At 37.6% G+C, this 260,657-nt stretch overlaps 2 protein-coding genes across 3 annotated transcripts; both read left to right on the forward strand.

The window, feature by feature from the left end:
• Positions 1-7,050: 7,050 nt before the first annotated feature.
• On the forward strand, positions 7,051-208,077 carry LOC102809328 (glutamine amidotransferase-like class 1 domain-containing protein 1). 2 transcript variants are annotated; one of them, XM_085496448.1, is made up of 8 exons: positions 7,051-7,119; positions 22,241-22,317; positions 26,929-27,034; positions 135,802-135,909; positions 136,087-136,184; positions 142,173-142,266; positions 142,352-142,463; positions 207,898-208,077. In XM_085496448.1, exons 1-8 carry the CDS (start codon positions 7,068-7,070, stop codon positions 207,920-207,922), a joined length of 672 nt encoding a protein of 223 aa, XP_085352574.1. In that variant the 5' UTR covers positions 7,051-7,067; the 3' UTR covers positions 207,923-208,077. The 2 variants fall into 2 exon arrangements, with proteins under 2 accessions (XP_085352574.1, XP_085352575.1); XM_085496449.1 differs by lacking the exon at positions 207,898-208,077 and having other exon boundaries at positions 142,352-142,467.
• A 14,220-nt stretch (positions 208,078-222,297) lies between these two features.
• Positions 222,298-226,934, forward strand: LOC146750922 (uncharacterized). Its single transcript, XM_085498119.1, has 2 exons — positions 222,298-222,357; positions 222,705-226,934. The coding sequence occupies exons 1-2, from the start codon at positions 222,298-222,300 to the stop codon at positions 226,932-226,934; spliced, it is 4,290 nt and encodes a 1,429-aa protein (XP_085354245.1).
• Positions 226,935-260,657: the final 33,723 nt, after the last annotated feature.

Genomic DNA, 260,657 nt, shown 5'->3' on the forward strand with positions numbered 1-260,657 from the left:
CTCTCATTTGAACGTCCACGAAAAAATGAATAAAAACAAAAACGTGGTAACATGGATAAACAAATATAAGAAAATCCTTGTCATGTGAACATGTGCTATAACTATAATGAAAACATCGCCACGAAAAGTGTGGCTTATCGTGTTAATTAGTTTTATATCATGAAAAACTATGAAACTGAAAAGTTCGACAATCAGTTACATCACCAGGGCACCGTGCTGAGCATGTGTTAAAGATGCAACATGGACGACATCATGTAATTCATGTAATTGTTGTTGGGTACTGTGTTTTGAAAGGATCTATTCACAATAAATCATCATAAATTTAAAACGCTGTTTTTGTAGCATACATCTGAATATTCAAAACTCTGTAATACATACGTGAATTGGTACGTGTAATAACTACATATGCAAATTAGTGATTTTGATTACATTGTTAGTTCATGATGAATCATAATCCGATTTGGTCTATAGCATGGAATATCGAACAACAATACTGAAAAATATGTTTTCGTTCATATGGTAACTCTAATTCCCATAAATACAAAAGATGAACTTTACGCTTTGCCATTTGCTCATGAATAATTCAAAGTACTATTTGACATTGAAATGATCCTTCTAATTTCTGTTTATCCCCAGAACCTCCGTCGAAAATTGCAATAGCTTGGGTTAGGGTTAGGGTTAGGGTTTTTTATTGATACTAACATATTCGGAGATTTGTGGAAATAAATCTTAATGTTTCGTGTAAAACTTCACGGCGCTGCGTGCCTCGGAGTTACTTATATTAAAAACAATTCCTTTAATCTCCTCATACTTATATTAAAAACAATTCCTTTAATCTCCCCATACTTATATTAAAAACAATTTCTTTAATCTCCTCATACTTATATTAAAAACAATTCCTTTAATCTCCTCATACTTATATTAAAAACAATTCCGTTAATCTCCTCATACTTATATTAAAAGCAATTCCGTTAATCTCCTCATACTTATATTAAAAACAATTCCTTTAATCTCCTCATACTTATATTAAAAACAATTCCGTTAGTCTCCTCATACTTATATTAAAAACAATTCCGTTAATCTCCTCATACTTATATTAAAAACAATTCCGTTAGTCTCCTCATACTTATATTAAAAACAATTCCGTTAATCTCCTCATACTTATATTAAAAACAATTCCGTTAATCTCCTCATACTTATATTAAAAACAATTCCTTTAATCTCCTCATACTTATATTAAAAACAATTCCGTTAATCTCCTCATACTTATATTAAAAACAATTCCGTTAATCTCCTCATACTTATATTAAAAACAATTCCGTTAATCTCCTTATACTTATATTAAAAACAATTCCGTTAATCTCCTCATACTTATATTAAAAACAATTCCGTTAATCTCCTCATACTTATATTAAAATAATTCCGTTAATCTCCTCATACTTATATTAAAAACAATTCCGTTAATCTCCTCATACTTATATGAAAAACAATTCCGTTAATCTCCTCATACTTATATTAAAAACAATTCCGTTAATCTCCTCATACTTATATTAAAAACAATTCCGTTAATCTCCTCATACTTATATTAAAAACAATTCCGTTAATCTCCTCATACTTACATACGTATACTATCAGTAAATGTTTTGACACAAACGTTACTGTACAAACTAACTGAAATTGCTATTATTGAAAACTTCTATAAGGCAGTTGAAAACAAAAACTCAACTTCTACGGTCGGAAACTAAATATAAACATTACAAAAGTCTAAATCCATTATCTTCAATAAATCAAACAAGTTCTTAAATAACTACAAATTCCAAATTAATTGCGAGAATTATACATTTAACAGGAACATTTGATGCTGCATAACAAGACCTGAAAAATGGGTCTCCAATAAGAACTTATTAAGAATGTTTCACAATAAAGCCAATTCTTTTATTCTGCTGTGCATTCTGGGAAGGAGACATTGTGAATAATACAAAAATAGTTCATGATCTCATGTCTCCTATAAAAAAAATGATATTTTAAACTACTATATATTGCTGTTAAAGCGGATCAACAACCACAGCATGTCTTCTTGGATTAGGGTGTTGCCAACTAATAATCTCAAGACAAATGTGTAAGTTTTTTTACCGAAAATTAAAGGCACAACATCGGCGCCGTGAGAAACTATTGTCTAGGGTTGTTGTTGACAGGGGCTTATGTAAATCCCAAGACATACAAAATACAACACGATCAGGTTCGATAAAGTTACAAAAGTATAATTGAAATATGAACATAACAAATTCAAATTTTGTATTGTTTATAAAGCCTGGGCTTGTTTTGTTTGGTCTGAATTTGCTGTCTCATACACAAACATTTGTCTATGTACTATGCTAACATGATTAAATTAATTTGCTGTCTCATACACAAACATTTGTCTATGTACTATGCTAACATGATTAAATTAATCATTGTTGTTTTTTTTAAAGCACAGTACAATTCTAAGATAATTACACAATTTAGTTTAGTAGCTATACATGTTTTTAATAATTTTGAACGTTTCACCATACTCCAGTAAACTCTGTCAAATCAATATAGCATGTATGCCTTTTTGGTTTCTGGTTAGCGACAGCTGTGATGTCAGAACTTCCATTGTTATGGTGTAAATATTTATTGATAATTGACTTTAAGATAAAAAGATTGTCAGTAGTTCGAATACCTTTTCTAAATCCAAATTGATGAATTAAAATTGTGTTATTTTTATCTAGGTTATTTATCAATCTTGTGTTTATTAGAAATATCAACTCCCCTATAATTTGAAGGATTTGAAAGATTAAGCTAGAATTTCAACTTCAACGTTTTTTTGTTTCATTTATTGTAAATTGTTATTGAGATACAAACAAACGAATGTACTTTTCAATTTCCCGCGTTCACACGCTGAGAAAGGCGCTATGAAACTCGTGGGTGAAACACGAGCAGGCTAATTTGACTGCGCTCTAACGTTCTGCATTCAAAGTTTAAAATTAAAACACAGATAATTTGTTCAGAGAAATACAGAGAAAAAACAAACAATGAAAATGGCAGAAACTCAAGGAATTTGGAAGATCATTGAGTGGCATCAATCTTAGGAGGTGTTCAAGTTGCTTTCTAGATTAAAATCGGATAGTTACGCAAATATTGGCCTGAAGGAATTGACAGGGATTTATTGCTCAAGATAAAACAGAATTTGACATCATGGTTTATTTTATTGAAAGTTAAGGATATTTTCCTTGCTTCCTAAAATAGAATGTTTTTCTGTGTTGGGCATAGACAGGGCAAGACATCACACAGTCTTGCTCATTTCAAATCTTATTTGTGATACAGAAAAGACAAACCCTTTTACTTGCTGTCAACTGAGTATGGTGTCCTGTTTCAATTCGCAGTGAATGAATGATTACTTAGTCGCACCTGAGTTCAATTTTGTTAATGTCTGTCAAGTAATCATCTAAACTAATCGTTGTTTTTCCGTTACCCTTTCACCTGTTGTCTTCATGTATTTTCATTTTTTAGTTTTTCATCATATATTTGTTTCGCTGATGCTATTGGTGTATGATAATAATAATAATAATAATAATAATAACTTTATTGACATTATTCATTTTGAATAGAACATAGTCATACAAAAATAACAAAACAAAAAAGAAAAAAGAAGAGATGAAAATGGTTTAGAAAAAGGCACTTTCGTTAATATAAATTGCCAGTTATATATGTATGTTGCCCATAATATATATAAACTTTGCTTCATTATCTAACATATTGAAATTATGATTTGAGGTTTGAGCTGATTGAAATAACCTCATTCTTGCTTCTTTGTGTTGTGGACAATCAATCCTCAACTTCATTAGTTCCACACCTTTCACGCATTCTATCATCCGCTTTTGTTTTTGGTCTTGTATGACGACCTTTATCTATCATTAAATTATGATCACAAATTCTGAGTTTGCATATATATTTTCTATAAATTGGATTTTCAAATGTTGTCAAGTACTGCTCTGTTTTAAATTCTTTCTTGTATTTACTGTAAGTTCTTAATTAGTCCCCGTTCGGACGCAGTCCGAAAACGGGGACTTATGTTTTGACCTCCGTGTGTCCGTGCGTGCGTGCGTGCGTGTGTCTGTGCGTGCGTCCGGACCTGTATCTTAGAAATGCCTGGACCAATGACAATCAAACTTCACACATACATCATACATGATATTATACATATGCATGTCAATTTGTTTCTTGATCTGATTCAAGATGGCCGAATGGCGGCCATTTTTGTGCTAAAAATCATCAAAATCAAGCATTTCTCGGCTGTTTACAGATGGATTTTGTTCAAACTTGGTATATACATTAGACATTACGGGACCTTGATGGAAATAATTTTGTTTTTCAGATAAGATTAAAAATGGCCGACTGGCAGCCATTTTGTTTTAATGAATGTGGTTCTCGTGCCATATCTCTGGCTTGCTTTCCCTGATTATGTTCAAATTTTAAATATTTATTATACATCATGTTATAAATAAACAGATATATTGGTTTGACAATCCTATTCAAAATGGCCAAATGGTGGTCATTTTTGTGCTAAAAAATCATCAAATATCAAGCATTTCTGGCATTTATGGATGGATTTTGTTCAAACTTGGTACATACATTAGACATTACAGGTTCCTGATGCACGTCATTTTATTTTTCAGATTGGATTTAAAATGGTTGACTGGCGGCCATTTTGTTTTAATGATTGGGCTTCTAGAGCCATATCTCTTAAATGCTTTGACTGATTATATTCAAATTTTATATATTCGTTATACATCATGTTATATATATACATCAATCTGATTAAAATCTGATGTAGTGTACGGGCTTTAATTATTTTGGCTATAAACTTATTTAAATTTGTTATTACTTTTGTTATTAATGCCTGTTTATTTTATTATTTTACTTTGATTTTGTGATTTTTTTTTTTAATTCCGCCCTACATACATCTGATCCGACGCCTATGTAAGTCCCGTTCAAATCTCGCGTAAGTAACAGCCAATCACAGCCCCCCTTTTATACAGGCTGTCGGTTGCTTACTTTTCAGTGTCGCGATACTCTACGGGCAATCTTTCTATACATTATATTTTGCCCACTTGAATAAACCATTAATAGAAAATTGCTAGTATATTTTTATTTACAAAAGAAATTCCACAGCATTTTACAATTTTTTTCATTACATTGAATATTTTGTTCACTTCCCAGGCCCGTAGCCAGCACTTTTGAATAAGGGGTTCGAAAACAACAATAAATGATATATTTGATGTGAAACGTATGAATTTTACAATATTCAAAAAGTGTGTTTGAGCTCTGTTACATATATTTTTATATTCTCAATTTTAAATTCAATTGGTTTACTTTGTGTTACGTTGGTAAGTTATTCCACATAACATTTTTGAATTATTTTACCATTTTAGAGAAGGGGTCATAGGCCATTCCCCACCCACAGACAAACACACCCACACCCTTGATTCATTACGGCAAAATGTTGTACACAAAAAAAAACAAGACTGTACGTATCTTAGTATTATTTTCCAAGTATTTTAAGGTAGAATGCTACTCACGAACTTTTTCGCTCTTCACAGATGTTAGCACACATAAAAGTGACACAATTTCATGTCGAAATCTGCCTACAATTATTCATTTTAGTATTAGTCAATTATGTAATTTTATTTCTGTACAGAGCCTCACCACATCGTACAAGATGTAATGGGTAGAAAAGTGCATATCGCGTTTTAAAAACAATACAACATCCATGTAAACATATGGTACTAAGTTAAGCTGGATTCATATTTATCTCGTCGCTTGAAAACTTTTAAAAGATACAGAGCTAGTTGATATATGGTGTGGCAGTTTGTGTAGCGACGAAGTAAGCCCAGACTGTCAGTATTTGCATAATTGCATAAAATTATTGACAAAAGATCAGCCCTTAGATCATTATAAAATGAACCCCCTAAATTTTGGAAGTGAATAGATTTATGATCGTAGATTAGAACATAATAATTATCATCGTTTAAATAACTTGACTCAGTGAGGTAACTAACAGACTCGGTCGAAATTGCATAGTAATGAGCATTTAGGTAACAACGAGATTTAAATGTCAATCGTGAAGTTACGCCGTCTCAGTTCAACAGCAGCAAATAACACAAATTGTTATAAATGGGCAAGCTTTTATTCGGTGATTCCGCGATGGTGTAATGAAGATCGCGTTCAAGCAGCTGATGTTAAATATTAAAACAACATTGAAACAATAATGTAATGGTAGTCACTCTCTGGTAGTCGTCGCGTATATGGGTCTCATATAAACAAAGATGGCGACTTTAACTGTTGCGCAGATCAACGAATACAAACTGAGACATTACCAAGCTCTAATTAGTTATTTTTAAGTGATTGGAAGGGTGTCGAAGGAGTCACTGGTGGTAATTAGTGAGGGTTGTGCCCAAGTCAAACCTCATACTTGTGATTTCTATTAAATGAGCGCATTAAATCAATGTTTAGTTTGTCAACACAAATGTCGCACATGCGCAGCGCGACGACTGCCGCCCTTTAAATTACAGCCTTGTTTGACACCGGATGTCGATAGAAAACCAGTTGTTAATCCAGTGTTAGTTTTAAAATTATATTAGACATTGCTATACATGTTTTTATATTGAACATTTTCTCTATTTGGCCACTACGGCAAACGCTGCCAAATGCTTTTTCTTAGATCTACAAAACATACTGTGGTCAAGCACAGTCAAAACAGATTAGTAACCGTGGGTCAAGGTACTTATTTACGATTTTGTTGTTATTTACGATTGTTGTTTTGTATATTTTTATTTTCAAGGTAAGTTACTAGCATGTTTTTTTTGTCAGTGATGCCACTGAACAGTTTTTCTAGACAGATAGAAATGAATATGAATGCAGCTTGAACTTCACTCCTATCAGAGTCCTAAAGTGTCGCTGTTGTTTGTACGATACAACTCAACAACGTGCAATATATAGCGCCCTCGTGCATGTGTGAATGGAAACGTTTTACCATAACATTCAAGATGTCCGCGAGTAAGACTTCCTGTTTGATAGTGCTTTCATCAGCAACGGAAGGTAATAAGTTAACGATTTATCTTTCAGTTTATCAAGACACCTCTGTTAAGTAAAGATTGTCACAGTCTATCTATTCCATAGTGAATATTATTGGTTGATGAAATTCAATTTTCCTCTTCGTCTCGGTGGGTGTGTGTGTGTCAGGACTGCAGATAGACCTATATTGTTATTGTGATGACATTTGTTGATACCATGTGAATTTACATGTCTATTTCATGTGGTGTCCACACATACATGTATGCATGTATGCGAGGCTATATTCTTGCAGTTTTATGCCACTAATAATTTCTAGAACTCACTAGTACAGCCATTTCTCAGATGATTGAACCAACTTCTGACTACTCCTGTACGTACTTGACCATAACCATGTTCAGATAACCTTGGTCGACCGCGTTGTGGTAAATGGCCCAATACAGTGGTCGACTTACCATACAGATTTCCAATTATTTCTGTTCGTCATTAATTTTAGACTCTGCATTATTTAACTTGTAATATCTAAGAAACCTTGCAGTTTTCAATTACACCCATGAGTATTTACCCATACATATATGTATATACATCTTCATTACACGATTTAACTTGTATGTCAAGTTGAGCACATGTAATTTAGGTTGGGGGAAGAATTATAAATTTATTTCTTAATAGCTGTGATTTTGAACCATTTTGTTTTGTTTAAATAAACATTACCAATCTAGTTTTAGACCACACAATACTAATGTCACATGAATGTCTCGGCTTAGAACTCGACAACTAAGCCATCTACAACTGTGTCTCCAGTTTAAAATATATATATATATATTTGTGGCATAAAAGAAAAATACAAAACACAAACATGGTATTAATTATAATAAATTAAAGCTGCAAGCAAGATTGAAGGAATCCAAGCAGATTTGTCAGAAAAGTTATCTGCAGATACTCATTGAAATGGTGTGTTGATACAAATATCCCTGCATAATGAAGTTATCTGCAGATACTCATTGAAATGGTGTGTTGATACAAATATCCCTGCATAATGAAGTGTAAACATGTTAAATATTTCTTTTATTCAACATCAGCATAACCATGTGACTGATTACAATTTGGGGATAAAACTTGGGTGTATTGCTTATGCATATTTATAAGGTTACATGATCATATATGGCCATTTCTTTTACATCTTTTGTTTGATAACTTCATTAAGGCACTGGTTTTATGTTCAGCCCTCCAAGTTTAATTTTTTTCCTAGTGGCCAATGGCCACCAAGTTCAAACTCACTGGTAGCATAGTGGTTGTCGTATCAGACTCATGATCGGTAGACCCAAGTTCAAATCCTACCTTAGGCTGAACATCAAAGGGTCGATCCCTACCCTGGGTGAGTGTGCCACAGACTCAATGGGAAGGCCAATTCCACTGGCCGAGATTCATTCACTTACGAATGAGACTTTGGGGGAACCTTGGTTAAGGTCCGCAGGTGCGCTTGTGTTTGACCGAGCTTGGTTGACACCAGGATAGCGCATTAAAATTGCCATTTGATAGGGAGATGGCCACACAGCCCTGTCATGTAGTCCCAAACAGGAAATGACTTCTGTGGCAAAATGCACTATGTGTCAGCACTAGCACTTGCAATTTGCACTTAAAAAAAAAAAAGTCAGGAGTGACAACAGTGACATTCAATGTCCGGAACTGTCGTCTAGCACAAAAACATTTTTTTTTTTTTTTAAATAAATAAAAATATTTAGTAGCCAAGTACAAAATTGTAGGTCGCCAGAATTTATTATGTTTTACAGACTACACAGAAACAACAATTATGTTTAAATTTAAGTATTTATTCAAGCATATGATACTAAATCATATATTATCACAGAGAAACTAAATTGGATGATGTCAACGTGTTCAAATTACCATAGCTTATTTAAATATGTTATTGAATGTAACATGGAAAAGACTTGCTGATGTTGTAGTCCGATCTTTTGGCTTGGATTTTGATGGGAAATGGCATATTTTTTTTTTAAATCTAAAAATTAATTGTTTTCAAAAAATAATTAAAAGAATAATTTAACATTGATTACAGTGATAACTGCTCATTGTCAAAACAAAGCTTACCCATTCGTGCCATTATTCACACTAGTCTAGTAGACACAATAAACATCATACTCTTGAATAGGCATCAATAACTACGGTAAAACTTACAAAATTTTAGGCATCAGGAATGAATGAAATGTCCAAAAAATGATGCCAAAATACACCTTGAAAGTCCCATTTTATTAGTCCCTGTTCGGATGCAGTCCGAAAACGGGGACTTATGTTTTGACCTCTGTGTGTCTGTGTGTGCGTCCGGACCTGTATCTTAGAAATGCCTGGACCAATCACAATCAAACTTCACACATACATTATACATGATATTATATATGCACGTCAATTTGTTTCACGATCTGATTCAAGATGGCCGAATGGCAGCCATTTTTGTGCTAAAAAATCCTAAAAATCAAGCATTTCTCGGCAGTTTACAGATGAATTTTGTTCCAACTTGGTATATACATTAGACATTATGGGACCTTGGTGCAAATAATTTTGTTTTTCAGATAAGATTCAAAATTGCTGACTGGCGGCCATTTTGTTTTACTGAATGTGGTTTTCGTGCCATATCTCTGACTTGCTTTCACTGATTATGTTAAAATTTTAAATATTCATTATACATCATGTCATAGATAAACAGATATATTGGTTTGACGATCCTATTCAAAATGGCCGAATAGTGGTAATTTTTGTGCTAAAAAATCATCAAATATCAAGCATTTCTGGCATTTATGGATGGATTTCAAACTTGGTATATACATTAGACATTACAGGTTCCTGATGCACGTCATTTTATTTTTCAGATTGGATTCAAAATGGCTGACTAGCGGCCATTTTGTTTTAATGATTGGGCTTCTAGAGCCATATCTCTTAAATGCTTTGACTGATTATATTCAAATTTTATATATTCGTTATACATCATATTATATATATACATGTATTCAAAATTTTGAATGCTGTTCCAGAGCAATATCTCTCAATATGGACAAGTACTTGTTTGACGATCAGATACAAATGTCGATCATTTTAATGTTAAAAAATCATATTCCTGACATTGTTATATTCCAGCTATATTACTATAAACAAAACTATATATCTTAAATTTGATAACTAACGGGGAATGTGCCATGCATAGCTTGTTTTTTTTAAATCTCATTTTATTTTTTCTAATCCAAACTGCCGTTTAACGACCCAGGGCGAAGTTACGGCAGAATCTCATCCCTCAAATAAGGACACGTGAGCTTTGATTATAACCGGATATATTGCACTGGGTCAGGGAGATACAAACTGTCCCAGTTGCTAAAACTTCCATGTATCTTTTGTACCTGCACTTCGAACATTCGCAAGTTTTCCTAGGTGGTGCAAGACAGCTTTGTTCGTAATCGGACGAACTCAGTTTTATTCAATGAAGCAAACAACTGTTAAAATTAATTGAAAACAAGCAAATAATTTTCATGAAAAATCATAGAGAGAGGTAACTTGATACATTAACAACTCTTTTGACCTATTAGTTTTGTGCTGACCTCTTGTCATAATACATACTGATTGATGACTTTGTTTTGATTTTGAGTTGTTTAGCTTACAACTCGGCCACGACCTTTGCTTTTACCGTGAAACAAGGGGAAGTTTACGTCACTTTGATGGACATTTAATTTTCTAAAAACTAACGAAGCACACTGTCTATCATCCCCATTTTTTTGATTTGCTGATTTCTATTCTGAAAAATTCGACCTTTCGAAAATGCACCTTAATTTTGTACTCTAAAAACATTTTTCAACACGAATTATTCAAAACTCATCAAAATTTTAGATTTTTTACGGAGTGTCAACACTATCGTCCGACACTGATTCACTATGTGGTACATGGCTCGGACTTGCAAAATACGCTGCGATCGTACTTGTTTCATGACTACCGACAAGTTTCGTTCATAACAAATATGCCAGATAACGTAATACGCATTTGCAGTGTTGAATTGTGGGAAAAGCTGCGCCACCAAGAGCTGACTAGCTGTACAGTCTGTTTTATATTACGGAAAGTTTAGTCGCCAGACATATTATTCTTAGTTGGCCAATTGGCGACCTACATATTTTTTTGAATCGCCATTCATTTAATTTAATTGCCATGGCGATCAAAATGGTCACAATCTGGAGGGCTGTATGTTCCGTTCTGCAACAGTGTTACAGATATGATAGTTATGCATATTAATGAGCTCACATGACCATATACGGTCATCTGTTATTTTCATCAAATTCTTTCATGCATGTCGTGTTCATTTTATACTTTATCAATGTATTTAGAAATGGATAGATGTAATGACAGCACCAGGGGCTCGCCGCCGGTTTTGTCTCCTCGTTTTTCAAGGCGACTGTGCAGTGTTTATAATCAGAATTTACCAGCATAAAACCCGCATCCGAAATGCTATTTTTGCCGTTGCTGCGTGCAGGGTTCAATGTTTTTGCCTTGAAGGCGTGTGTTTTTCACTGGAGTTCTGATGTCTGGGATGGGTTTTTTTCAGAGCCATGCAAAATCGCTGAGACTGACCGCGCCGCTTGTATTTTCACAGCAAGGACGCACAAGGGGTCCAGTAAAAACCGGTTAAAGTTAGTTGCGTGTTTGGCATGAGTGGAAAGTCCTCATGCTCGGCTACCAGTACTTTGTGTACTGAGACGTCGAGTAGGAGGCCTGATGGTGGAGGTACCGATATTTTTCGGTATCCCCGCTGATCGGAGGGTATCCTCACAGTCTGTGTTTTCAGGCTGTGGTTTACCAGATTTTACCGGCTTCAGCGAGGCTATGCCCCTGGAGGTCTTTCCTCCTATGAGGCCTGTTGCGGGTCCCTTTGTGGATCCGTCCTCGCATGGCGAGATGAGGGCTTTGGTCGAAGGACTGTCAGGGCAAATTGCGTCCCTGGCAGGCCGGGTAGATCAGATGCAGGTGGAGCGAGCTGTCTCCACTGCGGCTCCTAGGCCAGCATTCAAAACATGTGTAACCAAAATATTCATCCAAGAGGCCGAAACAAGATAAATGGCAACAGGCAAAGTCGCCTTTCCCAGGTTCACAGGAAAAATCAACTGGGGCCACCAAATTATTAACAAAACGACCCATCAATGTCCAAACATTGGGATACTGGTACGCATAATAAATCTTTGTGTTCAGAGTAAGTAATTGGTTCACTATAGTAGCAGAGATCACAATTAACATGTAAAATATATCACACTTTGAGATAATACTGTACTGATATCGAAATTCCTGGGAACACTTATACACAATTACGACTCGTGTGCCTGCACTCTGGCACAGGGCAAAGAATACTACAATGTATTGAAACAAGAGACGCAATGTTCACTGGATGGCTATACACCATCAATATTATAGTAAAAGTCATCAATGGTAAGATATATTGTTATTAAAGTTACTATATATAGTTCAGATGAACACTGCAGTCAGTTGAAACAATGGAAACAGCACTTTCACTGTAATCAGGAGTCAAAGGTCAAGGTCATATCAGGCCAACTCAGGGTGTCAACTTCTTGGTCAAAGGCACAGGTCAGTCGAGTTCAAATTCATAAATACTGCTGTATATAAATCTTCTAAGACATCTACTTCATGAAAAATATTGTACTCTATGTACAACTAACCACACAATTTAAAGTGCTCTACACACTGTCGCAGGCATCATATAATTCTGAATAATTCCTATTGGTTCTCAGAATATTTAGTTATCACCATGAATTACTCTGTTTTGATGTACTAAATATTTCCCTATACTTTAACACGGGCACACGTTATTTCAATGAAGCCTCGTTTTCGTGTCCAGTATATTCTATTACGTTGCGTAAAAGTTCGGCAATACTTTGGTCAGAGCGAGGTTGCACGCACAATCAGCACAGTTCGGGATAAAATAATGTCGCGAGATTATCACGTGATCACAAGGTTATTGACACTTGGACGCGCGTAAGTATTCACGCGATAAAATGTTAATGAGATGCTCGAACATGAGGTCTATGCAAATGAGCGTGATACAAGGTTTTCCCGCGATTTAGATATGGAAAACTGCTCACAATTCGACGAGAACTTTCGTACTTCGATTAAATTTCATATATGTAACTTCTCAACACCTCGAAAACTAGCTGAGTCCACACCACGTCGCGTACACACTATAAATCTGCGATCAGTTGGCGTAGCAAGGTTACATCACAGAAAAAGCAATGCTTGTGATTAAATCATCTGAGAATTAGTTATAAAGTCACATCAACATTAACATCGGAATGTACTCACTCTTATTACTTTTTATTTTTTTGGCGATTCAATGTCCGTCGCACACTTTATATGCTCATCGAGATAAACAAGTGGGTAATTCAGCAGGATTCAACATTACCATGTGACTGAGCAGAGGGTCTTCCCTTGTGGTATTTACTTTTTGGGCAGGTATACGAAGTATGGTCAGTCTGTTGACATATCTTGCAGGGTGCTTTACACTCTTTCGCCATGTGTCCAGTCTCATTACAATTATAACATATTATGGGTGAACGTCCTCCCCTATCAATAGACTGCTGACGTTGTGATGATGGAGGTCTATCTTTAAAGTTGTTCCATGATCCACCATTACTTTCTTGAAGGGGACGATTTCTTTTTAGTGTGTCCAATACAAGGTGCTCAATCTCAGTAGTCATTTCTCGCCTCATTTCTCGTTGTTGCTCCATCAAATCTCGCTTTGTTTCTTTCTGTTGCTCCTGCATGAGTAACATAAGCTTAGTCATGTCCTTAATTTTGTTTTCATAGTCTTCCTTCATTTCATTCTCACCAGCCGGAGTATTAGAAGCTTCAGGCTGTTTTTGAACATGTGTTCGAGCTTGCTTAGGTTGTTTGGGTTGGTTTTTGGAATCAGTTTGGTACTCAGCCAGATCTTGTTCCACCAAACGAGCTTCACGTATCACTTCGTCAAAATTATCACGCTGTTTGTAACAATGCCTTATTCCATTCCTCACTTGATCATCCTGGATTGTTTTCCAAAATGTCTCTCTCAGTGTTTCATCCATTTGAGAAACAAGGATACCTCCGCGTCTTCTTATCAGGTTCAGGGCTGCTTCCAGGCGTACTCCATACTCTGCAACTTTCTCACCTGCACGCTGTCTGCTACTGTAGAATCTCTGAAGTAGGGCATGACCAGTTTCCACAGTACCAAATACCACTTCTAACTTGCAGATTATTTCTTTTACAGTAGCATTCTTATCTATGTTCATCTCTGTTGTGGCAGCCAAGCCTCTCAATGATTTCCTTGCTGCACGAACAACCGCTTTATCACTAAGCATATTCTCTGCACTCAGATGCTCAACATCATCCTTCCAAATTTCAAAATCTACATCTCCTTTTCTATCAGGATCTCCAGAGAATGTAGGTAATTTTGGAGGATTATACAAAGTAGTTTGGTGAGTAAATCTCTCACTATCTAACTTACCACGCTTCCACACATCTTGGCTGTCTGGGTAGTCTATGTCTGAACAAGCTCCCTGTCCTGAATGAACATTACTCTTACCTGTTGTATCATCAATACTGGTTGAGGTACCCAAAAGATTATCTTTAACACTCACCTGCGGCGCAATAACAGATTGGGGGACTATGACTGCAGAATCCATAGAACATCTATAAGCTTTACCTCGGTAACGCTTCTCTATATCCTCAATTTTCTCTCAGTACTGCTGCTCAGCAAGCGCACGCTCTTCTTGCATTTGCTGCCTATCACAGTCGTATTCGTCTTGTAGTCGCAGCCTGTCATGGTCATGATCTTGTGCAAGCTTTTCCTCATGATTTCTAAGATCCATCTGCTCGATCTTTGATGCTAACTCATCACGCCTGAATTTTTCGGTATCATTATTGTGCTCTTTGTAAAACCAATCAATTCTGGATTGCAACTGGTCACGTTCTTCTTTGAGACCAGCCACGACTTCTGAATTAACATGATTGAGGGATCGAGCGTGTTGTCCTCTGTCATGGTATTGTTGCTCAAAATCATCAATATCTTCGCAATACTGACAATTAGCATGATCACTATTACTCTGGAATTGCATGCGTTCATACTCGCGCTCACGTACTAAATTGTGTTGTTCCAAACTTTTCAACTTTGCACTCCATTTGGCCAATCTCAGTTCATTCTCACGTAACTCCATCTCATCGTTAGCCAATTTGCCAATATAACCCTCACTACCAGAATGACTAGGGGTTCTATCCCCACACTTATCATCTAACATATCTTCATGTGTCACCAAAGGGAGTCCAGGTGTCACCCCTCCCAACCCAGGCATGGTCCTAAGAGGTATCTTAGGTGAAGTTTTCACTTGAGTTCCCCCATGGTTATCACTCTTAATTACCTTGCCGCCTTTATGATCATCCATCGTGATAATCCTATAGGGCTGCAGCTGCAGTGCATCAGTTACCAATTAGAAGCACCACTGATAGTCCTGGTCACTAAGTGATGCGAGTTCACTACACCAATCTAAAAATAAATTGCCAAACATGCACTTCTACAAAAAGTTAATGAAAAATAGCTTGGAATACAATACAACTATATACATGAAAGTCAATCAAATCACTCTCACACTGGGCCACAGTAAGTCAAAAGGGGCACAACACTCAACTGTCCACAATCATATCTCAGAACTACCGGCGATAGCAACCAATCGACTACCCCCCCTTAGCGGGTGCCAATTATGTAACCAAAATATTCATCCAAGAGGCCGAAACAAGATAAATGGCAACAGGCAAAGTCGCCTTTCCCAGGTTCACAGGAAAAATCAACTGGGGCCACCAAATTATTAACAAAATGACCCATCAATGTCCAAACATTGGGATACTGGTACGCATAATAAATCTTTGTGTTCAGAGTAAGTAATTGGTTCACTATAGTAGCAGAGATCACAATTAACATGTAAAATATATCACACTTTGAGATAATACTGTACTGATATCGAAATTCCTGGGAACACTTATACACAATTACGACTCGTGTGCCTGCACTCTGGCACAGGGCAAAGAATACTACAATGTATTGAAACAAGAGACGCAATGTTCACTGGATGGCTATACACCATCAATATTATAGTAAAAGTCATCAATGGTAAGATATATTGTTATTAAAGTTACTATATATAGTTCAGATGAACACTGCAGGCAGTTGAAACAATGGAAACAGCACTTTCACTGTAATCAGGAGTCAAAGGTCAAGGTCATATCAGGCCAACTCAGGGTGTCAACTTCTTGGTCAAAGGCACAGGTCAGTCGAGTTCAAATTCATAAATACTGCTGTATATAAATCTTCTAAGACATCTACTTCATGAAAAATATTGTACTCTATGTACAACTAACCACACAATTTAAAGTGCTCTACACACTGTCGCAGGCATCATATAATTCCGAATAATTCCTATTGGTTCTCAGAATATTTAGTTATCACCATGAATTACTCTGTTTTGATGTACTAAATATTTCCCTATACTTTAACACGGGCACACGTTATTTCAATGAAGCCTCGTTTTCGTGTCCAGTATCTTCTATTACGTTGCGTAAAAGTTCGGCAATACTTTGGTCAGAGCGAGGTTGCACGCACAATCAGCACAGTTCGGGATAAAATAATGTCGCGAGATTATCACGTGATCACAAGGTTATTGACACTCATACTCAGTATTCACGCGATAAAATGTTAATGAGATGCTCGAACATGAGGTCTATGCAAATGAGCGTGATACAAGGTTTTCCCGCGATTTAGATATGGAAAACTGCTCACAATTCGACGAGAACTTTCGTACTTCGATTAAATTTCATATATGTAACTTCTCAACACCTCGAAAACTAGCTGAGTCCACACCATGTCGCGTACACACTATAAATCTGCGATCAGTTGGCGTAGCAAGGTTACATCACAGAAAAAGCAATGTTTGTGATTAAATCGTCTGAGAATTAGTTATAAAGTCACATCAACATTAACATCGGAATGTACTCACTCTTATTACTTTTTATTTTTTTGGCGATTCAATGTCCGTCGCACACTTTATATGCTCATCGAGATAAACAAGTGGGTAATTCAGCGACGACCCGCGCGCCGTCTTCTGTGTGCTATTCCATGGAAGCAACGTATCGGCGTGGTGAACGTTTGGTCAGCAACTCCAAGGCTCGCGTTTCGTGAATTATCGTTCAATATGATCGTTTCTGGTGTTAAACGACGCTCAGAGTCATGCTCTGTCGGAAAATCTGAATTCGGGACCGTTCACAATAGGTCTGACGCAGAAATCCGCACATACGCGAGACACTGACAATAGGCGTACAACACAAAAGCGTCCAGTTAACGCAACTTCTCTTTTATTTATAGAACATGCACGCACATGATCAAAAGGTGGCGCCATTCACTGGCCACCACAAATCTGGTTAATATATGCTGTCAACTAATAAATGAACTGAACGTCTCAATAAGTAATCATCCAAAAATATAAATATCACAAAAATATCTGGGTATCACATGTCTTTCCTGGGGACCTCCCGACCCTCCCATTCCCAGCCGCGACTCACCCGCTGATTTGGGTGAGGCCGAGGCTCAGGCTAGTTGCACCGGGTCTCCTCTGGGACCTCGGGCACTGAATGCCAACAGGGATGCCCTCAGAGTCTTCCATTCGTAACGACTTAGTGAGCCACGCCGTTGGGGTGATGCGGAGTATCATCGATCCTAGTGATCTGATCTATATACCCCACCCTTGATCCTAAGGAAACCACTTACTGTTTCTTCAACGCTTATGGGATCACAGGCGTCTGGATCCAAAGCAACCCCGTTGGCACATCTCCCCCTGCCGGCCAAGTGCTGAGTGGGACGCAGGGTGTGCAGACGGTGTTAATGGGCGGATGTTGGTCAGCCGCAGAGGAGGTAACGCTTAAGGTCCCCAGGCGGGGTAAAATCTTATGTAACACTTTCCGTTGGACCAAATGCTACCCGGTCGGTGTGGTTTCGGGATCAGACCCCAAAATGTGGGATGAGATTAAACTCCCCCAACCGGATCACAAGGCTCCATTCCCACGAATTTTCGTTTGGCAAACCCTCTTTGTTCGGGAAATGGCGGGTGCAGTCTTGGAGCTTTGCAATGAACCAGAGGGTTCAAATCTGATAACCAGTTGGCCCTGTCAAGGGTAAACAGAAGGCACCCCAAGCACAGAAAACACAACGCCCTAGAGTCAGCCAGGAGGCAAGTGCTCATACCCTTCCACAGGAGGAGACATGCGCAGACATGTGTTCAGCAAGTGGCCAGGTCACAACTTAGTGACTACCGCAGGCCTTGGGGGAAACTCACCTCATGAGAGAAGAGAGCACCCACCCCTTGCAACTGCCAAACCCATGACCACATATCCCTGTTGTACACAGATTGTACTCCAGGAGCCTGGGCCAGGGTCGCTTTGCTAACCCCACGGACCCACTTAGTTGTGTACGCCTTTCCTCCCTTCCTGTTCACCAGGCACTGGAGAAAACTTCAACAAGTGTACACCTGCATATTGTCATTGGTCGCACCCAATTGGCCAACCAAGGTCTAGTTTCCACTGCTAGTCGATGCACCAGTAGTGCTTCCACACTTACCGGACCTGCCGTCCCAACCAAACTGTGCACTACTAACGAGCCCAGCAGGTATTACTTACACACATAGAGGCTCTCAGTAGACCCGCACATACGAAATGTTTATCTGAGTGGGCTGCTGACGAACAGGGATCCCACCAATGTGGCCTACATTTCCAGGTTGTGAGCATACACTGATTGATGTAGCGGAAGGGAGGTTGATCCATACCGTCCCTCTATTGGCTAGGTAGCAGACTTCTTCATCCATCCGTTTGAAGTGGGTTTGTCCTACACGGCGATCGTTGGCTACAGGTCGGCCTTGTCCCCCACCATTGAGAACGTTTTGGGAACAAGACTACTCTCACCTCTCAAATAGAAGTACCCCCTGGAATAAAAGTACCCCCCGGATAAATCTTCAAAATCTCATAAAAGTACCCCCTGGAATAAAAGTACCCCCCTGAAAATTTCAAAATTGACATGTTACTAATGTCTTTGCTACTAAAATGTGTTCTCACGGTGTACAGTATGTGTGCATCTATGACCCTGGTACTTGCAATTGCAAATAATCCTTCGACACTTATAATCATTGTTACAAAGTAAAACAAGAAGGCTGTCTAGTCACAAATAACTGCAGCCATAGCATAAGTTAGCAAACTTACACTTACCAGCAGTATAATTAACTGCAGTGTAACACCATTAGCAAGTTAAAAAGCCTAGAGTGGATCCACGACAACGCTTCCTCTGAGAATCCAGAGTTTTGGAGCTACTTCAGGAGAAGGACATGGTCCACCAAGACAAATGATGCACTAACAAGCCTTTAATGTATATTACACAAGCACATGACACCATTAGCATTGTCAAAAAATAATTTTGTACGAAGTTTGGAAATGCACAATAAAATTGATAAACATAGCTGGCTTTTGACTAAGTATTTTGTACAGGTGTCTCCCAAAAATTAATGATTCACTGAGACAAATGTAAACTGCCTTATTATATTCATTGTGTGACTACTGTTACAGTATTATTTGAAAAGTAAAAAAAAAACTCCCTTTATGAATAGCTATCATGTTGAAAGCTCTGCTTTGTATGCAAATCAACTTAAATAGTTAGTTGGTGTCCATTGGAGAGAGAAGTCAACAGTACTGTTGCCTCCTGAGAATCTACATCTATCATTCTGTTCTAATACAGGGCTCGAGAATTTTTTCAAAACAGAAGAGACACCAAGTACGAGCGCATGAGGTCTGTCTGTGCTAGCGCCAGGCGCCCCCCTCTCGAACACACTGAGGGCAGGCTTCTGGAGAATGCAGAACGTCTTTTTCAACTACTACCTAAGAGACACCCAATCCATTGAGGAGGGTCTCTTTAGGTTGGGTCCCGTGGTAGCGGGTCAGACCCAGCTCGAACGAACACAAGGATCCCTGCGCATAAGCGATAAGTCAGTCTCCGCAGACAGATTACTTTACCATCAGCACTTTCTGGAAGCTCCCAGGTCCCGCTTTTCGGCCTATGCCTTCATGCAGAACTGTCGGTCTTTACTTCGAAAGCATACTACCCCAAGAATTGGGTTGGGGTCTAGCTTCCTCGGGCACACCGAGCCCTGTCACCATAGCAGCATTTTTGGCCTCCTGCTCCGGGGTCAGCAGAGGCAAGGTAAGACACCATTCTTTTTGGGCCTTAACTAAAGTGTTGAGTGATTATTGTAGAGTGTTTCATCCCGAACTGGGAAAAAACTTTCATCATTTTTCTGTTTGCTCGGAAAACCCACCACCTTTCGGTGTCTGAGTCTGCCAACAGTTCAAAATAGTCGTTTTGACTGATCCGAGTCTATGGTGGATAATTGAACGGTTCTTCAAACCCGCCTATTCACATAGTTCATACCCACCATAGACTCCGGGTCCCTCCCAACCGCCGCGTTGGTCTAAGTCCTTGATGCAGAGAGAAAGGAACCAGAGTGGGTATCCAGCCGTAATGGTGCCGCCATATGAGCTTGGTCATGTGGCTCGTGGCGTAAGGGAAAAGAATCTTGCTACTGCTATTGAATGTGATAGTTCATGGCTAAGCATGGCTGACCATGGTGTACTGCTATTGAATGTGATAGTTCATGGCTGAGCATGGCTGACCATGGTATACTGCTAGACCCTCAGTATCTTATTGCTTAGACTCTCAGTATCCCATTGTTTGACCCTCAGTATCTCATTGTTTGGCCCTCCGTGTTTCATTGTTTGTATCCCAGTATCTCATTGTTTGATGCTCAGTATTTCATTGTTTAGACCTTCAGTATCTCATTGTTTGTATCCCAGTATCTCATTGTTTGACGCTAAGTGTTTCATTGTTTGTATCCCAGTATCTCATTGTTTGACGCTCAGTATCCCATTGTTTGACCCTCAGTATCTCATTGTTTGTATCCCAGTATCTCATTGTTTGACGCTCAGTATCTCATTGTGTAGACCCTCAGTATCTCATTGTTTGACCTTCAGTATCTCATTGTGTAGACCCTCAGTATCTCAATGTTTAGACCCTCAGTATATCATTGTGTAGATCCTCAGTATCCTATTGTTTGACGCTCAGTATCACAATGTTTAGACCCTCAGTATCTCATTGTGTAGACCCTCAGTATCTCATTGTTTGACCCTCAGTATCTCATTGTTTGACCCTCAGTATATCAATGTTTCGACCCTCAGTATCTCATTGTGTAGACCCTCAGTATCTCATTGTGTAGACCCTCAGTATCTCATTGTTTGACCCTCAGTATCTCAATATTTGACCCTCAGTATCTCATTGTTTGACCCTCAGTATCTCAATGTTTCGACCCTCAGTATCTCAATGTTTGACCCTCAGTATCTCAATGTTTGACCCTCAGTATCTCATTGTTTGACCCTCAGTATCTCATTGTTTGACCCTCAGTATCTCATTGTTTGACGCTCAGTATCTCAATGTTTGACCCTCAGCATCTCATTGTGTAGACCCTCAGTATCTCATTGTTTGACCCTCAGTATCTCATTGTTTGACCCTCAGTATCTCAATGTTAGACCCTCAGCATCTCATTGTGTAGACCCTCAGTATCTCATTGTTTGACGCTCAGTATCTCAATGTTTAGACCCTCAGTATCTCAATGTTAGATCCTCAGTATATCATTGTGTAGATCCTCCGTATCCTATTGTTTGACGCTCAGTATCTCAATGTTTCGACCCTCAGTATCTCATTGTGTAGACCCTCAGTATCTCATTGTTTGACCCTCAGTATCTCATTGTTTGACCCTCAGTATCTCAATGTTTCGACCCTCAGTATCTCATTGTGTAGACCCTCAGTATCTCATTGTTTGACTCTCAGTATCTCATTGCTTGGACCCTCAGTATCTCATTGTTCAGACCCTCAGCATCTCATTGTTTGGACCCCCAATATTTCATTGTTTGGACCCTCAGTATCTGATTGTTTATACCCTCAGTATTTCACTGTTTACCATTTGTACTATTATTACAGGAGTGTCTGCCCAGTCATTTATTCATGCTTTCACACTGACTCACTCAGCTTTCAACGTGCAGATAGCAACACCTAATGTAAGTATTCACTTTAAATGATGTTGATATTGTGTAGAAGTTCGAAATGGAGACTTATAATTCAGTCTCCGCCGTCTGTCCATTCAGAGTCATATTTCAGAAACCTTTGGACCAAATCTGCTCATTCTTTGCATGTGCCTAGTACTTAAAGTGCCTGTGCAATGCCCACCCTCACGTTTCCCATTTTAGATCTGTGTCCCACTGAAATGGGCAGTTATTGATTTTTTTGCTGAAAATGATTACTCGTATCCAAGTAAATTTTGGATATTTCTCGTGTTGTAGCCACGCCCACCTATCCTGAAACGGTCGACTGTTTCCGGATTTCCGAGAATGTGAGAGGAAATCATACCCCTGAGCCATAATAACATTGGTCATTCAGTATACTTTTAAATGATATACATTTTTCAGTCGGCGTTTTTTTTTTGTCTATTTTCTTTTTTTTGAGAGAGAGTTTTTAGATGTTGTGTTGTGGGCAGTTGCAGTGAAACATATAGTCATAGTGTAAGTATTCACATGTTTCTAATCGATCCGAAGGTGCGACATCAGTGGACGAAAGCCACTTAACCTCAGATTTCTTTTTTTTGGAAAAACTTTCCTCGTCCATGAAAAAAAAAACTAGGTTTAAAGAGAAACGCCGACAAAAAGTACATAAACCTGGCGCAACACTTTTGAAAGAAATAGATTCCGGACCAAGATCACCGAGGCGGATTTCAGAAGAGAGAGAGACGTCCGGCAAGTGTTTCAAATGAGTTGACTTTTTTGCGATCCTGATTATCGTTTTATAGAGACCATTTAGTTCCTGTTAAGTAAAAGGTAGCAATAATTTTGACAGTGACACGAAAACGAAGCGTCAGACAAACAGGAAATTACACAGCCCTTACACCCTGCTAATTGTTTTCATTTTCGAAGGCTAAAAGTTTCTGAATTGTTTGGTGATTGGTGTTGAATGTCGAATTCACACCTCTGTTCTTTTTTTACCTCCATGCTTGCAGCTTGATCTGCGTAATAATTTATGAAATAAGAATCTGGGCTTGGTCAATGTGTTTCCACCAAATAAAGTTTTAATATGATGTTATAATCAGGACAATCACGCCATGGATCACGCTAACTCGAATCCACTCTGAATTTATCTGTATGTGTGTCGATCTCGATTATTTTTGTTATCCAATTAAACGCCGCTTTTAACGCACTTGCCCTCGTCATGACCCGACGCATTCACCTATTTCAACAAAATTTCAATTTATTTCCACGCGGCTGTCATTTATTTAGTAACTGTGATTTGTCGTTTTTTTAATTATTTTATAGTGATTACTATTATAGTCTAATGTTTAGAATCTAGTTTAGAATGTTTAGAGTCTAGTTTAGAATGTCAAAATATGTTCTCTTTCATTTTAATTTTGAAAGTTTTACTCAGACGATCGATGAAATAAAACAGTGTAGTGACGTGCCTAGTAACCTGGTAAATAACCAGATAATTCAGACGTCAACTTGAAATTCTATTTTGTCCAGCGACAGTGTACAAACATGTGCCGCTAACGATCACGGTGACCAGCTACACCAGAATGGACATATTTCGCATCTAACTCAACCCCATGCAACAAAAATTGATACTATGTGTTCATTATGGTCCATTCCTCCTCGACGAACAAGTACATAAGTGAAAATTTAGTCAAAGACGAGAAAAGTGCAGAAGAAATTTGCCTTATTTACACATATCGGCAATGCAAGCTGCCATGCGACTTCCCCTTCTGACGTCACAAGGGGAATTTTTGTATGCAAATAAGAAGCTAATGAGGAGCCTCGTTTGCCGTAGATTGAGTTTAAAACAAATTTTTGCCCTTAAAAAAAATAATTCATGCTTAGAAACATAGAAATTAGTAATATTTATGTATCAATGGATAATTTTAGGCGTGAAAATAGCAGCCATTTCACAGGCACTTTAATCTGTAACATTCACATGCAGTGGTTTACTGATTCAATCAGCTAAGATGGCTGACTGCTTTGTCATGTGGTTATGGCAGTCATTCACTTGACTGTCATGGTTTTGGCAGTCATTCACTTGACTGTCGTGGTTATGGCAGTCATTCACTTGACTGTCGTGGTTACGGCAGTCATTCACTTGACTGTTGTGGTTATGGCAGTCATTCACTTGACTGTCATGGTTACAGCAGTCATTCACTTGACTGTCATGGTTACGGCAGTCATTCACTTGACTGTCGTGGTTATGGCAGTCATTCACTTGACTGTCCTGGTTACGGCAGTCATTCACTTGACTGTCATGGTTACGGCAGTCATTCACTTGACTGTCATGGTTACGGCAGTCATTCACTTGACTGTCCTGGTTACGGCAGTCATTCACTTGACTGTCATGATGACGGCAGTCATTCACTTGACTGTCATGATGACGGCAGTCATTCACTTGACTGTCATGTTTACGGCAGTCATTCACTTGACTGTCATGGTTATGGCAGTCATTCCGTTGACTGTCATGGTTACGGCAGTCATTCACTTGACTGTCATGGTTACGGCAGTCATTCACTTGACTGCCATGGTTACGGCAGTCATTCACTTGACTGTCGTGGTTATGGCAGTCATTCACTTGACTGTTGTGGTTATGGCAGTCATTCACTTGACTGTCATGGTTACAGCAGTCATTCACTTGACTGTCATGGTTACGGCAGTCATTCACTTGACTGTCGTGGTTATGGCAGTCATTCACTTGACTGTCCTGGTTACGGCAGTCATTCACTTGACTGTCATGGTTACGGCAGTCATTCACTTGACTGTCATGGTTACGGCAGTCATTCACTTGACTGTCCTGGTTACGGCAGTCATTCACTTGACTGTCATGATGACGGCAGTCATTCACTTGACTGTCATGATGACGGCAGTCATTCACTTGACTGCCATGGTTACGGCAGTCATTCACTTGACTGTCATGGTTATGGCAGTCATTCCGTTGACTGTCATGGTTACGGCAGTCATTCACTTGACTGTCATGGTTACGGCAGTCATTCACTTGACTGCCATGGTTACGGCAGTCGTTCACTTGACTGTCGTGGTTATGGCAGTCATTCACTTGACTGTCATGGTTATGGCAGTCATTCACTTGACTGTCATGGTTACGGCAGTCATTCACTTGACTGTCATGGTTATGGCAGTGATTCACTTGACTGTCATGGTTACGGCAGTCATTCACTTGACTGTCATGGTTATGGCAGTCATTCACTTGACTGTCATTTTACCCCTAGATCTAGTGCCCTTTTACCTCTAGATCTAGTGCCATTGTACCCCTAAACCTAGTGTCATTGTACCCTTAGATCTAGTGCCATTTTACCCCTAGATCTAGTGCCATTGTACCCCGAAACCTAGTGTCATTGTACCCCTAGATCTAGTGTCATTTTACCCTTTAATCCTAAGTTCCATAGGGCCATTCCAGTTTATATCTGCACCCCCCTGTTGATGAGCTTGTGTGTTTACTTCATACAGGGTATAATTTCCATGGGTGTATAATTCATACAAAGTTTTATTTCCAAATCACCATTCACCATACAGTAATGGAAATCCAAAACTATAGTTCCTACTTATGGTGTTGATGAGTTCCATTGTGCCACCATACAGAGTAGGATTTCCGAATATAACTCTCATCATATGCTAATTTACCAAGTTCAAATTTTATATTTTGATAATGGAAATCCAAACTAGTCCTGATTCACGGTGTTGATGAGCTCATTCATGCCACCATCCTTATCTAATTTCAGTAATAACTATTTCATACTGGCCCAATTTTTTTACCATATACAGTCAGAATTCCAAGTTTTTTTAGTCATACTGTTGGAAATACAACCTCATCAACCGGTATGTGGCGAGATAAACTAGGCCATATTTAATTTAGTAGCCATAACTGCCTGGATTTCCAGGAATTTTTTTTTCATACTCGTCTGGATTTCCAGATTCTGTTTCTCCATATACAGTTGGAATTCCGGGGTATTTTCCCCATCATACAGTGCTGGAAATCCGACCTCATCAACAGGGGGGGGGGGGGTGCAGATATAAACTGGAATGGCCCATTTTAGTAGATTTACTACAGTGCATTCCAATGGTGAGGCAGTCAGTATTATTGCTGTAATTCATAAAATTGCTTGAAATTTCCATTTGTCTCTTTTACCCTAACACAAGAATAACTTGTAACTCAACTTCACTAGATATCTTGAAATCACTACTTAGCTGTATTATCCTAAGCAACAGTGACTGTTGCTGGGTACTGTAGAATACTTTATTTTCCCTTGGAATTTATTTTCGCTATTTTCAATGAAGGGATGATTCCGTGAAAATATAATCCAGCCAATATACTTTTTTTCCTATATTTCACATTAATCTCATCAAAAATCAGTGAAAATAAATTCCAAGCAAAAGGCCCAAAAAGCCTTTTAAGCGAAAATTAATTCCAGCGAAAATAAAGTATTCCACAGTATTCTATATTGCCCTATATGTAAATTAGCTTGGTTTCATGGTCAGTGAATGTGCTGAATTATAACAGTCTACAATATTTTAGTCCATGCCAGTCTTTGGACAGCAACTACATAACCTTTATTTGAATTGACACTGTAGGGAAAGACATTGGAGTATGTAAATCAGGATGATAACAGTAGAAGATGGTTGAATGAATTCCGAACCAAACCATTCTCAACTCCAGTTAGACTGGATGCAGTTGATGGTAAGTAGTCACCAGCAGGTCCATGACAGTGTCTTGTGAGAGTTACCAGATTGAGGTTCATTACAATGTCCTGTGAGAGTTACTAGATTGAGGTACATGACAATGTGTTGTGAAAGTTAACAGATTGAGGACCATGACAGTGTCCTGTGAGAGTTACTAGATTGAGGTCCATGACAGTGTCTTGTGAGAGCTACCAGATTGAGGTTCATGACAGTGTCGTGTGAGATTTACTAAATTGAGGTACATGACAATGTGTTGTGAAAGTTAACAGATTGAGGACCATGACAGTGTCTTGTGAGAGCTACCAGATTGAGGTCCATGACAGTGTCTTGTGAAAGTTACCAGATTGAGGTCCATGACAGTGTCTTGTGAGAGCTACCAGATTAAGGTTCATGACAGTGTCTTGTGAGAGTTACCAGATTGAGGTTCATGACAGTGTCTTGTGAGATTTACTAGATTGAGGTTCATGACAGTGTCTTGTGAGAGCTACCAAATTGAGGTCCGTGACAGTGTCCTGTGAGAGTTACCAGATTGTGGTCGATACAGTGTCCTGTGAAAGTTACCAGATCAAGATCAATGGCAGTGTCTAGTGAGAAGTATCAGTATGAAGTCCATGACAGTGTCCTGTGAGGGTTAACAGTTTGAGGTCCATGACAGTGTTCTGTGAGAGTTACCAGATTGAGGTCCATGGCAGTGTCTTGTGAGAGCTACCAGATTGAGGTTCATGACAGTGTCTTGTGAGAGTTACCAGATTGAAGTCCATGACAGTGTCTTGTGAGAGCTACCAGATTGAGGTTCATGACAGTGTCTTGTGAGAGTTACCAGAATGAAGTCCATGACAGTGTCCTGTGAGATTTACCAGATTGAGGTTCATGACAGCATCCTGTGAGAGTTACCAGATTGAGGTTCATGACAGTGTCTTGTGAGAGTTACAAGATTGAGGTAAATGACAGTGTCATCTGAGAGTTACCAGATTGAGGTTCATGACAGTGTCGTGTGAGACTTACTAGATTGAAGTCCATGACAGTATCCTGTGACAGTTACCAGATTCAGGTACATGACAGTGTCCTGTGAGAGTGACCAGATTGAAGTCCATGACAGTATCATGTGAGAGTTACAAGATTGAGGCATTGACAGTGTTCTGTGAGAGCTTCCAGATTGAGGTACATGACAGTGTGTTGTGAAAGTTACCAGATTGAGGACCATGACAGTGTCTTGTGAGAGCTACCAGATTGAGGTTCATGACAGTGTCTTGTGAGAGTTACTAGATTGAAGTCCATGACAGTATCCTGTGAGAGTTACCAGATTGAGGTTCGTGACAGTGTCTTGTGAGAGTTACAAGATTGAGGTAAATGACAGTGTCATCTGAGAGTTACCAGACTGAAGTCCATGTCAGTGTCCTGTGAGAGTTACCAGATTGAGGTTCATGACAGTGTATTGTGAGAGTTACCAGATTGAGGTACATGACAGTGTTTTGTGAGAGTTACCAGATTGAGGTTCATGACAGTGTCTTGTGAGAGTTACAAGATTGAGGTAAATGACAGTGTCATATGAGAATTACCAGATTGAAGTCCATGTCAGTGTCCTGTGAGAGCTTCCAGATTGAGGTACATGACAGTGTTTTGTGAGAGTTACCAGATTGAGGTTCATGACAGTGTCTTGTGAGTGTTACCAGATTGAGGTTCATGACAGTGTCCTGTGCGTGTTACTAGAATGAAGTCCATGACAGAATCCTGTGAGAGTCACCAGATTGAGGTTCATGACAGTGTCTAGTGCGAGTTACCAGATTGAGGTACATGACAGTGTCTTGTGCGAGTTACTAGATTGAGGTTCATGACAGTGTCTTGTGAGAGTTTCCAGATTGAGGTACATGACAGTATCCTTTGAGATTGAAGTCTATGACAGTGTCCTGTGAGAGTTACTAGATTGAAGTCCATGACAGTGTCCTGTGAGAGTTACCAGATTGAGGTTCATGACAGTGTCTAGTGCGAGTTACCAGATTGAGGTACATGACAGTGTACTGTGAAAGTTACCAGATTGAAGTCCATGACAGTGTCTTGTGAGAGTTACCAGATTCAGGTACATGACAGTGTCCTGTGAGAGTTACCAGATTGAAGTCCATGACAGTATCATGTGAGAGTTACAAGATTGAGGTTCATGACAGTGTTTTGTGAGAGTTACCAGATTGAGGTTCATGACAGTGTCTTGTGAGAGTTACTAGATTGAGGTACATGACAGTGTCCTGTGAGATTGAAGTCCATGACAGTGTCCTGTGAGAGTTACTAGATTGAAGTCCATGACAGAATCCTGTGAGAGTTACCAGATTGAGGTTCATGACAGTGTCTTGTGAGAGTTACCAGATTGAGGTTCATGACAGTGTCTTGTGAGAGTTACCAGATTCAGGTACATGACAGTGTCCTGTGAGAGTTACCAGATTGAAGTCCATGACAGTATCATGTGAGAGTTACAAGATTGAGGTTCATGACAGTGTCTTGTGAAAGTTACCAGATTGAGGTCCATGACAGTGTCTTGTGAGAGCTACCAGATTAAGGTTCATGACAGTGTCTTGTGAGAGTTACCAGATTGAGGTTCATGACAGTGTCTTGTGAGATTTACTAGATTGAGGTACATGACAATGTGTTGTGAAAGTTACCAGATTGAGGACCATGATAGTGTCTTGTGAGAGCTACCAGATTGAGGTCCGTGACAGTGTCCTGTGAGAGTTACCAGATTGTGGTCGATACAGTGTCCTGTGAAAGTTACCAGATCAAGACCAATGGCAGTGTCTAGTGAGAAGTATCATTATGAAGTCCATGACAGTGTCCTGTGAGGGTTACCAGTTTGAGGTCCATGACAGTGTTCTGTGAGAGTTACCAGATTGAGGTTAATGGCAGCGTCTTGTGAGGGCTTCCAGATTGAGGTACATGACAGTGTCTTGTGAGAGCTTCCAGATTGAGGACCATGATAGTGTCTTGTGAGAGCTACCAGATTGAGGTCCGTGACAGTGTCCTGTGAGAGTTACCAGATTGAAGTCCATGACAGTGTCCTGTGACAGTTACTAGATTGAAGTCCATGACAGTGTTCTGTGGGAGTTACCAGATTGAGGTTCATGACAGTGTCTTGTGAGAGTTACCAGATTGAAGTCCATGAAAGTGTTCTGTGAGAGTTACTAGATTGAAGTCCATGACAGTATCCTGTGAGAGTTACCAGATTGAAGTCCATGACAGTGTTTTGTGAGAGTTACCAGATTGAGGTTCATGACAGTGTCTTGTGAGAGTTACTAGATTGAGGTACATGACAGTGTCCTGTGAGATTGAAGTCCATGACAGTGTCCTGTGAGAGTTACTAGATTGAAGTCCATGACAGAATCCTGTGAGAGTTACCAGATTGAGGTTCATGACAGTGTCTTGTGAGAGTTACCAGATTGAGGTTCATGACAGTGTCTTGTGAGAGTTACCAGATTGAGGTTCATGACAGTGTCTTGTGAGAGTTACCAGATTGAAGTCCATGACAGTGTCCTGTGAGAGTTACTAGATTGAAGTCCATGACAGTGTTCTGTGAGAGTTACCAGATTGAGGTTCATGACAGTGTCTTGTGAGAGTTACCAGATTGAAGTCCATGACAGTGTCCTGTGAGAGTTACTAGATTGAAGTCCATGGCAGTATCCTGTGAAAGTAACCAGATTGAGGTTCATGACAGTGTCTTGTGAGAGTTACCAGATTGAGGTTCATGACAGTGTCTTGTGAGAGTTACCAGATTGAAGTCCATGACAGTGTCCTGTGAGAGTTACTAGATTGAAGTCCATGACAGTGTTCTGTGAGAGTTACCAGATCGAGGTTCATGACAGTGTCTTGTGAGAGTTACCAGAATGAAGTCTATGACAGTGTCCTGTGAGAGTTACTAGATTGAAGTCCATGGCAGTATCATGTGAGAGATACAAGATTGAGGTACATGACAGCGTCCTGTGAGAGTTACCAGATTGAAGTCCATGACAGTATCATGTGAGAGTTACAAGATTGAGGTACATGACAGTGTCCTGTGAGAGTTACCAGATTGAAGTCCATGACAGTATCATGTGAGAGTTACAAGATTGAGGTCCATGACAGTGTCTTGTGAGAGCTACCAGATTAAGGTTCATGACAGTGTCTTGTGAGAGTTACCAGATTGAGGTTCATGACAGTGTCTTGTGCGATTTACTAGATTGAGGTACATGACAATGTGTTGTGAAAGTTACCAGATTGAGGACCATGACAGTGTCTTGTGAGAGCTACCAGTTTGAGGTTACAAGATTGAGGCACATGACAGTGTCATGTGAGAGTGACCAGATTGAAGTCCATGACAGTGTCCTGTGAGAGTGACCAGATTGAAGTCCATGACAGTGTCCTGTGAGAGTTACTAGATTGAAGTCCATGACAGTATCATGTGAGCGTTACCAGATTGAGGATCATGACAGTGTCCTGTAAGAGTTACCAGATTGAGTGAGGTACATGACAATGTCTTGTGAGAGTTACCAGATTGATGTTCATGACAGTGTCTTGTGAGAGTTACAAGATTGAGGTACATGACAGTGTCATGTGAGAGTTACCAGATTGAAGTCCATGACAGTGTCCTGTGAGAGTTACTAGATTGAAGTCCATGACTGTATCATGTGAGAGTTACCAGATTGAGGTTCATGACAGTGTCTTGTAAGAGTTACAGATTGAGGTTAATGACAGTGTCTTGTGAGAGTTACCAGATTGAAGTCCATGACAGTGTCTTGTGAGAGCTACCAGATTGAGGTTCATGACAGTGTCTTGTGAGAGTTACCAGAATGAAGTCCATGACAGTGTCCTGTGAGATTTACCAGATTGAGGTTCATGACAGCATCCTGTGAGAGTTACCAGATTGAGGTTCATGACAGTGTCTTGTGAGAGTTACAAGATTGAGGTAAATGACAGTGTCATCTGAGAGTTACCAGATTGAGGTTCATGACAGTGTCGTGTGAGACTTACTAGATTGAAGTCCATGACAGTATCCTGTGACAGTTACCAGATTGAAGTCCATGACAGTGTCTTGTGAAAGTTACCAGATTCAGGTACATGACAGTGTCCTATGAGAGTTGCCAGATTGAAGTCCATGACAGTGTCCTGTGAAAGTTACCAGATTGAAGTCCATGACAGTGTCTTGTGAGAGTTACCAGATTCAGGTACATGACAGTGTCCTGTGAGAGTGACCAGATTGAAGTCCATGACAGTATCATGTGAGAGTTACAAGATTGAGGCATTGACAGTGTTCTGTGAGAGCTTCCAGATTGAGGTACATGACAGTGTGTTGTGAATGTTACCAGATTGAGGACCATGACAGTGTCTTGTGAGAGCTACCAGATTGAGGTTCATGACAGTGTCTTGTGAGAGTTACTAGATTGAAGTCCATGACAGTATCCTGTGAGAGTTACCAGATTGAGGTTCGTGACAGTGTCTTGTGAGAGTTACAAGATTGAGGTAAATGACAGTGTCATCTGAGAGTTACCAGACTGAAGTCCATGTCAGTGTCCTGTGAGAGTTACCAGATTGAGGTTCATGACAGTGTATTGTGAGAGTTACCAGATTGAGGTACATGACAGTGTTTTGTGAGAGTTACCAGATTGAGGTTCATGACAGTGTCTTGTGAGAGTTACAAGATTGAGGTAAATGACAGTGTCATCTGAGAATTACCAGATTGAAGTCCATGTCAGTGTCCTGTTAGAGTTTCCAGATTGAGGTACATGACAGTATCCTTTGAGATTGAAGTCTATGACAGTGTCCTGTGAGAGTTACTAGATTGAAGTCCATGACAGTGTCCTGTGAGAGTTACCAGATTGAGGTTCATGACAGTGTCTAGTGCGAGTTACCAGATTGAGGTACATGACAGTGTCCTGTGAAAGTTACCAGATTGAAGTCCATGACAGTGTCTTGTGAGAGTTACCAGATTCAGGTACATGACAGTGTCCTGTGAGAGTTACCAGATTGAAGTCCATGACAGTATCATGTGAGAGTTACAAGATTGAGGTTCATGACAGTGTCTTGTGAAAGTTACCAGATTGAGGTCCATGACAGTGTCTTGTGAGAGCTACCAGATTAAGGTTCATGACAGTGTCTTGTGAGAGTTACCAGATTGAGGTTCATGACAGTGTCTTGTGAGATTTACTAGATTGAGGTACATGACAATGTGTTGTGAAAGTTACCATATTGAGGACCATGATAGTGTCTTGTGAGAGCTACCAGATTGAGGTCCGTGACAGTGTCCTGTGAGAGTTACCAGATTGTGGTCGTTACAGTGTCCTGTGAAAGTTACCAGATCAAGATCAATGGCAGTGTCTAGTGAGAAGTATCACTATGAAGTCCATGACAGTGTCCTGTGAGGGTTACCAGTTTGAGGTCCATGACAGTGTTCTGTGAGAGTTACCAGATTGAGGTTAATGGCAGCGTCTTGTGAGGGCTTCCAGATTGAGGTACATGACACTGTCTTGTGAGAGCTTCCAGATTGAGGACCATGATAGTGTCTTGTGAGAGCTACCAGATTGAGGTCCGTGACAGTGTCCTGTGAGAGTTACCAGATTGAAGTCCATGACAGTGTCCTGCGAGAGTTACTAGATTGAAGTCCATGACAGTGTTCTGTGAGAGTTACCAGATTGAGGTTCATGACAGTGTCTTGTGAGAGTTACCAGATTGAAGTCCATGAAAGTGTTCTGTGAGAGTTACTAGATTGAAGTCCATGACAGTATCCTGTGAGAGTTACCAGATTGAAGTCCATGACAGTGTTTTGTGAGAGTTACCAGATTGAGGTTCATGACAGTGTCTTGTGAGAGTTACTAGATTGAGGTACATGACAGTGTCCTGTGAGATTGAAGTCCATGACAGTGGCCTGTGAGAGTTACTAGATTGAAGTCCATGACAGAATCCTGTGAGAGTCACTAGATTGAGGTTCATGACAGTGTCTTGTGATAGTTACAAGATTGAGGTACATTACAGTGTCATGTGAGAGTTACCAGATTGAAGTCCATGACAGTATCCTGTGAGAGTTACCAGATTGAGGTTCATGATAGTGTCTTGTGAGAGTTACCAGATTGAGGTACATGACAGTGTCTTGTGAGAGTTACCAGATTGAGGTTCATGACAGTGTCTTGTGAGAGTTACCAGATTGAGGTTCATGACAGTGTCTTGTGAGAGTTACCAGATTGAAGTCCATGACAGTGTCCTGTGAGAGTTACTAGATTGAAGTCCATGACAGTGTTCTGTGAGAGTTACCAGATTGAGGTTCATGACAGTGTCTTGTGAGAGTTACCAGATTGAAGTCCATGACAGTGTCCTGTGAGAGTTACTAGATTGAAGTCCATGGCAGTATCCTGTGAAAGTAACCAGATTGAGGTTCATGACAGTGTCTTGTGAGAGTTACCAGATTGAGGTTCATGACAGTGTCTTGTGAGAGTTACCAGATTGAAGTCCATGACAGTGTCCTGTGAGAGTTACTAGATTGAAGTCCATGACAGTGTTCTGTGAGAGTTACCAGATCGAGGTTCATGACAGTGTCTTGTGAGAGTTACCAGAATGAAGTCTATGACAGTGTCCTGTGAGAGTTACTAGATTGAAGTCCATGGCAGTATCATGTGAGAGATACAAGATTGAGGTACATGACAGCGTCCTGTGAGAGTTACCAGATTGAAGTCCATGACAGTATCATGTGAGAGTTACAAGATTGAGGTACATGACAGTGTCCTGTGAGAGTTACCAGATTGAAGTCCATGACAGTATCATGTGAGAGTTACAAGATTGAGGTCCATGACAGTGTCTTGTGAGAGCTACCAGATTAAGGTTCATGACAGTGTCTTGTGAGAGTTACCAGATTGAGGTTCATGACAGTGTCTTGTGCGATTTACTAGATTGAGGTACATGACAATGTGTTGTGAAAGTTACCAGATTGAGGACCATGACAGTGTCTTGTGAGAGCTACCAGTTTGAGGTTACAAGGTTGAGGCACATGACAGTGTCATGTGAGAGTGACCAGATTGAAGTCCATGACAGTGTCCTGTGAGAGTGACCAGATTGAAGTCCATGACAGTGTCCTGTGAGAGTTACTAGATTGAAGTCCATGACAGTATCATGTGAGAGTTACCAGATTGAGGTTCATAACAGTGTCTTGTAAGAGTTACCAGATTGAGGTTAATGACAGTGTCTTGTGAGAGGTACCCGATTTAGGTACATGACAGTGTCTTATGAGAGTTACCAGATTGAGGTTTGTGACAGTGTCCTGTGAGAGCTTCCAGATTGAGGTGCATGACAGTGTGTTGTGAAAGTTACCAGATTGAGAACCATGGCAGTGTCTTGTGAGAGCTACCAGATTGAGGTACATGACAGTGTCCTGTGAGAGTTACTAGATTGAAGTCCATGACAGTATCATGTGAGCGTTACCAGATTGAGGATCATGACAGTGTCTTGTAAGAGTTACCAGATTGAGGTACATGACAATGTCTTGTGAGAGTTACCAGATTGATGTTCATGACAGTGTCTTGTGAGAGTTACAAGATTGAGGTACATGACAGTGTCATGTGAGAGTTACCAGATTGAAGTCCATGACAGTGTCCTGTGAGAGTTACTAGATTGAAGTCCATGACTGTATCATGTGAGAGTTACCAGATTGAGGTTCATGACAGTGTCTTGTAAGAGTTACAGATTGAGGTTAATGACAGTGTCTTGTGAGAGTTACCCGATTTTGGTACATGACAGTGTCTTGTGAGAGTTACCAGATTGAGGTTCATGACAGTGTCTTGTGAGAGTTACCAGATTGAGGTACATGACAGTGTCCTGTGAGAGTTACCAGATTGAAGTCCATGACAGTGTCCTGTGAGAGTTATTAGATTTAAGTCCATGACAGTATCCTGTGAGAGTTACCAGATTGAGGTTAATGACAGAATCCTGTGAGAGTCACCAGATTGAGGTTCATGACAGTGTCTAGTGCGAGTTACCAGATTGAGGTACATGACAGTGTCTTGTGAGAGTTACCAGATTGAGGTTCATGACAGTGTCTTGTGAGAGTTTCCAGATTGAGGTACATGACAGTATCCTTTGAGAGTTACCAGATTGAAGGCAATGACAGTGTCCTGTGAAAGTTGCCAGATTGAAGTCCATGACTGTGTCCTGTGAGAGTTACCAGATTGAAGTCCATGACAGTATCATTGAGAGTTACAAGATTGAGGTTCATGATAGTGTTCTGTGAGAGCTTCCAGATTGAGGTACATGACAGTGTGTTGTGAAAGTTACCAGATTGAGGACCATGACAGTGTCTTGTGAGAGCTACCAGATTGAGGTTCATGACAGTGTCTTGTGAATTACCAGAATGAAGTCTATGACAGTGTCCTGTGAGAGTTACTAGATTGAAGTCCATGGCAGTATCATGTGACAGATACAAGATTGAGGTTTATGACAGTGTCCTGTGAGAGCTTCCAGATTGAGGTACATGACAGTGTGTTGTGAAAGTTACCAGATTGAGGTTCATGACAGTGTCTTGTAAGAGTTACATGGTTGAGGTACATGACAGTGTCATGTGAGAGTTACCAGATTGAGGTTCATGACAGTGTCTTCTGAGAGTTACAAGATTGAGGTACATTACAGTGTAATGTGAGAGTTACTAGATTGAAGTCCATGAAAGTGTCCTGTGAGAGTTACCAGATTGAGGTTCATGACAGTGTCCTGTGAGAGTTACTAGATTGAAGTCCATGACAGTATCATGTGAGTGATACAAGATTGAGGTTTATGACAGTGTCCTGTGAGAGCTTCCAGATTGAGGTACATGACAGTGTGTTGTGAAAGTTACCAGATTGAGAACCATGGCAGTGTCTTGGGAGAGCTACCAGATTGAGGTACATGACAGTGTCCTGTGAGAGTTACTAGATTGAAGTCCATGACAGTATTATGTGAGAGTTGCCAGATTGATGTTCATGACAGTGTCTTGTGAGAGTTACAAGATTGAGGTACATGACAGTGTCATGTGAGAGTTACCAGATTGAAGTCCATGACAGTGTCCTGTGAGAGTTACTAGATTGAAGTCCATGACAGTATCCTGTCACAGTTACCAGATTGAGGTTCATGACAGTGTCTTGTGAGATTTACTAGATTGAGGTACATGACAATGTGTTGTGAAAGTTACCAGATTGAGGACCATGACAGTGTCTTGTGAGAGCTACCAGATTGAGGTCCGTGTCAGTGTCCTGTGAGAGCTTCCAGATTGAGGTACATGACAGTGTTTTGTGAGAGTTACCAGATTGAGGTCCATGGCAGTGTCTTGTGAGAGCTACCAGATTGAGGTTCATGACAGTGTCTTGTGAGAGTTACCAGATTGAGGTTCATAACAGTGTCTTGTGAGAGTTACCAGATTGAGGTTCATGACAGTGTCCTGTGAGAGTTACTAGATTGAAGTCCAAGACAGTATCATGTGAGAGTTACCAGATTGAGGTTCATGACAGTGTCTTGTGTGAGTTACAAGATTAAGGTAAATGACAGTGTCATCTGAGAGTTACAAGATTGAGGTACATGACAGTGTCCTATGAGAGTTGCCAGATTGAAGTCCATGACAGTGTCCTGTGAAAGTTACCAGATTGAAGTCCATGACAGTGTCTTGTGAGAGTTACCAGATTCAGGTACATGACAGTGTCCTGTGAGAGTTACCAGATTGAAGTCCATGACAGTATCATGTGAGAGTTACAAGATTGAGGTTCATGACAGTGTTCTGTGAGAGCTTCCAGATTGAGGTACATGACAATGTGTTGTGAAAGTTACCAGATTGAGGACCATGACAGTGTCTTGTGAGAGCTACCAGTTTGAGGTTACAAGATTGAGGCACATGACAGTGTCATGTGAGAGTGACCAGATTGAAGTCCATGACAGTGTCCTGTGAGAGTGACCAGATTGAAGTCCATGACAGTGTCCTGTGAGAGTTACTAGATTGAAGTCCATGACAGTATCATGTGAGCGTTACCAGATTGAGGATCATGACAGTGTCTTGTAAGAGTTACCAGATTGAGGTACATGACAATGTCTTGTGAGAGTTACCAGATTGATGTTCATGACAGTGTCTTGTGAGAGTTACAAGATTGAGGTACATGACAGTGTCATGTGAGAGTTACCAGATTGAAGTCCATGACAGTGTCCTGTGAGAGTTACTAGATTGAAGTCCATGACTGTATCATGTGAGAGTTACCAGATTGAGGTTCATGACAGTGTCTTGTAAGAGTTACAGATTGAGGTTAATGACAGTGTCTTGTGAGAGTTACCAGATTGAAGTCCATGACAGTGTCTTGTGAGAGCTACCAGATTGAGGTTTATGACAGTGTCTTGTGAGAGTTACCAGAATGAAGTCCATGACAGTGTCCTGTGAGATTTACCAGATTGAGGTTCATGACAGCATCCTGTGAGAGTTACCAGATTGAGGTTCATGACAGTGTCTTGTGAGAGTTACAAGATTGAGGTAAATGACAGTGTCATCTGAGAGTTACCAGATTGAGGTTCATGACAGTGTCGTGTGAGACTTACTAGATTGAAGTCCATGACAGTATCCTGTGACAGTTACCAGATTGAAGTCCATGACAGTGTCTTGTGAAAGTTACCAGATTCAGGTACATGACAGTGTCCTATGAGAGTTGCCAGATTGAAGTCCATGACAGTGTCCTGTGAAAGTTACCAGATTGAAGTCCATGACAGTGTCCTGTGAGAGTTACCAGATTCAGGTACATGACAGTGTCCTGTGAGAGTGACCAGATTGAAGTCCATGACAGTATCATGTGAGAGTTACAAGATTGAGGCATTGACAGTGTTCTGTGAGAGCTTCCAGATTGAGGTACATGACAGTGTGTTGTGAATGTTACCAGATTGAGGACCATGACAGTGTCTTGTGAGAGCTACCAGATTGAGGTTCATGACAGTGTCTTGTGAGAGTTACTAGATTGAAGTCCATGACAGTATCCTGTGAGAGTTACCAGATTGAGGTTCGTGACAGTGTCTTGTGAGAGTTACAAGATTGAGGTAAATGACAGTGTCATCTGAGAGTTACTAGACTGAAGTCCATGTCATTGTCCTGTGAGAGTTACCAGATTGAGGTTCATGACAGTGTATTGTGAGAGTTACCAGATTGAGGTACATGACAGTGTTTTGTGAGAGTTACCAGATTGAGGTTCATGACAGTGTCTTGTGAGAGTTACAAGATTGAGGTAAATGACAGTGTCATCTGAGAATTACCAGATTGAAGTCCATGTCAGTGTCCTGTTAGAGTTTCCAGATTGAGGTACATGACAGTATCCTTTGAGATTGAAGTCTATGACAGTGTCCTGTGAGAGTTACTAGATTGAAGTCCATGACAGTGTCCTGTGAGAGTTACCAGATTGAGGTTCATGACAGTGTCTAGTGCGAGTTACCAGATTGAGGTACATGACAGTGTCCTGTGAAAGTTACCAGATTGAAGTCCATGACAGTGTCTTGTGAGAGTTACCAGATTCAGGTACATGACAGTGTCCTGTGAGAGTTACCAGATTGAAGTCCATGACAGTATCATGTGAGAGTTACAAGATTGAGGTTCATGACAGTGTCTTGTGAAAGTTACCAGATTGAGGTCCATGACAGTGTCTTGTGAGAGCTACCAGATTAAGGTTCATGACAGTGTCTTGTGAGAGTTACCAGATTGAGGTTCATGACAGTGTCTTGTGAGATTTACTAGATTGAGGTACATGACAATGTGTTGTGAAAGTTACCAGATTGAGGACCATGATAGTGTCTTGTGAGAGCTACCAGATTGAGGTCCGTGACAGTGTCCTGTGAGAGTTACCAGATTGTGGTCGTTACAGTGTCCTGTGAAAGTTACCAGATCAAGATCAATGGCAGTGTCTAGTGAGAAGTATCATTATGAAGTCCATGACAGTGTCCTGTGAGGGTTACCAGTTTGAGGTCCATGACAGTGTTCTGTGAGAGTTACCAGATTGAGGTTAATGGCAGCGTCTTGTGAGGGCTTCCAGATTGAGGTACATGACACTGTCTTGTGAGAGCTTCCAGATTGAGGACCATGATAGTGTCTTGTGAGAGCTACCAGATTGAGGTCCGTGTCAGTGTCCTGTGAGAGCTTCCAGATTGAGGTACATGACAGTGTTTTGTGAGAGTTACCAGATTGAGGTCCATGGCAGTGTCTTGTGAGAGCTACCAGATTGAGGTTCATGACAGTGTCTTGTGAGAGTTACCAGATTGAGGTTCATGACAGTGTCTTGTGAGAGTTACCAGATTGAGGTTCATGACAGTGTCCTGTGAGAGTTACTAGATTGAAGTCCAAGACAGTATCCTGTGAGAGTTACCAGATTGAGGTTCATGACAGTGTCTTGTGTGAGTTACAAGATTAAGGTAAATGACAGTGTCATCTGAGAGTTACAAGATTGAGGTTTATGACAGTGTCTTATGAGAGTTACCAGATTGAAGTCCATGACAGTGTCCTGTGAAAGTTACCAGATTGAAGTCCATGACAGTGTCTTGTGAGAGTTACCAGATTCAGGTACATGACAGTGTCCTGTGAGAGTTACCAGATTGAAGTCCATGACAGTATCATGTGAGAGTTACAAGATTGAGGTTCATGACAGTGTTCTGTGAGAGCTTCCAGATTGAGGTACATGACAATGTGTTGTGAAAGTTACCAGATTGAGGACCATGACAGTGTCTTGTGAGAGCTACCAGTTTGAGGTTACAAGATTGAGGCACATGACAGTGTCATGTGAGAGTGACCAGATTGAAGTCCATGACAGTGTCCTGTGAGAGTGACCAGATTGAAGTCCATGACAGTGTCCTGTGAGAGTTACTAGATTGAAGTCCATGACAGTATCATGTGAGCGTTACCAGATTGAGGATCATGACAGTGTCTTGTAAGAGTTACCAGATTGAGGTACATGACAATGTCTTGTGAGAGTTACCAGATTGATGTTCATGACAGTGTCTTGTGAGAGTTACAAGATTGAGGTACATGACAGTGTCATGTGAGAGTTACCAGATTGAAGTCCATGACAGTGTCCTGTGAGAGTTACTAGATTGAAGTCCATGACTGTATCATGTGAGAGTTACCAGATTGAGGTTCATGACAGTGTCTTGTAAGAGTTACAGATTGAGGTTAATGACAGTGTCTTGTGAGAGTTACCAGATTGAAGTCCATGACAGTGTCTTGTGAGAGCTACCAGATTGAGGTTCATGACAGTGTCTTGTGAGAGTTACTAGAATGAAGTCCATGACAGTGTCCTGTGAGATTTACCAGATTGAGGTTCATGACAGCATCCTGTGAGAGTTACCAGATTGAGGTTCATGACAGTGTCTTGTGAGAGTTACAAGATTGAGGTAAATGACAGTGTCATCTGAGAGTTACCAGATTGAGGTTCATGACAGTGTCGTGTGAGACTTACTAGATTGAAGTCCATGACAGTATCCTGTGACAGTTACCAGATTGAAGTCCATGACAGTGTCTTGTGAAAGTTACCAGATTCAGGTACATGACAGTGTCCTATGAGAGTTGCCAGATTGAAGTCCATGACAGTGTCCTGTGAAAGTTACCAGATTGAAGTCCATGACAGTGTCTTGTGAGAGTTACCAGATTGAAGTCCATGACAGTATCATGTGAGAGTTACAAGATTGAGGCATTGACAGTGTTCTGTGAGAGCTTCCAGATTGAGGTACATGACAGTGTGTTGTGAATGTTACCAGATTGAGGACCATGACAGTGTCTTGTGAGAGCTACCAGATTGAGGTTCATGACAGTGTCTTGTGAGAGTTACTAGATTGAAGTCCATGACAGTATCCTGTGAGAGTTACCAGATTGAGGTTCGTGACAGTGTCTTGTGAGAGTTACAAGATTGAGGTAAATGACAGTGTCATCTGAGAGTTACCAGACTGAAGTCCATGTCAGTGTCCTGTGAGAGTTACCAGATTGAGGTTCATGACAGTGTATTGTGAGAGTTACCAGATTGAGGTACATGACAGTGTTTTGTGAGAGTTACCAGATTGAGGTTCATGACAGTGTCTTGTGAGAGTTACAAGATTGAGGTAAATGACAGTGTCATCTGAGAATTACCAGATTGAAGTCCATGTCAGTGTCCTGTTAGAGTTTCCAGATTGAGGTACATGACAGTATCCTTTGAGATTGAAGTCTATGACAGTGTCCTGTGAGAGTTACTAGATTGAAGTCCATGACAGTGTCCTGTGAGAGTTACCAGATTGAGGTTCATGACAGTGTCTAGTGCGAGTTACCAGATTGAGGTACATGACAGTGTCCTGTGAAAGTTACCAGATTGAAGTCCATGACAGTGTCTTGTGAGAGTTACCAGATTCAGGTACATGACAGTGTCCTGTGAGAGTTACCAGATTGAAGTCCATGACAGTATCATGTGAGAGTTACAAGATTGAGGTTCATGACAGTGTCTTGTGAAAGTTACCAGATTGAGGTCCATGACAGTGTCTTGTGAGAGCTACCAGATTAAGGTTCATGACAGTGTCTTGTGAGAGTTACCAGATTGAGGTTCATGACAGTGTCTTGTGAGATTTACTAGATTGAGGTACATGACAATGTGTTGTGAAAGTTACCAGATTGAGGACCATGATAGTGTCTTGTGAGAGCTACCAGATTGAGGTCCGTGACAGTGTCCTGTGAGAGTTACCAGATTGTGGTCGTTACAGTGTCCTGTGAAAGTTACCAGATCAAGATCAATGGCAGTGTCTAGTGAGAAGTATCATTATGAAGTCCATGACAGTGTCCTGTGAGGGTTACCAGTTTGAGGTCCATGACAGTGTTCTGTGAGAGTTACCAGATTGAGGTTAATGGCAGCGTCTTGTGAGGGCTTCCAGATTGAGGTACATGACACTGTCTTGTGAGAGCTTCCAGATTGAGGACCATGATAGTGTCTTGTGAGAGCTACCAGATTGAGGTCCGTGACAGTGTCCTGTGAGAGTTACCAGATTGAAGTCCATGACAGTGTCCTGTGAGAGTTACTAGATTGAAGTCCATGACAGTGTTCTGTGAGAGTTACCAGATTGAGGTTCATGACAGTGTCTTGTGAGAGTTACCAGATTGAAGTCCATGAAAGTGTTCTGTGAGAGTTACTAGATTGAAGTCCATGACAGTATCCTGTGAGAGTTACCAGATTGAAGTCCATGACAGTGTTGTGTGAGAGTTACCAGATTGAGGTTCATGACAGTGTCTTGTGAGAGTTACTAGATTGAGGTACATGACAGTGTCCTGTGAGATTGAAGTCCATGACAGTGTCCTGTGAGAGTTACTAGATTGAAGTCCATGACAGAATCCTGTGAGAGTCACCAGATTGAGGTTCATGACAGTGTCTTTTGATAGTTACAAGATTGAGGTACATTACAGTGTCATGTGAGAGTTACCAGATTGAAGTCCATGAAAGTGTCCTGTGAGAGTTACTAGATTGAAGTCCATGACAGTATCCTGTGAGAGTTACCAGATTGAGGTTCATGATAGTGTCTTGTGAGAGTTACCAGATTGAGGTACATGACAGTGTCTTGTGAGAGTTACCAGATTGAGGTTCATGACAGTGTCTTGTGAGAGTTACCAGATTGAGGTTCATGACAGTGTCTTGTGAGAGTTACCAGATTGAAGTCCATGACAGTGTCCTGTGAGAGTTACTAGATTGAAGTCCATGACAGTGTTCTGTGAGAGTTACCAGATTGAGGTTCATGACAGTGTCTTGTGAGAGTTACCAGATTGAAGTCCATGACAGAGTCCTGTGAGAGTTACTAGATTGAAGTCCATGGCAGTATCCTGTGAAAGTAACCAGATTGAGGTTCATGACAGTGTCTTGTGAGAGTTACCAGATTGAGGTTCATGACAGTGTCTTGTGAGAGTTACCAGATTGAAGTCCATGACAGTGTCCTGTGAGAGTTACTAGATTGAAGTCCATGACAGTGTTCTGTGAGAGTTACCAGATCGAGGTTCATGACAGTGTCTTGTGAGAGTTACCAGAATGAAGTCTATGACAGTGTCCTGTGAGAGTTACTAGATTGAAGTCCATGGCAGTATCATGTGAGAGATACAAGATTGAGGTACATGACAGCGTCCTGTGAGAGTTACCAGATTGAAGTCCATGACAGTATCATGTGAGAGTTACAAGATTGAGGTACATGACAGTGTCCTGTGAGAGTTACCAGATTGAAGTCCATGACAGTATCATGTGAGAGTTACAAGATTGAGGTCCATGACAGTGTCTTGTGAGAGCTACCAGATTAAGGTTCATGACAGTGTCTTGTGAGAGTTACCAGATTGAGGTTCATGACAGTGTCTTGTGCGATTTACTAGATTGAGGTACATGACAATGTGTTGTGAAAGTTACCAGATTGAGGACCATGACAGTGTCTTGTGAGAGCTACCAGTTTGAGGTTACAAGATTGAGGCACATAACAGTGTCATGTGAGAGTGACCAGATTGAAGTCCATGACAGTGTCCTGTGAGAGTGACCAGATTGAAGTCCATGACAGTGTCCTGTGAGAGTTACTAGATTGAAGTCCATGACAGTATCATGTGAGAGTTACCAGATTGAGGTTCATAACAGTGTCTTGTAAGAGTTACCAGATTGAGGTTAATGACAGTGTCTTGTGAGAGGTACCCGATTTAGGTACATGACAGTGTCTTGTGAGAGTTACCAGATTGAGGTTTGTGACAGTGTCCTGTGAGAGCTTCCAGATTGAGGTGCATGACAGTGTGTTGTGAAAGTTACCAGATTGAGAACCATGGCAGTGTCTTGTGAGAGCTACCAGATTGAGGTACATGACAGTGTCCTGTGAGAGTTACTAGATTGAAGTCCATGACAGTATCATGTGAGCGTTACCAGATTGAGGATCATGACAGTGTCTTGTAAGAGTTACCAGATTGAGGTACATGACAATGTCTTGTGAGAGTTACCAGATTGATGTTCATGACAGTGTCTTGTGAGAGTTACAAGATTGAGGTACATGACAGTGTCATGTGAGAGTTACCAGATTGAAGTCCATGACAGTGTCCTGTGAGAGTTACTAGATTGAAGTCCATGACTGTATCATGTGAGAGTTACCAGATTGAGGTTCATGACAGTGTCTTGTAAGAGTTACAGATTGAGGTTAATGACAGTGTCTTGTGAGAGTTACCCGATTTTGGTACATGACAGTGTCTTGTGAGAGTTACCAGATTGAGGTTCATGACAGTGTCTTGTGAGAGTTACCAGATTGAGGTACATGACAGTGTCCTGTGAGAGTTACCAGATTGAAGTCCATGACAGTGTCCTGTGAGAGTTATTAGATTTAAGTCCATGACAGTATCCTGTGAGAGTTACCAGATTGAGGTTAATGACAGAATCCTGTGAGAGTCACCAGATTGAGGTTCATGACAGTGTCTAGTGCGAGTTACCAGATTGAGGTACATGACAGTGTCTTGTGAGAGTTACCAGATTGAGGTTCATGACAGTGTCTTGTGAGAGTTTCCAGATTGAGGTACATGACAGTATCCTTTGAGAGTTACCAGATTGAAGGCAATGACAGTGTCCTGTGAAAGTTGCCAGATTGAAGTCCATGACTGTGTCCTGTGAGAGTTACCAGATTGAAGTCCATGACAGTATCATTGAGAGTTACAAGATTGAGGTTCATGATAGTGTTCTGTGAGAGCTTCCAGATTGAGGTACATGACAGTGTGTTGTGAAAGTTACCAGATTGAGGACCATGACAGTGTCTTGTGAGAGCTTCCAGATTGAGGTACATGACAGTGTGTTGTGAAAGTTACCAGATTGAGGTTCATGACAGTGTCTTGTAAGAGTTACATGGTTGAGGTACATGACAGTGTCATGTGAGAGTTACCAGATTGAGGTTCATGACAGTGTCTTCTGAGAGTTACAAGATTGAGGTACATTACAGTGTCATGTGAGAGTTACTAGATTGAAGTCCATGAAAGTGTCCTGTGAGAGTTACCAGATTGAGGTTCATGACAGTGTCCTGTGAGAGTTACTAGATTGAAGTCCATGACAGTATCATGTGAGTGATACAAGATTGAGGTTTATGACAGTGTCCTGTGAGAGCTTCCAGATTGAGGTACATGACAGTGTGTTGTGAAAGTTACCAGATTGAGAACCATGGCAGTGTCTTGGGAGAGCTACCAGATTGAGGTACATGACAGTGTCCTGTGAGAGTTACTAGATTGAAGTCCATGACAGTATCATGTGAGAGTTGCCAGATTGATGTTCATGACAGTGTCTTGTGAGAGTTACAAGATTGAGGTACATGACAGTGTCATGTGAGAGTTACCAGATTGAAGTCCATGACAGTGTCCTGTGAGAGTTACTAGATTGAAGTCCATGACAGTATCCTGTCACAGTTACCAGATTGAGGTTCATGACAGTGTCTTGTGAGATTTACTAGATTGAGGTACATGACAATGTGTTGTGAAAGTTACCAGATTGAGGACCATGACAGTGTCTTGTGAGAGCTACCAGATTGAGGTCCGTGTCAGTGTCCTGTGAGAGCTTCCAGATTGAGGTACATGACAGTGTTTTGTGAGAGTTACCAGATTGAGGTCCATGGCAGTGTCTTGTGAGAGCTACCAGATTGAGGTTCATGACAGTGTCTTGTGAGAGTTACCAGATTGAGGTTCATGACAGTGTCTTGTGAGAGTTACCAGATTGAGGTTCATGACAGTGTCCTGTGAGAGTTACTAGATTGAAGTCCAAGACAGTATCCTGTGAGAGTTACCAGATTGAGGTTCATGACAGTGTCTTGTGTGAGTTACAAGATTAAGGTAAATGACAGTGTCATCTGAGAGTTACAAGATTGAGGTACATGACAGTGTCCTATGAGAGTTACCAGATTGAAGTCCATGACAGTGTCCTGTGAAAGTTACCAGATTGAAGTCCATGACAGTGTCTTGTGAGAGTTACCAGATTCAGGTACATGACAGTGTCCTGTGAGAGTTACCAGATTGAAGTCCATGACAGTATCATGTGAGAGTTACAAGATTGAGGTTCATGACAATGTCTTGTGAGAGTTACCAGATTGATGTTCATGACAGTGTCTTGTGAGAGTTACAAGATTGAGGTACATGACAGTGTCATGTGAGAGTTACCAGATTGAAGTCCATGACAGTGTCCTGTGAGAGTTACTAGATTGAAGTCCATGACTGTATCATGTGAGAGTTACCAGATTGAGGTTCATGACAGTGTCTTGTAAGAGTTACAGATTGAGGTTAATGACAGTGTCTTGTGAGAGTTACCCGATTTTGGTACATGACAGTGTCTTGTGAGAGTTACCAGATTGAGGTTCATGACAGTGTCTTGTGAGAGTTACCAGATTGAGGTACATGACAGTGTCCTGTGAGAGTTACCAGATTGAAGTCCATGACAGTGTCCTGTGAGAGTTATTAGATTTAAGTCCATGACAGTATCCTGTGAGAGTTACCAGATTGAGGTTAATGACAGAATCCTGTGAGAGTCACCAGATTGAGGTTCATGACAGTGTCTAGTGCGAGTTACCAGATTGAGGTACATGACAGTGTCTTGTGAGAGTTACCAGATTGAGGTTCATGACAGTGTCTTGTGAGAGTTTCCAGATTGAGGTACATGACAGTATCCTTTGAGAGTTACCAGATTGAAGGCAATGACAGTGTCCTGTGAAAGTTGCCAGATTGAAGTCCATGACTGTGTCCTGTGAGAGTTACCAGATTGAAGTCCATGACAGTATCATTGAGAGTTACAAGATTGAGGTTCATGATAGTGTTCTGTGAGAGCTTCCAGATTGAGGTACATGACAGTGTGTTGTGAAAGTTACCAGATTGAGGACCATGACAGTGTCTTGTGAGAGCTTCCAGATTGAGGTACATGACAGTGTGTTGTGAAAGTTACCAGATTGAGGTTCATGACAGTGTCTTGTAAGAGTTACATGGTTGAGGTACATGACAGTGTCATGTGAGAGTTACCAGATTGAGGTTCATGACAGTGTCTTCTGAGAGTTACAAGATTGAGGTACATTACAGTGTCATGTGAGAGTTACTAGATTGAAGTCCATGAAAGTGTCCTGTGAGAGTTACCAGATTGAGGTTCATGACAGTGTCCTGTGAGAGTTACTAGATTGAAGTCCATGACAGTATCATGTGAGTGATACAAGATTGAGGTTTATGACAGTGTCCTGTGAGAGCTTCCAGATTGAGGTACATGACAGTGTGTTGTGAAAGTTACCAGATTGAGAACCATGGCAGTGTCTTGGGAGAGCTACCAGATTGAGGTACATGACAGTGTCCTGTGAGAGTTACTAGATTGAAGTCCATGACAGTATCATGTGAGAGTTGCCAGATTGATGTTCATGACAGTGTCTTGTGAGAGTTACAAGATTGAGGTACATGACAGTGTCATGTGAGAGTTACCAGATTGAAGTCCATGACAGTGTCCTGTGAGAGTTACTAGATTGAAGTCCATGACAGTATCCTGTCACAGTTACCAGATTGAGGTTCATGACAGTGTCTTGTGAGATTTACTAGATTGAGGTACATGACAATGTGTTGTGAAAGTTACCAGATTGAGGACCATGACAGTGTCTTGTGAGAGCTACCAGATTGAGGTCCGTGTCAGTGTCCTGTGAGAGCTTCCAGATTGAGGTACATGACAGTGTTTTGTGAGAGTTACCAGATTGAGGTCCATGGCAGTGTCTTGTGAGAGCTACCAGATTGAGGTTCATGACAGTGTCTTGTGAGAGTTACCAGATTGAGGTTCATGACAGTGTCTTGTGAGAGTTACCAGATTGAGGTTCATGACAGTGTCCTGTGAGAGTTACTAGATTGAAGTCCAAGACAGTATCCTGTGAGAGTTACCAGATTGAGGTTCATGACAGTGTCTTGTGTGAGTTACAAGATTAAGGTAAATGACAGTGTCATCTGAGAGTTACAAGATTGAGGTACATGACAGTGTCCTATGAGAGTTACCAGATTGAAGTCCATGACAGTGTCCTGTGAAAGTTACCAGATTGAAGTCCATGACAGTGTCTTGTGAGAGTTACCAGATTCAGGTACATGACAGTGTCCTGTGAGAGTTACCAGATTGAAGTCCATGACAGTATCATGTGAGAGTTACAAGATTGAGGTTCATGACAGTGTTCTGTGAGAGCTTCCAGATTGAGGTACATGACAATGTGTTGTGAAAGTTACCAGATTGAGGACCATGACAGTGTCTTGTGAGAGCTACCAGATTGTGGTCCGTGTCAGTGTCCTGTGAGAGCTTCCAGATTGAGGTACATGACAGTGTTTTGTGAGAGTTACGAGATTGAAGTCCATGACTGTGTCCTGTGAGAGTTACCAGATTCAGGTACATGACAGTGTCCTGTGAGAGTTACCAGATTGAAGTCCATGACAGTGTCATGTGAGAGATACAAGATTGAGGTTCATGACAGTGTTCTGTGAGAGCTTCCAGATTGAGGTACATGACAGTGTGTTGTGAATGTTACCAGATTGAGGACCATGACAGTGTCTTGTGAGAGCTACCAGATTGAGGTTCATGACAGTGTCTTGTGAGTTACCAGAATGAAGTCTATGACAGTATCCTGTGAGAGTTACCAGATTGAGGTTAATGACAGAATCCTGTGAGAGTCACCAGATTGAGGTTCATGACAGTGTCTTGTAAGAGTTACATGGTTGAGGTACATGACAGTGTCATGTGAGAGTTACCAGATTGAGGTTCATGACAGTGTCTTCTGAGAGTTACAAGATTGAGGTACATTACAGTGTCATGTGAGAGTTACTAGATTGAAGTCCATGAAAGTGTCCTGTGAGAGTTACCAGATTGAGGTTCATGACAGTGTCCTGTGAGAGTTACTAGATTGAAGTCCATGACAGTATCATGTGAGTGATACAAGATTGAGGTTTATGACAGTGTCCTGTGAGAGCTTCCAGATTGAGGTACATGACAGTGTGTTGTGAAAGTTACCAGATTGAGAACCATGGCAGTGTCTTGGGAGAGCTACCAGATTGAGGTACATGACAGTGTCCTGTGAGAGTTACTAGATTGAAGTCCATGACAGTATCATGTGAGAGTTGCCAGATTGATGTTCATGACAGTGTCTTGTGAGAGTTACAAGATTGAGGTACATGACAGTGTCATGTGAGAGTTACCAGATTGAAGTCCATGACAGTGTCCTGTGAGAGTTACTAGATTGAAGTCCATGACAGTATCCTGTCACAGTTACCAGATTGAGGTTCATGACAGTGTCTTGTGAGATTTACTAGATTGAGGTACATGACAATGTGTTGTGAAAGTTACCAGATTGAGGACCATGACAGTGTCTTGTGAGAGCTACCAGATTGAGGTCCGTGTCAGTGTCCTGTGAGAGCTTCCAGATTGAGGTACATGACAGTGTTTTGTGAGAGTTACCAGATTGAGGTCCATGGCAGTGTCTTGTGAGAGCTACCAGATTGAGGTTCATGACAGTGTCTTGTGAGAGTTACCAGATTGAGGTTCATGACAGTGTCTTGTGAGAGTTACCAGATTGAGGTTCATGACAGTGTCTTGTGTGAGTTACAAGATTAAGGTAAATGACAGTGTCATCTGAGAGTTACAAGATTGAGGTACATGACAGTGTCCTATGAGAGTTACCAGATTGAAGTCCATGACAGTGTCCTGTGAAAGTTACCAGATTGAAGTCCATGACAGTGTCTTGTGAGAGTTACCAGATTCAGGTACATGACAGTGTCCTGTGAGAGTTACCAGATTGAAGTCCATGACAGTATCATGTGAGAGTTACAAGATTGAGGTTCATGACAGTGTTCTGTGAGAGCTTTCAGATTGAGGTACATGACAATGTGTTGTGAAAGTTACCAGATTGAGGACCATGACAGTGTCTTGTGAGAGCTACCAGATTGTGGTCCGTGTCAGTGTCCTGTGAGAGCTTCCAGATTGAGGTACATGACAGTGTTTTGTGAGAGTTACCAGATTGAAGTCCATGACTGTGTCCTGTGAGAGTTACCAGATTCAGGTACATGACAGTGTCCTGTGAGAGTTACCAGATTGAAGTCCATGACAGTATCATGTGAGAGATACAAGATTGAGGTTCATGACAGTGTTCTGTGAGAGCTTCCAGATTGAGGTACATGACAGTGTGTTGTGAATGTTACCAGATTGAGGACCATGACAGTGTCTTGTGAGAGCTACCAGATTGAGGTTCATGACAGTGTCTTGTGAGTTACCAGAATGAAGTCTATGACAGTGTCCTGTGAGAGTTACTAGATTGAAGTCCATGGCAGTATCATGTGAGAGTTACCAGATTGAGGTTCATGACAGTGTCTTGTAAGAGTTACATGGTTGAGGTACATGACAGTGTGTTGTGAAAGTTACCAGATTGAGGTTCATGACAGTGTCTTGTGAGAGTTACCAGATTGAAGTCCATGACAGTATCATGTGAGAGATACAAGATTGAGGTTTATGACAGTGTCCTGTGAGAGCTTCCAGATTGAGGTACATGACAGTGTGTTGTGAAAGTTACCAGATTGAGGTTCATGACAGTGTCTTGTAAGAGTTACATGGTTGAGGTACATGACAGTGTCATGTGAGAGTTACCAGATTGAGGTTCATGACAGTGTCTTGTGAGAGTTACAAGATTGAGGTACATTACAGTGTCATGTGAGAGTTACTAGATTGAAGTCCATGAAAGTGTCCTGTGAGAGTTACCAGATTGAGGTTCATGACAGTGTCCTGTGAGAGTTACTAGATTGAAGTCCATGACAGTATCATGTGAGAGATACAAGATTGAGGTTTATGACAGTGTCCTGTGAGAGCTTCCAGATTGAGGTACATGACAGTGTGTTGTGAAAGTTACCAGATTGAGGTTCATGACAGTGTCTTGTAAGAGTTACAAGATTGATGTTCATGACAGTGTCTTGTGAGAGTTACAAGATTGAGGTACATGACAGTGTCATGTGAGAGTTACCAGATTGAAGTCCATGACAGTGTCCTGTGAGAGTTACTAGATTGAAGTCCATGACAGTATCCTGTCACAGTTACCAGATTGAGGTTCATGACAGTGTCTTGTGAGATTTACTAGATTGAGGTACATGACAATGTGTTGTGAAAGTTACCAGATTGAGGACCATGACAGTGTCTTGTGAGAGCTACCAGATTGAGGTCCGTGTCAGTGTCCTGTGAGAGCTTCCAGATTGAGGTACATGACAGTGTTTTGTGAGAGTTACCAGATTGAGGTCCATGGCAGTGTCTTGTGAGAGCTACCAGATTGAGGTTCATGACAGTGTCTTGTGAGAGTTACCAGATTGAAGTCCATGATAGTGTCTTGTGAGAGCTACCTGATTGAGGTTCATGACAGTGTCTTTTGAGAGTTACCAGATTGAAGTCCATGTCAGTATCCTGTGAGAGTTACTAGATTGAAGTCCATGACAGTATCCTGTGACAGTTACCAGATTGAAGTCCATGACAGTGTCTTGTGAGAGTTACCAGATTCAGGTACATGACAGTGTCCTGTGAGAGTTACCAGATTGAAGTCCATGACAGTATCATGTGAGAGTTACAAGATTGAGGTTCATGACAGTGTTCTGTGAGAGCTTCCAGAGTGAGGTACATGACTGTGTCCTGTGAGAGTTACTAGATTGAAGTCCAAGACAGTATCCTGTGAGAGTTACCAGATTGAGGTTCATGACAGTGTCTTGTGAGAGTTACAAGATTAAGGTAAATGACAGTGTCATCTGAGAGTTACCAGATTGAAGTCCATGTCAGTATCCTGTGAGAGTTACTAGATTGAAGTCCATGACAGTATCCTGTGACAGTTACCAGATTGAAGTCCATGACAGTGTCTTGTGAAAGTTACCAGATTCAGGTACATGACAGTGTCCTGTGAGAGTTACCAGATTGAAGTCCATGACAGTATCATGTGAGAGTTACAAGATTGAGGTACATGACAGTGTCCTATGAGAGTTACCAGATTGAAGTCCATGACAGTGTCCTGTGAAAGTTACCAGATTGAAGTCCATGACAGTGTCTTGTGAGAGTTACCAGATTCAGGTACATGACAGTGTCCTGTGAGAGTTACCAGATTGAAGTCCATGACAGTATCATGTGAGAGTTACAAGATTGAGGTTCATGACAGTGTTCTGTGAGAGCTTCCAGATTGAGGTACATGACAATGTGTTATGAAAGTTACCAGATTGAGGACCATGACAGTGTCTTGTGAGAGCTACCAGATTGTGGTCCGTGTCAGTGTCCTGTGAGAGCTTCCAGATTGAGGTACATGACAGTGTTTTGTGAGAGTTACCAGATGGAAGTCCATGACTGTGTCCTGTGAGAGTTACCAGATTCAGGTACATGACAGTGTCCTGTGAGAGTTACCAGATTAAAGTCCATGACAGTATCATGTGAGAGATACAAGATTGAGGTTCATGACAGTGTTCTGTGAGAGCTTCCAGATTGAGGTACATGACAGTGTGTTGTGAAAGTTACCAGATTGAGGACCATGACAGTGTCTTGTGAGAGCTACCAGATTGAGGTTCATGACAGTGTCTTGTGAGTTACCAGAATGAAGTCTATGACAGTGTCCTGTGAGAGTTACTAGATTGAAGTCCATGGCAGTATCATGTGAGAGTTACCAGATTGAGGTTCATGACAGTGTCTTGTAAGAGTTACATGGTTGAGGTACATGACAGTGTGTTGTGAAAGTTACCAGATTGAGGTTCATGACAGTGTCTTGTGAGAGTTACCAGATTGAAGTCCATGACAGTATCATGTGAGAGATACAAGATTGAGGTTTATGACAGTGTCCTGTGAGAGCTTCCAGATTGAGGTACATGACAGTGTGTTGTGAAAGTTACCAGATTGAGGTTCATGACAGTGTCTTGTAAGAGTTACATGGTTGAGGTACATGACAGTGTCATGTGAGAGTTACCAGATTGAGGTTCATGACAGTGTCTTGTGAGAGTTACAAGATTGAGGTACATTACAGTGTCATGTGAGAGTTACTAGATTGAAGTCCATGAAAGTGTCCTGTGAGAGTTACCAGATTGAGGTTTATGACAGTGTCCTGTGAGAGTTACTAGATTGAAGTCCATGACAGTATCATGTGAGAGATACAAGATTGAGGTTTATGACAATGTGTTGTGAAAGTTACCAGATTGAGAACCATGGCAGTGTCTTGTGAGAGCTACCAGATTGAGGTACATGACAGTGTCCTGTGAGAGTTACTAGATTGAAGTCCATGACAGTATCATGTGAGAGTTACCAGATTGATGTTCATGACAGTGTCTTGTGAGAGTTACAAGATTGAGGTACATGACAGTGTCATGTGAGAGTTACCAGATTGAAGTCCATGACAGTGTCCTGTGAGAGTTACTAGATTGAAGTCCATGACAGTATCCTGTCACAGTTACCAGATTGAGGTTCATGACAGTGTCTTGTGAGATTTACTAGATTGAGGTACATGACAATGTGTTGTGAAAGTTACCAGATTGAGGACCATGACAGTGTCTTGTGAGAGCTACCAGATTGAGGTCCGTGTCAGTGTCCTGTGAGAGCTTCCAGATTGAAGTACATGACAGTGTTTTGTGAGAGTTACCAGATTGAGGTCCATGGCAGTGTCTTGTGAGAGCTACCAGATTGAGGTTCATGACAGTGTCTTGTGAGAGTTACCAGATTGAAGTCCATGACAGTGTCTTGTGAGAGCTACCAGATTGAGGTTCATGACAGTGTCTTGTGAGAGTTACCAGATTGAGGTTCATGACAGTGTCCTGTGAGAGTTACTAGATTGAAGTCCAAGACAGTATCCTGTGAGAGTTACCAGATTGAGGTTCATGACAGTGTCTTGTGAGAGTTACAAGATTAAGGTAAATGACAGTGTCATCTGAGAGTTATCAGATTGAAGTCGTTGTCAGTATCCTGTGAGAGTTACTAGATTGAAGTCCATGACAGTATCCTGTGACAGTTACCAGATTGAAGTCCATGACAGTGTCTTGTGAGAGTTACCAGATTCAGGTACATGACAGTGTCTTGTGAGAGTTACCCGAATGAAGTCTATGACAGTGTCCTGTGAGAGTTACCAGATTGAAGTTCATGACAGTATCATGTGAGAGTTACAAGATTGAGGTTCATGACAGTGTTCTGTGAGAGCTTCCAGAGTGAGGTACATGACAGTGTGTTGTGAAAGTTACCAGATTGAGGACCATGGCAGTGTCTTGTGAGAGCTACCAGATTGAGGTTCATGACAGTGTCTTGTGAGAGTTACCAGATTGAGGTTCATGACAGTGTCTTGTGAGAGTTACAAGATTGAGGTACATTACAGTGTCATGTGAGAGTTACCAGATTGAAGTCCATGACAGTATCATGTGAGAGTTACCAGATTGAGGTTCATGACAGTGTCTTGTAAGAGTTACAAGATTGAGGTACATGACAGTGTCATGTGAGAGTTACCAGATTGAGGTTCATGACAGTGTCTTGTGAGAGTTACAAGATTGAGGTACATTACAGTGTCATGTGAGAGTTACCAGATTGAAGTCCATGAAAGTGTCCTGTGAGAGTTACTAGATTGAAGTCCATGACAGTATCCTGTGAGAGTTACCAGATTGAGGTTCATGACAGTGTCTTGTGAGAGTTACTAGATTGAGGTACATGACAGTGTCCTGTGAGATTGAAGTCTATGACAGTGTCCTGTGGGAGTTACTAGATTGAAGTCTATGACAGAATCCTGTGAGAGTCACCAGATTGAGGTTCATGACAGTGTCTAGTACGAGTTACCAGATTGAGGTACATGACAGTGTCCTGTGAGAGTTACCAGATTCAGGTTCATGACAGTGTCTTGTGAGAGTTTCCAGATTGAGGTACTTGACAGTATACTTTGTGAGTTACCAGATTGAAGTCCATGACAGTGTCCTGTGAAAGTTACCAGATTGAAGTCCATGACAGTGTCTTGTGAGAGTTACCAGATTCAGGTACATGACAGTGTCCTGTGAGAGTTACCAGATTGAAGTCCATGACAGTATCATGTGAGAGTTACAAGATTGAGGTTCATGACAGTGTTCTATGAGAGCTTCCAGATTGAGGTACATGACAGTTTGTTGTGAAAGTTACCAGATTGAGGACCATGACAGTGTCTTGTAAGAGTTACAAGATTGAGGTTCATGACAGTGTCATGTAAGAGTTACCAGATTGAGGTACATGACAGTGTTTTGTGAGAGTTACCAGATTGAGGTTCATGATAGTGTCTTGTGAGAGTTACTAGATTGAAGTCCATGACAGTATCCTGTCACAGTTACCAGATTGAGGTTCATGACAGTGTCTTGTGAGATTTACTAGATTGAGGTACATGACAATGTGTTGTGAAAGTTACCAGATTGAGGACCATGACAGTGTCTTGTGAGAGCTACCAGATTGAGGTCCGTGTCAGTGTCCTGTGAGAGCTTCCAGATTGAAGTACATGACAGTGTTTTGTGAGAGTTACTAGATTGAGGTACATGACAGTGTCCTGTGAGATTGAAGTCTATGACAGTGTCCTGTGAGAGTTACTAGATTGAAGTCTATGACAGAATCCTGTGAGAGTCACCAGATTGAGGTTCATGACAGTGTCTAGTACGAGTTACCAGATTGAGGTACATGACAGTGTCCTGTGAGAGTTACCAGATTCAGGTTCATGACAGTGTCTTGTGAGAGTTTCCAGATTGAGGTACTTGACAGTATACTTTGTGAGTTACCAGATTGAAGTCCATGACAGTGTCCTGTGAAAGTTACCAGATTGAAGTCCATGACAGTGTCTTGTGAGAGTTACCAGATTCAGGTACATGACAGTGTCCTGTGAGAGTTACCAGATTGAAGTCCATGACAGTATCATGTGAGAGTTACAAGATTGAGGTTCATGACAGTGTTCTATGAGAGCTTCCAGATTGAGGTACATGACAGTTTGTTGTGAAAGTTACCAGATTGAGGACCATGACAGTGTCTTGTAAGAGTTACAAGATTGAGGTTCATGACAGTGTCATGTAAGAGTTACCAGATTGAGGTACATGACAGTGTTTTGTGAGAGTTACCAGATTGAGGTTCATGATAGTGTCTTGTGAGAGTTACTAGATTGAAGTCCATGACAGTATCCTGTCACAGTTACCAGATTGAGGTTCATGACAGTGTCTTGTGAGATTTACTAGATTGAGGTACATGACAATGTGTTGTGAAAGTTACCAGATTGAGGACCATGACAGTGTCTTGTGAGAGCTACCAGATTGAGGTCCGTGTCAGTGTCCTGTGAGAGCTTCCAGATTGAAGTACATGACAGTGTTTTGTGAGAGTTACCAGATTGAGGTCCATGGCAGTGTCTTGTGAGAGCTACCAGATTGAGGTTCATGACAGTGTCTTGTGAGAGTTACCAGATTGAAGTCCATGACAGTGTCTTGTGAGAGCTACCAGATTGAGGTTCATGACAGTGTCTTGTGAGAGTTACCAGATTGATGTTCATGACAGTGTCCTGTGAGAGTTACTAGATTGAAGTCCAAGACAGTATCCTGTGAGAGTTACCAGATTGAGGTTCATGACAGTGTCTTGTGAGAGTTACAAGATTAAGGTAAATGACAGTGTCATCTGAGAGTTATCAGATTGAAGTCCATGTCAGTATCCTGTGAGAGTTACTAGATTGAAGTCCATGACAGTATCCTGTGACAGTTACCAGATTGAAGTCCATGACAGTGTCTTGTGAGAGTTACCAGATTCAGGTACATGACAGTGTCCTGTGAGAGTTACCAGATTGAAGTCCATGACAGTATCATGTGAGAGTTACAAGATTGAGGTTCATGACAGTGTTCTATGAGAGCTACCAGATTGAGGTTCATGACAGTGTCTTGTGAGAGTTACCCGAATGAAGTCTATGACAGTGTCCTGTGAGAGTTACCAGATTGAAGTTCATGACAGTATCATGTGAGAGTTACAAGATTGAGGTTCATGACAGTGTTCTGTGAGAGCTTCCAGAGTGAGGTACATGACAGTGTGTTGTGAAAGTTACCAGATTGAGGACCATGGCAGTGTCTTGTGAGAGCTACCAGATTGAGGTTCATGACAGTGTCTTGTGAGAGTTACCAGATTGAGGTTCATGACAGTGTCTTGTGAGAGTTACAAGATTGAGGTACATTACAGTGTCATGTGAGAGTTACCAGATTGAAGTCCATGACAGTATCATGTGAGAGTTACCAGATTGAGGTTCATGACAGTGTCTTGTAAGAGTTACAAGATTGAGGTACATGACAGTGTCATGTGAGAGTTACCAGATTGAGGTTCATGACAGTGTCTTGTGAGAGTTACAAGATTGAGGTACATTACAGTGTCATGTGAGAGTTACCAGATTGAAGTCCATGAAAGTGTCCTGTGAGAGTTACTAGATTGAAGTCCATGACAGTATCCTGTGAGAGTTACCAGATTGAGGTTCATGACAGTGTCTTGTGAGAGTTACTAGATTGAGGTACATGACAGTGTCCTGTGAGATTGAAGTCTATGACAGTGTCCTGTGAGAGTTACTAGATTGAAGTCTATGACAGAATCCTGTGAGAGTCACCAGATTGAGGTTCATGACAGTGTCTAGTACGAGTTACCAGATTGAGGTACATGACAGTGTCCTGTGAGAGTTACCAGATTCAGGTTCATGACAGTGTCTTGTGAGAGTTTCCAGATTGAGGTACTTGACAGTATACTTTGTGAGTTACCAGATTGAAGTCCATGACAGTGTCCTGTGAAAGTTACCAGATTGAAGTCCATGACAGTGTCTTGTGAGAGTTACCAGATTCAGGTACATGACAGTGTCCTGTGAGAGTTACCAGATTGAAGTCCATGACAGTATCATGTGAGAGTTACAAGATTGAGGTTCATGACAGTGTTCTATGAGAGCTTCCAGATTGAGGTACATGACAGTTTGTTGTGAAAGTTACCAGATTGAGGACCATGACAGTGTCTTGTAAGAGTTACAAGATTGAGGTTCATGACAGTGTCATGTAAGAGTTACCAGATTGAGGTACATGACAGTATTTTGTGAGAGTTACCAGATTGAGGTTCATGATAGTGTCTTGTGTGAGTTACCAGATTGAGGTACATGACAGTGTTTTGTGAGAGTTACCAGATTGAAGTCCATGACAGTGTCCTGTGAGAGTTACTAGATTGAAGTCCATGGCAGTATCCTGTGAAAGTAACCAGATTGAGGTTCATGACAGTGTCATGTGAGAGTTACCAGATTGAGGTTCATGACAGTGTCTTGTGAGAGTTACCAGATTGAAGTCCATGACAGTGTCCTGTGAGAGTTACTAGATTGAAGTCCATGACAGTGTTCTGTGAGAGTTACCAGATTGAGGTTCATGATAGTGTCTTGTGAGAGTTTCCAGAATGAAGTCTATGACAGTGTCCTGTGAGATTTACTAGATTGAAGTCCATGGCAGTATCATGTGAGAGTTACCAGATTGAGGTTCATGACATTGTCTTGTGAGAGTTACAAGATTGAGGTACATTACAGTGTCTTGTGAGAGTTACCAGATTAAGGTTTATGACAGTGTCCTGTGAGAGTTACTAGATTGAAGTTCATGACAGTATCATGTGAGAGATACAAGATTGAGATTTATGACAGTGTCCTGTGAGAGCTTCCAGATTGAGGTACATGACAGTGTTTTGTGAGAGTTACCAGATTGAGGTTCATGATAGTGTCCTGTGAGAGTTACTAGATTGAAGTCCATGACAGTGTTTTGTGAGAGTTACCAGATTCAGGTTCATGACAGTGTATTGTGAGAGTTACCAGATTGAAGTCCATGACAGTGTCTTCTGAGAGTTACTAGATTGAAGTCCATGACTGTATCATGTGAGAGTTACCAGATTGATGTTCATGACAGTGTCTTGTGAGAGTTACAAGATTGAGGCACATGACAGTGTCATGTGAGAGTTACCAGATTGAAGTCCATGACAGTGTCCTGTGAGAGTTACTAGATTGAAGTCCATGACAGTATCATGCCAGAGTTACCAGATTGAGGTTCATGACAGTGTCTTGTAAGAGTTAGCAGATTGAGGTTAATGACAGTGTCTTGTGAGAGTTACCCGATTGAGGTTTGTGACAGTGTCCTGTGAGAGCTTCCAGATTGAGGTACATGACAGTGTGTTGTGAAAGTTACCAGATTGAGAACCATGGCAGTGTCTTGTGAGAGCTACCAGATTGAGGTACATGACAGTGTCCTGTGAGAGTTACTAGATTGAAGTCCATGCCAGTATCATGTGAGTGAGCATTACCAGATTGAGGTTCATGACAGTGTCTTGTAAGAGTTACCAGATTGAGGTACATGACAATGTCTTGTTAGAGTTACCAGATTGATGTTCATGACAGTGTCTTGTGAGAGTTACAAGATTGAGGTACATGACAGTGTCATGTGAGAGTTACCAGATTGAAGTCCATGACAGTGTCCTGTGAGAGTTACTAGATTGAAGTCCATGACAGTATCATGTGAGAGTTACCAGATTGAGGTTCATGACAGTGTCTTGTAAGAGTTACCAGATTGAGGTTCATGACAGTGTCTTGTGAGAGTTACAAGATTGAGGTACATTACAGTGTCATGTGAGAACTACCAGATTGAAGTCCATGAAAGTGTCCTAAGAGAGTTACTTGATTGAAATCCATGACAGTGTCCTGTGAGAGTTACCAGATTGAGGTTCATGACAGTGTCTTGTGAGAGTTTCCAGATTGAGGTACATGACAGTATCCTTTGAGAGTTACCATATTGATGTCCATGACAGTGTCCTGTGAAAGTTACCAGATTGAAGTCCATGACAGTGTCTTGTGAGAGTTACCAGATTCAGGTACATGACAGTGTCCTGTGAGAGTTACCAGATTGAAGTCCATGACAGTATCATGTGAGAGTTACAAGATTGAGGTTCATGACAGTGTTCTGTGAGAGCTTCCAGATTGAGGTACATGACAGTGTGTTGTGAAAGTTACCAGATTGAGGACCATGACAGTGTCTTGTGAGAGCTACCAGATTGAGGTTCATGATAGTGTCTTGTGTGAGTTACCAGATTGAGGTACATGACAGTGTTTTGTGAGAGTTACCAGATTGAAGTCCATGGCAGTGTCCTGTGAGAGTTACTAGATTGAAGTCCATGGCAGTATCCTGTGAAAGTAACCAGATTGAGGTTCATGACAGTGTCATGTGAGAGTTACCAGATTGAGGTTCATGACAGTGTCTTGTGAGAGTTACCAGATTGAAGTCCATGACAGTGTCCTGTGAGAGTTACTAGATTGAAGTCCATGACAGTGTTCTGTGAGAGTTACCAGATTGAGGTTCATGATAGTGTCTTGTGAGAGTTTCCAGAATGAAGTCTATGACAGTGTCCTGTGAGAGTTACTAGATTGAAGTCCATGGCAGTATCATGTGAGAGTTACCAGATTGAGGTTCATGACATTGTCTTGTGAGAGTTACAAGATTGAGGTACATTACAGTGTCTTGTGAGAGTTACCAGATTAAGGTTTATGACAGTGTCCTGTGAGAGTTACTAGATTGAAGTTCATGACAGTATCACGTGAGAGATACAAGATTGAGGTTTATGACAGTGTCCTGTGAGAGCTTCCAGATTGAGGTACATGACAGTGTTTTGTGAGAGTTACCAGATTGAGGTTCATGATAGTGTCCTGTGAGAGTTACTAGATTGAAGTCCATGACAGTGTTTTGTGAGAGTTACCAGATTCAGGTTCATGACAGTGTATTGTGAGAGTTACCAGATTGAAGTCCATGACAGTGTCTTCTGAGAGTTACTAGATTGAAGTCCATGACTGTATCATGTGAGAGTTACCAGATTGATGTTCATGACAGTGTCTTGTGAGAGTTACAAGATTGAGGCACATGACAGTGTCATGTGAGAGTTACCAGATTGAAGTCCATGACAGTGTCCTGTGAGAGTTACTAGATTGAAGTCCATGACAGTATCATGCCAGAGTTACCAGATTGAGGTTCATGACAGTGTCTTGTAAGAGTTAGCAGATTGAGGTTAATGACAGTGTCTTGTGAGAGTTACCCGATTGAGGTTTGTGACAGTGTCCTGTGAGAGCTTCCAGATTGAGGTACATGACAGTGTGTTGTGAAAGTTACCAGATTGAGAACCATGGCAGTGTCTTGTGAGAGCTACCAGATTGAGGTACATGACAGTGTCCTGTGAGAGTTACTAGATTGAAGTCCATGACAGTATCATGTGAGTGAGCATTACCAGATTGAGGTTCATGACAGTGTCTTGTAAGAGTTACCAGATTGAGGTACATGACAATGTCTTGTTAGAGTTACCAGATTGATGTTCATGACAGTGTCTTGTGAGAGTTACAAGATTGAGGTACATGACAGTGTCATGTGAGAGTTACCAGATTGAAGTCCATGACAGTGTCCTGTGAGAGTTACTAGATTGAAGTCCATGACAGTATCATGTGAGAGTTACCAGATTGAGGTTCATGACAGTGTCTTGTAAGAGTTACCAGATTGAGGTTCATGACAGTGTCTTGTGAGAGTTACAAGATTGAGGTACATTACAGTGTCATGTGAGAACTACCAGATTGAAGTCCATGAAAGTGTCCTAAGAGAGTTACTTGATTGAAATCCATGACAGTGTCCTGTGAGAGTTACCAGATTGAGGTTCATGACAGTGTCTTGTGAGAGTTTCCAGATTGAGGTACATGACAGTATCCTTTGAGAGTTACCAGATTGAAGTCCATGACAGTGTCCTGTGAAAGTTACCAGATTGAAGTCCATGACAGTGTCTTGTGAGAGTTACCAGATTCAGGTACATGACAGTGTCCTGTGAGAGTTACCAGATTGAAGTCCATGACAGTATCATGTGAGAGTTACAAGATTGAGGTTTATGACAGTGTTCTGTGAGAGCTTCCAGATTGAGGTACATGACAGTGTGTTGTGAAAGTTACCAGTTTGAGGACCATGACAGTGTCTTGTGAGAGCTACCAGATTGAGGTTCATGACAGTGTCTTGTTAGAGTTACCAGAATGAAGTCTATGACAGTGTCCTGTGAGAGTTACTAGATTGAAGTCCATGGCAGTATCATGTGAGTTACCAGATTGAGGTTCATGACAGTGTCTTGTAAGAGTTACAAGATTGAGGTACATGACAGTGTCATGTGAGAGTTACCAGATTGAGGTACATGACAGTGTTTTGTGAGAGTTACAAGAGTGAGGTTCATGATAGTGTCTTGTGAAAGTTACCAGATTGAGGTCCATGACAGTGTCTTGTGAGAGCTACCAGATTAAGGTTCATGACAATGTCTTGTGAGAGTTACCAGATTGAGGTTCATGACAGTGTCTTGTGAGATTTACTAGATTGAGGTACATGACAATGTGTTGTGAAAGTTACCAGATTGAGGACAATGACAGTGTCTTGTGAGAGCTACCAGATTGAGGTCTGTGTCAGTGTCCTGTGAGAGTTACCAGATTGTGGTCGATACAGTGTCCTGTGAAAGTTACCAGATCAAGATCAATGGCAGTGTCTAGTGAGAAGTATCAGTATGAAGTCCATGAGAGTGTCCTGTGAGGGTTACCAGTTTGAGGTCCATGACAGTGTTCTGTGAGAGTTACCAGATTGAGATCCATGGCAGCGTCTTGTGAGGGTTTCCAGATTGAGGTACATGACAGTGTCTTGTGAGAGTTACCAGATTGAGGTTCATGACAGTGTCTTGTGAGATTTACTAGATTGAGGTACATGACAATGTGTTGTGAAAGTTACCAGATTGAGAACCATGACAGTGTCTTGTGAGAGCTACAAGATTGAGGTCTGTGACAGTGTCCTGTGAGAGTTACTAGATTGAAGTCCATGACAGAATCCTGTGAGAGTTACCAGATTGAGGTTCATGACAGTGTATTGTGAGAGTTACCAGATTGAGGTACATGACAGTGTTTTGTGAGAGTTACCAGATTGAGGTTCATGACAGTGTCTTGTCAGAGTTACCAGATTGAGGTTCATGACAGTGTCTTGTGAGAGTTTCCAGATTGAGGTACATGACAGTATCCTTTGAGATTGAAGGCCATGACAGTGTCCTGTGAGAGTTACTAGATTGAAGTCCATGACAGAATCCTGTGAGAGTTACCAGATTGAGGTTCATGACAGTGTCTAGTGCGAGTTACCAGATTGAGGTACATGACAGTGTCCTGTGAAAGTTACCAGATAGAAGTCCATGACAGTGTCTTGTGAGAGTTACCAGATTCAGGTACATGACAGTGTCCTGTGAGAGTTACCAGATTGAAGTCTATGACAGTATCATGTGAGAGTTACAAGATTGAGGTTCATGACAGTGTTCTGTGAGAGCTTCCAGAGTGAGGTACATGACTGTGTGTTGTGAAAGTTACCAGATTGAGAACCATGACAGTGTCTTGTGAGAGCTACCAGATTGAGGTTCATGACAGTGTCTTGTGAGAGTTACCAGAATGAAGTCTATGACAGTGTCCTGTGAGAGTTACTAGATTGAAGTCCATGGCAGTATCATGTGAGAGTTACAAGATTTAGGTTCATGACAGTGTCTTGTAAGAGTTACAAGATTGAGGTACATGACAGTGTCATGTGAGAGTTACCAGATTGAAGTCCATGACAGTGTCTTGTGAGAGTTACCAGATTCAGGAACATGACAGTGTCCTGTGAGAGTTACCAGATTGAAGTCCATGACAGTATCATGTGAGAGTTACAAGATTGAGGTTCATGACAGTGTTCTGTGAGAGCTTCCAGAGCGAGGTACATGACAGTGTGTTGTGAAAGTTACCAGATTGAGGACCATGACAGTGTCTTGTGAGAGCTACCAGATTGAGGTTCATGACAGTGTCTTGTGAGAGTTACCAGAATGAGGTACATGACAGTGTTTTGTGAGAGTTACCAGATTGAGGTTCATGACAGTGTCTTGTCAGAGTTACCAGATTGAGGTTCATGACAGTGTCTTGTGAGAGTTTCCAGATTGAGGTACATGACAGTATCCTTTGAGATTGAAGGCCATGACAGTGTCCTGTGAGAGTTACTAGATTGAAGTCCATGACAGAATCCTGTGAGAGTTACCAGATTGAGGTTCATGACAGTGTCTAGTGCGAGTTACCAGATTGAGGTACATGACAGTGTCCTGTGAAAGTTACCAGATAGAAGTCCATGACAGTGTCTTGTGAGAGTTACCAGATTCAGGTACATGACAGTGTCCTGTGAGTTACCAGATTGAAGTCTATGACAGTATCATGTGAGAGTTACAAGATTGAGGTCTGTGACAGTGTCCTGTGAGAGTTACTAGATTGAAGTCCATGACAGAATCCTGTGAGAGTTACCAGATTGAGGTTCATGACAGTGTATTGTGAGAGTTACCAGATTGAGGTACATGACAGTGTTTTGTGAGAGTTACCAGATTGAGGTTCATGACAGTGTCTTGTCAGAGTTACCAGATTGAGGTTCATGACAGTGTCTTGTGAGAGTTTCCAGATTGAGGTACATGACAGTATCCTTTGAGATTGAAGGCCATGACAGTGTCCTGTGAGAGTTACTAGATTGAAGTCCATGACAGAATCCTGTGAGAGTTACCAGATTGAGGTTCATGACAGTGTCTAGTGCGAGTTACCAGATTGAGGTACATGACAGTGTCCTGTGAAAGTTACCAGATAGAAGTCCATGACAGTGTCTTGTGAGAGTTACCAGATTCAGGTACATGACAGTGTCCTGTGAGAGTTACCAGATTGAAGTCTATGACAGTATCATGTGAGAGTTACAAGATTGAGGTTCATGACAGTGTTCTGTGAGAGCTTCCAGAGTGAGGTACATGACTGTGTGTTGTGAAAGTTACCAGATTGAGAACCATGACAGTGTCTTGTGAGAGCTACCAGATTGAGGTTCATGACAGTGTCTTGTGAGAGTTACCAGAATGAAGTCTATGACAGTGTCCTGTGAGAGTTACTAGATTGAAGTCCATGGCAGTATCATGTGAGAGTTACAAGATTTAGGTTCATGACAGTGTCTTGTAAGAGTTACAAGATTGAGGTACATGACAGTGTCATGTGAGAGTTACCAGATTGAAGTCCATGACAGTGTCTTGTGAGAGTTACCAGATTCAGGAACATGACAGTGTCCTGTGAGAGTTACCAGATTGAAGTCCATGACAGTATCATGTGAGAGTTACAAGATTGAGGTTCATGACAGTGTTCTGTGAGAGCTTCCAGAGTGAGGTACATGACAGTGTGTTGTGAAAGTTACCAGATTGAGGACCATGACAGTGTCTTGTGAGAGCTACCAGATTGAGGTTCATGACAGTGTCTTGTGAGAGTTACCAGAATGAAGTCTATGACAGTGTCCTGTGAGAGTTACTAGATTGAAGTCCATGACAGTATCATGTGAGAGTTACCAGATTGAGGTTCATGACAGTGTCTTGTAAGAGTTACAAGATTGAGGTACATGACAGTGTCATGTGAGAGTTACCAGATTGGGGTTCATGACAGTGTCTTGTGAGAGTTACAAGATTGAGGTACATTACAGTGTCATGTGAGAGTTACCAGATTGAAGTCCATGAAAGTGTCCTGTGAGAGTTACTAGATTGAAGTCCATGACAGTATCCTGTGAGAGTTACCAGATTGAAGTCCATTACAGTGTTTTGTGAGAGTTACCAGATTGAGGTTCATGACAGTGTCTTGTGAGAGTTACTAGATTGAGGTACATGACAGTGTCCTGTGAGATTGAAGTCTATGACAGTGTCCTGTGAGAGTTACTAGATTGAAGTCTATGACAGAATCCTGTGAGAGTCACCAGATTGAGGTTCATGACAGTGTCCTGTGAGAGTTACTAGATTGAAGTCTATGACAGAATCCTGTGAGAGTCACCAGATTGAGGTTCATGACAGTGTCTAGTGCGAGTTTCCAGATTGAGGTACATGACAGTGTCCTGTGAGAGTTACCAGATTGAGGTTCATGACAGTGTCTTGTGAGAGTTTCCAGATTGAGGTACATGACAGTATCCTTTGAGAGTTACCAGATTGAAGTCCATGACAGTGTCCTGTGAAAGTTACCAGATTGAAGTCCATGGCAGTATCATGTGAGAGTTACCAGATTGAGGTTCATGACATTGTCTTGTGAGAGTTACAAGATTGAGGTACATTACAGTGTCTTGTGAGAGTTACCAGATTAAGGTTTATGACAGTGTCCTGTGAGAGTTACTAGATTGAAGTTCATGACAGTATCATGTGAGAGATACAAGATTGAGGTTTATGACAGTGTCCTGTGAGAGCTTCCAGATTGAGGTACATGACAGTGTTTTGTGAGAGTTACCAGATTGAGGTTCATGATAGTGTCCTGTGAGAGTTACTAGATTGAAGTCCATGACAGTGTTTTGTGAGAGTTACCAGATTCAGGTTCATGACAGTGTATTGTGAGAGTTACCAGATTGAAGTCCATGACAGTGTCTTCTGAGAGTTACTAGATTGAAGTCCATGACTGTATCATGTGAGAGTTACCAGATTGATGTTCATGACAGTGTCTTGTGAGAGTTACAAGATTGAGGCACATGACAGTGTCATGTGAGAGTTACCAGATTGAAGTCCATGACAGTGTCCTGTGAGAGTTACTAGATTGAAGTCCATGACAGTATCATGCCAGAGTTACCAGATTGAGGTTCATGACAGTGTCTTGTAAGAGTTAGCAGATTGAGGTTAATGACAGTGTCTTGTGAGAGTTACCCGATTGAGGTTTGTGACAGTGTCCTGTGAGAGCTTCCAGATTGAGGTACATGACAGTGTGTTGTGAAAGTTACCAGATTGAGAACCATGGCAGTGTCTTGTGAGAGCTACCAGATTGAGGTACATGACAGTGTCCTGTGAGAGTTACCAGATTGAAGTCTATGACAGTATCATGTGAGAGTTACAAGATTGAGGTTCATGACAGTGTTCTGTGAGAGCTTCCAGAGTGAGGTACATGACTGTGTGTTGTGAAAGTTACCAGATTGAGAACCATGACAGTGTCTTGTGAGAGCTACCAGATTGAGGTTCATGACAGTGTCTTGTGAGAGTTACCAGAATGAAGTCTATGACAGTGTCCTGTGAGAGTTACTAGATTGAAGTCCATGGCAGTATCATGTGAGAGTTACAAGATTTAGGTTCATGACAGTGTCTTGTAAGAGTTACAAGATTGAGGTACATGACAGTGTCATGTGAGAGTTACCAGATTGAAGTCCATGACAGTGTCTTGTGAGAGTTACCAGATTCAGGAACATGACAGTGTCCTGTGAGAGTTACCAGATTGAAGTCCATGACAGTATCATGTGAGAGTTACAAGATTGAGGTTCATGACAGTGTTCTGTGAGAGCTTCCAGAGTGAGGTACATGACAGTGTGTTGTGAAAGTTACCAGATTGAGGACCATGACAGTGTCTTGTGAGAGCTACCAGATTGAGGTTCATGACAGTGTCTTGTGAGAGTTACCAGAATGAAGTCTATGACAGTGTCCTGTGAGAGTTATTAGATTGAAGTCCATGACAGTATCATGTGAGAGTTACCAGATTGAGGTTCATGACAGTGTCTTGTAAGAGTTACAAGATTGAGGTACATGACAGTGTCATGTGAGAGTTACCAGATTGGGGTTCATGACAGTGTCTTGTGAGAGTTACAAGATTGAGGTACATTACAGTGTCATGTGAGAGTTACCAGATTGAAGTCCATGAAAGTGTCCTGTGAGAGTTACTAGATTGAAGTCCATGACAGTATCCTGTGAGAGTTACCAGATTGAAGTCCATTACAGTGTTTTGTGAGAGTTACCAGATTGAGGTTCATGACAGTGTCTTGTGAGAGTTACTAGATTGAGGTACATGACAGTGTCCTGTGAGATTGAAGTCTATGACAGTGTCCTGTGAGAGTTACTAGATTGAAGTCTATGACAGAATCCTGTGAGAGTCACCAGATTGAGGTTCATGACAGTGTCTAGTGCGAGTTTCCAGATTGAGGTACATGACAGTGTCCTGTGAGAGTTACCAGATTGAGGTTCATGACAGTGTCTTGTGAGAGTTTCCAGATTGAGGTACATGACAGTATCCTTTGAGAGTTACCAGATTGAAGTCCATGACAGTGTCCTGTGAAAGTTACCAGATTGAAGTCCATGGCAGTATCATGTGAGAGTTACCAGATTGAGGTTCATGACATTGTCTTGTAAGAGTTACAAGATTGAGGTACATTACAGTGTCTTGTGAGAGTTACCAGATTAAGGTTTATGACAGTGTCCTGTGAGAGTTACTAGATTGAAGTTCATGACAGTATCATGTGAGAGATACAAGATTGAGGTTTATGACAGTGTCCTGTGAGAGCTTCCAGATTGAGGTACATGACAGTGTTTTGTGAGAGTTACCAGATTGAGGTTCATGATAGTGTCCTGTGAGAGTTACTAGATTGAAGTCCATGACAGTGTTTTGTGAGAGTTACCAGATTCAGGTTCATGACAGTGTATTGTGAGAGTTACCAGATTGAAGTCCTTGACAGTGTCTTCTGAGAGTTACTAGATTGAAGTCCATGACTGTATCATGTGAGAGTTACCAGATTGATGTTCATGACAGTGTCTTGTGAGAGTTACAAGATTGAGGCACATGACAGTGTCATGTGAGAGTTACCAGATTGAAGTCCATGACAGTGTCCTGTGAGAGTTACTAGATTGAAGTCCATGACAGTATCATGCCAGAGTTACCAGATTGAGGTTCATGACAGTGTCTTGTAAGAGTTAGCAGATTGAGGTTAATGACAGTGTCTTGTGAGAGTTACCCGATTGAGGTTTGTGACAGTGTCCTGTGAGAGCTTCCAGATTGAGGTACATGACAGTGTGTTGTGAAAGTTACCAGATTGAGAACCATGGCAGTGTCTTGTGAGAGCTACCAGATTGAGGTACATGACAGTGTCCTGTGAGAGTTACTAGATTGAAGTCCATGACAGTATCATGTGAGTGAGCATTACCAGATTGAGGTTCATGACAGTGTCTTGTAAGAGTTACCAGATTGAGGTACATGACAATGTCTTGTTAGAGTTACCAGATTGATGTTCATGACAGTGTCTTGTGAGAGTTACAAGATTGAGGTACATGACAGTGTCATGTGAGAGTTACCAGATTGAAGTCCATGACAGTGTCCTGTGAGAGTTACTAGATTGAAGTCCATGACAGTATCATGTGAGAGTTACCAGATTGAGGTTCATGACAGTGTCTTGTAAGAGTTACCAGATTGAGGTTCATGACAGTGTCTTGTGAGAGTTACAAGATTGAGGTACATTACAGTGTCATGTGAGAACTACCAGATTGAAGTCCATGAAAGTGTCCTAAGAGAGTTACTTGATTGAAATCCATGACAGTGTCCTGTGAGAGTTACCAGATTGAGGTTCATGACAGTGTCTTGTGAGAGTTTCCAGATTGTGGTACATGACAGTATCCTTTGAGAGTTACCAGATTGAAGTCCATGACAGTGTCCTGTGAAAGTTACCAGATTGAAGTCCATGACAGTGTCTTGTGAGAGTTACCAGATTCAGGTGCATGACAGTGTCCTGTGAGAGTTACCAGATTGAAGTCCATGACAGTATCATGTGAGAGTTACAAGATTGAGGTTCATGACAGTGTTCTGTGAGAGCTTCCAGATTGAGGTACATGACAGTGTGTTGTGAAAGTTACCAGATTGAGGACCATGACAGTGTCTTGTGAGAGCTACCAGATTGAGGTTCATGACAGTGTCTTGTTAGAGTTACCAGAATGAAGTCTATGACAGTGTCCTGTGAGAGTTACTAGATTGAAGTCCATGGCAGTATCATGTGAGTTACCAGATTGAGGTTCATGACAGTGTCTTGTAAGAGTTACAAGATTGAGGTACATGACAGTGTCATGTGAGAGTTACCAGATTGAGGTACATGACAGTGTTTTGTGAGAGTTACAAGAGTGAGGTTCATGATAGTGTCTTGTGAAAGTTACCAGATTGAGGTCCATGACAGTGTCTTGTGAGAGCTACCAGATTAAGGTTCATGACAATGTCTTGTGAGAGTTACCAGATTGAGGTTTATGACAGTGTCTTGTGAGATTTACTAGATTGAGGTACATGACAATGTGTTGTGAAAGTTACCAGATTGAGGACAATGACAGTGTCTTGTGAGAGCTACCAGATTGAGGTCTGTGTCAGTGTCCTGTGAGAGTTGCCAGATTGTGGTCGATACAGTGTCCTGTGAAAGTTACCAGATCAAGATCAATGGCAGTGTCTAGTGAGAAGTATCAGTATGAAGTCCATGAGAGTGTCCTGTGAGGGTTACCAGTTTGAGGTCCATGACAGTGTTCTGTGAGAGTTACCAGATTGAGATCCATGGCAGCGTCTTGTGAGGGTTTCCAGATTGAGGTACATGACAGTGTCTTGTGAGAGTTACCAGATTGAGGTTCATGACAGTGTCTTGTGAGATTTACTAGATTGAGGTACATGACAATGTGTTGTGAAAGTTACCAGATTGAGAACCATGACAGTGTCTTGTGAGAGCTACAAGATTGAGGTCTGTGACAGTGTCCTGTGAGAGTTACTAGATTGAAGTCCATGACAGAATCCTGTGAGAGTTACCAGATTGAGGTTCATGACAGTGTATTGTGAGAGTTACCAGATTGAGGTACATGACAGTGTTTTGTGAGAGTTACCAGATTGAGGTTCATGACAGTGTCTTGTCAGAGTTACCAGATTGAGGTTCATGACAGTGTCTTGTGAGAGTTTCCAGATTGAGGTACATGACAGTATCCTTTGAGATTGAAGGCCATGACAGTGTCCTGTGAGAGTTACTAGATTGAAGTCCATGACAGAATCCTGTGAGAGTTACCAGATTGAGGTTCATGACAGTGTCTAGTGCGAGTTACCAGATTGAGGTACATGACAGTGTCCTGTGAAAGTTACCAGATAGAAGTCCATGACAGTGTCTTGTGAGAGTTACCAGATTCAGGTACATGACAGTGTCCTGTGAGAGTTACCAGATTGAAGTCTATGACAGTATCATGTGAGAGTTACAAGATTGAGGTTCATGACAGTGTTCTGTGAGAGCTTCCAGAGTGAGGTACATGACTGTGTGTTGTGAAAGTTACCAGATTGAGAACCATGACTGTCTTGTGAGAGCTACCAGATTGAGGTTCATGACAGTGTCTTGTGAGAGTTACCAGAATGAAGTCTATGACAGTGTCCTGTGAGAGTTACTAGATTGAAGTCCATGGCAGTATCATGTGAGAGTTACAAGATTTAGGTTCATGACAGTGTCTTGTAAGAGTTACAAGATTGAGGTACATGACAGTGTCATGTGAGAGTTACCAGATTGAAGTCCATGACAGTGTCTTGTGAGAGTTACCAGATTCAGGAACATGACAGTGTCCTGTGAGAGTTACCAGATTGAAGTCCATGACAGTATCATGTGAGAGTTACAAGATTGAGGTTCATGACAGTGTTCTGTGAGAGCTTCCAGAGTGAGGTACATGACAGTGTGTTGTGAAAGTTACCAGATTGAGGACCATGACAGTGTCTTGTGAGAGCTACCAGATTGAGGTTCATGACAGTGTCTTGTGAGAGTTACCAGAATGAGGTACATGACAGTGTTTTGTGAGAGTTACCAGATTGAGGTTCATGACAGTTTCTTGTCAGAGTTACCAGATTGAGGTTCATGACAGTGTCTTGTGAGAGTTTCCAGATTGAGGTACATGACAGTATCCTTTGAGATTGAAGGCCATGACAGTGTCCTGTGAGAGTTACTAGATTGAAGTCCATGACAGAATCCTGTGAGAGTTACCAGATTGAGGTTCATGACAGTGTCTAGTGCGAGTTACCAGATTGAGGTACATGACAGTGTCCTGTGAAAGTTACCAGATAGAAGTCCATGACAGTGTCTTGTGAGAGTTACCAGATTCAGGTACATGACAGTGTCCTGTGAGAGTTACCAGATTGAAGTCTATGACAGTATCATGTGAGAGTTGCAAGATTGAGGTCTGTGACAGTGTCCTGTGAGAGTTACTAGATTGAAGTCCATGACAGAATCCTGTGAGAGTTACCAGATTGAGGTTCATGACAGTGTATTGTGAGAGTTACCAGATTGAGGTACATGACAGTGTTTTGTGAGAGTTACCAGATTGAGGTTCATGACAGTGTCTTGTCAGAGTTACCAGATTGAGGTTCATGACAGTGTCTTGTGAGAGTTTCCAGATTGAGGTACATGACAGTATCCTTTGAGATTGAAGGCCATGACAGTGTCCTGTGAGAGTTACTAGATTGAAGTCCATGACAGAATCCTGTGAGAGTTACCAGATTGAGGTTCATGACAGTGTCTAGTGCGAGTTACCAGATTGAGGTACATGACAGTGTCCTGTGAAAGTTACCAGATAGAAGTCCATGACAGTGTCTTGTGAGAGTTACCAGATTCAGGTACATGACAGTGTCCTGTGAGAGTTACCAGATTGAAGTCTATGACAGTATCATGTGAGAGTTACAAGATTGAGGTTCATGACAGTGTTCTGTGAGAGCTTCCAGAGTGAGGTACATGACTGTGTGTTGTGAAAGTTACCAGATTGAGAACCATGACAGTGTCTTGTGAGAGCTACCAGATTGAGGTTCATGACAGTGTCTTGTGAGAGTTACCAGAATGAAGTCTATGACAGTGTCCTGTGAGAGTTACTAGATTGAAGTCCATGGCAGTATCATGTGAGAGTTACCAGATTGAAGTCCATGACAGTATCATGTGAGAGTTACAAGATTGAGGTTCATGACAGTGTTCTGTGAGAGCTTCCAGAGTGAGGTACATGACAGTGTGTTGTGAAAGTTACCAGATTGAGGACCATGACAGTGTCTTGTGAGAGCTACCAGATTGAGGTTCATGACAGTGTCTTGTGAGAGTTACCAGAATGAAGTCTATGACAGTGTCCTGTGAGAGTTACTAGATTGAAGTCCATGACAGTATCATGTGAGAGTTACCAGATTGAGATTCATGACAGTGTCTTGTAAGAGTTACAAGATTGAGGTACATGACAGTGTCAAGTGAGAGTTACCAGATTGGGGTTCATGACAGTGTCTTGTGAGAGTTACAAGATTGAGGTACATTACAGTGTCATGTGAGAGTTACCAGATTGAAGTCCATGAAAGTGTCCTGTGAGAGTTACTAGATTGAAGTCCATGACAGTATCCTGTGAGAGTTACCAGATTGAAGTCCATTACAGTGTTTTGTGAGAGTTACCAGATTGAGGTTCATGACAGTGTCTTGTGAGAGTTACTAGATTGAGGTACATGACAGTGTCCTGTGAGATTGAAGTCTATGACAGTGTCCTGTGAGAGTTACTAGATTGAAGTCTATGACAGAATCCTGTGAGAGTCACCAGATTGAGGTTCATGACAGTGTCTAGTGCGAGTTACCAGATTGAGGTACATGACAGTGTCCTGTGAGAGTTACCAGATTCAGGTTCATGACAGTGTCTTGTCAGAGTTTCCAGATTGAGGTACTTGACAGTATCCTTTGTGAGTTACCAGATTGAAGTCCATGACAGTATCATGTGAGAGTTACAAGATTGAGGTTCATGACAGTGTTCTGTGAGAGCTTCCAGATTGAGGTACATGACAGTTTCTTGTGAAAGTTACCTGATTGAGGACCATGACAGTGTCTTGTAAGAGTTACAAGATTGAGGTTCATGACAGTGTCATGTGAGAGTTACCAGATTGAGGTACATGACAGTGTTTTGTGAGAGTTACCAGATTGAGGTTCATGATAGTGTCTTGTGTGAGTTACCAGATTGAGGTACATGACAGTGTTTTGTGAGAGTTACCAGATTGAGGTTCATGACAGTGTCTTGTGAGAGTTACAAGATTGAGGTACATTACAGTGTCATGTGAGAGTTACCAGATTGAGGTTCATGATAGTGTCTTGTGAGAGTTACCAGATTGAGGTACATGACAGTGTCTTGTGAGAGTTACCAGATTGAGGTTCATGACAGTGTCTTGTGAGAGTTACCAGATTGAAGTCCATGACAGTGTCCTGTGAGAGTTACTAGATTGAAGTGCATGGCAGTATCCTGTGAAAGTAACCAGATTGAGGTTCATGACAGTGTCATGTGAGAGTTACCAGATTGAGGTTCATGACAGTGTCTTGTGAGAGTTACCAGATTGAAGTCCATGACAGTGTCCTGTGAGAGTTACTAGATTGAAGTCCATGACAGTGTTCTGTGAGAGTTACCAGATTGAGGTTCATGATAGTGTCTTGTGAGAGTTACCAGAATGAAGTCTATGACAGTGTCCTGTGAGAGTTACGAGATTGAAGTCCATGGCAGTATCATGTGAGAGTTACCAGATTGAGGTTCATGACAGTGTCTTGTAAGAGTTATATGGTTGAGGTACATGACAGTGTCAGGTGAGAGTTACCAGATTGAGGTTCATAACAGTGTCTTGTGAGAGTTACAAGATTGAGGTACATTACAGTGTCATGTGAGAGTTACCAGATTGAGGTACATGACAGTGTCTTGTGAGAGTTACCAGATTGAGGTTCATGACAGTGTCCTGTGAGAGTTACTAGATTGAAGTTTATGACAGTATCATGTGAGAGATACAAGATTGAGGTTTATGACAGTGTCCTGTGAGAGCTTCCAGATTGAGGTACATGACAGTGTTTTGTGAGAGTTACCAGATTGAGGTTCATGATAGTGTCCTGTGAGAGTTACTAGATTGAAGTCCATGACAGTGTTTTGTGAGAGTTACCAGATTCAGGTTCATGACAGTGTATTGTGAGAGTTACCAGATTGAAGTCCATGACAGTGTCTTGTGAGAGTTACTAGATTGAAGTCCATGACTGTATCATGTGAGAGTTACCAGATTGATGTTCATGACAGTGTCTTGTGAGAATTACAAGTTTGAGGCACATGACAGTGTCATGTGAGAGTTACCAGATTGAAGTCCATGACAGTGTCCTGTGAGAGTTACTAGATTGAAGTCCATGACAGTATCATGCGAGAGTTACCAGATTGAGGTTCATGACAGTGTCTTGTAAGAGTTACCAGATTGAGGTTAATGACAGTGTCTTGTGAGAGTTACCCGATTGAGGTTTGTGACAGTGTCCTGTGAGAGCTTCCAGATTGAGGTACATGACAGTGTCCTGTGAGAGTTACTAGATTGAAGTCCATGACAGTATCATGTGAGTGAGCATTACCGGATTGAGGTTCATGACAGTGTCTTGTAAGAATTACCAGATTGAGGTACATGACAATGTCTTGTTAGAGTTACCAGATTGATGTTCATGACAGTGTCTTGTGAAAGTTACAAGATTGAGGTACATGACAGTGTCATGTGAGAGTTACCAGATTGAAGTCCATGACAGTGTCCTGTGAGAGTTACTAGATTGAAGTCCATGACTGTATCATGTGAGAGTTACCAGATTGAGGTTCATGACAGTGTCTTGTAAGAGTTACCAGATTGAGGTACATTACAGTGTCATGTGAGAACTACCAGATTGAAGTCCATGAAAGTGTCCTAAGAGAGTTACTTGATTGAAATCCATGACAGTATCCTGTGAGAGTTACCAGATTGAAGTCCATGACAGTGTTTTGTGAGATTTACAAGATTGAGGTACATTACAGTGTCATGTGAGAACTACCAGATTGAAGTCCATGAAAGTGTCCTAAGAGAGTTACTTGATTGAAATCCATGACAGTATCCTGTGAGAGTTACCAGATTGAAGTCCATGACAGTGTTTTGTGAGAGTTACCAGATTGAGGTTCATGACAGTGTCTTGTGAGAGTTACTAGATTGAGGTACATGACAGTGTCCTGTGAGATTGAAGTCCATGACAGTGTCCTGTGAGAGTTACTAGATTGAAGTCTATGACAGAATCCTGTGAGAGTCACCAGATTGAGGTTCATGACAGTGTCTAGTGCGAGTTTCCAGATTGAGGTACATGACAGTGTCCTGTGAGAGTTACCAGATTGAGGTTCATGACAGTGTCTTGTGAGAGTTTCCAGATTGAGGTACATGACAGTATCCTTTGAGAGTTACCAGATTGAAGTCCATGACAGTGTCCTGTGAAAGTTACCAGATTGAAGTCCATGACAGTGTCTTGTGAGAGTTACCAGATTCAGGTACATGACAGTGTCCTGTGAGAGTTACCAGATTGAAGTCCATGACAGTATCATGTGAGAGTTACAAGATTGAGGTTCATGACAGTGTTCTGTGAGAGCTTCCAGATTGAGGTACATGACAGTGTGTTGTGAAGGTTACCAGATTGAGGACCATGACAGTGTCTTGTGAGAGCTACCAGATTGAAGTCCATGACAGTGTTCTGTGAGAGTTACCAGATTGAGGTTCATGATAGTGTCTTGTGAGAGTTACCAGAATGAAATCTATGACAGTGTCCTGTGAGAGTTACGAGATTGAAGTCCATGGCAGTGTTCTGTGAGAGGTACCAGATTGAGGTTCATGATAGTGTCTTGTGAGAGTTACCAGAATGAAGTCTATGACAGTGTCCTGTGAGAGTTACTAGATTGAAGTCCATGGCAGTATCATGTGAGTTACCAGATTGAGGTTCATGACAGTGTCTTGTAAGAGTTACAAGATTGAGGTACATGACAGTGTCATGTGAGAGTTACCAGATTGAGGTACATGACAGTGTTTTGTGAGAGTTACAAGAGTGAGGTTCATGATAGTGTCTTGTGAAAGTTACCAGATTGAGGTCCATGATAGTGTCTTGTGAGAGCTACCAGATTAAGGTTCATGACAATGTCTTGTGAGAGTTACCAGATTGAGGTTTATGACAGTGTCTTGTGAGATTTACTAGATTGAGGTACATGACAATGTGTTGTGAAAGTTACCAGATTGAGGACAATGACAGTGTCTTGTGAGAGCTACCAGATTGAGGTCTGTGTCAGTGTCCTGTGAGAGTTGCCAGATTGTGGTCGATACAGTGTCCTGTGAAAGTTACCAGATCAAGATCAATGGCAGTGTCTAGTGAGAAGTATCAGTATGAAGTCCATGAGAGTGTCCTGTGAGGGTTACCAGTTTGAGGTCCATGACAGTGTTCTGTGAGAGTTACCAGATTGAGATCCATGGCAGCGTCTTGTGAGGGTTTCCAGATTGAGGTACATGACAGTGTCTTGTGAGAGTTACCAGATTGAGGTTCATGACAGTGTCTTGTGAGATTTACTAGATTGAGGTACATGACAATGTGTTGTGAAAGTTACCAGATTGAGAACCATGACAGTGTCTTGTGAGAGCTACAAGATTGAGGTCTGTGACAGTGTCCTGTGAGAGTTACTAGATTGAAGTCCATGACAGAATCGTGTGAGAGTTACCAGATTGAGGTTCATGACAGTGTATTGTGAGAGTTACCAGATTGAGGTACATGACAGTGTTTTGTGAGAGTTACCAGATTGAGGTTCATGACAGTGTCTTGTCAGAGTTACCAGATTGAGGTTCATGACAGTGTCTTGTGAGAGTTTCCAGATTGAGGTACATGACAGTATCCTTTGAGATTGAAGGCCATGACAGTGTCCTGTGAGAGTTACTAGATTGAAGTCCATGACAGAATCCTGTGAGAGTTACCAGATTGAGGTTCATGACAGTGTCTAGTGCGAGTTACCAGATTGAGGTACATGACAGTGTCCTGTGAAAGTTACCAGATAGAAGTCAATGACAGTGTCTTGTGAGAGTTACCAGATTCAGGTACATGACAGTGTCCTGTGAGAGTTACCAGATTGAAGTCTATGACAGTATCATGTGAGAGTTACAAGATTGAGGTTCATGACAGTGTTCTGTGAGAGCTTCCAGAGTGAGGTACATGACTGTGTGTTGTGAAAGTTACCAGATTGAGAACCATGACTGTCTTGTGAGAGCTACCAGATTGAGGTTCATGACAGTGTCTTGTGAGAGTTACCAGAATGAAGTCTATGACAGTGTCCTGTGAGAGTTACTAGATTGAAGTCCATGGCAGTATCATGTGAGAGTTACAAGATTTAGGTTCATGACAGTGTCTTGTAAGAGTTACAAGATTGAGGTACATGACAGTGTCATGTGAGAGTTACCAGATTGAAGTCCATGACAGTGTCTTGTGAGAGTTACCAGATTCAGGAACATGACAGTGTCCTGTGAGAGTTACCAGATTGAAGTCCATGACAGTATCATGTGAGAGTTACAAGATTGAGGTTCATGACAGTGTTCTGTGAGAGCTTCCAGAGTGAGGTACATGACAGTGTGTTGTGAAAGTTACCAGATTGAGGACCATGACAGTGTCTTGTGAGAGCTACCAGATTGAGGTTCATGACAGTGTCTTGTGAGAGTTACCAGAATGAGGTACATGACAGTGTTTTGTGAGAGTTACCAGATTGAGGTTCATGACAGTGTCTTGTCAGAGTTACCAGATTGAGGTTCATGACAGTGTCTTGTGAGAGTTTCCAGATTGAGGTACATGACAGTGTCCTTTGAGATTGAAGGCCATGACAGTGTCCTGTGAGAGTTACTAGATTGAAGTCCATGACAGAATCCTGTGAGAGTTACCAGATTGAGGTTCATGACAGTGTCTAGTGCGAGTTACCAGATTGAGGTACATGACAGTGTCCTGTGAAAGTTACCAGATAGAAGTCCATGACAGTGTCTTGTGAGAGTTACCAGATTCAGGTACATGACAGTGTCCTGTGAGAGTTACCAGATTGAAGTCTATGACAGTATCATGTGAGAGTTGCAAGATTGAGGTCTGTGACAGTGTCCTGTGAGAGTTACTAGATTGAAGTCCATGACAGAATCCTGTGAGAGTTACCAGATTGAGGTTCATGACAGTGTATTGTGAGAGTTACCAGATTGAGGTACATGACAGTGTTTTGTGAGAGTTACCAGATTGAGGTTCATGACAGTGTCTTGTCAGAGTTACCAGATTGAGGTTCATGACAGTGTCTTGTGAGAGTTTCCAGATTGAGGTACATGACAGTATCCTTTGAGATTGAAGGCCATGACAGTGTCCTGTGAGAGTTACTAGATTGAAGTCCATGACAGAATCCTGTGAGAGTTACCAGATTGAGGTTCATGACAGTGTCTAGTGCGAGTTACCAGATTGAGGTACATGACAGTGTCCTGTGAAAGTTACCAGATAGAAGTCCATGACAGTGTCTTGTGAGAGTTACCAGATTCAGGTACATGACAGTGTCCTGTGAGAGTTACCAGATTGAAGTCTATGACAGTATCATGTGAGAGTTACAAGATTGAGGTTCATGACAGTGTTCTGTGAGAGCTTCCAGAGTGAGGTACATGACTGTGTGTTGTGAAAGTTACCAGATTGAGAACCATGACAGTGTCTTGTGAGAGCTACCAGATTGAGGTTCATGACAGTGTCTTGTGAGAGTTACCAGAATGAAGTCTATGACAGTGTCCTGTGAGAGTTACTAGATTGAAGTCCATGGCAGTATCATGTGAGAGTTACCAGATTGAAGTCCATGACAGTATCATGTGAGAGTTACAAGATTGAGGTTCATGACAGTGTTCTGTGAGAGCTTCCAGAGTGAGGTACATGACAGTGTGTTGTGAAAGTTACCAGATTGAGGACCATGACAGTGTCTTGTGAGAGCTACCAGATTGAGGTTCATGACAGTGTCTTGTGAGAGTTACCAGAATGAAGTCTATGACAGTGTCCTGTGAGAGTTACTAGATTGAAGTCCATGACAGTATCATGTGAGAGTTACCAGATTGAGATTCATGACAGTGTCTTGTAAGAGTTACAAGATTGAGGTACATGACAGTGTCAAGTGAGAGTTACCAGATTGGGGTTCATGACAGTGTCTTGTGAGAGTTACAAGATTGAGGTACATTACAGTGTCATGTGAGAGTTACCAGATTGAAGTCCATGAAAGTGTCCTGTGAGAGTTACTAGATTGAAGTCCATGACAGTATCCTGTGAGAGTTACCAGATTGAAGTCCATTACAGTGTTTTGTGAGAGTTACCAGATTGAGGTTCATGACAGTGTCTTGTGAGAGTTACTAGATTGAGGTACATGACAGTGTCCTGTGAGATTGAAGTCTATGACAGTGTCCTGTGAGAGTTACTAGATTGAAGTCTATGACAGAATCCTGTGAGAGTCACCAGATTGAGGTTCATGACAGTGTCTAGTGCGAGTTACCAGATTGAGGTACATGACAGTGTCCTGTGAGAGTTACCAGATTCAGGTTCATGACAGTGTCTTGTCAGAGTTTCCAGATTGAGGTACTTGACAGTATCCTTTGTGAGTTACCAGATTGAAGTCCATGACAGTATCATGTGAGAGTTACAAGATTGAGGTTCATGACAGTGTTCTGTGAGAGCTTCCAGATTGAGGTACATGACAGTTTCTTGTGAAAGTTACCAGATTGAGGACCATGACAGTGTCTTGTAAGAGTTACAAGATTGAGGTTCATGACAGTGTCATGTGAGAGTTACCAGATTGAGGTACATGACAGTGTTTTGTGAGAGTTACCAGATTGAGGTTCATGATAGTGTCTTGTGTGAGTTACCAGATTGAGGTACATGACAGTGTTTTGTGAGAGTTACCAGATTGAGGTTCATGACAGTGTCTTGTGAGAGTTACAAGATTGAGGTACATTACAGTGTCATGTGAGAGTTACCAGATTGAGGTTCATGATAGTGTCTTGTGAGAGTTACCAGATTGAGGTACATGACAGTGTCTTGTGAGAGTTACCAGATTGAGGTTCATGACAGTGTCTTGTGAGAGTTACCAGATTGAAGTCCATGACAGTGTCCTGTGAGAGTTACTAGATTGAAGTCCATGGCAGTATCCTGTGAAAGTAACCAGATTGAGGTTCATGACAGTGTCATGTGAGAGTTACCAGATTGAGGTTCATGACAGTGTCTTGTGAGAGTTACCAGATTGAAGTCCATGACAGTGTCCTGTGAGAGTTACTAGATTGAAGTCCATGACAGTGTTCTGTGAGAGTTACCAGATTGAGGTTCATGATAGTGTCTTGTGAGAGTTACCAGAATGAAGTCTATGACAGTGTCCTGTGAGAGTTACGAGATTGAAGTCCATGGCAGTATCATGTGAGAGTTACCAGATTGAGGTTCATGACAGTGTCTTGTAAGAGTTATATGGTTGAGGTACATGACAGTGTCATGTGAGAGTTACCAGATTGAGGTTCATAACAGTGTCTTGTGAGAGTTACAAGATTGAGGTACATTACAGTGTCATGTGAGAGTTACCAGATTGAGGTACATGACAGTGTCTTGTGAGAGTTACCAGATTGAGGTTCATGACAGTGTCCTGTGAGAGTTACTAGATTGAAGTTTATGACAGTATCATGTGAGAGATACAAGATTGAGGTTTATGACAGTGTCCTGTGAGAGCTTCCAGATTGAGGTACATGACAGTGTTTTGTGAGAGTTACCAGATTGAGGTTCATGATAGTGTCCTGTGAGAGTTACTAGATTGAAGTCCATGACAGTGTTTTGTGAGAGTTACCAGATTCAGGTTCATGACAGTGTATTGTGAGAGTTACCAGATTGAAGTCCATGACAGTGTCTTGTGAGAGTTACTAGATTGAAGTCCATGACTGTATCATGTGAGAGTTACCAGATTGATGTTCATGACAGTGTCTTGTGAGAATTACAAGTTTGAGGCACATGACAGTGTCATGTGAGAGTTACCAGATTGAAGTCCATGACAGTGTCCTGTGAGAGTTACTAGATTGAAGTCCATGACAGTATCATGCGAGAGTTACCAGATTGAGGTTCATGACAGTGTCTTGTAAGAGTTACCAGATTGAGGTTAATGACAGTGTCTTGTGAGAGTTACCCGATTGAGGTTTGTGACAGTGTCCTGTGAGAGCTTCCAGATTGAGGTACATGACAGTGTCCTGTGAGAGTTACTAGATTGAAGTCCATGACAGTATCATGTGAGTGAGCATTACCAGATTGAGGTTCATGACAGTGTCTTGTAAGAATTACCAGATTGAGGTACATGACAATGTCTTGTTAGAGTTACCAGATTGATGTTCATGACAGTGTCTTGTGAAAGTTACAAGATTGAGGTACATGACAGTGTCATGTGAGAGTTACCAGATTGAAGTCCATGACAGTGTCCTGTGAGAGTTACTAGATTGAAGTCCATGACTGTATCATGTGAGAGTTACCAGATTGAGGTTCATGACAGTGTCTTGTAAGAGTTACCAGATTGAGGTACATTACAGTGTCATGTGAGAACTACCAGATTGAAGTCCATGAAAGTGTCCTAAGAGAGTTACTTGATTGAAATCCATGACAGTATCCTGTGAGAGTTACCAGATTGAAGTCCATGACAGTGTTTTGTGAGATTTACAAGATTGAGGTACATTACAGTGTCATGTGAGAACTACCAGATTGAAGTCCATGAAAGTGTCCTAAGAGAGTTACTTGATTGAAATCCATGACAGTATCCTGTGAGAGTTACCAGATTGAAGTCCATGACAGTGTTTTGTGAGAGTTACCAGATTGAGGTTCATGACAGTGTCTTGTGAGAGTTACTAGATTGAGGTACATGACAGTGTCCTGTGAGATTGAAGTCCATGACAGTGTCCTGTGAGAGTTACTAGACTGAAGTCTATGACAGAATCCTGTGAGAGTCACCAGATTGAGGTTCATGACAGTGTCTAGTGCGAGTTTCCAGATTGAGGTACATGACAGTGTCCTGTGAGAGTTACCAGATTGAGGTTCATGACAGTGTCTTGTGAGAGTTTCCAGATTGAGGTACATGACAGTATCCTTTGAGAGTTACCAGATTGAAGTCCATGACAGTGTCCTGTGAAAGTTACCAGATTGAAGTCCATGACAGTGTCTTGTGAGAGTTACCAGATTCAGGTACATGACAGTGTCCTGTGAGAGTTACCAGATTGAAGTCCATGACAGTATCATGTGAGAGTTACAAGATTGAGGTTCATGACAGTGTTCTGTGAGAGCTTCCAGATTGAGGTACATGACAGTGTGTTGTGAAGGTTACCAGATTGAGGACCATGACAGTGTCTTGTGAGAGCTACCAGATTGAAGTCCATGACAGTGTTCTGTGAGAGTTACCAGATTGAGGTTCATGATAGTGTCTTGTGAGAGTTACCAGAATGAAATCTATGACAGTGTCCTGTGAGAGTTACGAGATTGAAGTCCATGGCAGTGTTCTGTGAGAGTTACCAGATTGAGGTTCATGATAGTGTCTTGTGAGAGTTACCAGAATGAAGTCTATGACAGTGTCCTGTGAGAGTTACGAGATTGAAGTCCATGGCAGTATCATGTGAGAGTTACCAGATTGAGGTTCATGACAGTGTCATGTGAGAGTTACCAGATTGAAGTCCATGACAGTGTCCTGTGAGAGTTACTAGATTGAAGTCCATGACTGTATCATGTGAGAGTTACCAGATTGAGGTTCATGACAGTGTCTTGTAAGAGTTACCAGATTGAGGTACATTACAGTGTCATGTGAGAACTACCAGATTGAAGTCCATGAAAGTGTCCTAAGAGAGTTACTTGATTGAAATCCATGACAGTATCCTGTGAGAGTTACCAGATTGAAGTCCATGACAGTGTTTTGTGAGATTTACAAGATTGAGGTACATTACAGTGTCATGTGAGAACTACCAGATTGAAGTCCATGAAAGTGTCCTAAGAGAGTTACTTGATTGAAATCCATGACAGTATCCTGTGAGAGTTACCAGATTGAAGTCCATGACAGTGTTTTGTGAGAGTTACCAGATTGAGGTTCATGACAGTGTCTTGTGAGAGTTACTAGATTGAGGTACATGACAGTGTCCTGTGAGATTGAAGTCCATGACAGTGTCCTGTGAGAGTTACTAGATTGAAGTCTATGACAGAATCCTGTGAGAGTCACCAGATTGAGGTTCATGACAGTGTCTAGTGCGAGTTTCCAGATTGAGGTACATGACAGTGTCCTGTGAGAGTTACCAGATTGAGGTTCATGACAGTGTCTTGTGAGAGTTTCCAGATTGAGGTACATGACAGTATCCTTTGAGAGTTACCAGATTGAAGTCCATGACAGTGTCCTGTGAAAGTTACCAGATTGAAGTCCATGACAGTGTCTTGTGAGAGTTACCAGATTCAGGTACATGACAGTGTCCTGTGAGAGTTACCAGATTGAAGTCCATGACAGTATCATGTGAGAGTTACAAGATTGAGGTTCATGACAGTGTTCTGTGAGAGCTTCCAGATTGAGGTACATGACAGTGTGTTGTGAAGGTTACCAGATTGAGGACCATGACAGTGTCTTGTGAGAGCTACCAGATTGAAGTCCATGACAGTGTTCTGTGAGAGTTACCAGATTGAGGTTCATGATAGTGTCTTGTGAGAGTTACCAGAATGAAATCTATGACAGTGTCCTGTGAGAGTTACGAGATTGAAGTCCATGGCAGTGTTCTGTGAGAGTTACCAGATTGAGGTTCATGATAGTGTCTTGTGAGAGTTACCAGAATGAAGTCTATGACAGTGTCCTGTGAGAGTTACGAGATTGAAGTCCATGGCAGTATCATGTGAGAGTTACCAGATTGAGGTTCATGACAGTGTCTTGTAAGAGTTATATGGTTGAGGTACATGACAGTGTCATGTGAGAGTTACCAGATTGAGGTTCATGACAGTGTCTTGTGAGAGTTACAAGATTGAGGTACATTACAGCGTCATGTGAGAGTTACCAGATTGAGGTACATGACAGTGTCTTGTGAGAGTTACCAGATTGAGGTTCATGACAGTGTCCTGTGAGAGTTACCAGATTGAAGTTTATGACAGTATCATGTGAGAGATACTAGATTGAAGTCCATGACTGTATCATGTGAGAGTTACCAGATTGATGTTCATGACAGTGTCTTGTGAGAGTTACAAGATTGAGGCACATGACAGCGTCATGTGAGAGTTACCAGATTGAAGTCCATGACAGTGTCCTGTGAGAGTTACTAGATTGAAGTCCATGACAGTATCATGCGAGAGTTACCAGATTGAGGTTCATGACAGTGTCTTGTAAGAGTTACCAGATTGAGGTTAATGACAGTGTCTTGTGAGAGTTACCCGATTGAGGTTTGTGACAGTGTCCTGTGAGAGCTTCCAGATTGAGGTACATGACAGTGTCCTGTGAGAGTTACTAGATTGAAGTCCATGACAGTATCATGTGAGTGAGCATTACCAGATTGAGGTTCATGACAGTGTCTTGTAAGAATTACCAGATTGAGGTACATGACAATGTCTTGTTAGAGTTACCAGATTGATGTTCATGACAGTGTCTTGTGAAAGTTACAAGATTGAGGTACATGACAGTGTCATGTGAGAGTTACCAGATTGAGGTTCATGTCAGTGTCTTGTGAGAGTTACAAGATTGAAGTCCATGACAGTGTCATGTGAGAACTACCAGATTGAAGTCCATGAAAGTGTCCTAAGAGAGTTACTTGATTGAAATCCATGACAGTATCCTGTGAGAGTTACCAGATTGAAGTCCATGACAGTGTTTTGTGAGAGTTACCAGATTGAGGTTCATGACAGTGTCTTGTGAGAGTTACTAGATTGAGGTACGTGACAGTGTCCTGTGAGATTGAAGTCCATGACAGTGTCCTGTGAGAGTTACTAGATTGAAGTCTATGACAGAATCCTGTGAGAGTCACCAGATTGAGGTTCATGACAGTGTCTAGTGCGAGTTTCCAGATTGAGGTACATGACAGTGTCCTGTGAGAGTTACCAGATTGAGGTGCATGACAGTGTCTTGTAAGAGTTTCCAGATTGAGGTACATGACAGTATCCTTTGAGAGTTACCAGATTGAAGTCCATGACAGTGTCCTGTGAAAGTTACCAGATTAAAGTCCATGACAGTGTCTTGTGAGAGTTACCAGATTCAGGTACATGACAGTGTCCTGTGAGAGTTACCAGATTGAAGTCCATGACAGTATCATGTGAGAGTTACAAGATTGAGGTTCATGACAGTGTTCTGTGAGAGCTTCCAGATTGAGGTACATGACAGTGTGTTGTGAAGGTTACCAGATTGAGGACCATGACAGTGTCTTGTGAGAGCTACCAGATTGAGGTTTTTGACAGTGTCTTGTGAGAGTTACCAGAATGAAGTCTATGACAGTGTCCTGTGAGAGTTACTAGATTCAAGTCCATGGCAGTATCATGTGAGTTACCAGATTGAGGTTCATGACAGTGTCTTGTAAGAGTTACAAGATTGAGGTACATGATAGTGTCTTGTGAGAGTTACCAGATTGAGGTACATTACAGTGTCATGTGAGAGTTACCAGATTGAGGTTCATGACAGTGTCTTGTAAGAGTTACATGGTTGAGGTACATGACAGTGTCATGTGAGAGTTACCAGATTGAGGTTCATGACAGTGTCTTGTGAGAGTTACAAGATTGAGGTACATTACAGTGTCATGTGAGAGTTACCAGAATGAAGTCCATGAAAGTGTCCTGTGAGAGTTACCAGATTGAGGTACATGACAGTGTCTTGTGAGAGTTACCAGATTGAGGTTCATGACAGTGTCCTGTGAGAGTTACTAGATTGAAGTTCATGACAGTATCATGTGAGAGATACAAGATTGAGGTTTATGACAGTGTCCTGTGAGAGCTTCCAGATTGAGGTACATGACAGTGTTTTGTGAGAGTTACCAGATTGAAGTCCATGACAGTGTTTTGTGAGAGTTACCAGATTGAGGTTCATGACAGTGTCTTGTGAGAGTTACTAGATTGAGGTACATGACAGTGTCCTGTGAGATTGAAGTCCATGACAGTGTCCTGTGAGAGTTACTAGATTGAAGTCTATGACAGAATCCTGTGAGAGTCACCAGATTGAGGTTCATGACAGTGTCTAGTGCGAGTTTCCAGATTGAGGTACATGACAGTGTCCTGTGAGAGTTACCAGATTGAGGTTCATGACAGTGTCTTGTGAGAGTTTCCAGATTGAGGTACATGACAGTATCCTTTGAGAGTTACCAGATTGAAGTCCATGACAGTGTCCTGTGAAAGTTACCAGATTGAAGTCCATGACAGTGTCTTGTGAGAGTTACCAGATTCAGGTACATGACAGTGTCCTGTGAGAGTTACCAGATTGAAGTCCATGACAGTATCATGTGAGAGTTACAAGATTGAGGTTCATGACAGTGTTCTGTGAGAGCTTCCAGATTGAGGTACATGACAGTGTTTTGTGAAGGTTACCAGATTGAGGACCATGACAGTGTCTTGTGAGAGCTACCAGATTGAGGTTTATGACAGTGTCTTGTGAGAGTTACCAGAATGAAGTCTATGACAGTGTCCTGTGAGAGTTACTAGATTCAAGTCCATGGCAGTATCATGTGAGTTACCAGATTGAGGTTCATGACAGTGTCTTGTAAGAGTTACAAGATTGAGGTACATGACAGTGTCATGTGAGAGTTACCAGATTCAGGTACATGACAGTGTTTTGTGAGAGTTACCAGATTGAGGTTCATGATAGTGTCTTGTGTGAGTTACCAGATCGAGGTACATGACAGTGTTTTGTGAGAGTTACCAGATTGAGGTTCATGACAGTGTCTTGTGAGAGTTACAAGATTGAGGTACATTACAGTGTCATGTGAGAGTTACCAGATTGAGGTTCATGATAGTGTCTTGTGAGAGTTACCAGATTGAAGTCCATGACAGTGTCCTGTGAGAGTTACTAGATTGAAGTCCATGGCAGTATCCTGTGAAAGTAACCAGATTGAGGTTCATGACAGTGTCTTGTGAGAGTTACAAGATTGAGTTTCATGATAGTGTCTTGTGAGAGTTACCAGATTGAAGTCCATGACAGTGTCCTGTGAGAGTTACTAGATTGAAGTCCATGGCAGTATCCTGTGAAATTAACCAGATTGAGGTTCATGACAGTGTCTTGTGAGAGTTACAAGATTGAGGTACATTACAGTGTCATGTGAGAGTTACCAGATTGAGGTTCATGACAGTGTCTTGTAAGAGTTACATGGTTGAGGTACATGACAGTGTCATGTGAGAGTTACCAGATTGAGGTTCATGACAGTGTCTTGTGAGTGTTACAAGATTGAGGTACATTACAGTGTCATGTGAGAGTTACCAGAATGAAGTCCATGAAAGTGTCCTGTGAGAGTTACCAGATTGAGGTACATGACAGTGTTTTGTGAGAGTTACCAGATTGAGGTTCATGATAGTGTCCTGTGAGAGTTACTAGATTGAAGTCCATGACAGTGTTTTGTGAGAGTTACCAGATTCAGGTTCATGACAGTGTCTTGTAAGAGTTACCAGATTGAGGTTCATGTCAGTGTCTTGTGAGAGTTACAAGATTGAGGTACATTACAGTGTCATGTGAGAACTACCAGATTGAAGTCCATGAAAGTGTCCTAAGAGAGTTACTTGATTGAAATCCATGACAGTATCCTGTGAGAGTTACCAGATTGAAGTCCATGACAGTGTTTTGTGAGAGTTACCAGATTGAGGTTCATGATAGTGTCTTGTGTGAGTTACCAGATCGAGGTACATGACAGTGTTTTGTGAGAGTTACCAGATTGAGGTTCATGACAGTGTCTTGTGAGAGTTACAAGATTGAGGTACATTACAGTGTCATGTGAGAGTTACCAGATTGAGGTTCATGATAGTGTCTTGTGAGAGTTACCAGATTGAGGTACATGACAGTGTCTTGTGTGAGTTACCAGATTGAGGTTCATGACAGTGTCTTGTGAGAGTTACAAGATTGAGGTACATTACAGTGTCATGTGAGAGTTACCAGATTGAGGTTCATGATAGTGTCTTGTGAGAGTTACCAGATTGAAGTCCATGACAGTGTCCTGTGAGAGTTACTAGATTGAAGTCCATGGCAGTATCCTGTGAAAGTAACCAGATTGAGGTTCATGACAGTGTCTTGTGAGAGTTACAAGATTGAGGTACATTACAGTGTCATGTGAGAGTTACCAGATTGAGGTTCATGACAGTGTCTTGTAAGAGTTACATGGTTGAGGTACATGACAGTGTCATGTGAGAGTTACCAGATTGAGGTTCATGACAGTGTCTTGTGAGAGTTACAAGATTGAGGTACATTACAGTGTCATGTGAGAGTTACCAGATTGAGGTTCATGATAGTGTCTTGTGAGAGTTACCAGATTGAGGTACATGACAGTGTCTTGTGTGAGTTACCAGATTGAGGTTCATGACAGTGTCTTGTGAGAGTTACAAGTTTGAGGTACATTACAGTGTCATGTGAGAGTTACCAGATTGAGGTTCATGATAGTGTCTTGTGAGAGTTACCAGATTGAAGTCCATGACAGTGTCCTGTGAGAGTTACTAGATTGAAGTCCATGGCAGTATCCTGTGAAAGTAACCAGATTGAGGTTCATGACAGTGTCTTGTGAGAGTTACAAGATTGAGGTACATTGCAGTGTCATGTGAGAGTTACCAGATTGAGGTTCATGACAGTGTCTTGTGAGAGTTACCAGATTGAGGTTCATGATAGTGTCTTGTGTGAGTTACCAGATCGAGGTACATGACAGTGTTTTGTGAGAGTTACCAGATTGAGGTTCATGACAGTGTCTTGTGAGAGTTACAAGATTGAGGTACATTACAGTGTCATGTGAGAGTTACCAGATTGAGGTTCATGATAGTGTCTTGTGAGAGTTACCAGATTGAGGTACATGACAGTGTCTTGTGTGAGTTACCAGATTGAGGTTCATGACAGTGTCTTGTGAGAGTTACAAGATTGAGGTACATTACAGTGTCATGTGAGAGTTACCAGATTGAGGTTCATGATAGTGTCTTGTGAGAGTTACCAGATTGAAGTCCATGACAGTGTCCTGTGAGAGTTACTAGATTGAAGTCCATGGCAGTATCCTGTGAAAGTAACCAGATTGAGGTTCATGACAGTGTCTTGTGAGAGTTACCAGATTGAGGTACATTACAGTGTCATGTGAGAGTTACCAGATTGAGGTTCATGACAGTGTCTTGTAAGAGTTACATGGTTGAGGTACATGACAGTGTCATGTGAGAGTTACCAGATTGAGGTTCATGACAGTGTCTTGTGAGAGTTACAAGATTGAGGTACATTACAGTGTCATGTGAGAGTTACCAGAATGAAGTCCATGAAAGTGTCCTGTGAGAGTTACCAGATTGAGGTACATGACAGTGTCTTGTGAGAGTTACCAGATTGAGGTTTATGACAGTGTCCTGTGAGAGTTACTAGATTGAGGTTTATGACAGTGTCCTGTGAGAGCTTCCAGATTGAGGTACATGACAGTGTTTTGTGAGAGTTACCAGATTGAGGTTCATGATAGTGTCCTGTGAGAGTTACTAGATTGAAGTCCATGACAGTGTTTTGTGAGAGTTACCAGATTGAAGTCCATGACAGTGTCTTGTGAGAGTTACTAGATTGAGGTACATTACAGTGTCATGTGAGAGTTACCAGATTGAAGTTCATGATAGTGTCTTGTGAGAGTTACCAGATTGAGGTACATGACAGTGTCTTGTGTGAGTTACCAGATTGAGGTTCATGACAGTGTCTTGTGAGAGTTACAAGATTGAGGTACATTACAGTGTCATGTGAGAGTTACCAGATTGAGGTTCATGATAGTGTATTGTGAGAGTTACCAGATTGAAGTCCATGACAGTGTCCTGTGAGAGTTACTAGATTGAAGTCCATGGCAGTATCCTGTGAAAGTAACCAGATTGAGGTTCATGACAGTGTCTTGTGAGAGTTACAAGATTGAGGTACATTACAGTGTCATGTGAGAGTTACCAGATTGAGGTTCATGACAGTGTCTTGTAAGAGTTACATGGTTGAGGTACATGACAGTGTCATGTGAGAGTTACCAGATTGAGGTTCATGACAGTGTCTTGTGAGAGTTACAAGATTGAGGTACATTACAGTGTCATGTGAGAGTTACCAGATTGAGGTTCATGATAGTGTCTTGTGAGAGTTACCAGATTGAGGTACATGACAGTGTCTTGTGTGAGTTACCAGATTGAGGTTCATGACAGTGTCTTGTGAGAGTTACAAGTTTGAGGTACATTACAGTGTCATGTGAGAGTTACCAGATTGAGGTTCATGATAGTGTCTTGTGAGAGTTACCAGATTGAAGTCCATGACAGTGTCCTGTGAGAGTTACTAGATTGAAGTCCATGGCAGTATCCTGTGAAAGTAACCAGATTGAGGTTCATGACAGTGTCTTGTGAGAGTTACAAGATTGAGGTACATTGCAGTGTCATGTGAGAGTTACCAGATTGAGGTTCATGACAGTGTCTTGTGAGAGTTACCAGATTGAGGTTCATGATAGTGTCTTGTGTGAGTTACCAGATCGAGGTACATGACAGTGTTTTGTGAGAGTTACCAGATTGAGGTTCATGACAGTGTCTTGTGAGAGTTACAAGATTGAGGTACATTACAGTGTCATGTGAGAGTTACCAGATTGAGGTTCATGATAGTGTCTTGTGAGAGTTACCAGATTGAGGTACATGACAGTGTCTTGTGTGAGTTACCAGATTGAGGTTCATGACAGTGTCTTGTGAGAGTTACAAGATTGAGGTACATTACAGTGTCATGTGAGAGTTACCAGATTGAGGTTCATGATAGTGTCTTGTGAGAGTTACCAGATTGAAGTCCATGACAGTGTCCTGTGAGAGTTACTAGATTGAAGTCCATGGCAGTATCTTGTGAAAGTAACCAGATTGAGGTTCATGACAGTGTCTTGTGAGAGTTACCAGATTGAGGTACATTACAGTGTCATGTGAGAGTTACCAGATTGAGGTTCATGACAGTGTCTTGTAAGAGTTACATGGTTGAGGTACATGGCAGTGTCATGTGAGAGTTACCAGATTGAGGTTCATGACAGTGTCTTGTGAGAGTTACAAGATTGAGGTACATTACAGTGTCATGTGAGAGTTACCAGAATGAAGTCCATGAAAGTGTCCTGTGAGAGTTACCAGATTGAGGTACATGACAGTGTCTTGTGAGAGTTACCAGATTGAGGTTTATGACAGTGTCCTGTGAGAGTTACTAGATTGAGGTTTATGACAGTGTCCTGTGAGAGCTTCCAGATTGAGGTACATGACAGTGTTTTGTGAGAGTTACCAGATTGAGGTTCATGATAGTGTCCTGTGAGAGTTACTAGATTGAAGTCCATGACAGTGTTTTGTGAGAGTTACCAGATTGAAGTCCATGACAGTGTCTTGTGAGAGTTACTAGATTGAAGTCCATGACAGTGTCCTGTGAGGGTTACTAGATTGAAGTCCATGACAGTATCATGTGAGAGTTACCAGATTGAGGTTCATGACAGTGTCTTGTAAGAGTTACCAGATTGAGGTTCATGTCAGTGTCTTGTGAGAGTTACAAGATTGAGGTACATTACAGTGTTATGTGAGAACTACCAGATTGAAGTCCATAAAAGTGTCCTAAGAGAGTTACTTGATTGAAATCCATGACAGTATCCTGTGAGAGTTACCAGATTGAAGTCCATGACAGTGTTTTGTGAGAGTTACCAGATTGAGGTTCATGACAGTGTCTTGTGAGAGTTACTAGATTGAGGTACTTGACAGTGTCCTGTGAGATTGAAGTCCATGACAGTGTCCTGTGAGAGTTACTAGATTGAAGTCTATGACAGAATCCTGTGAGAGTCACCAGATTGAGGTTCATGACAGTGTCTAGTGCGAGTTTCCAGATTGAGGTACATGACAGTGTCCTGTGAGAGTTACCAGATTGAGGTTCATGACAGTATCTTGTGAGAGTTTCCAGATTGAGGTACATGACAGTATCCTTTGAGAGTTACCAGATTGAAGTCCATGACAGTGTCCTGTGAAAGTTACCAGATTGAAGTCCATGACAGTGTCTTGTGAGAGTTACCAGATTCAGGTACATGACAGTGTCCTGTGAGAGTTACCAGATTGAAGTCCATGACAGTATCATGTGAGAGTTCCAAGATTGAGGTTCATGACAGTGTTCTGTGAGAGCTTCCAGATTGAGGTACATGACAGTGTGTTGTGAAAGTTACCAGATTGAGGACCATGACAGTGTCTTGTGAGAGCTACCAGATTGAGGTTCATGACAGTGTCTTGTGAGAGTTACCAGAATGAAGTCTATGACAGTGTCATGTGAGAGTTACTAGATTGAAGTCCATGGCAGTATCATGTGAGTTACCAGATTGAGGTTCATGACAGTGTCTTGTAAGAGTTACAAGATTGAGGTACATGACAGTGTCATGTGAGAGTTACCAGATTGAGGTACATGACAGTGTTTTGTGAGAGTCACCAGATTGAGGTTCATGATAGTGTCTTGTGTGAGTTACCAGATTGAGGTACATGACAGTGTTTTGTGAGAGTTACCAGATTGAGGTTCATGACAGTGTCTTGTGAGAGTTACAAGATTGAGGTACATTACAGTGTCATGTGAGAGTTACCAGATTGAGGTTCATGATAGTGTCTTGTGAGAGTTACCAGATTGAGGTACATGACAGTGTCTTGTGAGAGTTACCAGATTGAGGTTCATGACAGTGTCTTGTGAGAGTTACCAGATTGAAGTCCATGACAGTGTCCTGTGAGAGTTACTAGATTGAAGTCCATGACAGTATCCTGTGAGAGTTACCAGATTGAGGTTCATGACAGTGTCTTGTGAGAGTTACCAGATTGAGGTACATGACAGTGTCTTGTGAGAGTTACCAGATTGAGGTTCATGACGTGTTTTGTGAGAGTTACCAGATTGAAGTCCATGACAGTGTCCTGTGAGAGTTACTAGATTGAAGTCCATGGCAGTATCCTGTGAAAGTAACCAGATTGAGGTTCATGACAGTGTCTTGTGAGAGTTACCAGATTGAGGTTCATGACAGTGTCTTGTGAGAGTTACCAGATTGAAGTCCATGACAATGTCCTGTGAGAGTTACTAGATTGAAGTCCATGGCAGTATCCTGTGAAAGTAACCAGATTGAGGTTCATGACAGTGTCTTGTGCGAGTTACCAGATTGAGGTTCATGACAGTGTCTTGTGAGAGTTACCAGATTGAAGTCCATGACAGTGTCCTGTGAGAGTTACTAGATTGAAGTCCAGGACAGTGTTCTGTGAGAGTTACCAGATTGAGGTTCATGACAGTGTCGTGTGAGAGTTACCAGATTGAAGTCTATGTCAGTGTCCTGTGAGAGTTACTAGATTGAAGTCCATGGCAGTATTCTGTGAGAGTTACCAGATTGAGGTTCATGACAGTGTCATGTGAGAGTTACCAGATTGAGGTACATGACAGTGTTTTGTGAGAGTTACCAGATTGAGGTTCATGATAGTGTCTTGTGTGAGTTACCAGATTGAGGTACATGACAGTGTTTTGTGAGAGTTACCAGATTGAGGTTCATGACAGTGTCTTGTGAGAGTTACAAGATTGAGGTACATTACAGTGTCATGTGAGAGTTACCAGATTGAGGTTCATGATAGTGTCTTGTGAGAGTTACCAGATTGAGGTACATGACAGTGTCTTGTGAGAGTTACCAGATTGAGGTTCATGACAGTGTCTTGTGAGAGTTACCAGATTGAAGTCCATGACAGTGTCCTGTGAGAGTTACTAGATTGAAGTCCATGGCAGTATCCTGTGAAAGTAACCAGTTTGAGGTTCATGACAGTGTCATGTGAGAGTTACCAGATTGAGGTTCATGACAGTGTCTTGTGAGAGTTACCAGATTGAAGTCCATGACAGTGTCCTGTGAGAGTTACTAGATTGAAGTCCATGACAGTATCCTGTGAGAGTTACCAGATTGAGGTTCATGACAGTGTCTTGTGAGAGTTACCAGATTGAGGTACATGACAGTGTCTTGTGAGAGTTACCAGATTGAGGTTCATGACGTGTCTTGTGAGAGTTACCAGATTGAAGTCCATGACAGTGTCCTGTGAGAGTTACTAGATTGAAGTCCGTGGCAGTATCCTGTGAAAGTAACCAGATTGAGGTTCATGACAGTGTCTTGTGAGAGTTACCAGATTGAGGTTCATGACAGTGTCTTGTGAGAGTTACCAGATTGAAGTCCATGACAATGTCCTGTGAGAGTTACTAGATTGAAGTCTATGGCAGTATCCTGTGAAAGTAACCAGATTGAGGTTCATGACAGTGTCTTGTGCGAGTTACCAGATTGAGGTTCATGACAGTGTCTTGTGAGAGTTACCAGATTGAAGTCCATGACAGTGTCCTGTGAGAGTTACTAGATTGAAGTCCATGACAGTGTTCTGTGAGAGTTACCAGATTGAGGTTCATGACAGTGTCTTGTGAGAGTTACCAGATTGAAGTCCATGACAGTGTCTTGTGAGAGTTACCAGATTCAGGTACATGACAGTGTCCTGTGAGAGTTACCAGATTGAAGTCCATGACAGTATCATGTGAGAGTTCCAAGATTGAGGTTCATGACAGTGTTCTGTGAGAGCTTCCAGATTGAGGTACATGACAGTGTGTTGTGAAAGTTACCAGATTGAGGACCATGACAGTGTCTTGTGAGAGCTACCAGATTGAGGTTCATGACAGTGTCTTGTGAGAGTTACCAGAATGAAGTCTATGACAGTGTCATGTGAGAGTTACTAGATTGAAGTCCATGGCAGTATCATGTGAGTTACCAGATTGAGGTTCATGACAGTGTCTTGTAAGAGTTACAAGATTGAGGTACATGACAGTGTCATGTGAGAGTTACCAGATTGAGGTACATGACAGTGTTTTGTGAGAGTCACCAGATTGAGGTTCATGATAGTGTCTTGTGTGAGTTACCAGATTGAGGTACATGACAGTGTTTTGTGAGAGTTACCAGATTGAGGTTCATGACAGTGTCTTGTGAGAGTTACAAGATTGAGGTACATTACAGTGTCATGTGAGAGTTACCAGATTGAGGTTCATGATAGTGTCTTGTGAGAGTTACCAGATTGAGGTACATGACAGTGTCTTGTGAGAGTTACCAGATTGAGGTTCATGACAGTGTCTTGTGAGAGTTACCAGATTGAAGTCCATGACAGTGTCCTGTGAGAGTTACTAGATTGAAGTCTATGGCAGTATCCTGTGAAAGTAACCAGATTGAGGTTCGTGACAGTGTCTTGTGAGAGTTACAAGATTGAGGTACATTACAGTGTCATGTGAGAGTTACCAGATTGAAGTCCATGAAAGTGTCCTGTGAGAGTTACTAGATTGAAGTCCATGACAGTATCCTGTGAGAGTTACCAGATTGAGGTTCATGACAGTGTCTTGTGAGAGTTACCAGATTGAGGTACATGACAGTGTCTTGTGAGAGTTACCAGATTGAGGTTCATGACGTGTCTTGTGAGAGTTACCAGATTGAAGTCCATGACAGTGTCCTGTGAGAGTTACTAGATTGAAGTCCATGGCAGTATCCTGTGAAAGTAACCAGATTGAGGTTCATGACAGTGTCTTGTGAGAGTTACCAGATTGAGGTTCATGACAGTGTCTTGTGAGAGTTACCAGATTGAAGTCCATGACAATGTCCTGTGAGAGTTACTAGATTGAAGTCCATGGCAGTATCCTGTGAAAGTAACCAGATTGAGGTTCATGACAGTGTCTTGTGCGAGTTACCAGATTGAGGTTCATGACAGTGTCTTGTGAGAGTTACCAGATTGAAGTCCATGACAGTGTCCTGTGAGAGTTACTAGATTGAAGTCCAGGACAGTGTTCTGTGAGAGTTACCAGATTGAGGTTCATGACAGTGTCTTGTGAGAGTTACCAGATTGAAGTCTATGTCAGTGTCCTGTGAGAGTTACTAGATTGAAGTCCATGGCAGTATTCTGTGAGAGTTACCAGATTGAGGTTCATGACAGTGTCATGTGAGAGTTACCAGATTGAGGTACATGACAGTGTTTTGTGAGAGTTACCAGATTGAGGTTCATGATAGTGTCTTGTGTGAGTTACCAGATTGAGGTACATGACAGTGTTTTGTGAGAGTTACCAGATTGAGGTTCATGACAGTGTCTTGTGAGAGTTACAAGATTGAGGTACATTACAGTGTCATGTGAGAGTTACCAGATTGAGGTTCATGATAGTGTCTTGTGAGAGTTACCAGATTGAGGTACATGACAGTGTCTTGTGAGAGTTACCAGATTGAGGTTCATGACAGTGTCTTGTGAGAGTTACCAGATTGAAGTCCATGACAGTGTCCTGTGAGAGTTACTAGATTGAAGTCCATGGCAGTATCCTGTGAAAGTAACCAGTTTGAGGTTCATGACAGTGTCATGTGAGAGTTACCCGATTGAGGTTCATGACAGTGTCTTGTGAGAGTTACCAGATTGAAGTCCATGACAGTGTCCTGTGAGAGTTACTAGATTGAAGTCCATGACAGTATCCTGTGAGAGTTACCAGATTGAGGTTCATGACAGTGTCTTGTGAGAGTTACCAGATTGAGGTACATGACAGTGTCTTGTGAGAGTTACCAGATTGAGGTTCATGACGTGTCTTGTGAGAGTTACCAGATTGAAGTCCATGACAGTGTCCTGTGAGAGTTACTAGATTGAAGTCCGTGGCAGTATCCTGTGAAAGTAACCAGATTGAGGTTCATGACAGTGTCTTGTGAGAGTTACCAGATTGAGGTTCATGACAGTGTCTTGTGAGAGTTACCAGATTGAAGTCCATGACAATGTCCTGTGAGAGTTACTAGATTGAAGTCTATGGCAGTATCCTGTGAAAGTAACCAGATTGAGGTTCATGACAGTGTCTTGTGCGAGTTACCAGATTGAGGTTCATGACAGTGTCTTGTGAGAGTTACCAGATTGAAGTCCATGACAGTGTCCTGTGAGAGTTACTAGATTGAAGTCCATGGCAGTATTCTGTGAGAGTTACCAGATTGAGGTTCATGACAGTGTCATGTGAGAGTTACCAGATTGAGGTACATGACAGTGTTTTGTGAGAGTTACCAGATTGAGGTTCATGATAGTGTCTTGTGTGAGTTACCAGATTGAGGTACATGACAGTGTTTTGTGAGAGTTACCAGATTGAGGTTCATGACAGTGTCTTGTGAGAGTTTCAAGATTGAGGTACATTACAGTGTCATGTGAGAGTTACCAGATTGAGGTTCATGATAGTGTCTTGTGAGAGTTACCAGATTGAGGTACATGACAGTGTCTTGTGAGAGTTACCAGATTGAGGTTCATGACAGTGTCTTGTGAGAGTTACCAGATTGAAGTCCGTGACAGTGTCCTGTGAGAGTTACTAGATTGAATTCCATGGCAGTATCCTGTGAAAGTAACCAGATTGAGGTTCATGACAGTGTCATGTGAGAGTTACCAGATTGAGGTTCATGACAGTGTCTTGTGAGAGTTACCAGATTGAAGTCCATGACAGTGTCCTGTGAGAGTTACTAGATTGAAGTCCATGACAGTGTTCTGTGAGAGTTACCAGATTGAGGTTCATGATAGTGTCTTGTGAGAGTTACCAGAATGAAGTCTATGACAGTGTCCTGTGAGAGTTACGAGATTGAAGTCCATGGCACTATCATGTGAGAGTTACCAGATTGAGGTTCATGACAGTGTCTTGTAAGAGTTATATGGTTGAGGTACATGACAGTGTCATATGAGAGTTACCAGATTGAGGTTCATGACAGTGTCTTGTGAGAGTTACAAGATTGAGGTACATTACAGTGTCATGTGAGAGTTACCAGATTGAGGTACATGACAGTGTCTTGTGAGAGTTGCCAGATTGAGGTTCATGACAGTGTCCTGTGAGAGTTACTAGATTGAAGTTCATGACAGTATCATGTGAGAGATACAAGATTGCGGTTCATGACAGTGTTCTATGAGAGCTTCCAGATTGAGGTACATGACAGTTTGTTGTGAAAGTTACCAGATTGAGGACCATGACAGTGTCTTGTAAGAGTTACAAGATTGAGGTTCATGACAGTGTCATGTAAGAGTTACCAGATTGAGGTACATGACAGTGTTTTGTGAGAGTTACCAGATTGAGGTTCATGATAGTGTCCTGTGAGAGCTTCCAGATTGAGGTACATGACAGTGTTTTGTGTGAGTTACCAGATTGAGGTTCATGACAGTGTATTGTGAGAGTTACCAGATTGAAGTCCATGACAGTGTCTTGTGAGAGTTACTAGATTGAAGTCCATGACTGTATCATGTGAGAGTTACCAGATTGATGTTCATGACAGTGTCTTGTGAGAGTTACAAGATTGAGGCACATGACAGTGTCATGTGAGAGTTACCAGATTGAAGTCCATGACAGTGTCCTGTGAGAGATACTAGATTGAAGTCCATGACAGTATCATGCGAGAGTTACCAGATTGAGGTTCATGACAGTGTCTTGTAAGAGTTACCAGATTGAGGTTAATGACAGTGTCTTGCGAGAGTTACCCGATTGAGGTTTGTGACAGTGTCCTGTGAGAGCTTCCAGATTGAGGTACATGACAGTGTCCTGTGAGAGTTACTAGATTGAAGTCCATGACAGTATCATGTGAGTGAGCATTACCAGATTGAGGTTCATGACAGTGTCTTGTAAGAATTACCAGATTGAGGTACATGACAATGTCTTGTTAGAGTTACCAGATTGATGTTCATGACAGTGTCTTGTGAAAGTTACAAGATTGAGGTACATGACAGTGTCATGTGAGAGTTACCAGATTGAAGTCCATGACAGTGTCCTGTGAGAGTTACTAGATTGAAGTCCATGACTGTATCATGTGAGAGTTACCAGATTGAGGTTCATGACAGTGTCTTGTAAGAGTTACCAGATTGAGGTTCATGTCAGTGTCTTGTGCGAGTTACAAGATTGAGGTACATTACAGTGTCATGTGAGAACTACCAGATTGAAGTCCATGAAAGTGTCCTAAGAGAGTTACTTGATTGAAATCCATGACAGTATCCTGTGAGAGTTACCAGATTGAAGTCCATGACAGTGTTTTGTGAGAGTTACCAGATTGAGGTTCATGACAGTGTCTTGTGAGAGTTACTAGATTGAGGTACATGACAGTGTCCTGTGAGATTGAAGTCCATGACAGTGTCCTGTGAGAGTTACTAGATTGAAGTCTATGACAGAATCCTGTGAGAGTCACCAGATTGAGGTTCATGAAACTGTCTAGTGCGAGTTTCCAGATTGAGGTACATGACAGTGTCCTGTGAGAGTTACCAGATTGAGGTTCATGACAGTGTCTTGTGAGAGTTTCCAGATTGAGGTACATGACAGTATCCTTTGAGAGTTACCAGATTGAAGTCCATGACAGTGTCCTGTGAAAGTTACCAGATTGAAGTCCATGACAGTGTCTTGTGAGAGTTACCAGATTCAGGTACATGACAGTGTCCTGTGAGAGTTACCAGATTGAAGTCCATGACAGTATCATGTGAGAGTTACAAGATTGAGGTTCATGACAGTGTTCTGTGAGAGTTTCCAGATTGAGGTACATGACAGTGTGCTGTGAAGGTTACCAGATTGAGGACCATGACAGTGTCTTGTGAGAGCTACCAGATTGAGGTTCATGACAGTGTCTTGTGAGAGTTACCAGATTGAGGTTCATGACAGTGTCTTGTAAGAGTTATATGGTTGAGGTACATGACAGTGTCATATGAGAGTTACCAGATTGAGGTTCATGACAGTGTCTTGTGAGAGTTACAAGATTGAGGTACATTACAGTGTCATGTGAGAGTTACCAGATTGAGGTACATGACAGTGTCTTGTGAGAGTTACCAGATTGAGGTTCATGACAGTGTCCTGTGAGAGTTACTAGATTGAAGTTCATGACAGTATCATGTGAGAGATACAAGATTGCGGTTTATGACAGTGTCCTGTGAGAGCTTCCAGATTGAGGTACATGACAGTGTTTTGTGAGAGTTACCAGATTGAGGTTCATGATAGTGTCCTGTGAGAGTTTCTAGATTGAAGTCCATGACAGTGTTTTGTGAGAGTTACCAGATTCAGGTTCATGACAGTGTATTGTGAGAGTTACCAGATTGAAGTCCATGACAGTGTCTTGTGAGAGTTACTAGATTGAAGTCCATGACTGTATCATGTGAGAGTTACCAGATTGATGTTCATGACAGTGTCTTGTGAGAGTTACAAGATTGAGGCACATGACAGTGTCATGTGAGAGTTACCAGATTGAAGTCCGTGACAGTGTCCTGTGAGAGTTACTAGATTGAAGTCCATGAGAGTATCATGCGAGAGTTACCAGATTGAGGTTCATGACAGTGTCTTGTAAGAGTTACCAGATTGAGGTTAATGACAGTGTCTTGCGAGAGTTACCCGATTGAGGTTTGTGACAGTGTCCTGTGAGAGCTTCCAGATTGAGGTACATGACAGTGTCCTGTGAGAGTTACTAGATTGAAGTCCATGACAGTATCATGTGAGTGAGCATTACCAGATTGAGGTTCATGACAGTGTCTTGTAAGAATTACCAGATTGAGGTACATGACAATGTCTTGTTAGAGTTACCAGATTGATGTTCATGACAGTGTCTTGTGAAAGTTACAAGATTGAGGTACATGACAGTGTCATGTGAGAGTTACCAGATTGAAGTCCATGACAGTGTCCTGTGAGAGTTACTAGATTGAAGTCCATGACTGTATCATGTGAGAGTTACCAGATTGAGGTTCATGACAGTGTCTTGTAAGAGTTACAAGATTGAGGTTCATGACAGTGTCATGTAAGAGTTACCAGATTGAGGTACATGACAGTGTTTTGTGAGAGTTACCAGATTGAGGTTCATGATAGTGTCCTGTGAGAGCTTCCAGATTGAGGTACATGACAGTGTTTTGTGAGAGTTACCAGATTGAGGTTCATGACAGTGTATTGTGAGAGTTACCAGATTGAAGTCCATGACAGTGTCTTGTGAGAGTTACTAGATTGAAGTCCATGACTGTATCATGTGAGAGTTACCAGATTGATGTTCATGACAGTGTCTTGTGAGAGTTACAAGATTGAGGCACATGACAGTGTCATGTGAGAGTTACCAGATTGAAGTCCATGACAGTGTCCTGTGAGAGTTACTAGATTGAAGTCCATGACAGTATCATGCGAGAGTTACCAGATTGAGGTTCATGACAGTGTCTTGTAAGAGTTACCAGATTGAGGTTAATGACAGTGTCTTGCGAGAGTTACCCGATTGAGGTTTGTGACAGTGTCCTGTGAGAGCTTCCAGATTGAGGTACATGACAGTGTCCTGTGAGAGTTACTAGATTGAAGTCCATGACAGTATCATGTGAGTGAGCATTACCAGATTGAGGTTCATGACAGTGTCTTGTAAGAATTACCAGATTGAGGTACATGACAATGTCTTGTTAGAGTTACCAGATTGATGTTCATGACAGTGTCTTGTGAAAGTTACAAGATTGAGGTACATGACAGTGTCATGTGAGAGTTACCAGATTGATGTCCATGACAGTGTCCTGTGAGAGTTACTAGATTGAAGTCCGTGGCAGTATCCTGTGAAAGTAACCAGATTGAGGTTCATGACAGTGTCTTGTGAGAGTTACCAGATTGAGGTTCATGACAGTGTCTTGTGAGAGTTACCAGATTGAAGTCCATGACAATGTCCTGTGAGAGTTACTAGATTGAAGTCTATGGCAGTATCCTGTGAAAGTAACCAGATTGAGGTTCATGACAGTGTCTTGTGCGAGTTACCAGATTGAGGTTCATGACAGTGTCTTGTGAGAGTTACCAGATTGAAGTCCATGACAGTGTCCTGTGAGAGTTACTAGATTGAAGTCCATGACAGTGTTCTGTGAGAGTTACCAGATTGAGGTTCATGACAGTGTCTTGTGAGAGTTACCAGATTGAAGTCTATGTCAGTGTCCTGTGAGAGTTACTAGATTGAAGTCCATGGCAGTATTCTGTGAGAGTTACCAGATTGAGGTTCATGACAGTGTCATGTGAGAGTTACCAGATTGAGGTACATGACAGTGTTTTGTGAGAGTTACCAGATTGAGGTTCATGATAGTGTCTTGTGTGAGTTACCAGATTGAGGTACATGACAGTGTTTTGTGAGAGTTACCAGATTGAGGTTCATGACAGTGTCTTGTGAGAGTTTCAAGATTGAGGTACATTACAGTGTCATGTGAGAGTTACCAGATTGAGGTTCATGATAGTGTCTTGTGAGAGTTACCAGATTGAGGTACATGACAGTGTCTTGTGAGAGTTACCAGATTGAGGTTCATGACAGTGTCTTGTGAGAGTTACCAGATTGAAGTCCGTGACAGTGTCCTGTGAGAGTTACTAGATTGAATTCCATGGCAGTATCCTGTGAAAGTAACCAGATTGAGGTTCATGACAGTGTCATGTGAGAGTTACCAGATTGAGGTTCATGACATTGTCTTGTGAGAGTTACCAGATTGAAGTCCATGACAGTGTCCTGTGAGAGTTACTAGATTGAAGTCCATGACAGTGTTCTGTGAGAGTTACCAGATTGAGGTTCATGATAGTGTCTTGTGAGAGTTACCAGAATGAAGTCTATGACAGTGTCCTGTGAGAGTTACGAGATTGAAGTCCATGGCAGTATCATGTGAGAGTTACCAGATTGAGGTTCATGACAGTGTCTTGTAAGAGTTATATGGTTGAGGTACATGACAGTGTCATATGAGAGTTACCAGATTGAGGTTCATGACAGTGTCTTGTGAGAGTTACAAGATTGAGGTACATTACAGTGTCATGTGAGAGTTACCAGATTGAGGGACATGACAGTGTCTCGTGAGAGTTACCAGATTGAGGTTCATGACAGTGTCCTGTGAGAGTTACTAGATTGAAGTTCATGACAGTATCATGTGAGAGATACAAGATTGCGGTTCATGACAGTGTTCTATGAGAGCTTCCAGATTGAGGTACATGACAGTTTGTTGTGAAAGTTACCAGATTGAGAACCATGACAGTGTCTTGTAAGAGTTACAAGATTGAGGTTCATGACAGTGTCATGTAAGAGTTACCAGATTGAGGTACATGACAGTGTTTTGTGAGAGTTACCAGATTGAGGTTCATGATAGTGTCCTGTGAGAGCTTCCAGATTGAGGTACATGACAGTGTTTTGTGAGAGTTACCAGATTGAGGTTCATGACAGTGTATTGTGAGAGTTACCAGATTGAAGTCCATGACAGTGTCTTGTGAGAGTTACTAGATTGAAGTCCATGACTGTATCATGTGAGAGTTACCAGATTGATGTTCATGACAGTGGCTTGTGAGAGTTACAAGATTGAGGCACATGACAGTGTCATGTGAGAGTTACCAGATTGAAGTCCATGACAGTGTCCTGTGAGAGTTACTAGATTGAAGTCCATGACAGTATCATGCGAGAGTTACCAGATTGAGGTTCATGACAGTGTCTTGTAAGAGTTACCAGATTGAGGTTAATGACAGTGTCTTGCGAGAGTTACCCGATTGAGGTTTGTGACAGTGTCCTGTGAGAGCTTCCAGATTGAGGTACATGACAGTGTCCTGTGAGAGTTACTAGATTGAAGTCCATGACAGTATCATGTGAGTGAGCATTACCAGATTGAGGTTCATGACAGTGTCTTGTAAGAATTACCAGATTGAGGTACATGACAATGTCTTGTTAGAGTTTCCAGATTGATGTTCATGACAGTGTCTTGTGAAAGTTACAAGATTGAGGTACATGACAGTGTCATGTGAGAGTTACCAGATTGAAGTCCATGACAGTGTCCTGTGAGAGTTACTAGATTGAAGTCCATGACTGTATCATGTGAGAGTTACCAGATTGAGGTTCATGACAGTGTCTTGTAAGAGTTACCAGATTGAGGTTCATGTCAGTGTCTTGTGCGAGTTACAAGATTGAGGTACATTACAGTGTCATGTGAGAACTACCAGATTGAAGTCCATGAAAGTGTCCTAAGAGAGTTACTTGATTGAAATCCATGACAGTATCCTGTGAGAGTTACCAGATTGAAGTCCATGACAGTGTTTTGTGAGAGTTACCAGATTGAGGTTCATGACAGTGTCTTGTGAGAGTTACTAGATTGAGGTACATGACAGTGTCCTGTGAGAGTTACTAGATTGAAGTCTATGACAGAATCCTGTGAGAGTCACCAGATTGAGGTTCATGAAAGTGTCTAGTGCGAGTTTCCAGATTGAGGTACATGACAGTGTCCTGTGAGAGTTACCAGATTGAGGTTCATGACAGTGTCTTGTGAGAGTTTCCAGATTGAGGTACATGACAGTATCCTTTGAGAGTTACCAGATTGAAGTCCATGACAGTGTCCTGTGAAAGTTACCAGATTGAAGTCCATGACAGTGTCTTGTGAGAGTTACCAGATTCAGGTACATGACAGTGTCCTGTGAGAGTTACCAGATTGAAGTCCATGACAGTATCATGTGAGAGTTACAAGATTGAGGTTCATGACAGTGTTCTGTGAGAGTTTCCAGATTGAGGTACATGACAGTGTGCTGTGAAGGTTACCAGATTGAGGACCATGACAGTGTCTTGTGAGAGCTACCAGATTGAGGTTCATGACAGTGTCTTGTGAGAGTTACCAGATTGAGGTTCATGACAGTGTCTTGTAAGAGTTATATGGTTGAGGTACATGACAGTGTCATATGAGAGTTACCAGATTGAGGTTCATGACAGTGTCTTGTGAGAGTTACAAGATTGAGGTACATTACAGTGTCATGTGAGAGTTACCAGATTGAGGTACATGACAGTGTCTTGTGAGAGTTACCAGATTGAGGTTCATGACAGTGTCCTGTGAGAGTTACTAGATTGAAGTTCATGACAGTATCATGTGAGAGATACAAGATTGCGGTTTATGACAGTGTCCTGTGAGAGCTTCCAGATTGAGGTACATGACAGTGTTTTGTGAGAGTTACCAGAGAGAGGTTCATGATAGTGTCCTGTGAGAGTTTCTAGATTGAAGTCCATGACAGTGTTTTGTGAGAGTTACCAGATTCAGGTTCATGACAGTGTATTGTGAGAGTTACCAGATTGAAGTCCATGACAGTGTCTTGTGAGAGTTACTAGATTGAAGTCCATGACTGTATCATGTGAGAGTTACCAGATTGATGTTCATGACAGTGTCTTGTGAAAGTTACAAGATTGAGGCACATGACAGTGTCATGTGAGAGTTACCAGATTGAAGTCCATGACAGTGTCCTGTGAGAGTTACTAGATTGAAGTCCATGAGAGTATCATGCGAGAGTTACCAGATTGAGGTTCATGACAGTGTCTTGTAAGAGTTACCAGATTGAGGTTAATGACAGTGTCTTGCGAGAGTTACCCGATTGAGGTTTGTGACAGTGTCCTGTGAGAGCTTCCAGATTGAGGTACATGACAGTGTCCTGTGAGAGTTACTAGATTGAAGTCCATGACAGTATCATGTGAGTGAGCATTACCAGATTGAGGTTCATGACAGTGTCTTGTAAGAATTACCAGATTGAGGTACATGACAATGTCTTGTTAGAGTTACCAGATTGATGTTCATGACAGTGTCTTGTGAAAGTTACAAGATTGAGGTACATGACAGTGTCATGTGAGAGTTACCAGATTGAAGTCCATGACAGTGTCCTGTGAGAGTTACTAGATTGAAGTCCATGACTGTATCATGTGAGAGTTACCAGATTGAGGTTCATGACAGTGTCTTGTAAGAGTTACAAGATTGAGGTTCATGACAGTGTCATGTAAGAGTTACCAGATTGAGGTACATGACAGTGTTTTGTGAGAGTTACCAGATTGAGGTTCATGATAGTGTCCTGTGAGAGCTTCCAGATTGAGGTACATGACAGTGTTTTGTGAGAGTTACCAGATTGAGGTTCATGACAGTGTATTGTGAGAGTTACCAGATTGAAGTCCATGACAGTGTCTTGTGAGAGTTACTAGATTGAAGTCCATGACTGTATCATGTGAGAGTTACCAGATTGATGTTCATGACAGTGTCTTGTGAGAGTTACAAGATTGAGGCACATGACAGTGTCATGTGAGAGTTACCAGATTGAAGTCCATGACAGTGTCCTGTGAGAGTTACTAGATTGAAGTCCATGACAGTATCATGCGAGAGTTACCAGATTGAGGTTCATGACAGTGTCTTGTAAGAGTTACCAGATTGAGGTTAATGACAGTGTCTTGCGAGAGTTACCCGATTGAGGTTTGTGACAGTGTCCTGTGAGAGCTTTCAGATTGAGGTACATGACAGTGTCCTGTGAGAGTTTCTAGATTGAAGTCCATGACAGTATCATGTGAGTGAGCATTACCAGATTGAGGTTCATGACAGTGTCTTGTAAGAATTACCAGATTGAGGTACATGACAATGTCTTGTTAGAGTTACCAGATTGATGTTCATGACAGTGTCTTGTGAAAGTTACAAGATTGAGGTACATGACAGTGTCATGTGAGAGTTACCAGATTGAAGTCCATGACAGTGTCCTGTGAGAGTTACTAGATTGAAGTCCATGACTGTATCATGTGAGAGTTACCAGATTGAGGTTCATGACAGTGTCTTGTAAGAGTTACCAGATTGAGGTTCATGTCAGTGTCTTGTGCGAGTTACAAGATTGAGGTACATTACAGTGTCATGTGAGAACTACCAGATTGAAGTCCATGAAAGTGTCCTAAGAGAGTTACTTGATTGAAATCCATGACAGTATCCTGTGAGAGTTACTAGATTGAAGTTCATGACAGTATCATGTGAGAGATACAAGATTGCGGTTCATGACAGTGTTCTATGAGAGCTTCCAGATTGAGGTACATGATAGTTTGTTGTGAAAGTTACCAGATTGAGGACCATGACAGTGTCCTGTGAGAGTTACTAGATTGAAGTCCATGACTGTATCATGTGAGAGTTACCAGATTGAGGTTCATGACAGTGTCTTGTAAGAGTTACCAGATTGAGGTTCATGTCAGTGTCTTGTGCGAGTTACAAGATTGAGGTACATTACAGTGTCATGTGAGAACTACCAGATTGAAGTCCATGAAAGTGTCCTAAGAGAGTTACTTGATTGAAATCCATGACAGTATCCTGTGAGAGTTACCAGATTGAAGTCCATGACAGTGTTTTGTGAGAGTTACCAGATTGAGGTTCATGACAGTGTCTTGTGAGAGTTACTAGATTGAGGTACATGACAGTGTCCTGTGAGATTGAAGTCCATGACAGTGTCCTGTGAGAGTTACTAGATTGAAGTCTATGACAGAATCCTGTGAGAGTCACCAGATTGAGGTTCATGACAGTGTCTAGTGCGAGTTTCCAGATTGAGGTACATGACAGTGTCCTGTGAGAGTTACCAGATTGAGGTTCATGACAGTGTCTTGTGAGAGTTTCCAGATTGAGGTACATGACAGTATCCTTTGAGAGTTACCAGATTGAAGTCCATGACAGTGTCCTGTGAAAGTTGCCAGATTGAAGTCCATGACAGTGTCTTGTGAGAGTTACCAGATTCAGATACATGACAGTGTCCTGTGAGAGTTACCAGATTGAAGTCCATGACAGTATCATGTGAGAGTTACCAGATTGATGTTCATGACAGTGTCTTGTGAGAGTTACAAGATTGAGGCACATGACAGTGTCATGTGAGAGTTACCAGATTGAAGTCCATGACAGTGTCCTGTGAGAGTTACTAGATTGAAGTCCATGACAGTATCATGCGAGAGTTACCAGATTGAGGTTCATGACAGTGTCTTGTAAGAGTTACCAGATTGAGGTTAATGACAGTGTCTTGCGAGAGTTACCCGATTGAGGTTTGTGACAGTGTCCTGTGAGAGCTTCCAGATTGAGGTACATGACAGTGTCCTGTGAGAGTTACTAGATTGAAGTCCATGACAGTATCATGTGAGTGAGCATTACCAGATTGAGGTTCATGACAGTGTCTTGTAAGAATTACCAGATTGAGGTACATGACAATGTCTTGTTAGAGTTACCAGATTGATGTTCATGACAGTGTCTTGTGAAAGTTACAAGATTGAGGTACATGACAGTGTCATGTGAGAGTTACTAGATTGAAGTCCATGACAGTGTTCTGTGAGAGTTACCAGATTGAGGTTCATGACAGTGTCTTGTGAGAGTTACCAGATTGAAGTCTATGTCAGTGTCCTGTGAGAGTTACTAGATTGAAGTCCATGGCAGTATTCTGTGAGAGTTACCAGATTGAGGTTCATGACAGTGTCATGTGAGAGTTACCAGATTGAGGTACATGACAGTGTTTTGTGAGAGTTACCAGATTGAGGTTCATGATAGTGTCTTGTGTGAGTTACCAGATTGAGGTACATGACAGTGTTTTGTGAGAGTTACCAGATTGAGGTTCATGACAGTGTCTTGTGAGAGTTTCAAGATTGAGGTACATTACAGTGTCATGTGAGAGTTACCAGATTGAGGTTCATGATAGTGTCTTGTGAGAGTTACCAGATTGAGGTACATGACAGTGTCTTGTGAGAGTTACCAGATTGAGGTTCATGACAGTGTCTTGTGAGAGTTACCAGATTGAAGTCCGTGACAGTGTCCTGTGAGAGTTACTAGATTGAATTCCATGGCAGTATCCTGTGAAAGTAACCAGATTGAGGTTCATGACAGTGTCATGTGAGAGTTACCAGATTGAGGTTCATGACAGTGTCTTGTGAGAGTTACCAGATTGAAGTCCATGACAGTGTCCTGTGAGAGTTACTAGATTGAAGTCCATGACAGTGTTCTGTGAGAGTTACCAGATTGAGGTTCATGATAGTGTCTTGTGAGAGTTACCAGAATGAAGTCTATGACAGTGTCCTGTGAGAGTTACGAGATTGAAGTCCATGGCAGTATCATGTGAGAGTTACCAGATTGAGGTTCATGACAGTGTCTTGTAAGAGTTATATGGTTGAGGTACATGACAGTGTCATATGAGAGTTACCAGATTGAGGTTCATGACAGTGTCTTGTGAGAGTTACAAGATTGAGGTACATTACAGTGTCATGTGAGAGTTACCGATTGAGGTACATGACAGTGTCTTGTGAGAGTTACCAGATTGAGGTTCATGACAGTGTCCTGTGAGAGTTACTAGATTGAAGTTCATGACAGTATCATGTGAGAGATACAAGATTGCGGTTTATGACAGTGTCCTGTGAGAGCTTCCAGATTGAGGTACATGACAGTGTTTTGTGAGAGTTACCAGATTGAGGTTCATGATAGTGTCCTGTGAGAGTTACTAGATTGAAGTCCATGACAGTGTTTTGTGAGAGTTACCAGATTCAGGTTCATGACAGTGTATTGTGAGAGTTACCAGATTGAAGTCCATGACAGTGTCTTGTGAGAGTTACTAGATTGAAGTCCATGACTGTATCATGTGAGAGTTACCAGATTGATGTTCATGACAGTGTCTTGTGAGAGTTACAAGATTGAGGCACATGACAGTGTCATGTGAGAGTTACCAGAGTGAAGTCCATGACAGTGTCCTGTGAGAGTTACTAGATTGAAGTCCATGACAGTATCATGCGAGAGTTACCAGATTGAGGTTCATGACAGTGTCTTGTAAGAGTTACCAGATTGAGGTTAATGACAGTGTCTTGCGAGAGTTACCCGATTGAGGTTTGTGACAGTGTCCTGTGAGAGCTTCCAGATTGAGGTACATGACAGTGTCCTGTGAGAGTTACTAGATTGAAGTCCATGACAGTATCATGTGAGTGAGCATTACCAGATTGAGGTTCATGACAGTGTCTTGTAAGAATTACCAGATTGAGGTACATGACAATGTCTTGTTAGAGTTACCAGATTGATGTTCATGACAGTGTCTTGTGAAAGTTACAAGATTGAGGTACATGACAGTGTCATGTGAGAGTTACCAGATTGAAGTCCATGACAGTGTCCTGTGAGAGTTACTAGATTGAAGTCCATGACTGTATCATGTGAGAGTTACCAGATTGAGGTTCATGACAGTGTCTTGTAAGAGTTACCAGATTGAGGTTCATGTCAGTGTCTTGTGCGAGTTACAAGATTGAGGTACATTACAGTGTCATGTGAGAACTACCAGATTGAAGTCCATGAAAGTGTCCTAAGAGAGTTACTTGATTGAAATCCATGACAGTATCCTGTGAGAGTTACCAGATTGAAGTCCATGACAGTGTTTTGTGAGAGTTACCAGATTGAGGTTCATGACAGTGTCTTGTGAGAGTTACTAGATTGAGGTACATGACAGTGTCCTGTGAGATTGAAGTCCATGACAGTGTCCTGTGAGAGTTACTAGATTGAAGTCTATGACAGAATCCTGTGAGAGTCACCAGATTGAGGTTCATGACAGTGTCTTGTGAGAGTTTCCAGATTGAGGTACATGACAGTATCCTTTGAGAGTTACCAGATTGAAGTCCATGACAGTGTCCTGTGAAAGTTACCAGATTGAAGTCCATGACAGTGTCTTGTGAGAGTTACCAGATTCAGGTACATGACAGTGTCCTGTGAGAGTTACCAGATTGAAGTCCATGACAGTATCATGTGAGAGTTACAAGATTGAGGTTCATGACAGTGTTCTGTGAGAGTTTCCAGATTGAGGTACATGACAGTGTGTTGTGAAGGTTACCAGATTGAGGACCATGACAGTGTCTTGTGAGAGCTACCAGATTGAGGTTCATGACAGTGTCTTGTGAGAGTTACCAGATTGAGGTTCATGACAGTGTCTTGTAAGAGTAATATGGTTGAGGTACATGACAGTGTCATATGAGAGTTACCAGATTGAGGTTCATGACAGTGTCTTGTGAGAGTTACAAGATTGAGGTACATTACAGTGTCATGTGAGAGTTACCAGATTGAGGTACATGACAGTGTCTTGTGAGAGTTACCAGATTGAGGTTCATGACAGTGTCCTGTGAGAGTTACTAGATTGAAGTTCATGACAGTATCATGTGAGAGATACAAGATTGCGGTTTATGACAGTGTCCTGTGAGAGCTTCCAGATTGAGGTACATGACAGTGTTTTGTGAGAGTTACCAGGTTGAGGTTCATGATAGTGTCCTGTGAGAGTTTCTAGATTGAAGTCCATGACAGTGTATTGTGAGAGTTACCAGATTCAGGTTCATGACAGTGTATTGTGAGAGTTACCAGATTGAAGTCCATGACAGTGTCTTGTGAGAGTTACTAGATTGAAGTCCATGACTGTATCATGTGAGAGTTACCAGATTGATGTTCATGACAGTGTCTTGTGAGAGTTACAAGATTGAGGCACATGACAGTGTCATGTGAGAGTTACCAGATTGAAGTCCATGACAGTGTCCTGTGAGAGTTACTAGATTGAAGTCCATGACAGTATCATGCGAGAGTTACCAGATTGAGGTTCATGACAGTGTCTTGTAAGAGTTACCAGATTGAGGTTAATGACAGTGTCTTGCGAGAGTTACCCGATTGAGGTTTGTGACAGTGTCCTGTGAGAGCTTCCAGATTGAGGTACATGACAGTGTCCTGTGAGAGTTACTAGATTGAAGTCCATGACAGTATCATGTGTGTGAGCATTACCAGATTCAGGTTCATGACAGTGTCTTGTAAGAATTACCAGATTGAGGTACATGACAATGTCTTGTTAGAGTTACCAGATTGATGTTCATGACAGTGTCTTGTGAAAGTTACAAGATTGAGGTACATGACAGTGTCATGTGAGAGTTACCAGATTGAAGTCCATGACAGTGTCCTGTGAGAGTTACTAGATTGAAGTCCATGACTGTATCATGTGAGAGTTACCAGATTGAGGTTCATGACAGTGTCTTGTAAGAGTTACCAGATTGAGGTTCATGTCAGTGTCTTGTGCGAGTTACAAGATTGAGGTACATTACAGTGTCATGTGAGAACTACCAGATTGAAGTCCATGAAAGTGTCCTAAGAGAGTTACTTGATTGAAATCCATGACAGTATCCTGTGAGAGTTACCAGATTGAAGTCCATGACAGTGTTTTGTGAGAGTTACCAGATTGAGGTTCATGACAGTGTCTTGTGAGAGTTACTAGATTGAGGTACATGACAGTGTCCTGTGAGATTGAAGTCCATGACAGTGTCCTGTGAGAGTTACTAGATTGAAGTCTATGACAGAATCCTGTGAGAGTCACCAGATTGAGGTTCATGACAGTGTCTAGTGCGAGTTTCCAGATTGAGGTACATGACAGTGTCCTGTGAGAGTTACCAGATTGAGGTTCGTGACAGTGTCTTGTGAGAGTTTCCAGATTGAGGTACATGACAGTATCCTTTGAGAGTTACCAGATCAGAAGTCCATGACAGTGTCCTGTGAAAGTTACCAGATTGAAGTCCATGACAGTGTCTTGTGAGAGTTACCAGATTCAGGTACATGACAGTGTCCTGTGAGAGTTACCAGATTGAAGTCCATGACAGTATCATGTGAGAGTTACCAGATTGATGTTCATGACAGTGTCTTGTGAGAGTTACAAGATTGAGGCACATGACAGTGTCATGTGAGAGTTACCAGATTGAAGTCCATGACAGTGTCCTGTGAGAGTTACTAGATTGAAGTCCATGACAGTATCATGCGAGAGTTACCAGATTGAGGTTCATGACAGTGTCTTGTAAGAGTTACCAGATTGAGGTTAATGACAGTGTCTTGCGAGAGTTACCCGATTGAGGTTTGTGACAGTGTCCTGTGAGAGCTTCCAGATTGAGGTACATGACAGTGTCCTGTGAGAGTTACTAGATTGAAGTCCATGACAGTATCATGTGAGTGAGCATTACCAGATTGAGGTTCATGACAGTGTCTTGTAAGAATTACCAGATTGAGGTACATGACAATGTCTTGTTAGAGTTACCAGATTGATGTTCATGACAGTGTCTTGTGAAAGTTACAAGATTGAGGTACATGACAGTGTCATGTGAGAGTTACCAGATTGAAGTCCATGACAGTGTCCTGTGAGAGTTACTAGATTGAAGTCCATGACTGTATCATGTGAGAGTTACCAGATTGAGGTTCATGACAGTGTCTTGTAAGAGTTACCAGATTGAGGTTCATGTCAGTGTCTTGTGCGAGTTACAAGATTGAGGTACATTACAGTGTCATGTGAGAACTACCAGATTGAAGTCCATGAAAGTGTCCTAAGAGAGTTACTTGATTGAAATCCATGACAGTATCCTGTGAGAGTTACCAGATTGAAGTCCATGACAGTGTTTTGTGAGAGTTACCAGATTGAGGTTCATGACAGTGTCTTGTGAGAGTTACTAGATTGAGGTACATGACAGTGTCCTGTGAGATTGAAGTCCATGACAGTGTCCTGTGAGAGTTACTAGATTGAAGTCTATGACAGAATCCTGTGAGAGTCACCAGATTGAGGTTCATGACAGTGTCTAGTGCGAGTTTCCAGATTGAGGTACATGACAGTGTCCTGTGAGAGTTACCAGATTGAGGTTCATGACAGTGTCTTGTGAGAGTTTCCAGATTGAGGTACATGACAGTATCCTTTGAGAGTTACCAGATTGAAGTCCATGACAGTGTCCTGTGAAAGTTACCAGATTGAAGTCCATGACAGTGTCTTGTGAGAGTTACCAGATTCAGGTACATGACAGTGTCCTGTGAGAGTTACCAGATTGAAGTCCATGACAGTATCATGTGAGAGTTACAAGATTGAGGTTCATGACAGTGTTCTGTGAGAGTTTCCAGATTGAGGTACATGACAGTGTGTTGTGAAGGTTACCAGATTGAGGACCATGACAGTGTCTTGTGAGAGCTACCAGATTGAGGTTCATGACAGTGTCTTGTGAGAGTTACCAGAATGAAGTCTATGACAGTGTCCTGTGAGAGTTACTAGATTGAAGTCCATGATAGTGTCTTGTGTGAGTTACCAGATTGAGGTACATGACAGTGTTTTGTGAGAGTTACCAGATTGAGGTACATTACAGTGTCATGTGAGAGTTACTAGATTGAGGTTCATGACTGTGTCTTGTGAGAGTTACCAGATTGAGGTAAATGACAGTGTCCTGTGAGAGTTACCAGATTGAAGTCCATGACAGTGTCCTGTGAGAGTTACTAGATTTAAGTCCATGACAGTATCCTGTGAGAGTTACCAGATTGAGGTTCATGACAGTGTCTTGTGAGAGTTACCAGATTGAGGTACATGACAGTGTCATGTGAGAGTTACCAGATTGAGGTACATGACAGTGTTTTGTGAGAGTTACCAGATTGAGGTACATGACAGTGTCATGTGAGAGTTACCAGATTGAGGTACATGACAGTGTTTTGTGAGAGTTACCAGATTGAGGTTCATGATAGTGTCTTGTGTGAGTTACCAGATTGAGGTACATGACAGTGTCTTGTGAGAGTTACCAGATTGAGGTTCATGTCAGTGTCTTGTGAGAGTTACCAGATTGAAGTCCATGACAGTGTCCTGTGAGAGTTACTAGATTGAAGTCTATGGCAGTATCCTGTGAAAGTAACCAGATTGAGGTTCGTGACAGTGTCTTGTCAGAGTTACAAGATTGAGGTACATTACAGTGTCATGTGAGAGTTACCAGATTGAAGTCCATGAAAGTGTCCTGTGAGAGTTACTAGATTGAAGTCCATGACAGTATCCTGTGAGAGTTACCAGATTGAGGTTCATGACAGTGTCTTGTGAGAGTTACCAGATTGAGGTACATGACAGTGTCTTGTGAGAGTTACCAGATTGAGGTTCATGACGTGTCTTGTGAGAGTTACCAGATTGAAGTCCATGACAGTGTCCTGTGAGAGTTACTAGATTGAAGTCCATGGCAGTATCCTGTGAAAGTAACCAGATTGAGGTTCATGACAGTGTCTTGTGAGAGTTACCAGATTGAGGACCATGACAGTGTCTTGTCAGAGCTACCAGATTCAGGTTCATGACAGTGTATTGTGAGAGTTACCAGATTGAAGTCCATGACAGTGTCCTGTGACAGTTACTAGATTGAAGTCCATGACTGTATCATGTGAGAGTTACCAGATTGATGTTCATGACAGTGTCTTGTGAGAGTTACGAGATTGAGGCACATGACAGTGTCATGTGAGAGTTACCAGATTGAGCTCCATGGCAGCGTCTTGTGAGGGCTTCCAGATTGAGGTACATGACAGTGTCTTGTGAGAGTTACTAGATTGAGGTTCATGACTGTGTCTTGTGAGAGTTACCAGATTGAGGTAAATGACAGTGTCCTGTGAGAGTTACCAGATTGAAGTCCATGACAGTGTCCTGTGAGAGTTACTAGATTTAAGTCCATGACAGTATCCTGTGAGAGTTACCAGATTGAGGTTCATGACAGTGTCTTGTGAGAGTTACCAGATTGAGGTACATGACAGTGTCATGTGAGAGTTACCAGATTGAGGTACATGACAGTGTTTTGTGAGAGTTACCAGATTGAGGTACATGACAGTGTCATGTGAGAGTTACCAGATTGAGGTACATGACAGTGTTTTGTGAGAGTTACCAGATTGAGGTTCATGATAGTGTCTTGTGTGAGTTACCAGATTGAGGTACATGACAGTGTCTTGTGAGAGTTACCAGATTGAGGTTCATGTCAGTGTCTTGTGAGAGTTACCAGATTGAAGTCCATGACAGTGTCCTGTGAGAGTTACTAGATTGAAGTCTATGGCAGTATCCTGTGAAAGTAACCAGATTGAGGTTCGTGACAGTGTCTTGTCAGAGTTACAAGATTGAGGTACATTACAGTGTCATGTGAGAGTTACCAGATTGAAGTCCATGAAAGTGTCCTGTGAGAGTTACTAGATTGAAGTCCATGACAGTATCCTGTGAGAGTTACCAGATTGAGGTTCATGACAGTGTCTTGTGAGAGTTACCAGATTGAGGTACATGACAGTGTCTTGTGAGAGTTACCAGATTGAGGTTCATGACGTGTCTTGTGAGAGTTACCAGATTGAAGTCCATGACAGTGTCCTGTGAGAGTTACTAGATTGAAGTCCATGGCAGTATCCTGTGAAAGTAACCAGATTGAGGTTCATGACAGTGTCTTGTGAGAGTTACCAGATTGAGGACCATGACAGTGTCTTGTCAGAGCTACCAGATTCAGGTTCATGACAGTGTATTGTGAGAGTTACCAGATTGAAGTCCATGACAGTGTCCTGTGACAGTTACTAGATTGAAGTCCATGACTGTATCATGTGAGAGTTACCAGATTGATGTTCATGACAGTGTCTTGTGAGAGTTACGAGATTGAGGCACATGACAGTGTCATGTGAGAGTTACCAGATTGAGCTCCATGGCAGCGTCTTGTGAGGGCTTCCAGATTGAGGTACATGACAGTGTCTTGTGAGAGTTACCAGATTGAGGTTCATGACAGTGTCTTGTCAGAGTTACCAGATTGAGGTTCATGACAGTGTCTTGTGAGAGTTTCCAGATTGAGGTACATGACAGTATCCTTTGAGATTGAACCCCATGACAGTGTCCTGTGAGAGTTACTAGATTGAAGTCCATGTCAGAATCCTGTGAGAGTTACCAGATTGAGGTTCATGACAGTGTCTAGTGCGAGTTACCAGATTGAGGTACATGACAGTATCCTGTGAGAGTTACAAGATTGAGGTTCATGACAGTGTTCTGTGAGAGCTTCCAGAGTGAGGTACATGACTGTGTGTTGTGAAAGTTACCAGATTGAGGACCATGACAGTGTCTTGTGAGAGCTACCAGATTGAGGTTCATGACAGTGTCTTGTGAGAGTTACCAGAATGAAGTCTATGACAGTGTCCTGTGAGAGTTACTAGATTGAAGTCCATGACAGTATCATGTGAGAGTTACCAGATTGAGGTTCATGACAGTGTCTTGTAAGAGTTACAAGATTGAGGTACATGACAGTGTCATGTGAGAGTTACTAGATTGAGGTTCATGACAGTGTCTTGTGAGAGTTACAAGATTGAGGTACATTACAGTGTCATGTGAGAGTTACCAGATTGAAGTCCATGAAAGTGTCCTGTGAGAGTTACTAGATTGAAGTCCATGACAGTATCCTGTGAGAGTTACCAGATTGAAGTCCATGACAGTGTTTTGTGAGAGTTACCAGATTGACGTTCATGACAGTGTCTTGTGAGAGTTACTAGATTGAGGTACATGACAGTGTCCTGTGAGATTGAAGTCCATGACAGTGTCCTGTGAGAGTTACTAGATTGAAGTCTATGACAGAATCCTGTGAGTCACCAGATTGAGGTTCATGACAGTGTCTAGTGCGAGTTACCAGATTGAGGTACATGACAGTGTCCTGTGCGAGTTACCAGATTGAGGTTCATGACAGTGTCTTGTGAGAGTTTCCAGATTGAGTTACATGACAGTATCCTTTGAGAGTTACCAGATTGAAGTCCATGACAGTGTCCTGTGAAAGTTACCAGATTGAAGTCCATGACAGTGTCTTGTGAGAATTACCAGATTCAGGTACATGACAGTGTCCTGTGAGAGTTACCAGATTGAAGTCCATGACAGTATCATGTGAGAGTTACAAGATTGAGGTTCATGACAGTGTTCTGTGAGAGCTTCCGGATTGAGGTACATGACAGTGTGTTGTGAAAGTTACCAGATTGAGGACCATGACAGTGTCTTGTGAGAGCTACCAGATTGAGGTTCATGACAGTGTCTTGTGAGAGTTACCAGAATGAAGTCTATGACAGTGTCCAGTGAGAGTTACTAGATTGAAGTCCATGGCAGTATCATGTGAGTTACCAGATTGAGGTACATGACAGTGTTTTGTGAGAGTTACCAGATTGAGGTTCATGATAGTGTCTTGTGTGAGTTACCAGATTGAGGTACATGACAGTGTTTTGTGAGAGTTACCAGATTGAGGTTCATGACAGTGTCTTGTGAGAGATACAAGATTGAGGTACATGACAGTGTCATGTGAGAGTTACCAGATTGAGGTACATGACAGTGTTTTGTGAGAGTTACCAGATTGAGGTTCATGATAGTGTCTTGTGTGAGTTACCAGATTGAGGTACATGACAGTGTTTTGTGAGAGTTACCAGTTTGAGGTTCATGACAGTGTCTTGTGAGAGTTACAAGATTGAGGTACATTACAGTGTCATGTGAGAGTTACCAGATTGAAGTCCATGAAAGTGTCCTGTGAGAGTTTCCAGATTGAGGTACATGATAGTGTCTGTGTCTTGTGAGAGTTACTAGATTGAAGTCCATGACAGTATCATGTGAGAGATACAAGATTGAGGTTTATGACAGTGTCCTGTGAGAGCTTCCAGATTGAGGTACATGACAGTGTGTTGTGAAAGTTACCAGATTGAGGTTCATGACAGTGTCTTGTGAGAGTTACAAGATTGAGGTACATTACAGTGTCATGTGAGAGTTACCAGATTGAAGTCCATGAAAGTGTCCTGTGAGAGTTTCCAGATTGAGGTACATGATAGTGTCTGTGTCTTGTGAGAGTTACCAGATTGAAGTCCATGACAGTATCATGTGAGAGATACAAGATTGAGGTTTATGACAGTGTCCTGTGAGAGCTTCCAGATTGAGGTACATGACAGTGTGTTGTGAAAGTTACCAGATTGAGGTTCGTGACAGTGTCTTGTAAGAGTTACATGGTTGAGGTACATGACAGTGTCATGTGAGAGTTACCAGATTGAGGTTCATGACAGTGTCTTGTGAGAGTTACAAGATTGAGGTACATTACAGTGTCATGTGAGAGTTACCAGATTGAAGTCCATGAAAGTGTCCTGTGAGAGTTACCAGATTGAGGTTCATGACAGTGTCCTGTGAGAGTTACTAGATTGAAGTCCATGACAGTAGCATGTGAGAGATACAAGATTGAGGTTTATGACAGTGTCCTGTGAGAGCTTCCAAATTGAGGTACATGACAGTGTCCTGTGAGAGTTACTAGATTGAAGTCCATGACAGTATCATGTGAGAGTTACCAGATTGATGTTCATGACAGTGTCTTGTGAGAGTTACAAGATTGAGGTACATGACAGTGTCATGTGAGAGTTACCAGATTGAAGTCCATGACAGTGTCCTGTGAGAGTTACTAGATTGAAGTCCATGACAGTATCATGTGTGTGAGCATTACCAGATTGAGGTTCATGACAGTGTCTTGTAAGAGTTACCAGATTGAGGTACATGACAATGTCTTGTTAGAGTTACCAGATTGATGTTCATGACAGTGTCTTGTGAAAGTTACAAGATTGAGGTACATGACAGTGTCATGTGAGAGTTACCAGATTGAAGTCCATGACAGTGTCCTGTGAGAGTTACTAGATTGAAGTCCATGACTGTATCATGTGAGAGTTACCAGATTGAGGTTCATGACAGTGTCTTGTAAGAGTTACCAGATTGAGGTTCATGTCAGTGTCTTGTGCGAGTTACAAGATTGAGGTACATTACAGTGTCATGTGAGAACTACCAGATTGAAGTCCATGAAAGTGTCCTAAGAGAGTTACTTGATTGAAATCCATGACAGTATCCTGTGAGAGTTACCAGATTGAAGTCCATGACAGTGTTTTGTGAGAGTTACCAGATTGAGGTTCATGACAGTGTCTTGTGAGAGTTACTAGATTGAGGTACATGACAGTGTCCTGTGAGATTGAAGTCCATGACAGTGTCCTGTGAGAGTTACTAGATTGAAGTCTATGACAGAATCCTGTGAGAGTCACCAGATTGAGGTTCATGACAGTGTCTAGTGCGAGTTTCCAGATTGAGGTACATGACAGTGTCCTGTGAGAGTTACCAGATTGAGGTTCGTGACAGTGTCTTGTGAGAGTTTCCAGATTGAGGTACATGACAGTATCCTTTGAGAGTTACCAGATCAGAAGTCCATGACAGTGTCCTGTGAAAGTTACCAGATTGAAGTCCATGACAGTGTCTTGTGAGAGTTACCAGATTCAGGTACATGACAGTGTCCTGTGAGAGTTACCAGATTGAAGTCCATGACAGTATCATGTGAGAGTTACCAGATTGATGTTCATGACAGTGTCTTGTGAGAGTTACAAGATTGAGGCACATGACAGTGTCATGTGAGAGTTACCAGATTGAAGTCCATGACAGTGTCCTGTGAGAGTTACTAGATTGAAGTCCATGACAGTATCATGCGAGAGTTACCAGATTGAGGTTCATGACAGTGTCTTGTAAGAGTTACCAGATTGAGGTTAATGACAGTGTCTTGCGAGAGTTACCCGATTGAGGTTTGTGACAGTGTCCTGTGAGAGCTTCCAGATTGAGGTACATGACAGTGTCCTGTGAGAGTTACTAGATTGAAGTCCATGACAGTATCATGTGAGTGAGCATTACCAGATTGAGGTTCATGACAGTGTCTTGTAAGAATTACCAGATTGAGGTACATGACAATGTCTTGTTAGAGTTACCAGATTGATGTTCATGACAGTGTCTTGTGAAAGTTACAAGATTGAGGTACATGACAGTGTCATGTGAGAGTTACCAGATTGAAGTCCATGACAGTGTCCTGTGAGAGTTACTAGATTGAAGTCCATGACTGTATCATGTGAGAGTTACCAGATTGAGGTTCATGACAGTGTCTTGTAAGAGTTACCAGATTGAGGTTCATGTCAGTGTCTTGTGCGAGTTACAAGATTGAGGTACATTACAGTGTCATGTGAGAACTACCAGATTGAAGTCCATGAAAGTGTCCTAAGAGAGTTACTTGATTGAAATCCATGACAGTATCCTGTGAGAGTTACCAGATTGAAGTCCATGACAGTGTTTTGTGAGAGTTACCAGATTGAGGTTCATGACAGTGTCTTGTGAGAGTTACTAGATTGAGGTACATGACAGTGTCCTGTGAGATTGAAGTCCATGACAGTGTCCTGTGAGAGTTACTAGATTGAAGTCTATGACAGAATCCTGTGAGAGTCACCAGATTGAGGTTCATGACAGTGTCTAGTGCGAGTTTCCAGATTGAGGTACATGACAGTGTCCTGTGAGAGTTACCAGATTGAGGTTCATGACAGTGTCTTGTGAGAGTTTCCAGATTGAGGTACATGACAGTATCCTTTGAGAGTTACCAGATTGAAGTCCATGACAGTGTCCTGTGAAAGTTACCAGATTGAAGTCCATGACAGTGTCTTGTGAGAGTTACCAGATTCAGGTACATGACAGTGTCCTGTGAGAGTTACCAGATTGAAGTCCATGACAGTATCATGTGAGAGTTACAAGATTGAGGTTCATGACAGTGTTCTGTGAGAGTTTCCAGATTGAGGTACATGACAGTGTGTTGTGAAGGTTACCAGATTGAGGACCATGACAGTGTCTTGTGAGAGCTACCAGATTGAGGTTCATGACAGTGTCTTGTGAGAGTTACCAGAATGAAGTCTATGACAGTGTCCTGTGAGAGTTACTAGATTGAAGTCCATGGCAGTATCATGTGAGTTACCAGATTGAGGTTCATGACAGTGTCTTGTAAGAGTTACAAGATTGAGGTACATGACAGTGTCATGTGAGAGTTACCAGATTTAGGTACATGACAGTGTTTTGTGAGAGTTACCAGATTGAGGTTCATGATAGTGTCTTGTGTGAGTTACCAGATTGAGGTACATGACAGTGTTTTGTGAGAGTTACCAGATTGAGTTTCATGACAGTGTCTTGTGAGAGTTACAAGATTGAGGTACATTACAGTGTCATGTGAGAGTTACCAGATTGAGGTTCATGATAGTGTCTTGTGAGAGTTACCAGATTGAGGTACATGACAGTGTCTTGTGAGAGTTACCAGATTGAGGTTCATGACAGTGTCTTGTGAGAGTTACAAGATTGAGGTACATTACAGTGTCATGTGAGAGTTACCAGATTGAGGTTCATGATAGTGTCTTGTGAGAGTTACCAGATTGAAGTCCATGAAAGTGTCCTAAGAGAGTTACTTGATTGAAATCCATGACAGTATCATGTGAGAGTTACCAGATTGAAGTCTATGACAGTGTTTTGTGAGAGTTACCAGATTGAGGTTCATGACAGTGTCTTGTGAGAGTTACTAGATTGAGGTACATGACAGTGTCCTGTGAGATTGAAGTCTATGACAGTGTCCTGTGAGAGTTACTAGATTGAAGTCTATGACAGAATCCTGTGAGAGTCACCAGATTGAGGTTCATGACAGTGTCTAGTGCGAGTTTCCAGATTGAGGTACATGACAGTGTCCTGTGAGAGTTACCAGATTGAGGTTCATGACAGTATCTTGTGAGAGTTTCCAGATTGAGGTACATGACAGTATCTTTTGAGAGTTACCAGATTGAAGTCCATGACAGTGTCCTGTGAAAGTTACCAGATTGAAGTCCATGACAGTGTCTTGTGAGAGTTACCAGATTCAGGTACATGACAGTGTCCTGTGAGAGTTACCGGATTGAAGTCCATGACAGTATCATGTGAGAGTTACAAGATTGAGGTTCATGACAGTGTTCTGTGAGAGCTTCCAGATTGAAGTACATGACAGTGTGTTGTGAAAGTTACCAGATTGAGGACCATGACAGTGTCTTGTGAGAGCTACCAGATTGAGGTTCATGACAGTGTCTTGTGAGAGTTACCAGAATGAAGTCTATGACAGTGTCATGTGAGAGTTACTAGATTGAAGTCCATGATAGTGTCTTGTGTGAGTTACCAGATTGAGGTACATGACAGTGTTTTGTGAGAGTTACCAGATTGAGGTACATTACAGTGTCATGTGAGAGTTACTAGATTGAGGTTCATGACTGTGTCTTGTGAGAGTTACCAGATTGAGGTAAATGACAGTGTCCTGTGAGAGTTACCAGATTGAAGTCCATGACAGTGTCCTGTGAGAGTTACTAGATGTAAGTCCATGACAGTATCCTGTGAGAGTTACCAGATTGAGGTTCATGACAGTGTCTTGTGAGAGTTACCAGATTGAGGTACATGACAGTGTCATGTGAGAGTTACCAGATTGAGGTACATGACAGTGTTTTGTGAGAGTTACCAGATTGAGGTACATGACAGTGTCATGTGAGAGTTACCAGATTGAGGTACATGACAGTGTTTTGTGAGAGTTACCAGATTGAGGTTCATGATAGTGTCTTGTGTGAGTTACCAGATTGAGGTACATGACAGTGTCTTGTGAGAGTTACCAGATTGAGGTTCATGACAGTGTCTTGTGAGAGTTACCAGATTGAAGTCCATGACAGTGTCCTGTGAGAGTTACTAGATTGAAGTCTATGGCAGTATCCTGTGAAAGTAACCAGATTGAGGTTCGTGACAGTGTTTTGTCAGAGTTACAAGATTGAGGTACATTACAGTGTCATGTGAGAGTTACCAGATTGAAGTCCATGAAAGTGTCCTGTGAGAGTTACTAGATTGAAGTCCATGACAGTATCCTGTGAGAGTTACCAGATTGAGGTTCATGACAGTGTCTTGTGAGAGTTACCAGATTGAGGTACATGACAGTGTCTTGTGAGAGTTACCAGATTGAGGTTCATGACGTGTCTTGTGAGAGTTACCAGATTGAAGTCCATGACAGTGTCCTGTGAGAGTTACTAGATTGAAGTCCATGGCAGTATCCTGTGAAAGTAACCAGATTGAGGTTCATGACAGTGTCTTGTGAGAGTTACCAGATTGAGGACCATGACAGTGTCTTGTCAGAGCTACCAGATTCAGGTTCATGACAGTGTATTGTGAGAGTTACCAGATTGAAGTCCATGACAGTGTCCTGTGACAGTTACTAGATTGAAGTCCATGACTGTATCATGTGAGAGTTACCAGATTGATGTTCATGACAGTGTCTTGTGAGAGTTACGAGATTGAGGCACATGACAGTGTCATGTGAGAGTTACCAGATTGAGCTCCATGGCAGCGTCTTGTGAGGGCTTCCAGATTGAGGTACATGACAGTGTCTTGTGAGAGTTACCAGATTGAGGTTCATGACAGTGTCTTGTCAGAGTTACCAGATTGAGGTTCATGACAGTGTCTTGTGAGAGTTTCCAGATTGAGGTACATGACAGTATCCTTTGAGATTGAAGGCCATGACAGTGTCCTGTGAGAGTTACTAGATTGAAGTCCATGTCAGAATCCTGTGAGAGTTACCAGATTGAGGTTCATGACAGTGTCTAGTGCGAGTTACCAGATTGAGGTACATGACTGTGTGTTGTGAAAGTTACCAGATTGAGGACCATGACAGTGTCTTGTGAGAGCTACCAGATTGAGGTTCATGACAGTGTCTTGTGAGAGTTACCAGAATGAAGTCTATGACAGTGTCCTGTGAGAGTTACTAGATTGAAGTCCATGACAGTATCATGTGAGAGTTACCAGATTGAGGTTCATGACAGTGTCTTGTAAGAGTTACAAGATTGAGGTACATGACAGTGTCATGTGAGAGTTACTAGATTGAGGTTCATGACAGTGTCATGTGAGAGTTACCAGATTGAAGTCCATGAAAGTGTCCTGTGAGAGTTACTAGATTGAAGTCCATGACAGTATCCTGTGAGAGTTACCAGATTGAAGTCCATGACAGTGTTTTGTGAGAGTTACCAGATTGACGTTCATGACAGTGTCTTGTGAGAGTTACTAGATTGAGGTACATGACAGTGTCCTGTGAGATTGAAGTCCATGACAGTGTCCTGTGAGAGTTACTAGATTGAAGTCTATGACAGAATCCTGTGAGTCACCAGATTGAGGTTCATGACAGTGTCTAGTGCGAGTTACCAGATTGAGGTACATGACAGTGTCCTGTGCGAGTTACCAGATTGAGGTTCATGACAGTGTCTTGTGAGAGTTTCCAGATTGAGGTACATGACAGTATCCTTTGAGAGTTACCAGATTGAAGTCCATGACAGTGTCCTGTGAAAGTTACCAGATTGAAGTCCATGACAGTGTCTTGTGAGAATTACCAGATTCAGGTACATGACAGTGTCCTGTGAGAGTTACCAGATTGAAGTCCATGACAGTATCATGTGAGAGTTACAAGATTGAGGTTCATGACAGTGTTCTGTGAGAGCTTCCGGATTGAGGTACATGACAGTGTGTTGTGAAAGTTACCAGATTGAGGACCATGACAGTGTCTTGTGAGAGCTACCAGATTGAGGTTCATGACAGTGGCTTGTGAGAGTTACCAGAATGAAGTCTATGACAGTGTCCAGTGAGAGTTACTAGATTGAAGTCCATGGCAGTATCATGTGAGTTACCAGATTGAGGTACATGACAGTGTTTTGTGAGAGTTACCAGATTGAGGTTCATGATAGTGTCTTGTGTGAGTTACCAGATTGAGGTACATGACAGTGTTTTGTGAGAGTTACCAGTTTGAGGTTCATGGCAGTGTCTTGTGAGAGTTACAAGATTGAGGTACATTACAGTGTCATGTGAGAGTTACCAGATTGAAGTCCATGAAAGTGTCCTGTGAGAGTTTCCAGATTGAGGTACATGATAGTGTCTGTGTCTTGTGAGAGTTACTAGATTGAAGTCCATGACAGTATCGTGTGAGAGATACAAGATTGAGGTTTATGACAGTGTCCTGTGAGAGCTTCCAGATTGAGGTACATGACAGTGTGTTGTGAAAGTTACCAGATTGAGGTTCATGACAGTGTCTTGTGAGAGTTACAAGATTGAGGTACATTACAGTGTCATGTGAGAGTTACCAGATTGAAGTCCATGAAAGTGTCCTGTGAGAGTTTCCAGATTGAGGTACATGATAGTGTCTGTGTCTTGTGAGAGTTACCAGATTGAAGTCCATGACAGTATCATGTGAGAGATACAAGATTGAGGTTTATGACAGTGTCCTGTGAGAGCTTCCAGATTGAGGTACATGACAGTGTGTTGTGAAAGTTACCAGATTGAGGTTCGTGACAGTGTCTTGTAAGAGTTACATGGTTGAGGTACATGACAGTGTCATGTGAGAGTTACCAGATTGAGGTTCATGACAGTGTCTTGTGAGAGTTACAAGATTGAGGTACATTACAGTGTCATGTGAGAGTTACCAGATTGAAGTCCATGAAAGTGTCCTGTGAGAGTTACCAGATTGAGGTTCATGACAGTGTCCTGTTTTGAGTTACTAGATTGAAGTCCATGACAGTAGCATGTGAGAGATACAAGATTGAGGTTTATGACAGTGTCCTGTGAGAGCTTCCAAATTGAGGTACATGACAGTGTCCTGTGAGAGTTACTAGATTGAAGTCCATGACAGTATCATGTGAGAGTTACCAGATTGATGTTCATGACAGTGTCTTGTGAGAGTTACAAGATTGAGGTACATGACAGTGTCATGTGAGAGTTACCAGATTGAAGTCCATGACAGTGTCCTGTGAGAGTTACTAGATTGAAGTCCATGACAGTATCCTGTGACAGTTACCAGATTGAGGTTCATGACAGTGTCTTGTAAGAGTTACCAGATTGAGGTTAATGACAGTGTCTTGTGAGAGCTACCCGATTTAGGTACATGACAGTGTCTTGTGAGAGTTACCAGATTGAGGTTCATGACAGTGTCTTGTGAGAGTTACCAGATTGAGGTACATGACAGTGTCCTGTGAGAGTTACCAGATTGAAGTCCATGACAGTGTATTGTGAGAGTTACTAGATTTAAGTCCATGACAGTATCCTGTGAGAGTTACCAGATTGAAGTCCATGACGGAATCCTGTGAGAGTTACCAGATTGAGGTTCATGGCAGTGTCCTGTGAGAGTTACCAGATTGAGGTACATGACAGTGTCTTGTAAGAGTTACCAGATTGAGGTACATGACAGTGTCTTGTAAGAGTTACCAGATTGAGGTTAATGACAGTGTCTTGTGAGAGTTACCCGATTTAGGTACATGACAGTGTCTTGTGAGAGTTACCATATTGAGGTTCATGACAGTGTCTTGTGAGAGTTACCAGATTGAGGTACATGACAGTGTCCTGTGAGAGTTACCAGATTGAAGTCCATGACAGTGTCCTGTGAGAGTTACTAGATTTAAGTCCATGACAGTATCCTGTGAGAGTTACCAGATTGAGGTTCATGACAGTGTCCTGTGAGAGTTGCCAGATTGAGGTACATGACAGTGTCTTGTGAGAGTTACCAGATTGAGGTTCATGGCAGTGTCTTGTGAGAGTTACCAGATTGAGGTTCATGACAGTGTATTGTGAGAGTTACTAGATTGAAGTCCATGACAGTGTCCTGTGAGAGTTACCAGATTGAAGTTCATGACAGTGTGTTGTGAGAGTTACCAGATTGAGGTTCATGACTGTGTCTTGTGAGAGTTACCAGATTGAGGTTCATTACAATGTATTGTGAGAGTTGCCAGATTAAGGTACATGACAGTATCCTGTGAGAGTTACCAGATTGAGGTCCATGACAGTGTCTTGTGAGAGTTACCAGATTGAGGTTCATGACAGTGTCTTGTAAGAGTTACCAGATTGAGGTTAATGACAGTGTCTTGTGAGAGCTACCCGATTTAGGTACATGACAGTGTCTTGTGAGAGTTTCCAGATTGAGGTTCATGACTGTGTCTTGTGAGAGTTACCAGATTGAGGTAAATGACAGTGTCCTGTGAGAGTTACCAGATTGAAGTCGATGACAGTGTCCTGTGAGAGTTACTAGATTTAAGTCCATGACAGTATCCTGTGAGAGTTACCAGATTGAGGTTCATGACAGTGTCTTGTGAGAGTTACCAAATTGAGGTACATGACAGTGTCTTGTGAGAGTTACCAGATTGAGGTTCATGGCAGTGTCCTGTGAGAGTTACCAGATTGAGGTACATGACAGTGTCTTGTAAGAGTTACCAGATTGAGGTACATGACAGTGTCTTGTAAGAGTTACCAGATTGAGGTTAATGACAGTGTCTTGTGAGAGTTACCCGATTTAGGTACATGACAGTGTCTTGTGAGTGTTACCAGATTGAGGTTCATGACAGTGTCTTGTGAGAGTTACCAGATTGAGGTACATGACAGTGTCATGTGAGAGTTACCAGATTGAAGTCCATGACAGTGTCCTGTGAGAGTTACTAGATTAAGGTTCATTTCAATGTCTTGTGAGAGTTGCCAGATTGAGGTACATGACAGTATCTTGTGAGAGTTACCAGATTGAGGTTCATGACAGTGTCTTGTGAGAGTTACCAGATTGAGGTTCATGACAGTGTCTTGTAAGAGTTACCAGATTGAGGTTAATGACAGTGTCTTGTGAGAGTTACCCGATTTAGGTACATGACAGTGTCTTGTGAGAGTTACCAGATTGAGGTTCATGACAGTGTCTTGTGAGAGTTACCAGATTGAGGTACATGACAGTGTCCTGTGAGAGTTACCAGATTGAAGTCCATGACAGTGTCCTGTGAGAGTTACTAGATTTAATTCCATGACAGTATCCTGTGAGAGTTACCAGATTGAGGTTCATGACAGTGTCTTGTGAGAGTTACCAGATTGAGGTACATGACAGTGTCTTGTGAGAGTTACTAGATTGAAGTCCATGACAGTGTCTTGTGAGAGTTACCAGAATGAGGTACATGATAGTATCCTGTGAGAGTTACCAGATTGAGGTTCATTACAATGTCTTGTGAGAGTTACCAGATTGAGGTACATGACAGTCTTCTGTGAGAGTTACCAGATTGAGGTTCATGACAGTGTATTGTGAGAGTTACCAGATTGAGGTGCATGCCAGTGTCTTGTGAGAGTTACCAGATTAATGTTCATGACAGTGTCCTGTGAGAGTTACCAGATTGAGGTTCATGACTGTCCTGTGAGAGTTACTAGATGCAATGATCCCGGGACCCGTCGTAGGCGGCAGTATTTTCATTCGAGGTCAATTTTGGATCACCAGGTCATTCCTAAACGCGTAATTAGGAGTCGAGAATCAATTTTGGGTGCCAGAAATCATCCAAAGACGTTTATTTGAGTATAATTTGCACTGTCAAGACAAAGTTCAGGCTAATAAAATAAGATTGACGACGTTTTCCCATGAGAAAAAAGTGAATTATTTGTTGAAAAAAGCGGAGAAAAATTGATACGCAGAAATCGTGACGTTGACTCTACGCATGCAATGCAGCGTCATGGAAATTGTCTACAGTACACGTACACGCATATTTCGATGACGTGGTTATTTTGCCAGCCAGCCCAGGACGCTGTACAGACATTGTACGAAGGTAAGAGCCTTTGCCCTTTTCCACAAATTTTAATATATTCTTAACAATTGCTTTAGAGAAACTAATGACCAAAAATAAATATTGCATCGTATATAAATGATGACAGCGATTTACTAGGCCTATGGCCTGTGAACTCATATGATGTGTGTGCACGGTGCGACTAGTGACAATTACCTAACCTACCGGTCCTTCACGGCCACAGTTGTCGCGATGCATCTCAATAAAATAGCATCTAAAACCAATTAAGGCCGATATGTGTAAATACTTGTACATTAATAGTCTAGTCTATGCAACCAGCAATAATGACATGCAAGAATGGCATTGGCAAAATGATGACCTCGAATGTAGCCATGTCTAGGGGCATGGATATGATTTATAGTCTTTGCCCATTAATGTAATGTTATAGTGTATATGAAGTATGTGATCATGATTAATCTTCATTTGTGACCACACCATTGATTATTCGACATAGGCTACCACCCACTGTATAATATTGAGCAGAAAGTCATGCAAGAAATTTCATTTGATTCACCACATTGGCATGGCTGGCTGTATTCATTCTTACTTTTTCATGATCATTGTTTGGCTCACTACAAGTTTCTTGTGATTTTAGGCAAATTTTTGTCACATGCAAGAAACAGCAAGAGCTGCAATGTGTACATCAGGGGGCTTTTATCATGCTTGTGATGTTGCTAGTGTAGGTAAATGGCCACAGCAGGAAAGTACATAACTGTCATTTATTAGGCAGAAACTGATAGGGGCCAATTCTTTGTGCTCACTACATACACATGTACATCAGTGAAGGTTTTTCTGTTGCCAGCTGCCATTTTTGAAATGGTGCCACCGATCAACAGTTCATACCACTCACCTCAACCTTAAACAATGACATGTGTTGTCATTTGTTATTAATTTTATTTTTATGGAAATGAGTTACCTTTTTCTGAAATAAACAAAATTATCATCATGTAAAAAAAAAAATTGTTTAAAATGATTGTATTTGATATAGACTGAACATGTTGGGGAAAAAATAAATCTAAAATAATAAAATCCCTGTCTAACTACCCAATATTTTTTACTCTAATACTGGAAACTCCAAATTTGTTTTTCATTGGCCTCATAATGGTTTGAGATCTTTTTAACATGGTCCACATAAATAATGAGGGATGAACTGAGATTCTGTACAAACAGGTCCATGCATTTACATTCTATGTTTCTGGTTTGATGTTGACTCATTTACAGCCCTGTCATTGGTGATACAAGGAGTTTACTCCTTATAGCATGTGTGTTGGCTGTCTTATGCAAACCAACAATGCTGTTTTTGCACATGGTCAATTCACTCCGGTTATATGTCAGATGACACATTACCATTGCCATGCGATAAATTCATTACTTTTACCGGTTCTATCAGTCTGATGGAATTGATATCATCATTGATATTCCTATGAAGTACAATTACATTTCATATAGTCTCTTTGCACCTACTTTATTAGTCCCCGTTCGGACGAAGTCCGAAAACGGGGACTTATAATTCGGTCTCCGTCCGTCCGTGTGTCTGTGCGTCTGTGCGTCCGTCCGGAGTCATATCTCAGAATCCCTTGGACCGATTCCGTTCATTCTTTGCATGTGCCTAGTACTTTATGAGGGACATATGCATATGCAGTAGTTTAGCGATTCGATTCAAAATGGCTGACTGGCAGCCATCTTGTTTTTTGAAAATGTTGTATTTTGGACATGCTTTGTCAGTTGTCATTCAAACTTGGTACATAGATTATACATGTTAGGATACATGTCCATGACGATTTATTTCACAATTGGATCAAAGATGGTCAACTGGCAGGCATCTTGTTTTTGTTTTTTTATGCGGTATCTTGGACATGCTCTGTCAGTTTTCATTCAAATTTGGCACATACATGTACTTTATACATGTTAGGATGCATGTCCATGACAATTTGTTTCAAAATCTGGTCAAGGATGGCCGATTGACAGCCATCTGACTTTTTGGCCTTACTACTATATTTCCACAATTTATGTACCATTTTCATTCGTATTTGGCACATCATACATATCAGTGTGTTTCATAATCAGATCAAAGATGGCCGAATAACGGCTGTTTTTATTTTGGCCATATTACTATGACACGAAACACGTGTTTTGATGTAAATAAACAATCTGTTGTATTTGCCACTTGGAACTCAAGTTTCAAGGACACACTCGCGACAACCCCTCTGCTTTAATATGACGAGCACAAAGAGAACTTAACGGGGACTGTGTCATTTTCAATGACTTGTTCCTTATTCATTCTGAATGGACAGTTGCATGAACATACAATAGCCTAAAAGTAAGGGGGTATATTTGTACAACACCCTGTAACTTTGCATGATATGGGTCTATAATACTGTCTTGTAAACAGTTAACTACTGGTTTTGTACAGTTTATTGTTGCTGCACATATACTTATTGAAAACAACAAGATATAGTATTTTCTGCAATATGACTACTACCAAATTGGTCGGTGGTGATACCTATCATTTGGGTCTTCAGTCAATACTTATCTGCTTTTGCACCATGAGTCGTTCCATGCACATCATACCAGATTTAATCATGACACTCCGTTTACAACACTAATTTACCTCATTATAATGTAAATGTGCATAACCTGTGTTTTCATTTAGAGGATGCTTGAATGCACGGTAGTGCTTTCAGCATCCTCTCACTAGTTATTTACAATGTGCCTCAAGATTTAATTTATGGAAAGTCCAATCATTTCCAAAGCATTTCAACAATGTTCTTCCTATTGAACATTCTTCTACTCAACACCTTACTCAAATCATTCATTACCTTTATATAATCTTTACCACTTACTTGTCTTATTATTTTCTTCCAGGCGAGATAATTCAACCATCACCTGTATCTCCTATTGGTTCAACTTTTTACTTTATTCTTACTCAAATTTTTTTGTAAACTTGTTGTATATTGATGGTTAAGATAAAATATAAAAACTTTATTTTTTCCTTGTTCATTACGGACGTTTATTCTATTCACATTATTTGTACATGGTTGACTTCCAACTAGTCATGCTAAGTGATGTCTAATAGCAGCTGGCCAAATTACAATCGCGTGGTGGGTGGGTCACAGTCAAGTACAAATAAGCCATTCACTGCCAAAGAACAAATATAATCATTCTTTACGATCAAGTACTTTAACCTCCCCCTCTTGATTCAAAAGACATCACCTACTTCTTATAACACACAACACCATATTCACATAATTGTTCGTACACGTATACATTGTCACAGCAAAATCAATTACATAAATTTACCAACGGCTCCAGCAAATCATCTGCCCATATTAACTATAGCCTCTTTTGTAATCCCTCTAATACTTATATTTTGTGTTTCAATTACATAATGTTAGTCCAAAAATGTCAGCTTCTATTATTTGAACACAATCCTATTATCAAGGTCACGTTTGTATTGCGTTGGTCCAGCTAACTCTGGATTGAGTCAACTACAAATGTACTGTATATTTTATTGTTATGCTTCTAATAATATAGTCAATATGGTATTCTTTAATTGTAGTTGTTTCTAAGGATACTTTGATATTTTAAATCCGCACATCGATTTGTTTTTTCTTTTATTGACTTTTGACCGACTTTTGATCTTTTTTGTTTAAAAAAACACACTGGAAACTCAATATTTTAACATGTCATCAACCGCTGCTTAGCTGACTTCATTCAAACACGGTATTCAGAAAGACCAACTGATTTTTGTCATGTTTTCTTTTCGATTCTTGGTACAATAGAATAATGAATTACAAATCAGTCAGTCTAACTTTGGTGTGTGGCTAACAGTGTGACAATATAATGGTTGAAATGTGCAAATGAATAGCATTGTATTTATACCTTAGTAATTAGTTTCTCTAATCTCCTAATTAGTTTTGAATAAAAATCTGTCCATCTGAATCACTTTATTTGTGTAATGGTGTGTCAATTTTTGACTTTTCAACTGATAACTCAAGTACTAATCATCACAATTCAATGAAACTTAGTACAATGATAGTCTGTGACATTGTACAGACCTTATTAGTTTTAAAATGTGTGCATATTAATTACCTGCATTATAATTAGTCAGTTTTCAGCTTTTCCATCATTATCTCAAGTACTTATCATCTTATTTCAATGTCAGGAATAATGCACAGACTTAACACAGTTTTGGTTTGAAATCTATCCAAAATAATTGCTTAATTTGCATTATAACTATCAACTTCTCACCTATATCTCAAAATTATTTATTGCATTTTAAACAGACTTAGAATACAAGTGCCTGGGAACATTGCATTAGTTTTGGATTGAAATTTGAGCATACTAATTGCCAAATTTGCATAATGTGCACAACCATCACATTTCATTGAAATATGGATTCTCTGGGGTAATCCACACACATGATCAAAAATAAGAAACTTGCATATGGTTCCATGAGAATAATAAGTCTGAGTGTAATCAATGTCAACAACATTCATGCAAAATTTTCAAAGCAATCTAACAAGCGAGTGTGAAAAAAAATTATTTTTAACCATAAATTGCAAAAATAAATTTCCCAAAAATACATGTTTGGTTTACATGTGATGTCATGAAATGAACAAATCCGACAGAGGACCATCCTAGGTAGGTGTGGTATGAATAGCAAAGCAATCCAGCTGACTGTTTTGGACTGTTGTTTGAATGAAATAAGTTGATGTACTACGAACAGAGAACGACAGGTGTTATCAACCCATAAACCTTGCTGAGTCATCGTCGATGACAGCGGAGCTAAAATTATGCCAAATATCCTACAAAATTGACATGTGTGTTGTGGTACACGAGAAATAATTGCACAGTGCCTGGCACAATGAACTGCATTGTGTTAATATTTACAGATTGTTTTCATTAATTGTTATGCTATTCAATTCTTTCTTATACATGTTATCAATGAGTTCTTTATCAACGTTCTTTGATTATCTTTCCAGCATCTCGATTTGCCGCGTTACTCATACCAAGTTGTCCTGGAGCCATTCATGATTTGGCAAAAAATAAAGACTTAGCACAATTACTAAACAATTTTATTGATGAGAAAAGTGAGTATAATTCATATAGACAATGCAATAATATTGATAAAAAATGAATATATAATATATATTTAAATCTGAAATTGTACTGGACCTGATATTGGTGATATTACCAATGAATTACCAGAAAATACAAAGGTGCATAATGTAAACTGAACATTTATTTATTAATATTCTCTTAATCAGAGCCAATATGTGCAGTAGGATTTGGTGTTGGTGCTCTCTGTCCCGCAAAGAAAGATGACACACAGTTATGGAGTTTTTCTTCCTATTGTATCACAGCAGTAAGTATACATATTCACTATGTACATGAACACCAGAATTCAAGTCATTTATCGGCAAAGTCTGTCACAGATCTTCAGGGAATATGTGTTTCTTTGAGGAATACCAATGTTTATTCTAGAGATCAAGACATGTTAACTCGCAAAAATATGTTGAGGGTACAGGAATAAATTGCATCTCAAGAAATGTGTGAAAAATAACGTTGGATAATCCAATGAAATTCAGAGGGTCCTTACCATGCCTTTGATTTGAGAATAAAAGCTTGCATTGGTTGACACACAATATAAGTATCTCTAATTCATTACATAAATCCCAGACATGCATAATTACTGAAATACTGATAAGTGACCAAAAGTGGAACTGCTTGTATACCATATACTGCAGGGTGATGTGTATCGCTGCATCCAGCATTCAATTTTGGCAACAAAAATGGGTCAGACCCAAGCAATTTCCCTCTATGCATTGCCACTATATTTGTAGCTATACTGATCGATTGATAGATACTGAATTCTTAATGAATATGATTCCAGTAATCACAACCGATTTTTTCCATACATTTCTACTAAAGTTTCTACTGAAGGATTTGCCTGATAGTCTGAACATATCATGTATCAACACTGATATGCTCAGTCTGGCTCCAATAATTGCCATCAATTTCTCCAGATATCTGTTTGCTTGGAGTGATACTGGATGGCAGAGGCCAAAATGTTTCATTGAAACTAGGAAATATATTCACTGTTTGTTTGGGACACCTCCAGCCCAGACACACTGTATTGAAGGACAAGAAAGAAAACCTGACAATTTTTGGCAATTGTTCAATCCTGAACTTTAATTGCCCTGTCAAAGAAATTGCTATGCAATGTTGACAGTGGCCATGTTAATTACATGAAAAATGAAAGCCCAAAATGAAAGCATTTTTCTGGAAATACTAATGTGATATATTAATCAGTGTTATTGTATGCTGGGCACACCACTGTATTCAAAGACACTTCACACTGTGATTGGCAGAATTAACAGTATTCAAAGACACTTCACACTGTGATTGGCAGAATTAACAGTATTCAAAGACACTTCACACTGTGATTGGCAGAATTAACAGTATTCAAAGACACTTCACACTGTGATTGGCAGAATTAACAGTATTCAAAGACACTTCACACTGTGATTGGCACACCACTGTATTCAAAGACACTTCACACTGTGATTGGCAGAATTAACAGTATTCAAAGACACTTCACACTGTGATTGGCAGAATTAACAGTATTCAAAGACACTTCACACTGTGATTGGCAGAATTAACAGTATTCAAAGACACTTCACACTGTGATTGGCAGAATTAACAGTATTCAAAGACACTTCACACTGTGATTGGCACACCACTGTATTCAAAGACACTTCACACTGTGATTGGCAGAATTAACAGTATTCAAAGACACTTCACACTGTGATTGGCAGAATTAACAGTATTCAAAGACACTTCACACTGTGATTGGCAGAATTAACAGTATTCAAAGACACTTCACACTGTGATTGGCAGAATTAACAGTATTCAAAGACACTTCACACTGTGATTGGCAGAATTAACAGTATTCAAAGACACTTCACACTGTGATTGGCAGAATTAACAGTATTCAAAGACACTTCACACTGTGATTGGCACACCACTGTATTCAAAGACACTTCACACTGTGATTGGCAGAATTAACAGTATTCAAAGACACTTCACACTGTGATTGGCACACCACTGTATTCAAAGACACTTCACACTGTGATTGGCAGAATTAACAGTATTCAAAGACACTTCACACTGTGATTGGCAGAATTAACAGTATTCAAAGACACTTCACACTGTGATTGGCAGAATTAACAGTATTCAAAGACACTTCACACTGTGATTGGCAGAATTAACAGTATTCAAAGACACTTCACACTGTGATTGGCACACCACTGTATTCAAAGACACTTCACACTGTGATTGGCAGAATTAACAGTATTCAAAGACACTTCACACTGTGATTGGCAGAATTAACAGTATTCAAAGACACTTCACACTGTGATTGGCAGAATTAACAGTATTCAAAGACACTTCACACTGTGATTGGCAGAATTAACAGTATTCAAAGACACTTCACACTGTGATTGGCAGAATTAACAGTATTCAAAGACACTTCACACTGTGATTGGCAGAATTAACAGTATTCAAAGACACTTCACACTGTGATTGGCAGAATTAACAGTATTCAAAGACACTTCACACTGTGATTGGCACACCACTGTATTCAAAGACACTTCACACTGTGATTGGCAGAATTAACAGTATTCAAAGACACTTCACACTGTGATTGGCAGAATTAACAGTATTCAAAGACACTTCACACTGTGATTGGCAGAATTAACAGTATTCAAAGACACTTCACACTGTGATTGGCAGAATTAACAGTATTCAAAGACACTTCACACTGTGATTGGCAGAATTAACAGTATTCAAAGACACTTCACACTGTGATTGGCAGAATTAACAGTATTCAAAGACACTTCACACTGTGATTGGCAGAATTAACAGTATTCAAAGACACTTCACACTGTGATTGGCAGAATTAACAGTATTCAAAGACACTTCACACTGTGATTGGCAGAATTAACAGTATTCAAAGACACTTCACACTGTGATTGGCAGAATTAACAGTATTCAAAGACACTTCACACTGTGATTGGCAGAATTAACAGTATTCAAAGACACTTCACACTGTGATTGGCAGAATTAACAGTATTCAAAGACACTTCACACTGTGATTGGCAGAATTAACAGTATTCAAAGACACTTCACACTGTGATTGGCAGAATTAACAGTATTCAAAGACACTTCACACTGTGATTGGCAGAATTAACAGTATTCAAAGACACTTCACACTGTGATTGGCAGAATTAACAGTTGGAATATATGCACAGCTTGACTCATACAGTACAGGGTGGGTGTAACTTAACTTCCATGCTGGCTTTCCTTTTCATATAAATGTTTTTAGTATCTGTGTAACCATTGAGCCAAAATGATACCATTGGTGCTCACTCATTGGCTGAAATGATACCATTGGTGCTCACTCATTGGCCAAGATAATACCATTGGGGAAATATTATTGGACAAGATGATACCATTGGTGCTCACTCATTGGCTGAAATGATACCATTGGTGCTCACTCATTGGCCAAGATAATACCATTGGGGAAATATTATTGTGGACAAGATGATATCATTGGTGCTCACTCATTGGCTGAAATGATACCATTGGTGCTCACTCATTGGCCAAGATAATACCATTGGGGAAATATTATTGTGGACAAGATGATATCATTGGTGCTCACTCATTGGCTGAAATGATACCATTGGTGCTCACTCATTGGCCAAGATAATACCATTGGGGAAATATTATTGTGGACAAGATGATATCATTGGTGCTCACTCATTGGCTGAAATGATACCATTGGTGCTCGCTCATTGGCCAAGATGATACCATTGGGGAAATATTATTGGACAAGATGATACCATTGGTGCTCACTCATTGGCCAAGATGATACCATTGGTGCCTACTCATTGGCTAAGATAATACCATTGGGTCTCACTCATTGACCAAAATGATACCATTGGTGCTCATCACACTTCACACTGTGATTGGCAGAATTAACAGTATTCAAAGACACTTCACACTGTGATTGGCAGAATTAACAGTATTCAAAGACACTTCACACTGTGATTGGCAGAATTAACAGTATTCAAAGACACTTCACACTGTGATTGGCAGAATTAACAGTATTCAAAGACACTTCACACTGTGATTGGCAGAATTAACAGTATTCAAAGACACTTCACACTGTGATTGGCAGAATTAACAGTATTCAAAGACACTTCACACTGTGATTGGCAGAATTAACAGTATTCAAAGACACTTCACACTGTGATTGGCAGAATTAACAGTATTCAAAGACACTTCACACTGTGATTGGCAGAATTAACAGTATTCAAAGAACTTCACACTGTGATTGGCAGAATTAACAGTATTCAAAGACACTTCACACTGTGATTGGCAGAATTAACAGTATTCAAAGACACTTCACACTGTGATTGGCAGAATTAACAGTATTCAAAGACACTTCACACTGTGATTGGCAGAATTAACAGTATTCAAAGACACTTCACACTGTGATTGGCAGAATTAACAGTATTCAAAGACACTTCACACTGTGATTGGCAGAATTAACAGTATTCAAAGACACTTCACACTGTGATTGGCAGAATTAACAGTATTCAAAGACACTTCACACTGTGATTGGCAGAATTAACAGTATTCAAAGACACTTCACACTGTGATTGGCAGAATTAACAGTATTCAAAGACACTTCACACTGTGATTGGCAGAATTAACAGTATTCAAAGACACTTCACACTGTGATTGGCAGAATTAACAGTATTCAAAAACACTTCACACTGTGATTGGCAGAATTAACAGTATTCAAAGACACTTCACACTGTGATTGGCAGAATTAACAGTATTCAAAGACACTTCACACTGTGATTGGCAGAATTAACAGTTGGAATATATGCACAGCTTGACTCATACAGTACAGGGTGGGTGTAACTTAACTTCCATGCTGGCTTTCCTTTTCATATAAATGTTTTTAGTATCTGTGTAACCATTGAGCCAAAATGATACCATTGGTGCTCACTCATTGGCTGAAATGATACCATTGGTGCTCACTCATTGGCCAAGATAATACCATTGGGGAAATATTATTGGACAAGATGATACCATTGGTGCTCACTCATTGGCTGAAATGATACCATTGGTGCTCACTCATTGGCCAAGATAATACCATTGGGGAAATATTATTGTGGACAAGATGATATCATTGGTACTCACTCATTGGCTGAAATGATACCATTGGTGCTCGCTCATTGGCCAAGATGATACCATTGGGGAAATATTATTGGACAAGATGATACCATTGGTGCTCACTCATTGGCCAAGATGATACCATTGGTGCCTACTCATTGGCTAAGATAATACCATTGGGTCTCACTCATTGACCAAAATGATACCATTGGTGCTCACTCATTGGCCAAGATGATACCACTGGGGAAATATTATTGGACAAGATGGTATCATTGGTGCTCACTTATTGACCGAAATGATACCATTGATGCACACTCATTGGCCAAGATGATATCATTGGTGCTCACTCATTGGCTGAAATGATGCCATTGATGCTCACTGATTGGACAAGATTATATCACTGGTGCTCACTCATTGGCCAAAATTATACCTGAATATCAATGTTGCCTTTCAATTGCCAGGGATGATGGTACATGTATGTATCCCTGGATGACAGAGTTTGTTGCATCCAGTGAATCTAAAGTCATCCCAGAACTAACTACCCCCACTAAATTTGTATCACACACAATGGTTACTAACAAAATGTGTGCTCATCCACTGGTCACAGGTAGAGATGGTCAACCCCATGAAACATATCTGAATAAATGAAATGAGCAACCTGTTCACAAAGATTGCTCTTTCTATATTTGAAACTGTAATATTTGTAAAAATTAGCCTGACTGGTCAATAACTTTGCTATTGTGCCAAATCATATACAACCACTTACAATGCACATGCCCAAAGATATCCCAGAGTAGGCAGTGATAGAAACATGTCATATGTTTGTCTAGATATATGTTCAAAGTTATCCCAGAGTAGGCAGTGATAGAAACATGTCATATGTTTGTCTAGATATATGTTCAAAGATATCCCAGAGTAGGCAGTAATAAAAACATGTCATATGTTTGTCTAGATATATGCCCAAAGATATCCCAGAGTAGGCAGTGATAAAAACATGTCATATGTTTGTCTAGATATATGTTCAGAGATATCCCAGAGTAGGCAGTGATAGAAACATGTCATGAACAGTGATGAAAAAAACCTGTCTTTTATGATTTGTCTACAGCCATCTGTTTATGAACTTGCCAAGGGTTCAGAGCTAGCTACAATGCCAATAATATTGGAAGACTTTATAAAAGATTCTGGGGCTAACTACACAGGTTGGTATCTGAATGTTATTACATTGAGTTCTACTGTGTAATGAATATCTGTCATCGCTTTGAGATATTCTATGTCTTGTTTTAGCAACTGAACCTGAAGGTGTACATGTAGTGGTGGATAGACACCTTATTACTGGGCAGAATGATCAGTCTACACTAACAGCTGTACAGAACCTCATATTATTATGCAATGCCAGGTAAGGCCAATAATGACCTTTTCTCATATTATTATGCAATGCTAGATAAGGCCAATAATGACCTTATCTCATATTATTATGCAATGCTAGATAAGGCCAATAATACCCTTATCTCATATTAGTATGCAATGCTAGATAAGGCCAATAATAACCTTATCTCATATTAGTATGCAATGCTAGATAAGGTCAATAATACCCTTCCCTCATATTATTATGCATTGCTAGATAAGGCCAATAATACCCTTATCTCATATTAGTATGCAATGCTAGATAAGGCCAATAATAACCTTATCTCATATTAGTATGCAATGCTAGATAAGGTCAATAATACCCTTCCCTCATATTATTATGCAATGCTAAGTAAGGCCAATAATAACCTTATTTCATATTATGCAATGCTAGATAAGGCCAATAATACCCTTATCTCATATTATTATGCAATGCTAGGTAAGGCCAATAATAACCTTATCTCATATTATTATGCAATGCTAGATAAGGCCAATAATGACCTTATCTCATAGTATTATGCAGTGCTATATAAGACCAATAATGACCTTATCTCATATTATGCAATGCTAGATAAGGCCAATAGTGACCTTTTCTCATATTATTATGCAATGCTAGATAAGGCCAATAATGACCTTATCTCATATTATTATGCAATGCTAGATAAGGCCAATAATAACCTTATCTCATATTATGCAATGCTAGATAAGGCCAATAATAACCTTATCTCAAATTATTATGCAATGCTAGATAAGGCCAATAATGACCTTATCTCATATTATTATGCAATGCTAGGTAAGGCCAATAATAACCTTATCTCATATTATTATGCAATGCTAGGTAAGGCCAATAATACCCTTATCTCATATTATTATGCAATGCTAGGTAAGGCCAATAATAACCTTATCTCATATTATTATGCAATGCTAGATAAGGCCAATAATGACCTTATCTCATAGTATTATGCAATGCTATACAAGACCAATAATGACCTTATCTCATATTTTGCAATGCTAGATAAGGCCAATAATGACCTTTTCTCATATTATTATGCAATGCTAGATAAGGCCAATAATAACCTTATCTCATATTATTATGCAATGCTAGGTAAGGCCAATAATACCCTTATCTCATATTATTATGCAATGCTAGATAAGGCCAATAATAACCTTATCTCATATTATTATGCAATGCTAGATAAGGCCAATAATAACCTTATCTCATATTATTATGCATTGCTAGATAAGGCCAATAATACCCTTATCTCATATTAGTATGCAATGCTAGATAAGGCCAATAAATAACCTTATCTCATATTAGTATGCAATGCTAGATAAGGTCAATAATAACCTTTTCTCATTTTATTATGCAATGCTAGATAAGGCCAATAATGACCTTATCTCATATTATTATGCAATGCTAGATAAGGCCAATAATAACCTTATCTCATATTATTATGCAATGCTAGGTAAGGCCAATAATACCCTTATCTCATATTATTATGCAATGCTAGATAAGGCCAATAATAACCTTATCTCATATTATTATGCAATGCTAGGTAAGGCCAATAATACCCTTATCTCATTATTATGCAATGCTAGGTAAGGCCAATAATAACCTTATCTCATATTATTATACAATGCTAGATAAGGCCAATAATACCCTTATCTCATATTATTATGCAATGCTAGATAAGGCCAATAATAACCTTATCTCATATTATTATGCAATGCTAGGTAAGGCCAATAATAACCTTATCTCATATTATTATGCAATGCTAGATAAGGCCAATAATGACCTTATCTCATATTATTATGCAATGCTAGATAAGGCCAATAATAACCTTATCTCATATTATTATGCAAGGCTAGATAAGGTCAATAATAACCTTATCTCATATTATTATGCAATGCTAGGTAAGGCCAATAATAACCTTATCTCATATTATTATGCAATGCTAGATAAGGTCAATAATAACCTTATCTCATATTATTATGCAATGCTAGGTAAGGCCAATAATAACCTTATCTCATATTATTATGCAATGCTAGATAAGGCCAATAATAACCTTATCTCATATTATTATGCAATGCTAGGTAAGGCCAATAATGACCTTATCTCATATTATTATGCAATGCTAGATAAGGCCAATAATAACCTTATCTCATATTATTATGCAATGCTAGGTAAGGCCAATAATACCCTTATCTCATATTATTATGCAATGCTAGATAAGGCCAATAATAACCTTATCTCATATTATTATGCAATGCTAGGTAAGGCCAATAATACCCTTATCTCATATTATTATGCAATGCTAGATAAGGCCAATAATGACCTTATCTCATATTATTATGCAATGCTAGGTAAGGCCAATAATACCCTTATCTCATATTATTATGCAATGCTAGATAAGGCCAATAATGACCTTATCTCATATTATTATGCTATGCTAGGTAAGGCCAATAATGACCTTATCTCATATTATTATGCAATGCTAAGTAAGGCCAATAATAACCTTATCTCATATTATTATGCATTGCTAGATAAGGCCAATAACAACCTTATCTCATATTATTATGCAATGCTAAGTAAGGCCAATAATAACCTTATCTCATATTATTATGCAATGCTAGGTAAGGCCAATAATAACCTTATCTCATATTATTATGCATTGCTAGATAAGGCCAATAATACCCTTATCTCATATTATTATGCAATGCTAGGTAAGGCCAATAATAACCTTATCTCATATTATTATGCAATGCTAGATAAGGCCAATAATGACCTTATCTCATATTATTATGCAATGCTAGATAAGGCCAATAATAACCTTATCTCATATTATTATGCAATGCTAGATAAGGCCAATAATGACCTTATCTCATTTTATTATGCAATGCTAGGTAAGGCCAATAATAACCTTATCTCATATTATTATGCAATGCTAGATAAGGCCAATAATGACCTTATCTCATATTATTATGCAATGCTAGATAAGGCCAATAATAACCTTATCTCATATTATTATGCAATGCTAGATAAGGCCAATAATGACCTTATCTCATTTTATTATGCAATGCTAGGTAAGGCCAATAATAACCTTATCTCATATTATTATGCAATGCTAGATAAGGCCAATAATAACCTTATCTCATATTATTATGCAATGCTAGATAAGGCCAATAATGACCTTATCTCATTTTATTATGCAATGCTAGATAAGGCAAACAATGACCTTATCTCATATTATTATGCAATGCTAGATAAGGCCAATAATGACCTTATCTCATATTATTATACAATGCTAGATAAGGCCAATAATGACCTTATCTCATATTATTATGCAATGCTAGATAAGGCCAATAATGACCTTATCTCATATTATTATGCAATGCTAGATAAGGCCAATAATAACCTTATCTCATATTATTATGCAATGCTAGGTAAGGCCAATAATACCCTTATCTCATATTATTATGCAATGCTAGGTAAGGCCAATAATAACCTTATCTCATATTATTATGCAATGCTAGATAAGGCCAATAATAACCTTATCTCATATTATTATGCAATGCTAGGTAAGGCCAATAATAACCTTATCTCATATTATTATGCAATGCTAGGTAAGGCCAATAATACCCTTATCTCATATTATTATGCAATGCTAGGTAAGGCCAATAATAACCTTATCTCATATTATTATGCAATGCTAGATAAGGCCAATAATGACCTTATCTCATAGTATTATGCAATGCTATACAAGACCAATAATGACCTTATCTCATATTTTGCAATGCTAGATAAGGCCAATAATGACCTTTTCTCATATTATTATGCAATGCTAGATAAGGCCAATAATAACCTTATCTCATATTATTATGCAATGCTAGGTAAGGCCAATAATACCCTTATCTCATATTATTATGCAATGCTAGATAAGGCCAATAATAACCTTATCTCATATTATTATGCAATGCTAGATAAGGCCAATAATAACCTTATCTCATATTATTATGCATTGCTAGATAAGGCCAATAATACCCTTATCTCATATTAGTATGCAATGCTAGATAAGGCCAATAAATAACCTTATCTCATATTAGTATGCAATGCTAGATAAGGTCAATAATAACCTTTTCTCATTTTATTATGCAATGCTAGATAAGGCCAATAATGACCTTATCTCATATTATTATGCAATGCTAGATAAGGCCAATAATAACCTTATCTCATATTATTATGCAATGCTAGGTAAGGCCAATAATACCCTTATCTCATATTATTATGCAATGCTAGATAAGGCCAATAATAACCTTATCTCATATTATTATGCAATGCTAGGTAAGGCCAATAATACCCTTATCTCATTATTATGCAATGCTAGGTAAGGCCAATAATAACCTTATCTCATATTATTATACAATGCTAGATAAGGCCAATAATACCCTTATCTCATATTATTATGCAATGCTAGATAAGGCCAATAATAACCTTATCTCATATTATTATGCAATGCTAGGTAAGGCCAATAATAACCTTATCTCATATTATTATGCAATGCTAGATAAGGCCAATAATGACCTTATCTCATATTATTATGCAATGCTAGATAAGGCCAATAATAACCTTATCTCATATTATTATGCAAGGCTAGATAAGGTCAATAATAACCTTATCTCATATTATTATGCAATGCTAGGTAAGGCCAATAATAACCTTATCTCATATTATTATGCAATGCTAGATAAGGTCAATAATAACCTTATCTCATATTATTATGCAATGCTAGGTAAGGCCAATAATAACCTTATCTCATATTATTATGCAATGCTAGATAAGGCCAATAATAACCTTATCTCATATTATTATGCAATGCTAGGTAAGGCCAATAATGACCTTATCTCATATTATTATGCAATGCTAGATAAGGCCAATAATAACCTTATCTCATATTATTATGCAATGCTAGGTAAGGCCAATAATACCCTTATCTCATATTATTATGCAATGCTAGATAAGGCCAATAATAACCTTATCTCATATTATTATGCAATGCTAGGTAAGGCCAATAATACCCTTATCTCATATTATTATGCAATGCTAGATAAGGCCAATAATGACCTTATCTCATATTATTATGCAATGCTAGGTAAGGCCAATAATACCCTTATCTCATATTATTATGCAATGCTAGATAAGGCCAATAATGACCTTATCTCATATTATTATGCTATGCTAGGTAAGGCCAATAATGACCTTATCTCATATTATTATGCAATGCTAAGTAAGGCCAATAATAACCTTATCTCATATTATTATGCATTGCTAGATAAGGCCAATAACAACCTTATCTCATATTATTATGCAATGCTAAGTAAGGCCAATAATAACCTTATCTCATATTATTATGCAATGCTAGGTAAGGCCAATAATAACCTTATCTCATATTATTATGCATTGCTAGATAAGGCCAATAATACCCTTATCTCATATTATTATGCAATGCTAGGTAAGGCCAATAATAACCTTATCTCATATTATTATGCAATGCTAGATAAGGCCAATAATGACCTTATCTCATATTATTATGCAATGCTAGATAAGGCCAATAATAACCTTATCTCATATTATTATGCAATGCTAGATAAGGCCAATAATGACCTTATCTCATTTTATTATGCAATGCTAGGTAAGGCCAATAATAACCTTATCTCATATTATTATGCAATGCTAGATAAGGCCAATAATGACCTTATCTCATATTATTATGCAATGCTAGATAAGGCCAATAATAACCTTATCTCATATTATTATGCAATGCTAGATAAGGCCAATAATGACCTTATCTCATTTTATTATGCAATGCTAGGTAAGGCCAATAATAACCTTATCTCATATTATTACGCAATGCTAGATAAGGCCAATAATAACCTTATCTCATATTATTATGCAATGCTAGATAAGGCCAATAATGACCTTATCTCATTTTATTATGCAATGCTAGATAAGGCAAACAATGACCTTATCTCATATTATTATGCAATGCTAGATAAGGCCAATAATGACCTTATCTCATATTATTATACAATGCTAGATAAGGCCAATAATGACCTTATCTCATATTATTATGCAATGCTAGATAAGGCCAATAATGACCTTATCTCATATTATTATGCAATGCTAGATAAGGCCAATAATAACCTTATCTCATATTATTATGCAATGCTAGGTAAGGCCAATAATACCCTTATCTCATATTATTATGCAATGCTAGGTAAGGCCAATAATAACCTTATCTCATATTATTATGCAATGCTAGATAAGGCCAATAATGACCTTATCTCATAGTATTATGCAATGCTATATAAGACCAATAATGGCCTTATCTCATATTATGCAATGCTAGATAAGGCCAATAATGACCTTTTCTCATATTATTATGCAATGCTAGATAAGGCCAATAATGACCTTATCTCATAGTAGTATGCAATGCTAGATAAGGTCAATAATACCCTTCCCTCATATTATTATTAAGCAATGCTAAGTAAGGCCAATAATAACCTTATTTCATATTATGCAATGCTAGATAAGGCCAATAATAACCTTATCTCATAGTAGTATGCAGTGCTATATAAGACCAATAATGACCTTATCTCATATTATGCAATGCTAGATAAGGCCAATAATGACCCTTTCATATATTATTATGCAATGCTAGATAAGGCCAATAATGACCTTATCTCATATTATTATGCAATGCTTGATAAGGCCAATAGTGACCTTATCTCATATTATTATGCAATGATAGGTAAGGCCAATAATGACCTCATCTCATATTATTATGCAATGCTAGATAAGGCCAATAATGACCTCATCTCATATTATTATGCAATGCTAAGTAAGGCCAATAATAACCTTATCTCATATTATTATGCATTGCTAGATAAGGCCAATAACAACCTTATCTCATATTATTATGCAATGCTAAGTAAGGCCAATAATAACCTTATCTCATATTATTATGCAATGCTAGGTAAGGCCAATAATAACCTTATCTCATATTATTATGCATTGCTAGATAAGGCCAATAATACCCTTATCTCATATTAGTATGCAATGCTAGATAAGGCCAATAAATAACCTTATCTCATATTAGTATGCAATGCTAGATAAGGTCAATAATAACCTTTTCTCATTTTATTATGCAATGCTAGATAAGGCCAATAATGACCTTATCTCATATTATTATGCAATGCTAGATAAGGCCAATAATAACCTTATCTCATATTATTATGCAATGCTAGGTAAGGCCAATAATATCCTTATCTCATATTATTATGCAATGCTAGATAAGGCCAATAATAACCTTATCTCATATTATTATGCAATGCTAGGTAAGGCCAATAATACCCTTATCTCATATTATTATGCAATGCTAGATAAGGCCAATAATGACCTTATCTCATATTATTATGCAATGCTAGGTAAGGCCAATAATACCCTTATCTCATATTATTATGCAATGCTAGATAAGGCCAATAATGACCTTATCTCATATAATTATGCTATGCTAGGTAAGGCCAATAATGACCTTATCTCATATTATTATGCAATGCTAAGTAAGGCCAATAATAACCTTATCTCATATTATGCATTGCTAGATAAGGCCAATAACAACCTTATCTCATATTATTATGCAATGCTAAGTAAGGCCAATAATAACCTTATCTCATATTATTATGCAATGCTAGGTAAGGCCAATAATAACCTTATCTCATATTATTATGCATTGCTAGATAAGGCCAATAATACCCTTATCTCATATTAGTATGCAATGCTAGATAAGGCCAATAAATAACCTTATCTCATATTAGTATGCAATGCTAGATAAGGTCAATAATAACCTTTTCTCATTTTATTATGCAATGCTAGATAAGGCCAATAATGACCTTATCTCATATTATTATGCAATGCTAGATAAGGCCAATAATAACCTTATCTCATATTATTATGCAATGCTAGGTAAGGCCAATAATATCCTTATCTCATATTATTATGCAATGCTAGATAAGGCCAATAATAACCTTATCTCATATTATTATGCAATGCTAGGTAAGGCCAATAATACCCTTATCTCATATTATTATGCAATGCTAGGTAAGGCCAATAATACCCTTATCTCATATTATTATGCAATGCTAGATAAGGCCAATAATGACCTTATCTCATATTATTATGCAATGCTAGGTAAGGCCAATAATAACCTTATCTCATATTATTATGCAATGCTACGTAAGGCCAATAATACCCTTATCTCATATTATTATGCAATGCTAGATAAGGCCAATAATAACCTTATCTCATATTATTATGCAATGCTAGGTAAGGCCAATAATGACCTTATCTCATATTATTATGCAATGCTAGGTAAGGCCAATAATACCCTTATCTCATATTATTATGCAATGCTAGATAAGGCCAATAATGACCTTATCTCATTTTATTATGCAATGCTAGGTAAGGCCAATAATACCCTTATCTCATATTATTATGCAATGCTAGATAAGGCCAATAATACCCTTATCTCATATTATTATGCAATGCTAGATAAGGCCAATAATGACCTTATCTCATATTATTATGCAATGCTAGATAAGGCCAATAATAACCTTATCTCATATTATTATGCAATGCTAGGTAAGGCCAATAATACCCTTATCTCATTATTATGCAATGCTAGGTAAGGCCAATAATAACCTTATCTCATATTATTATACAATGCTAGATAAGGCCAATAATACCCTTATCTCATATTATTATGCAATGCTAGGTAAGGCCAATAATAACCTTATCTCATATTATTATGCAATGCTAGATAAGGCCAATAATGACCTTATCTCATAGTATTATGCAGTGCTATATAAGACCAATAATGACCTTATCTCATATTATGCAATGCTAGATAAGGCCAATAATGACCTTTTCTCATATTATTATGCAATGCTAGATAAGGCCAATAATGACCTTTTCTCATATTATTATGCAATGCTAGATAAGGCCAATAATGACCTTATCTCATATTATTATGCAATGCTAGATAAGGCCAATAATGACCTTATCTCATATTATTATGCAATGATAGGTAAGGCCAATAATGACCTCATCTCATATTATTATGCAATGCTGGATAAGGCCAATAACAACCTTATCTCATATTATTATGCAATGCTAAGTAAGGCCAATAATAACCTTATCTCATATTATTATGCAATGCTAGGTAAGGTCAATAATACCCTTATCTCATGTTATTATGCAATGCTAGATAAGGTCAATAATAACCTTATCTCATATTATTATGCAATGCTAGGTAAGGCCAATAATAACCTTATCTCATATTAGTATGCAATGCTAGATAAGGTCAATAATAACCTTTTCTCATTTTATTATGCAATGCTAGATAAGGCCAATAATGACCTTATCTCATATTATTATGCAATGCTAGATAAGGCCAATAATAACCTTATCTCATATTATTATGCAATGCTAGGTAAGGCCAATAATATCCTTATCTCATATTATTATGCAATGCTAGATAAGGCCAATAATAACCTTATCTCATATTATTATGCAATGCTAGGTAAGGCCAATAATACCCTTATCTCATATTATTATGCAATGCTAGATAAGGCCAATAATGACCTTATCTCATATTATTATGCAATGCTAGGTAAGGCCAATAATACCCTTATCTCATATTATTATGCAATGCTAGATAAGGCCAATAATGACCTTATCTCATTTTATTATGCAATGCTAGGTAAGACCAATAATACCCTTATCTCATATTATTATGCAATGCTAGATAAGGCCAATAATACCCTTATCTCATATTATTATGCAATGCTAGATAAGGCCAATAATGACCTTATCTCATATTATTATGCAATGCTAGATAAGGCCAATAATAACCTTATCTCATATTATTATGCAATGCTAGGTAAGGCCAATAATACCCTTATCTCATTATTATGCAATGCTAGGTAAGGCCAATAATAACCTTATCTCATATTATTATACAATGCTAGATAAGGCCAATAATACCCTTATCTCATATTATTATGCAATGCTAGGTAAGGCCAATAATAACCTTATCTCATATTATTATGCAATGCTAGATAAGGCCAATAATGACCTTATCTCATAGTATTATGCAGTGCTATATAAGACCAATAATGACCTTATCTCATATTATGCAATGCTAGATAAGGCCAATAATGACCTTTTCTCATATTATTATGCAATGCTAGATAAGGCCAATAATGACCTTTTCTCATATTATTATGCAATGCTAGATAAGGCCAATAATGACCTTATCTCATATTATTATGCAATGCTAGATAAGGCCAATAATGACCTTATCTCATATTATTATGCAATGATAGGTAAGGCCAATAATGACCTCATCTCATATTATTATGCAATGCTGGATAAGGCCAATAATGACCTCATCTCATATTATTATGCAATGCTAAGTAAGGCCAATAATAACCTTATCTCATATTATTATGCAATGCTAGGTAAGGCCAATAATAACCTTATCTCATATTGTTATGCAATACTAGGTAAGGCCAATAATAACCTTATCTCATATTATTATGCATTGCTAGATAAGGCCAATAATACCCTTATCTCATATTAGTATGCAATGCTAGATAAGGCCAATAAATAACCTTATCTCATATTAGTATGCAATGCTAGATAAGGTCAATAATAACCTTTTCTCATTTTATTATGCAATGCTAGATAAGGCCAATAATGACCTTATCTCATATTATTATGCAATGCTAGATAAGGCCAATAATAACCTTATCTCATATTATTATGCAATGCTAGGTAAGGCCAATAATACCCTTATCTCATATTATTATGCAATGCTAGATAAGGCCAATAATAACCTTATCTCATATTATTATGCAATGCTAGGTAAGGCCAATAATACCCTTATCTCATATTATTATGCAATGCTAGATAAGGCCAATAATGACCTTATCTCATATTATTATGCAATGCTGGATAAGGCCAATAATGACCTCATCTCATATTATTATGCAATGCTAAGTAAGGCCAATAATAACCTTATCTCATATTATTATGCAATGCTAGGTAAGGCCAATAATAACCTTATCTCATATTGTTATGCAATACTAGGTAAGGCCAATAATAACCTTATCTCATATTATTATGCATTGCTAGATAAGGCCAATAATACCCTTATCTCATATTAGTATGCAATGCTAGATAAGGCCAATAAATAACCTTATCTCATATTAGTATGCAATGCTAGATAAGGTCAATAATAACCTTTTCTCATTTTATTATGCAATGCTAGATAAGGCCAATAATGACCTTATCTCATATTATTATGCAATGCTAGATAAGGCCAATAATAACCTTATCTCATATTATTATGCAATGCTAGGTAAGGCCAATAATACCCTTATCTCATATTATTATGCAATGCTAGATAAGGCCAATAATAACCTTATCTCATATTATTATGCAATGCTAGGTAAGGCCAATAATACCCTTATCTCATATTATTATGCAATGCTAGATAAGGCCAATAATGACCTTATCTCATATTATTATGCAATGCTAGGTAAGGCCAATAATACCCTTATCTCATATTATTATGCAATGCTAGATAAGGCCAATAATGACCTTATCTCATAGTATTATGCAATGCTATATAAGACCAATAATGGCCTTATCTCATATTATGCAATGCTAGATAAGGCCAATAATGACCTTTTCTCATATTATTATGCAATGCTAGATAAGGCCAATAATGACCTTATCTCATATTATTATGCAATGCTAGATAAGGCCAATAATGACCTTATCTCATATTATTATGCAATGATAGGTAAGGCCAATAATGACCTCATCTCATATTATTATGCAATGCTGGATAAGGCCAATAATGACCTCATCTCATATTATTATGCAATGCTAAGTAAGGCCAATAATAACCTTATCTCATATTATTATGCAATGCTTGGTAAGGCCAATAATAACCTTATCTCATATTGTTATGCAATACTAGGTAAGGCCAATAATAACCTTATCTCATATTATTATGCATTGCTAGATAAGGCCAATAATACCCTTATCTCATATTAGTATGCAATGCTAGATAAGGCCAATAAATAACCTTATCTCATATTAGTATGCAATGCTAGATAAGGTCAATAATAACCTTTTCTCATTTTATTATGCAATGCTAGATAAGGCCAATAATGACCTTATCTCATATTATTATGCAATGCTAGATAAGGCCAATAATAACCTTATCTCATATTATTATGCAATGCTAGGTAAGGCCAATAATACCCTTATCTCATATTATTATGCAATGCTAGATAAGGCCAATAATAACCTTATCTCATATTATTATGCAATGCTAGGTAAGGCCAATAATACCCTTATCTCATATTATTATGCAATGCTAGATAAGGCCAATAATGACCTTATCTCATATTATTATGCAATGCTGGATAAGGCCAATAATGACCTCATCTCATATTATTATGCAATGCTAAGTAAGGCCAATAATAACCTTATCTCATATTATTATGCAATGCTAGGTAAGGCCAATAATAACCTTATCTCATATTGTTATGCAATACTAGGTAAGGCCAATAATAACCTTATCTCATATTATTATGCATTGCTAGATAAGGCCAATAATACCCTTATCTCATATTAGTATGCAATGCTAGATAAGGCCAATAAATAACCTTATCTCATATTAGTATGCAATGCTAGATAAGGTCAATAATAACCTTTTCTCATTTTATTATGCAATGCTAGATAAGGCCAATAATGACCTTATCTCATATTATTATGCAATGCTAGATAAGGCCAATAATAACCTTATCTCATATTATTATGCAATGCTAGGTAAGGCCAATAATACCCTTATCTCATATTATTATGCAATGCTAGATAAGGCCAATAATAACCTTATCTCATATTATTATGCAATGCTAGGTAAGGCCAATAATACCCTTATCTCATATTATTATGCAATGCTAGATAAGGCCAATAATGACCTTATCTCATATTATTATGCAATGCTAGGTAAGGCCAATAATACCCTTATCTCATATTATTATGCAATGCTAGATAAGGCCAATAATGACCTTATCTCATAGTATTATGCAATGCTATATAAGACCAATAATGGCCTTATCTCATATTATGCAATGCTAGATAAGGCCAATAATGACCTTTTCTCATATTATTATGCAATGCTAGATAAGGCCAATAATGACCTTATCTCATAGTAGTATGCAATGCTAGGTAAGGTCAATAATACCCTTATCTCATGTTATTATGCAATGCTAGATAAGGTCAATAATAACCTTATCTCATATTATTATGCAATGCTAGGTAAGGCCAATAATAACCTTATCTCATATTAGTATGCAATGCTAGATAAGGTCAATAATAACCTTTTCTCATTTTATTATGCAATGCTAGATAAGGCCAATAATGACCTTATCTCATATTATTATGCAATGCTAGATAAGGCCAATAATAACCTTATCTCATATTATTATGCAATGCTAGGTAAGGCCAATAATATCCTTATCTCATATTATTATGCAATGCTAGATAAGGCCAATAATAACCTTATCTCATATTATTATGCAATGCTAGGTAAGGCCAATAATACCCTTATCTCATATTATTATGCAATGCTAGATAAGGCCAATAATGACCTTATCTCATATTATTATGCAATGCTAGGTAAGGCCAATAATACCCTTATCTCATATTATTATGCAATGCTAGATAAGGCCAATAATGACCTTATCTCATTTTATTATGCAATGCTAGGTAAGACCAATAATACCCTTATCTCATATTATTATGCAATGCTAGATAAGGCCAATAATACCCTTATCTCATATTATTATGCAATGCTAGATAAGGCCAATAATGACCTTATCTCATATTATTATGCAATGCTAGATAAGGCCAATAATAACCTTATCTCATATTATTATGCAATGCTAGGTAAGGCCAATAATACCCTTATCTCATTATTATGCAATGCTAGGTAAGGCCAATAATAACCTTATCTCATATTATTATACAATGCTAGATAAGGCCAATAATACCCTTATCTCATATTATTATGCAATGCTAGGTAAGGCCAATAATAACCTTATCTCATATTATTATGCAATGCTAGATAAGGCCAATAATGACCTTATCTCATAGTATTATGCAGTGCTATATAAGACCAATAATGACCTTATCTCATATTATGCAATGCTAGATAAGGCCAATAATGACCTTTTCTCATATTATTATGCAATGCTAGATAAGGCCAATAATGACCTTTTCTCATATTATTATGCAATGCTAGATAAGGCCAATAATGACCTTATCTCATATTATTATGCAATGCTAGATAAGGCCAATAATGACCTTATCTCATATTATTATGCAATGATAGGTAAGGCCAATAATGACCTCATCTCATATTATTATGCAATGCTGGATAAGGCCAATAATGACCTCATCTCATATTATTATGCAATGCTAAGTAAGGCCAATAATAACCTTATCTCATATTATTATGCAATGCTAGGTAAGGCCAATAATAACCTTATCTCATATTGTTATGCAATACTAGGTAAGGCCAATAATAACCTTATCTCATATTATTATGCATTGCTAGATAAGGCCAATAATACCCTTATCTCATATTAGTATGCAATGCTAGATAAGGCCAATAAATAACCTTATCTCATATTAGTATGCAATGCTAGATAAGGTCAATAATAACCTTTTCTCATTTTATTATGCAATGCTAGATAAGGCCAATAATGACCTTATCTCATATTATTATGCAATGCTAGATAAGGCCAATAATAACCTTATCTCATATTATTATGCAATGCTAGGTAAGGCCAATAATACCCTTATCTCATATTATTATGCAATGCTAGATAAGGCCAATAATAACCTTATCTCATATTATTATGCAATGCTAGGTAAGGCCAATAATACCCTTATCTCATATTATTATGCAATGCTAGATAAGGCCAATAATGACCTTATCTCATATTATTATGCAATGCTAGGTAAGGCCAATAATACCCTTATCTCATATTATTATGCAATGCTAGATAAGGCCAATAATGACCTTATCTCATATTATGCTATGCTAGGTAAGGCCAATAATACCCTTATCTCATATTATTATGCAATGCTAGATAAGGCCAATAATGACCTTATCTCATTTTATTATGCAATGCTAGGTAAGGCCAATAATACCCTTATCTCATATTATTATGCAATGCTAGATAAGGCCAATAATAACCTTATCTCATATTATTATGCAATGCTAGATAAGGCCAATAATGACCTTATCTCATTTTATTATGCAATGCTAGATAAGGCCAATAATGACCTTATCTCATATTATTATGCAATGCTAGATAAGGCCAATAATGACCTTATCTCATATTATTATGCAATGCTAGATAAGGCCAATAGTAACCTTATCTCATATTATTATGCAATGCTAGATAAGGTCAATAATACCCTTATCTCATATTATTATGCAATGCTAGATAAGGCCAATAATGACCTTATCTCATAGTATTGTGCAGTGCTATATAAGACCAATAATGACCTTATCTCATATTATGCAATGCTAGATAAGGCCAATAATGACCTTTTCTCATATTATTATGCAATGCTAGATAAGGCCAATAATGACCTTATCTCATTATTATGCAATGCTAGATAAGGCCAATAATGACCTTATCTCATATTATTATACAATGCTAGGTAAGGCCAATAATACCCTTATCTCATATTATTATGCAATGCTAGGTAAGGCCAATAATAACCTTATCTCATATTATTATGCAATGCAAGATAAGGCCAATAATGACCTTATCTCATAATATTATGCAATGCTAGATAAGGCCAATAATAACCTTATCTCATATTATTATGCAATGCTAGATAAGGCCAATAATGACCTTATCTCATTTTATTATGCAATGCTGGATAAGGCCAATAATGACCTTATGTCATATTATTATGCAATGCTAGGTAAGGCCAATAATACCCTTATCTCATATTATTATGCAATGCTAGATAAGGCCAATAATGACCTTATCTCATATTATTATGCAATGCTAGGTAAGGCCAATAATACCCTTATCTCATATTATTATGCAATGCTAGATAAGGCCAATAATGACCTTATCTCATTTTATTATGCAATGCTAGGTAAGGCCAATAATACCCTTATCTCATATTATTATGCAATGCTAGATAAGGCCAATAATAACCTTATCTCATATTATTATGCAATGCTAGATAAGGCCAATAATGACCTTATCTCATATTATTATGCAATGCTAGATAAGGCCAATAATAACCTTATCTCATATTATTATGCAATGCTAGGTAAGGCCAATAATACCCTTATCTCATTATTATGCAATGCTAGGTAAGGCCAATAATGACCTTATCTCATATTATTATGCAATGCTAGATAAGGCCAATAATGACCTTATCTCATATTATTATGCAATGCTAGATAAGGCCAATAATAACCTTATCTCATATTATTATGCAATGCTAGGTAAGGCCAATAATACCCTTATCTCATATTATTATGCAATGCTAGGTAAGGCCAATAATAACCTTATCTCATATTATTATGCAATGCTAGATAAGGCCAATAATGACCTTATCTCATAGTATTATGCAATGCTATATAAGACCAATAATGGCCTTATCTCATATTATGCAATGCTAGATAAGGCCAATAATGACCTTTTCTCATATTATTATGCAATGCTAGATAAGGCCAATAATGACCTTATCTCATATTAGTATGCAATGCTAGATAAGGTCAATAATACCCTTCCCTCATATTATTATTATGCAATGCTAAGTAAGGCCAATAATAACCTTATTTCATATTATGCAATGCTAGATAAGGCCAATAATAACCTTATCTCATATTATGCAATGCTAGATAAGGCCAATAATGACCCTTTCATATATTATTATGCAATGCTAGATAAGGCCAATAATGACCTTATCTCATATTATTATGCATTGCTAGATATGGCCAATAACAACCTTATCTCATATTATTATGCAATGCTAGGTAAGGCCAATAATACCCTTATCTCATATTATTATGCAATGCTAGGTAAGGCCAATAATAACCTTATCTCATATTATTATGCAATGCTAGATAAGGCCAATAATGACCTCATCTCATATTATTATGCAATGCTAAGTAAGGCCAATAATAACCTTATCTCATATTATTATGCATTGCTAGATATGGCCAATAACAACCTTATCTCATATTATTATGCAATGCTAAGTAAGGCCAATAATAACCTTATCTCATATTATTATGCAATGCTAGGTAAGGCCAATAATAACCTTATCTCATATTATTATGCATTGCTAGATAAGGCCAATAATACCCTTATCTCATATTAGTATGCAATGCTAGATAAGGCCAATAAATAACCTTATCTCATATTAGTATGCAATGCTAGATAAGGTCAATAATAACCTTTTCTCATTTTATTATGCAATGCTAGATAAGGCCAATAATGACCTTATCTCATTTTATTATGCAATGCTAGGTAAGGCCAATAATACCCTTATCTCATATTATTATGCAATGCTAGATAAGGCCAATAATAACCTTATCTCATATTATTATGCAATGCTAGATAAGGCCAATAATGACCTTATCTCATATTATTATGCAATGCTAGATAAGGCCAATAATAACCTTATCTCATATTATTATGCAATGCTAGGTAAGGCCAATAATACCCTTATCTCATTATTATGCAATGCTAGGTAAGGCCAATAATGACCTTATCTCATATTATTATGCAATGCTAGATAAGGCCAATAATGACCTTATCTCATATTATTATGCAATGCTAGATAAGGCCAATAATAACCTTATCTCATATTATTATGCAATGCTAGGTAAGGCCAATAATACCCTTATCTCATATTATTATGCAATGCTAGGTAAGGCCAATAATAACCTTATCTCATATTATTATGCAATGCTAGATAAGGCCAATAATGACCTTATCTCATAGTATTATGCAATGCTATATAAGACCAATAATGGCCTTATCTCATATTATGCAATGCTAGATAAGGCCAATAATGACCTTTTCTCATATTATTATGCAATGCTAGATAAGGCCAATAATGACCTTATCTCATATTAGTATGCAATGCTAGATAAGGTCAATAATACCCTTCCCTCATATTATTATTATGCAATGCTAAGTAAGGCCAATAATAACCTTATTTCATATTATGCAATGCTAGATAAGGCCAATAATAACCTTATCTCATATTATGCAATGCTAGATAAGGCCAATAATGACCCTTTCATATATTATTATGCAATGCTAGATAAGGCCAATAATGACCTTATCTCATATTATTATGCAATGCTTGATAAGGCCAATAGTGACCTTATCTCATATTATTATGCAATGATAGGTAAGGCCAATAATGACCTCATCTCATATTATTATGCAATGCTAGATAAGGCCAATAATGACCTCATCTCATATTATTATGCAATGCTAAGTAAGGCCAATAATAACCTTATCTCATATTATTATGCATTGCTAGATATGGCCAATAACAACCTTATCTCATATTATTATGCAATGCTAAGTAAGGCCAATAATAACCTTATCTCATATTATTATGCAATGCTAGGTAAGGCCAATAATAACCTTATCTCATATTATTATGCATTGCTAGATAAGGCCAATAATACCCTTATCTCATATTAGTATGCAATGCTAGATAAGGCCAATAAATAACCTTATCTCATATTAGTATGCAATGCTAGATAAGGTCAATAATAACCTTTTCTCATTTTATTATGCAATGCTAGATAAGGCCAATAATGACCTTATCTCATATTATTATGCAATGCTAGATAAGGCCAATAATAACCTTATCTCATATTATTATGCAATGCTAGGTAAGGCCAATAATATCCTTATCTCATATTATTATGCAATGCTAGATAAGGCCAATAATAACCTTATCTCATATTATTATGCAATGCTAGGTAAGGCCAATAATACCCTTATCTCATATTATTATGCAATGCTAGATAAGGCCAATAATGACCTTATCTCATATTATTATGCAATGCTAGGTAAGGCCAATAATACCCTTATCTCATATTATTATGCAATGCTAGATAAGGCCAATAATGACCTTATCTCATATAATTATGCTATGCTAGGTAAGGCCAATAATGACCTTATCTCATATTATTATGCAATGCTAAGTAAGGCCAATAATAACCTTATCTCATATTATGCATTGCTAGATAAGGCCAATAACAACCTTATCTCATATTATTATGCAATGCTAAGTAAGGCCAATAATAACCTTATCTCATATTATTATGCAATGCTAGGTAAGGCCAATAATAACCTTATCTCATATTATTATGCATTGCTAGATAAGGCCAATAATACCCTTATCTCATATTAGTATGCAATGCTAGATAAGGCCAATAAATAACCTTATCTCATATTAGTATGCAATGCTAGATAAGGTCAATAATAACCTTTTCTCATTTTATTATGCAATGCTAGATAAGGCCAATAATGACCTTATCTCATATTATTATGCAATGCTAGATAAGGCCAATAATAACCTTATCTCATATTATTATGCAATGCTAGGTAAGGCCAATAATATCCTTATCTCATATTATTATGCAATGCTAGATAAGGCCAATAATAACCTTATCTCATATTATTATGCAATGCTAGGTAAGGCCAATAATACCCTTATCTCATATTATTATGCAATGCTAGGTAAGGCCAATAATACCCTTATCTCATATTATTATGCAATGCTAGATAAGGCCAATAATGACCTTATCTCATATTATTATGCAATGCTAGGTAAGGCCAATAATAACCTTATCTCATATTATTATGCAATGCTAGGTAAGGCCAATAATACCCTTATCTCATATTATTATGCAATGCTAGATAAGGCCAATAATAACCTTATCTCATATTATTATGCAATGCTAGGTAAGGCCAATAATGACCTTATCTCATATTATTATGCAATGATAGGTAAGGCCAATAATACCCTTATCTCATATTATTATGCAATGCTAGATAAGGCCAATAATGACCTTATCTCATTTTATTATGCAATGCTAGGTAAGGCCAATAATACCCTTATCTCATATTATTATGCAATGCTAGATAAGGCCAATAATACCCTTATCTCATATTATTATGCAATGCTAGATAAGGCCAATAATGACCTTATCTCATATTATTATGCAATGCTAGATAAGGCCAATATTAACCTTATCTCATATTATTATGCAATGCTAGGTAAGGCCAATAATACCCTTATCTCATTATTATGCAATGCTAGGTAAGGCCAATAATAACCTTATCTCATATTATTATACAATGCTAGATAAGGCCAATAATACCCTTATCTCATATTATTATGCAATGCTAGGTAAGGCCAATAATAACCTTATCTCATATTATTATGCAATGCTAGATAAGGCCAATAATGACCTTATCTCATAGTATTATGCAGTGCTATATAAGACCAATAATGACCTTATCTCATATTATGCAATGCTAGATAAGGCCAATAATGACCTTTTCTCATATTATTATGCAATGCTAGATAAGGCCAATAATGACCTTTTCTCATATTATTATGCAATGCTAGATAAGGCCAATAATGACCTTATCTCATATTATTATGCAATGCTAGATAAGGCCAATAATGACCTTATCTCATATTATTATGCAATGATAGGTAAGGCCAATAATGACCTCATCTCATATTATTATGCAATGCTGGATAAGGCCAATAACAACCTTATCTCATATTATTATGCAATGCTAAGTAAGGCCAATAATAACCTTATCTCATATTATTATGCAATTCTAGGTAAGGTCAATAATACCCTTATCTCATGTTATTATGCAATGCTAGATAAGGTCAATAATAACCTTATCTCATATTATTATGCAATGCTAGGTAAGGCCAATAATAACCTTATCTCATATTAGTATGCAATGCTAGATAAGGTCAATAATAACCTTTTCTCATTTTATTATGCAATGCTAGATAAGGCCAATAATGACCTTATCTCATATTATTATGCAATGCTAGATAAGGCCAATAATAACCTTATCTCATATTATTATGCAATGCTAGGTAAGGCCAATAATATCCTTATCTCATATTATTATGCAATGCTAGATAAGGCCAATAATAACCTTATCTCATATTATTATGCAATGCTAGGTAAGGCCAATAATACCCTTATCTCATATTATTATGCAATGCTAGATAAGGCCAATAATGACCTTATCTCATATTATTATGCAATGCTAGGTAAGGCCAATAATACCCTTATCTCATATTATTATGCAATGCTAGATAAGGCCAATAATAACCTTATCTCATTTTATTATGCAATGCTAGGTAAGGCCAATAATACCCTTATCTCATATTATTATGCAATGCTAGATAAGGCCAATAATACCCTTATCTCATATTATTATGCAATGCTAGATAAGGCCAATAATGACCTTATCTCATATTATTATGCAATGCTAGATAAGGCCAATAATAACCTTATCTCATATTATTATGCAATGCTAGGTAAGGCCAATAATACCCTTATCTCATTATTATGCAATGCTAGGTAAGGCCAATAATAACCTTATCTCATATTATTATACAATGCTAGATAAGGCCAATAATACCCTTATCTCATATTATTATGCAATGCTAGGTAAGGCCAATAATAACCTTATCTCATATTATTATGCAATGCTAGATAAGGCCAATAATGACCTTATCTCATAGTATTATGCAGTGCTATATAAGACCAATAATGACCTTATCTCATATTATGCAATGCTAGATAAGGCCAATAATGACCTTTTCTCATATTATTATGCAATGCTAGATAAGGCCAATAATGACCTTTTCTCATATTATTATGCAATGCTAGATAAGGCCAATAATGACCTTATCTCATATTATTATGCAATGCTAGATAAGGCCAATAATGACCTTATCTCATATTATTATGCAATGATAGGTAAGGCCAATAATGACCTCATCTCATATTATTATGCAATGCTGGATAAGGCCAATAATGACCTCATCTCATATTATTATGCAATGCTAAGTAAGGCCAATAATAACCTTATCTCATATTATTATGCAATGCTAGGTAAGGCCAATAATAACCTTATCTCATATTGTTATGCAATACTAGGTAAGGCCAATAATAACCTTATCTCATATTATTATGCATTGCTAGATAAGGCCAATAATACCCTTATCTCATATTAGTATGCAATGCTAGATAAGGCCAATAAATAACCTTATCTCATATTAGTATGCAATGCTAGATAAGGTCAATAATAACCTTTTCTCATTTTATTATGCAATGCTAGATAAGGCCAATAATGACCTTATCTCATATTATTATGCAATGCTAGATAAGGCCAATAATAACCTTATCTCATATTATTATGCAATGCTAGGTAAGGCCAATAATACCCTTATCTCATATTATTATGCAATGCTAGATAAGGCCAATAATAACCTTATCTCATATTATTATGCAATGCTAGGTAAGGCCAATAATACCCTTATCTCATATTATTATGCAATGCTAGATAAGGCCAATAATGACCTTATCTCATATTATTATGCAATGCTAGGTAAGGCCAATAATACCCTTATCTCATATTATTATGCAATGCTAGATAAGGCCAATAATGACCTTATCTCATATTATTATGCTATGCTAGGTAAGGCCAATAATACCCTTATCTCATATTATTATGCAATGCTAGATAAGGCCAATAATGACCTTATCTCATTTTATTATGCAATGCTAGGTAAGGCCAATAATACCCTTATCTCATATTATTATGCAATGCTAGATAAGGCCAATAATAACCTTATCTCATATTATTATGCAATGCTAGATAAGGCCAATAATGACCTTATCTCATTTTATTATGCAATGCTAGATAAGGCCAATAATGACCTTATCTCATATTATTATGCAATGCTAGATAAGGCCAATAATGACCTTATCTCATATTATTATGCAATGCTAGATAAGGCCAATAGTAACCTTATCTCATATTATTATGCAATGCTAGATAAGGTCAATAATACCCTTATCTCATATTATTATGCAATGCTAGATAATTCCAATAATAACCTTATCTCATATTATTATGCAATGCTAGATAAGGCCAATAATGACCTTATCTCATAGTATTGTGCAGTGCTATATAAGACCAATAATGACCTTATCTCATATTATGCAATGCTAGATAAGGCCAATAATGACCTTTTCTCATATTATTATGCAATGCTAGATAAGGCCAATAATGTCCTTATCTCATTATTATGCAATGCTAGATAAGGCCAATAATGACCTTATCTCATATTATTATGCAATGCTAGGTAAGGCCAATAATACCCTTATCTCATATTATTATGCAATGCTAGGTAAGGCCAATAATAACCTTATCTCATATTATTATGCAATGCAAGATAAGGCCAATAATGACCTTATCTCATAATATTATGCAATGCTAGATAAGGCCAATAATAACCTTATCTCATATTATTATGCAATGCTAGATAAGGCCAATAATGACCTTATCTCATTTTATTATGCAATGCTGGATAAGGCCAATAATGACCTTATGTCATATTATTATGCAATGCTAGGTAAGGCCAATAATACCCTTATCTCATATTGTTATGCAATGCTAGATAAGGCCAATAATGACCTTATCTCATATTATTATGCAATGCTAGGTAAGGCCAATAATACCCTTATCTCATATTATTATGCAATGCTAGATAAGGCCAATAATGACCTTATCTCATTTTATTATGCAATGCTAGGTAAGGCCAATAATACCCTTATCTCATATTATTATGCAATGCTAGATAAGGCCAATAATAACCTTATCTCATATTATTATGCAATGCTAGATAAGGCCAATAATGACCTTATCTCATATTATTATGCAATGCTAGATAAGGCCAATAATAACCTTATCTCATATTATTATGCAATGCTAGGTAAGGCCAATAATACCCTTATCTCATTATTATGCAATGCTAGGTAAGGCCAATAATAACCTTATCTCATATTATTATACAATGCTAGATAAGGCCAATAATACCCTTATCTCATATTATTATGCAATGCTAGGTAAGGCCAATAATAACCTTATCTCATATTATTATGCAATGCTAGATAAGGCCAATAATGACCTTATCTCATAGTATTATGCAGTGCTATATAAGACCAATAATGACCTTATCTCATATTATGCAATGCTAGATAAGGCCAATAATGACCTTTTCTCATATTATTATGCAATGCTAGATAAGGCCAATAATGACCTTTTCTCATATTATTATGCAATGCTAGATAAGGCCAATAATGACCTTATCTCATATTATTATGCAATGCTAGATAAGGCCAATAATGACCTTATCTCATATTATTATGCAATGATAGGTAAGGCCAATAATGACCTCATCTCATATTATTATGCAATGCTGGATAAGGCCAATAATGACCTCATCTCATATTATTATGCAATGCTAAGTAAGGCCAATAATAACCTATCTCATATTATTATGCAATGCTAGGTAAGGCCAATAATAACCTTATCTCATATTGTTATGCAATGCTAGGTAAGGCCAATAATAACCTTATCTCATATTATTATGCATTGCTAGATAAGGCCAATAATACCCTTATCTCATATTAGTATGCAATGCTAGATAAGGCCAATAAATAACCTTATCTCATATTAGTATGCAATGCTAGATAAGGTCAATAATAACCTTTTCTCATTTTATTATGCAATGCTAGATAAGGCCAATAATGACCTTATCTCATATTATTATGCAATGCTAGATAAGGCCAATAATAACCTTATCTCATATTATTATGCAATGCTAGGTAAGGCCAATAATACCCTTATCTCATATTATTATGCAATGCTAGATAAGGCCAATAATAACCTTATCTCATATTATTATGCAATGCTAGGTAAGGCCAATAATACCCTTATCTCATATTATTATGCAATGCTAGATAAGGCCAATAATGACCTTATCTCATATTATTATGCAATGCTAGGTAAGGCCAATAATACCCTTATCTCATATTATTATGCAATGCTAGATAAGGCCAATAATGACCTTATCTCATATTATTATGCTATGCTAGGTAAGGCCAATAATACCCTTATCTCATATTATTATGCAATGCTAGATAAGGCCAATAATGACCTTATCTCATTTTATTATGCAATGCTAGGTAAGGCCAATAATACCCTTATCTCATATTATTATGCAATGCTAGATAAGGCCAATAATAACCTTATCTCATATTATTATGCAATGCTAGATAAGGCCAATAATGACCTTATCTCATTTTATTATGCAATGCTAGATAAGGCCAATAATGACCTTATCTCATATTATTATGCAATGCTAGATAAGGCCAATAATGACCTTATCTCATATTATTATGCAATGCTAGATAAGGCCAATAGTAACCTTATCTCATATTATTATGCAATGCTAGATAAGGTCAATAATACCCTTATCTCATATTATTATGCAATGCTAGATAATTCCAATAATAACCTTATCTCATATTATTATGCAATGCTAGATAAGGCCAATAATGACCTTATCTCATAGTATTGTGCAGTGCTATATAAGACCAATAATGACCTTATCTCATATTATGCAATGCTAGATAAGGCCAATAATGACCTTTTCTCATATTATTATGCAATGCTAGATAAGGCCAATAATGACCTTATCTCATTATTATGCAATGCTAGATAAAGCCAATAATGACCTTATCTCATATTATTATGCAATGCTAGGTAAGGCCAATAATACCCTTATCTCATATTATTATGCAATGCTAGGTAAGGCCAATAATAACCTTATCTCATATTATTATGCAATGCAAGATAAGGCCAATAATGACCTTATCTCATATTATTATGCAATGCTAGGTAAGGCCAATAATACCCTTATCTCATATTATTATGCAATGCTAGGTAAGGCCAATAATACCCTTATCTCATATTAGTATGCAATGCTAGATAAGGCCAATAATGACCTTATCTCATATTATTATGCTATGCTAGGTAAGGCCAATAATACCCTTATCTCATATTATTATGCAATGCTAGATAAGGCCAATAATGACCTTATCTCATTTTATTATGCAATGCTAGGTAAGGCCAATAATACCCTTATCTCATATTATTATGCAATGCTAGATAAGGCCAATAATAACCTTATCTCATATTATTATGCAATGCTAGATAAGGCCAATAATGACCTTATCTCATTTTATTATGCAATGCTAGATAAGGCCAATAATGACCTTATCTCATATTATTATGCAATGCTAGATAAGGCCAATAATGACCTCATCTCATATTATTATGCAATGCTGGATAAGGCCAATAATGACCTCATCTCATATTATTATGCAATGCTAAGTAAGGCCAATAATAACCTTATCTCATATTATTATGCAATGCTAGGTAAGGCCAATAATAACCTTATCTCATATTGTTATGCAATACTAGGTAAGGCCAATAATAACCTTATCTCATATTATTATGCATTGCTAGATAAGGCCAATAATACCCTTATCTCATATTAGTATGCAATGCTAGATAAGGCCAATAAATAACCTTATCTCATATTAGTATGCAATGCTAGATAAGGTCAATAATAACCTTTTCTCATTTTATTATGCAATGCTAGATAAGGCCAATAATGACCTTATCTCATATTATTATGCAATGCTAGATAAGGCCAATAATAACCTTATCTCATATTATTATGCAATGCTAGGTAAGGCCAATAATACCCTTATCTCATATTATTATGCAATGCTAGATAAGGCCAATAATAACCTTATCTCATATTATTATGCAATGCTAGGTAAGGCCAATAATACCCTTATCTCATATTATTATGCAATGCTAGATAAGGCCAATAATGACCTTATCTCATATTATTATGCAATGCTAGGTAAGGCCAATAATACCCTTATCTCATATTATTATGCAATGCTAGATAAGGCCAATAATGACCTTATCTCATATTATTATGCTATGCTAGGTAAGGCCAATAATACCCTTATCTCATATTATTATGCAATGCTAGATAAGGCCAATAATGACCTTATCTCATTTTATTATGCAATGCTAGGTAAGGCCAATAATACCCTTATCTCATATTATTATGCAATGCTAGATAAGGCCAATAATAACCTTATCTCATATTATTATGCAATGCTAGATAAGGCCAATAATGACCTTATCTCATTTTATTATGCAATGCTAGATAAGGCCAATAATGACCTTATCTCATATTATTATGCAATGCTAGATAAGGCCAATAATGACCTTATCTCATATTATTATGCAATGCTAGATAAGGCCAATAGTAACCTTATCTCATATTATTATGCAATGCTAGATAAGGTCAATAATACCCTTATCTCATATTATTATGCAATGCTAGATAATTCCAATAATAACCTTATCTCATATTATTATGCAATGCTAGATAAGGCCAATAATGACCTTATCTCATAGTATTGTGCAGTGCTATATAAGACCAATAATGACCTTATCTCATATTATGCAATGCTAGATAAGGCCAATAATGACCTTTTCTCATATTATTATGCAATGCTAGATAAGGCCAATAATGACCTTATCTCATTATTATGCAATGCTAGATAAGGCCAATAATGACCTTATCTCATATTATTATGCAATGCTAGGTAAGGCCAATAATACCCTTATCTCATATTATTATGCAATGCTAGGTAAGGCCAATAATAACCTTATCTCATATTATTATGCAATGCAAGATAAGGCCAATAATGACCTTATCTCATAATATTATTCAATGCTAGATAAGGCCAATAATAACCTTATCTCATATTATTATGCAATGCTAGATAAGGCCAATAATGACCTTATCTCATTTTATTATGCAATGCTGGATAAGGCCAATAATGACCTTATGTCATATTATTATGCAATGCTAGGTAAGGCCAATAATACCCTTATCTCATATTATTATGCAATGCTAGATAAGGCCAATAATGACCTTATCTCATATTATTATGCAATGCTAGGTAAGGCCAATAATACCCTTATCTCATATTATTATGCAATGCTAGATAAGGCCAATAATGACCTTATCTCATTTTATTATGCAATGCTAGGTAAGGCCAATAATACCCTTATCTCATATTATTATGCAATGCTAGATAAGGCCAATAATAACCTTATCTCATATTATTATGCAATGCTAGATAAGGCCAATAATGACCTTATCTCATATTATTATGCAATGCTAGATAAGGCCAATAATAACCTTATCTCATATTATTATGCAATGCTAGGTAAGGCCAATAATACCCTTATCTCATTATTATGCAATGCTAGGTAAGGCCAATAATAACCTTATCTCATATTATTATACAATGCTAGATAAGGCCAATAATACCCTTATCTCATATTATTATGCAATGCTAGGTAAGGCCAATAATAACCTTATCTCATATTATTATGCAATGCTAGATAAGGCCAATAATGACCTTATCTCATAGTATTATGCAGTGCTATATAAGACCAATAATGACCTTATCTCATATTATGCAATGCTAGATAAGGCCAATAATGACCTTTTCTCATATTATTATGCAATGCTAGATAAGGCCAATAATGACCTTTTCTCATATTATTATGCAATGCTAGATAAGGCCAATAATGACCTTATCTCATATTATTATGCAATGCTAGATAAGGCCAATAATGACCTTATCTCATATTATTATGCAATGATAGGTAAGGCCAATAATGACCTCATCTCATATTATTATGCAATGCTAAGTAAGGCCAATAATAACCTTATCTCATATTATTATGCAATGCTAGGTAAGGCCAATAATAACCTTATCTCATATTGTTATGCAATGCTAGGTAAGGCCAATAATAACCTTATCTCATATTATTATGCATTGCTAGATAAGGCCAATAATACCCTTATCTCATATTAGTATGCAATGCTAGATAAGGCCAATAAATAACCTTATCTCATATTAGTATGCAATGCTAGATAAGGTCAATAATAACCTTTTCTCATTTTATTATGCAATGCTAGATAAGGCCAATAATGACCTTATCTCATATTATTATGCAATGCTAGATAAGGCCAATAATAACCTTATCTCATATTATTATGCAATGCTAGGTAAGGCCAATAATACCCTTATCTCATATTATTATGCAATGCTAGATAAGGCCAATAATGACCTTATCTCATATTATTATGCAATGCTAGGTAAGGCCAATAATACCCTTATCTCATATTATTATGCAATGCTAGATAAGGCCAATAATGACCTTATCTCATATTATTATGCTATGCTAGGTAAGGCCAATAATACCCTTATCTCATATTATTATGCAATGCTAGATAAGGCCAATAATGACCTTATCTCATTTTATTATGCAATGCTAGGTAAGGCCAATAATACCCTTATCTCATATTATTATGCAATGCTAGATAAGGCCAATAATAACCTTATCTCATATTATTATGCAATGCTAGATAAGGCCAATAATGACCTTATCTCATTTTATTATGCAATGCTAGATAAGGCCAATAATGACCTTATCTCATATTATTATGCAATGCTAGATAAGGCCAATAGTAACCTTATCTCATATTATTATGCAATGCTAGATAAGGTCAATAATACCCTTATCTCATATTATTATGCAATGCTAGATAATTCCAATAATAACCTTATCTCATATTATTATGCAATGCTAGATAAGGCCAATAATGACCTTATCTCATAGTATTGTGCAGTGCTATATAAGACCAATAATGACCTTATCTCATATTATGCAATGCTAGATAAGGCCAATAATGACCTTTTCTCATATTATTATGCAATGCTAGATAAGGCCAATAATGACCTTATCTCATTATTATGCAATGCTAGATAAAGCCAATAATGACCTTATCTCATATTATTATGCAATGCTAGGTAAGGCCAATAATACCCTTATCTCATATTATTATGCAATGCTAGGTAAGGCCAATAATAACCTTATCTCATATTATTATGCAATGCAAGATAAGGCCAATAATGACCTTATCTCATATTATTATGCAATGCTAGGTAAGGCCAATAATACCCTTATCTCATATTATTATGCAATGCTAGGTAAGGCCAATAATACCCTTATCTCATATTAGTATGCAATGCTAGATAAGGCCAATAATGACCTTATCTCATATTATTATGCTATGCTAGGTAAGGCCAATAATACCCTTATCTCATATTATTATGCAATGCTAGATAAGGCCAATAATAACCTTATCTCATATTATTATGCAATGCTAGATAAGGCCAATAATGACCTTATCTCATTTTATTATGCAATGCTAGATAAGGCCAATAATGACCTTATCTCATATTATTATGCAATGCTAGATAAGGCCAATAATGACCTTATCTCATATTATTATGCAATGCTAGATAAGGCCAATAGTAACCTTATCTCATATTATTATGCAATGCTAGATAAGGTCAATAATACCCTTATCTCATATTATTATGCAATGCTAGATAATTCCAATAATAACCTTATCTCATATTATTATGCAATGCTAGATAAGGCCAATAATGACCTTATCTCATAGTATTGTGCAGTGCTATATAAGACCAATAATGACCTTATCTCATATTATGCAATGCTAGATAAGGCCAATAATGACCTTTTCTCATATTATTATGCAATGCTAGATAAGGCCAATAATGACCTTATCTCATTATTATGCAATGCTAGATAAGGCCAATAATGACCTTATCTCATATTATTATGCAATGCTAGGTAAGGCCAATAATACCCTTATCTCATATTATTATGCAATGCTAGGTAAGGCCAATAATAACCTTATCTCATATTATTATGCAATGCTAGGTAAGGCCAATAATACCCTTATCTCATATTATTATGCAATGCTAGGTAAGGCCAATAATACCCTTATCTCATATTATTATGCAATGCTAGGTAAGGCCAATAATAACCTTATCTCATATTATTATGCAATGCTAGGTAAGGCCAATAATACCCTTATCTCATATTATTATGCAATGCTAGATAAGGCCAATAATAACCTTATCTCATATTATTATGCAATGCTAGGTAAGGCCAATAATACCCTTATCTCATATTATTATGCAATGCTAGATAAGGCCAATAATGACCTTATCTCATATTATTATGCAATGCTAGGTAAGGCCAATAATACCCTTATCTCATATTATTATGCAATGCTAGATAAGGCCAATAATGACCTTATCTCATATTATTATGCTATGCTAGGTAAGGCCAATAATACCCTTATCTCATATTATTATGCAATGCTAGATAAGGCCAATAATGACCTTATCTCATTTTATTATGCAATGCTAGGTAAGGCCAATAATACCCTTATCTCATATTATTATGCAATGCTAGATAAGGCCAATAATAACCTTATCTCATATTATTATGCAATGCTAGATAAGGCCAATAATGACCTTATCTCATTTTATTATGCAATGCTAGATAAGGCCAATAATGACCTTATCTCATATTATTATGCAATGCTAGATAAGGCCAATAATGACCTTATCTCATATTATTATGCAATGCTAGATAAGGCCAATAGTAACCTTATCTCATATTATTATGCAATGCTAGATAAGGTCAATAATACCCTTATCTCATATTATTATGCAATGCTAGATAATTCCAATAATAACCTTATCTCATATTATTATGCAATGCTAGATAAGGCTAATAATGACCTTATCTCATAGTATTGTGCAGTGCTATATAAGACCAATAATGACCTTATCTCATATTATGCAATGCTAGATAAGGCCAATAATGACCTTTTCTCATATTATTATGCAATGCTAGATAAGGCCAATAATGACCTTATCTCATTATTATGCAATGCTAGATAAAGCCAATAATGACCTTATCTCATATTATTATGCAATGCTAGGTAAGGCCAATAATACCCTTATCTCATATTATTATGCAATGCTAGGTAAGGCCAATAATAACCTTATCTCATATTATTATGCAATGCAAGATAAGGCCAATAATGACCTTATCTCATATTATTATGCAATGCTAGGTAAGGCCAATAATACCCTTATCTCATATTATTATGCAATGCTAGGTAAGGCCAATAATACCCTTATCTCATATTAGTATGCAATGCTAGATAAGGCCAATAATGACCTTATCTCATTTTATTATGCAATGCTAGATAAGGCCAATAATGACCTTATCTCATATTATTATGCAATGCTAGATAAGGCCAATAATGACCTCATCTCATATTATTATGCAATGCTGGATAAGGCCAATAATGACCTCATCTCATATTATTATGCAATGCTAAGTAAGGCCAATAATAACCTTATCTCATATTATTATGCAATGCTAGGTAAGGCCAATAATAACCTTATCTCATATTGTTATGCAATACTAGGTAAGGCCAATAATAACCTTATCTCATATTATTATGCATTGCTAGATAAGGCCAATAATACCCTTATCTCATATTAGTATGCAATGCTAGATAAGGCCAATAAATAACCTTATCTCATATTAGTATGCAATGCTAGATAAGGTCAATAATAACCTTTTCTCATTTTATTATGCAATGCTAGATAAGGCCAATAATGACCTTATCTCATATTATTATGCAATGCTAGATAAGGCCAATAATAACCTTATCTCATATTATTATGCAATGCTAGGTAAGGCCAATAATACCCTTATCTCATATTATTATGCAATGCTAGATAAGGCCAATAATAACCTTATCTCATATTATTATGCAATGCTAGGTAAGGCCAATAATACCCTTATCTCATATTATTATGCAATGCTAGATAAGGCCAATAATGACCTTATCTCATATTATTATGCAATGCTAGGTAAGGCCAATAATACCCTTATCTCATATTATTATGCAATGCTAGATAAGGCCAATAATGACCTTATCTCATATTATTATGCTATGCTAGGTAAGGCCAATAATACCCTTATCTCATATTATTATGCAATGCTAGATAAGGCCAATAATGACCTTATCTCATTTTATTATGCAATGCTAGGTAAGGCCAATAATACCCTTATCTCATATTATTATGCAATGCTAGATAAGGCCAATAATAACCTTATCTCATATTATTATGCAATGCTAGATAAGGCCAATAATGACCTTATCTCATTTTATTATGCAATGCTAGATAAGGCCAATAATGACCTTATCTCATATTATTATGCAATGCTAGATAAGGCCAATAATGACCTTATCTCATATTATTATGCAATGCTAGATAAGGCCAATAGTAACCTTATCTCATATTATTATGCAATGCTAGATAAGGTCAATAATACCCTTATCTCATATTATTATGCAATGCTAGATAATTCCAATAATAACCTTATCTCATATTATTATGCAATGCTAGATAAGGCCAATAATGACCTTATCTCATAGTATTGTGCAGTGCTATATAAGACCAATAATGACCTTATCTCATATTATGCAATGCTAGATAAGGCCAATAATGACCTTTTCTCATATTATTATGCAATGCTAGATAAGGCCAATAATGACCTTATCTCATTATTATGCAATGCTAGATAAGGCCAATAATGACCTTATCTCATATTATTATGCAATGCTAGGTAAGGCCAATAATACCCTTATCTCATATTATTATGCAATGCTAGGTAAGGCCAATAATAACCTTATCTCATATTATTATGCAATGCAAGATAAGGCCAATAATGACCTTATCTCATAATATTATTCAATGCTAGATAAGGCCAATAATAACCTTATCTCATATTATTATGCAATGCTAGATAAGGCCAATAATGACCTTATCTCATTTTATTATGCAATGCTGGATAAGGCCAATAATGACCTTATGTCATATTATTATGCAATGCTAGGTAAGGCCAATAATACCCTTATCTCATATTATTATGCAATGCTAGATAAGGCCAATAATGACCTTATCTCATATTATTATGCAATGCTAGGTAAGGCCAATAATACCCTTATCTCATATTATTATGCAATGCTAGATAAGGCCAATAATGACCTTATCTCATTTTATTATGCAATGCTAGGTAAGGCCAATAATACCCTTATCTCATATTATTATGCAATGCTAGATAAGGCCAATAATAACCTTATCTCATATTATTATGCAATGCTAGATAAGGCCAATAATGACCTTATCTCATATTATTATGCAATGCTAGATAAGGCCAATAATAACCTTATCTCATATTATTATGCAATGCTAGGTAAGGCCAATAATACCCTTATCTCATTATTATGCAATGCTAGGTAAGGCCAATAATAACCTTATCTCATATTATTATACAATGCTAGATAAGGCCAATAATACCCTTATCTCATATTATTATGCAATGCTAGGTAAGGCCAATAATAACCTTATCTCATATTATTATGCAATGCTAGATAAGGCCAATAATGACCTTATCTCATAGTATTATGCAGTGCTATATAAGACCAATAATGACCTTATCTCATATTATGCAATGCTAGATAAGGCCAATAATGACCTTTTCTCATATTATTATGCAATGCTAGATAAGGCCAATAATGACCTTTTCTCATATTATTATGCAATGCTAGATAAGGCCAATAATGACCTTATCTCATATTATTATGCAATGCTAGATAAGGCCAATAATGACCTTATCTCATATTATTATGCAATGATAGGTAAGGCCAATAATGACCTCATCTCATATTATTATGCAATGCTGGATAAGGCCAATAATGACCTCATCTCATATTATTATGCAATGCTAGATAAGGCCAATAATAACCTTATCTCATATTATTATGCAATGCTAGGTAAGGCCAATAATAACCTTATCTCATATTGTTATGCAATGCTAGGTAAGGCCAATAATAACCTTATCTCATATTATTATGCATTGCTAGATAAGGCCAATAATACCCTTATCTCATATTAGTATGCAATGCTAGATAAGGCCAATAAATAACCTTATCTCATATTAGTATGCAATGCTAGATAAGGTCAATAATAACCTTTTCTCATTTTATTATGCAATGCTAGATAAGGCCAATAATGACCTTATCTCATATTATTATGCAATGCTAGATAAGGCCAATAATAACCTTATCTCATATTATTATGCAATGCTAGGTAAGGCCAATAATACCCTTATCTCATATTATTATGCAATGCTAGATAAGGCCAATAATGACCTTATCTCATATTATTATGCAATGCTAGGTAAGGCCAATAATACCCTTATCTCATATTATTATGCAATGCTAGATAAGGCCAATAATGACCTTATCTCATATTATTATGCTATGCTAGGTAAGGCCAATAATACCCTTATCTCATATTATTATGCAATGCTAGATAAGGCCAATAATGACCTTATCTCATTTTATTATGCAATGCTAGGTAAGGCCAATAATACCCTTATCTCATATTATTATGCAATGCTAGATAAGGCCAATAATAACCTTATCTCATATTATTATGCAATGCTAGATAAGGCCAATAATGACCTTATCTCATTTTATTATGCAATGCTAGATAAGGCCAATAATGACCTTATCTCATATTATTATGCAATGCTAGATAAGGCCAATAATGACCTTATCTCATATTATTATGCAATGCTAGATAAGGCCAATAGTAACCTTATCTCATATTATTATGCAATGCTAGATAAGGTCAATAATACCCTTATCTCATATTATTATGCAATGCTAGATAATTCCAATAATAACCTTATCTCATATTATTATGCAATGCTAGATAAGGCCAATAATGACCTTATCTCATAGTATTGTGCAGTGCTATATAAGACCAATAATGACCTTATCTCATATTATGCAATGCTAGATAAGGCCAATAATGACCTTTTCTCATATTATTATGCAATGCTAGATAAGGCCAATAATGACCTTATCTCATTATTATGCAATGCTAGATAAAGCCAATAATGACCTTATCTCATATTATTATGCAATGCTAGGTAAGGCCAATAATACCCTTATCTCATATTATTATGCAATGCTAGGTAAGGCCAATAATAACCTTATCTCATATTATTATGCAATGCAAGATAAGGCCAATAATGACCTTATCTCATATTATTATGCAATGCTAGGTAAGGCCAATAATACCCTTATCTCATATTATTATGCAATGCTAGGTAAGGCCAATAATACCCTTATCTCATATTAGTATGCAATGCTAGATAAGGCCAATAATGACCTTATCTCATATTATTATGCTATGCTAGGTAAGGCCAATAATACCCTTATCTCATATTATTATGCAATGCTAGATAAGGCCAATAATGACCTTATCTCATTTTATTATGCAATGCTAGGTAAGGCCAATAATACCCTTATCTCATATTATTATGCAATGCTAGATAAGGCCAATAATAACCTTATCTCATATTATTATGCAATGCTAGATAAGGCCAATAATGACCTTATCTCATTTTATTATGCAATGCTAGATAAGGCCAATAATGACCTTATCTCATATTATTATGCAATGCTAGATAAGGCCAATAATGACCTTATCTCATATTATTATGCAATGCTAGATAAGGCCAATAGTAACCTTATCTCATATTATTATGCAATGCTAGATAAGGTCAATAATACCCTTATCTCATATTATTATGCAATGCTAGATAATTCCAATAATAACCTTATCTCATATTATTATGCAATGCTAGATAAGGCCAATAATGACCTTATCTCATAGTATTGTGCAGTGCTATATAAGACCAATAATGACCTTATCTCATATTATGCAATGCTAGATAAGGCCAATAATGACCTTTTCTCATATTATTATGCAATGCTAGATAAGGCCAATAATGACCTTATCTCATTATTATGCAATGCTAGATAAGGCCAATAATGACCTTATCTCATATTATTATGCAATGCTAGGTAAGGCCAATAATACCCTTATCTCATATTATTATGCAATGCTAGGTAAGGCCAATAATAACCTTATCTCATATTATTATGCAATGCAAGATAAGGCCAATAATGACCTTATCTCATAATATTATGCAATGCTAGATAAGGCCAATAATAACCTTATCTCATATTATTATGCAATGCTAGATAAGGCCAATAATGACCTTATCTCATTTTATTATGCAATGCTAGATAAGGCCAATAATGACCTTATGTCATATTATTATGCAATGCTAGGTAAGGCCAATAATACCCTTATCTCATATTATTATGCAATGCTAGATAAGGCCAATAATGACCTTATCTCATATTATTATGCAATGCTAGGTAAGGCCAATAATACCCTTATCTCATATTATTATGCAATGCTAGATAAGGCCAATAATGACCTTATCTCATTTTATTATGCAATGCTAGGTAAGGCCAATAATACCCTTATCTCATATTATTATGCAATGCTAGATAAGGCCAATAATAACCTTATCTCATATTATTATGCAATGCTAGATAAGGCCAATAATGACCTTATCTCATATTATTATGCAATGCTAGATAAGGCCAATAATAACCTTATCTCATATTATTATGCAATGCTAGGTAAGGCCAATAATACCCTTATCTCATTATTATGCAATGCTAGGTAAGGCCAATAATAACCTTATCTCATATTATTATACAATGCTAGATAAGGCCAATAATACCCTTATCTCATATTATTATGCAATGCTAGGTAAGGCCAATAATAACCTTATCTCATATTATTATGCAATGCTAGATAAGGCCAATAATGACCTTATCTCATAGTATTATGCAGTGCTATATAAGACCAATAATGACCTTATCTCATATTATGCAATGCTAGATAAGGCCAATAATGACCTTTTCTCATATTATTATGCAATGCTAGATAAGGCCAATAATGACCTTTTCTCATATTATTATGCAATGCTAGATAAGGCCAATAATGACCTTATCTCATATTATTATGCAATGCTAGATAAGGCCAATAATGACCTTATCTCATATTATTATGCAATGATAGGTAAGGCCAATAATGACCTCATCTCATATTATTATGCAATGCTGGATAAGGCCAATAATGACCTCATCTCATATTATTATGCAATGCTAAGTAAGGCCAATAATAACCTTATCTCATATTATTATGCAATGCTAGGTAAGGTCAATAATAACCTTATCTCATATTGTTATGCAATGCTAGGTAAGGCCAATAATAACCTTATCTCATATTATTATGCATTGCTAGATAAGGCCAATAATACCCTTATCTCATATTAGTATGCAATGCTAGATAAGGCCAATAAATAACCTTATCTCATATTAGTATGCAATGCTAGATAAGGTCAATAATAACCTTTTCTCATTTTATTATGCAATGCTAGATAAGGCCAATAATGACCTTATCTCATATTATTATGCAATGCTAGATAAGGCCAATAATAACCTTATCTCATATTATTATGCAATGCTAGGTAAGGCCAATAATACCCTTGTCTCATATTATTATGCAATGCTAGATAAGGCCAATAATAACCTTATCTCATATTATTATGCAATGCTAGGTAAGGCCAATAATACCCTTATCTCATATTATTATGCAATGCTAGATAAGGCCAATAATGACCTTATCTCATATTATTATGCAATGCTAGGTAAGGCCAATAATACCCTTATCTCATATTATTATGCAATGCTAGATAAGGCCAATAATGACCTTATCTCATATTATTATGCAATGCTAGATAAGGCCAATAATAACCTTATCTCATATTATTATGCAATGCTAGATAAGGCCAATAATGACCTTATCTCATTTTATTATGCAATGCTAGATAAGGCCAATAATGACCTTATCTCATATTATTATGCAATGCTAGATAAGGCCAATAATGACCTCATCTCATATTATTATGCAATGCTAGATAAGGCCAATAGTAACCTTATCTCATATTATTATGCAATGCTAGATAAGGTCAATAATACCCTTATCTCATATTATTATGCAATGCTAGATAATTCCAATAATAACCTTATCTCATATTATTATGCAATGCTAGATAAGGCCAATAATGACCTTATCTCATAGTATTGTGCAGTGCTATATAAGACCAATAATGACCTTATCTCATATTATGCAATGCTAGATAAGGCCAATAATGACCTTTTCTCATATTATTATGCAATGCTAGATAAGGCCAATAATGACCTTATCTCATTATTATGCAATGCTAGATAAAGCCAATAATGACCTTATCTCATATTATTATGCAATGCTAGGTAAGGCCAATAATACCCTTATCTCATATTATTATGCAATGCTAGGTAAGGCCAATAATAACCTTATCTCATATTATTATGCAATGCAAGATAAGGCCAATAATGACCTTATCTCATAATATTATGCAATGCTAGATAAGGCCAATAATAACCTTATCTCATATTATTATGCAATGCTAGATAAGGCCAATAATGACCTTACCTCATTTTATTATGCAATGCTAGATAAGGCCAATAATGACCTTATGTCATAATATTATGCAATGCTAGGTAAGGCCAATAATACCCTTATCTCATATTATTATACAATGCTAGATAAGGCCAATAATGACCTTATCTCATATTATTATGCAATGCTAGGTAAGGCCAATAATACCCTTATCTCATATTATTATGCAATGCTAGATAAGGCCAATAATAACCTTATCTCATATTATTATGCAATGCTAGATAAGGCCAATAATGACCTTATCTCATATTATTATGCAATGCTAGATAAGGCCAATAATGACCTTATCTCATATTATTATGCAATGCTAGATAAGGCCAATAATAACCTTATCTCATATTATTATGCAATGCTAGGTAAGGCCAATAATAACCTTATCTCATATTATTATACAATGCTAGATAAGGCCAATAATACCCTTATCTCATATTATTATGCAATGCTAGGTAAGGCCAATAATAACCTTATCTCATATTATTATGCAATGCTAGATAAGGCCAATAATGACCTTATCTCATAGTATTATGCAGTGCTATATAAGACCAATAATGACCTTATCTCATATTATGCAATGCTAGATAAGGCCAATAATGACCTTTTCTCATATTATTATGCAATGCTAGATAAGGCCAATAATGACCTTTTCTCATATTATTATGCAATGCTAGATAAGGCCAATAATGACCTTATCTCATATTATGCAATGATAGTTAAGGCCAATAATGACCTCATCTCATATTATTATGCAATGCTAGATAAGGCCAATAATGACCTCATCTCATATTATTATGCAATGCTAAGTAAGGCCAATAATAACCTTATCTCATATTATTATGCAATGCTAGGTAAGGCCAATAATAACCTTATCTCATATTATTATGCATTGCTAGATAAGGCCAATAATAACCTTATCTCATATTATTATGCAATGCTAAGTAAGGCCAATAATAACCTTATCTCATATTATTATGCAATGCTAGGTAAGGCCAATAATAACCTTATCTCATATTATTATGCAATGCTAGATAAGGCCAATAATACCCTTATCTCATATTAGTATGCAATGCTAGATAAGGCCAATAATAACCTTATCTCATATTAGTATGCAATGCTAGATAAGGTCAATAATAACCTTTTCTCATTTTATTATGCAATGCTAGATAAGGCCAATAATGACCTTATCTCATATTATTATGCAATGCTAGATAAGGCCAATAATAACCTTATCTCATATTATTATGCAATGCTAGATAAGGCCAATAATGACCTTATCTCATATTATTATGCAATGATAGGTAAGGCCAATAATGACCTCATCTCATATTATTATGCAATGCTGGATAAGGCCAATAATGACCTCATCTCATATTATTATGCAATGCTAAGTAAGGCCAATAATAACCTTATCTCATATTATTATGCAATGCTAGGTAAGGTCAATAATAACCTTATCTCATATTGTTATGCAATGCTAGGTAAGGCCAATAATAACCTTATCTCATATTATTATGCATTGCAAGATAAGGCCAATAATACCCTTATCTCATATTAGTATGCAATGCTAGATAAGGCCAATAAATAACCTTATCTCATATTAGTATGCAATGCTAGATAAGGTCAATAATAACCTTTTCTCATTTTATTGTGCAATGCTAGATAAGGCCAATAATGACCTTATCTCATATTATTATGCAATGCTAGATAAGGCCAATAATAACCTTATCTCATATTATTATGCAATGCTAGGTAAGGCCAATAATACCCTTATCTCATATTATTATGCAATGCTAGATAAGGCCAATAATAACCTTATCTCATATTATTATGCAATGCTAGGTAAGGCCAATAATACCCTTATCTCATATTATTATGCAATGCTAGATAAGGCCAATAATGACCTTATCTCATATTATTATGCAATGCTAGGTAAAGCCAATAATACCCTTATCTCATATTATTATGCAATGCTAGATAAGGCCAATAATGACCTTATCTCATATTATTATGCAATGCTAGATAAGGCCAATAATAACCTTATCTCATATTATTATGCAATGCTAGATAAGGCCAATAATGACCTTATCTCATTTTATTATGCAATGCTAGATAAGGCCAATAATGACCTTATCTCATATTATTATGCAATGCTAGATAAGGCCAATAATGACCTCATCTCATATTATTATGCAATGCTAGATAAGGCCAATAGTAACCTTATCTCATATTATTATGCAATGCTAGATAAGGTCAATAATACCCTTATCTCATATTATTATGCAATGCTAGATAATTCCAATAATAACCTTATCTCATATTATTATGCAATGCTAGATAAGGCCAATAATGACCTTATCTCATAGTATTGTGCAGTGCTATATAAGACCAATAATGACCTTATCTCATATTATGCAATGCTAGATAAGGCCAATAATGACCTTTTCTCATATTATTATGCAATGCTAGATAAGGCCAATAATGACCTTATCTCATTATTATGCAATGCTAGATAAAGCCAATAATGACCTTATCTCATATTATTATGCAATGCTAGGTAAGGCCAATAATACCCTTATCTCATATTATTATGCAATGCTAGGTAAGGCCAATAATAACCTTATCTCATATTATTATGTAATGCAAGATAAGGCCAATAATGACCTTATCTCATAATATTATGCAATGCTAGATAAGGCCAATAATAACCTTATCTCATATTATTATGCAATGCTAGATAAGGCCAATAATGACCTTACCTCATTTTATTATGCAATGCTAGATAAGGCCAATAATGACCTTATGTCATAATATTATGCAATGCTAGGTAAGGCCAATAATACCCTTATCTCATATTATTATGCAATGCTAGATAAGGCCAATAATGACCTTATCTCATATTATTATGCAATGCTAGGTAAGGCCAATAATACCCTTATCTCATATTATTATGCAATGCTAGATAAGGCCCAATAATAACCTTATCTCATATTATTATGCAATGCTAGATAAGGCCAATAATGACCTTATCTCATATTATTATGCAATGCTAGATAAGGCCAATAATGACCTTATCTCATATTATTATGCAATGCTAGATAAGGCCAATAATAACCTTATCTCATATTATTATGCAATGCTAGGTAAGGCCAATAATAACCTTATCTCATATTATTATACAATGCTAGATAAGGCCAATAATACCCTTATCTCATATTATTATGCAATGCTAGGTAAGGCCAATAATAACCTTATCTCATATTATTATGCAATGCTAGATAAGGCCAATAATGACCTTATCTCATAGTATTATGCAGTGCTATATAAGACCAATAATGACCTTATCTCATATTATGCAATGCTAGATAAAGCCAATAATGACCTTTTCTCATATTATTATGCAATGCTAGATAAGGCCAATAATGACCTTTTCTCATATTATTATGCAATGCTAGATAAGGCCAATAATGACCTTATCTCATATTATGCAATGATAGGTAAGGCCAATAATGACCTCATCTCATATTATTATGCAATGCTAGATAAGGCCAATAATGACCTCATCTCATATTATTATGCAATGCTAAGTAAGGCCAATAATAACCTTATCTCATATTATTATGCAATGCTAGGTAAGGCCAATAATAACCTTATCTCATATTATTATGCATTGCTAGATAAGGCCAATAATAACCTTATCTCATATTATTATGCAATGCTAAGTAAGGCCAATAATAACCTTATCTCATATTATTATGCAATGCTAGGTAAGGCCAATAATAACCTTATCTCATATTATTATGCAATGCTAGATAAGGCCAATAATACCCTTATCTCATATTAGTATGCAATGCTAGATAAGGCCAATAATAACCTTATCTCATATTAGTATGCAATGCTAGATAAGGTCAATAATAACCTTTTCTCATTTTATTATGCAATGCTAGATAAGGCCAATAATGACCTTATCTCATATTATTATGCAATGCTAGATAAGGCCAATAATAACCTTATCTCATATTATTATGCAATGCTAGATAAGGCCAATAATGACCTTATCTCATATTATTATGCAATGCTAGATAAGGCCAATAATGACCTTATCTCATATTATTATGCAATGCTAGATAAGGCCAATAATGACCTTATCTCATATTATTATGCAATGCTAGGTAAGGCCAATAATACCCTTATCTCATATTATTATGCAATGCTAGCTAAGGCCAATAATAACCTTATCTCATATTATTATGCAATGCTAGGTAAGGCCAATAATAACCTTATCTCATATTATTATGCATTGCTAGATAAGGCCAATAATACCCTTATCTCATATTAGTATGCAATGCTAGATAAGGCCAATAAATAACCTTATCTCATATTAGTATGCAATGCTAGATAAGGTCAATAATAACCTTTTCTCATTTTATTATGCAATGCTAGATAAGGCCAATAATAACCTTATCTCATATTATTATGCAATGCTAGGTAAGGCCAATAATAACCTTATCTCATATTATTATGCAATGCTAGATAAGGCCAATAATACCCTTATCTCATATTAGTATGCAATGCTAGATAAGGCCAATAATAACCTTATCTCATATTAGTATGCAATGCTAGATAAGGTCAATAATAACCTTTTCTCATTTTATTATGCAATGCTAGATAAGGCCAATAATGACCTTATCTCATATTATTATGCAATGCTAGATAAGGCCAATAATAACCTTATCTCATATTATTATGCAATGCTAGATAAGGCCAATAATGACCTTATCTCATATTATTATGCAATGCTAGATAAGGCCAATAATGACCTTATCTCATATTATTATGCAATGCTAGATAAGGCCAATAATGACCTTATCTCATATTATTATGCAATGCTAGGTAAGGCCAATAATACCCTTATCTCATATTATTATGCAATGCTAGCTAAGGCCAATAATAACCTTATCTCATATTATTATGCAATGCTAGGTAAGGCCAATAATAACCTTATCTCATATTATTATGCATTGCTAGATAAGGCCAATAATACCCTTATCTCATATTAGTATGCAATGCTAGATAAGGCCAATAAATAACCTTATCTCATATTAGTATGCAATGCTAGATAAGGTCAATAATAACGTTTTCTCATTTTATTATGCAATGCTAGATAAGGCCAATAATGACCTTATCTCATATTATTATGCAATGCTAGATAAGGCCAATAATAACCTTATCTCGTATTATTATGCAATGCTAGGTAAGGCCAATAATACCCTTATCTCATATTATTATGCAATGCTAGATAAGGCCAATAATAACCTTATCTCATATTATTATGCAATGCTAGGTAAGGCCAATAATAACCTTATCTCATATTATTATACAATGCTAGATAAGGCCAATAATACCCTTATCTCATATTATTATGCAATGCTAGATAAGGCCAATAATAACCTTATTTCATATTATTATGCAATGCAAGATAAGGCCAATAATAACCTTATCTCATATTAGTATGCAATGCTAGATAAGGTCAATAATAAGCTTTTCTCATTTTATTATGCAATGCTAGATAAGGCCAATAATGACCTTATCTCATATTATTATGCAATGCTAGATAAGGCCAATAATAACCTTATCTCATATTATTATGCAATGCTAGATAAGGCCAATAATGACCTTATCTCATATTATTATGCAATGCTAGATAAGGCCAATAATGACCTTATCTCATATTATTATGCAATGCTAGATAAGGCCAATAATGACCTTATCTCATATTATTATGCAATGCTAGGTAAGGCCAATAATACCCTTATCTCATATTATTATGCAATGCTAGCTAAGGCCAATAATAACCTTATCTCATATTATTATGCAATGCTAGGTAAGGCCAATAATAACCTTATCTCATATTATTATGCATTGCTAGATAAGGCCAATAATACCCTTATCTCATATTAGTATGCAATGCTAGATAAGGCCAATAAATAACCTTATCTCATATTAGTATGCAATGCTAGATAAGGTCAATAATAACCTTTTCTCATTTTATTATGCAATGCTAGATAAGGCCAATAATGACCTTATCTCATATTATTATGCAATGCTAGATAAGGCCAATAATAACCTTATCTCATATTATTATGCAATGCTAGGTAAGGCCAATAATACCCTTATCTCATATTATTATGCAATGCTAGATAAGGCCAATAATAACCTTATCTCATATTATTATGCAATGCTAGGTAAGGCCAATAATAACCTTATCTCATATTATTATACAATGCTAGATAAGGCCAATAATACCCTTATCTCATATTATTATGCAATGCTAGATAAGGCCAATAATAACCTTATCTCATATTATTATGCAATGCAAGGTAAGGCCAATAATAACCTTATCTAATATTATTATGCAATGCTAGATAAGGCCAATAATGACCTTATCTCATATTATTATGCAATGCTAGATAAGGCCAATAATAACCTTATCTCATATTATTATGCAATGCTAGGTAAGGCCAATAATAACCTTATCTCATATTATTATGAAATGCTAGATAAGGTCAATAATAACCTTATCTCATATTATTATGCAGTGCTATGTAAGGCCAATAATAACCTTATCTCATATTATTATGCAATGCTAGATAAGGCCAATAATAACCTTATCTCATATTATTATGCAATGCTAGGTAAGGCCAATAATGACCTTTTCTCATATTATTATGCAATGCTAGATATGGCCAATAATGACCTTATCTCATATTATTATGCAATGCTAGATAAGGCCAATAATACCCTTATCTCATATTAGTATGCAATGCTAGATAAGGCCATTAATAACCTTATCTCATATTAGTATGCAATGCTAGATAAGGTCAATAATACCCTTCCCTCATATTATTATGCATTGCTGGATAAGGCCAATAATACCCTTATCTCATATTGGTATGCAATGCTAGATAAGGCCAATAATAACCTTATCTCATATTAGTATGCAATGCTAGATAAAGTCAATAATACCCTTCCCTCATATTATTATGCAATGCTAAGTAAGGCCAATAATAACCTTATTTCATATTATGCAATGCTAGATAAGGCCAATAATACCCTTATCTCATATTATTATGCAATGCTAGGTAAGGCCAATAATAACCTTATCTCATAGTATTATGCAGTGCTATATAAGACCAATAATGACCTTATCTCATATTATGCAATGCTAGATAAGGCCAATAATGACCTTTTCTCATATTATTATGCAATGCTAGATAAGTCAAATAATGACCTTATCTCATATTATTATGCAATGCTAGATAAGGCCAATAATGACCTTATCTCATATTATTATGCAATGCTAGATAAGGCCAATAATGACCTTATCTCATATTATTATGCAATGATAGGTAAGGCCAATAATGACCTCATCTCATATTATTATGCAATGCTGGATAAGGCCAATAATGACCTCATCTCATATTATTATGCAATGCTAAGTAAGGCCAATAATAACCTTATCTCATATTATTATGCAATGCTAGGTAAGGTCAATAATAACCTTATCTCATATTGTTATGCAATGCTAGGTAAGGCCAATAATAACCTTATCTCATATTATTATGCATTGCTAGATAAGGCCAATAATACCCTTATCTCATATTAGTATGCAATGCTAGATAAGGCCAATAAATAACCTTATCTCATATTAGTATGCAATGCTAGATAAGGTCAATAATAACCTTTTCTCATTTTATTATGCAATGCTAGATAAGGCCAATAATGACCTTATCTCATATTATTATGCAATGCTAGATAAGGCCAATAATAACCTTATCTCATATTATTATGCAATGCTAGGTAAGGCCAATAATACCCTTATCTCATATTATTATGCAATGCTAGATAAGGCCAATAATAACCTTATCTCATATTATTATGCAATGCTAGGTAAGGCCAATAATACCCTTATCTCATATTATTATGCAATGCTAGATAAGGCCAATAATGACCTTATCTCATATTATTATGCAATGCTAGGTAAGGCCAATAATACCCTTATCTCATATTATTATGCAATGCTAGATAAGGCCAATAATGACCTTATCTCATATTATTATGCAATGCTAGATAAGGCCAATAATAACCTTATCTCATATTATTATGCAATGCTAGATAAGGCCAATAATGACCTTATCTCATTTTATTATGCAATGCTAGATAAGGCCAATAATGACCTTATCTCATATTATTATGCAATGCTAGATAAGGCCAATAATGACCTTATCTCATATTATTATGCAATGCTAGATAAGGCCAATAGTAACCTTATCTCATATTATTATGCAATGCTAGATAAGGTCAATAATACCCTTATCTCATATTATTATGCAATGCTAGATAATTCCAATAATAACCTTATCTCATATTATTATGCAATGCTAGATAAGGCCAATAATGACCTTATCTCATAGTATTGTGCAGTGCTATATAAGACCAATAATGACCTTATCTCATATTATGCAATGCTAGATAAGGCCAATAATGACCTTTTCTCATATTATTATGCAATGCTAGATAAGGCCAATAATGACCTTATCTCATTATTATGCAATGCTAGATAAAGCCAATAATGACCTTATCTCATATTATTATGCAATGCTAGGTAAGGCCAATAATACCCTTATCTCATATTATTATGCAATGCTAGGTAAGGCCAATAATAACCTTATCTCATATTATTATGCAATGCAAGATAAGGCCAATAATGACCTTATCTCATAATATTATGCAATGCTAGATAAGGCCAATAATAACCTTATCTCATATTATTATGCAATGCTAGATAAGGCCAATAATGACCTTACCTCATTTTATTATGCAATGCTAGATAAGGCCAATAATGACCTTATGTCATAATATTATGCAATGCTAGGTAAGGCCAATAATACCCTTATCTCATATTATTATGCAATGCTAGATAAGGCCAATAATGACCTTATCTCATATTATTATGCAATGCTAGGTAAGGCCAATAATACCCTTATCTCATATTATTATGCAATGCTAGATAAGGCCAATAATAACCTTATCTCATATTATTATGCAATGCTAGATAAGGCCAATAATGACCTTATCTCATATTATTATGCAATGCTAGATAAGGCCAATAATGACCTTATCTCATATTATTATGCAATGCTAGATAAGGCCAATAATAACCTTATCTCATATTATTATGCAATGCTAGGTAAGGCCAATAATAACCTTATCTCATATTATTATACAATGCTAGATAAGGCCAATAATACCCTTATCTCATATTATTATGCAATGCTAGGTAAGGCCAATAATAACCTTATCTCATATTATTATGCAATGCTAGATAAGGCCAATAATGACCTTATCTCATAGTATTATGCAGTGCTATATAAGACCAATAATGACCTTATCTCATATTATGCAATGCTAGATAAGGCCAATAATGACCTTTTCTCATATTATTATGCAATGCTAGATAAGGCCAATAATGACCTTTTCTCATATTATTATGCAATGCTAGATAAGGCCAATAATGACCTTATCTCATATTATGCAATGATAGGTAAGGCCAATAATGACCTCATCTCATATTATTATGCAATGCTAGATAAGGCCAATAATGACCTCATCTCATATTATTATGCAATGCTAAGTAAGGCCAATAATAACCTTATCTCATATTATTATGCAATGCTAGGTAAGGCCAATAATAACCTTATCTCATATTATTATGCATTGCTAGATAAGGCCAATAATAACCTTATCTCATATTATTATGCAATGCTAAGTAAGGCCAATAATAACCTTATCTCATATTATTATGCAATGCTAGGTAAGGCCAATAATAACCTTATCTCATATTATTATGCAATGCTAGATAAGGCCAATAATACCCTTATCTCATATTAGTATGCAATGCTAGATAAGGCCAATAATAACCTTATCTCATATTAGTATGCAATGCTAGATAAGGTCAATAATAACCTTTTCTCATTTTATTATGCAATGCTAGATAAGGCCAATAATGACCTTATCTCATATTATTATGCAATGCTAGATAAGGCCAATAATAACCTTATCTCATATTATTATGCAATGCTAGATAAGGCCAATAATGACCTTATCTCATATTATTATGCAATGCTAGATAAGGCCAATAATGACCTTATCTCATATTATTATGCAATGCTAGATAAGGCCAATAATGACCTTATCTCATATTATTATGCAATGCTAGGTAAGGCCAATAATACCCTTATCTCATATTATTATGCAATGCTAGCTAAGGCCAATAATAACCTTATCTCATATTATTATGCAATGCTAGGTAAGGCCAATAATAACCTTATCTCATATTATTATGCATTGCTAGATAAGGCCAATAATACCCTTATCTCATATTAGTATGCAATGCTAGATAAGGCCAATAAATAACCTTATCTCATATTAGTATGCAATGCTAGATAAGGTCAATAATAACCTTTTCTCATTTTATTATGCAATGCTAGATAAGGCCAATAATGACCTTATCTCATATTATTATGCAATGCTAGATAAGGCCAATAATAACCTTATCTCGTATTATTATGCAATGCTAGGTAAGGCCAATAATACCCTTATCTCATATTATTATGCAATGCTAGATAAGGCCAATAATAACCTTATCTCATATTATTATGCAATGCTAGGTAAGGCCAATAATAACCTTATCTCATATTATTATACAATGCTAGATAAGGCCAATAATACCCTTATCTCATATTATTATGCAATGCTAGATAAGGCCAATAATAACCTTATTTCATATTATTATGCAATGCAAGATAAGGCCAATAATAACCTTATCTCATATTAGTATGCAATGCTAGATAAGGTCAATAATAAGCTTTTCTCATTTTATTATGCAATGCTAGATAAGGCCAATAATGACCTCATCTCATATTATTATGCAATGCTAGATAAGGCCAATAATAACCTTATCTCATATTATTATGCAATGCTAGATAAGGCCAATAATGACCTTATCTCATATTATTATGCAATGCTAGATAAGGCCAATAATGACCTTATCTCATATTATTATGCAATGCTAGATAAGGCCAATAATGACCTTATCTCATATTATTATGCAATGCTAGGTAAGGCCAATAATACCCTTATCTCATATTATTATGCAATGCTAGCTAAGGCCAATAATAACCTTATCTCATATTATTATGCAATGCTAGGTAAGGCCAATAATAACCTTATCTCATATTATTATGCATTGCTAGATAAGGCCAATAATACCCTTATCTCATATTAGTATGCAATGCTAGATAAGGCCAATAAATAACCTTATCTCATATTAGTATGCAATGCTAGATAAGGTCAATAATAACCTTTTCTCATTTTATTATGCAATGCTAGATAAGGCCAATAATGACCTTATCTCATATTATTATGCAATGCTAGATAAGGCCAATAATAACCTTATCTCATATTATTATGCAATGCTAGGTAAGGCCAATAATACCCTTATCTCATATTATTATGCAATGCTAGATAAGGCCAATAATAACCTTATCTCATATTATTATGCAATGCTAGGTAAGGCCAATAATAACCTTATCTCATATTATTATACAATGCTAGATAAGGCCAATAATACCCTTATCTCATATTATTATGCAATGCTAGATAAGGCCAATAATAACCTTATCTCATATTATTATGCAATGCAAGGTAAGGCCAATAATAACCTTATCTAATATTATTATGCAATGCTAGATAAGGCCAATAATGACCTTATCTCATATTATTATGCAATGCTAGATAAGGCCAATAATAACCTTATCTCATATTATTATGAAATGCTAGATAAGGTCAATAATAACCTTATCTCATATTATTATGCAGTGCTAGGTAAGGCCAATAATAACCTTATCTCATATTATTATGCAATGCTAGATAAGGCCAATAATAACCTTATCTCATATTATTATGCAATGCTAGGTAAGGCCAATAATGACCTTTTCTCATATTATTATGCAATGCTAGATATGGCCAATAATGACCTTATCTCATATTATTATGCAATGCTAGATAAGGACAATAATACCCTTATCTCATATTAGTATGCAATGCTAGATAAGGCCATTAATAACCTTATCTCATATTAGTATGCAATGCTAGATAAGGTCAATAATACCCTTCCCTCATATTATTATGCATTGCTGGATAAGGCCAATAATACCCTTATCTCATATTAGTATGCAATGCTAGATAAGGCCAATAATAACCTTATCTCATATTAGTATGCAATGCTAGATAAAGTCAATAATACCCTTCCCTCATATTATTATGCAATGCTAAGTAAGGCGAATAATAACCTTATTTCATATTATGCAATGCTAGGTAAGGCCAATAATAACCTTATCTCATAGTATTATGCAGTGCTATATAAGACCAATAATGACCTTATCTCATATTATGCAATGCTAGATAAGGCCAATAATGACCTTTTCTCATATTATTATGCAATGCTAGATAAGTCAAATAATGACCTTATCTCATATTATTATGCAATGCTTGATAAGGCCAATAATGACCTTATCTCATTTTATTATGCAATGCTAGGTAAGGCCAATAATAACCTTATCTCATATTATTATGCAATGCTAGATAAGGCCAATAATAACCTTATCTCATATTATTATGCAATGCTAGATAAGGCCAATAATGACCTTATCTCATTTTATTATGCAATGCTAGATAAGGCCAATAATGACCTTATCTCATATTATTATGCAATGCTAGATAAGGCCAATAATGACCTTATCTCATATTATTATACAATGCTAGATAAGCCCATTAATGACCTTATCTCATATTATTATGCAATGCTAGATAAGGCCAATAATGAACTTATCTCTTATTATTATGCAATGATAGGTAAGACCAATAATGACCTCATCTCATATTATTATGCAATGCTAGATAAGGCCAATAATGACCTCATCTCATATTATTATGCAATGCTAAGTAAGGCCAATAATAACCTTATCTCATATTATTATGCAATGCTAGGTAAGGCCAATAATAACCTTATCTCATATTATTATGCATTGCTAGATAAGGCCAATAATACCTTTATCTCATATTAGTATGCAATGCTAGATAAGGCCAATAATAACCTTATCTCATATTAGTATGCAATGCTAGATAAGGTCAATAATAACCTTTTCTCATTTTATTATACAATGCTAAGTAAGGCCAATAATAACCTTATCTCGTATTATGCAATGCTAGATAAGGCCAATAATAACCTTATCTCATATTATTATGCAATGCTAGATAAGGCCAATAATGACCTTATCTCATATTATTATGCAATGCTAGGTAAGGCCAATAATAACCTTATCTCATATTATTATGCAATGCTAGGTTAGGCCAATAATACCCTTATCTCATACTATTATGCAATGCTAGGTAAGGCCAATAATAACCTTATCTCATATTATTATGCAATGCTAGATAAGGCCAATAATGACCTTATCTCATAGTATTATGCAATGCTATATAAGACCAATAATGACCTTATCTCATAGTATGCAATGCTAGATAAGGCCAATAATGACCTTTTCTCATATTATTATGCAATGCTAGATAAGGCCAATAATGACCTTATCTCATATTATTATGCAATGCTAGATAAGGCCAATAATACCCTTATCTCATATTAGTATGCAATGCTAGATAAGGCCAATAATAACCTTATCTCATACTATTATGCAATGCTAGGTAAGGCCAATAATAACCTTATCTCATATTATTATGCATTGCTAGATAAGGCCAATAATAACCTTATCTCATACTATTATGCAATGCTAGGTAAGGCCAATAATAACCTTATCTCATATTATTATGCAATGCTAGATAAGGCCAATAATACCTTTATCTCATATTAGTATGCAATGCTAGATAAGGCCAATAATAACCTTTTCTCATTTTATTATGCAATGCTAAGTAAGGCCAATAATAACCTTATCTCATATTATGCAACGCTAGATAAGGCCAATAATAACCTTATCTCATATTATTATGCATTGCTAGATAAGGCCAATAATACCTTTATCTCATATTAGTATGCAATGCTAGATAAGGCCAATAATAACCTTATCTCATATTAGTATGCAATGCTAGATAAGGTCAATAATAACCTTTTCTCATTTTATTATGCAATGCTAAGTAAGGCCAATAATAACCTTATCTCATATTATGCAATGCTAGATAAGGCCAATAATAACCTTATCTCATATTATTATGCAATGCTAGATAAGGCCAATAATGACCTTATCTCATATTATTATGCAATGCTAGGTAAGGCCAATAATAACCTTATCTCATATTATTATGCAATGCTAGATAAGGCCAATAATGACCTTATCTCGTAGTATTATGCAATGCTATATAAGACCAATAATGACCTTATCTCATAGTATGCAATGCTAGATAAGGCCAATAATGACCTTTTCTCATATTATTATGCAATGCTAGATAAGGCCAATAATGACCTTATCTCATATTATTATGCAATGCTAGATAAGGCCAATAATACCCTTATCTCATATTAGTATGCAATGCTAGATAAGGCCAATAATAACCTTATCTCATATTAGTATGCAATGCTAGATAAGGTCAATAATACCCTTCCCTCATATTATTATGCAATGCTAGATAAGGTCAATAATACCCTTCCCTCATATTATTATGCAATGCTAAGTAAGGCCAATAATAACCTTATTTCATATTATGCAATGCTAGATAAGGCCAATAATATCCTTATCTCATATTATTATGCAATGCTAGGTAAGGCCAATAATAACCTTATCTCATAGTATTATGCAGTGCTATATAAGACCAATAATGACCTTATCTCATATTATGCATTGCTAGATAAGGCCAATAATGACCTTTTCTCATATTATTATGCAATGCTAGATAAGGCCAATAATGACCTTATCTCATATTATTATGCAATGCTTGATAAGGCCAATAATGACCTTATCTCATATTATTATGCAATGATAGGTAAGGCCAATAATGACCTTATCTCATATTATTATGCAATGCTAGATAAGGCCAATAATGACCTCATCTCATATTATTATGCAATGCTAAGTAAGGCCAATAATAACCTTATCTCATATTATTATGCAATGCTAGGTAAGGCCAATAATAACCTTATCTCATATTATTATGCATTGCTAGATAAGGCCAATAATAACCTTATCTTATATTATTATGCAATGCTAAGTAAGGCCAAAAATAACCTTATCTCATATTATTATGCAATGCTAGGTAAGGCCAATAATAACCTTATCTCATATTATTATGCATTGCTAGATAAGGCCAATAATACCCTTATCTCATATTAGTATGCAATGCTAGATAAGGCCAATAAATAACCTTATCTCATATTAGTATGCAATGCTAGATAAGGTCAATAATAACCTTTTCTCATTTTATTATGCAATGCTAGATAAGGCCAATAATGACCTTATCTCATATTATTATGCAATGCTAGGTAAGGCCAATAATAACCTTATCTCATATTATTATGCAATGCTAGATAAGGCCAATAATAACCTTATCTCATATTATTATGCAATGCTAGATAAGGCCAATAATAACCTTATCTCATATTATTATGCAATGCTAGGTAAGGCCAATAATAACCTTATCTCATATTATTATGCAATGCTAGATAAGGTCAATAATACCCTTATCTCATGTTATTATGCAATGCTAGATAAGGTCAATAATAACCTTATCTCATATTATTATGCAATGCTAGGTAAGGCCAATAATAACCTTATCTCATATTATTATGCAATGCTAGATAAGGTCAATAATAACCTTATCTCATATTATTATGCAATGCTAGGTAAGGCCAATAATAACCTTATCTCATATTATTATGCAATGCTAGATAAGGTCAATAATACCCTTATCTCATGTTATTATGCAATGCTAGATAAGGTCAATAATACCCTTCCCTCATATTATTATGCAATGCTAAGTAAGGCCAATAATAACCTTATTTCATATTATGCAATGCTAGATAAGGCCAATAATATCCTTATCTCATATTATTATGCAATGCTAGGTAAGGCCAATAATAACCTTATCTCATAGTATTATGCAGTGCTATATAAGACCAATAATGACCTTATCTCATATTATGCATTGCTAGATAAGGCCAATAATGACCTTTTCTCATATTATTATGCAATGCTAGATAAGGCCAATAATGACCTTATCTCATATTATTATGCAATGCTTGATAAGGCCAATAATGACCTTATCTCATATTATTATGCAATGATAGGTAAGGCCAATAATGACCTTATCTCATATTATTATGCAATGCTAGATAAGGCCAATAATGACCTCATCTCATATTATTATGCAATGCTAAGTAAGGCCAATAATAACCTTATCTCATATTATTATGCAATGCTAGGTAAGGCCAATAATAACCTTATCTCATATTATTATGCATTGCTAGATAAGGCCAATAATAACCTTATCTTATATTATTATGCAATGCTAAGTAAGGCCAAAAATAACCTTATCTCATATTATTATGCAATGCTAGGTAAGGCCAATAATAACCTTATCTCATATTATTATGCATTGCTAGATAAGGCCAATAATACCCTTATCTCATATTAGTATGCAATGCTAGATAAGGCCAATAAATAACCTTATCTCATATTAGTATGCAATGCTAGATAAGGTCAATAATAACCTTTTCTCATTTTATTATGCAATGCTAGATAAGGCCAATAATGACCTTATCTCATATTATTATGCAATGCTAGGTAAGGCCAATAATAACCTTATCTCATATTATTATGCAATGCTAGATAAGGCCAATAATAACCTTATCTCATATTATTATGCAATGCTAGATAAGGCCAATAATAACCTTATCTCATATTATTATGCAATGCTAGGTAAGGCCAATAATAACCTTATCTCATATTATTATGCAATGCTAGATAAGGTCAATAATACCCTTATCTCATGTTATTATGCAATGCTAGATAAGGTCAATAATAACCTTATCTCATATTATTATGCAATGCTAGGTAAGGCCAATAATAACCTTATCTCATATTATTATGCAATGCTAGATAAGGTCAATAATAACCTTATCTCATATTATTATGCAATGCTAGGTAAGGCCAATAATAACCTTATCTCATATTATTATGCAATGCTAGATAAGGCCAATAATAACCTTATCTCATATTATTATGCAATGCTAGATAAGGCCAATAATAACCTTATCTCATATTATTATGCAATGCTAGGTAAGGCCAATAATAACCTTCCCTCATATTATTATGCAATGCTAGGTAAGGCCAATAATGACCTTATCTCATATTATTATGCAATGCTAGATAAGGCCAATAATGACCTTATCTCATTTTATTATGCAATGCTAGATAGGGCCAATAATGACCTTATCTCATATTATTATGCAATGCTAGGTAAGGCCAATAATACCCTTATCTCATATTATTATGCAATGCTAGATAAGGCCAATAATGACCTTATCTCATATTATTATGCAATGATAGGTAAGGCCAATAATACCCTTATCTCATATTATTATGCAATGCTATATAAGGCCAATAATGACCTTATCTCATTTTATTATGCAATGCTAGGTAAGGCCAATAATACCCTTATCTCATATTATTATGCAATGCTAGCTAGATAAGGCCAATAATAACCTTATCTCATATTATTATGCAATGCTAGATAAGGCCAATAATGACCTTATCTCATATTATTATGCAATGCTAGATAAGGCCAATAATGACCTTATCTCATATTATTATGCAATGCTAGATAAGGCCAATAATGACCTTATCTCATATTATTATGCAATGCTAGATAAGGCCAATAATGATCTTATCTCATATTATTATGCAATGCTAGATAAGGCCAATAGTAACCTTATCTCATATTATTATGCAATGCTAAGTAAGGCCAATAATAACCTTATCTCATATTATTATGCAATGCTAGGTAAGGCCAATAATAACCTTATCTCATATTATTATGCATTGCTAGATAAGGCCAATAATACCTTTATCTCATATTAGTATGCAATGCTAGATAAGGCCAATAATAACCTTATCTCATATTAGTATGCAATGCTAGATAAGGTCAATAATAACCTTTTCTCATTTTATTATACAATGCTAAGTAAGGCCAATAATAACCTTATCTCGTATTATCTAATGCTAGATAAGGCCAATAATAACCTTATCTCATATTATTATGCAATGCTAGATAAGGCCAATAATGACCTTATCTCATATTATTATGCAATGCTAGGTAAGGCCAATAATAACCTTATCTCATATTATTATGCAATGCTAGGTAAGGCCAATAATACCCTTATCTCATACTATTATGCAATGCTAGGTAAGGCCAATAATGACCTTATCTCATATTATTATGCAATGCTAGATAAGGCCAATAATGACCTTATCTCATAGTATTATGCAATGCTATATAAGACCAATAATGACCTTATCTCATAGTATGCAATGCTAGATAAGGCCAATAATGACCTTTTCTCATATTATTATGCAATGCTAGATAAGGCCAATAATACCCTTATCTCATATTAGTATGCAATGCTAGATAAGGCCAATAATAACCTTATCTCATACTATTATGCAATGCTAGGTAAGGCCAATAATAACCTTATCTCATATTATTATGCAATGCTAGATAAGGCCAATAATAACCTTATCTCATACTATTATGCAATGCTAGGTAAGGCCAATAATAACCTTATCTCATATTATTATGCAATGCTAGATAAGGCCAATAATACCTTTATCTCATATTAGTATGCAATGCTAGATAAGGCCAATAATAACCTTATCTCATATTAGTATGCAATGCTAGATAAGGTCAATAATAACCTTTTCTCATTTTATTATGCAATGCTAAGTAAGGCCAATAATAACCTTATCTCATATTATGCAATGCTAGATAAGGCCAATAATAACCTTATCTCATATTATTATGCATTGCTAGATAAGGCCAATAATACCTTTATCTCATATTAGTATGCAATGCTAGATAAGGCCAATAATAACCTTATCTCATATTAGTATGCAATGCTAGATAAGGTCAATAATAACCTTTTCTCATTTTATTATGCAATGCTAAGTAAGGCCAATAATAACCTTATCTCATATTATGCAATGCTAGATAAGGCCAATAATAACCTTATCTCATATTATTATGCAATGCTAGATAAGGCCAATAATGACCTTATCTCATATTATTATGCAATGCTAGGTAAGGCCAATAATAACCTTATCTCATATTATTATGCAATGCTAGGTAAGGCCAATAATACCCTTATCTCATACTATTATGCAATGCTAGGTAAGGCCAATAATAACCTTATCTCATATTATTATGCAATGCTAGATAAGGCCAATAATGACCTTATCTCGTAGTATTATGCAATGCTATATAAGACCAATAATGACCTTATCTCATAGTATGCAATGCTTGATAATGCCAATAATGACCTTTTCTCATATTATTATGCAATGCTAGATAAGGCCAATAATGACCTTATCTCATATTATTATGCAATGCTAGATAAGGCCAATAATACCCTTATCTCATATTAGTATGCAATGCTAGATAAGGCCAATAATAACCTTATCTCATATTAGTATGCAATGCTAGATAAGGTCAATAATACCCTTCCCTCATATTATTATGCAATGCTAGATAAGGTCAATAATACCCTTCCCTCATATTATTATGCAATGCTAAGTAAGGCCAATAATAACCTTATTTCATATTATGCAATGCTAGATAAAGCCAATAATATCCTTATCTCATATTATTATGCAATGCTAGGTAAGGCCAATAATAACCTTATCTCATAGTATTATGCAGTGCTATATAAGACCAATAATGACCTTATCTCATATTATGCAATGCTAGATAAGGCCAATAATGACCTTTTCTCATATTATTATGCAATGCTAGATAAGGCCAATAATGACCTTATCTCATATTATTATGCAATGCTTGATAAGGCCAATAATGACCTTATCTCATATTATTATGCAATGATAGGTAAGGCCAATAATGACCTTATCTCATATTATTATGCAATGCTAGATAAGGCCAATAATGACCTCATCTCATATTATTATGCAATGCTAAGTAAGGCCAATAATAACTTTATCTCATATTATTATGCAATGCTAGGTAAGGCCAATAATAACCTTATCTCATATTATTATGCATTGCTAGATAAGGCCAATAATAACCTTATCTCATATTATTATGCAATGCTAGATAAGGCCAATAATAACCTTATTTCATATTATTATGCAATGCTAGGTAAGACCAATAATACCCTTATCTCATATTATTATGCAATGCTAGATAAGGCCAATAATAACCTTATCTCATATTATTATGCAATGCTAGGTAAGGCCAATAATAACCTTATCTCATATTATTATGCAATGCTAGATAAGGTCAATAATACCCTTATCTCATGTTATTATGCAATGCTAGATAAGGTCAATAATAACCTTATCTCATATTATTATGCAATGCTAGATAAGGCCAATAATAACCTTATCTCATATTATTATGCAATGCTAGGTAAGGCCAATAATACCCTTATCTCATATTATTATGCAATGCTAGATAAGGCCAATAATAACCTTATCTCATATTATTATGCAATGCTAGATAAGGCCAATAATAACCTTATCTCATATTATTATGCAATGCTAGATAAGGTCAATAATGACCTTATCTCATATTATTATGCAATGCTAGGTAAGGCCAATAATACCCTTATCTCATATTATTATGCAATGCTAGCTAAGGCCAATAATGACCTTATCTCATATTATTATGCAATGCTAGGTAAGGCCAATAATACCCTTATCTCATATTATTATGCAATGCTAGGTAAGGCCAATAATAACCTTATCTCATATTATTATGCAATGCTAGATAGGGCCAATAATGACCTTATCTCATATTATTATGCAATGCTAGATAAGGCCAATAATAACCTTATTTCATATTATTATGCAATGCTAGGTAAGACCAATAATACCCTTATCTCATATTATTATGCAATGCTAGATAAGGCCAATAATAACCTTATCTCATATTATTATGCAATGCTAGGTAAGGCCAATAATAACCTTATCTCATATTATTATGCAATGCTAGATAAGGTCAATAATACCCTTATCTCATGTTATTATGCAATGCTAGATAAGGTCAATAATAACCTTATCTCATATTATTATGCAATGCTAGGTAAGGCCAATAATAACCTTATCTCATATTATTATGCAATGCTAGATAAGGTCAATAATAACCTTATCTCATATTATTATGCAATGCTAGGTAAGGCCAATAATAACCTTATCTCATATTATTATGCAATGCTAGATAAGGCCAATAATAACCTTATCTCATATTATTATGCAATGCTAGATAAGGCCAATAATAACCTTATCTCATATTATTATGCAATGCTAGGTAAGGCCAAAAATAACCTTATCTCATATTATTATGCAATGCTAGATAAGGTCAATAATACCCTTATCTCATGTTATTATGCAATGCTAGATAAGGTCAATAATAACCTTATCTCATATTATTATGCAATGCTAGGTAAGGCCAATAATAACCTTATCTCATATTATTATGCAATGCTAGATAAGGCCAATAATAACCTTATCTCATATTATTATGCAATGCTAGATAAGGCCAATAATAACCTTATCTCATATTATTATGCAATGCTAGGTAAGGCCAATAATAACCTTCCCTCATATTATTATGCAATGCTAGGTAAGGCCAATAATGACCTTATCTCATATTATTATGCAATGCTAGATAAGGCCAATAATGACCTTATCTCATTTTATTATGCAATGCTAGATAGGGCCAATAATGACCTTATCTCATATTATTATGCAATGCTAGGTAAGGCCAATAATACCCTTATCTCATATTATTATGCAATGCTAGATAAGGCCAATAATGACCTTATCTCATATTATTATGCAATGATAGGTAAGGCCAATAATACCCTTATCTCATATTATTATGCAATGCTAGATAAGGCCAATAATGACCTTATCTCATTTTATTATGCAATGCTAGGTAAGGCCAATAATACCCTTATCTCATATTATTATGCAATGCTAGATAAGGCCAATAATAACCTTATCTCATATTATTATGCAATGCTAGATAAGGCCAATAATGACCTTATCTCATATTATTATGCAATGCTAGATAAGGCCAATAATGACCTTATCTCATATTATTATGCAATGCTAGATAAGGCCAATAATGACCTTATCTCATATTATTATGCAATGCTAGATAAGGCCAATAGTAACCTTATCTCATATTATTATGCAATGCTAGATAAGGGCAATAATACCCTTATCTCATATTATTATGCAATGCTAGATAAGGCCAATAATACCCTTATCTCATATTATTATGCAATGCTAGGTAAGGCCAATAATAACCTTATCTCATATTATTATGCAATGCTAGGTAAGGCCAATAGTAACCTTATCTCATATTATTATGCAATGCTAGGTAAGGCCAATAGTAACCTTATCTCATATTATTATACAATGCTAGATAAGGCCAATAATAACCTTATCTCATATTATTATGCAATGCTAGATAAGGCCAATAATAACCTTATCTCATATTATTATACAATGCTAGATAAGGCCAATAATACCCTTATCTCATATTATTATGCAATGCTAGGTATAAAGGCCAATAGTAACCTTATCTCATATTATTATACAATGCTAGATAAGGTCAATAATAACCTTATCTCATATTATTATGCAATGCTAGATAAGGTCAGTAATAACCTTATCTCATATTATTATGCAATGCTAGATAAGGCCAATAATAACCTTATCTCATATTATTATACAATGCTAGATAAGGCCAATAATAACCTTATCTCATATTATTATGCAATGCTAGATAAGGCCAATAATACCCTTATCTCATATTATTATGCAATGCTAGGTATAAAGGCCAATAGTAACCTTATCTCATATTATTATACAATGCTAGATAAGGCCAATAATAACCTTATCTCATATTATTAGGCAATGCTAGATAAGGCCAATAATAACCTTATCTCATATTATTATACAATGCTAGATAAGGCCAATAATGACCTTATCTCATATTATTATACAATGCTAGGTAAGGCCAATAATAACCTTATCTCATATTATTATGCAATGCTAGATAAGGCCAATAATAACCTTATCTCATATTATTATACAATGCTAGGTAAGGCCAATAATAACCTTATCTCATATTATTATGCAATGCTAGATAAGGCCAATAATAACCTTATCTCATATTATTATACAATGCTAGATAAGGCCAATAATGACCTTATCTCATATTATTATACAATGCTAGATAAGGCCAATAATAACCTTATCTCATATTATTATGCAATGCTAGATAAGGCCAATAATAACCTTATCTCATATTATTATGCAATGCTAGGTAAGGCCAATAATAACCTTATCTCATATTATTATGCAATGCTAGATAAGGCCAATAATACCCTTATCTCATATTATGCAATGCTAGATAAGGCCAATAATACCCTTATCTCATATTATTATGCAATGCTAGGTATAAAGGCCAATAGTAACCTTATCTCATATTATTATACAATGCTAGATAAGGCCAATAATAACCTTATCTCATATTATTATGCAATGCTAGATAAGGCCAATAATACCCTTATCTCATATTATTATGCAATGCTAGGTATAAAGGCCAATAGTAACCTTATCTCATATTATTATACAATGCTAGATAAGGCCAATAATAACCTTATCTCATATTATTATGCAATGCTAGGTAAGGCCAATAATACCCTTATCTCATATTATTATGCAATGCTAGATAAGGCCAATAATACCCTTATCTCATATTATTATGCAATGCTAGGTATAAAGGCCAATAGTAACCTTATCTCATATTATTATACAATGCTAGATAAGGCCAATAATAACCTTATCTCATATTATTATGCAATGCTAGATAAGGCCAATAATAACCTTATCTCATATTATTATACAATGCTAGATAAGGCCAATAATACCCTTATCTCATATTATTATGCAATGCTAGGTATAAAGGCCAATAATGACCTTATCTCATATTATTATGCAATGCTAGATAAGGCCAATAATGACCTTATCTCATATTATTATGCAATGCTAGATAAGGCCAATAATAACCTTATCTCATATTATTATGCAATGCTAGGTAAGGCCAATAATGACCTTATCTCATATTATTATGCAATGCTAGATAAGGCCAATAATAACCTTATCTCATATTATTATGCAATGCTAGGTAAGGCCAATAATACCCTTATCTCATATTATTATGCAATGCTAGATAAGGCCAATAATGACCTTATCTCATATTATTATGCAATGCTAGATAAGGCCAATAATAACCTTATCTCATATTATTATGCAATGCTAGATAAGGCCAATAATGACCTTATCTCATATTATTATGCAATGCTAGATAAGGCCAATAATAACCTTATCTCATATTATTATGCAATGCTAGGTAAGGCCAATAATACCCTTATCTCATATTATTATGCAATGCTAGATAAGGCCAATAATGACCTTATCTCATATTATTATGCAATGCTAGATAAGGCCAATAATAACCTTATCTCATATTATTATGCAATGCTAGGTAAGGCCAATAATACCCTTATCTCATATTATTATGCAATGCTAAGTAAGGCCAATAATAACCTTATCTCATATTATTATGCAATGCTAGATAAGGCCAATAATGACCTTATCTCATATTATTATGCAATGCTAGATAAGGCCAATAATAACCTTATCTCATATTATTATGCAATGCTAGGTAAGGCCAATAATACCCTTATCTCATATTATTATGCAATGCTAGATAAGGCCAATAATGACCTTATCTCATATTATTATGCAATGCTAGATAAGGCCAATAATAACCTTATCTCATATTATTATGCAATGCTAGATAAGGCCAATAATGACCTTATCTCATATTATTATGCAATGCTAGGTAAGGCCAATAATACCCTTATCTCATATTATTATGCAATGCTAGATAAGGCCAATATTGACCTTAAATTTTGTCAATGATTACAGAATTTCACAAGATTATATCTGACACAATTTGTGTCCATTCGCAATGGTTCAGTCACTTATGGCAATCATGTCAGATTACCATCACCTTCAAATACACAAATTAAGTTCTGATCATGTAAGTTCTGATCCTAATAATTAATAAATCTGTTTTTATTTGCAGACAGAATAAACTAAGTGGTAAATAGATGAATAGACATTGTAAAGTGTATGGGATCATTTTCATTGTCTGTTAACTATTATTGGTCACATTTCGTTCTCTTTTTCATTCATACAGATCAGTTTTATTTGCATATGTATTTATAACTGTTAAATAAATTCACATGTTGTTGAGAGACACAAAGTCTATTTACCAATCTTTATAGTTGAATTTTAATATAAAAGGGTAATGGGGTGCATGGCCATAGCATGAGGGCCCTGCGCCCCTGTTCCTAAAAATCCCTTACATAAGACTAGCACGCTACCATAGAAGTTTATTATTAGACTATATTGAAGACTCAGTCCACAGATATAGTGTAGCTCCACAATATTTACACCACAATATGTATTCCATTTTTACTTGTCTTAGTACCATCTTTGAACAAATCCCATCAAAAATGATGTTTGCAATAGTGCTCCAGACATGATAGTTATGCATCAAACAATCTGTTTAGTCCAAAGTTATCAAAACAAAAACAATGCAAAAATACATAAAAAACAAAACATTGCATCCACCTTTTGAAAGGAAATTGTACTGAAAAATATGTATTCTGTATTTGACAAACATTTCATTCGACAAAATTTTTTGTTGAAGTATATAAATTTTGAAAATCAAAATTCACAGAAATTTGTTTCAGCTATTAGAACAGAATTATAGAGTTAGTGTTTATAATACACATTTAAAAACGCACTTCAAAAACAAACATTGCAGTGTTTGAAGATGTAGATTCTCAAGAAGGAACTGTACTATTGACTTCTCTCTCCACTGCACAGCAACTAACTATTTAAGTTGATTCGCATTACAAAGCAGATCTTGCAACATGATAGTTATTCCTAGAGGGCGTTTTTTTTTTTACTTTTCAAACAAGTCACTTTTTTTTTCGATAACTTAGTGCCATATGTATCTCCTCCTGCGTTGGTATACCAGTTTATTTGCTGGTATTTTTTTTAAGTTTTGGTAATCGCGAAAGCCCACAAGCCCACAAGGCTTTCGCGATTACCAAAACTTAAAAAATTACCAGCAAATAAATTTAAAAAAAAAAATAGAATATATGAAAAAAATATGAATGATATTATTTTAACAAAACAAAAAAAAAAAAAAAAAAATCCCAAACTAGGATCTTATTTTAATCAGATTGCATATCACCCATGCAATAATGTTTTCTGTATTTTCACGGTCGATATGCAAATGACATGGTATTTTCATTGGCTACCGAACTATTTTTATTTTGTAAACACATTTTCGTCTGCTATTTTTATCCAGTTCAAATCGTTCAACAATATTTTTGGCATGTCAGGTACATCACATGGAATACTACGATTGGGAGAACTTAATGTATGTTGACCACCTGGAAACTGAGTTTTATAAACCTTGAAGGGCTCTCAGAAGATCCACCAGAAGTAAAATCAGCGATTATTAAGCAGCCGCAACCATCGGCATTGAGATACCAGGTTTCTGCTGGTGACGTTGCAGCGTTACTAAGTTCCAAATAAAAATTACCAACGCCAAAAGAGCAACATTTTAACCGGTAATCAAGACTCAGTCAATCCACGACCAGCAAGCAACATCACACACGAAGTTGTAGCGTGCAGCTCAGCGACAACCGCTGTCGACGAAAGTCATCGCGTCAGTCACGGTTAGTAACCGTGCGTCAGTGGAGTACCGCAGTTGCACGGCATGTTTGCCAATGGGCCATTCCAGTTTATATCTGCACCCCCCCCCCCCCCCCCCCCTGTTGATGAGTTTGTGTGTTCAGTTCATACAGGGTATAATTTCCATGGGTGTATAAGTCATACAAAGTTGTATTTCCAAATCACCATTCACCATACAGTAATGGAAATCCAAAACTATAGTTCCTACTTATGGTGTTGATGAGTTCCTTTGTGCCACCATACAGAGTAGGATTTCCAAATATAACTCTCATCATATGCTAATTTACCAAGTTCAAAATTTTATATTTGATAATGGAAATCCAAACTAGTCCTGATTCACGGTGTTGATGAGCTCATTCATGCCACCATACAGAGCAGGATTTCCAAATATAACTCTCGTCATATGATGCCATTTTTCCAAGTTCAAACTCCAACTGCGGTAAAGGGGAGGGACATCACATTAGTCACAGAATTAGCATTTTAAAACAAGTGGCCTGTCAGCTGAGATAGCTCTGCTGTTAGCAATACACATTTCAATTGAAGAACTGAAGATACATGTATCATTAGAAAATGAACAATATGTATAGTATCAAAGCAATCGGACTTGACAAGAAGACGAAAATATCACTTTTTACAAAAAATGACAAAAATATTCACCAAAATTAGAGATTGAAGGTATCATCATGAAATGAACAAATCTGAGAGAGGTCCACATATAGTACCTATATATGTAATATCAAAGAAATCGAGCTTGCGGATTTTAACAAGAAGTCGAAAATATTACTTTTTACCAAAAATGACAAAAATATTCACCAAAATAAGAGAATTAAAGATATCATCATGAAATGAATAATCTAAGAGGTCTACCCAAGACTACATATACATATACACCAAGTATCAATGCATTCAGGCTTGTAGTTTTCAAGAAGACACAAAGGACACTGACGGACAATCACTCATATGATAAGCTCCACTCACATCACCCACAAATTAAAACGTGAGTGCGCGGGGGACTATCAGATTGTCTGTAAGTTAGGCAAGCTTGACAAGGCCAGGGGTACATCACCAGTGGCGGATCTAAGGAGGTTCTTGGGGTCCGGGGACCCCCCCCCCCCCATTGAAAAATCTATTCAATTTGTTTTTATAATATAAAAAAATCATTAACTTAGTCTGGCGATTTTAAAGTTTGGACACCCCCCCCCCCCCGCCCCATAAAATAATCCTGTATCCGCCCCTGATCACATAACGTTACACAAATACAATATACAGGGTTGCCATTCAAAATATTCCATAAATTTGTGATTGTTGAACCTAATAAACAATGACTGCTGAAACATTTGTAATCACGCTGTCCTCGTGTTTAAAAATAATTCTCGCAGATAGGCAAAATTAAACATCAGATACGACTCAAACTTTAATTTCAATATGACTGGGAGTCAAACATATATTAATCGTAATATTTTCGCACATTAAATTTTGTTGAAAAAAGTTTTTTGTTTGAGAGGATGTTTTATCAATCAAAACAACCTTTAATGAATGTATTCAAAAGAAATATTTAATAAATTCTTTCATATTCACAGCAAAGATACTTGGGGTGGTCTCTGTTAGATTTTGTCAAAATATGCAAATCTGGATTTTTAGTGAATATTTTTTGGGGAAAATGTTATTTTTGACATCTAGTCCAAACCTGCAAGTCCAATTGCTTTCATATTTGCGGCAAATATACTTGAAGTAGTCTTCTGTCAGATTTATTAAAAAATAGAGATAGCTTCACCAAATGAACAACTTTGAGAGAACTTTGTACATGTGTCTACATTTTTTCTACATGTCTGACTTTTTGGAGAAGAAGTCGAAAAGATGAATTTTACAAACAAATTCACTAAAAATAGAGTTTTGCATACAATGTCATTTTGACACAAATTTTACTTTGATTAAGAATCAGCCCAAGTACCTTTGGTGGAAATATGAAAGCATTTGGTCAAGCGGTTCTGGAAAAGAAGATGAACAGTAAAGTTGGATGTGGATGATCAGTCATGCCATGAGCTCTGCTAAGTCATCTTCGATGACAATAGAGCTAAAAATTGTCTACAGGACTATCAAAATCAGAAAGGAAATCAAACGGGCGGTTCACCACGTTCATCTGCGGCCACTACCCAAGTTTCAAATAAACGTACCGGTACTTTCTTATTTTGGATCGTATATTTATTTATTTTTTTAAATTAAAAAACAAAAAATTTGTTTTAAATAAAAAATCGTGCAGTTTCCCCATCGAAATCAAAGCCAATTTGTGGAAATTGTATCGCAATTACTACTGAGTAATAATCAACAATTGCAACACTTAATAAGTAAGGTATTCACTTGTGAAATTCATGACCGGATTGCGTACCATGATTATTTGCTACTAAGCAATGCATTCATGTTTAGTGATTGTCTGTCGTCCGTGTCAATGTTTTACTTTTTCGACTTCTTCTTGAAAACTACAAGCCTGAATGCTTTGATACTTGGTGTATATGTACCTTGGGTAGACCTCTCTCAGATTTGTTCATTTCATGATCATATCTTCAATTCTCTAATTTTGGTGAATGTTTTTGGCATTTTTGGTAAAAAGTGATATTTTCAACTTCTTGTTAAAAACCGCAAGTCCAATTGCTTTGATATTACATATATAGGTACTACATGCGGATCACTCTCAGATTTGTTCATTTTGTAATGATATCTTTAATTCTCTAATTTTGGTGAATATTTTTGTCATTTTTGGTAAAAAGTGATATTTTTTTCTTGTTAAATACCACAATCATTTATGGTGAAAAATGATATTTTTGAATTCTTGTTGAAAACAGCAAGTCCCATTGCATTGATACTATCCATATTGTTCATTTTCTAATGATATCTTCTGTTCTTTAATTGAAATGTGCATCGCTAACAGCGGAGCTATCTCAGCCGAGAGGCTGCTTGTTTATTCAATATTTTACCAACAAAATTAAAAAAATTAATGTATATTATATATTTTTTTTATAATGTGAAGTTTTTTTGATTGACTGTAATTTTTCAAAATTTCATGACGCCTATTGTAAAACCTAATTAAGGCCTTTCACTCCTGTGACGTCTTAATTAGAGTGCGCCTATTTAAAAGATTATACGGTATCTTGCTTTTCGTCAGCCACGAATGTCACACTAGAGGAACTTTATCGATAAAGCCGACCAGCCCGTGCATTTTTATCAACACACAGTGACATGCAAATCGAGAAAACTTTTGTCCTTACAACTGATCAAATTTTGTGGAATACATCATCATTGTAGTGATTGGTTTTCTGTTTGATTATATCTCGCGGCCTGACAAACAAAGATTTGTATATTTCTAGAAATGCATCATTTGTTGTATATTTGTATTCCTATTACAGGGAACAGTAAAAAGTCTGCATATACACCAGTAAGAGCACATCTTAGAAGCAAGGGAACAATTTACCCCAGTCATTTTGGAAATTTTTCGGGGGATATGTTTATTCCGTGGGGTATGTTTATTTGGGTTTGAAGATTTGTCCGTGGGGTATGTTTATTTGGGACTTGAGAGTGTAGATGCGCGTGGAAAAGGTGAGGCGCAGTGTTGTATATATGCCACTCTGCATGTACGTGCAAATTTGACTAGCACGTGGCATTCTAATCATAACCTGCGCGCAAACCAGAAGTTCGCTGAGTTGGAACAAAAGAAATGTACGCGCAAATATCAGACTTGTGGGTGTGTGGGCTTGCATGTGGCTATCTAATTATAAATGCCAATGAAATATGGAAGTATTAAGTATATTGAGAATACAGCGAAATCATTGCAAGAAGTTGCACTAGTCTTCACTCCATATTGATTAACATGCACCACCCATTTGGTTAAAGATCCTTATTGATACAATATTATACATAAGAGATTGGTCAGTAACTTCGGCCTAGGGGGGATCGGCAGATTCCATTTTGCCAGCTGTAAATCTCAGTTGACCCACCCCCTATCAAATAAAAAAAAGTGGGTGACACCGCCAAAACATATTTTAAAACTTAAAACATGCTGACCCCCCCCCCAAAAAAAAAACATTAACAGTTTTGACTCTGACAAGATTACAAAATGTATTATATGTGCATTGAAAATATCATGGTTTGCCATAATTTTGACATAATTTTTAGCGTTTGCATTTAATAGACCTTAGGAGGGGAGGGGAAGCATAAAGCCAAAAAACAACTACAGAAAAGGCTGCAGGAAGGAGGGAAATCTATGTTGCTAAAGATAGTAAATAAAAGCAAAGCTGTGGAGTACTCACTCGATATACGCCCTTATATTTTAATTTATATATCAGCATTTTCACAAATTTAGCTTTTTTGACTTGCTGAACAAAAACTGTCACTGCTCTTTGTACTAATTGCTGTGTTGTCTTTCCGTCTCCTGTTATAATTGGATAAATCCAGTAAATATCTTGTACAATGGTGAGTGACTACAGATTTAAATAAAATAATCTGATATCAGCAGCACATGGACTTGGGATGTGTTTAAAACTTAACTGTATAATTGGGGTTCTAGCCGCATTGCATAATCTGTTAGTTATTTGGCAACTTTAACCTCAAAATATTTAGTCTATACAATTTTTTGCATCAACAAATTTATAGGCAATATAGGTAATAGTTATTATTAAGAATACATTTGTACGACTAACTTTTTTATCGTTTGTTCTGAAATAAAATTATTATAAATATATGCATGAGCACGTGTTAATTCTGGAAAACATGATATCAAAAACAGGGTAACCCCCCCCCCCCACTGATCCACCGACCCCCCTAGGCCGAAGTAACTGACCAATCCCTAAGCTTTGGTAAACTTCCAATTATTATTTCAGTCAATCACGAAATACAACACAGTGGTCCGCTTTACTCATTCTTAATTGTGGAGATGAATGAATTTCAGCTGTACGTAAAATGTATGTGTATCAAATATGATACACATCCACTCGTTTGATTTGACAGTGTTTCATGCCTGTCATTCGCAGAAACATTTATCACCGCGCCACTTTTTTGCCTTGCAGCACAGGGAGCCCAGGAACTATAATCAACTGTAATATGCAGTCTCTATGAGCGGGGGGGGGTATCGGCTGGTATCCAGTGTAAGAAATACACAAGATACCAGCCGATACCCCCCCCCCCCCGCTCATAGAGACTGCGTATTACAGTTGATTATAGTTCCTGGGCTCCCTGTGCTTGCAGTATTAACATTACTAGTTCGAGTGGCCTGTGAATTATTTACAACTGATTTGTTTCAGGCTTGTTGGCGAAACAAGACTTGTTAAAATAAACAACTTCGGTCCTATAGCAACCGGGCTGGTATAGCGCGAACAAGCATGTGGGGAAAGCTGGCGCAAAATACTTGTAGTTGCAAACGCTGAGAACTTCAAAACACCGGACGCGGTATGCCTTTGATGTGAGGTCGTTTGAGACGGCGTAGTTGGACTATTCCATTGCTTTTATGGGTATACGAAACATTGCTTTAACACTGAAATGGATATTAAAAAGCAACAGTAATTGGCAGTTTGTTGATATTTGATGTTGTCATTTACTTTGTATTAGTAATATCATTAAGGTCTATGGTAATATTAGTTTGCGAGTGTCAGGTACTCAGTTTCCCGTTTAATGGCATGTCCCATTGCCAGTCAATTTTTCCTTGGAATATTTTACTTTTAGTTTCACCTCTATACCATCGCGATGTACCCTCCGATATCATGTTTTGCAACAACGACATTTTGAATGCATAACAAAATACAGTTAATTCGAAAATTTTATAATAAGGCTAGCTGACGTCGGCCGCTGCTCTTGCTGGGACGTAACCAAACCAGCCTAGGACGGAAGTGTTGCACAATGCCTTGGCGATTCCATTATATTTTAGATGTCTTCCTTAAAAATAAACGAGTTTATTATTTTTATAAAACGTTCAAAATGAAATTAATTTATTAAAATGTGGAGTATATGCGTCCATGAAATAATAAAGTGTACGATAACAATGAATAAAACATTGTTTGATAAACTCGGCGAATAGAGGAATGTATATTTATCGCAACAACAATAGTATTCCACGACTTCCACGATATCGAATATAAAAACTTTTCAACAATGCAAACAGAATATTGCTGAAATAAAATAATCATCATCAAATCTATGTCAAAAGGTCGAGTTGCGTGAATACAATTTTAACGATGGACGCGCTCCCTGGACGCGCTGGTAAGAGAAGTGACTCCTGAAAACTGAATGTTCTTTGCGAACTATCACTGGGAGAACGCAACATCAGTGCATTGGGCAAATGAATCAACAGCCATCTCTGCATGTTTTCGGTGTGATTATGGAAGAGATTGTTTACTTATTTATTTTTTACGATGCAGGCAGCTATTTTGCACCTTTTTGCGATTTTTCCCAGATTTTCGGTGTTGGCAAATACGTTGACAACTCCGAAAAGTTCGACTGCCGATACTTATTTATACGGACGCAACTTAGAATAAAGAATAAACCAATGTGTTGGGGCAAATAAGTCATGTGTATACTCTTGATTCATTCCTTTCAAAGAGTCTGACTTGTACCTTTCAGTTTTTCTCAACTTTTATTGGCACCCATGAACTGGAATAGTTCACATTCAAATTTAAAACTCAACTCAACATCTAGCTATTACACCGAACATTACAACACTTGTATACATTTTATTATAATATTTTATATCTTCATATGTTATTGGCATTAAATGCTCCATGTTTAAGTTTGCGTAATTGTTACGAATGCAACGCATTGTCAAGTCAGTAATATATCAATATTCACAGACCCAATGCGTTGAGTTTGCGTAATTATTGTGAAAGCAATTAGAATGTTGAACTATTCAGAGCCGGTACAATATTGTAAACAAATTTGCCTAAATAGAAAAGCAGCGCACTAAGTAAACGATTTTGAAATATTCAAAGCCAGTACAGAGTTGCGTAATTACAGTGCTGTGAGATATAATAACAATTTCAATAGATCGACGCGCGGAGCACGAAAGAAAAAGGTTGCTAAGGTAACGCGCCAGTTCAGCGCGTGACTTGGAGGTCAAACTTCAGCCAACACACACTTGATGTCAGCATCGCCTGAAGCAAGTTTCGCAAAGACGTACTTGAAGTTCATTTGCGCTCCAAAATGATGTCGCAGCATATTTTGTAATCCATGCTACACCCCGTTTCGACTTTGGCTTGCTTTTCCTTCTTAGTGCATGTTCTTGTTCACGTAAAATGCGATCTCTCACCAATGTATTAAAACACTTTGAATTTATACTTTGCGTGATTATGGTCTACGCGAAACATTAATCTTTGTAAACATTTTCTTAGACTATGCATGATGTATATTCACATAATCATGCGATCATATTTTATATTATGTTGATTTCTATGTCTTTCTGGATCCTTTGTGCTTTCATTTCATTTTCGCGTACATTTCCTTTGTTCTAACTTGTATTTTATTGCCGCACGCAAGTCTGGTTTGAGCGATGATTATGATTAGAATGCTACGCGAAAGTCTGACTTGCGCGTACGCGCTGAGTGGCATATATAAAACTGCGCCTCACCTTTTCCACGCGCAACTAACATACAAGACGACTGTGGTCAACTGGCATCATGGAATCTATGCATACATTTGCATAAAATGTGATCACCATTCGTTTGATTTCCTACTCTCCCCTAAAGCTGAATAAATAAAACATGGTATGTAAAAAGTGTTATTTTGGCCAGTGAGCACACAAGAAAATTCTTATTTTATGTGCAGTGGTATAATATTCTAAATATTTGAGCAACCTGTCTTACAACATGCAGTGGTTTTGCTAAGGTAGGGAAACATAAGTAACAATTTGGAGGAAACACGTAAAATGTTCATATCCTATCCTTACATCTATTTCGGGGGGGGGTGAAATGGCTGGAGAACTGCGGTAACATTTACCTGCTTACTGCCCTTAAAAAAAACACTGGTCTGGTGCATATACCGTACTAGTATTGAAGTCATGAAATTGTTTACTTCCTTAGTCTTTGTGATGTTATAATGATTTCAGAGTGTCTACAATGTCAATAAAATGTTTAAAAGTCTTACTATGAAGACTATAACATTATATGACATTAGTAACATCACAAACGAAGCAATATAACAATGATATTAATATTATATGCACAGACTATTTCATATACCACTCTTAAACCAAAAGGCGGTGTATATTATTACCCATGCCTGCCACAAATTAAGTGTGTTAACTAGATACAAATATTTCATCAAATACAATGTAGTATCATTTATGTGTTTTATAACAGTCTTAATTAAACACAGTTACGATAACCATGGAGTATTTGATGTGTGGCTACCCTGTGGCTCCTGCAGGAAATAGTTTGCAATTTATTTCATGATACATGTAACAAATTGGTGGATTAAAAAATATACCTGTCAGACAGATTCAATCATCTTTTCCTTCATCTTTTTCCTAAGTTTAAACTTAAAAACAGATTCCCATTTGATATAGTGGCAGCTAAACTTGAGTTCAAAGATATAGCTTAAATACTGCCATAGCTTGCCTTTTTGCCATACAATGTTGGAAAGCTAACCTCATCAACTGCTATGTAAAGATAATTATTAGACCCATTCTGTTGAGTGGCCATCCTTATCTAATTTCAGTAATAAATATTTCATACTGGCCAAATTGTGTTACCATATACAATCAGAATTCCAAGTTTTTTTAGTCATACAGTGTTGGAAATCCAACCTCATCAACCGGTATGTGGCGAGATAAACAAGGCCACATTTAATTTAGTAGCCATAACTGCCTGGATTTCCAGGAAAATTTTTTCCATACACGTCTGGATTTCCAGATTCTGTTTCTCCATATACAGTTGGAATTCCGGGGTATTTTCCCCATCATACAGTGCTGGAAATCCGACCTCATCAACAGGGGGGGGGGGTGCAGATATAAACTGGAATGGCCCAATGCACAATTCTGTGGCGGAACTTTTAACTTCAACATAAACTGTGTATCATAGTCGTCCAGTTCAAGTTCTGGTTCTGCCGTGGTTTCCAACTAAACGTCAACGAGTTATTTATTCGGACAGGGACTCAGATTAGACGTCTGATTATTTTAATTTCAAACAAGACACTTCGCGACGAGCGTCTTTTGCGGTCAGTAATATTTACGAACATTTTTGTTCACTATTGGCGATCCGTTCTAGGATTGCCCTTAAAATCAATTTTGTGTTTCTGAGTGTGTGGTTTCCGGTGTTTTCACGTATTAATTCTTCTGTGAATGTTTTGGCTTGGCCTATTTCCCTCAAACTTGACAGGCAGGTCACACCATCACCCTAGTTATTAGGTAAAATCTGAAGAAAAAAATTGGCCTATCGTTGCCACAGTAACAGCCAAAAAACTGGATAGCTTCGTGCTAAATGAGTCTCCTCCTACAAACTTAGGATAAAACTCTTCAGACATAGCTCATTCTACTCAGCTTGAGTGTGGGCACTAAGTTATTATTTGAATTTTTGATATCTGTTTTCATTACCGACAAATTTGACTCTTCTGTGATTTTTTTTTGGCTGGGCCGTTTGGTTCAAACTTGGCGGGCAAGTCACACCTTCACTCTAGTTAGGTTGTAAAATCTGAAAACAAATTCTCGCTCACCGCTGCCATAGCAACAGCCCAAAACTGATTTTTGAATACTTTCGCCCCAAATTTATTACCTCCTACCAGTCTTTATATTATTATAAATAGCAGTGTTTATATGATCATGTTTTGTTTTTATTTTGGCTACGTTGCGCACTGGTAAGAGATCACCGGCGCCAACATTGTTACACTCTATCAACGTAATCCCAACGCAACTTTGAACTAAGAATGAACTGTAAATGCTGCCTTCAATCATGCCTCCATGTTTCAATCTAGAAAATACTATCGCAAATCGGTTGGAAATAATAAATTTAACAGCAGAATACGTCCTAGCAATAAAATAAAGTGACTTCTAAGGACTGAACGTTTTTTTGCGAACCTTGTATACGGGGCCCGGTTTTAGTTATAAACCGACGTTAGCTGCACGTTCATGTCCTACCATGGCAACAGCCGAAAACATGATACTTGTTTTTGAGCGGAGCGGATGCCAACCAGCCTACCGTCTTGTTTTATAAACTGGCTTGGTAATTCCCACCACCAATAGTAGACCATGTCACAGCATTTCAAGTACTTTTCCAACAAATCCAAAATCACTCGATAATTTTGTTTACTTTACATTTGTATTATGATTACATTTTAAAAGTACACCCAAAATAAAGGAATTTAGTATATAGCCTTGACAAAAACAGCATAATTTTCTTGTCTTAATATTGCATTTTTTTTTCTATCTGTGTAACTTCATGTGGATATCCTGATGAGATTTAAAGTTCAGTTCACAACTAACGGTTTTGCAATATTAGAGGCTGTGAACTTGTCCATGGAGGCTGCAAATTATTAAATATTGTATTCACTGACATTTATTTTGTATTTACATTTGCAATGAGTTCCACAGTATCTTTTTCTTACTGGTGTGACTACAGTGACTGTGTAGTGTTTTTGTTTTGTCGATTGTTGTCAGTTGTTTGTTTTGTGTTCTTGGAATTTTGTACAAAAATCAACAGCGGTTAGATAGGTATGTTATTTCCATTATGCAGTATATTGTAGACAGTACTTGTATACTTTATCCAGCAAAAATATCAGATTGTTCGGAAGCATGAAATTGTAATGTAAATTTCGTTCATTTGTTGTAAGATGGCGCTTTCTCCGGGGCCTTCAGAGTCCCACTGGCATGTTGACTATGTTCCGGCCCGTTTACTTACTTGTTGTCAGTGTCTGAGTGGTATATACAAAATACGACCAAGTGAACGTCAGAATATCAAAAAAAACAGAAACCTAAAAATCAGTTGCCCATGCCAAGAGAGCCGCAGAACCAAAACAATCTGTCAGCCGTCGCCGTCCACAGCAGCGATATGATTTTACACATCGAAATTGAGAATCGCAGGTGTAGACAATATGCATAGAAATGAACACTAAATACATCTACTGTATCCCGGCCAGCAATCGAATCATCAATCTTCATGAGTGACATTTCCATCTATTTGCTTCTATTCCCACTATCCTAAAACGCTCAAGTGAATGTTATTGTCGGGGATGGGTTCGAATGATCATTTATTTCCATTCAATATTGCTTTAGTTACATTTATTGCGTGTTACGCGACTCTTCGCTTACGAGTACATTAATATTTCGTGCGTCCGTGTTGGCGCCTGAGCGTTGTTACATTGTTTAAAATTTCTAGTTGGTCGCGTGCCGGTCGCGTGCGGCACTCTCTCTTTTTTCTGTCTCATCTTAGCAGCAGTGTATTTTGACGTGTACGTTTCACCGCTGAATAAAGATCCATTGATAATAGATCTGCTTCCTATCTATTTCGGGAAACCATCAAGTGTTTTGTGGGACACACTCAAGCTTATATATTTTCTCAACCACAAAATTGGTGCCGAGACCAGGATTCAACCTGAATTCAACGGTTTCCGCGAAATAGACCAGAATTTCTCAAGTCAGCGTTTTCAACCAGTTTGCACCACCTCAGCATTTCGACTCAGCAACTATGGTTAAATTACAAAGTTTACGGAACAAACGGAACAAGGCAAAGATAATTCTACTCAAGGCGATAGAACCCACGGAGGCGATGATTCACGAACATGGACAACAACGAGATCCACAACTCGATTACGGGGAAATCGCCGATTCTCAAGCTCACATCAAACGACTCCTAGACCTCCTCATAGCAGCCGATGAAAACGTCATCGACGTAATCGATCCTTCCGATGATGCTTTCAACGAAATCACAGATTTTCAAACGGATATTGCCAAAAGATATGCACGAATCGCGAGGTTCATCGAAGACTTCAAGATGAAACAACGGCACTCGGCAGTCGCGACATGGACGAAAACTAGCCAACCCGACGCTACTTCGCAACCCCGTCTAAAAACGGTACAACTTCCGCGCCTGGAAATGAAAGAGTTCAACGGCGATCCTCTCAAGTGGAGTGAGTTTAACGACGGATTTAAGGCAACAATTGACTCTAACCCACAGATCAGTGAAATACAAAAATTCACTTATCTACGGTCTCTCGTCACTGATGAAGCCAAACGACTAATCGATGGTTATCAGACTACTGAAGCAAACTACAAGTCAGCCTACGCTCTATTAGAGAAACGCTACGGTGATACACAATTAATTGTACAAGCACATATGGAATCATTGTGGTCTCATCCAGCACCGAGTTATAATGCGACATCGCTTAAAGACTTCCACGATAGCCTTGAAACCACTGTGCGATCGCTCAGAGCTCTGGGAAAGCCTGAATCTGGATACGAAGAGCTACTAATTCCCCTTCTACTCAAAAAGTTACCTGCCCAATTTCGACGTGACCTTGCTCGATCAAACGGTGATCAAACATGGACATTGGCAACTTTCAGCATAGCTTTCAGTCGGGCTGGACGAGGACGATGTTGACGATACATCATACCCTTCATCTATCTCTGCATTTACTACCAGCAGTCAAACTACTGGAGGTAACCAAATAGCAACAGTGCAAGGTAATGATCAATACAAATCGAAAAACAAATCGAAATATAACCGACACAATGCTGCTACACGATACAATGACCGACGACAGACATCACAGCGTGCGTCCAAACCGCCACACTGCATATACTGTAGAGGTAAACACTACACAACTGACTGCCATGTTTTAAGCTCTCGACCCGACAGACTCAACTTTATACACGAAAATAAACTATGTTATAACTGTCTTGGCTCACATCTAGCGCGTGAATGTCGCTCTCAGTGGACATGTCGCACCTGCAAGAAAAAACACCATTCCTCTATACATTCGGACTCCTCGACCAGCGCAGCGCAAAAAACTTCTGAAACTCACGTAAACTTTGCGCATGCTAATTCATATCGGCGACCGTTTCTCGACGGGCCGTCAAAAACGGACCCAGCGCCACCTCCGCGCGTGCTTCTCAAAACAGCTCGAATTACTACTATTGGTAATGGTAATTCTCAGGTCGCCACAGTCCTATTTGACGAAGGGGCTGACAGGAGTTTTATAACCACTAAGTTCGCTGCCTCGATTAAAGCGGACACTAACTATTCGGAGACCCTAAATCTCAAGGCATTTTCGAATAGCAAAACTGGGTATAAAACCATACCACGAACTACAGTCGCTCTCCTACAACGAGACGGCTACAAAAGTCCCATTGACTTGCTCATCGTTGATGAGATTTCTGATAATCTTGACAATAACGTTACTGGTGACCTACGTAACATACCACACTTACGAAACCTACCTCTAGCGCATCCAATCACAAGTGACACCACACTGACTATAGATGTACTTATTGGTGCGGATCGGTATTGGGACTACGTAGGAAACCACATTATAAGGGGAACCAGTCCTGTAGCAGTTTCCTCTGCCTTTGGTTATTTACTTTCGGGACCAGTCTATTCAACTAAGAGAAGAGGCCATAATACGAATACATTTCATATTTCCTCGATCAAAACACCAGACCCCGAGCTCGATAAACTTGTCGCCAACTACTGGGACCTCGAAACGGTAGGCATCCATGACACCATCAAAGTAAGCGAAACCAAAGCCACCCATGATGAACAACATCGCCAATTTGTTGATAATTGCTTGTCCAGCAAGGACGGAAGGTATATCGCTAAGTTACCATGGCGACCAGATCATGATATTTTGCCGACAAACTTACAGTCAGCCACCTCACGCACCAGAAATATGATCAACAAATTGCCAAGCGAACTTGTGAAAGTTTACGACACCATCATACAAGATCAACTTAAGCAGGGCTTCATCGAGGAAGTCACCGACGACGATCGAGAAATCGGACACTACCTGCCTCATCGATCGGTCTCAAAGGACAGCGAGTCCACTCCGATCAGAATCGTATATGATTGTTCAGCAACTTCAAAACGGGATCAACCCAGTTTAAATCAATGTTTAGTCACCGGACCGCCACTGCACAACTCGCTGACGTCGATACTAATTCGATTTCGCTCAAACCCAATAGCTATGACGGCAGACATTGAGAAGGCATTTCTGCAGATACAGCTGGATGAATCCGACAGAAAATTCACTAAATTTCTGTGGTTTAGCGACCCGACTGACATTGCTAGTCCCTTCAAGACGTACCAATTTAAGGCAATATTGTTCGGCGCAACCAGTTCACCTTTTATTTTAAACGCGGCACTGCGACATCTGACCGATTCATATTCCGATAATCCTACTGCAATTAATTTGCAAAAGAATTTATATGTGGACGACGTGGTTACTGGCTGTGAAACACCGATGCAAGCTTTGCAGTTTTACGAACAATCCACTGAAATGCTCGCTACACGTAAGTTTAACTTACGATCATGGAGTACAAATGACACCCAGACCCTCTTAAAGAAAACTACGAAAATCGACGGCCGTTCAAGTGACAAAGAAACAGTCTCAATTCTCGGTATTCTATGGAATTCCAGTTCCAATTATCTTCAGGTAAAGAAAATGAAATCTCCCGATTTTGGAAAGTTTACTACCAAACGAGACGTCACCTCTTACAGCGCGAGTTTATACGATCCATTGGGATTGTATTCTCCGGTTCACGTCCGAGCAAAACTACTTATTCAAGCCCTATGGTTAAACAACAGTGATTGGGACCAAGCCATCGATTCTAAATTTCTCCTACAATGGCAAGGCATCGCAGCGGATCTCTATCAAGTAACAAAGAACAGCGAAATTCCACGTAAGTACTTTACAATACAACCTCAGAATGTCGAAATTCATGTTTTCGCAGACGCCTCAGAACGTGCTTACGGTGCTTCAGTATACTTGGTCTCTGAACAAGAATCTACACTTGTTATCGCGAAGACACGTGTCACTCCCATTGGTAAACAAGCGTTGACATTACCACGACTCGAGTTGATGGGAGCATTGATCGGAACACGGCTTGGCCAGTTTGTATCTGAATCCCTTAAAGACAATTTCAATATTACCAAACGCCTTCTGTGGTCGGACAATCAGATAACACTACACTGGTTGAACGGGCGAGGGAGACAAGATGTCTTTACTAAAAACCGCGTTTTGGAAATCACATCCCACCACCAAGAGTACCGCTACGTACCCACTTCACAGAACCCAGCTGATCTCTTAACCAGGGGAATTTCTCCGCGTCAACTGAGTGAGTCTCGTGTTTGGTGGTTTGGCCCCGATTGGTTAACTAATAGCGCATTATGGCCGAAATGTGAATTGTTTCCTATCGAAATAACCGAAAGTGTCAACGAACAATTGGATCCTGCGACTGCGCCAAAATGTCTCACAGAAACTGCGATACATCATATGTCAACTGTCACTAAGCCAACTTTGCTGCAAACAGAATTCGGTGACATACTACCCGCTACAAATATGCGTGATACTCCAGTGAATACTGACAATTTTCCGCGCCAAGTTGGATTCAGTATTGACAGTATATTTCAAGTCAATAATTATCGCGATCTCTCTCATTTATTACGAATTACGGCTCTTGTACTACGTTTCGTACATAATATTAAAGCAAAGCTAACTCGACGGCCATTGAACATTTCTAGTCTCCATGGAAACGCACCAACTGCGTCCGAGATCAATGACGCTGAGCACAGGTGGTTGAAAGCTGTTCAACACATTCACTACTCGGACGAAATACTCTATTTACAGCGCCAGGCGAAACAAGTTGGACCACTTTGTAATCAACTCAAGTTATTTCTCGATGATGACGGGATTCTACGAGCAGGAGGCCGACTCCAGAACACATCCCTTCCCTATGATAGTATTCATCCAATTTTACTACCAGGGAAACACGCTTTCACGTCAGCGGTCATACGTGATACCCACCGTCGTTTACAACATGCAGGACCAAATGCAACCGCAACCAGTATACGCGAACGCTATTGGATTATATCCATTCGCCGATATGTGAACATAGAACTCAATAAATGTGTGGTGTGTAAGCGAGTAGATGGGCCAGCCTATTCCAAACCGATCCCCGCTCCACTTCCTACTTTCCGAGTTCAAGAAGCAGACCCCTTTTCCGTGTGCGGTATCGACTATACAGGACATTTATTCGTCAAAGATCCTATCTCAAAATCAGTTGTGAAAACCTATATTTGTCTGTTTACGTGTGCGATAACACGAGCAGTTCACTTGGAGCTTGTGCCAGACTTAACAACAACATCATTTATTCAAGCCCTCCGACGTTTTTCAGCTAGACGTAGTACTCCTAAATTAATTGTTTCGGACAACGCCACTACGTTTGTATCGGCCACCAATGAACTCAAAACCCTGATGTCCGATCCTGCAGTTCAGCGATACCTGACAAATCACCGAATCAACTGGAAATTTACTCCCAAGCGATCTCCTTGGAATGGGGGATTTTTCGAGCGTATGATAGCCATCACTAAGACTAGTCTAAAGAAATTTCTCGGTCGCGCCTGTGTAACTTATATCGAAATGGAAACGATTGTGACGGAGATCGAGTCAGCAATCAACGATCGTCCCCTTACACATCTTTCTACTGACGACAACGATTTAAATCCACTTACGCCCTCCCACCTGGTCAACGGAAGAAATATTTGCTGTTTACCAAGGCAAACAGTCATCAATCCTAACTCCAATTTCGCCACAGATCACCAGTCAGCCAACCGGCGCTATGCGTATTTAACTACCTTGCTAACCGCATTTTGGAAAAGATGGTCTAACGAATATATCGTTTCACTGCGAGAACGACACCTTAATCAACACAGAGGAGTTAAAATCAACACTGTACGGGTCGGCGACATAGTACTTATTCACAACGATGTGCGTAAGCGGGTACATTGGCGTATGGGCCGTGTGACAAAGTTGTTACCGGGAGCCGACGGTATAGTTCGTGCTGTGGAACTAGCAACCAAAAACGGTTCCACAAATCGATCTATAACTCGACTGATTCCATTAGAATTGTCTACTGAATCTGAGACCGAATCACATCTAACCCGAGATTTGATGATTTCGAAACCCAATATGAATATTGATCAACGAGATGAACAAGCCGGAAGAAGGTCACACACAAGCAGTCCCGCCGGGGACAGTGACCAAAGACCACACGCAAGTAGCTCCAATGGGAGCGGTGGTGAATCCATCCAGCCACGACGATCGAAAAGGGCGACGGCTCGCATAGCTGAACGAAGAATTGAAAATCTGATCCAGCGTGATCTTGTGTGACATTAATAATAATAACTTTTATTTCATAATCGACTTTATGATGTACTTTCGTTCAAACTGCTTTGTATGTAAACTATATATTTGCGTTATTCATGCACATTGTTATTATCTTTATCGCTTTATTATCACGGAAATGAAACGTGTCTCATTCGAAAATTATGCTAGACGCATCTTTCGCGGCGGGAGTATGTCGGGGATGGGTTCGAATGATCATTTATTTCCATTCAATATTGCTTTAGTTACATTTATTGCGTGTTACGCGACTCTTCGCTTACGAGTACATTAATATTTCGTGCGTCCGTGTTGGCGCCTGAGCGTTGTTACATTGTTTAAAATTTCTAGTTGGTCGCGTGCCGGTCGCGTGCGGCACTCTCTCTTTTTTCTGTCTCATCTTAGCAGCAGTGTATTTTGACGTGTACGTTTCACCGCTGAATAAAGATCCATTGATAATAGATCTGCTTCCTATCTATTTCGGGAAACCATCAAGTGTTTTGTGGGACACACTCAAGCTTATATATTTTCTCAACCACAGTTATCAAATTCGCGAGTGTGCGTATTTTCGTACAGTGGCGTAAACATTGCTACAATCAAAGACGCGCTGAACGGAAAGGCTAGTATCATTGTCAAATTCTGGGGAGTACAGGACTATTTATATGGGAGACGTTACAATAAGGAACTAATAAAATTGTTTGATTTGCATATCAAAATCCTTTATTGGAACAGAGCATGTTCTATATTTACCAAAAAACAAAGTTATTATGTTTCTAGACACACAACATGTATCACCAAGAGCTTTACTTTAAAGTGACAAGTCTACAAGAGTTTCGTATACTGGAGATGTGGTTTATTCACGCAACAGTGCAGGTCTGCTTAACACTATACAGCGAACGATCCGTAATGTAAAACCAAGCACATTCATGAACATCGTATTCACAATCTTAAGCTCCGTAAAAACTGAAAAATACAGATAAATACAAATAACAATAACGTAGCAACACAATTAAATTTATAGTAACGATATGCTAGGTATGTCGAATAAACAAATGATCGTTTTTCCGATCTACTCAAAACATCTAAAATACTTGATAACAAGATAAATCTTGAACAAAAAGAAGGCAAAAATAGTGTAAATGCAACGGATACATTATGGGCACATATTTACCTCATTGGCGACCTGTAAAGCCTTGGGATAATCGAAAGTATCCGAAATTCACAGTGACATAACAGAAAACAGCTTTCATGTCTAGTATGTATCAACAAATGGCAAAAAAGCGAATGGATACAATAGGGCAAGTCACTTAGAAAGATCAAATAAGTAATGAGTAAAAGTATTCAAAATACAACACAAAATAATTATTACTATCAATAAAAGACCCCAAACACAACAAGGAGTCTACAAATGCATAAAATTCATGAAACAAAAAGAACTATTTTCTATGCGTAATGGCACACCACCGCGAAGGTGAAGCTATTCGATCTGTTTGTTTCGCGAGGCTCTTCCAACATTCTAAGAAAGAACATTTCAAATCTGCCAATAGAGGGCGGCAGCCACACAACAGACTCGAAACAATAGAAACCGAGCGACCTGCGTTCTTGAAAATCGAGTCTTATCGCCCTTGCGTTTCCGAGCAAAAAAACGTTGAGGCCAAAAACGACCGATTTTCGCCCAATCTTCTATGAATTTTTCTTACTATAGCTAATTCAGTCCAGCGGTTAGATAGGGTATTTATTAGAGACGCCTGGAGAACCAAAATTTAGGACGTGAATCGCTGCGGCGACGAAAAATCAAGCGAAAATAGCCAAGGGGGTGAGGGACTGCATTTGAAAAACATATTTTATATATAGGGTATATAATAATACAGTAGTCACACAATGAATATAATAAGGCAGTTCATATTTGTCTCAGTGAATCATTAATTGTAAATCACCTGCACAAAATACTTGGGTAAAAGCCAGCTAAGATTTTCTGTTACTAGTATCTTGCATGTTTTACAAATCTATTCACATCTAAATACAACACTTTTTTTCTGAGATGAGGCATTTGTTTTTATACTAAAATATCTGAATTGCTTTGAATAAAGCTGGGAATTACATTTGTACGTCTCTTAAAATAATTAAACAAATTATGCACCAATGTTTTTGCAAGATACATCAATCAAGGACATTTGGTAGACTGCTTTCCCACTGCCGTTTCAGTCTTAAACTTGTTTGTATTCAAAATTAATTATAAAAATGCATATTCATATTGAAACAAACTATGACAAAGGGAGTAATATACAACAAAGGGCAAGGTCACAAGAGCTCAACTATGTTTAATAAGTTCAAATGACCTTATATGGTTATTAAATATGTTGGTCAGATCATGAACCAATGTTTTCAATAAAGAACAGGTTTGCAAATAGTGCTCCAGATATAATAGATATGCATTTTTAAATAGGTCACATATTTTTATCAAAAATGTGCAATGCTTTCAATATAACACTGTAAATGTCTCTGCAATAGTGCTCCAGGTATGAATGATCCATATGAATATTCTGGTAACCACTGCCTTCACTACGTGCAGGGGATAATAATGAATCCCCTACAGTGTTATATTGGATCAAAATAAGGCACTAGACGTATTGTGTTTGGATTCGTCCAATATGGCAATGCAAGAGAATTATTATTGTTGAAATAACAGGGCAAGATGTAATCAAGCCCAAGATTCAAGCTCATTGTTTAATGAACAACCCCGTTATCACGCAATAATTGGCACTGCGCAGTCTTTTATGTCAATTGTAATATGCGGTTATTACGAGGATACCTCAAAGTATGCACGAAGACAGTACAGCAGAAGTATCAACCACCATGCAGCAGAGGTCGATGCGACGCCGTACATATTTGGAATTCGCATTTCCTTATATGGTAGGAAGAAAATACCAGCAAAATTACAGCACCCTGTAACTGTTGCGGTGACAGATGTACCGGTATAATAGTACGATTTATTGTTGAAAAATTGAATACACATACATTGAAAGCTTGAGAAGAAAAAATGTGCAACATGGTTAGGGTGTTGTGGACATGTATTTTAGTTATGCATTGAAGTTCATGAGTAAACAACATGGCTTCATTTACAGATAAGTTCAACACTAAAATGACTGTCATAACAACTTCAATAGAATCACTAAACAAATGTGTGTACAAATGTATCCTAAGAGGTATGATGTATGCATCAAAGTTTTATTCAAAAGAATGCATAATTAATTCCAGCTAAAATAAAGTATTTCACAGTACCCTATATCTAGAATTTTATCAATGACTTGACTGTTCTAATTAGCATCATACATTATCAGAGCTTTGTGACATACAGTGAAAACACTAAGATAATAATGAATATTAATGGCATTCTTGACAATCAGGTCAACTCAAAAATTTAATATGCACTACCGGTAATTATCACTAAACATAGCAGATTTGCATACAACATATTTGCATATATGAATATGATATACAAATTACAAGCTGATTAACACAGATATGTTCAAGTCATCTAGTTACTTGACCAGTATAATACACTGTTTCAGGTCTTGACTCTGAATAAAATGTTTGGTTAATTACATTAAAATATGCACGAATTGTGTTAAAAAAGTACAAATTAATCAAGGCATTAAATTAAAAATAACTTCATGAACTGACTAGAAACTTTGTGTTCAATTACTGGAGAAATAAATACCGTACTGGACCTCGTTAGCACCCATGCCCGGTCAAGCGCCCACCCCCACTTTTGTGCAATTTTTATATTCAAGGTCACATTCGGCAAAGCGCCCACACTTTCAAAATACCGCTAATTTAAAACTTGGTCTTTGGTCATTGCTTAATGAATACTGATAATCGTTTTTATATGATACAGCATGGATATCAACCGCCGAGCATATGTTGTGAATCCGTAGACCACGGTAACCGTGCATAAACTACGCTACGACAATGACCTGTTAATAAATGTAAAATGCGGTAAATATTTCATGCCATATTCTGTTTAGCTATCTAAATTGATGGTTACCAGTTTTTTGAAGAAAAAAAACCATGTCATTTATTCGCCGAAATCAATTCCAAAAGATTATACTTCAACAATGACAATTCACTGACGCATTGCGTTACCAGAAAGTCTTCAGGAATTTTCGTCCTTCACTATTCTCAATTTACATAAATGAATTCGCCAAAACTGGGGGTAATGATTGGAACACAATTAATACCTGGTCTATTCTAGGCAGATGACATAATCCTCATAACAAATAACGTAGTTGAACTTCAAAATATGTTAGATATTGCATCAACATTTGCAGGGCAATGGAAATTAAGCTTTAATAAATCTAAATCCCAGATAATGTATTTTGGAAAGAAGCTACATAAAAAAGAAACAATTTGGAAATTAGGAAATTTGACATTTGAAGAAACTAAAACATACAAATATACTCAGGTATCAGTATTTCAAAATCATTGAAAGATCATTCACATTTTATGGAAACTTGTAAAAAAAGCAATGAAAATATTTGCATACAGTAAATCAATCATAAGTCAACATAACAATCACAATATGTTTGAATGTGGTGATTTCCTGTGGCAAAATATAATAATGCCATCAATTAACTATGGATCTAGTGTATGGCTGTCAGAAAGTACAGTGAATAAAAACAAACTTAAAAGCATCCAGTATCAATTTGTTAAGTTTCTCTTTAAAGTTCATAGGAATGTAGCATGCCCAGCAATATTGGGAGATTTAGGATGGCAAGACATCAACTTTATTCACGATAAATCACGAATACAGTATTTGGACGGATTACAAAAGATGAATGATACCAGGTGGACCAAAATAGTTTTCTCAGAACTACTTGAATCATATCAGAACAAGGCTAAACTTGATTGGAACTGGCAAAAATATATCAACAATATCCTAATTCAAAATGGTATGGATCATGTTTATGGCCTAAAAAGCCCACAGAATGTTAGATGGATTAAAAGTTTTTATAAAATTAGTGAATAAATAAAAAAAGGCGTTTTGGTTAAACTATTCAAGATATGAAATTCTTAAAGCACTATGGTTGGATTAAACACAACAATAAAAAAGAAAATTATATAAAGGATCCGCTTGATCATCATGGCATCTCCCTCCTCTTTAAGGTGAGATCAAACGCAATAGATTTGGAAGGGAATAAAACAGGATAGGAAAATTATAAAGGTAATGGGGTATGTAAGCTTTGTAATGATGGAAAGGAGGATGTTTATCACTTTTTATGTCTTTGCAAATCAACTAAGCACTTGAGAAGTAAATTCTATTCAGCACTGACCAATACAACAATACAATAGTGGAAAGTGGTGGAGAACCAACTATTGTACATAGATTTTTATCAGGTGGAATCAATTTCAAATTTAATTTTTTCTTCAGTGATGCTTATTGGTCAATCAATAAAGATTTGGGAAATAATACATCAAACGAAATCCGAAACTTTCTCACTCGCCTATGGAAATTCAGAAACGAGAGACTGAATGATTTAATTGTATGAATGCTTTTTATAGATTGTTTTTTTTTTTTCCTTTTTCGTCTTGTTGTTGACTAATATATTGCTTTTTAAGCCGTTTCAAAGGCTAATAAAATATTATTATTTTCCAGAAGAATTGCATCAGTACAACACAGCATTCTGATTAGTTAATAAAGGAATTGACTCATTAGGTCAGCGGACGTTATACTGCAGGTCAAATCATGCAAATACATCATGGCAGAAAGTGCTTTTCACTTCCGCAATTTCACTACTGTAACGTTACCTTGCACAACATAGTTCGCAATGAAATTGTTCATCTTTACATTTCCACAGAAGTCAGACATTATTAATATATAGTTTGGTTGTTACCTTTAGTAGTATGTTCTCAGGTAAAACTGTGTGCAGTAAGATGATTGACCACAAAATGGAAGGCTGTCTGTGGCAGTGGTATTATTGTGTAAAGGAAGATTGCTTGAAATCAAGATCAAGAGAACATAGAATTGATCAAACACTTTTCCATCAGTTTTTGTTCTCATTACAATCTAAATTCAGTCTATGATGAAGAAAAAACAGCACAATTCATGACAAATTTATCAAAATCAGTGTAAGTGTAATAACAAATAATTGCATACATCAGTAATAAACTGAGTGAAGACAAATTTACACAAACATAATTTGTCAAGATAAATCCAAAAAAAAGGTTTAAAAGGACATTAAAATCAAAGATAGCTTTGAAAGCTGAGAGAATTAAAAGGCATATGACATAAAATATTTAAAAATGACTAAAATTTCAAGAAGCCTGGAGACTTAATATATGTCCGCTATTTGAGATGCTGAAAACAATGTAATCCACAATATTAAAGATTCCATACCACACTAGACTACACTGTGCTATATATTGTGACCTACTTTGTCAGCTGCTTATGTAGTGTTTGTGGATTATTTGTTTTGTGTTCTTGGACTTTTAAAACTCCATTTCACAACTTGGATACGTATAGTTTGAACGTGATGTTATCGCTACGCATACTATACACAGAAATACAAACTCAAACGATAAATTTACCAGAGTTTGGTATTTCTGCTTGAATATTTTCATCTTTTTGATGGCCATATTTGTTTTCTTCCACACTGACTTGTATATCTCCATGACTACTGCTATATGAATGTCCTTCTCTGCTATTACCCAACTCATTTGATATGCTATAAAATGGTGCAGAGGTTTCTTCAGTTGGTGAGCCCTCCCCATACCCACTTTCATCACTAAATTGTCTATTCAATGGTTTTTCATCATCTGCTGATTTGTGTTGTGATAATCTAGTTCCTGGTTGTACTAATTGTCCAAATGTCGGCCTCCATTTAGAACTGGTTGGCAACTGGTACAATAAATTTTTCCAAAACTTATCTTGTTTTCTTCTAACATTTGGTTCCCATTTTAGACAGCGTGTGACACCAATGACATGCTTCAACGTTTTCATGTGGTCCATGTTAATATTTGCAGGAAGTTTTTCCAACTTAATGATTACTATACGAGTTTGAAGTTTGAGAGATTCTTCTAATGCAATTTGAAACTCGTATGGTCGCCAGTGAGTTTCTTTTACATATTCAGGACTTTCTGATACTATTTGATCACAATCAGATGGAACTTGTATATAATCAGGAGTTAACACTAGAAGAAAACACCTGCTGTCTTTCACCGATTCCACAATATTATCACACGTTGCTGAAATGGAAATCAAATATTGAAATCAATTCAACAAACTCATGAAGACAAATTATATTGTAACACAACTTCAATGGAGATGCCCTTAAATAAACAAATAATCCAGTGAAACAATTATAGCATATTAGTTTGGATTCATCTATAACAATAGTTCATTATGATAATTTCATAGTCAACAAGCCATGCATGACAGTCCCCGTTAGTTATCAAATTTAAGATATATAGTTTTGTTTATAGTAATATAGCTGGAATATAACCATGTCAGGAATATGATTTTTTAACATTAAAATGATTGACATTTGTATCTGATCGTCAAACAAGTAATTGTCCATATTGAGAGATATTGCTCTGGAACAGCATTCAAAATCAGCCATTTTGAAATGCTTGATTTTGATGATATTTAGCACAAAAATAGCCACCATTCGGCCATCTTAAATCAGATCGTGAAACTAATTGATGTGCATATGTATAATATCATGTATGATGTATGTGTGAAGTTCGATTGTGATTGGTCCAGGCATTTCTAAGATACAGGTCCGGACGCACGCACAGAGGCACGCACACACAGACGCACGCATGCATGCACACACGCACGCATGGACCCACAGAAGTCAAAACTGCGTTCGAAGGGGGACTAATAATACTTTACTGTTGACCAAACAAAACTAGTTTGTTGTCTAGTTTAGACAGAATACACTGCCTGCACATTTAATTCCTGCGTATATTCACTGAACCCAGGGCTACTATTTACTTTCTACGTATATTCACTGAATCCAGGGCTACTATTTACTTTCTACGTATATTCACTGAACCCAGGGCTGCTATTTACTTCCTACGTATATTCACTGAACCCATGGCTACTATTTATTTCCTACGTATATTCACTGAACCCAGGGCTACTATTTACTTCCTACGTATATTCACTGAACCCAGGGCTACGATTTACTTCCTATGTATATTCACTGAACCCAGAGCTACTATTTACTTCCTACGTATATTCACTGAATCAAGGGCTACTATTTACTTCCTACGTATATTCACTGAACCCAGGGCTACTATTTACTTCCTACGTATGTTCACTGAACCCAGGGCTACTATTTACTTCCTATGTATATTCACTGAACCCAGGGCTACTATTTACTTCCTACATATATTCACTGAACCCAGGGCTACTATTTACTTCCTACGTATATTCACTGAACCCAGGGCTACTATTTACTTCCTACATACATTCACTGAACCCAGGGCTACTATTTACTTCCTACGTATATTCACTGAACCCAGGGCTACTATTTACTTCCTATGTATATTCACTGAACCCAGGGCTACTATTTACTTCCTACGTATATTCACTGAACCCAGGGCTACTATTTACTTTCTACGTATATTCACTGAACCCAAGGCTACTATTTACTTTCTACGTATATTCACTGAACCCAGGGCTACTATTTACTTCCTATGTATATTCACTGAACCCAGGGCTACTATTTACTTCCTATGTATATTCACTGAACCCAGGGCTACTATTTACTTCCTACGTATATTCACTGAACCCAGAGCTACTATTTACTTCCTACGTATATTCACTGAATCCAGGGCTACTATTTACTTCCTATGTATATTCACTGAACCCAGGGCTACTATTTACTTCCTATGTATATTCACTGAACCCAGGGCTACTATTTACTTCCTACGTATATTCACTGAATCCAGGGCTACTATTTACTTCCTATGTATATTCACTGAATCCAGGGCTACTATTTACTTCCTATGTATATTCACTGAACCCAGGGCCACTATTTACTTCCTACGTATATTCACTGAATCCAGGGCTACTATTTACTTCCTATGTATATTCACTGAACCCAGGGCTACTATTTACTTCCTACGTATATTCACTGAACCCAGGGCTACTATTTACTTCCTACATATATTCACTGAACCCAGGGCTACTATTTACTTCCTACGTATATTCACTGAACCCAGGGCTACTATTTACTTCCTATGTATATTCACTGAACCCAGGGCTACTATTTACTTCCTACGTATATTCACTGAACCCAGGGCTACTATTTACTTTCTACGTATATTCACTGAACCCAGGGCTACTATTTACTTTCTACGTATATTCACTGAACCCAGGGCTACTATTTACTTCCTATGTATATTCACTGAACCCAGGGCTACTATTTACTTCCTACGTATATTCACTGAACCCAGGGCTACTATTTACTTTCTACGTATATTCACTGAACCCAGGGCTACTATTTACTTCCTACGTATATTCACTGAATCCAGGGCTACTATTTACTTCCTACGTATATTCACTGAATCCAGGGCTACTATTTACTTCCTACGTATATTCACTGAACCCAGAGCTACTATTTACTTCCTACGTATATTCACTGAATCCAGGGCTACTATTTACTTCCTACGTATATTCACTGAACCCAGGGCTACTATTTACTTCCTACGTATATTCACTGAATCCAGGGCTACTATTTACTTCCTACGTATATTCACTGAACCCAGGGCTACTATTTACTTCCTACGTATATTCACTGAATCCAGGGCTACTATTTACTTCCTACGTATATTCACTGAATCCAGGGCTACTATTTACTTCCTACGTATATTCACTGAATCCAGGGCTACTATTTACTTCCTACGTATATTCACTGAACCCAGGGCTACTATTTACTTCCTACGTATATTCACTGAACCCAGGGCTACTATTTACTTCCTACGTATATTCACTGAACCCAGGGCTACGATTTACTTCCTATGTATATTCACTGAACCCAGAGCTACTATTTACTTCCTACGTATATTCACTGAATCAAGGGCTACTATTTACTTCCTACGTATGTTCACTGAACCCAGGGCTACTATTTACTTCCTATGTATATTCACTGAACCCAGGGCTACTATTTACTTCCTACGTATATTCACTGAACCCAGGGCTACTATTTACTTTCTACGTATATTCACTGAACCCAGGGCTACTATTTACTTTCTACGTATATTCACTGAACCCAGGGCTACTATTTACTTCCTATGTATATTCACTGAACCCAGGGCTACTATTTACTTTCTACGTATATTCACTGAACCCAGGGCTACTATTTACTTCCTATGTATATTCACTGAACCCAGGGCTACTATTTACTTCCTACGTATATTCACTGAATCCAGGGCTACTATTTACTTCCTACGTATATTCACTGAATCCAGGGCTACTATTTACTTCCTACGTATATTCACTGAACCCAGAGCTACTATTTACTTCCTACGTATATATTCACTGAATCCAGGGCTACTATTTACTTCCTATGTATATTCACTGAACCCAGGGCTACTATTTACTTCCTATGTATATTCACTGAACCCAGGGCTACTATTTACTTCCTACGTATATTCACTGAATCCAGGGCTACTATTTATTTCCTACATATATTCACTGAATCCAGGGCTACTATTTACTTCCTATGTATATTCACTGAACCCAGGGCTACTATTTACTTCCTATGTATATTCACTGAACCCAGGGCTACTATTTACTTCCTACGTATATTCACTGAATCCAGGGCTACTATTTATTTCCTACATATATTCACTGAACCCAGGGCTACTATTTACATTGTAACTCTATATGGAGTTACACTCACAGGTGAACTCACCAATGTTAGTTATTTGTATCTCATTACATTAAATAGATCAGTCTGATCTAGTGTCCTGTTGCACTGTTTATTATACATGTGTTAATTAAGACTTTCTTCTCATGTTAAGTGTATTCTTTGTGGTATCAATCTGAAAAGTCAGTATACAATGTACTCAGTAATTACAAAAAAAATTTTCTTTTGATAGCTCAGTATTCAGATTCAGTTCACAATTGGATGAAGATATTTATGATGTGAAATCAGTGTAAATTCAGGCACCCAACTTTTCTAACACAGGATATACTATATAAATTTATATAAGTTTATAGATCTTCGGCAAACTATATGATATGAAAATACATATAGTAATGTAAGGAAATAAAAACTTGGTGCATAAACTACTATACTTGATAATGTTTCAACTTACCAGCCCCAGCAAGCAGATCACGCTCAACTAAGCAAGTTTTAAAGTTCCACTTGTTCTCCAGGTATTCCAAAAGCTGTTTACAAAACTGAACAGTTTTCTCACTCCCAATGTGCGATATGAACACATCATATGTTTTACCTAGGAAAAAACACAGTGAAAATGTTGTATACCTTTTTATAGTTTTTATATTATAACAGTGATTACTGTTATACAATATTTAGTGTCAATATGTACATTATCCTAAGAGAGGTCCCTAAGGTAGTAGGAAATAAATGTGTTACAAGTAAACTGCAAGCAATATGGCACCATGTGGTATTAAACTTTGCGAGTACACTGATATGGTGTTATGTTTGCCTATAATACTAGATGAGTACACTGATATGGTGTTATGTTTGCCTATAATAGTAGATGAGTACACTGATAGGGTGTTATGTTTGCCTATAATACTAGATGAGTACACTGATATGGTGTTATGTTTGCCTATAATAGTAGATGAGTACACTGATATGGCGTTATGTTTGCCTATAATACTAGATGAGTACACTGATATGGTGTTATGTTTGCCTATAATACTAGATGAGTACACTGATATGGTGTTATGTTTGCCTATAATAGTAGATGAGTACACTGATATGGTGTTATGTTTGTATATAATAGTAGATGAGTACACTGATATGGTGCTATGTTTGCCTATAATACTAGATGAGTACACTGATATGGTGTTATGTTTGCCTATAATAGTAGATGAGTACACTGATATGGTGTTATGTTTGTCTATAATACTAGATGAGTGCACTGATATGGTGTTATGTTTGCCTATAATAGTAGATGAGTACACTGATATGGTGTTATGTTTGTCTATAATAGTAGATGAGTACACTGATATGGTGTTATGTTTGCCTATAATAGTAGATGAGTACACTGATATGGTGTTATGTTTGCCTATAATAGGAGATGAGTATACTGATATGGCGTTATGTTTGCCTATTATACTAGATGAGTACACTGATATGGTGTTATGCTTGCCTATTATACTAGATGAGTACACTGATATGGTGTTTTATGTCTATAATACTAGATGAGTATACTGATATGGTGTTATGTTTGTCTATAATACTGGTTGCGTACACTGATATGGTGTTATGTTTGTCTATAATACTAGATGACTACACTGATATGGTGTTATGCTTGCCTATTATACTAGATGAGTACACTGATATGGTGTTTTTTGTCTATAATACTAGATGAGTATACTGATATGGTGTTATGTTTGTCTATAATAGTAGATGAGTACACTGATATGGTGTTATGTTTGCGTATAATACTAGATGAGTACACTGATATGGTGTTATGTTTGTCTATAATAGTAGATGAGTACACTGATATGGTGTTATGTTTGTCTATAATAGTAGATGAGTACACTGATATGGTGTTATATTTGTCTATAATAGTAGATGAGTATACTGATATGGTGTTATGTTTGTCTATAATAGTAGATGAGTACACTGATATGGTGTTATGTTTGCGTATAATACTAGATGAGTACACTGATATGGTGTTATGTTTGTCTATAATAGTAGATGAGTACACTGATATGGTGTTATGTTTGTCTATAATACTAGATGAGTATACTGATATGGTGTTATGTTTGCCTATAATAGTAGATTAGTACACTGATATGGTGTTATGTTTGTCTATAATACTAGATGAGTACACTGATATGGTGTTATGTTTGCGTATAATACTAGATGAGTACACTGATATGGTGTTATGTTTGTCTATAATACTAGATGAGTACACTGATATGGTGTTATGTTTGTCTATAATAGTAGATGAGTATACTGATATGGTGTTATGTTTGTCTATAATAGTAGATGAGTACACTGATATGGTGTTATGTTTGCGTATAATACTAGATGAGTACACTGATATGGTGTTATGTTTGTCTATAATAGTAGATGAGTACACTGATATGGTGTTATGTTTGTCTATAATACTAGATGAGTATACTGATATGGTGTTATGTTTGCCTATAATAGTAGATTAGTACACTGATATGGTGTTATGTTTGTCTATAATACTAGATGAGTATACTGATATGGTGTTATGTTTGCCTATAATACTGGTTGAGTACACTGATATGGTGTTATGTTTGTCTATAATACTAGATGAGTATACTGATATGGTGTTATGTTTGCCTATAATACTGGTTGAGTACACTGATATGGTGTTATGTTTGTCTATAATACTAGATGAGTATACTGATATGGTGTTATGTTTGCCTATAATACTGGTTGAGTACACTGATATGGTGTTATGTTTGTCTATAATACTAGATGAGTATACTGATATGGTGTTATGTTTGCCTATAATACTGGTTGAGTACACTGATATGGTGTTATGTTTGCCTATAAAATTGGTTGAGTACACTGATAGGGTGTTATGTTTGTCTATAATGCTAGATGAGTACACTGATATGGTGTTTTTTGTCTATAATACTAGATGAGTACACTGATATGGTGTTGTTTGTCTATAATACTAGATGAGTATACTGATATGGTGTTATGTTTGCCTATAATACTGGTTGAGTACACTGATATGGTGTTATGTTTGCCTATAATACTGGTTGAGTACACTGATATGGTGTTATGTTTGTCTATTATACTAGATGAGTACACTGATATGGTGTTGTTTGTCTATTATACTAGATGAGTACACTGATATGGTGTTATGTTTGCCTATAATACTAGATGAGTGCACTGATATGGTGTTATGTTTGTCTATTATACTAGATGAGTACACTGATATGGTGTTATGTTTGCCTATAATACTAGATGAGTGCACTGATATGGTGTTATGTTTGTCTATAATACTAGACCAGTACACTGATAGGGTGTTATGTTTGTCTATAATAGTAGATGAGTACACTGATATGGTGTTATGTTTGCCTATAATACTAGATGAGTGCACTGATATGGTGTTATGTTTGTCTATAATACTAGACCAGTACACTGATATGGTGTTAGGTTTGCCTATAATACTAGATGAGTGCACTGATATGGTGTTATGTTTGCCTATAATACTAGACCAGTACACTGATATGGTGTTATGTTTGCCTATAATACTAGATGAGTACACTGATATGGTGTTATGTTTGCCTATAATACTAGATGAGTGCACTGATATGGTGTTATGTTTGTCTATAATTCTAGATGAGTACACTGATATGGTGTTATGTTTGCCTATAATACGAGATCAGTACACTGATATGGTGTTATGTTTGTCTATTATACTAGATGAGTACACTGATATGGTGTTATGTTTGCCTATAATACTAGATTAGTACACTGATATGGTGTTATGTTTGTCTATTATACTAGATGAGTACACTGATATGGTGTTATGCTTGCCTATAATACTAGATGAGTACACTGATATGGTGTTATGTTTGCCTATAATAGTAGATGAGTACACTGATAGGGTGTTATGTTTGCCTATAATACTAGATGAGTACACTGATATGGTGTTATGTTTGCCTATAATAGTAGATGAGTACACTGATATGGCGTTATGTTTGCCTATAATACTAGATGAGTACACTGATATGGTGTTATGTTTGCCTATAATACTAGATGAGTACACTGATATGGTGTTATGTTTGCCTATAATAGTAGATGAGTACACTGATATGGTGTTATGTTTGTCTATAATAGTAGATGAGTACACTGATATGGTGTTATGTTTGCCTATAATAGTAGATGAGTACACTGATATGGTGTTATGTTTGCCTATAATAGGAGATGAGTATACTGATATGGCGTTATGTTTGCCTATTATACTAGATGAGTACACTGATATGGTGTTATGCTTGCCTATTATACTAGATGAGTACACTGATATGGTGTTTTATGTCTATAATACTAGATGAGTATACTGATATGGTGTTATGTTTGTCTATAATACTGGTTGCGTACACTGATATGGTGTTATGTTTGTCTATAATACTAGATGACTACACTGATATGGTGTTATGCTTGCCTATTATACTAGATGAGTACACTGATATGGTGTTTTTTGTCTATAATACTAGATGAGTATACTGATATGGTGTTATGTTTGTCTATAATAGTAGATGAGTACACTGATATGGTGTTATGTTTGCGTATAATACTAGATGAGTACACTGATATGGTGTTATGTTTGTCTATAATAGTAGATGAGTACACTGATATGGTGTTATGTTTGTCTATAATAGTAGATGAGTACACTGATATGGTGTTATATTTGTCTATAATAGTAGATGAGTATACTGATATGGTGTTATGTTTGTCTATAATAGTAGATGAGTACACTGATATGGTGTTATGTTTGCGTATAATACTAGATGAGTACACTGATATGGTGTTATGTTTGTCTATAATAGTAGATGAGTACACTGATATGGTGTTATGTTTGTCTATAATACTAGATGAGTATACTGATATGGTGTTATGTTTGCCTATAATAGTAGATTAGTACACTGATATGGTGTTATGTTTGTCTATAATACTAGATGAGTACACTGATATGGTGTTATGTTTGCGTATAATACTAGATGAGTACACTGATATGGTGTTATGTTTGTCTATAATACTAGATGAGTACACTGATATGGTGTTATGTTTGTCTATAATAGTAGATGAGTATACTGATATGGTGTTATGTTTGTCTATAATAGTAGATGAGTACACTGATATGGTGTTATGTTTGCGTATAATACTAGATGAGTACACTGATATGGTGTTATGTTTGTCTATAATAGTAGATGAGTACACTGATATGGTGTTATGTTTGTCTATAATACTAGATGAGTATACTGATATGGTGTTATGTTTGCCTATAATAGTAGATTAGTACACTGATATGGTGTTATGTTTGTCTATAATACTAGATGAGTATACTGATATGGTGTTATGTTTGCCTATAATACTGGTTGAGTACACTGATATGGTGTTATGTTTGTCTATAATACTAGATGAGTATACTGATATGGTGTTATGTTTGCCTATAATACTGGTTGAGTACACTGATATGGTGTTATGTTTGTCTATAATACTAGATGAGTATACTGATATGGTGTTATGTTTGCCTATAATACTGGTTGAGTACACTGATATGGTGTTATGTTTGTCTATAATACTAGATGAGTATACTGATATGGTGTTATGTTTGCCTATAATACTGGTTGAGTACACTGATATGGTGTTATGTTTGCCTATAAAATTGGTTGAGTACACTGATAGGGTGTTATGTTTGTCTATAATGCTAGATGAGTACACTGATATGGTGTTTTTTGTCTATAATACTAGATGAGTACACTGATATGGTGTTGTTTGTCTATAATACTAGATGAGTATACTGATATGGTGTTATGTTTGCCTATAATACTGGTTGAGTACACTGATATGGTGTTATGTTTGCCTATAATACTGGTTGAGTACACTGATATGGTGTTATGTTTGTCTATTATACTAGATGAGTACACTGATATGGTGTTATGTTTGTCTATTATACTAGATGAGTACACTGATATGGTGTTATGTTTGCCTATAATACTAGATGAGTGCACTGATATGGTGTTATGTTTGTCTATTATACTAGATGAGTACACTGATATGGTGTTATGTTTGCCTATAATACTAGATGAGTGCACTGATATGGTGTTATGTTTGTCTATAATACTAGACCAGTACACTGATAGGGTGTTATGTTTGTCTATAATAGTAGATGAGTACACTGATATGGTGTTATGTTTGCCTATAATACTAGATGAGTGCACTGATATGGTGTTATGTTTGTCTATAATACTAGACCAGTACACTGATATGGTGTTAGGTTTGCCTATAATACTAGATGAGTGCACTGATATGGTGTTATGTTTGCCTATAATACTAGACCAGTACACTGATATGGTGTTATGTTTGCCTATAATACTAGATGAGTACACTGATATGGTGTTATGTTTGCCTATAATACTAGATGAGTGCACTGATATGGTGTTATGTTTGTCTATAATTCTAGATGAGTACACTGATATGGTGTTATGTTTGCCTATAATACGAGATCAGTACACTGATATGGTGTTATGTTTGTCTATTATACTAGATGAGTACACTGATATGGTGTTATGTTTGCCTATAATACTAGATTAGTACACTGATATGGTGTTATGTTTGTCTATTATACTAGATGAGTACACTGATATGGTGTTATGCTTGCCTATTATACTAGATGAGTACACTGATATGGTGTTCTTTGTCTATAATAGTAGATGAGTACACTGATATGGTGTTATGTTTGCCTATAATAGTAGATGAGTACACTGATATGGTGTTATGTTTGTCTATTATACTAGATGAGTACACTGATACGGTGTTATGTTTGCCTATAATACTAGATTAGTACACTGATATGGTGTTATGTTTGTCTATTATACTAGATGAGTACACTGATATGGTGTTATGCTTGCCTATTATACTAGATGAGTACACTGATATGGTGTTTTTTTGTCTATAATAGTAGATGAGTACACTGATATGGTGTTATGTTTGCCTATAATACTAGATGAGTACACTGATATGGTGTTATGCTTGCCTATTATACTAGATGAGTACACTGATATGGTGTTATGCTTGCCTATTATACTAGATGAGTACACTGATATGGTGTTTTTTGTCTATAATACTAGATGAGTATACTGATATGGTGTTATGTTTGCCTATAATACTGGTTGAGTACACTGATATGGTGTTATGTTTGTCTATAATACTAGATGAGTACACTGACATGGTGTTATGCTTGCCTATTATACTAGATGAGTACACTGATATGGTGTTTTTTGTCTATAATACTAGATGAGTATACTGATATGGTGTTATGTTTGCCTATAATACTGGTTGAGTACACTGATATGGTGTTATGTTTGTCTATAATAGTAGATGAGTATACTGATATGGCGTTATGTTTGCCTATTATACTAGATGAGTACACTGATATGGTGTTATGCTTGCCTATTATACTAGATGAGTACACTGATATGGTGTTTTTTGTCTATAATACTAGATGAGTATACTGATATGGTGTTATGTTTGCCTATAATACTGGTTGAGTACACTGATATGGTGTTATGTTTGTCTATAATACTAGATGAGTACACTGACATGGTGTTATGCTTGCCTATTATACTAGATGAGTACACTGATATGGTGTTATGTTTGTCTATAATACTAGATGAGTACACTAATATGGTGTTATGTTTGCGTATAATACTAGATGAGTACACTGATATGGTGTTATGTTTGTCTATAATACTAGATGAGTACACTGATATGGTGTTATGTTTGTCTATAATAGTACATGAGTATACTGATATGGTGTTATGTTTGCGTATAATACTGGTTGAGTACACTGATATGGTGTTATGTTTGCGTATAATACTAGATGAGTACACTGATATGGTGTTATGTTTGTCTATAATAGTAGATGAGTACACTGATATGGTGTTATGTTTGCGTATAATACTAGATGAGTACACTGATATGGTGTTATGTTTGTCTATAATAGTAGATGAGTACACTGATATGGTGTTATGTTTGTCTATAATACTAGATGAGTATACTGATATGGTGTTATGTTTGTCTATAATACTAGATGAGTATACTGATATGGTGTTATGTTTGCCTATAATACTGGTTGAGTACACTGATATGGTGTTATGTTTGTCTATAATACTAGATGAGTACACTGACATGGTGTTATGCTTGCCTATTATACTAGATGAGTACACTGATATGGTGTTATGTTTGTCTATAATACTAGATGAGTATACTGATATGGTGTTATGTTTGTCTATAATAGTAGATGAGTACACTGATATGGTGTTATGCTTGTCTATAATAGTACATGAGTATACTGATATGGTGTTATGTTTGTCTATAATAGTAGATGAGTACACTGATATGGTGTTATGTTTGCATATAATACTAGATGAGTACACTGATATGGTGTTATGTTTGTCTATAATACTAGATAAGTATACTGATATGGTGTTATGTTTGTCTATAATACTAGATGAGTACACTGATATGGTGTTATGTTTGCCTATAAAACTAGATGAGTACACTGATATTTATTTATTTCACCAGAATGACCATATTTACAGAACTGTCCAAAATTTCCAATGTGGTATGTTAGTCGCATCTTTCGTCGCATGCCTTTATTATAGCACTTGTTGTATGTCACTATCTGCAGTGGTTAGACCATTACAGTTATGCATATCAATCAGGTCACATTGTTAATCAAATCTCTTGTTCGATGCCTTCAATATAGCACCGAAAATTGGTTAATTTATGCAAATTAAGTAATTAGTAAGTACAAAGTTTAACCACAAACTAAACATGTATATGGCTCATTTCAAAGCATTTATGTACCAAGCTTTATTGAAATATTATGAGTGGAATACTATTGGTGGAAATGTGTGAATTATTGATAGCTGAAAATAGTGACTCATCTAATCAGAAATATTAAAATACAAAACAATCAAGTGAAATGGTTGATCTAAAAAAGTCTTACTGAAACTGAAAACCATTGTATTTTACTCTCTCACAGTAGATGATTCCCAGTTTTGTTGAAAGCCACGGAAATTCCACACAGGCATAGTTTGTATAATAATACACAGTCAGCTGGTGCACACGTGATAATAAAATAAATGCAATATTTACTATATGGGGGCCGCCAACTTGATTGCAGCATAAAACTAAATAAGAGACAAGTTGTGAAATGCGTTTTTGTAAATCACCAAATCACATCAGACTGCTCTACAGTTAGTGATCAGAATATAACATTGTTATGAAAATCATCAGTATACCAGGAAGCACAATTTGAAATCCTGGTGAGGGCTCAGAAGATGGAATGAGGGATAAATTTTAAGTTTACAAACATAACACCATATCAGTGTACACATATCATCTGATGTAGACAACAACTGTTACAAGAATTGACTCTTAGTTATGGATGTTTTTCTAAATTCAAAATCACAGGTTATAAATCTGTGTGAATTTGAAGGTCTGCACAATGTAAATAGAGAAGATCTGCATAATGTAATATCTATGTACCAAGTTTCATTGAAATGTGATTAGAACCAAAAAATTATTAATTATTGTGCTTATTAGAGAATTAATATGAACAGATTTTAACCCAAAATTAATCAGGCTGTCTATTGTCCTAGAGCATTTATGTACCAAGTTTTATTCAAATGTGATGATCAATACTTGAGATATCAGTATTAATTAATTAATTATGTTAATTAGGTGATTAAGAAACATAAATATTTACCAAAACTAATATGGTGTATAGTCCTAGGTTCATTGAAATGTGAGGAGTACTCTTTAAAAGTTTCATTAAAATCCAATGAGTGGTTCTTTAGACATCAGTGCAACAGCAACAAATTAACTAATTATGCAAATTAAGTAGTTAATATGCACAATTATTTATCCCAAAATTAATCAGGTCTCTGAATAGTCCTAGAAGATCTATGTCGCAAGTCTCATTGAAATGAGATGATTAGTACTTGAGATATCAGGTGAGGGGCTGAAAATTAACTAATTATGCTAATAAGGTGATTAATATGCACAAATATTTATCCAAAAACTAATTAGGTCTCTGCACAGTCCTCAAGTAACTATGTACCATGTTTCATTGAAATGTGATCATTACTACTTGAAATATCAAAAGCTGAAAATTAATTAATTATGCGAATTAGGTAATTAATATGTACTGATATTACCCTAAAGACTATCAAGTCTGTGCAGTGTCATATGACATCTATGTACCAAGTTTTATTGAAATGTTATGATTAGTACTTGAGATATCAGTGGAAAAGCTGAAAGTTGATTAATCATTATGCAAATTAGGTAATTAATATAAACAGATTTTTACCCAAAACTAATGAAATCTGTGCATTAGTTCAGAGCATCCATGTGCCAAGTTTCATCAAAATGCAATGAGTGGTTCTTCAAATATCAGTGGAACAGTCATGGAACAGCTTAAAATCAGTTAATTATCATGCAAATTACGTTTTCAATATTCATAGATTTTTACCAAAACCTAATCAACTCATTATCCCAGAGCATCTATGTACCAAGTTTCACCAAAATTTGATGAGTGGTTCTTGAGATAACGATAGAACAAAAAAAGTTACATACATACATGCATGCATGCATGCATGCATGCATGCATGCACGCACGCACGCACGCACGCACGCACGCACGCACGCACACACACACACACACACACACACACACACACACACACACACACACACACACACACACACACACAGACATACATACATACATACATACAGACAGACAGACAGACAGACATACAGACATACAGACATACAGATATACAGACAGGGTAACTGCAAAGACTCCCTTTTGTGCTTCGCACACGGGAGTCAATAAAATTCATTAAACCAACTACTGGTGCTTTTTACCAGTAGATTACCGGTAATGCTAAATGACGCAGACACAAGAGGTTGGGTAACCACACATTGTAGCATAGACTGACCTCATAATGGTACTCAGTTTGGTGAGTAGCATCATGGTATTAGAGGTGTAGCCAAGAGCATCCAATAAGTGTTTGATTTTATGTATGATTTCACACATACATGTATAACACTGCATTTCAGTCTATCCACTATCTAGTGTTCAAATGTCTGTTGTCATTTGATTGAATACTGACAACTTTCCATAAAGATATACATGACCATTTGATTGCCCCTTTCATTTATCATCTGAGATGTTGAGTTTAGGAATAAAATATCCACATATTTTAGTTGTTTCTACTGTAGATCGTAGGTGATGAGAAAATTCTGTAACATTGAGTTCGAGTTATCTACATCAGTTGATATGGTTGCACTGCAATCACAACATCTTGAATTACACCGTTTTGATAACCACACAGAGACTACTTACTTCAAAATCACCAAATCTCATCAGATTCATACGTTAGTGGTCTGACATTGTTATGCAATAATCACCATTGAACCATTGAATTTAATTACTTTAGCACAATATTTAAAAAAACTGTTTTTATACAAGACAGCAGCACCTAAATAAACTAAGCCAGTAACACATTCCTCGTATACAAATTTATCTTTCTTTTTTTTTAATGCTTTTTTGTTCCCTTACTTTTTATGTAGTTATTTTTCTTTTACTAATATTTGATTTGTAACCCTTTTCATCCCCTCCGGGGGATGTTGTGTGTCAATAAATAAATAAATAATAATCTGATATGAGAGAGAAGTTTTTGCTTCACCACTATGTGATATTTAATATTCTCTGTAAGTGACTCAACCCAAGTCTGTTGTGGTTAGATTTTTGGTTTATGGAAGTCAATAAAAACATTGTTACCCCCAAACTCACCACTGCATTTTAAATATTCTATCCCCTCTATATGTAGAAGGCACTGTTTCAAAATTTGAATCATTTGCTTTATAACTTAGAACTAAATATTTCACTGACATTGGTACATACTGTTTGTTACTGCAATTTAAATAAAATATATTTAAAAAATATTACATATTAAATTTTAATTTTTTCATTTTACTTGTACATGTACATGTATCCACATAAACAGCATTATAATGATCTACCTAAGAGTAATACTGTGAAATACTTTATTTTCGCTGGAATACTTTTCGTTGAAAAGATTTTTTGGGCATTTTGTATGGAAGTTATTTTCACTGATTTTGATATGTTTAATGTGAAATATAGGAAAAAAAGTATATTTGCTAGATTTTATTTTCACAGAATCATCCCTCCAGCGAAAATAGCGAAAATAAATTCCAAGCGAAAATAAAGTATTCTACAGTATAAGAATACCAGATTATATAAAAAGTGTTGCTATATGCACAAATTAAGTTCTCAAGAACATTAAAATAAATGCAGCCTATAGTCTCCTGTTTTCAGCACTAATGCTACCGGTAATTAAAATGACAACAAACCAAATCAGATATATGGAGATGTAATGACATTAACAAAGATTGTTCTAAGATATGTTAATAATAAATTTATTCATAATACTGTAGGCCTCCGGCCTCAAGCTATACTCATTGTAATTACATAACATGTTACAGAGGACAATGTCATTTTACAGTGACTGAAAAAGAACAAGAAAATATGAAAAGAACATGAACTGTCAGACCAAAATAATTGTATTACGTTTTTTTGTGGCAAGAAAAATATATTTAGAAATATTACACAAGATTACTGCATTTTGTAATTGTAATAGCGATATAAATTTTTCGGGTGAGGGACGTGTATAATAATAAATTGGGATGTATTTAGATCTCAACTCTTGGTAAAACGGACAGATAATGCAAAATGGTACTCGTCCTCTACACAATTGGTATTACATAAAATACAAACTCTTTCTGTGTGTGTATTATGGAATTTTCTATCAGTTTCAATACGTAGACAATGAGCAGAAATTCTTAGGCGACACAATGCTTCCCTGTAAGTCTTTTTGGACTGTTTTAAAATAATTCTCTTGACCAAATATATATTTAAATTTTCTATAAAAGCACGCACAGCTTTGGAAATAGCTTGAGTCCACTTTGCCAATTTTGAATATCAATGTCCAAGCATCGCTGTTTGAAAAGCTTAACAAAGTATTCAGGGTTCCCCACCCCTTGGTTGTACCATGCCACACCCAGACCATAAGAAAGAAGTAACATTTTTAAATTCAGGACCCAACACTTTTTACCCCTTTCTGCTTCATGGTACTGAAACATGTAACATAAATATACCAGTCTGTGTCGGGGTAATGATAAAATGTGAAGCCAGTACTTAATAATCCTAATAAGTCTAAACGCTTTAATAGTAAACCTACCTAACTCCCCCCTTATAGCCAAATTTGGTGCATTATGATAGACTTTCAATATAAATCAACAAAATTTGTTTTGTATAATTTCAACTTGATTGCCATTGTGAGAGCCCCAGACTTCACTAGCATACATTAAAATTGGTAGGATTTTACCATTAAAGATTTTAAATGCAATATTTACATCAATATCGTCAAATTGCGAAATACTTTACTTTCTTAATCGCAAACAACAATCCTGACGCTTTTTTGGCCAAACTAGACTGGGCATAGTTCCAAAGCCCAGAACTCAACAATACTATACCCAAATAATTATAATAAGAAACAGCTTCTAGTTTATGTCCTGCAAGCCATCATTGCTCAGTTGATTTCAATCTGCCCCCACGCCTAAATACCATTACTTTAGATTTATCAATATTAACTTTTAGTCTCCATTTATTTGCATATAGATCCAAATTATTCAGAAGACGTTGTAAACCCATAATGGAAGAGCTAAAAACTGCCAAATCGTCTGCAAATAACAAATAAAATAATTTTATAGGCGTTATATAAACTCCGGCGTGGCTATGTTGTATTGATTCGCCAAGATCATTTACAAAGAGAGAGAAAAGGAGTGGCGATAAAACACTGCCTTGTTGGACTCCTAATTCACATTTGAACAATTCAGAAATACAATGTACCTACTAGGGAGCGAACACATGCCCTGATATCTTGGTACATGGTCTTTAATACTTTAAATAGTTTGCCACCCATTCCCGATTTTGTTAGTTTATAAAAGAGTAAGGTGTGGTTAATCCTATCAAATGCCTTTTCAAAATCTAATCAATATCTAAGATATGTTCATCTATGTATGTGTTATGTGATTGGAGTTTCTGGATTGTCACAAGGTCACTAGGTCAGGTCAAATATAAACACAGAACACCCAATAATATTTCCCACCACCTCATGTGCAGGTTTTTTTAATCATTTTAGAATTACACAATTTGTGTAACATAGGGATTATTTAGACTGATGGGCACCAATATAGCTCAATACAATTATATGCATTTACATGGTCACTGTCTCAAACAGTTCACTGAGTGACTAAATCACATGGTCACTGTCTCAAACTCTTCACTAAGTGACTAAATCACATGGTCACTGTCTCAAACTCTTCACTAAGTGACTAAATCACATGGTCACTGTCTCAAACTGTTCAATAAGTGACTATATCACATGGTCACTGTCTCAAACTGTTCAATAAGTGACTAAATCACATGGTCACTGTCTCAAACTCTTCACTAAGTGACTAAATCACATGGTCACTGTCTCAAACTGTTCACTAAGTGACTAAATCACATGGTCACTGTCTCAAACTGTTCACTAAGTGACTAAATCACATGGTCACTGTCTCAAACAGTTCACTGAGTGACTAAATCACATGGTCACTGTCTCAAACTCTTCACTAAGTGACTAAATCACATGGTCACTGTCTCAAACTCTTCACTAAGTGACTAAATCACATGGTCACTGTCTCAAACTCTTCACTAAGTGACTAAATCACATGGTCACTGTCTCAAACTGTTCACTAAGTGACTAAATCACATGGTCACTGTCTCAAACTGTTCACTAAGTGACTAAATCACATGGTCACTGTCTCAAACTCTTCACTGAGTGACTAAATCACATGGTCACTGTCTCAAACAGTTCACTGAGTGACTAAATCACATGGTCACTGTCTCAAACTCTTCACTAAGTGACTAAATCACATGGTCACTGTCTCAAACTCTTCACTAAGTGACTAAATCACATGGTCACTGTCTCAAACTGTTCAATAAGTGACTAAATCACATGGTCACTGTCTCAAACTGTTCAATAAGTGACTAAATCACATGGTCACTGTCTCAAACTGTTCACTAAGTGACTAAATCACATGGTCACTGTCTCAAACAGTTCACTGAGTGACTAAATCACATGGTCACTGTCTCAAACTCTTCACTGAGTGACTAAATCACATGGTCACTGTCTCAAACAGTTCACTGAGTGACTAAATCACATGGTCACTGTCTCAAACTCTTCACTAAGTGACTAAATCACATGGTCACTGTCTCAAACTCTTCACTAAGTGACTAAATCACATGGTCACTGTCTCAAACTGTTCAATAAGTGACTAAATCACATGGTCACTGTCTCAAACTGTTCAATAAGTGACTAAATCACATGGTCACTGTCTCAAACTCTTCAGTAAGTGACTAAATCACATGGTCACTGTCTCAAACTGTTCACTAAGTGACTAAATCACATGGTCACTGTCTCAAACTGTTCACTAAGTGACTAAATCACATGGTCACTGTCTCAAACAGTTCACTGAGTGACTAAATCACATGGTCACTGTCTCAAACTCATCACTAAGTGACTAAATCACATGGTCACTGTCTCAAACTGTTCAATAAGTGACTAAATCACATGGCCACTGTCTCAAACTGTTCAATAAGTGACTAAATCACATGGTCACTGTCTCAAACTGTTCACTAAGTGACTAAATCACATGGTCACTGTCTCAAACTCTTCACTAAGTGACTAAATCACATGGTCACTGTCTCAAACAGTTCACTGAGTGACTAAATCACATGGCCACTGTCTCAAACTGTTCACTAAGTGACTAAATCACATGGTCACTGTCTCAAACAGTTCACTGAGTGACTAAATCACATGGTCACTGTCTCAAACTCTTCACTAAGTGACTAAATCACATGGTCACTGTCTCAAACTGTTCACTAAGTGACTAAATCACATGGTCACTGTCTCAAACTGTTCACTAAGTGACTAAATCACATGGTCACTGTCTCAAACAGTTCACTGAGTGACTAAATCACATGGTCACTGTCTCAAACTGTTCACTAAGTGACTAAATCACATGGTCACTGTCTCAAACAGTTCACTGAGTGACTAAATCACATGGTCACTGTCTCAAACTGTTCACTAAGTGACTAAATCACATGGTCACTGTCTCAAACTGTTCACTAAGTGACTAAATCTAAGATATGTTCATCTATGTATGTGTTATGTGATTGGAGTTTCTGGATTGTCACAAGGTCACTAGGTCAGGTCAAATATAAACACAGAACACCCAATAATATTTCCCACCACCTCATGTGCAGGTTTTTTTAATCATTTTAGAATTACACAATTTGTGTAACATAGGGATTATTTAGACTGATGGGCACCAATATAGCTCAATACAATTATATGCATTTACATGGTCACTGTCTCAAACAGTTCACTGAGTGACTAAATCACATGGTCACTGTCTCAAACTCTTCACTAAGTGACTAAATCACATGGTCACTGTCTCAAACTCTTCACTAAGTGACTAAATCACATGGTCACTGTCTCAAACTGTTCAATAAGTGACTATATCACATGGTCACTGTCTCAAACTGTTCAATAAGTGACTAAATCACATGGTCACTGTCTCAAACTCTTCACTAAGTGACTAAATCACATGGTCACTGTCTCAAACTGTTCACTAAGTGACTAAATCACATGGTCACTGTCTCAAACTGTTCACTAAGTGACTAAATCACATGGTCACTGTCTCAAACAGTTCACTGAGTGACTAAATCACATGGTCACTGTCTCAAACTCTTCACTAAGTGACTAAATCACATGGTCACTGTCTCAAACTCTTCACTAAGTGACTAAATCACATGGTCACTGTCTCAAACTCTTCACTAAGTGACTAAATCACATGGTCACTGTCTCAAACTGTTCACTAAGTGACTAAATCACATGGTCACTGTCTCAAACTGTTCACTAAGTGACTAAATCACATGGTCACTGTCTCAAACTCTTCACTGAGTGACTAAATCACATGGTCACTGTCTCAAACAGTTCACTGAGTGACTAAATCACATGGTCACTGTCTCAAACTCTTCACTAAGTGACTAAATCACATGGTCACTGTCTCAAACTCTTCACTAAGTGACTAAATCACATGGTCACTGTCTCAAACTGTTCAATAAGTGACTAAATCACATGGTCACTGTCTCAAACTGTTCAATAAGTGACTAAATCACATGGTCACTGTCTCAAACTGTTCACTAAGTGACTAAATCACATGGTCACTGTCTCAAACAGTTCACTGAGTGACTAAATCACATGGTCACTGTCTCAAACTCTTCACTGAGTGACTAAATCACATGGTCACTGTCTCAAACAGTTCACTGAGTGACTAAATCACATGGTCACTGTCTCAAACTCTTCACTAAGTGACTAAATCACATGGTCACTGTCTCAAACTCTTCACTAAGTGACTAAATCACATGGTCACTGTCTCAAACTGTTCAATAAGTGACTAAATCACATGGTCACTGTCTCAAACTGTTCAATAAGTGACTAAATCACATGGTCACTGTCTCAAACTCTTCAGTAAGTGACTAAATCACATGGTCACTGTCTCAAACTGTTCACTAAGTGACTAAATCACATGGTCACTGTCTCAAACTGTTCACTAAGTGACTAAATCACATGGTCACTGTCTCAAACAGTTCACTGAGTGACTAAATCACATGGTCACTGTCTCAAACTCATCACTAAGTGACTAAATCACATGGTCACTGTCTCAAACTGTTCAATAAGTGACTAAATCACATGGCCACTGTCTCAAACTGTTCAATAAGTGACTAAATCACATGGTCACTGTCTCAAACTGTTCACTAAGTGACTAAATCACATGGTCACTGTCTCAAACTCTTCACTAAGTGACTAAATCACATGGTCACTGTCTCAAACAGTTCACTGAGTGACTAAATCACATGGCCACTGTCTCAAACTCTTCACTAAGTGACTAAATCACATGGTCACTGTCTCAAACAGTTCACTGAGTGACTAAATCACATGGTCACTGTCTCAAACTCTTCACTAAGTGACTAAATCACATGGTCACTGTCTCAAACTGTTCACTAAGTGACTAAATCACATGGTCACTGTCTCAAACTGTTCACTAAGTGACTAAATCACATGGTCACTGTCTCAAACAGTTCACTGAGTGACTAAATCACATGGTCACTGTCTCAAACTGTTCACTAAGTGACTAAATCACATGGTCACTGTCTCAAACAGTTCACTGAGTGACTAAATCACATGGTCACTGTCTCAAACTGTTCACTAAGTGACTAAATCACATGGTCACTGTCTCAAACTCTTCACTGAGTGACTAAATCACATGGTCACTGTCTCAAACAGTTCACTGAGTGACTAAATCACATGGTCACTGTCTCAAACTCTTCACTAAGTGACTAAATCACATGGTCACTGTCTCAAACTCTTCACTAAGTGACTAAATCACATGGTCACTGTCTCAAACTCTTCACTAAGTGACTAAATCACATGGTCACTGTCTCAAACTGTTCAATAAGTGACTAAATCACATGGTCACTGTCTCAAACAGTTCACTGAGTGACTAAATCACATGGTCACTGTCTCAAACTCTTCACTAAGTGACTAAATCACATGGTCACTGTCTCAAACTGTTCAATAAGTGACTAAATCACATGGTCACTGTCTCAAACTCTTCACTAAGTGACTAAATCACATGGTCACTGTCTCAAACTCTTCACTGAGTGACTAAATCACATGGCCACTGTCTCAAACTGTTCACTAAGTGACTAAATCACATGGTCACTGTCTCAAACTGTTCAATAAGTGACTAAATCACATGGTCACTGTCTCAAACTGTTCACTAAGTGACTAAATCACATGGTCACTGTCTCAAACAGTTCACTGAGTGACTAAATCACATGGTCACTGTCTCAAACTCTTCACTAAGTGACTAAATCACATGGTCACTGTCTCAAACTGTTCACTAAGTGACTAAATCACATGGTCACTGTCTCAAACTCTTCACTAAGTGACTAAATCACATGGTCACTGTCTCAAACAGTTCACTGAGTGACTAAATCACATGGTCACTGTCTCAAACTGTTCAATAAGTGACTAAATCACATGGTCACTGTCTCAAACAGTTCACTGAGTGACTAAATCACATGGTCACTGTCTCAAACTGTTCACTAAGTGACTAAATCACATGGTCACTGTCTCAAACTCTTCACTGAGTGACTAAATCACATGGTCACTGTCTCAAACAGTTCACTGAGTGACTAAATCACATGGTCACTGTCTCAAACTCTTCACTAAGTGACTAAATCACATGGTCACTGTCTCAAACTCTTCACTAAGTGACTAAATCACATGGTCACTGTCTCAAACTGTTCAATAAGTGACTAAATCACATGGTCACTGTCTCAAACCTTTCACTAAGCGACTAAAATCAAACAATCATCTGTTAAACAATGATGGGATCAATCAATATTTTACTGTCATATGTGATACTGTTATGTGAATGTGATTCCTGTTGTAATCTGACTTGTCATCAAATCATGTTATGGCTGTCTTAGTATACACCAATTAACATTGTAACTTGGTTTGACACAGGATTTAATAGTATCTGCTTTGATCATTGAAAGGTTAGTTTAACTGTAATTATAACTACTAAATAGGCAGTACTATATGTTTTCTGCCAGGATTGTTTTTCTTGTCCTAATTTTACCTCCTATGCATGCACACATGACTCATCATAAACACATCTTCTAACAAAGCAAGTATTGACAGTTAAAGGAAACATCAATCCAAACAACATAATGACCCCTAAAGAAAAAGCTCCCCAAATGTAGGAGAATGCAATTTACAGTTTTTTTATATCACTTTTCATTCTCTAGATTTTCAACTTTTCATCATTATTATGTAGTCAGTCATCTTGATTATCAAGCAAAGGATTATGGGAAAGTGTGACATGTAAAGTATCCTGAAAAGATGTTGTCATGTATTGTGGATGGAGCTTTAATTACACACTTACCACCAGTGTCTATTTTCCTAATCTTGTATTTCCATAAGAGTTGGATATCAAGTCCAAATTTGTATCGTATAAATATCCCGAGTGGCAAGATTAATATAACGATGACACCAATTATAATCAATATATATAAATATAGGCTTTGAGGTTCTGCATTTGGATCTACAATACAATCAAATGTGTGATTCTTGTTAAAAATTTGTACTGGTTACTTGTTGGTTGAGATATTCTATGATGTCTCGCAGCACATGGATGATTAGGAATAATAGCATCTTTTTCAGGCAACACATTTCAAGGTCAGACTCCAAAAAACATGCTTCTTGGATTTTTCCCATTTAAACTAAAGGGTAGTGAACACATTTTTATTTCCAATAAAACAAAGTGAATAGTGAAGTTTTGTTTTCACTACAAAATACATAGCGAGAGGATTTAGTTGACTTAGTTTGCCACACACCATTGTGCCCAGCTTTGGATGTACATGACTTGTATATCTGTATGTTGCAATAGCACCACCAACATCAAGGTTGAGCAAACCCGAAACATAAAATACATTCAGAAATTTATAAGCAAAGCAAGCCATTTTTTTCAGAAATTTGTATCCCATTGTTTTCAACCATAAGAGGCTAGACACTACCTATGTGTACCATCAGTTGATTACAATTTGCCAACAAGCTTGCATATACATGGATCAGCTAATTGTGATAATTTGTCCAAATGTTTATAATAATAACCAGGATACAATGAAGAAAATACCTGTTTGAGAAAACAGTCTTTGCATACAAGTATGTTTAACCAAGTATTGATTATACCGGTACCCAGTATTGACAAAATGCTACTTACCACCATACTTTAATGTTAGAGGTACGTAAACATCGCCATGTCCATTAGTAGCTTTGGCAATATATTTACCATAAGTGTTCTTTTTAACATTAGAAATGATTAAGCTAACACCCTGATAGGCACCTTCATCCCTGCAATATGGAACAATTTGAATTTACTTATGATATATGATAAGAGTTTCTTTGACGTTTATAATATCTTCAATGCATTTTTGGAAACACAATATCTTTATCAGTTTATAGCAATATGAATTGAAATTATAAGATGGCAAACATGTAAAAAACATAGGAATCATCATTAATGTGTTGACCAAGATTTGCTCATTAACTATTCACATTATTTTATTCTGTCACTTACCTTTGTGTAGTATATGTGCTGTAAGTTTGATTATCTAGCTCCTCAATGAAATAAGTACCAGTTTTGTTTTCTTTACGAAACTCAACCAGGTTGTAGTCTCCTTGGCCAACATAAAACTCACAAAAAAAAGTAACATTTGCACCAGGAAGTGTTGTATAATCTTGACAGCGTGGTGTGAATGACCAAATTGGACGATCTAAAAATTCTTCATCTGGATAGAAAGAAACAAGAATTATGGAATCAGTCAAGGAATGTGGCACAGCTTTTTAGTATGTCGGAAAACTTATCGCTAAATTTCCGACCACGTGGTCTTGTGCGAACGGAAACCGACCGCATATTAATCATGTTTTTTTCACTCGCTCGCTCATTGAAAACAATGACCGCTCGCCCAAACACTGCTCACTGGCACATAAGTGGTCGAAATAGTGGTTTGATAGTGAAGTGTGAACATACAACTAGTATTAACTATTATTAAATTCTGAAATCTAATAGATGTATGACACTTGTATCGTGAAAGCAACTGGGACCTCTTACGTTACGTGTTTTGGGTGCTTGTTTTAGATGTAATACTTTATTTTTTTTAATGAGACAGTTACGTTGAAAAAGCATAGGCAACTCCTTTTGACAGAGCAGAGAAACAAGCAAATATTAATGATTAATTCTAAAAATAACGATACCAAAACTACGTCGGTCCACAGGCGATCGGTCTGGTAAAATTCAATTTTCAAAATTAAATCTCGATTAGTGAATGAGCTCGGTCTATACGTAAAGTATTCCCACAAAAAATATTTTCGACTAAAAACGACCACATGTCCTGAAAAAAACAGCTTGACATGTGTGAATAATTTCTTGGGCTTCAAAAAAAAACGTGTCAAATTTAATTATAGCCATAAATATTTGGTGGCCAGGCAATGAACAATTCGAAAATCAGGATTCACGAGGAAGTCCTTCAGGGCTGAAAATCATCGCCCCTACTCTGGTTTACTTTATTTCACAACTTGCAAAGAAAACTGATTCGCCGTGGACTCTAATGTATCTCAGCCTAGCTTTTTTTCTTTTTGAACTGAGGTAAAATCCCATCCGTTTGTCAAAATATACCGATGTTTTACAGTGAATAATTTTGAAGCCTGTCACAGCACAAAAAACTATGTGCATCGACGCTGGAGATTGGATGGTACGACAACCCTTCAATTAACGTCAAATATGCTTTGTTACAACATTATTGATTGGCTGAAAGTCACATGATTGGAGCACGACCTGGGTCACAGAAGCATATTTGTCCTTAACATCAACAGGACTTTGCAAGAGAACCACACCCACATTTTCAATCATTTTTTAGCGCGGAAGTTGCCAACAAATGTCGAAAAACTCATTAATTTCATGGATT

This window comes from Saccoglossus kowalevskii, chromosome 1 (assembly GCF_978046115.1).
Source record: "Saccoglossus kowalevskii chromosome 1, keSacKowa6.1, whole genome shotgun sequence".
NCBI lineage: Eukaryota > Metazoa > Hemichordata > Enteropneusta > Harrimaniidae > Saccoglossus > Saccoglossus kowalevskii.

What these genes read in the sequence shown, in the direction of transcription:
- LOC102809328 (XM_085496448.1), top strand. Translation starts at nt 7,068, where the DNA reads ATGTCCGCGAGTAAGACTTCCTGTTTGATAGTGCTTTCATCAGCAACG. An exon ending in CAATTTTATTGATGAGAAAA is followed by an intron (nt 135,910 to 136,086) that starts GTGAGTATAATT and finishes TCTCTTAATCAG; the next exon opens with AGCCAATATGTGCAGTAGGA. An exon ending in ATATTATTATGCAATGCCAG is followed by an intron (nt 142,464 to 207,897) that starts GTAAGGCCAATA and finishes TTTTATTTGCAG; the next exon opens with ACAGAATAAACTAAGTGGTA.
- LOC146750922 (XM_085498119.1), top strand. Translation starts at nt 222,298, where the DNA reads ATGACCGACGACAGACATCACAGCGTGCGTCCAAACCGCCACACTGCA. An exon ending in ACACTGCATATACTGTAGAG is followed by an intron (nt 222,358 to 222,704) that starts GTAAACACTACA and finishes GGTAATTCTCAG; the next exon opens with GTCGCCACAGTCCTATTTGA.